We start from the raw sequence: 251,232 nt of genomic DNA, 5'->3' as shown, positions 1-251,232 counted from the left end.
TCATTCAGTGCACCTACAGGTTGCAGGCACTAGGATTTGAATCTGAGCAGTCTGATTCCAGAGCCCCTGCTATTAGCCACTAGAGCAGTGCTTCTTAACTGGGGGGAGATTTTAGACACACGCACACTCCACCACAGAGACATTTGGTAATGTCTGGAGACATTTTTGGTTGTCATACTAGGGGATTGCTACTGGCGTCCAGTGGGTAGGGGAGAGGCTGGGGCTGGGGCCGAACATCCTGCAATGCACAGCACAGACTGACAACAAAGAATTGTCCAGCCCCACATACCAGTGGTGCTGAGACTGAGGAACCCTGTCCTCTTGAGGCCTCAGCATACTTTACTGCTTACTATTGATTTCTGTTGTGAAGTCCCACCTTGTGGCAAAAGCCAGATACGTAATTATTTTCCTGGTAGGCATTTCACTGCAAACTCTATAAACCCTTTAACCAACCCACTGGTGAAGCTCAGCTTTGTGCTGTGGCCCTAGGTGGCCAAGGCTGCGAAACCCCCTTAGTCCACGGGGCCAGGTACAGAGTCACCAGGGTGGATTGACATCACATGTCCCTTGTAGGAAACCACAGACTGAGCCCTGGTTGTGAGAGTTGTATTCACTGCTTATGGTCATTAATTACTGTTGGGGTTAGTATCATGCTCCTTTGCCTCTTCCACTCTAAGATAAAATGGTAAAAATGGAGATGAGGACCCACCAAATATAAATATGGACAGTCTAGTTTCTGAGCTAAAGGGATGGATGAATTGAAGGATGATTTCTGTGGTTGTTTATTTTATATTTTTAACCAGACAGGAGGAGGGGACTTTTTCTGTGTGTGATTTTCTTAATTTCCCTCTGGAAAAACTTTCATAAAGTTTGTATGAAAATGCTTTCCAGCTCGCAGTTTCCTCTCCAAACTTCTCTGTGGGTAGTCTATGGATCATCTATTTACCTATATATCTACATCTATCGGGTCTGAGACATAAGTCCTTGCAGAGGTCAGAGTATCTCCTTGCAAAATTAGGATCTATTCTGGAGCACAGTGCAAAGGGCGCTTACCCCTGCGTAAACACTTAAACGCTTAAAGTGTCCCTCCTGCCTCCGCTCCTCCCATCCTATCAAAGGGAGCTCCCACAAGACCCCAGGCCAAGCTGCCCTGAGTGTTCACAGCTGAGTGACCACCTCAGTCAGGCCAGCAGGGCGCAGGGAGGGCCACCTCTTGCTTCTTCTCCAAGGAGGCCCAAGGGCACTGAGTGGCCTTCGGGCATGTGCAAAGTGGAGGGCGTGAGAGCCATGCTGTTCTTGGGAAAGGGCACGGGCTTTTGTGTGCCTCGGGCCTGTAATCCCCCCTGCTGTCCATATCACACCTGTTGGTCAAAAGCCAAGTAGAAAGTGGCAAACAAAAAAGCTAAGTCCAGTGGGACAAGTGATCAGCACCTGGTCGTGAAGTATTCACATTCCAGGGGCCCAGGGCAGGTATCTGTCAATGAGATCTGGTGGCCCAGCCATACCTAACACATGCCATGCTTTATAAAAATTAGAGAAGTGAGCAGACACTTAGGAAAAGGCAAGGTGGATGCAGCCAAGGTTCTGAGCCTGGGGCGCAGGGCCTCGCTGGGTTTCAGCCTCCGCGTGCACCCCTCAGGTGGGTGTCCTTGGCAGGGTTTGCAGGCTTGTGCCGCCAGGGCCCTTCTCACTGGCTCGTCCTGCCACTTGTTGGTGGTCTCTGCTCCAGCCCTCAGATCCCCCCCTCATACCTATCGCATAGCGGGTGCTGACTGGATAGGAGTGTGTTCCATCAAGCCAACCATTTGCCTGGGGACTGTCCTCAAGCTCACTGCTGTGGGAATCTCGCCTGAGGAGATGAAGGGGTCAGCCTTATAGCAACTGTGAGGACTGAGATGTACAAAGAGGGGCTGGCGCCGGGCCTGACGGTTGGAGTCCTAGTGTGACGACACTTGGTTTCCTGAGGCAGACAAAGAGGGAGCCTTTCCAATGCATTTCTTTCCTGCTTGAATTGGCCAGAATTAACTCCCGTTGCTTGTCATCAAGATGCCTAATCTTGGAAGATCCGCCTCCCCAAGGCTTGTTGCTTTAAAGATGGTCTTTATTTTAATGGCAACCACACTGCCTCTAAGATAGGAACTTAAACTCATAAAAGGGATTTGGTGATCACCTTGCTCCATTTTTTTTTTTTTTTTTTTTTTTTGGCCGCACCGCGCGGCTTGTAGGATCTTAGTTCCCCAACCAGAGATCAAACCCGGGCCCCCTGCAGTGGAAGCGCAGAGTCCTAACCACTGGACCACCAGGGAATTCCTGCACCTTGCTCCACTCTTCCAAAAACAAGCTGCAAATACAAATTTTTGTACTCAGAAAGGAAAGCAATTCAGAGAAGGTCCATTTCTATGGAAGTGGCAGCTTTTCTCCGTGGGCCCCTCCCAGTGAGGAGACACACTGGCCAGTCTAGGAGGGAAAGTGGCCCACACAACGCACATTGATGGCTCCATCCTTACCACACGCCTGGCACCAGGCCAGGCCCTAGAAATGTGAAGACAGGGTGGGTGATGTCAGCACAGTCCCAAAGGAGCCTTCTGCAACCCAAGACGTGGCTTCACTGAAATTCTGCATTTCCCAAGAAGACCATTGGCCAAGGTCTTAAACAGTATATTGCAAGATTTCTCTTGCATCACTTTTTTTTTTTTACTTATTTATTCCTTCTATGTTTCTGATTATAAAACAGGAAGATTTGGAAAATGCAAGAAGTAACTCAGAGAAAATGAACATAACCATCATTCTTCCATGCAGTGATAACCCCGTGAAGTTTTGCTGTGTAGGCTTCCAGTGTTTTTTCTGTGCATCTGAGGCTGTCTGTAGGCATACAGGTACTTTACAAACTGGGGGTCAGGGAGCATGCACTATTTTATAATATGCATTTTAAAAATTTCCTGAAACATTATTTTTCTGTTCTGTCCTTCAGTTCCCCCAATGCACATGGATGCCCCATGATACACCTCTTACTGCCCAGAGCTTGGCTGCAGGTGGGGGACACACCCAACCACACAGTCTCCAACAATGGCTCCCAGAAGCCCATCCTTGCTTCACTTTCCACTGGTCTAAAGTGAAACAAGAAAAATATAGACTACATAGTTTTTTACGAGGTTAAATACATCCACTTTTAATTGTAAGGTTATGTTCTGCTGACTTTTATGCTAAACTTCTTTTTCTTTTAGGACAGAGTATTTTTTTAAAAAAGAAACAACCCTATGGGGCTTCCCTGGTGGCACAGTGGTTAAGAATCTGCCTGCCAATGCAGGAGACACGGGTTTGAGCCCTGGTCCGGGAAGATCCCACATGCCATGAAACAACTAAGCCTGTACGCCACAACTACTGAGCCTGCGCTCTAGAGCCCGCGAGCCACAACTACTGAGCCCATGTGCCACAACTACCGAAGCCCATACGCCTAGAGCCCATGCTCCCAACGAGAGAAGCCACCACAATGAGAAGCCCACGCACCACAACAAAGAGTAGCCCCCGCTCACCACAACCAGAGAAAAGCCCGCGTGCAGCAACGAAGACCCAGCGCAGCCAAAAATAAAATAAATAAAATTAAATAAATTTTTTAAAAAAAGAAACAACCCCATGTAAAAAGGTTGATCTATGTAAAAACCCTATGAGACTTACTGAGATTTATAATAGAGAAAAATTATCCTGACCTGTGAGGTCCTAAAAGCCAGGAACTTCTGCTCTAGGACTCCAGGAGAACTCAGTCCAGGCACACAAGCCCAGACCATGACAAAAATAAGGATGCATGGATGTATACAAGAAAAGACTCCAAATTTAAAAAGACCTTTCATGTTCAAGCTCTTATCTCCTCCTGAGGCTGCTATCCAGGGCAGGTAGTGTAGTCTCTCATTCTACAGATGAGGCAGGAGAAGGGCTCAGCAGGGCAAAGGGAGAGGGTCCAGCTCACATGGCTGGTTAGGCCCAATGGAGCAGACCCAAGTTCCTGACTCCCATCCCAGTGACCTTGGATAGGATCTTCTCAGAGCCACAGCTTTGAGGTGATGCTGGCTCCCACTCAGAGTAGAGATGTGCAGTTACAGAATTGAACTTGATGGAACATTCTGGAATTCCTCTTCAAGAGACACAAAGTTACTATGCACTTAAGTGGCCAGAAACCCAGGCCTGGGAGTTTCTGCTGCTCCTGCAGAGATGCAGATTCTGGAGAATCTGGGCATGAGCAGCCACAAGCCCAGCAATGAAGGTTGGCAGGAAATGCTTGATCATATGGGCGGCAGCCTCCAAGGTTGGGTGATTGTTTCTATAGCGTATTGGGGCGAGTGACATCATGTCTCTAGACCTCTGTTTCCTCATCTATAAAATAATAATCACAGGCCCATGTAAAGATAATGACTGTCAGGCCTTTAGCACAGGGCCTAGCACAGAGTAAGGACTTCATAATTGTACAACTGTGTTATTGTTTTCAGCACCTGACACATAGTGGATGCTTAAAAATATTTCTGATAATGGAGTAATTAAATAGATGAATGAATAAATGAATGAACGAAAATGAAATTGTGAGCTTTTGTGTGTCGTCCAGATACCTCTCTGCTGTCTAAGGCTTGGTCCTTGGGAGTGTGAAATGTGTGGACAGCTAGGAGGGGAAGGAGTGAGCCAGCACCATATCAGTGTTCTCTCCAACCACACACCCCACCCGCCAAAAAAGGAGAGAGAGAGGAAATGAACAAGCAGGGCTAGAGGAGAAGACACAAAAGAGAAGGAAATTTTGAGAGAAGGATCATTGATGTAGGACATGTTCTGAGCATAGGGTTCTTCCTTTGCTGGGAAATGTGGGCCCAGGTGATACAGGTCCCCAAAGGAGAGAAGACTCATGTCAGGGAGAAGGGGAGTCCAGTGAGGGCTGAGTCACCAAAGCTGAGACCCCGCGGAGGTGCTGGGAAGACACATGGGGCCCTGCATGGTGCACTCAGTGGTCTGTTCCCTCTGTGCTCTGTTCACCTGCCAGAGGCTGATGGGCAGCCTCTCAGGAAGGGCTTCACGCGGTAATGAAAGGGTCTTGGCACATCAGGGCCCTCAGAGGCTAGTGAGCTGGGTCTACGGCCGTACACAGCGGAGAGAGTAAGCACCCGGTTCAGTAGCGGTGTGCCCCTTCACATAGCCATCGCCCTCTGGGACCTCAGCTCCTTCTCTCACAACTGAAGATGTTAAACAAAATAAGCTCTAGAAACCTTGCCAGCCAGGGTCTTGTGGCAGAGTCTGGGGAGGCCTTGAAAAGTTGCTCCACACTGCCCCCTCGTGGCATCCGGCTACAGTGACCATTGTCCCTCAAAGCTCAGGTGTCCATCCATCCATCTATTCATCCATCTTTTCTTCTCTCCATTCAAAAACACTAACAGGGGGACTTCCCTGGTAGCGCAGTGGTTAAGAATCTGCCTGCCAATGCAGGGGACACGGGTTCAAGCCCTGGTCCGGGAAGATCCCACATGCCGTGGAGCAACTAAGCCTGTGCACCACAACTACCGAGCCTGTGCTCTACAGTCCATGAGCCACAACTACTGAGCCTGCATGCCGCAACTACTGAAGCCCGCACACCTAGAGTCCGTGCTCTGCAACAAGAGAAGCCACAATGAGAAGCCCGTGCACCACAACGAAGAGTAGCCCCTGCTCACCGCAACTAGAGGAAGCGTGCCCGCAGCAACGAAGACCCAACGCAGCCAAAACTAAAAAATAATTAATTAATTAATTTCAAAAACCCCACACAGGCACTCTGCCAGTTGTTGAGGACACCACAGCAAATGATATATAGTCCCTGTCCTAAAGGGAAACTCACAAAACATAGATAAATATGGGACCACTGAGCAGATATTGCAAAAGGGTCTCGGAAGAAATGTCATGGAGATAGGTGGGACTAGTAGCTGACCCCCCTGGAGGACTCAAGCAGGATGCAGAGAGGAGCTGATCGGTCATTCAACAGACAAGCACTGAGTGACGTACAGAAATGAATTGGGGTGGGGGTGAGGCAAGTGCATGAACATCTCTAGAAGGGGGAGGGTATATGTGGGAAAGCCAAGGAACAAGCAAATCAGTCCCCACCCAGGGTTTCACCTCTCCTTGTCCAGACTTGTGGGTTCCTAACAGACACGGTCACTTGGAGTGTGGGGCAGGGACTGATTCGGGGCATTGCCCTTAATCTGCTTTCTGGGCTTTTCTAAGGGAGAAACCCACTAGAGCAGTTTTTCAACTCTCTCCCCGCAGATGGGGTTCCATCTGGGATAAGAACAACGCTTAAAGAAAAAAAAAAGACTTCTGTCTCTGCAGCCTAGTTTTGGGAGCTGAATTCATCTCTGAGGCTGCTTTAACGGGCCTTTGCTTCTGCAGAGGGAAAACCAGAGCTGAGTCCTAAGGGGAGAGGATGTGACAAATCAGAGCCGAGCGCTCTGTTGCATTAGGAGAAAGCGTCATCCCCAGGGGCTTGGTGTATCTCTGAGGAGTGTATCAGCTCTTCGTTTCAGAGGCTGGGGGGAGAAAGAGCCCTGGGTCCACATCTGCGGTGGGGGCTGGGAGGCAATAACGGCCTGACAGAGCAGAGCCACGAGGAGAAGTGAGGCCCAGGCGGTGCTTGGAGCTGTGGGCTGAGCGCAGCCAAAGGAGGAGGCTGGGCTCCTGCTGCCCGTGGGGGCTTGCATGATGGGTCTGTGGATTTTTAAGGATGAGGACACGGTGGAAAAGAGACCTTGAGGGCTTCCCTGGTGGCGCAGTGGTTGAGAGTCCGCCTGCTGATGCAGGGGACACGGGTTCGTGTCCCGGTCCGGGAAGATCCCACATGCTGCGGAGCGGCTGGGCCCGCGAGCCATGGCCGCTGAGCCTGCGCGTCCGGAGCCTGTGCTCCGCAACGGGAGAGGCCGCAACAGTGAGAGGCCCGCGTACCGCAAAAAAAAAAAAAAAAAAAAGTAAAAAAAGAGATCTTGAGACATAGATCACACGCCTATTTCACACACGTGCATGCACACACACACAATACAAAATACTGCTGGGGGATGTATACATACTTTATGGATGCCCTTTTGAACCCCATCCCGTAACTGGATTTCCCACATTGTGGGTCCTGCCTCCCCAAGGTCAAGGTCACAGGCTGATGCTGGCTTTCTCAGCTCCGTTGCAGCAGGTCATGTATACTAGGCTTAGCCAATCAGACACCCCGTGACAGACTTGGCCTCCAGGAGAGGACATGAGGGAGCTGGCGCTGCACAGAATCCATTTGGGGGGAGGGGTTTCCGGCACCCGGTGGCCAGCACCAACCGTGTGAGCAGAGCACGAAGTCTGTGCCCTGAGGTCCAGCCCCCAGACTGGGAAGTCTCCAAAACCAATTCTCTGCCCTCCTACCCTCCACCTCAGAGATCCTGCAAGTTACATAACGCCTTTTCTGTTTAATGCAGCAGAGCGGGTTTTTATGTGAATTTTGCTCCTCCTGTGCTAATATTTTTCTTAACCTCAGAGCCCTCTGACCTGGCGTCATCAGAGTCCTAACTCCCTGGAAAAACAGCAGGCTTAACTGAGCATTGTTTGAGGGCAGGCACCAGGTCCTTCCTTTCTCTAACCGCTGCAGGAACAAGGCTGTGAGGCCTGGCTAACTTTCTCCTAGTTTACTTTCCCTCTCTCCAAGCTGCATTGCAAAATCAGCCACTTCTGTCTTGCCAGCCACTTCACCTCCCCTTTCTCCTCCTCTCTCGAAGCTCCTGCTGTTTCTAACAATTTGCCAACTGAACGTTTTTCCAGGGCCCGGCATCACCTGGCAGTGAGTGGGGATGCTGTGGGTGTGAGGGAACGTGTGAGGGTGTGAGAAGGGAGGGGGGGCGGGACCTGCTGCCGAAGCCTCTGTCGGACCGTAAAGTAAGAAAGAGCAACTCCAGGTTGAAGTGGCTGACAGCGCTTTCTCTCTTCTCATAACTTAGGAATCTATTCTCTATATTTGTATGCATGGAGCAGTCTTCTTCTTTCTTTTGCAGGGGAGGGGGACTGGGGGGGATGAGATTTTTCTGAATTCAGTCTTTCCTAACTTGTTGAAAATAATAGGTGGCATTTACTGCCCTCCTACAGGACAAGCACTTGACGTGATTGACTGTAAATCTCAGAAAACCCCGTGTGGGAGGTGAGCAGCCCTTTACTATTAATGTCCCCATCTTACAGCTAAGAAAACTGAGACCCAAGAGTATATTATCAGAAATCTTGGTTGGGAACCCCACTCAAAATTAAACAAACTGGGACTTCCCTGGTGGTCCAGTGGTAAAGAATCCTCCTTACAACGCAGGGGACGCGGGTTTGATCCCTGGTCGGGAAACTAAGATCCCACATGCCGTGGGGCAACTAAGCCCCTGTGCCACAACTACCGAGCTCACGTGCCTCAACAAGAGAGGCTGCATGCCGCCAACTACAGAGCCCACGCGCTCTGGACCCCACGCACCACAACTAGAGAGAAGCCTCCATGCCGCAACGAAAGATCCGACGTGCTGCAACTAAGATCCGATGCAGCCAAAAAATAAACAAATTAAATAAATATTTTTAAAAACTGTCTGCATACTCTTTAAAAAAATTAAACAAAAAAGAAGAAGGAGGAAGAGGAGGAGAAGAGGAAGGGGGAAAAGAAAGGGGAAAAGTCATGTTCTGGCTCAGGTAAGCAGAAAGGCCAGTAGGTGGATCTGGCTTTAGACACACAGGATCCAGGAACACAAACAACTTGTTTGAGCTTCTGTCAGCCTCCTGACTCTCTTCTCTCAACTGGCTCTGTTTCAGGCAGCTCATCCCCTAGTGGGAGCACAGAGGCCACAGTAGCTCTTGCCCACTTCCTACAAACTCAGAAAACTCTTTTCTAACACTTTTGGCAGAATTCCCAACGATGGCTCTCATTGGCTGGGTTGGGGTTACATGCCCATCCCTGGATCTGGACCAAGTCTGGGAAAGGGCAGTTTCTGCAGAGAAAAGTCAAAATGCTGAGACCAGAGAGATGGAGAAGGGATTCTGGGTAGGCTAAAGCCAGAGAGGTTGGGGGTCCACAACATGAAAAGTGGATGTGCCAGTTCAAAGCCAGGTGTGACTTCAGCATCTGCTGTGACCTTATCTGAGGTCCACGAATGGCCCAGGAGATCTGGGCTCTAGTGCTGGTTTCATCATTAACTAGCTGTGTTGACCTTGCAGACTTATCACTTAGACCCTCATTTTCTCTTTTACAAAACAGAAATAATAATTCCTGTCCAATCTCCTTCATTGAATTGTTGTAGAAATCAAATTAGACCTTGAATTAAAAAGCACTTTGAAGAGTCAAATATAAGGTATTACATTATTCCTACGTATACCTTCCATTTGGTTTGTTGAAACTAGCTTAAAATCCTCTGTATTTTCCTAATTCCCTTTCTGATTTTCCTTTTTAAAAATTCATTACAAAAGTAATACATACTATAAACTACTTTAAAATATAAGGAAGAAAAAAATAAAATAAAGGAAAAATAACCTATAATCCCCCCCATCCTTAAATAACTATTATTAACATTTTGGTATTATTCCTTTCTTGTCTCTTTTTCTGTGTGTATGGATACACGTATGGTTTTTTGTAATATAGATGGCATATATAATACAGTTTTAAAATCTGCTTTTTCCTATAAATCATGTTGTGAACATTTTACATGACATTAAATAGTTTTCTATAACATCAATTTAAAGGCAGAATGGTCTTTCATTGTTTAACAAAACACCTCTTGCTAGACATTTGGATTGTCTCTAATCTTTCCCTGTTAGCAAAAATACTACAGGACACATCCTAATAACTATTTCCCCACATTCATGACTATGTCCTTAGGAAATTTTCTAGATATGGAATTTCTGGGTCAAATACTTTGCAAAACTCTAGCGTTTCCCTGGTGGCGCAGTGGTTGAGAGTCTGCCTGCCGATGCAGGGGACACAGGTTCATGCCCCAGTCCGGGAAGATCCCACATGCCGCGGAGCAGCTAGGGCCATGAGCCATGGTCATTGAGCCTGCGTGTCCAGAGCCTGGGCTCCGCAACGGGAGAGGCCACAACAGTGAGAGGCCCGCGTACCGCAAAAAAAACCAAAAAAAAACAAACAAAAAAAACTCTAAAGCTTTCGGCATCTATTGCATACCCAGAAATTTTGCACCAAATTACACTCCCATAAGCGGTAGATACATGCCCATTCCTGCATCAGCTATTTTAGTTGGTGTTTTAAAAACTCTAACAGGGACTTTCCTGGTGGTGCGGTGGTTAAGAAGCCGCCTGCCAATGCAGGGGACACGGGTTTGAGCCCTGGTCTGGGAAGATCCCACATGTTGCACAGCAACTAAGCCCCAGTTCCACAACTACTGAGCTTGCACTCTAGAGCCCACAAGCCACAACTACTGAGCCTGCATGCCGCAACTACTGAGCCCATGTGCCTAGAGCCCGCCGTGCTCCGCAACAAGAGAAGCCATCGCACTAAGAAGCCCACGCACCGCAACAAAGAGTAGCCCCTACTCGCCACAACTAGAGAAAGCCTGCGTGCAGCAACAGACCCAACGCAGCCAAAAATAAATAAATTAATTAATTAATTAATTAAAAGACCAAAAAAAAAAAACTCTAACAACTTTGATATCCTTTTTCCTTTTAAATTTAGACCCATGATTCTTTCCTCCTGATTACTTTCTGCTGGTGGAGCCGCTGTCTTCTCTTTCCTGTCTCGAAGTGCCAAAGAGTTCTGAGCATCAGCCGTTTAGGAAAAATCTATAAAGTGTGCAAGGCTAGGAGTCAGAAGACCAAAGTCCACACTCCACGCCCACATTTAGAAGCTGTGTGACTTTTGGTAAGTCACTTAATTTCACTGAGTGACAGTGTCCATGTCTGTTAAATAGAGATCTAGTCCTGCTCTGGTCTGCCTGCCTGCCAGGCTGCGAAAAAGCACATGAGAGGTGGATGTGAAAATCCTTTCTAAGAGATGAGCACCCACACACATGCCAGGGACGCTTTGCATTTGCTCACTTAGCTTTGTCCACCCTGATAACTGGTCTCCCAAATGGCCCCAAGGAAGGATGCTTCCTGGTATTCACTCCCTTGCAGGCAGCCCCCTCTCCTCGAATCGATGCTGGTCCTCTGTCCCATTTTTAACTAGCAAATGTAAAGGAAGTGACACTGTGTGACTTCCAAAGCTGGGCCATCTGACTGAAGCTGTAGGAGAGACTCCAACAGAGAACAATCTTACTGGTCCCATCAATCCACAAAACCATGATAGGTAGTAATATGTTTTCGTTTTAAGGCACTAGGTTTGGGGCTGTATTGTTACACTGTAATGGATGAGCAAACACCTGCCAAATTTTCTTCTAGTACCCTGAATCCAGGAGCAGGTCTGAAGCTTAATGGTTAGGACTTCCCTGGTGGCGCAGTGGTTGAGAGTCCGCCTGCCAATGCAGGGGACATGGGTTTGATCTCTGGTCCGGGAAGATCCCACACGCCATGGAGCAACTAAGCCCGTGTGCCACAACTACTGAGCCTGCACTCTAGGGCCCACGAGCCACAACTACTGAGCTCGCGTGCTGCAACTACTGAAGCCCGTGTGCCTAGAGTCCGTGCTCCACAACAAGAGAAGCCACCGCAACGAGAAGCATGTGCACTGCAACGAAGAGTAGCCCCCACTCGCCGCAACTGGAGAAAGCAACGAAGACCCAACGCAGCCAAAAAATAAATTAATTTAAAAAAATTAAATTAAAAAAATAAAGCTTAATGGTTAAAAGTTGTCATCTTGGGAACCATACAATTTTTTGCCACCACCCTCTGTGATATTAGGTAAATAATTAAACTCTCTGATATACCAGTCGGTAAAATGGGCATGATAACAGTACCTGCCTCATAGCACTGCTGACAGGATCAAATTAGACAATGCACATAAAGCCCTTAGCATGTAGTCCTCAATACATTTCAACTATAATGGTGGTGATAATCCCTGCTGATAAAGTGCCTCATTTATTTGGCTCCTTTAATTAAATTTCTTAAAAAGTGTATATCAAGCTAGCCTAAATTTTTTACCCCCTTCTTCGGCCACCATCACTGTGACACCTCCTCTGGGCATTCAAGGGACTCTCAACACTTCCAGCCTTGGAGATGTAGTACTGGTTAAAATTCCAAGGCCAGACTTAAGATATTCTAAGTGGGTTTCCAAAAGTGAGTTTCCTTAAAGAAATGTTTTACAAAAAAAAAAAAGAAATGTTTTACATACGTTGATGTCACTGATCAAATATTACTTGATTTATGGCCACATTCTTGAAGTTTTCTGTATGGTCTCTTTTGCACCCATGTTTATTTAAAGGTTGAATCATACTTCTTATTCCTCAATGTCTCTATACTAAAAATTCTGAAGATAAGAGCCAGGTATTTCTTAAGACAGTTATATGGTTGAAATCATTGTTTCTAACAGACCTTCATTCACTTGCTCTAAAAACATCTATTGAGCACCTACTATGTGACAGACCCTGGCTAGGCATGAGAGATGGAAAGGGAAGACAACATTTGGCCTTCAGAATCTTACAGTCTGTTGGGGGTGGCGTGGATTGGGGGAGAGAGTGACAGGCAAGGGAAAAATTATTATCCTACAGAGAGAAAAAGGCTGTGGAAGAGGGAGGTGTAAGACGTCATGGAATCTCACAGAAGAACATTCCCTGCCGTATCTTTAACCAGGCTTCCTGGCCCGGTGAGGGAGCAGATGGGAGTGGTAGACTCCCGCCCAGGAGCCATTCCCAAGCCCCTTCTTCTCCGACATCTAGGGGTGGCCATTGAGACAGGAGGGAAAGGGGCAGGGCACAACCTTAAAAAAAAATGACACAGCCAATGAGGACACGACATAAACTGGTTAGAACTGATTAGACCCAAGAGGGTGGAAGATTAGACTTCCAGTAGCCCTTGAGCCTCATTATACGCTCAATACTAAATGACACACCCACAGGTGCCTCTACGGGTCCGACGCCAACCAGAAAAGGCCAAAAAGTGGGCAGGGGCCCAATTCCTGGAAATTCCCACCCCTTCTCCAAGATAGTTGGAATAATCCTGCTTCTTGTTAGCCTGTGAAATTACCCAGCCCATAAAAACGAACCACCCCATGCCCCTGGCTGCTCTCACCTACCGAGACAGTCCACACTCTCTCTGTGGGGTGTGTTCCTCCCAGGGCCACTGTCCCCTCCTGAGACAGACCGCACTCTGCCTGTGGGAATGGGTATCTCTCTCAATAATCCTGCTTTCCCTTTGCTATGGCTCACTCGTTAATTCTTTCCTGCGCCAAGCAAAGGACCCTCACTCAGCGCCCGTCCCAGGAACTCACCCGAGACCTGAGACGTGACCATCCTCTCGCGCCCCATTGTCCTGCAACCTCTTCACAGAGGATATTAATAAATCTACTTCTTACCTATCAGTTTGCCTCAGCTGAATTCCTTCTGCGCCAAGACATAAAGAATCTGAGCTTTGGTAAGTCCTGAGACGAGCTGTGCAGTTTCGGTTAGAAGATTGTGGGCTCAGGTCGCATGTGAGGTGTGCGGTTTCACCATGAATGGCACACAATTCTAAGCGTTCTTCACACTGTTGGTTTTGCTGGGACGACTGTCCTTCCCAGCCACCTTGCAGGAAGTGTGGCAACAGAACCAAGATCTGACCAATAGGAATGTGAACAGAATACATCACTTCCGATCTGGGAAGTTATTAGATGGTGCCGCCACTTTCGCTCTTGCCCTGCTGCCTTGACCTTGGAGGCCTCGTGTTATAGGTGGTGTAACTATAAAATGAAGGAGTGGGAGTTCCCTGGCGGTCCAGTGGTTAGGACTTGGTGCTTTCACTGCCGTGGCTCGGGTTCAATCCCTGGTTGGGGAATTAAGATCCCACATGTGGCACGGGCAAAAAAAAAAAAAAGGAGGGCCCCCAGATCCCCAAAATTGTGAGATGAGCAAGAAAGAAACCAATATTGTGTTAAGCCACTGAGATTTCAGGGCTACTTGGTACCGGAGCCTAGCCTGGCTCATTCTAATGCACTGTAATCCAGTTCTAGTCAATGAAATCCAAGGCAAGTATACTGTGGAGTTTCTGGATGGATACTTCCACCTCCAATAAATTTCCTTCTATTGGATACAAGGAGAGAGACATATAAGTAGTGCTCATTCATTACCCTGGCTAGCTGTCGGCTTCTTGGTTTTGAAAAAAAAAAGTCTCATTAGACTATGATGCTGGGAACCGCAGCAGCCATTCTGTGAGCAGGAGTAGGGACCAAGAGAATTATAGAGATGACAACAGCCCAGAGCCTTAACATTGTGAAATTGCTGATCTAAGCTAGGATTGTTTGATTCCAGACTTTTTAAAAATTTTATTTATTTATTTATTTATTTTTTGGCTGTGTTGGGTCTTCGTTGCCGCACACGGGCTTTCTCTAGTTGTGGTGAGCACAGGAGCAGCTACTCTTCTTTGCGCTGCACGGGCTTCTTTTGTTGCAGAGCACTGGCTCTAGGCACATGGGCTTCAGTAGTTGCGGCAAACGGGCTCTAGAGCACAGGCTCAGTAGTTGGGGTACATGGGCTTAGTTGCTCCACAGCATGTGGGATCTTCCCGGACCAGGGGTTGAACCGTGACCCCCCTCATTGGCAGGCAGATTCCTAACCACTGCGCCACCAGGAAAGCCCCCCCGATTCCAAACTTCTTTTGTAACAAACAATACATGCCCTGATGGCGTCAGCCTTTTCTATTCATTGCGTCGGAATGCACCTGCACTGATATTAGCTGCAAAGAGACTGTGGTTATAACAGATGAGCAAAATGAACAGCTGTTCCTTGGGGGAGGTGACGTCGTTGTCATCTGTTGTCTTCATCCTCATCCACACTGTAATCATCGCTGAAAAATAAAAATAACCCTGGGCAGTATTTTCCCATCTGCAGTGTGCTTTCACTATATTTTCTGGCTCTAAGGTGATAGGCAAGTGGTGGCATAACGTAGGAGGTATCAGCTCTGTCGCTAGCGGCAGACGCACTCAGTTTCAAATACTAGCTCTGTCCCTCTCTTTGCTGTGTGACCTTGGACAAGTGACTTAAACCTTCTAAACCATAGTTTCCTCATCTATATAATGGAACAGTTATAGAAACTCCCATTAGCATCACTGTGAGGATAAAATGACATGACACATAGGGAGTTTTTACCCATATTGTGCAGGACACTAAAAACACTTAATATACAGTATTCCCTAAAATAAGTTGGATTTTGATTTTCCTGACAGCCTGGGAAAATCGCTAGGGCAGGCATGAACATTCCTATTTTAGAGTGGAGGAAGCTGCGGCTTAGGGAGTTGAAGTGACTTGCTCAAGGTCAGAAACAGATTTTCATCCCAGGTCCAGTGGTTCCCATTTCAAGGCTCTTTCCACAGTAATATGCTTCCTTGAAATTGCCAAAGAAGCAATACAAAATAAAATTTAAATTCTGAGGTGCTTCCTTTTTGATCTCCAATAAATAGAATCATTTCCTTTAGAAGGCAATTATTACTGTAGCACATATGCAGATGTGAGAGATTGTTAAATTTGTACTGAAAATAATATACTCTGGAAGTTTTTCTTAATCCTCTAGTATCAGTTCCATCCCATCACCACCACCTCTTACTTCCACCTTATAAAAATGGAGTGAAAATACACGTCTTCCTAATCTATGCAAGGTGGCATAGGTGCCATTCTACAAAATCTGTAAACCAAACAGCAAAGCTGACCTTTTTCTAACTTTTTTTTCCTCCTTCATCAAAACCTTTATTATCCAGTCTGATATTTAACATTCAAAACAGTTTACTTTCTGTGTCTTGGTGGCGACATGCATCTCAACATCAAGTTAATAGGATATGACTTGTACCACAATCTGGATCTACACCTCTGCCCTTCCTCTACACCCACATCCTTTGTCATCAGATAGTAACTGATATAACACAGGCCATATTTTTCTTTAAGCAATGTTCAATGATTCACTTGCAACATAAGTCCAGGAACAAACACTGTTAAAACTTGAATATTATTTGTTTCCTTAAACTTGGCTTAGTCATCACCTCCTTTGTAAAGCCTCTCCATGGGGTGACCTCTAATGCGGCACTTAACCTCACTGTGTTGTCATTGGTCTGCCTTGATGTCCACCTTGCCTTGGCTCTGCTAAAGGTGGTCTCTGCTGTACCCTCCTCTCCACCACTAGTGCCTTGCACCGCACCTTGCCCGTTGCAGATGGGTTAAATATTTGCTTAATCAAGTGAGGAGATCAGTGCTTGGTGCATCCCCTAAAATGGGTGAGATTCCTTCTGGAGACTTACCTGTAATACTTGTTCCACCATTGTAGTAGAAGATGTGCTGGTCCTGGGGTTAAATCAACAGAGTGAGTCTGGCAGGCAAGAAGGTGGAGGTTATTATCAGATGCCAACTCATTCTCCCACGGGTGCATTCCATTCCTTCTTTCTTTGGTTGCTTGGTTTGGGGACACAACTTTAATCTGATTCTGAGTTCTCCTCTCTCCTCGTGGACCACAAGATGCGCCCCAAGGATCAGCCTTCTCTGCCCCTTTCTCCATTATCTCTCCAGATTCTGGGCAAAACCCTAGCTTGATCCTGCCTTTCGCCTTTGCTTGGGTGTCACTACCAGATTGGACTCTTCGGTATCTTACTCATGTTTCCCACTCAACCATCCAAAGCTAAAAATATCATTAGATTCAAAGCAGAGAGCACAGCACAGACGATAAGGAAAAGTAAAGAGAACCAGACCAGCAAACACTGGATTTGCCTTAGACGACAGAGCACTGGGGATCTTGGAAAGAGTAATTTTGCAGGAATCATGTCACACCAGCCAAAATGGTAGGGGCTCTAATAACTACTGCCATGGGAGTCTGGGCCTCCCTCATTTTCCTGCAAACTTGCTAAGTGACCTGGGATAGGTCACACCTGTCTTTGGTACTGTTTCATCAGGGAGTCAAGTTTTGACTAGCTCAGTCGTTCTGTCTTCAGTGATACACCAGAATGCCCTAGAGAACTCATTAATAATGCATATTCCACGCTTCCCACCCCTAGACACCCTGATTTAGGAGATCTGGGGAAGGCCAAGGAATCAACATTTTCAACATACTCCAAGGCTGAGGTGATTTCCTGGACCAAAAACACTGAAGTAGGTGACCTCATAGTTCCCTTCCAGCCCTGACATTCCCTCAATTGTCAGATTTGGGGACCAGGGGGTAGTGAGAAAATGTTGGCAGCCAAAAAGTTCTGTTTGGGAAATGTAGCCACAAAAGAATATCACATCGCAGGTGGAAGGCACTGGTCAGGGAGGGCCATGTTCACTGTGCCCCTCAGGGCCTCTTTGATTGAACTGGACTTGGGGAGACCTCAGTCCTCACACAGGAGGCAAAACTGAGAGCCTCCCTTAGCTTCCTACCCATCTCAGGCTGAGCTAGTCACTCTTCCTTTTGCCCCATTCAGATGCTCTAAACAAATGTTACATACTGAAAATACGTCTGGCCCAGTGCTAAATTAAAAAAAATTTTTTCCAACCTTTAAAAATCGGAAGATTTCATACTTAAAAATACGAGACTTCGGTACTTCCCTGGTGGCACAGTGGTTAAGAATCCGCCTGCCAATGCAGGGGACACGGGTTCGAGCCCTGTTCCGTGAAGTTCCCACATGCCACGGAGCAACTAAGCCCGTGCGCCACAGCTACTGAGCCTGCACTCTAGAGCCCGCGAGCCACAACTACTGAGGCCACGTGCCGCAACTACTGAAGCCCGAGCACCTAGAGCCCGTGCTCCGCAGCAAGAGAAGCCACCGCAATGAAAAGCCTGTGCACAGCAACAAAGAGAAGACCCAGCTCACAGCAACTAGAGAAAGCCCACGCGCAGCAACGAAGACCCAATGCAGCCAAGAATAAACAAATAAAAAAAACAAATTTATTTTTAAAAAAATACGAGATTTCTCTAGGAAAATCTAAAAGATCAGCCACACTGGGCTTGCATTCACATACGACGTTGGCTGGAGCTGGGCAGCTGCGCCCCCTTTGGGTGAAGACAGGCATTGTCCAGCCTCCATGGTCCGGCTGGCGGGCTGGCTCATTGGAGTTCCCATCTGGCCCGTCAGAGGGGCTTTTGAGTTGGCTCCTCTGACTAAAATTTACTCTGGGATAAGCCAGAGCAGCAGAGAGCTACACACTGGGAGAGGATAGTACTGCCTGCCGCTGACGGTTACGGAATTGCCTCTGGACACGACGTTTTTCACCCCTATCATTAAGAAATCAGCGGAGTGGAATTCACTGCTGTTTAAGGTGAGGTTGTTGTTGAGGCCATGGACCTCTAGTTATATGTTTTCTTCTCTGCAAAAGGCACACTGGAGGCATCTCTTTATAATCTCAGTACCAGGATCACTACAGTGGTGTTTCTCTTGAAGATCAGCTGTGAATGGGGTACAGGATTGCTTCTCTGTGCTCAAACGCAGGGCTCACCTCTCAGAAGCGCTCCATGGCCTGCCTTGGGGCTACCCTTGTGAGTGGCTCCATTTCACTTCTTAAGTCTTGTTTTACTATTGCTTTTTCCTACTTCTTTTAAATTTTATCTTAGTATAAGACATATCTTTGAAGAGTCAGACCTCCAATCTTTATTAGAATAAAGGAGGGTTTAAATAAATGAATTCCTCTACTCAACATATACCTTGATTATAGCACTTCCTACAACATACTATACTTATATGTTTAGCTGTTGGTCTCGTCTACCAGACTGTGAAGATGGAGCTGCATTTTACTATCACTGTGTCACTAACATCTAGCCCAGAGCCTTGCGTGTAGTTGGCATTTAATAAACGTTTGGAGAATGAACATAAAGATGTTTGCCGAATTGGCACAGCATGGATCCATGGAACAGGTGGAGGGGTTTGATAAGGTAGAACTTCCCAGACCAGAGGGATGAAAGAGACTAGGTGTGTTCTGCCATTTCTGTAACTCAAGGAACATCCCATTACTCCAGTTATATCACTTAAGGATACTGAGTTTGGAGAATTCATAAGGGTTTTCTGGTGGACAGAAAACGGGCTTTGGAGTCGACCTGGAGTCTGAAATCCAAGAATGTCTTTTTTTTATGATTATGGGCATTTTGCTTAAACTTTCTGAGCTTCATGCAGTTTTTGGTTCCAAGGTGTCCTTAACCACCTTATCATCTTACACTGTATGTTTATCTGTAACTCACTGGCACCCCTCTCAGGGCAGAAATCTTACAATACCTGTCTATATACATATACACTCCTCAGAGCAAAACTTATTATATAATTTTATTCTTTTCTCCTCTACATTACTAACAGTAGCCCAGTGTTAAGCATTTTAGAAAACCTGAAGAAATAAAAAATTTCTTGGTTTACACATGCATGTATAAAAATATATATTCAGATAAGCAAATATCTGCTCATTACATCGCCCAGCTTTTAAGAGTGCCAAAAATAAATAAATAAAACACCTGCAAATCAAAAGAGGGGGCTAGGTGGTTTTGTCAAAATTCATTTTAACAATCTTAGCTAACCAACATGTGCTAATGAAATTCAAGTTAAAGTTATAGCCAGTTAACATTACAGAAAATATTGTGTGTGGCTACTAAGGAGTATTCCTTAAACAGAATCTGCTTTGTGCTTAGAACACAGGTAAGTTTAGTTTCAACAGTAAGCAGCAATAAAGATCAGGCAAATCCCCAACTTTTCTAATAACCGCTTTATCATAGAAAGGAAAAAAAAAGGAAAAAAGTATCACCATCTTTTCACAATGGACATCAAAATCAGAACTGTAGGCTTAATAAGTGCTTGGATTAAAAAATACTAACACAATAAGATCCCTGGTTAATTACTTTTGATTTTTAAAAATCCACAAAACATAAAATAGTTGCTTGTTGGTGTAACAAATTTGACCCACAAGCAATAACCTGAACTACCTTTTCTCCAGCAAGTACTTTAACAGTGCAAAATGTTAGTCATCTCAGCATTCAATGCTCTCCACATTCTGTCACTAAAGCCTCAAGATGAACCATTGCAGGGAGGTATCACTGCCAAGGAAATGAAAATCAGGCAAAAAATAATAATAATACAATGATTCACTCCTATGCCAGAGTCTCAAAAGTATATAGGCACATTCTGATCTGAGGTGAAATAAGTAATTCAAAATGTCCATAAGCTAACGTAAAATACAGTACTGAATCTTTTGACACAAAAGCAAAGAATAAGTATATTGTTACTTAGAACAGTATTCAACATGGACAAGTAGATCTCGATGTTCGGTGGCTGGATACTGGATATTGCACTTGGGACATTCCACCAGGCTTTCATTTAGTGCAGCAGTAGGACTTTTTGGTGAGGCAACTTTTCCTCTGTTTTCAGTCTCTCCTTGGAAGGTGACTAATGGCTCTGTGAAGGCAAACTCACGATGCTGCTTCTGAAAAATAAATGTCAAACGAATACGGTTTGTATAGATGGCCTACCATCCAGTAACTGCTCCACAGGTACTCCAGTTGCTTCAGCCCTGTAGACAGATTTTCTTCTCAATCTCTCTGGTCACTGGTATTATGGTGGTAACATACAAGGTGGTTATAAATCACCCAAATTACCCAGGAAGTACTAGGGTTGGGTGTTTACTTAGATAGGTTTTATTAAAATGATTAGAGCCAAATGTAAAGGTGGGCGGGTGGGCAGTGCTGACAAAGTTTGCTAGGTTTGTAAAAGAGGGGTAACTTCAATAATAAAGAACTACATGGAATTAAGAGCAGCAAAGAATTTTAGCAGGTCAAACAGGTTATACACAGAAATGACTAAGATGCTGTATAACTCCTTTGTGACTTCCCTATTTCATGATTTTTTCCCTGAGGAATTTAGAATAGTCAGTAAAGCTTAAAAATGAGTACTTTACAACATAATATGAAGATGATGGATGGTAGTAACACAAAGAAAAATACAGGAAAATTATGGATCCTTTTGTATACCCTTTGGCTTCCTATACTTTGAAAAACAGTCATCAACAGGAATGAATTATAAATTTCAATTTCAAATATTATAAATGGTCAATATCAATGACATAAATAGAGCCAAAAATTTATTTTCTGTCTTTTATTCATAAAGAAATTACAAATGATTTTAACAACTGCTATTTTCTCTTTTGAAAACTGAGGAATTCTGTTTGTAACATTTCACCATCTGCAAATATTCTGCAGTACTAGGATGATATACGAAATGTGTGCTAATGGGACATAACACAACACAGACCCTAATAGATTTGGTCCAAAGCTTATTAACAGGATGAAAATAGGTAAATCAAAAACCATTTCCTCACAGAAGCATGTTATTTAAAAGTTAATGTTTAAAAGATTATGTGTTCAGGGTAACCCACAGAAAGTACTCAACTCAATATGCCTAAAAGAGAGTATTAACAGTAATAGTCCATTAGCCCTAAAACCAGCATTTTTTTCTTTCTTTCTTTTTAAATAGAAAAGAATAGTTTCAATTCAGGATCTACAACTGCCCTGCCTTGTCTCCTGTATCCCCCAGGCCAGGCACTATTTAGTGCCTTTAGAATCACAGAGCCCAGGGTGGGTGGGGAATGATCCCAGGCACCGGTAATGTTATCATTACCAAGAGGCCCATAATGTCCCTGTCTAGTCCTCTGAACTGATGCTCAAAGGGCAGTTGCTTCAAAAGAGGCAGGGGATTTGATCTGATTGATTTGAGAAACAGCCATTCTTTAAGCTGTATCCTCCTACTTCAGGAAATGGTTTTACATATAAATAGAAAGATGGCAGAAAGAGAAAGATGAAATTAAGTTTTAGTTTAACCATTCCGAACTCACCAAGGATTCCAACTGTGTTATTTGATTTCTTGCTTTTCGGAGCTCCTTAAGAATTACATGCAATTGATGCTGCATATTTTGACGGTCAAGTTTTTCATTTTCAAAGTCTAAAGTACGTGCTTGCATCTAGAAAAAATGCCCAAGACGGGACAATGACAGCTAGTATATACTGTCTAGTTTTCCTGACTGGATGCTTGCATTTTTTTTTTATTAGCACAAGAAGCAAACATGTACCATTAGAGCAAGAATTCCTCTGAGCACAATGAGATGTTGATAAATGAAAAAGCTTTGTCCAAGGAGCAAAACCAAAGCTTGAGGTATAAGTGAGTGAGGAGCAGGTTAAGAAGTTGCTGGTTAGAATTTGTCCTCCCCATCCTCCTTTTTGTGGGGAAGGGAAAGAGATGGCTGTTCCCTGGTTTGGAATATACTAAAAATCTCTGGTGTCTATTCTGAGAATAACTGGTGTCTCTTTGAGTTCCACTTGAAGTTACCAAGCAGCCCTATTAGGGACATCTGGTCAGACTAGCAGCCATTTAGGGAAGAATAAAGTTTGCTAAGACAAACATCTACCTGTCAAGAAAATTGCCATGTCACCTTAGAGAATCTGGTTTAGCCTAAAGATAGTAATGGGAACATATGGCTGGCACAGATAGTCACTTTAAATATTTTGTTAAAGTTTTTAAAAAACATTTTCTACAACTTGCAAATGTTTCTTCACAGAATAGTGTAAACATGAGGAAAAATTCCATTTTCTAAAGGGTTAAATTGAATTTAGAAGCAACCCCAATAAATACCTGTTGTTCCAACACAGTTACCTTTGTCTGTTCCTCTTGCTGCTTCAACAGAGTCGTGTAAAGAAACTGGACCTGTAGGATGTAAATAGAACCAACACTGTCACATTAACATTTTATGGTTTGACCTTGACCTGAGATGCATGACAGGTTCACATTTCTAACCAGGGCAACACCTGCTCTTCTGGGCGAGTCCTTCCAGCTGTGGTTGGGCAACCTATCTATATAAGCAGCTGAGCAGTACTGCCCAGGCCAAGAGTTCCCTGCAGCACAGACTGAATGTTGATAAAAAGCACTAAACCGCAGTGGACACACCCACTTTCCTTTAGGTCCTGACATCCACTAATATTTCTGAGTAGGGTAACAGCTGGCAGAGCCTGGCCACCTCAGCCAGAGTAGGAGCAATCTTCTCAGTCACTTCTGCATAATCTTTCATAAATATCACTGCTTGCACCTGCAGGCAGAAGTAAGGGTGGTAAAGACTAAGAAGGCAAATATTACAGACTATTTTTTTCCCTCTCTCTCAACTTTTAGAGGATTTTAAAAATTACTATTTTTTTTCTTAAATTAATTTATTTAATTTTTGACTGCGTTGGATCTTCATTGCTGCATATGGGCTTTTTCTAATTGCGGTGAGCGGGGGCTGCTCTTCATTGCGGTGCACAGGCTTCTCATTGCAGTGGCTTCTCTTATTGCAGAGCACAGGCTCTAGGTGCGCGGGCTTCAGTAGTTGTGGCTCGTGGGCTCTAGAGCGCAGGCTCAGTAGTTGTGGCTCACAAGTTCAGTTGCTCCACGGCATGTGGGATCTTCCCAGACCAGGGCTTGAACCTGTGTCCCCTGCATTGGCAGACGGATTCTTAACCACTGTGCCACCATGGAAGTCCCCAAAATTACTATTCTAATAGTAGCAATAACTAACATTTACCTAGCCCTTTAATTTACAAAGCACTTTTACATTCTCTCAGTTGAACTTCATAAAAGTCCTATGAGGTGAGAAGAGGTTGTTATATTTACTATTATTAATTTGACACAAATAACCTGCAAGTCAGAGAAGTTAGCTGACTTTCCTCAGGCCACACAATTAGAGACCTGGTATGGACCTCAAATTATGTTTTTTCCATTATTTCATGCTGCCAGGCAAAATTTAAATTAATAAGTTTCTGTTGAAGTAGTATTTAATTCTAATAATCCTCAGTAATGCCAACGTTACTGAGACGGACATCCTGGATCCAGCTGTGAGCATAGTGAGAACATGGAGGGCATCTGGTAATTAACGTGAGCCAGTGTCATCACAATCTCAGTGCCAGCCTAGGAATCAGCCTTGATCCCCCCTTAACTTACCCTCTTTCAGCTTCTCACACATACCTAACTCCTCCTCACTCAGCTTTTGTGTCTGTGATTTCCTCCCACTAGGAGGGAATTCCTACAGTCACCCACCTCGCTGGTTCCTTCTCACCATCAGCTTTGTCCAAATACCATCTCCTCAGTGATGCTTCCGCTGGCCCCCGATTTCTCTTGGTCATATTACCCTGTTTTATTTTCTTTAGTTTACTTGTTTATTTAGGTATTTGTTTATGGTCTGTCTCCCTTCTAAGTACGAACTCCTAGGAGGGGGCAGGAACTTGCATTGCTCCTTGCTGGTTCCCAAGTAGTTAAAATAGTCCCTGACACTTAGTAAGTACCATGAAAATTCTGAATTATAAACCATGGAAAACCTTGCTGGTTAGACTCACCTGAGATAAGAGCTCTTCAGATCTCTTCTTCTCTTCTTCAAGTTTTTCCCTGGCAAGATGATTCTCTTCCTTGAGCCTTTGTATTTTCTCTGTTTCATGCCTATCGTCTTCCAGATGTTGTACATCTGCCTTTCTTTGTGAACACAACAGCTGATTTAAATCTTGCACTTCTTTTTGGGTTTCTTCAAATTTTCTTCTAAGTTCACTAAGTTCAAAATTCAACTGAGTTGTTGTTTGTCGTTCCACCTCAAGATCGTTATTTGCATTTGCCAAGAGATGGTTGTAATATTTTTGCTTTTCTTCTTGAAGATAACCTATGACAAACACATCAGGGCACAACTCAGTTTATAAAAGAGAGAATTTTCCTGAAGAAATAAATGTAAATATGTTTCTATAAACAAGATCACATTTATTTCCTCACCTTCAAAAACGAAGAGTCAAGAGATAGGGAACATGGCTGATATTTGACAGAACAAGAAACAGAAGTTCAGGTATACTACTTGAAGTCACAAAATTAATAAACAGAAGAACTAGAAACAGTAATATAATTATTCTGAGGGAGGGAAAGTCCCTAATGTCTAAAGAAAACAAATCAACAAATAGGGCCATTAACTCATTATTTATAGATATGGAGGTAATTACCAAAACCAAAAACAGAAATGTTTAAAAGCAGCCCTGATGGGAGGAAGAAATAGGCATTAGGATGGGATGGGAAAGGTAGAACAGGGTCTTCTGTACTACTATTAAATTATTTTAACAAGTGCTTATATTGCTTTGATAAAACACAGAGAGAGAGAGAGGGAGAGAGAAAAGGAAAACTATATTACCCGAGAAAAAGACATAATTAAAATCCTACTTTTATGTGTAGTAAACTTATAAAGGCATTACAGTAGTAACTTTGTCCCCTTAGGAATAAAAAGCTTTCAATTATCTCTAGAGACATTTCTTTTATACTTTTTTAGCATTAGTTTCCTTTTCAATATTCACATGTGAAGCTCTAAGATTATGAGTTTTGCTGGCCTTTCATTAGCCTTCTCTCTCTATAATTTAAGGCTCCAGTCCCACGAAGGCTGTCAGTCATTCTAAATGAGTGCTCCACACAGGGGGTTTTCTTTTCCTGGCTCATCACCTGGAACTGCTGAATCTATTTGTAAAATGAGAATAACGATCCTTCCTGCCCCACCTCATAGGCTTCTTGTGAAACGCAATGGAAATCAGTGTCAGAGAAGCTGCAGACCACTTGGCAAAAGAGACAGCATCAATCAGAAGAAACTTCACCTCAATTCTAGGGTGAGATTCAAATGATTGAAGAATAATGTATAAAAATGTAATCTTTCTCCTGGGATTGATATGAATAACTGCTAAAGGGAAGCTGAGTAAAAAGATAAGGTCAGCACTGGGGGAAATAAAGTTGGAGAAGGACTTTGAAGGAGGGGAAGGATATGTAAGGTGGAGAAAACTTAATGTGCCTTCAGGGCTGCAAGATCCCTTTACCCTGTGACTTATGCCCTTTGGTATCAGAAAACAATGGGAAATGAAACAGACTGGCTAAAATGGTATTTCTTACTTCAGGGCTAGCAGACCTGCTCTTACTTTACTTTATAACACATGTCTATAAGAATCTAAATTTGATGAATCTCTCCTTTTGAAAAATGTCAGGCAGGCCAACCCTAAAGAACATTTTTATACGAGTACCTTCTGATTCAGTCTTTTTTGTCTCCTGTGGGAGTACATGAACAGCTGTTTCCAATTTCTGTTCCAACTCAAAGATCTTCGCTAAAAGTCCTTTTACGTAGACCTCTCGCTGTTCATCATACACAAGCCATTGCTGATTTTTCTCCAGAGCCTCAAAGTGAAAATGAAAGCAAATCAATAATAAAAACCCAAACTCTTAAAATGGACAAGGGAGCCCAAGGGATGCAGTCTTTTCCAGCACACAAAAACTCTACAGCTCACATCATAGAATGATTCTAGGCAACCACTGTAAAGCTCCTGACAGAGAGACACATTCTAAGGCCACACACCTTCAGAATACCTAATAACATGGCAAAGTCACATCTACATGGGGTTAAGTTCATTTGTCTGCTATTTCCTATACACAATTTGCTTTGTGTCTGTGTCCATGTCATTCTCTGTAAACAGAATGTCTTTGTGGTAGAGGTGGAGATGCACTGCTCAGATATTCTTTTAAGAAAGAGCTATTTCTTGGGGCTTCCCTTTGGTGCAGTGGTTAAAAATCTGCCTGCCAATGCAGGGGACATGGGTTCGAGCCCTGGTCCGGGAAGATCCCACATGCTGCGGAGCAACTAAGCCCGTGAGCCACAACTACTGAGCCCACGTGCCTAGAGTTCATGTTCTGCAACAAGAGAAGCCACTGCAATGAGAAGCCCGGGCACTGCAACAAAGAGTAGCCCCCCCTCGCCACAACTAGAGAAAGCCCGCGTGCAGCAACAAAGACCCAACACAGGCAAAAATAAATTAATTAAATTAAAAAAATAAAATAAAAAAGAGCTGTTTCCACCCAACATAGGGCTCTGCCTGGGAGCTCTCCACAAGGTGGACAGAGGCTCTCTCAGGTTTGCATCCTGGCCTGACGGTGCCCCTGCCCAGTCCTGCTGCCTTCCTGTTCCTGTCACAGATGTCACTCCCCAATAAACTGTTTGCACTGCTAACTCCATCTCAAACTTAAATACCACCCTTTCTCCTTATCACCAATTTTCATCTTCTACATCTTTCAGAACTCAAAAATCCCAAATTGGGACTATTCATCTGGTTTGTATAGGGGCTTATGAACTCAGTTGTTATATATACATATGTCTACATATTTTAAAAAATTATTTTACCAACCATCTTCACCTTTTTTCTGTGTTTGCTGTTTCTCTCAAATAGATAGTAAGCTCCTTGAAGTGGCAGACCATGCTTTTCCAAGAGGATTCCCAGCTTTTGCATACAATGTGTAGTCAAGAAATTATTTGAATGATGGGATAATATTAATAAAATAAGCAGTGTCTGTTTAAGTTAGCTGGTAAGAGGGAAAGTGATTCACTTTACTGTTACTGCTAATATTATTTTTTCATTTCAGTTACATCTTTCCAACAAGAATCTAGATGATGCCTTACCAGCCACCGAGCACAAGCTGGAAAATTTTATAAAATCACATCTACATTTTCTGTGGATCATACCACCTGATCTGTGGCAAGACATTAGCAAAATATTCACATAAGAAGCTACATTAAGGGCTTCCCTGGTGGCGCAGTGGTTAAGAACCCGCCTGCCAATGCAGGGGACACAGGTTGGAGCCCTGGTCCAGGAAGATCCCACGTGCCGTGGAGCAACTAAGCCCGTGTGCCACAACTACTGAGCCTGCGCTCTAGAGCCTGCGAGCCACAACCACTGAGCCTGCATGACACAACTACCGAAGCCCGCACGCCTAGAGCTTGTGCTCCGCAACAAGAGAAGCCACGGCAATGAGAAGCCCTTGCACCACAAGGGAGAGTAGCCCCCACTCGCTGCAACTAAAGAAAGCCCACGCGCAGCAACGAAGACCCAACGCAGCATGCATGCATGCATGCATAAATAAATAAATAAATAAATACATAGGGCTTCCCTGGCGGCGTGGTTGAGAGTCCGCCTGCCGATGCAGGGGACGCAGGTTCGTGCCCCGGTCTGGGAAGATCCCACATGCCGCGAGGCGGCTAGGCCCGTGAGCCATGGCCACTGAGCCCGCGTGTCCGGAGCCTGTGCTCCACAACGGGAGAGGCCATAACAGTGAGAGGTCCACGTAGCGCAAAAATAAATAAATAAAATAAAATAAAATAAAATAAAATTGAATGAAGTTTCATATCTAAAAAAAAGAAACTACATTAACTTTAGTGGATACAACAAGGTAGAAGATATGGACAGAGGTGTATAGATTTATGAAATTTCTTAATGAAAAATTCTATTGATATTTTGATTATTAACTAGGACAAATTCATATATCTTCTGATTCTAACTCTCACTTCTCTTAACTACTGGATCCTTGCAAATTCAGTCAAAGGCAAAGCCAAAGGAGCCTGCCAGGGCATCCCCAGCAACTGTACGTACCTCCTCCCCCTCATCCATACCTCCTGTTTTGCCAGTAACAGCTTTCATTGTTGTTATTGAAAGCAGGGCGTAGACTCAGGTTGAAAGCTAGCAAAGAAGACAATTCACCTGTGGGTACTAGAGGGAAAAAAAGTCTTGAAATTCTTACACTGTAGCACCAACATGCAATGAGATTATAACTCCTCTCTCCTTTCCAATCTAGGTCTTCAGTCCAAGAGGATGGGACCGCCCCCCTTTCGTTCTATGTTACCGGGAGGCTGGGGAAATAAGTCTCAATTACTATTTGTGTAAAGAGAGCATGCACAGCTAAATCTGATGTCACATGCATAAAATGTTATGGATGAAGGGCCCCAGGAGGAGGCGTACACAGTGATGCTAACACCCCTTCACAATGGCCAAGCTCATTGGTACTGAGCCCTCTGTGCCTGCCGCCCATGCTATCACCTGTCTATCCCCACAGGAATACCTGCTTGTGCAATGATTCACTGTTGGGTCTTGGTAAACCCTGATCATTTGGGGATTTAGGAATCCTCATTTGGAGGGTGATTTCCCCATTGAGAAGAGCAAGAGAAGATGCAGCCATGACCAACAGCTTTAAGTCAGTTAATACAACGATAACTCAGTATTTTGAGTTAAAATAGTGACTGCTAATAAGTTCAGTTCAATCTCTTCCTCAGTCTCCCAAAGTGCTAAATTGTTCTAATTGTATTAAATAACTGAGAATATTTTAAAGCTTCAGAACACCACTTGCTTAACTGTAGCTATGTTCCCTTAGGCTGACATTAAAATTGTCCACCATCTGCCGCCTCCCATCTCTTCAGGTCGCAGCCTGGCCTTTCCTCTCCTCCACTGCTGCCTTGTTGTCTACACAACTGTGCACACCCTCTGTGCCTCTTCCCTCTGTACAGAGTGCCCTAGAACCCCTTCCTATGTTACCTGCCCACTTAAATACCACATTTTCATCAAGTTCTGATGAATCCAGGCTTGTCTTTCAAGGCTTCTCACCATAACTGTCCTCATTAAGCTTCCTCTCCTTCCTAAGCCAATAGTGATTTTCATGTCCACTCAATCTATTTGGCATCTTATACTCACGACCTTGATTGCTTCTTGATGATACTTCTTATTGTAACTACATCCTGAGCCCTCTGGACAGCTGAGCACAGGCTTGTTTAGGTACTTTCTTTCACAGTTCCTTGCTTGTGTTCATTGTTTCTGTAGCCAGTGGCTGCCTGATAAATGTTTGTGAATGATGTTGACAACATGGGGTGGGGAAACAATGGCTACAAGAACCAGCAAGCCTTGTAGCCCCAAACCAGAGTTTGTGAGTGTTCAGGGAAGATGAGAGGGCAGGAAAGAATCTAGCAGTTCCTTACGCACAGTAGAACAATACATTTAGAGTGATTCAAAAAGAATAAAACATTTTCAAAAATCGATTACTCATTAACTAAGTAATGCGTAATGGAACTATCACAACCATTTCTATAATCTTACAAGTGTATAATATGTATCCTTTGTGTCATAATTCATCCCAGACCTGTTAGAATTTACTATTATCAATGATGAAAGTGTGGCAGCCAGGATGTGTAACTTCTTAACCTTCAGGGCTGCCAGAAAGAGATGGCAAAAACACAAAGTTCTTAACAAAAAAGTTGCATGGTGTAACTCTACTGAAGTAACATATACATACTGGAATACATTTTCAGAAGTGTTCAATTCTTTATGAATCATCCTGCATTTGTTGTAGGTACACTGTAAAAGGAGGGGCTCCTGCCCCCCGCCCCGCAATCTCACTCTATAAGGGTGAGATGGGATAAGTGGTAAGAATATACTGGAAGTTTTTGGTCAGGGCATCTTCTTTCAGGTAGGAATTTTCATCCTTTAAAGATACAGGCAGGGGGCTTCCCTGGTGGCCCAGTGGTTGAGAGTCCGCCTGCCGATGCAGGGGACAAGGGTTCGTGCCCCGGTCCGGGAAGATCCCACATGCCGCGGAGCGGCTAGGCCCGTGAACCATGGCCGATGAGCCGGCGCATCCGGAGCCTGTGCTCCACAATGGGAGAGGCCGCAACAGTGAGGCCCGCGTACCGCAGAAAAAAAAAAAAAGATACAGGCAGGGACTTCCATGGTGGTGCAGTGGTTAAGAATCCGCCTGCCAATGCAGGGGATGCAGGTTCGATCCCTGGTCTGGGAAGATCCCACATGCTGCAGAGCAACTATGTGTCACAACTACTGAGCCTGCACTCTAGAGTCCACGAGCCACAACTACTGAGGCCTGTGCACCTAGAGTCCGTGCTCTGCAACAAAGAGAAGGCACCACAATGAGAAGCCCACACACCGCAACGAAGAGTAGTCCCCGCTCGCCACAACTAGAGAGAGCCCGCGTGCAGCAACGAAGACCCAACACAGCCAAAAAATAAATAAAATTAAAAAAAAAAAGATTACACCCCAAGAAGTAATCACATATTAAAAAATCCACCTGCCAATGCAGGGACACGGGTTCGAGCCCTGGACCAGGAAGATCCCACATGCCGCAGAGCAACTAAGCCCGTACGCCACAACTACTGAGCCTGCGCTCTAGAGCCCGCGAGCCACAACTACTGAAGCCCGCACACCTAGAGCCTGTGCTCCACAACAAGAGAAGCCACCGCAATGAAGAGTAGCCCCCACTCACCACAACTAGAGAAAGCCCGCGTGCAGCAGTGAAGACCCAACGCAGCCAGAAGTAAATAAATAAATAATAATAATTAAAAAAAGATACAGGCAGTTGAGCTCTATGTCCAAAAAGATCTCTATATAGGGAAACTCTAAGTCTAGAGAGTTCCTCCAACCTTTGCTAGGCTGCTTCCACAAGTATCCTACAAACTCATGAGCAAAGCTTCCAGGTATGGGGCTTAAAGGATTTTCAATGTCTGTTCTCTATAAAACTAGGAAATGGATTAGGAAGACAGAGGCAGCCTCCGGAATCAATGACTTAGTCCAGGGCCCTCCCCCCAGCCACTCTTCTCTCTGCACCTGTCAGGCAGTTATAACATTAGTTTTCCTCATATGGCTGAAGAGTTCATTTATCAAGCGGAGATACTGTAGAGCCACTCTGTTTTATACACTCAAATTTAACTGAAAAGAGATGTAGCACTGTACGACTCAAAAAGCACACATATATCCTAATACTTATAAATCATTGTTAGATGCTAAAGATACCTAACTTTATACCGAATTTAAAATGTCTGTATTTAAGCAATATTTTAATATAAATAATTTAAGTCAACTCTGGATGGTCATGAAAATTTTCTTCTTTTAAATGAATCTGTCTATACATTACTTAAGTAGGAGAAACAAAACTATACTGGTTTAAGATATGAGAGACAATATTTTTTCTTTTTAAATATGGACTGCTTCACGAATTTGCATGTCATCCTTGCACAGGGGCCGTGCTAATCTTCTCTGTATCGTTCCAATTTTAGTATACATGCTGCCAAAGGGAGCACGAGAGAGACAATATTCTAAAGGGCCACGTGATGGCGATGTTACTTCAGTAAAGTAGTAAACACTTCTTTACTCCTGACCTCACTGACTCTTTGCATCTACTCTTTCATTTCTTTATAGAATCAATAATAAATGAATTTGATAGCTATCAGTGAATGCTGACATTATGAGTTTTGTATCCTTAGAGTCCTCCTCGCATTAGTTATCTCCTCCAGCTTTGTGTCATCTACACATTTGTTAGACATGCATTTACCATTTCCATCCAAGTTATCAGTAAAAATACAGAACAGGAGTGGGCAAAAGTGAAGCCATATGGAATGCTACTAAAGCTCTTCCTCCTGCTTTGGCAGGGATCCATTAAATATTCCTTGGGCAAAAACTCTAATGTACATTGAAATGTTAGCCTATACTGGAGGAAGAAAAAGTGTGCATCAATTGACAAAACCGGAATATGGATGGTAGAATACATACAAGTATTGTGTCCATGTTAAATTTATTAAAGTTGCTATCTATACTGGAGTCATGTAAGAGAGTATCCTCAAAAAAAAAAAAGTATCCTCATTCTTAGGAAAATACATTGAAGTATATAGGCTTAAAGGGCTGTAGATATATGCAACTATTTTATGGTTCAGAAAAAAATACCGGACTTCCCTGGTGGCACAGTGGTTAAGAATCCGCCTGCCAATGCAGGGGACACGGGTTCAAGCTCCGGTCCAGGAAGATTCCACATGCCATGGAGCAACTAAGCCCATGTGCCACAACTACTGAGCCTGCACTCTAGAGCCCTCGAGCCACAACTACTGAGCCCACGTGCCACAACTACTGAAGCCCATGAGTCTAGAGCCCATGCTCCACAGCAGGAGAAGCCACCGCAGTGATAAATCGTGCACCACAACAAAGAGTAGCCCCCCGCTCTCTGCAACTAGAGAAAAGCCCACGCGTAGCAACGAGGACCCAGTGCAGCCAAAATTAAAAAAAAAAAATTATATCTGTGTGTGTGTGGATGGGGGTGGGGATTGAAAGAGAAAGAGTATCAAATGGGGTAAAATGTTAACAATAGTTCAATATTTTTTTTAATTTATGTATTTATTTTGGGCTGCATTGGGTCTATGTTGCTGCGCACGGGCTTTCTCCAGTTGCGGCGAGCGGGGGCTACTCTTTGCTGCAGTGTGCGGGCCTCTCATTGCAGTGGCTTCTCTTGTTGCCGAGCACGGGCTCTAGGCGCGTGGGCTTCAGTAGTTGTCGTGCATGGGCTCAGTAGTTGTGGCTCGCGGGCTCCACAGAGCAGGCTCAGTAGCTGTGGCACACGGGCTTAGCTGCTCCGCCGCATGTGGGATCTTCCCGGACCAGGGATTGAACCATGTCCCCTGCATTAGCAGGTGGATTCTTAACCAGTTAGCCACGAGGGGAGTCCCAAAAATAGTTCAATTTTGGTAAAGAGTATGTGGGGTTCTATGTACCATTTTCCATTCTTGTAACTTTTCTGTAAATTTGAATTTTTTCCAAATAAAAAATGTAAAATAATTATTATTTATCTTCCATAATTCTATGTTTAAAAAACAGATTTTCCGGGGCTTCCCTGGTGGCGCAGTGGTTCAGAGTCCGCCTGCCGATGCAGGGACACGGGTTCATGCCCCGGTCTGGGAAGATCCCACATGCCGTGGAGTGGCTGGGCCTGTGAGCCATGGCCGCTTAGCCTGCGCGTCCAGAGCCTGTGCTCTGCAACAGTGAGAGGCCCGCGTACTGCCCAAAAAAAAAAAAAAAAAAATCAGATTTTCCTTTTTTTTTTTGGTCTCCCTGCATAGCTTTTGGGATCTTAGCTCTCCGACCAGGGATTGAACCTGTGTCCCCTGCAGTGGTAGCTGACAGTCCTAACCACTGGACCACCAGGGAATTCCCTAAAAATCAGATTTTTAAAATCAAGAGCAAGAAATGCCTATTAAAACTGACTTTTAGCTATTCGGTTTCAAAGTTACTGACACTGGAGAATGTTTACAGCATTAACTCTGTGTAATTATTTCAAAATATCAGCCAGACCTAAATGGTAGCTGAGGAATGATACAGCTCGGCCTTAAGATTATTTTAGCATAACAAATACTGATTGTTAAAATAGGTGGGCAAACTTCTACAGGAAGTTTTGTGGGAGCTTTGCAGAGGGTATAGGATTAGCATTGCTGAGCTCCCCAAAGCCAATACTGTGACACTGCAGACTCTGAAGAGTGAGATTTCTCTGTCCCTGCTCCTAAACCCTCCAACTATAATTCTCCTCCTGATCTAAAAGATCTGTTGAGACTCCAAAGGGGTAACCAGAGCTAAACCACCTCTTGCTCCCCAAATGTAATTTAATGGTTCTTAAAGGGTGGTCGTCAGACCACTAACAGTAGCAGCAGCACCTGAAGCTTACTGGAAATGGAGAATCTCAGGTTCTGCCCCAGACCAATCGTCATTACATAAAAATAACTTCAGTTGCTCTTTGAAGCAGTTAGCACTGAGAAGCCTAAAAATTACCCGAGTTTAAGAAAACAGAATCTATTTTCAGGTACTTTGCTAAAAGAGACACTAGTGAAATTCAAGAAACTTTGCAAGATTCCATTTAGTCATTCTTTCCAATTTTGTAGATGCTGGGGATAGTATATGACATACAAAAAACTTATTTTGATAGTATTTTAAGAATTATGTTTCTTCCGTATTTGTTACCTCTAGGTAAATTACTTTGATAAGGGTATGTGGTACCGTCGTACCCAGTTATACAGACACTCAACAGATTTAAATTCTTCTTTTGAAGATCAAATAGACCTCAAGGTACACCTACTAGATAAGATAAAACAGGAATCTTAAGAGCATACCTAGATCAGGGTAGACATGCCAGTAATATTTCTAGAATCACAATATCTACCTACTGACCCAATAATTAAATCAAGAATTTCATACTTTGTATATCTAATCTTAAAACTTGAAAAAGTACAATGTGAATAGTAGTCCTGTGTCCCCAATTTATTTAATTTCCAATGAAATTCACCAATCCATTTAAGACATAAGTTTGAATACAGCTTTACCATATATCTAAAATAACCTCATATCAAATTCTAGAAAAAAAAAACATTGAATACACAAAGAATGTGTTTCCTTTTCAAACTATGAAAACAAACCCTGGTTCCAAGGGAATAATTTCAAACTAAAGAGTACATCTTGCATGGATAAACAAAAAGAAAAAAAACACTACAAGTTAAATTACATTATAATAATAAAATAGTTGAGCAAATTAGATTTAGGTGAAGAAGGGATACTGTTGAGGTATTTGGTAAAAATGGGTGATTTCTAGGGCTTTCTATCCTAAAGAGTCCATACTTAGAGGAACTGGCCCTCTTTTTTATTTTATTTATTTATTTATTTTTTTCTGTACACAGGCCTCTCACTGTTGTGGCCTCTCCCGTTGCGGAGCACAGGCTCCGGACGCACAGGCTCAGCGGCCATGGCTCACGGGCCCAGCCGCTCCACGGCATGTGGGATCCTCCCGGACCGGGGCACGAACCCGTGTCCCCTGCATCTGCAGGCGGACTCTCAACTACTGCGCCACGAGGGAAGCCCGAACTGGCCCTCTTGAATGCCTGGAAAGAGACTTAAAGGTAGTAACCTAGAGAGATGATCTCAAACCATTCATTTCTCCATCTCCTCAAAAGATTTTTTTCAAGCCACAGCATTACTGCTGTCAATTTCCATGAAATTTAATAGTAAATGAAGTAGTCCTCTTTAGCCATAACTTAATAAAAGAAAAAAGAACTTACATCTTTCAGCTGTATTTCCATTTCATGAATATTACTCATTGGTGAATTGAAGCAACTTGTAGCCACAGTCTACAAGTAAATCAATATTAGTTAACATCATAAATTTAACAACAGAAGTTTCCTCATTATATTTAGTTTCATAACAGTACAGTATACTTCACAGGGGCATCCCAAAATCCAGATCTGGTATATGCCAGGTGATGGGTAGCAGAGCAGAATTAAGATGTCCTGGAAGCTTTCTAAGCGGATTGGAAACCCTGAGATTTCATATCTAATTTGATGTCTGAGGTCACCTGGACCCGAGTATAGCCCTCAATGTATATGAACAGCCCACTGATTTTCACCCGAAGGAGACAAAACAGCTGGGCTATTTAAATGAAATCTGGAAAATATTAAATTGGCAAATAAAAGATAAAAGTTGTTTTCTAGAATTATATTTGTATTAGCAATAGTATTAATTAGTATTCATTCATATAGAACTCAAAACATAATTTGTTCCCTCTTTTTTCTTCATTTTCTCATAGAGGAAAAAAAAGAGGGGAAGTAGGTGGTAAGGTACCCAGGCTAGTCAACAAAACTCATAAAAAGCTGTATTTCAGTCTTTTAACAGCTATAAGGAAAGAGATGTATGTGAAGGATGGCAAAGAAGCTCAAAATATTTTTTTCTCCAAAGATGTTCTAGCCACCCTAGTATGTTGCCCTTTCTCCCTCTCTATTTAGTCCTTCAGGTAGAAACTATGACAGAGATAGTTCATCAAATCCCTTTCCTTTCTCCCTGGGCACATTGTGGACTACATTCCCCAGACTTCCCTGTGGTTAGTGAGGTCATGAGACTGAATTCTGTCCAATGGAACGTGAGCAAAAGTGAGATATGCCATTCCCAGGCCTAGACCTCACACGCTCCCCCCAATTCTCCACATGCTCTCTAGCCCACACAGCTGTGTATAGCGGATCTGGTGGAGGACTGCACCCTGAGGGATGGGGGAGCCACTAGAAGGAAGGAACGGGGATCTCTGAATGCCTATGTGGAGCAAAGCCTCCTCCACTCCAACCTGCACTAGGCTGTGACATGAGGGAAAAATAATCATTTGTCATATAAGACTCTGAGATTTGGAGGTCGGTTGTTAGGCAATTAGACATGCTGACTAATACAGAAATGAGTAGTGGGTATTCCACAATTATTATAAGAATACATTTTTTAAATTATCATTTCTACCAAGATTTACATTTCCACCTTCAAAAGTAAAGAAACTAATTCTTGAGCTTTAAGTAAAGGTTTAGTCAACCACGTAGGATCTGACTATAATGTTTCATGAGCTTCAGTTCTATGAAAATTCTCTAGAAAAGCTTAACCTCTTTGAACTCATCTGTAGAAACACTCAATTGCCCATCTATGAGAGTACACATAAATTATAGGTACTCTAAAGGGGAGATAAAGTAGAAAGACCCTTAACATCATTAACATATTGTATCTGAAAGCCGTAGATTTTCTTCTGTAAGTGGTATTAATAGTTGTAGTATTAGTATTATTCAAATGTCCAAATTTCCAAAAGGATCAAAGGTCTGATCAATAAGAAACCATTTATTTAGCACTTACTACATGCCAGGCACTCTGCTAGGCTATTTACACATATTGTAACATTTAATCTCCAGTATTCTTACCCTGATTTTACTGATGTGGAAATTGAGGTTTAGGAGAGGGGTCTGGTGAATTCTAGCATTGTGTCCAAGGCTAGAGAGGTTAAGGAATTTGTTCAGAGTCACACAGCTAGCAAGTAGAAGAACAAAGATCTGAACTCAGATCTGCCTACCCACAAATCCTTGCTCTTTTCGCTACACTAGTGACGCTAAAACAATAGAGAGAGAGAAAAAGTATGTACAGTTAGGAAAAAAGCATACTTGATATTTTAACTGGGTATCTCAAATAAGAAAAACAACCAAAAAATGAAGCCTATTGTTTTCACAATACAAACTATAGAAAAAAGAATTCAACAAAATCTTCCTGGCTGTTGTAGATACACAGCAGATTCTGTATTCTGAATACTCCCTTGCATAAAACAATGGTGTGGGGAGTGGAGGGAGCCATATTACCTATTTTTGCTTATGGAGAAGTACCAGGCTATATTAAAAAAAAAGGAACCTGTTAGTATACTATACTGTTTCACCATTTGCCAAGCATGTTTTAACAAACTCATTCTCCATAAGAATTACAAACTGTATCAGAAAAGATTTTAAAAATCTGGGTTTAAAGAAACTAGTACCTGTAATAAACAAAGTGTATCAGCTTTGCCTTCAAATTCAGCAAGTCTTGCAGTTGTAGCAGACAACTGTTTTTTCAATACATCTGTCTCTTCAGACAAGGATTTCAACAGCTGTTCCTTCCTTTCACCTTCCTTTGTTTTCTCTTCCAGCTGTTCAAGCAATGCAGTAGTGCTGTGTCTGGCTTTCAGCTCGTCTCTGAGTCGCTGTATTTCTTTGTCCTTCTCTGTGAGGCAATAAGCATTCTTCTCTCTCTCAGCTTCAAGGACTCGAATTTTCTAGATATAAACCAAGAATCTTAGAACAAGGCCAGGTCACGAAAATAAACACGAAAAAACACGAAAATAAACAGTACATTACAACAAGCATTTATGAAGTGTTTATTATGTATCAAGTCAGCATTATACCAGATACCAGGGCAAAAAAGATGAAGCCTGGGAGGGGAGTCTGGGAGAGAATGGATACATGTATATGCATGGCCGAGTCACTTTGCTGTGCACCTGAAACTATCACAGCATTGTTAATCAGCTATACTCCAACATAAAATAAAAAGTTAAAAAAAAAAAAAAGATGAAGCCAAGGCCTTAGGCTCAGAGAAATCAGAGAGGTAAACCAATATATTAATGCAATATGGTAAGTGCTGTGGTTAAGATATATAGAAAATGAATGGGACATGGACACAGAAAGGAGAGATCAACTCTGTCAACAGTGGTTAGAGAAAGCTGAAGAAAAGCTGGCTCTCACCTGAGTATCTGCTAATCATTCCCCCATCATGCCAGTTCTAATAATCTTAAAGGCTAAAAGTGAGTCACACAAAGAGATACATGCTCACTGATGAACTTGAAGCAACAGAATTTAAAAATAACAAAATGTTCTACCCGGATAAAAGTGCATTCATAAACTTGCTTTTTGTTAATAAATGATTTGGTGTCAAATCTAGAAGGTGGGGGCTTCCCTGGTGGTGCAGTGGTTGAGAATCTGCCTGCTAATGCAGGGGACACGGGTTCAAGCCCTGGTCTGGGAGGATTCCACATGCCGCAGAGCGACTAGGCCCGTGAGCCACAACTACTGAGCCTGTGTGTCTGGAGCCTATGCTCCGCAACAAGAGAGGCCATGATAGTGAGAGGCCTGCGCACCGCGATAAAGAGTGGTCCCCGCTTGCCACAACTAGAGAAACGCACAGAAACGAAGACCCAACACAGCAAAAATAAATAAATAAAATTAATAAACTCCTACCCCCAACATCTTCTTAAAAAAAAAAATCCTCTAAAAATGTTTAAAAAAAAAATCTAGAAGGTGATCTTCAAAGGAGTGTTCAACATTTTCAAGGATTTGAGAGATAAAGAAGACATGTTTGTTAAACTCCTGCTGGCATAAGGGAGAACGCATCAATAGAGAGATGACAGAAAAAGTTAGCAGAATGGCTTTACATGCTAACAAAGGAAAGACAACATAAAACTAAAAACTTGCATTTGAGGGTGGGGGAGAGAAACAGTTGTTCAAATAAAGATGGGGAAATTGGGCTTCCCTGGTGGTTGAGAGTTCGCCTGCCGATGGAGGGGACACGGGTTCATGCCCCGGTCTGGAAAGATCCCACATGCCGCGGAGCAGCTAGGCCCGTGAGCCATGGCTGCTGAGCCTGTGCGTCCGGTACCTGTGCTCCACAACGGGAGAGGCCACAACAGTGAGAGGCCTGCGTACCGCAAAAAAAAAAAAAAAAAAAAAGATGCGGAAATTGAGTTGGACAGTTGCATGAAAATGATGAGGGAATTTTCAGTTGCCTACAAGCTTAAGACAAGACAGTAGTATGATACAGTTACCAAAAATCCAAATTCAATTTTAAGCTTTCATAGAGTATATCATCCAGATTACAGGAAATAATAGTACTGCTTCAACCTGTGTTTGCCACTGTACGCAATACTAGGTACATAATTCAAGAGGGACATGAACACACCACAGAGTGTTCAGGAAAGTGACCAGGAGGAGAAAAAGCCAGTAAAGCTGAAGAATATGGGGTTGGTCTACAGAAAAGTAAGAGGAAGCAAGATTTCCTTGGATATCTGAAAAGTTGTCAGTTGGATAAAAAAAAAAATAGACTTGTTCTGTGTAGCTTTAATTGACATAACTAGAACAAACGGGTAGAAGTTACAGGAAGTTAATTTCAAATTGATTATAAAGGGGTTTTGATAGCCAGTGCTTGTCAGAAGTGGAATGAACTGGAAAGAGATCTCTCAGGAAAGCTATTAGATTCCTTCACCAGATTACAAAATAATCTTTATGTCTAAGAATTGGTGATATGTGTTTAAAAAAATGTGTTAAAATATGTTAACACATATTATGTATTTTTAAAAAATAATAAATATGTGTTAAAAAATAATAAATCATTTGGTTTTATGATGTGCCTATAAAGTAAAATGTAAAGAAATCCAATGATATTATTTAGTACAGATCATTTATTTTCTATGAACAATAAAAGTACTTTTGCAAAATAAATTACAATCAAATTAACGATTAAATTTTAAATCCTTCCAGTTCTAGCAAATTCCTAACTGCTTTACAGACTATATCATACCAAATTGTAAATTAGGGAAATATATTTAACAGAAGACAAAATGCTAATATCTATGATTTTACCTTAAAAAAACTGAAAACAAAGATTACTTGTAAAGCAGCCAATATACATGATTAAATGGGTTTTTAAACATTCACATTAAAAGCTAAATCCCAAAGTTGACATTAGATTTGTTTTTTACATTTAGTGAACGTAAAAACTACATTATATCATTATACTTTCTCATCTCCTACAGCAAAGCTTACTACAGTTTAAAGGGTCTTACCTCCAAAAGTCTGTGTCTGTCTTTATCAGTCAGCTTTCCTTTTCCGCTTGCAATTTCATCCACCGATGTTTTTAAGGCTGCAATTTCTCCCCTACATTTTTCTAATGCAGCTTCTGATTTGGAGTTACTAGGCTTTGGTCCCCATTTACTTTTAATTGAATCTTTGGGACTTCTGGAAGACATCTCTGAAAATGTCTGTAAAAATAAAAATACAGTTATAAGTCTGAGTTTACAAGGTCAAATCTCAGGTTTGAAAAGTCTAATAACTAATTTGCTAAACAGAAGAAACTTTCTATCTAAATAGAAGTGATATAGCCAAACCAGTAGGGTATGGAACAGGGACTGGGGAAGGCTTCTAGCGTGCTAGTAACACTATATATTTTTAAAGTCTGGGTGGTAGATACAATGGGGAGTATTCAATATGTCAACTTGTACTCTTGTGTTTGTGCAGGATTCTGTATGTGTGTCATACTTCAGTAGAAAAGTTTCACTTAAAAAAAATGGAGGGACAACCAATGATTAAACCATTAAATGAAGCCTGAAAGAAGTAGATCACAATCAAAGACAAATTTTAACCAAGGGCTTCCCTGGTGGCGCAGTGGTTGAGAGAGTCCACCTGCCGATTCAGGGGACACGGGTTCGTGCCCCGGTCTGGGAAGATCCCACATGCAGCAGAGCGGCTGGGCCCGTGAGCCATGGCCGCTGAGCCTGCGCGTCCGGAGCCTGTGCTCCGCAACGGGAGAGGCCACAACAATGAGAGGCCCGCGTACCGCAAAAAAAAAAAAAAAAATTTTTACCCAAGAATAAAAAGCTAATGATAAATAATGTAATTCTGAATATCTAGACATTGAAACGTCATTACCTGACATAATGGTGCGTCCTCTGTTTTATAAGCTAGGCCTAGTTCAGATCTACCTTAATAATAATAGTCAGCTGAGAGAGCACCGTGGGCAGAAGTGAGAAGAAACCAATATGAGGCATTTATAGGAAAAAGAAACAATATTCACAGAATTCAGGAATGACAGGAATTAAGAATAAGGAGTAAGGAGAAGTTTAGCATATTTGCTAATAGTATTAGATGACATTTAACAAGCAAGGGTATAATATAAACTCTAGGAGCAAAATACATAGCAAAAAAAATAATAAAATTATTATTTTATAATAATAAATATATTTATTATATAATAAAAGTAGTTTTAATTAGGGAGGTTAAAAAGCATTTTTCCACCTATGGATCCCAAGATAAAATAATGGTAATGTGACTAGGGAATCGAGAGGAATATGATACTATTCATGCATTCAAAAAATATTGGAGAATTTAATTTACCAGACAGCATATTAGGTACTGGGTATACACTGACAGAAAAAAGAAAGAAAGAAATGAAAGAGAGACATGTCCCTTACATAACGGAACTTTCGATCTAGCAGACGCGGCAGGCAATAACAAACAAATATAGATTCTCAAGTTGTAAAATAAATGTTATCCAGGAAATGAAAAGTACAATGATAAATGATACCAGTAACAGTAGAGGAGACCTATTTAGACACCTCGGTGGAGAAGGTTTTTCTACGGAAGGGACCTTAAGGGTCATCCTGTGTGGACTCAGAGAGCCTGAAAATACCAGAAGTGGGTAAACTGAGTTGAAGAGACCATCTATCACAAGGATAGCCCTGGAGTTTTGCCCATTCTAAGGTGAAAGACTAAGATAACCAGCAAAGGGCACGACGCCTCTATTACAGGTCACGTCGTCTGCAAGTGGAGGCAAATCTTACGAAAACCCTCACAGAAGATCTCAAGTGGGAAGACAGGCAAAGAAAAACTGCAAAAACGGGCACCTTTTTTCTCACCCCCACTCTGAAGATGTTTGTAGAACAGACATGAAAGTGCCTGCTAATCCGCAAAAAGCTGTACTAACGAAAGACCTTGGCCAAGTCAATCGAACTCCCTGCGCTTGTCTCAAAGAGGAGGATAATACCCGCCGCAGGGCTGAAAGGAGGGATCGAATCGGCGACGGCCGTGAGGCACCCAGCCAGGGCCAGGAACCAAGTGAGAGCCAGGGAAACGCGACGGGCACCCGGGAGGGCAGAGATTGAGCCCCAGCTAACGCTATCTCCCACTGACCACGCCTCCCTCGCGGTCTCGCCCGACCCCCGGGCTGCGGGCCCTGGCCGCCCCCGCCACACTCCGCGGTCGCCCCCCCCAGCAGCCAGCAGGCACCTGAGGAGAAGCACGGCGCCTCACTTCGGCCCAGTGTCAACCGCCGGCGCGGGAGCCGCTTCCGGGAGTTTGAATCCCGCGGCTGTGGGGTGGGGCACGTCACTGCCGGCGGGGGTGAGGCACGCGCGACGGGATCGCGGCTCTCCGATTGGCTGCGGCCTCCGAGGGGCGGGGCCTGGAACCCGAGGGCCGACGGAGTGCGGGCTGGAGACCCGCAGAGCCGGGGTCGAAGGGTGGGGCTGAGGCCGAGAGGCGGGCCCGAAGACGGGAACGCTTTCGTCGGACCCGCTACCGAGTTCTGGGACTTTCTCAACGCTTTTCTGAGGTTTTAGACCTCAAGCTCGGTGTTTCTTTGTAAGGAACTGATTTGTGTTTATCTGCTTTGGGGCTGAAGCGAGATAACCCCAGTGACTGCGAGTGGGGACTAACCAGATCCGCGTCCTTGAGCATGATTCGCCTTTCTGAGTACCAGTTTCGCCCTTTATAAAATGGGAGAAGTGGATTCCACAAGGGGGCACAGCCTCCCTGTTTTCCTCTTGGGGTGAGCCTTCCTCCTCCCAAAAATCAGGGTGGAGCAATGGGGAGTGTAGCCTGTGGGAGGATTGATAGGCACGCCCAGACTGAACGCTGAGATTATGAGCCCTAGATGAAGCAAGCTAGGCAGGCGTTTGCTCCAGATTGCCCTCCGGCTCGGTGTCTATTGGTTAAATACGGGTCCTGGTTACCCGCTTTGAGGACTTTCTCTTGCTAAAACCGAGAAGCATAGAAAGCGTTTGGCAGGGCCTGCCCTTCTCAGGCAGAGCATAGACTCACCAGAGGCTTAACACAATAAAAAGGATACAGTAGCAAAACATCCTAGGAAAGGGGCGTCACACAAGGGTTAAACTCTGGATTAGGAATGACTTTAGCTCCTGACTGCCTCTTACTAGCTGTGTGTTCTTGAATAAGTTATTTAACCTCTCTGAGCTTCAATTTCCTGATCTGTAAAATGATACAAGTAATAATATCTACCTCATAGGGTGATTATGAGCATTAAATGAGAGAACCCATGTAAAGTGCATAGTGTTTAGTAAATGCTCAACTGATGTTAGCCCTTATTACATAAAAAGCAACAAAAACCCTATGTTTCTGAATAGAATGGATGAGAAACCATGTAGAGAATTTTAAAGAATAAAAGAAAAGGCAAGAAGATAACGTTTGGTCCTTGCTGCCAAGGAACTCACATATCTGATGGAAAAGTGAGGAGAACTGGGTTCTTTCCTATCTGTTGTATTAACCTATCAGATGGGATTAGGGTGGGAGGAAGTCAAGGCAAAAGGTTAGTGAAGGTGTGAATGCTATTCATTGCCCAGAGTTGAGAGCAAGGGCAAAATTAGTCTCCATAGAAATCTACAGAGATTCTTGGATGAGAGAGAGAAAGAGAGATTTCCCTGCTCAGCTTTGAGCCAAATGGGGAGAGAAAAGACAGGAAGTGGGAGGAACAGTGTGAAGAGGGATGGCACCTGATAGACAGAGGACCTGGTACCTAGGCCTGCTGGGCCAGACTGCCCAATTACACATCTGCTCCCCAGGTCCCTCTCTTCTGGCAGGAGCTCCCCCTGTGACTGGGGACCCCTGAGGAAAAGGAGTACGCAGGAGGCTCATTGGCCTGGTGGCTCATTTAATTTTGTAATTGTCATTGTTAGACCCGAAAATCAATGTTTGCTCTTCGCAGGTAGGTGGGGCTAGGCGTGAAGTGTGAGAAGCTAGTAGTTTGCAAAAGGCCTGAAGAGGTGATAGTGATTTGATGCTGACAGTCCACTAGGAGAAATCCTAGGACAGGGATTCAAAATTCATCTTTATTCATTAACAAAGAGAAATGTAATGGCCAAGTGGACTGGATATTTATCTCAATAAATATTAGGTTATTTTCTTCCCAGTAGGAAAATCTTGGGAAACCAAAACAGTACCAAAAAGAGGCTGAATGGATTTAGGCTTTATAAAAAGAAATAGTGACGCTGTTGTAGATGAATGTACTCTTCACCTTTGAAAGGTTATGTCTTCCAAAGGAAAGCTAATGACTACCCAGGGCTTCTCCAGCAGATACATCTGTGCTTTCTTTTTTTTTTTTTCTGGTACGTGGGCCTCTCACTGTTGTGGCCTCTCCCGTTGCGGAGCACAGGCTCCGGACGCGCAGGCTCAGCAGCCACGGCTCACGGGCCCGGCCGCTCCGCGGCATGTGGGATCTTCCCGGACTAGGGCACAAACCTGTGTCCCCTGCATCGGCAGGCGGACTCTCAACCACTGCGCCACCAGGGAAGCCCCCCATCTGTGCTTTCTCATACAACTTCCTGCAATCATGGAAAGTTTCTTTCTACTCAATCCATTATGGTAGCACTGGCCACATATGGTTGTTGAGTGCTTGAAATGTGGCTACAGTGATTGAGGAACTGAATTTTTAATTTTACTTAATTTAAATTTAAAAACTGATGGTTGATTCAGTTATCAAAAAAACTTTTATGTTTGGAACAACTTAGGTATGTAAGCCTATTTTTTTTCTTTTTGAAATTTTGGGTTTTTTTAATTTTTTGTTTTATATTGGAGTATAATTGATTCACAATGTTGTGCTAGTTTCAGGTGTACAACAAAGTGATTTAGCCATACATATTCATACATCCATTTCCTTTCAGATTCTTTTCCTATACAGGTTATTACGGAGTATTGAGCATAGTTCCCTGTGCTACATAGTACATCTCTGGTGATTATCCACTTTACATATAGTAGTGTACATATGACAATCCCAACCTCCCAATTCATCCCTCCCCTCCTCCTTTCCCCCTTGGCAACCACAAGCCTGCCCTCCAAGTCTGTGAGTCTGTTTCTGTTCTGTAAACAAGTTCACCTGCATCACTTTTTTAGACTCCACATATAAGTGATATCATATGATATTTATCTTTCTTTGTCTGACTTACTTCACTTAGTATGATAATCTCTAGGGCCATCCATGTTGCTACAAATGGCATAATTTCATTCTTTTTTATGGCTGAGTAATATTCCATTGTATATGTACACCACATCTTCTTTATCCATTCATCTGTTGATGGACATTTAGGTTGCTTCCATGTCCTGGCTACTGTAAACAGTGCTGCAGTGAACATCGGGTGCAAGCCTATTTTATCAACTGTAAATTTTATGAAAGCTGAATACAGATGAAGTATTTCTGATGAACGTTTTGTGTCCCAATTGAGATGTGTGAAATACACAGCAGATTTCAATGACTAAGCTTTTTGATTATTATTACATGTTGAGACAATAATATTTTATATATTAAGTAAAATAAAATATATTAAAATCAATCTTACTATTGTTTTTTACTTTCTTTACTGTGACTGTTAGAAAATTCAAAATATAAATGCGGCTGCTGTTATGTTTTTATTGAACAGCACTGGTATGCACACAATAAATGTTCTCTAAATGCAGGATGAGAAGAACCTGGTAAACTCTTGCCTCCTTCCAATCCACTCCGCAGGGATTTTTTGAAATAATGCAGATCTGATCATCTAACCAAATCCCCATTGTGTCCTCTCAGGCCTAGCAGGCCTAGACTGACCTCCCCAACCTGGTGTCAAAGCCCCACATTAGACACCCTTCATTCCTTGACCAGGCAGGTTCCTTCCTGCCTCAGGGCCTTTTCACAGGAGGTTCCCCCTGTCTGGAATGCTCTAGCGGTTGCCTCCTTTCCTATCTCCCAGATCTCAGCTCCATCCTCCCTGCCTAAGGGAAGGCTTCCCTGCCTCCTGAGTAAAGGATTTCCTCTCTTTACCACGGATTTCTTCAAAGGCTTCATTCCAGCTATAATTGCACATTGAATCATGAGTGATTCTTTGATTGGTGTCCCTTTCCCTCATTCCACTGTAAATTCCTTGAGGAGTCTGTCTGATTTTGCTCACCCCCATAACCACAGTACCTACCATCACAGTGCTTGAACAAATTAGGTAATTAATAAATATTTGTTCAGGGAAGTCCCTGGTGGCCCAGTGGTTGGAACTCAGCGCTTTCACTGCAGGGGACACGGGTTCAATCCCTGGTGGGGGAACTAAGATCCTGCAAGCCACGCAATGTGGCCAAAAAAATAATAATTTTTAAAATGATAAATAAATATTTGTTCAATGAATGAATGAATTGATGGGGGTCTCTTCTGCCCTAGACTACTGTGGAGAAACGATTTGTTTACTCTCCTCCTTTCTGTTATGGATATTCCTTAACAGGCACCAAAAGCATCGGTTTACAGCCCAGCCCCTTCTCGGGGTAGACCCACTGCTCCTTCCTGGGTTAGAGTTCCTCTCCAACCAGGAAGGGCTGCATTTTAAATCAGTAAGTAGGGAGACGCCCTCAATATCTAGCTGAGATTATAGCAGCCCTATTAGTGACATATTTGAAAGCCATTTCAGGGGCAGGTTGAGTAGATTTTCTCTGACTGGCTAATGTCATATAAGAGAATTCTCATTAGCCAGTCAGTGATGCTTCCTGACTTGGTTCTCAATTCAGGGTGTATCCTATTTGGAAAGGGCAACTCTCCAGACATTGACTGCTCTGCCTGTTTTAACTTCTTTTAAAATTTAATTTTAAGTCTATGGGGTTATTAAAATGTTTCATTTGTATTCAGAGAATTGGTATGCAATTCAGTCATTTTGCTCCCCTGCTGGAAAATGCATCTCTAATAAGTCCCCACTGCCAGTGAGGCCTGGCTTAAGGAGTTAAGAGCAGAGGTTCTAGGGACTTCCCTGGCAGTGGTCCAGTGTTTAGGACTCCACACTTGCACTGCAGGGAGAGATGAGTTTGATCCCTGGTCGGGAAACTAAGATCCCACAAGCTGTGAGGCCTGGCCATAAAAAAAAAAAAAAAAGCATGGACTCTAGAGGAAGACTACCTGTGTTCAGATCCCAGCTCCGCTTGCTGTGAGAACTGGGCAAACTACTTAACCAAATTAGGCCTCAGTTTCCTCATCTGTAAAATGGGGATGGTGAAATAGTGCTTACTTCATAGGACAGGGCAGTGGAAGGATTAAATGAGACAAAATAAAATGCTTAGAATAGCATCTGGTGTGTAGTAAGCACGTGGTAGATGTTAGTTGTTATTAACAGAGCAAATGAGGCTCTCTGAGCTGGGGCCTGCCTGCCTGCCTAGACTCACTGCTTGACTGTTTACCCTCGCACATGATCTCCCACCCACATCAAATGGCTTGAGGTTCCCATTGCTCACCATGTTTATTCGTCTAACTGTGTTTCAGATCTCTCTCTTCTCTCTCTCTCTCTCTCTCTCTCTCTCTCACACACACACACACACACACACAGACATCAGTCCAACCACTAATTCTCAGTCCAGCTGTCACCTCCTCCAGGAGCCTACCCTGCTTGCCGACCCTGCCCTGTTGACACTTGCTCCTCTAGCATTGTGCTCACTCCATTGTGCTGCGATTTCCTGTGAGCTTCTTGCAGAGAGGAAATGTGCCTTATTCGTCTTTGTAGTTAGCATTATACCTGGCACCAAGTAGACTTTCAGTAAGTGTTTGCTGAATAAACGCACGTGTGCCTGAATGAATCAAGATTCTTACAGAAGAATGACTGGGAAACATTTGTTTATCAAACATTTTGATAGGAATTGTTGTTTCCATAAAAGTGAATACAAGGCTTAAGAGGATGCCACTTTTCTCCATTCCATTTTTTCTAGGTTTATTTTAGAAAATATGCTCAAGTAAGTTAACACTTACTTGGAGAAGGTCAGATTCATTCCTGTCTTATATTTAGCTCCTCCAATGGCCTTGAATAATGATAATATAATGATGCCAAATGTTATGAAATATTTTATCCCCCCCTCCCCCCCCGTAGACTTAGTCACTGTCAGGTACTTTAAAAGAATGAAATTTAAATATACTATTATTAAGTTGTTTTAAAATAGCGTCTGCCATTATGCGGAACCCTATAATTAAACTACTAAAAAATAGTATTTTAGCTCTAAAAAGCACTTTAGTTATCAACTGAAATAATTCTTAAAGAAGCGTTTCAGCAAAAAGATCTTAACAATGGACTCTCCGTGTGTGCCAATTTGAAAATTGCTGTTAGGTAATATCTAGGATTCTGTGAAACTGGAATTAGAATAAGATATTATGAATCTGTCTTCATTTCTCTTCCACTAAATCCTCTTGGCCACCCCTCTGACTTTGTTCCTCGTGTCTAGATTTTTTGCTAAGTCTTTCCTCTCCCTTAAATATTCCTCTTTCTCTATCTCTTTTGCCTCAGTGTAGGCGCAAGGCCACTCACCTTGATCAATGCATGAGTTTACTTGATGAAAAAGGTGAGGATAATGAAAGAGCAGCATACATGCTCTCATCTTAGGGCCAGTTAGAAAAGGAGTAGAGATCAGAAGACATTGGGTTTGAATCTTGGCTCAAGTTTTTAACTCTTCTGAGCCTCAATTTCGTCAGCTGTAAAATGAGCCCAGGAGTCCTAGCTCCCAGAGTTGTGGAAATCAGTGGACAATAGACACGTGAGACCCGGCATGTAGTCTCCACTAGCTGGGAGCTCCATCAGGTCTGAACTTTGGCTTATTCTTGGCTGAAGCCCCAGCAGCTGACACATGGTACTTGTAGACTCTCAAATATTTGTGGAACAAATGGGCATATTATTAATGAATAAATGTTTGATCATTCTGTGTGAATTTACTCTTAACTCTAACTCTTACTCTTCCTTTATTTTTCCTTTAAGTGTTTTTCTTACAGTGTTGATTGGAATCTTACACATTTATATCTAAAAACTGATTGTGGGCCTCCCTGGTGGCGCAGTGGTTAAGAGTCCGCCTGCCGATGCAGGGGATACGGGTTCGTGCCCCAGTCCGGGAGGATCCCATATGCCGCGGAGCGGCTGGGCCCGTGAGCCATGGCCGCTGAGCCTGCGCATCCGGAGCCTGTGCTCCGCAACGGGAGAGGCCACAACAGTGAGAGGCCCACGTACTGCAAAAAAAAAAATAAAAATAAAAAATAAAAACTGATTGTATGAGGAAAACAGGCCCTGTTAGCTTTTTTATATTTGAACAAAGCTGAAGGGAGATCTCCCATCCTTTTCTTCTCCTTCCCTGTCTTCAACTATAACACTAGTGAGTGTGTATCCAAGAAAAAAATAAGGACTGTCCAAAGAGAGGCCACCAGGGACTTCCCGGGAGGTCCAGTGGTTAAGACCCCACTCTTCCACTGCAGGGGGCACGGGTTTGATCCCTCGTCGGGGAACTAAGACCCTGCATGCTGCACCGGTGCAGCCAAAAAAAGAAAAAAGAAAAAGAAAAAGAAACAGAGGCCACTGGGATGGAGGAACTGAGGGGTTAGCCCCTTCCCAGGCTCACAGGGTATAGAGATAACTTCAGTAGCCACCAGAGACTGACACTGTTACATTCTTGGCACAGGAAGCTGGAGAGCTCAGAGGACAAAGTCCTTGAGACAGATAGTAACCAGGGCTCTGGTTATGATGCACTCAGGCTGGTGTATCTGTCTCCAGGGTGTGTGGAGGCTGCAAAGCATGTTGTAAGGGATACATTCCAATAGAGTGTAGCAGGAAAATTCACAACCAAACTACCTGGTTTGGATCCCAGCTCTTCCGTTTATTAGCTATAACCTGAACAAGTTACCTAATCTTTTTATGTCTCAGTTTCCTACGCTCATAAAGTGGAGGTTATTATAGAGCTTACATCATAGGGTTGTTGTTAGGACCAATGCAGGTGATAAAAATAAAGCCCTTGAGACAGGAGCAGCCTGCTGAACTGGGCTCCAGGGCTCTGTTGTTGCACCAGAGGTGGCAGGAAGAGGGTAAGCCTGGATGGTGCAGGTGCCGGTTGTGATGGTGTGTGAGCATACATGCATTGCCTTTGTGTGCAGCTCTGCAGTCTCTGAAGAACAAGTTCATGTTCCCACCACTGAATCTTCTCCACCCAACTCCCAACACACACACACACACACACACACACACACACGTGCACGCACACACGCTCTACAGACAGGTAAAGTCAGTCTGACTGGCAGCCTCTGAGCACCTCCTCCCTTCTCCAAACACCACCCACCTTAACTTCTGCCACTGTCTCCCACTGGGCTCAGGTCTTAAAGCTCCTCCTTCCCTCTTACTACCCAGTGAAACACAACTCTTGGCTCTCCCTGGAATCTGAGCCTCAATGCTCATGACCTTGCTCCTCAGCATTCCCTGATGTCAGGAGAGAAGCTCTGAGGCTAGGCCACACCCCTTGGCCACCAACTTTTCTACCCCTTAACTTTTTTTTTTTTTTTTTTGGTGGTACACGGGCCTCACACTGTTGTGGCCTCTCCCATTGTGGAACACAGGCTCCGGACGCGCAGGCTCAGCGGCCATGGCTCACGGGTCCAGCCGCTCCGTGGCATGTGGGATCTTCCCGTACCGGTGCACAAACCCGTGTCCCCTGCATCGGCAGGCGGACTCTCAACCACTGCACCACCAGGGAAGCCCTCTACCCCTTAACTTTAAGTTACTACTTTCCAAGTATCCTAACCTCCTTCTCCTCAAATATTTATTTCTGAGGATGAGGATAATAGTGTTTCCTTCCAGGGCTTCCCTGGTGGTCAAGAGGCTAAGGCTCCGTGCTCCCATTGCAGGGGGCCCAGGTTCGGTCCCTGGTCAGGGAACTAGATCCCACATGTCCCAACTAAGAGTTCGCATGCCGCAACTAAAGATCCCACGTGCCGCAACTAAGAAAAGACCCTGCATGCCACAGCTAAAGATTCCGCATGCTGTGACTAAAAGGTCCCGCATGCCACAACTAAGACTCGGCGCAGCCAAATAAATAAATAAATAAATAAAATAGTGTTTCCTTCCACAGCAAAGCCATTGCAAGCTTGTTAAGAGGAGGACTGGTCCTTTTACTAGGTTCTACTTTTACTGGTTAGCTCATTCTCTCCTGCCTGTGTTTATTCAAAGTTATATAAATCAGTGCCAAATAGAAGACTCCAGGAAATGCTAGGAATTGGAAAGTTAATCTGTTTCAGGGCTTACTTAACAACTTAACAGAATCCTGCTTTTGGATATATTACATCAAACATAATCAAAGGTACCTTATGCTGCATTAAATATATATATATATATATATATATATATATATATCTGTAAAAACCTTGAAAGGATTTTTAATAATTACATTGTTGAAAATTTGGGTTATGATTAACGAACTTATGATAGGTTGTGATTTCTTGGTGGTTATTATGCATCCTCAGAAATTCTTTTATAGTGTGAAAATCTAACTACAAGTCCTTTTCAACTGAGATGAAAATTTTATGAATACTAAAAACTTACCAATTAATGAAACAGGAATTTTGTTTTGCCCATACACTTTTTTCTTAATTTTTTAATTTATTTTTTATTTATTTCTGGCCGCGTTGGGTCTTTGTTGCTGTGCTCAGGCTTTCTCTATTTGCGGTGAGTGGGGGCTACTCTTTGTTGCAGTGAGCAGGCTTCTCACTGTGGTGGCTTCTCTTGTTGCGGAGCACAGGCTCTCAGTGCACGGGTTTCAGTAGTTGTAGCATGCAAGCTCAGTAGTTGTGGCTCGCAGGCTCTAGAGCGCAGGCTCAGTAGTTGTGGCACATGGGCTTAGTTGCTCTGCGGCATGTGGGATTTTCCCGGACCAGGGTTCAAACCCGTGTCCCCTGAATTGGCAGGCAGATTCTTAACCACTGCGCCACCAGAGAAGCCCTGTCCATACACTTTCAATGAAATAATTATTGTTTCAATTTTGAAGGCTTCTTTTTTACACTTCTAAGCCAGTATTTACAAATTTATTTAATTTTATTTCTTAACATTTTATTTTGAAATAATTTTAGATTTACAGAAAAGTTGCAAAGCATACAGAGTTCCCTTGTGCCCTTCATTCAGGTTCCCCTCATATTAACATCTTACATACTCATGGTACATCTATCAAAACTAAGAAATTAATATAGGCACACTACTATTAACTAAAGTGCAGACTTTGGTATTTTTCCACTTTTTCCACTAACGTCCTTTCTCTGTTCCAGCAGCTGATCCAGGATACAATCTTGCATTTAGTTCCCATGTCTCCTTTGTCTCTTTCAATCTGTGACAGTTTCTCAATCTTTCCTTATTTTTATGACCTTGACACTTTTGAAGAGTACTTATCAGGTATTTTGTAGAATGTCTCTCAGCCTGGTTTTGTCTACTTTCTCATTTTTTTTTTTTAGCCACACTGCACGGCTTGTGAGATCTTAGTTCCTCAACCAGGGATCGAACCCAGGCCCCCGAACTGAAAGTGCCGAGTCCTAACCACTGGACCACCAGGGAATTCCCTGTTTTCGCAGTTTTATTTTATTTTATTTTATTTTATTTTTATTTTTATTTTTTTTGCATTATGCGGGCCTCTCACTGTTGTGGCCTCTCCCGTTGCGGAGCACAGGCTCTGGACGCGCAGGCCCAGCGGCCATGGCTCACGGGCCCAGCTGCTCCGCGGCATGTGGGATCCTCCCGGACAGGGGCACGAACCCGCGTCCCCTGCATCGGCAGGCGGACTCTCAACCACTGCGCCACCAGGGAAGCCCCTGTTTTCGCAGTTTTAGACTGGGGTTATGGATGTTTGGGAAGAATACCATAGAAGTGATATGGTATCACTTCTCAATGCATTAATTTCATTATATTTTGTATCAATTTATTGTATTTTTGGCTTTATATATTTTATCGGGCCTCTGAAAACCTGTAGAACATGGGAACTGTAAGTCAGTTACCTTATTGGTCAGATTTCTCCAGCTAAATGCACAAAGGCAATGCATGAATCTTGATTGGGTCCTAATTTAAAAATATACAAAAAATGAAAAATGATATTTAGTATAATTTGTTATTAACATAATTAGATAATCTGAATACACACAGATGTGGTCATGTGATTGTAATATTGTAGGCGTATGTCACTCTTACAAGGTGCAGTCTTTAGCACTTAAGGGTGAAATTTCATGATGTCTGTAATTACTTTAAAATAATTTTATTTTAAAAATCTAGATAGATAACATGATCATGGCAAAATATTAATAGTTGTCAAATCTAGATAATGGGCATAGAGGTGTTAATTGTGCATTTTTTTCATTTTTTATATATTTGAAAGCTGAAAGAAAAAAAGTTCCAGCATATCTAAAAAAAAAATGTTCAAGGCCTTTATAAATTATAAAATTTTACTGAGAGATGTTTAGAAAGTCTAAGTAGATTAAGTGATATAGTCTATTCTTGAATTTAAATACTTACAATGGCAACAGTTCCCCAAAAAATTGATCTATAAATTTAATGCAATTTAAGACAGAATTCCAACAGATTCTTAAAATATTTGAAACTTGATAACCTGATCCTAATGTGTCTATTAAAATGCAAGAAGAGCCAAGACACTTGAAGAAAAAGAACAAGGAGGATAAAAGCTTATTATGAATTTTTATAAGGCTATATTAAGACACAGTGGTCTTGGTGCAGAGACTGGCAAATAGAACAATGAAACAGAAGAGAGAGCACAGAAACAGACCCACACACATCTACAAATCTGATACATGACCTAGGTTTGGGAAAAGGACAAACTTTTCAATAAATGGTACTGGGTCAATTGAATATCCATGTGGGAAAAAATGAAATGTGACCTCTAATCATACATGACACATAATCAATTACAGGTGGAGTATAAATCTTAGTGTGCAAGATGAAAAAAAAATGCTTCTGGAAGATAATACTGAAGAGTATCTTCACAATCTCAGAGTAGAAAGCATTTCTTAATGTGAAAAATGTACTGGGAGTTCCCTGGTTGTTCAGTGATTAGGACCCAGCGCTTTCACTGCCATGGCCCAAGGTTGGTTCAATCCCTAGTTGGGGAACTAAGATCCTGCAAGCCTTGTGGTGCAGCCAAAAAAGAAAGAAAGAAAGAAAAATATACTAACCATAAAGGAAATTTTTTTTTAAGTAATTAATTAATTTATTTTTGGCTGCATTGGGTCTTTGTTGCTGCTCGCGGGCTTTCTCTAGTTGTGGTGAGCAGGGGCTACTCTTCGTTGCGATGTGCGGGCTTCTCATTGCAGTGGCTTCTCTTGTTGCGGAGCACAGGCTCTAGGCATGTGGGCTTCAGTAGTTGTGGCTCGTGGGCTCTAGAGCGCAGGCTCAGTAGCTGTGGCTCATGGGGTTATTTGCTCCGCAGCATATGGAATCTTCCCGGACCAGAGCTCGAACCCATGTCCCCTGCGTTGGCAGGAGGATTCTTAACCACTGCGCCACCAGGGAAGTCCAATAAAGGAAATATTGATAAATTCAATAATATTAAAATTACAACCCACAAAGCACCAGTATTCAGAGCACATAAACAGGTCCTGCAAATGAGTAAGAAAAACACCGAGTACCCAATAGAAAAATCCACAAAATATTTGAATAGGCATGTCATAAATTAGGAAATGTAAATATGAAAAGGTATGAAACCTCATTCGTAATCTGAAAAATGCAAATTAAAACTCCAATGAAATACTACATACTCACCATATGGGCAAAATTTTAAAATCTAACATTGCCAAATGTATGAACGGGAAGTCTCATACATTGTTAGTGGGAGTGTAAACAGTACAATCACCATGGAAAACAATTTTGAATTACCTAGTCATTTTGAAAATATGCATATACCCTTTGATCCAGTAATTCCGGTCACTGGTTAGACCCAAAATGCACTCATGCACATTTGTACCAGGGAACATGTACAAGCATGTTCAGAGTAGCCCTTTTTGTAATAGCCCCAAACTCTGAGTAATCCAAATGTGTATCAACAGTGAAGTAATTAATAAAATGTGGTACACTCATACAACAGAATGCCATAGAGAAATGACAGTAAACAAAGTAGAGTTATATGGATGAATCTCACAATGTTGAAAAAAAAAGAAGTCAAACACAAAAGAATTCACACTTATATTCCATGTCTATAAAGGTCATAATACGTCAAAGAATTCATACTATGTGAATATGTGTATGTATATACACATAGGTACAAATATATGTATATAATGTTCATAATGTATAAAATAATTCATATGATCATAATCAAGCAAATCAAACTATTTGGGGGATTAAAAACTATAAAGAAAAGCACAGAAATTATTACTATAAAAATCAGGAAAATGGTTACCTATGGGGGGAAGGAGGTGGCTGTGTTAGGACATGTGAGGGACTTCTGGAGTGCTGGCAATGGTCTCTGTCTTGACCTTGATGTTTGCTCGTTAAACTGTCACATTTATGTTGTATGCATTTTTCTGTAAATATATTTAACAATGAAAGGGAGAAATAACCAGCTCCAAAATACAAACAAACATAGTGTTGTCTATATTCCACTAAAATATATACTGTATTTAGTCTACATGTCCACTAAATACAATAATGTATATGACATTGGGTTTATTGGTTATTTATATAAGCCATTGAGAAATTCACTGAGACAGAAGAATTCTTGCAGGTAAACCATACTTTTTCAGTGCACTTGAAGTGTTTGCTTACAGATGGGTCTTCTCGGTTGTGTGTTCAGAAGCAAAAGGAAGTCCTACGTTTTTTCATTCTTAGTTTTAGCCTTTTCTTCTGAAACACAATGAGATCCTAATGTAAACCCAATTTGCATTAACGGAAATGCTATGAAATGCCGTGAATAAGGATGAACTTCTGGTTGTGGATGTATGGAATTTACTACGTGCTTTTTGCCAGGCCCCACACTTAGACCTTGATCTTATGACAATCTTCACCTTCATTTTACAGATGAGATAACTGCAGAAGAGAGGGATTTACAAACTTGTAAGGTGACATAGCTCAAGAGTGATGAAGCAGGGACCCACATGCAGGTCTGGCTGACTACCATCCCCAGGCCTCTTCTAGTGGTCTTAATCACCAGGCTACACCACCTAACACACCCTCTAGGCCATAAAGACCTTTTCCTTGGCCAAACTTTAGTTAAGCTCCTGAACTTTCTCCTAGGCCCATCTGTGTATTTCCTTGTAAAATTTAGTTTTAGTGAGAACCTTGCTGAGTCAGTTTAACCAGAACTCCCCTCCCTCCATATCTGATCACTCTGTATCTTTTGGGGTGCTTCGTTCTCCACCATCACCCAGGTAATGTCTCATCACCCTGACCTATGTTCAGTAAGAATCCTGTTAGGTCGGTTGAACCAGAATCCCCTTTTCCCCCTGATATTTTCTTCTGGTAATTTCCATTCACTGACCCCCAACCTGCTCCCTGGCTATAAATTCCCCCTTGTCCATGCCCTATTCAGAGCTGAGTCCAAATTCCCTCCTACACTGAAAGATTCCTCCCCTTGAATAAAGTCTTCCTTACCCACTTTAACAGGTGTCATCGAATATCTTTTTCTTTAACAAAGGAAAGGAAGACACTGCTGGGGTTTAGATCCTGCAAGAGTGGAGAACTCCATTTTCACTAAAGACGGCTAGCAGCTTTTGATGGACCAGGAAAACTTCGGTCACCAGCTCTCACCTCGTAAGGATTTTTAAAGAAGTCCTATGGCGAATCCTTTTGTGACTGAAAAGGATCAGCCCCCAGGACACTGATTTTGTAAACCGCGATTACCACCTCCGGATTGGGCTTGCTTGAAATAAACTCATTTATTTCTCTGCCATACAATAGGGGGCACCCTTTAACTGATTAAAAACAAATTGTTCTCTAACTTGTTGCTGCGTGGGTGAGTTCAACAGCAGGAGAGAAGAAATGGCAAAAGTAAAAAAAAAATTTTTTTAATGACGCAGTAAAGTTTTAAAACTCCACGAAGCTCAGCGAAGAATGGAAGGGGTAACAGAAATCCAATTAATTGGGCTTCACGAATTTGTTGCTCTTAGTTGCAGCGTCTTAGTGGTCTCTTGACCTGTCCACATTTATTAGCTCCAAATCCTTTTCAGTTTCCTTTGTTGCCCATAATTATTTTTAGCTGAGGTTTTGTCGTTTTCACTCCCACATTTCCCGAATTCTTAAGTGGGTGCCTGCGGCGCTGCGGAGACTCGGGCATTTGGGTATCAGTTTACACGTAACCTTCAGTAAATACAGTAATCCGTCAGGGACCCACCCATCGCCTCTCCTCCTTCCCTCTTCGCTGGAGAAGTCTTCCCCCGCCTTCTCTCCCGGGCGGCGCGGCCGCGAGCTCCAGAGCCCGTGTCTTCTTAACTTCGTTGCTGAAATTTGCTTTCTGCCCATTGAGAGCCATGCTTCGAGTGATTGTTGAATCTGCCAGCAATATCCCTAAAACGAAATTTGGGAAACCGGATCCTATTGTTTCTGTTATTTTTAAGGGTAAGGACAAGTTTTCTTCTTTTTCTCTAGTCCTGTTTTGGAATGTTAGTTTCTTGGGTCCCATTCTGTGAAAGTCTGCGAATGATCAAATCCTCTGCGGCTTTAGCTGGAGTTTGTTACCTGTGCAGGTCAGGGGAGAGGATGGATTTCTGTGGAAGGCATTTTCCCCAGGGCTTTGAGACCCACTGAATGACCTGATGTTTTAACTCTAATAATGTGATTTCTATAAGCCCCTGGAGGGAAAGATGTACCAAATTTCAAGTATCAAAAAGTTCTGTGTTGGTTCAGATTAAGAGTTTCAGCAGTCTTGTATGCACTTTTTATTTCCTCTGCCTGTGAGAAATGGGTAAAGGAGGAAAAAGCACAATTAAGTTGTTCCAGGTATCATTACTCGGTAAAACAGACCCCTGCTGCTTTTATTGTCACTGGGCTTCTGGGAGGTGGAGTAAAGTTATTATTTTGGTTTGTTTTCATGTCAATTTGTGCCTTTTTGTAGTTGTTCTTCATCTCTCCAAAGTTGGGTGCTTTGTTTGTTCGTTGCATGTTTGGTAGCTTTTAAATTGCTTTAAATGAACTCGGAACAATGCAAGTCTGTAGTTTTGGGCATCTAGTTTGGACTTGCTCAATGACCTTGGGCATGTGACCTCATTTCTCTGGATGTCAGTTTTCTTTTGTGCAAAACAGGTGAGGGGGTTTTAGACTAGACCATCTTTACAAGACTTATTGTAATTCCAACAGGTTATTTTTCCTGACATTTCATTGCAGTGGAGGGGGACAGGAGCGGTTGGAGTGATGACACACTCCCAGCCATTGTAGGTGATTCTAGTTTTGGCTGGAGTGGTGTGGCTAAAGCTGAATTTAGAAGCTTTAACATTTTCTGTTTGTCCAAGGTCATTGGTAAGATTGCCAGCTCACTCCATGGCAGGAGGAATGAGAGGGAGTGAGAGGGGAGGGCAGAAAAAGTGGGAGCCTTGATGGGTATGTGGTTCCTGACCACACCTCTTCCTCCAGGAACCTGACTACTTCTCCCTTACAGTTTCTGAGTAATCTGTGCCTTTCTCTTTTCTTTTGTCCATTTTATCTCTGTTTCTTTCCTTAAACCTCTCCTTCTGAGATGAGCAGGAAAATGCCAGAAATGAAACCCAAAGCTGCCAAATGATTGTTTAGTTAAAAAAAAAAAAGATCTGGGGGACAGAAGTTGGATTCTTAAAAGACAATGTAGTTTGAGAATCTTGTTAGTGAATATCATGTAGTCATGTTATATCAGAGTTCATTTGCATGTATTCTTTTAAAAAATATTTTTCTCTTCTTAATTTTATTTTTAAATTTACTTTTTATTGCAGTAACATTGGTTTATAACATTTTATAAGTTGCATGTGTACAACATTATATTTCTACTTCTGTATACACTACAACATGCTAATCACCAAAAATTTAGTTTCCATTCTTCACCACACAGTAGATCCCCTTTACACATTTTGCCTTCCTCCCCATTCTTTCCCATCTGGTTACCACTACTCTGTTCTCTGTATCTACAGGTTTGTTTTTGTTTCGTTTTGGTTTGTTCATTTGTTTTTTGTTTGTTTGTTCTTTATATTCCACATATGAGAGAAATCATATGGCATTTGTGTTTCTCTATCTGACTTATTTCATTTAGCATAACACCCTCAAGGTCTATCCATGTTGTTGCAATGACAAGATTTCACCTTTTTTAAATTTCGGAGTAGTATTTCCATTGCATATATATACCATATCTTCTTTATCCATTCATCCATTGATGGGCACTTAGGTTATTTCCATATCTTGGCTATTGTAAATAATGCTGCAATGAACATAGGGGTGCACATATATTTTCAAATTAGTGTTTTTGTGTTCTTTAGATAAATGCTGGAAGTGGGATAGCTGAATCATATGGTAGTTCTATTCTTAATTTTTGAGGAATCTCTATACTGTTTTTCATAGTGGCTGCATTTATTCACATCCCCACCAACAATGTACGAGGGTTCCCTTTTCTTTACATCCTCACCAACACTTGTTATTTCTTGCCTTTTTGATAATAGCCATTCTGACAGTTGTGAGGTGATATCTCACTGTGGTTTTATAATTTTTTTTTCTTGAAGCAGCCACATAATAGAGACATAAAATGAAAAGTTTGTTTCCTTCACCATTGACATGTAAAGACACGTAAAAATATGTTGGGTTCAATCTGGTGATGTCATGGGGCAAGTCATATAGATTATAATGAAATTAAAATTTAACACTATATTGAAATCTGACTTGTTATTTGTCTGGAGTGTATATGCATTGGTCAAACTTTTAAATGACTAAAAGTATGTCTGCCTTAGCTATGGACATAAACACCCAACTGAAAGTGAAAAACTTCAGTTAAGGTGGGCAAATATAGGCTATCTAAACCATTACTTTTGCTAGGTTATTTAACTTCAGTCTGTTTTCCAGTCTCCTTTCATAGTATCAGTTGAGCAGTAAAGTCATGCATTCATTCATTCATCTGATAAGCAACCCAATGGAAGAAACAACTCAACTTAGAGTAGGAACATCTGGACTCTGGCTAATATTGACAAAGTAGCCGATGACCCAGATTTAATCACCCACGTCTCAAATTTCTCAGCTGTGGAATCATGGGAACTGATCTTGAGATTTCTTCCAGCTTTAAGGTTTTATAATTTTACAGTTCCATGTACTGAATAACTGCTTTCAGCGAGGTATGGAAGGCATTGCCTTAGGCACTAAAGCAGATATAGTAATGAATATGGCATTTTTCTTGCTTTCAATCTATTCCAATGGTTTAAAACACTGGTGATGGCAAACCCTTTCCAGGAGTGCCTTCCAATTTTGAGCACTGGTTAAGATTAAGTAACATTGTTCTTTTTTTTTTCTTTTATTGTTTTTTTATTTTTGGCTGCGTTGTGTCTGTTGCTGCATGTGGGCTTTTCTCTAGTTGTGGTGAGTGGGGGCTACTCTTCATTGCATTGTGTGGGCTTCTCACTGCGGTGGCTTCTCTTTGTTGCAGAGCATGGGCTCTAGGCGTGCTGGCTTCATAGTTGTGGCTCGCGGGCTCAGTAGTTGTGGTGCATGGGCTTACTTGCTCCACGGCATGTGGGATCTTCCCGGACCAGAGCTCAAACCCGTGTACCCTGCATTGGCAGGCAGATTCTTAACCACTGCTCCACCAGGGAATTCGCTAACCTTAAGTTCTGACAGAACTGAGGATACTGATACCACCACATACCCATCAGTGGGAATGGAGCAAAGCTGGATGCACTTCACGGGGTGGCGTGGGGGAGAGTGGAGAGAGTAGGATGTAAAAAGCCCTAACAGAGGATCAAGGCAGCACCGAAGAAAGCCCCTGAGTTTACTGAAATGTGTACAATTTTGCCTCTTGAGTATATAAAACAGCAAGGTCAGGCAGTAAGCAACACTTCTCAAGCTGTAGGATGGTGGGAAGAATGGCCAAGTGATGGGAGTGTTAATGGTGATACCTGTATAGACAGTGAGGCCCCCTGTGAGACTGTAGTTGGGCATGTGCTGTACTGACAACCAGCTGGTTTAGAGTTGACCTCAGTCTCTCGTGTACAGTCCCCTTCTGAGACTGAACTTCTTAGGACCTAGTATGAACCAGGAGGATTTGGGGGTTACTAGAGTCCCTGTGGTGTGGATGTCATTGATACTTAGCAGTGCAGAAGGAGATTATGGAAACCACAAAACCCACTTGATTTTTCACGTTCTTTGGGTTCATGAGGTTCCAAGAGCCAGCTCTGAATCTTAAGATCAGAGTGCCTGCCAGCCAGAGGTGGCCATTTTCCCTTGAGTTTCACGCAGACAGCCAGGTTGTGAGACTGACTCTAGCTGAGATTAGATTAGACAGACTTCTGAGGCCTCTCTCAACGTGAAGACTTTGTTTTTTGTTTGTTTTGTTTTGATTAATTAATTAATTTATTTATCTTTGGCTGCGTTGGGTCTTCGTTGCTGCGAGCGGGCTTTCTCTAGTTGCGGTGAGCAGGGGCTACTCTTCGTTGTGGTGCGTGGGCTTCTCGTTGCGGTGGCTTCTCTTGTTGTGGAGCACGGGCTCTAGGTGCGCAGGCTTCAGTAGTTGTGGCACGTGGGCTCAGTAGTTGTGACTCGCTGCCTCTAGAGCGCAGGCTCAGTAGTTGTGGCACATGGGCATAGCAGCTCCGCGGCATGTGGGATCTCTCGAACCTGTGTCCCCTGCATTGGTAGGCGGATTCTTAACCTCTGCTCCACCAGGGAAGTCCCACAGTTGCCTTTTAAAAGTGAATCAGTGTGACTTGTTTTCTTCCTCCACGACAGATCTTAACTGCATGCCCTCAAGGCGTGTTCAGGGGCGCTGGTCTTTGTCTGGTTTGAGTTTACTGGTGAGTCTCTGGCTCAGCCAAGAAGGCATGGGGTTTTTATATCCTCCGCCACATCTAACATGTCACTGATGTTGAATATACCTTTTAAAGATTGACCCTAGAAACAATGCCCTGGCAAGAGATCTGAGACATCTTAGTGCAATAAAGTCATTGATTCTTGGTCCTGAAAGGGACCATCAGAAGTCCCGCCATTCTCCCTTCTTTCAGGAAGAATTACGTTTAATATTCTTTCACGTGCTTTGTGGATGAGGCTTGGCAAAGGGCTACTTCACACATTTCTAACGCTGAGTGCCTAACACCTGCTACCCAGGGGCAAACTGGTGTCATGCTACTTTTTGCTTTCTTGATCCTGGCAAGAAAAATGTGAAGCTGCCAGTTTTATGTTGAAAATTCATACATGAAACATTCAGTGTTCTGTAAGGCATAATGCATCTGCTGTGATATGGCAGTGGTGACCTTACCTACTTTGTAATTTCTATTGAACAGCTGTTCTGTTGAATAGGGGTGTGCTTTGAGTGGGTCTGAGCAGAGTTTTCACTCAGAAACAGCTGCTTAGACATCTGACACCTTAAGCCTTATCAGCTAACTTGGCCTTAGGCATTAGGATACAAAGCCTATTGAGCATGACGGTGGCAAAGCCCTGGGCTTTGGAGCCAGGGAGCCCTAGGAATGAGGATCCCAATTCTCACCTCTTACTTCCTAAGTGCTCATGAGCTAATGAATGAAAACCTTCAGCTTCAGAGTTCTTAATAACACCTCTTACCTTGCAGGGGTGTTTGAGGATTAAATGAATACACATGTGAAACTGCACATGGGAATTCCTAACTTCCTTCCCTATTTGATAACGTTTACTTTTATGGAGCCCTAAAATGTGCCAGGCAGTATATCAGAAATCAAGTCTAGAAAAATACGTATAACATGGTTTGGTCTTCTAGGGAAGCAACTGGTTGGAACACAAGAATGAGTTACAAACCAGAAAAGACATGCAAAAATTATAATGCAAAAGCAGATGGAAGAGTGAAAAGCTCCATGGACAAGGTGTCCTTGAGTTGGTCTTAAAGGATGAGTGGAAATCTGACAGAAGTAATGAAAAGAAAGACATTCTAGGTTTGGAACAGCACCAAAAAAGGCCAGGGAGCCACGGGCCTGTGGGGTGAGGTTGACAGCGTAATCTGGTGTGATTGGGATTGCGCTTTACTCATAACTCACTGGGGGGCCACTAGGCTGCATTGTGGACAGGTTAGTTCTAGTCAGGTAGACTAATTAGATGGTTTACTAGTTGAGGCAAATGCTTTCCAGGGCAGAGGGAGCTCATTCCAGGGCTAGAATGAGAAGGCAGGAGCTAACGTGAAAGATACTAAGGAAGTAGCCCAATCGAATTAAATGAATAAGAAAACCTTGCTGGGCAGGCCAGTTGGGCCATCCTTCCTCACTCTCTTCTGTAAAATAGGACATGAGGGTTAGGGTTAGGGAGTGTTTAGCCTGTGCATGCCTGCAGGGCTGGGTGGGGTGTCTCTGCCAGAGGCCGGCCTGAGGGCATTAGCTACCTGAGACTGGAGAGGGAGGCCCCCCAAAGAGGTAGAAGAGAGGCACAGAAATAGAAAATGATACCAAAGACACATTTTGCTATTCTCCCAAAAGTCAAATGGGGAGCACTTCCTCAACCAAGCTGAGCTGTGGTCTCACTCACATAAGGTCCTTCTCTCCCAACCCAGTGGTCCCACCTGAGGGGTAAAGTGTCATGTCAGCAGTTGTTGAATTGCAAGGAACTCAGGTTTGCTCAAGTTTTTCCCCTAAAGTTAGAGATAAATTTCCCAGAATACAATCATGGGCCTCACCTGTCGGGCAGGGAAGCCTTTGCTCTTGCTCCCCAGGGGACTGTGTGCCTCAGGCCTCCGCCCTTCCCTGCACTGCATCCGTCTCCTCTCTGCACATTGGCTGCCTTAGTGGGGACTCTTACCGCTGCTCCCTTGCAGTTAGCAGCTTGCATGGGGCTCTGGGTTACCACGGAGATGACTTGGTCCTGACTCCACATCTGCTACAGCATCCGTGTCTCTTAGTTGAGATGCTTGAGACCAAGACTCCAATTGGTTCAGTTTTGGTCTCACCCCTGGTCCAATGAGCTGTGACAAGGAATACAGAATCTCCGGACAGACAAGGTGGATCCTACACAAGGTAAGCTTCTGAGGGCCGAGAACATGAACCATCCAGTTTATCTCCCTCCAGTTTGGGGATTAGACCTGCTTCTTCCCATCTTTAAGCTGTAATCTGACCCCACCCCCCACCCCTCCTTTAAGGAGACCCCTTTCTTTGTAATCAACACATTACGTGAAAGGGGATGAACTTTGGACTGAGCAGAGTTTCACTTCTGACTTTATCACTAGGAGCTAAATCTCTGGGGCAACTATGTTTCTGAGCTTTTCTTTCCTTGCCTATAAAATGGGGAGAATTACATGTACCTCACAAGGGTACTCTAAGGATCAACGGTGATAAAACACTATCACAGTGCCTGGTGCGTAGTAGTCATATGGCAAATGCTCATTTCCTCCCTCTTTTATGCCTGACTCCTTCCCCACTGCTGGGGGTACATACAGAACCCTGGGGGACATCTGAGGGGTGGCCCAGGCTTACATGAATAAATAGGATGCCCTTCAGCTGTGGTGCACAGGCGGCTTGAAGGCAGAGCCCATGTCTGATTCATCTGTGAGAGCACATGATAGCCTCTCAGCTAGGCATATAGCAGGTTCTTTTTTTTAATGGTGCTCTAATGTACATAGCATAAAATTTACCTTTTAAATCATTTTTAAATGTACAGTTCTACTTTCTGTCTCTCTGTTTGATTACTCTTAAGTACCTGGTATAAGTGGAATCATGCAATATTGGTCCTTTTGTGACAGGCTTATTTCACTTGACAGAATGTCTTCAAGTTTTATCCATGTTGTGGCATGTGTCAGAATTCCCTTCCTTTTTTAAGGCTAAATAATATTCCATAGTATGCCTATACCACATTTTGTTTATGCATTCGTCCACTGATGGACCTGAGTTGCTTCTGCCTTTTAGCTACTGTGAATCATGCTGTGAATGTGGGCGTACAAATATCGTTTGAGTCCCAGCTTTCAGTTCTTTGAGGTTTATACCTAGATGTAGAATTGCTGGATCATTTGGTAAGTCTATGTTTAATTTTTTGAGATACCACCATACTGTTTTCCATCGTGACTGCACTATTTTACATTCCCACCAACAGTGCAAAAGGGTTCCAATTTCTCCACATCTTCACCACCACTTGTTTTTTTCTGTGGTTTTTGTTTGTTTGGGGATAATAGTTATCCTAAGGGGTATAAACAGTAGATTCTTAGTAACTCTCTGTTGACTTGGATTTTCGGCTCACATTTGCCTCATTAACTCACCCTGCAGTGATTCTGCAGCCTCAGTGGCCAGCAATGAAGCAGCCCTCCTGTGACCGGAAGCCTGCCTCTCAGGGGCCCAGCAGCAGGCTTGAGAGCCTGGTGGCCTCTTGACCAGTGGGGCCCTGGCCTTGTGAGGTCTGTGCAGCCAAGGTTGTGCTGAGAGTCATAGCAGAGAAGAAGGCAAGTGGGAAATAGCCTTGGTTCCCTGCAGTACCAGGTCTTCCGGTTGGCCTGGGCTCCCCAGGCCAAGGCTGGAACCAGAGGTCACCCTGCTTCTCCCAGCAGCACATCCTGGGAGATCAGAGTAGCCCTAGATCAGGTGCCCCGTAGTTCTGTCCCCTAACATCCTATACTCCTTTGTGGCATCTATTGGAACATGTAGTTATGTATCTGCTGGCTTATTTGATATCTGTGTGCCTCCTCAATCAGACTGGAAACTTCATGAGGGCAGGGACCATGTCTCTTTCTCCAGCACCTAGCTCAGTGCCTGGCAAATAGTAGATGACCAATGAATAATGTTGAATGAATGATTCTGGCTCCTCTCTTCAGTCATTCAGTTTAGGATCTCAGAGGCCAAGGGGACCACATAGGACCAAATGAGACCAGATCCCTGTGACCACAAACTACAAAACTGATCTTGAGTATTTAGGACTTCAGGGTTTCCACATGCTCTTTGGGATCCATTAAGCTGCATCTCAAAGGAAGATGGAAGGCAGGGGAACCCTAGCCTACCTCTGACCTTGACATTAGGGCTTTGGTCTAATTAATGACAAGAAACCTCTCTGAATCTCAGTTTTCCTAGCTGTGAAGTGGGTATAAGGCCTACCCATGAAGATTGCAAAAGTCAAATGAGATGATGTCTTTAAGGTACCTGGACTAAAAGTAGATGTTTATTCCCACCTCACCTCTTTTTTTGCGGTACACGGGCCTCTCACTGTTGTGACCTCTCCTGCTGCGGAGCACAGGCTCCGGACGCGCAGGCTCAGTGGCCATGGCTCATGGGCCCAGCCTCTTCGTGGCATGTGGGATCTTCCCAGACCGGGGCACGAACCCATGTCCCCTGCATCGGCAGGCGGACTCTCAACCATTGCGCCACCAGGGAAGCCCCCACCTCACCTCTTGAAGTCTGGCTTTACGCATGAGGAAACTAAGACAGAGACAGGTCAGGATTCATCTCTGCACTCTTGATTCCAGAGCCTCCGTATGTCTTCCTGGAGGTCATCATGATTATGGAGAAAAAAAAAAATGTGCCTAAAACAACCAAGTCAAATCATGATCCTTTCCTCCCCGCTCTGAAAGGATTGAATTGTTTCGTGTGCTAGGGGCATCTGGACCCAGTCTGAAAGAGGAAGACTGTGTACCAAGAACAAAAGAACTTTAAAAAAAGAAGAAAAAACAAAACCCAGCCTTCCTGGGGTGAGTTTCCCCAGGGTATGAAAGCCTTTAGGACGTGCTGTGACTCAGAAGCTCAGAGCTGACATAGCTTAGCAGTGAATCAGTTCCTGGAGAGTCAAGTGGGAGCCATTTTATTAGTGGAGACTACAACTCTTTACTTATTACATGTAAAGTATTAACATCCTAATATTTGAATGGCAGGGTGAGTTTCCACTTCCCCTTACCTTAGTTTTCTGGTTTATTACTTTCATCATCTTTTCATCCCAATAGCATAACTTATCAATTTAAAAAAAAATCCCTTCCCTTATCCCTCTTTTATTATTTAAAAAAAGACAGGAAAAAGAAAAAAAACATTCTTTTTGCTTATCTCTCCTCATTGTTGGAATTCACTGCCTGGGCAGTCCCTGTCTCTCTCCATCCTCTTTTTTGCTGCTGTTTCTTCCTACTGCTCCCCTTAGGCATAAACTCATTTAACAAATCTTGGTCGAGAGTGTACTTTGCCAGGCCTTGGGCTCAGCACTGCAAGCTGGATGGGAAACAAGCCAGACTTGGCCGCTGCCTGCATGCAGCTTGTAGTCTAGCTGTAGGTCCAGAGAGAGTTCAGTGAATGCAGAGTTCAATGAGTTTAAACTCCTGGAAAGGAGGCATAAAATTTTGCAGATTATATTGATGACGAGCACTTTCTAGCTATGAAGCATTGCACTAAAGCTTCACATATATGCATTCATTTATTTCTCACCAAAAAAATGAAGTCCCTCATTTTACAGCTGAAGAGACCACGTCTTGGGGAGAGTGAGTTGCTTTGTTCAAGACCCCACACTAGGTTCCACATGGAGCTGGGATAAACAGGCCCACCCTGAGGCTGTAACACACACCCCTGTGTGGTGAGGCTGCATTTGACCCACCCTGGGGTAATTAGTGCACCTGGGCTCAGGGTTTAGCTCCCTAAGTCTGACAATCCAGGCTCTGTTTCCCTGGCCAAATTCAGCCCTGAAGGCATCTGATCAGACCAGTGCCAGGGCCTGAGGCTGTGGTGCCTTGGAGCCAGATACCTCTGGCTTCAGGGGTCTTGTCTGGGGCTCCAGATGCCCTCCAGTTTGTCCCAGTATGCTGGACACATTATGTGTGACATGGCCTGAGGAAGGAACTTCTTCCCAGGGCACTTACAGTACAGAAAGCCCTTTCCTGGGCTTGATCATGTTTGTTCTTCACAACAACTCTAGCAGGTGTCCAGGACATGTATTGTTTATACTCATTTCACAAATGAGCACCTTGAGTCTTAGAGAGGACAAGAGTGGCCAAAGCTGGGTGACCAGGAAGAGGCAAGGACTCGAGCCCCAGACCAAGACTCTTTGTCTCATGCACTTTCCCACTGCGTCCTGCGTGCCTGGCTTTCCCCGTGCTTGGCATCTCTCTTTCATTAAGTCTACCCTCCATCCTCTCCCACTAACAAGCCGCCATCCACAGACACTACTGATCTCCAGTTTTCCCTCATACCTGCAGCAACTGACCAGCCCAGCTCTGCTCAAGAGCCCCAAGGCCAAAGTTCTTCTCAGCATAGGAAGGAGGGCTGAGTGTAGTGGGTCAAAACTGCTGGCAATGGCAAAAATCCCATTAAAAGAGATGATTAATTATGGGATACCAGGATCTGAGGCTGAGTCGTAATTCAGCTAAGATTGTTGCCTAGGAGGGTTAGGATGGAGTTATCAAGCTTTTGACTCAGTGCTTTGTGCTTATTTTCAAAGTTCTTTTCTGTGACTATTTTCTCTTGATATAATCTCTTGGAGTCAGGGAGGGCAGAGGAACTGGATCCTCTTCATGTTGTCTAATGGAGGCCGTTTATGATTCTGATGTGAATCCTACACAGAGGCATGTCCCTTGTGTCCTGGCACTTTGACGCTCTCTCCTTTGATCCTTGATGCAACCCTACGAGGTGACCTTTTTCATCCCCTTTTCCAGAACACTGAGGCCTTGAGGGGCTCTCTTGAAACAATAGGAAGTCATCTCCTCAAGCAGGGTCCGAAGTGGATCTGCAGACCACCAGCCTAATTCAGTCTCTAGCAGATTATGTCTCGGAAACGTGTTAGCCAGAGCTACCAGAGGTTGAGTCTTAGGAGCCAGAACACCTGCATCGAGATTCTGGCTTTGTTTCTTACTAGCAGGTGAGCCTGGGCAAACTACTTAATTTTATTGTGCTATTGGACTTAAATAAGGATAATAATAGCAACAGGTAACATACAAAGCCCTTTGAAGAGTGCCTGGCATGAGCCCAAAATTTGGTACCTATTACTCCTGGGCATTAGGTTGCCATGTTCATTAATGATGAAATCTAGGTATGGAGAGCTGGAGTCAGTGCCTAAGGTCACCCAGCTGATAAGTGGTGAAAATGTGGCAGGTTGCCTGGCACCCTCAGCCTGAGGTGCTGGTGAAGAGCACAGGTTTGGAAATGAGGCAGGCATGGGGCTGAAGCTCAGCTCTGCCAATGAGTAGCTTTGTGATCTTGGGCAAGTCAGTTAACACCCCTGAACCTCAGTTTCCTCATCTGCAAAATGGGGATATTAGTACCTCCCTGTTGGGCTGCACCCTGCAGGCCTACAAGGACTGTGCTTGCCCAGCTTCAAGACCAAAGAAAGAGCCCAGAGTCAGCAACAGAGACGTCAATGGTTTAATGGACGGGGGAGCTTACATGTCTGAAGCAAGGTCCTAGAGCAACACCCCACCATGTGTGGTGGACAGTGGGCAGGACATGGTGGGAGTCTTCACTGGGGTGGGGGGCAGGGGGTGGAGATTACCAATTATAGGGGAACTGACGTCAGGTGGGCTCATTAGTCACCAGGCAAACCAGCAGAGGGGCATGCCCCTCACGGCCCTTTTGATATGGACAATCATTAGCTGCGGCCTGGGACAAGTACATAGGAAGGTCAGTCAGGTGAGTAAGATACAGGAGAAGCAGGCATTGGTCGGGCAGGGGATGTACAGAAAACAAGAGAACAGCCTTCTTGAGTGGCCTGACCGTATACTTCACCCCTACATACCCTGTATAAACCTTACAGTCTTGGTCTGCCTCTCTTCCGAGATATCCCTGGAGTTAGGTATGTAGAAGGGTACTGCAACCAGATACCACAGATACAATACAGACAGGCCACCCCTGGTTTTCACAAACCCAGAGCCACCCCCAAGTGTGTGGTCAGGCCACTCAAGATGGCTGTTCTCTTTCTCTCTGTACATCCCCTGCCCGACCAACGCCTGCTTCTCCTATATCTTACTCACCTGACTCACCTTCCTAGGTGCTTGCCCCAGGCCCCAGCTGGTGATTGTTCTCATCAAAGGGGCCGTGAGGGATGTGCCCTACTGCTGGTTTCCCCGGTAACTAATAAGCCCACCTGACGTCAATTCCCTATAACTGGTAATCTCTCCTCCACCACACGGGGCCCCCTCCCCGGGAGCGAAGACTGCCGCCGTGTCCTGCCCATCGTTCGCTGCACATGGTGGGGTGTCGCTCCAGGACCTTGCTTCAGACATGTAAGCTCCCCCCTCCCATTAAATCATTGATGTCTCTGTTGCTGACTCTGGGCTCTTTCTTTGGTCTTGAAGCTGGGCAAGCGCAGGCTTATAGGCCTGCGGGGTGCAGCCCAACACTCGTGCATAAGGATTTGACGTGAATGTGTTTAAAGTGTCTGGCACAGAATGGATGCTCGTATTCAGTTCTCCACCGAGAGAGCCGATCCAGGTGCCTGCCCCACCTGGGCTCCCTTCACCTGCAGCCCAGGCAGTTGGCAGGGCTGGACCGTGACCACACCCCAGGGTCAGCTTTTAGGAAGTAGATTCTGTATGGGTTGTTCAGATTGACTGGGCTTCACCGCAGCTCCCCTGAGGATTTGGTTTTGATTCAAGAGTGTGTGTGCCTGAAGGGGCGGCTCCAGAGGCCACTGAGGCACTGGGAACAGAAAGCTGAGCGGTAACCCAGCCTGCCTTTTTGTCTGGGCGTTCCTTGAATCAGCAATGTCAGTGACTGTTTCAGAAATTTACAAAACAGCCTCGCTTTGTGTCACAGTTGCCATTTGGCCAAAATGCCTTTCTCTTAGAACCGGTTTAGCAACATCTTCTGGAGCATTAGTGCAGCCGGTTGGGAAGCAAATAGAGATACTCCCTCCTTCAGCCAGATTGACCTGGATGGGCCACCTGTCTTCATGAGTCCCTCTAACACCTGAGGGCGGAGCAGTCTCCGGCTAGCCCTTCCTGGAGCCTTCCCTGCTTCCTGGTTCTTGTGGACATTCTTCCAGATGCTGGTAGCTGCCAGGCTCACTGCCGGGGAGGAGCAGGCACTACCCACATGCCAGCTGCCTCTGGCGAGCCTCAGAGGCCTGGAATGGAGCCACGTGGCAGAATTGCTCCACCAGGGCTGTGCCCAGGCCCCTGGGCACTTCCTTTAGTCACTGGGGCCCTGCCCTCCAGAGAGGCCTCCACAGCCTGGGAAACCTCCTGGAGTCCACACTGGATGCTGCTCAGATGCCGAAAGAAGAAATAATATTGATGTACTAGCTCCTGCTGGTTTAGTGCTTATGATATGCTGGGCCCTATGCTGAGCACTTTGTATTTATTTTCTTAATCATTAAAGCAACTTTAGTCATAATATTTATAAGCTTATCAAGTCTATTTCATTCAAATCATGGAGAAATGACTCTGGTGGGGGGGGATAACAATGTTAATAACGCAGTCCCAGGCTTTAAGAAGTCACTCTCTGGTCTTAATCCTCCAATTTTGGAAATTGCTCTGTGTCTGTATCTTCTAGAGTTTGAATCCTTGCTCTACCACTCACTTGCTGTGTGACTTCTGATAAGTTGCTTACCCTCTCTGTGTCTTGGTTTCTTCCTCTGTAACTGGAGATGATCATAATAGAACTTACCTCTTGGGGTTGGTGTGAAGATTAAGTGAGACAGTCATGGGAAGCGCTGGGAACAGTGACTAGGTCAGAGCACTTCATAACTGTTAGCCCCGTGTGGAAGGGCTTCAGGAGGCTCTGTGAAATTATAAGCCAAATAGTGGATGCCTTTGTGTATGTCTGTGAATGTTTCTCAAAACAAAGGGGGCATAATCCAGGACCCAGAGAAGATGCAGAAGTATTTCTGAATGGGAGGTCAAGTTTAGATGCATGGCTGATCTACCTTGCGTACCAAAGAGCTGAGTTACTTAAGAAAGCTTTGTAAGTAGCACCCCCACTTCTCCTGGGGCCACGTCAGTAAGACGCAGTAGTCTAACCAGTCAGGACTTGGAGGCACTTCATATTGGACCTGGAGGAAAACTTAGAGATCATCTAGTCTAAATTCACCAGTTCACACAGAGGGACTCTGAGCTTGGTGGTTGAGCCTTATGTCTCCCTGAGGTAACAGCTCAGGGAAATGGAGAGTTCCCTGATTTGAAAGTCCAGTGAGAAGAGCTGGACCAATACCTGTCTTCTCCTTGCAGGATTGTTAGGATCAGTGAGATGGTGTGTATGTATTTGGAAGTTTGTAAAATGTGTTACCATCGTAGGTGTTATTACTTCCATGGGCACCTGGTATTACCAGTTGGTTCCGTTTCTCTGAAACCAATAGTATATATGTACATATAAATGGAGAGAGACAGAGACAGAGACGGGGAGAGGGCTCATGCAATTGTAGGGGCTGGCAAGACTGAAATTTCTGGGGCAGGTATATGGTCAGGCCACTCAAGATGGCTGTTCTCTTGCTCTCTCTACATCCCCTGCCCGACCAGTGCCTGCTTTACCTGTAGCTTACTCACCTGACTCACCTTCCTACTTACTTGCCCCAGGCCCCAGCTGGTGATTGTTCTTATCAAAGGGGCCATGAAGGACATGCCCCTCCGCTGGTTTCCCTGGTAACTAATGAGCGCATCTGACATCAATTCCCCTGTAAGTGGTAACCTCCCCTTCTTCCCGGGACTAAAGACTGCCACCACTTACTGCCTGCCGTCTGCAGAACATGGTGGGGTGTTGCTCCAGGACCTTGCTTCAGAGGTGTAAGCTCCCCCCACCTCCATTAAACCATTGATGTCTCTGCTGCTTACTCTGGGCTCTTTCGTTGTTGTTTTTTTCTTTTTTTTGCGGTATGCAGGCCTCTCATTGTTGTGGCCTCTCCCGTTGCGGAGCACAGGCTCCGGCCGGGCAGGCTCAGCGGCCGTGGCTCACGGGCCCAGCCGCTCCGCGGCATGTGGGATCTTCCCGGACCGGGGCACGAACCCGTGTCCCCTGCATCGGCAGGCGGACTCTCAACCACTGCGCCACCAGGGAAGCCCTCTTTCTTTGGTTTTGAAGCTGGGCAAGCACAGGCCTTCTAGGCCTGTGGGGTGCAGCCCAACATCAGGCAAGTAGGCTGGAAATTCAGGTAAGAGTTTATGTAGTCTTGAGACTGAAATCTAAAGGGCAGGCAAGCAGGCTGGAAACTTGGGCAGGATCTTCTGATACAGCCTTGAGGCAGAATTCTTTCTTCTCTAGGAAACCTCAGTTTTTCCTCTTAAGGCCTTCAGCTCTTTGGATGAGGCCCACCCACCTTATAGAGGGTAATCTGCTTTACTTAAAGACGGTTGATTGCAAATGTTAATCATATCTATAAAATACCTTCGCAGCAACATCTAGACTAGTGTTGGACCAAACAACTGGCACCATAGGCTAGCCAGGTTGACATAGGATTCACAATCACCCTGGTCCTCTCAGCACAGATGTACCAATCCGGTCTTAGGAGTCATGGTGTCTCTCTCACTGTTTCAGTAAGAGTTCACCCTGTAGATGAACAGCAAAGGAAATGGTTCTGTGCAAGAGGGCATGGTGGCTTGGCAAAGAGTGCTTGTTCAGTTCTTGGGAAATATTATTGGGAGGTTGGCATGCGAGTTAATTACTGCAATGGTGACCTTCACAGAACTGAGAGGGAAGCAAGTGTAGCTAATCAAAAAACAGGAAATGTCCCAAAGAATGCCTTGAATCATGGTCCAGAGTGTATTCTGCATTTGAATCAATTGTTATGTTCTGGGTTGAAACTATTTAATTCCTTACCGTAGACAGAAACAGTTCTCTTCATAACATCAGAGGTGGGAACAGGGGGAGGTAGGGGAGGTGGAGAAGGGGAAGGAGTTTCCTGTAATTTAATCTGATGTTTAGTGCCTGCAACTGAGGCCTTTTTAAAAAAAAGATGTGGAATAATTGAATAAATGTGTGACATTGCGGCTGCTGATAAGACAGGAATTTATGTACTTTTTTGGCTGCCGTGAGAAAAGGCAGTAAAATGTAATGTGTGCACATTTTTAAAAAATTAATTTATTTTTGGCTGCATTGGGTCTTCCTTGCTGCACGCGGGCTTTCTCTAGTTGCGTTGAGCAGGGGTTACTCTTTGTTGCGGTGCGCGGGCTTCTCATTGTGGTGGCTTCTCTTGGGGAGCACGGGCTCTAGGCGTGCGGGCTTCAGTAGTTGTGGCACACGGGCTCAGTAGTTGTGGTGCACAGGCTTAGTTGCTCCACGGCATCTGGGGGTCTTCCCAGACCAGGGCTCGAACCCCGTCCCATGCATTGGCAGGTGGATTCTTAACCACTGCACCACCAGGGAAGTCCCTATGCATCTTCTTTATTGAACGTTTCTGACAGCTTCTAGTGAGGCATTGGTGTGGTAGCAAACACACACTGGTTTTGGAGCCAGGGAGTCGTAGGTACAGATTCTGGCTCTGTTTCTTTATTAGCTGTGGGACCTTGGACAAGTTAACCAGATTTTCTCAGTTAACCACCTTGTCTATAAAATGAGGATGAGAATGTTTACCTTGCAGGTTTATTGTAAGGATTTAGAGTCACCGAAGTAGAATGCACAGCGTGGCACCTGTAGATCGTTTTTAGAGGGAGCCGCTAAAATTGTGGATAGAAGCCATTTTGACCAGTTCCATCGATTTCAACATCCTTTGCAGGGCTTCTCTTTTTCTCCCACACTTTCTGGTACTGTACCAGAGAAGGAAGATTGAGAGGTCTCTGTCAGACGAGGGGAAGAGTGAGTGGGGTCAATATGGAAGTGTGAGAGGGGAAATCAGCACCACTTCTAGGTGACATCAGAATCTGATCCAGTGAGGGACTCTGGAGGCTGCATAGAAAGACCACAGTCAGAGTCAGGATAGGTCCAGGCATGAGCTGATGAGTCAAGTCCTGCCGAAGTTTAAAAAGGGAAGCCAGTTGGGCGATGGGAGCCCACTCAAGTGGAGGAGTTAATGCTTAGCAGAGTGAGGGTGATGACTCATAGCTTTGCTATGCTGAGGTCATGGAAGAATGAGGTGGCTAGTCCCACAGCTGGCCGTGTGCTGGGAGCCTTAGCAACGTGACATTCAGCTGAACGAGACCCACTACCTTCTCCATGCCACAGCAGTAGAGGGGAAGCTGAGGAGTGGTTCGAAGCTTGGTCACCAACATGAGACTGCCTGGGTCCAAAACCTAGTTCTGCCCCACTTACTAACTCGGTGACTTTGAATTCGTTACTTGACTTCTCGGTTTCCTTAGCTGTGAAAGCGGGATGAAAATAATTATACATACCTCCTAGGGTTTGAAGGAGATTAGGTGATGTGAGATAATAGAAAAAATATATGTTGGTCTGTGTCTTCCCCCCAACCCCACGCCCTCGCTCATTTTTCCTGGCACAGAGCTCCTAAAACCCTTGTAACTTCCTAAGGGATAAGAGCACTAGGAATATCTTTTGTTCAATGAAGCCACTCTGGGTGGGCTCCTGGATGGGGGCTGGTCACCAGAAAGATGAAGCCATGATTAGAAGCTGGGGATTTTCAGCCCCAGCTCCACTTCTCTAGAGTGGGGAGAAGGGCTGGAAATGGAGTTAATAATTAATCATGCCTATGTGATGAAGCCTCCATAAAAATCCCAGAAGTATGGGGTTCAGAGACCTTCCAGGTGGGTGAACACATCCATGTACCAGGAGGGCAATGCACCCCGAACTCCATGGTGACAGAAGCTCCTGTGCTTGGGACCCTCTCAGACCTCACCCCATGTATCTCTTCAGCTGGCTGTTCATCTGTATCATTTATCAATCCTATAATAAACTGGTAAATGTAAGTAACTGTTTTCCTGAGTTCTGTGAGCTGCTCTAGCAAATTAATTGAACCCAAGGATGGGGTCATAGGAACCTCAGATTTATCGCCAATTGGTTAGACGCCCAGGTGACAACCTGGACTTGCTGTTGGTGTCTGGGGGTGGGGGCAGTCTTGTGGGACCGAGCACTTAACCCCTGGGATCTGATGCTCACTCCAGGTAGACAGTGTCAGGATTGAGTTAAATTGTAGAACACCCAGCTGATGTTGCAGAAAATTGCTCGGTTGGGGGAACATGCCCCGCCCAATACATCTGGTGTCAGAGTGTTGTGACTGTTCTGTGTGATAGTAGAAGAGACACACAGGAAGAAAAACTTTTTTTCCCCCTGAAAACAGGTGAGCTAAGGTTTACAAAGCCTTTTTTTTTTTCCTTCTTCCCGTGCGGCACATGGGCCTCTCACTGCTGTGGCCTCTCCCGTCGCGGAGCACAGGCTCCGGATGCGCAGGCCCAGCGGCCGTGGCTCACGGGCCCAGCTGCTCCACTGGCCCAGCTTTTCCTGGACCGGGGCAAGAAGCCACGTCCCCTGCATCAGCAGGCGGACGCCCAACCACTGCGCCACCAGGGAAGCCCTACAAAGCCTTTTGTACTGAAACTTAGCTTTTATTTTGTTAAGTGTCTGGGGACTCAGGGATTCAGTAGAAGCCCCTGCTCTTTGGACTTTGCTCCAAGGAAGCTTTAAGCACTAGCTGGATAAACATTTACTCATCTGGGTAGGTGTAGTCCAGTCTCAGATGCAGAGAAAGAAGACCTTGTGTCTTTAGAAACAGTGAGCCAGGAGTAAGGGAAATGCCCAGTTCTCTGCTGGTCCTAGAAAGTGTTCATCTACGAATTACCTTGTATTAGGGCTGTGAGAGGGAATCCAGCATAATCTTTAAGCTGTGTTGGGGTCTTATCACATGCAAAGGCAGCATGGGCTTCAGAGCTGAAATTCCAGGTTTATATCAGGGCACCACTGCTGCATATGAGGTCAGACACATTCCTCAACTCCTTTGAGTCTCAGTATCCTCATTTATAAAATGGGATACCTGTGGGTCAAAGGTTACCTTCGTTGGCTTCTTTCTGCAGCAAGCTGGGGAGATGCACAGGCCCTGGGTGACTTTGGTCTGCCGGATTTGCTGAGGGAGAGACAGAGGGTCACAGCATTTCTGTGATTTTGAGTCTCCCATCCCTCAGCTCCTTGTTGGTCTGGGGACGGGAAAAATGTTTTTAGGTCAAAAATGCCGTTCAGTCTGGAAAACTGATTCAGGTAGCCCTCACCCTAGTCAGATGAAGGTAAAATGTAGGCACATCGTTTGCCCTCAGGGAAATGTTCTTTGAATGAACAGATGAATGGTACAGGCTCTGTAAATATTTCTAATTGACTGATATCTCTTATTTTTAATTTGCAGATGAGAAAAAGAAAACAAAGAAAGTCGATAGTGAACTCAACCCAGTGTGGAATGAGGTGAGTTCGTTATTTTTCAATTTTGTTTCACTGGATAAGCTACCTCTGATTGTCCCATCTTTGGTCAGAGGTTATCTCTTCCATTTGGAAGGAGAATCTCTGCATTTCACCCCTCCCCGCTCCACCTCCCTCTGTGGCCACAGAGACAGCAAAGCAGCTTAAGGACATTACTGCACGGTGACAGCTCCTGTGCAGTAGTGGTGTGGCAAGTGGAGTCTGGATGGGTTAAGGAGGGTGGGGTTCTAGCCTGGTGCAGCCGTGAGCTTGCTGTGTGACCGTGTCTAGTTATGCTGCAAATTGGGGCATATCTGTAGAGCGAGGGGTGGGATTAGATCACCTCTGGAGTCCCAGAGGGAAAGCTCCGTAATTAAAAACATATCTGCATGTGACTAATCAAGATGGTATGACATGATACTTTATGTGTCTGGAAGTGTCATTTATTGTTTTTTATGTTGATAAGAGTAATATATACTTAACGTAGAAATTTTGAAAACTTCAGATTAGCTTTAAAAAATTACTTTTGGTCCTACTCTCCAGAAGCAACTACTGTTAACATCTCGGAGGTATCAACAAATATTTATTGAATGAACACATTTAATAAAATAGGATGTCTTAGAATTAGCCAGTTAGTGTCATACAGTGAATACAGTTTCCTATCCTATTTTTTCCTACTATTATATCCTGAACATATACCCCTATAATTCCATTAAAAAATATTTTTATTGACTGTGTAATATTGTATTGAATTGATATAATTTATAGACATCCCCCCCCACTACTGACTTTCTATCTATTTTATAAATTGTTTCAGTGTTTAATAGATTTACAGTTATGTGAAATTTTTAATTCTTTCCACTGAGTAGGGTTTTCCTACGCTGACTAATTTTTGAAAAGTTGGTCATCTGCCCCATTGTTTTCCCAAAAGCCAGGTCAAACCTTTCTGGATAAGTGCAGTGATAAATGTCTTTGTTACTTTGCTACGTCACCAGGCTGTGACGGCTTCCTTCCACCAACTGCAAATCCCTTCTCCCCTTCCCCTCCCAATGAGTTTCAGTATCCCTGTAAAATAAAGACTACTCGTTCTCACTGGATGAGGCCAAGACTAAAAGCTTCTTAATGCCTATCTGAAGTGCCCTGCTGGTTTCATGCAGGTTGAGAGGGAATTCCACTTCTCTGCAATTTCACTGGAACCCAGAGCACAGCCAGCTGGACTGCCAGCTCCATGAGAGCCAGAGGCCTGTCTGGTTGGTCCCTGTGGAAACTGTGGGTTCCTAGCACCTCACACAGAGCTCCAAGACTAAAATAAATAAAAAGTACATGTATGTGTGCATTTAGTGATAACATGCCTCTTTAATTTTTAAATTAATTAGTTTATTTATTTATTCTTGGCTGTGTTGGGTCTTCATTGCTGCACGTGGGCTTTCTCTAATTGTGGCGAGGGGGGCGCTACTCGTCCTTGCGGTGCGCAGGCTTCTCTTGTTGCAGAGCACGGGCTGTAGGCGTGTGGGCTCAGTAGTTGTGGCTCTTGGGCTGTAGAATGCAGGCTCAGTAGTTGTGGCGCACGGGCTTAGCTGCTCCGCGGCATGTGGGATCTTCCCAGACCAGGGCTTGAACCTGTGTCCCCTGCACTGGCAGGTGGATTCTTAACCGCTGTGTCACCAGGGAAGTCCCAACACGCTTCTTTATATTTGAGCCCAATCCATGTGGCCGATGGCAGAGAGGTATATGGTCACATGAGTAGGCGTGTTTTCCCCAGGGCATCATCCATCTTACCCCATTTTGTTTCCAATGCATTTTTTTCTCATAGTGCATATGTATTTATCAAGTAAACTTCCCAATTGCAGCTTTATAATTGAAACCAAACCTAAATGAAATGCCAACCCAAACCCATGTGGATTGGTGGGTATGTTCTAATATGAGCTGTGAGACTCCTCCTCCATCCATTCCAAACCCATTACAAGGAGCATCAGATCATCATCATGCACTGCTTTAGTTAATTAATTTATTACATAATCAAAGACATCAGTGGTACTAAGTTAATTTTTTTTTTTTTTAACATTTGCCACTAGAAAGCAATTTACTGCCTTAAGATGAGAGACTCAGCTGACTACAGCACTGACCATGGTGGGACTTAAAATAAGGGGCTGATGCATTTCAGAAAATGTTTTCTTAGATTATTTACCACTTTCTTCGATAATAATATGATTAAGAAAAGCAAATAATTTAAACATAACCATTGAAGAAAGCCTTTTCACATACATATTTTATTCTATTTGTGCTACATTTGTGGTAGGCATTAAGTCTAGTTCTCTGCCTATGAGACGGATTTGGTGACTTGTCCAAAGCCACAGAGTCTAGAAAACGGGAAGCTAGGAGTCTGGTTTGCTTTCCCACGAGCCTCAGCAGCCTCCAGGTTCAGAATTTGATCACTTTTGTCTAACTATAGAACTGAGTACTTCAAAAAATTGTCATTGGTGGAGATGACCCGATATTGAGTATTGGTGCATCTTATTATATTCCCGGATCCTTTTAACAGCCTCTTTGTTTCCATAATCTACCTGTGTACAGATTTTGGAGTTCGACTTGAGGGGTATACCACTGGACTTTTCATCGTCCCTTGGGATTGTTGTGAAAGATTTTGAGACAATTGGACAAAACAAGTAAGTTGATTTCAATTGTTTTTCTCATGTTGCATATTGTCTTACTATTGTTTATTTTGTTGAAGGACCATATCTTTAATAACATATTATAATATCTCCAATATAATTGTGCTTTAATTCTGTGCCCTCCTCCACCCCTTATGAGCCAATATCAGATGTGGCTAATCAATCACAGTGCTCTTTCCCAGTGACTGCTGTATTCATACGAGGTTGCAAACACTAAGCCACCACTAGTCTAGCCAGTTTGGCACTTAACAGTGAAATCGTTTTATGCTCCTGCAGTTTCTTTGTTAACTAGGTATAGGCACTGATGATTTATCCAAACTGTAGCTTTATTGGACACAAACAAAATCATTTCTTCTTCTGATTATGTATAACCCATGTATGTCTCATTCAACTTCTCTTTCCAGCCCTGCTTCCATTTTAACGTCTCGCTGGTTTTTTAGACCCAACAGATCCAAACCAGATTCCTACTCTTACTGCCCCTGCCAGTTTCAGATGGGGAAGAGTCACGGTGGTGCCCACTGGTGGCACACAGAGTTGTCCCCTTGGTAAAGCTGAGGTTCCCATGGGACAGAATGACCTCAGTAAATTCACCCCAGTCCTTGATCTAGACTTTGGCCTTAGACTTGGAACGCAGTCTTACGTTATCAATTCAAACTAACTAAACTCACAAGAGAACAATTCTTAAAACCATAATACTTGTTATTTTCCAATGGAAATAAATTGCCTGGTTGGGGAGGGCATTCCTACTCTCTGATTCATGAATTTTTTTTAATGAATTAAAAATTTTTTTTATTTTATATTGGAGTATAGTTGATTTACAGTATTGTGTTAGGTTCAGGTGTACAGCAAAGTGATTTAGTTATACATATACATGTATCTATTCTTTTTCAGATTCTTTTCACATATAGTTTATTACAGTACTGAGTAGAGTTCCCTGTGCTATACAGTAGGTCCTTGTTGATTATTTTCTATATAGTAGTGTGTATATGTTAATCCCAACCTCCTAATTTAGCCCTCCCCCCCACCTTTCCCCTTTGGTAACCATAAGTTTTCTATTAAGTTTGTGAGTCTGTTTCTGTTTTGTGAATAAGTTCATTTGTATTATTTTTTCAGATGCCACATAGAAGTGATATCATGATATTTGTCTTTCTCTGTCCGACTTAACTTCATTTAGTATGATAATCTCTAGGTGCATCCATGTTGCTGCAGATGGCATTATTTTGTTCTTTTTAATGGCTGAGTAATATTCCGTTGTGTATATGTACCACATCTCCTTTATCTACTCCTCTGTTGATGGCCATTTAGGTTACTTCCATGTCTTGGCTCTTGTAAATAGTGCTGCAATGAACATTGGGGTGTATGTATCTTTTCGAATTATGGTTTTCTCTGGCTATATGCCCAAGAGTGGGATTGCTAGATCATATGGTAGCTCTATTTTTAGTTTTCTGAGGAACCGCCATACTGGTTTCCACAGCGGCTGCACCAATTTATTGTACATTCCCACCAACAGTGTAGGAGGGTTTCCTTTTCTCTGTACCCTCTCCAGCATTTATTGTTTGTAGACTCTTTGATGATGGCCATTCAGACTGGTATGAGGTGATACCTCATTGTAGTTTTGACTTGCATTTGTCTAATAATTAGTGATGTTGAACATCTTTTCATGTGCTTTTTGGCCATCTGTATGTCTTCTTTGGAGAAATATCTGTTTTCCTTCATGTCATTTCACATGGGAAGCCAAATTACTCTCTATCTTTGATTGTAAGATATCATTGACGGTAAGATGTACTATTAAATTAGTAACACGTTTGGGTGGGTGGTGGGCGGGGGGGAAGAAGCCTGATATTAAATGCCCACATCAATTGTAAGAAGCATCTCAGGTTTTAGTAATGTGAATTTATTTTAAAATGTATGTCTTAGTCTCAGGTACATTTGGTATGATCAGAAGGCTGCAATGAGAGCAGTAAATTAGAATGAATTAGTTGAGATGAGGTGGCCATATGCTCTGATTTGCTTTGGATAGCCCTGGTTTGTTGTCCCAGCACAATGATTTATGATGTCACTTTTGCTGTCAACAGTGGCTTGATTTGGACAGTAAATTAGATGGTCATCTTAGTCATTGGGGTCTTCTGCTTAATGGCGTCAGACCAAGAGCCTGCACAGGCTTTGATAGCTACTGCCCATGTCACCGTTCATGAGATCCTTTCTTCCATGTTTCATGGCTGACTGATGCCCCTTGTGACCGATGCATTTTTTTCTTAAGCTATGTAAGTACATTCTGGTAGATTCTGGCCCTACTCTCTTGGATCGAAAAACCATTCTAGCTTTTTAAGGTTATGCTGTACATCTCAGCTTTGAAGCAATTATATGATTTTCTATCCCCCACCCCAACTTCCAGAGGGCAGTTTTATTTACCAGATTTCAAAGTTCTGGGGAAGCGGGTGATTAAGCCTCACTGTAGCCTCCTATCTGCTACTAATAATAGTTCTTTCTCTTCTTTCCTCTCCTCTTTCTGCAAGTGGTACCACTGTTTATATTCTAGACCAGCCCTCTCCGAAAGAAATATAGTGCAGGCTGCATATGTAATTAAAATTTTTCTAGTAACCATGTTATAAAACAAAAAGAAACAGATGAAATGAATTTTAATAATATGTTTTATTTACACATAGAAATGATAATATTATACTATGTTAATCAATATTTTAAGAATCACTGAGACATTTTACATGCATTTTTTTCTTACACACCGGATTTCAAAGACTTAGTATTTCACATTAACAGCACATCTCTGTCTAGACCAGCCATATTTCAAGTGCTCCCTCACCACGTGTGGCAGGTGGCCATCACAGTGGAGAGCACAGCTCCAGACCACTGAGCTCAAAACCTCAGGTCTCTGTGGATCGTCTCCCTTTTACCTCCTATCCAATCTGTTGCCAAATCTTACTTCTCTTTCTTTCCACTGTTTGTGCCACATGCTTCTTACTTGTGGCCACAGCCAGCAGCCTGGTTCAGGCCTCATCACTTTGTGCCTCATCTATTTGAACATGGCAGTAAAGCCTGGCAGGCTGGCCTGGGAGCTCTCATCTATGTTTCAAACAAAGTTGTTGTTTTCTTGAATGTTACATCCTCGAGAGAGAGTCAAAACAAACAAATACATGAAGAAGTATGTAATAGATCAGGTACTCTGAAGTGCTGTAGTCTAAGGAGGAAACTGTCATAGCCCATGAAGAAAACTAAAGCAGAGTAAGAGGATGGTTACTGAGGGTGGGGGAACGTTGGAGGTGATGATAAGGTGACAATTGAGCAGAGACCTAAATAAAGTGAAAGAATGAGCCATGCAGTTTTCTGGGGGGGGGGGGGGAGAATATTCTTGGCAGAGAGAACAGCAAGTGCAAAGGCCCTGAAGCAGGAGTATACCTCGGTGTTGGAGAAAGATCGAAGAGGCCAGAGGGCTGGGGTGGGGGAAGGAGATGAGATCAGCAAAGCCACAACATGCATGGCTTTGTGAGCCACGATGCAAGCTTTGGATTTCATTCCTAGTAGGATGGAAGTTCGCTGAAGGGTACTGAGTATGATCTTATTTACATTTTTAATGTATCGCTTGGGCTTTCTGTGTGGAGTTTGGATGTAGGAACCAGTTAGGAAGCAGGGAAAACTACTGGGAGAACATTATATATTTATTTTATACCTGTTGAAAACACAGTGGGGCCCTTGGATGACAGCAGGGCAATATTTTAGGTATGTTTGTCCAAAATATTTGTGTATTTTGGTCCCGTATTTTCTTCTTGGCTTTTCTATTAAAGATTTGGCCTTGGGCTTCCCTGGTGGCACAGTGGTTGAGAGTCCGCCTGCCGATGCAGGGGACGCGGGTTCGTGCCCCGGTCTGGGAGGATCCCGCATGCTGCGGAGCAGCTGGGCCCGTGAGCCATGGCCGCTGAGCCTGCGCGTCCGGAGCCTGTGCTCCGCAACGGGAGAGGCCACAGCAGTGAGAGGCCCGCGTACCGCAAAAAAAAAAAAGATTTGGCCTTGAGGCTGTGCTCACTGCTCAGTGTGTCTCCCTCACCTGGAAGCACAGGGTGGGGGCAGAGAATTTTTCTACAGGCTTAAGGAATGTCTTGCCTGTGAACTTTGCTGTTGCCATGGAGACTGGCTGTGTGAATAGGGCCCTCACTCCAGAGTCTGCAGCTCCAGGGCATGTAAGCAAACAGCACCAGGCTGCCTGGGTTTGCCTGAGCACGGTGCCCACACCCATAGGGACTGGACCGGGCAGCCGGAGCACGCACAGTGCTGGGGCATCCGCAACGTCCCTCCCTAGGCGCTGCGAGCTGGTGGGGCTGTTCTGCGCAGACTCTGTTTTTCCTCATTTTACAGTCATCCAACCAGCCGTGTGGACTGAAAGAGGGTGAGGGAAGAGCTAGAGGAGCCTCTTGGTCACATGATGAACATGAAATGGTATTTTTAGCTGAAATGTCAGAGTGGAAGGATTTTCCCAGTGGCTGAAGAATGAGAGTTCCCTTTCCAGACAGGCAATGTGGCCATCCCTTAATGAGCCCTTTGAATGCATTATCCCACCTAATCCTCACAGATACCCAGTTTTTTTTCAGAGAGGTTTAGTCATCTGCTTAGGGTCACACAGCAGGTATGTATCAGAGTCAGCATTTATATTCAGACCTGTGCTTTTGACTTTTCCATTACACTGAAAACCTCTGACCACCTATAGGGACCAAAATGGAGGTGGAATGATTATCTTTTAGCTTAATTTTTTTTTTTTTTTGCCATGCCGCACTGCTTGTGGGAGGATCTCAGTTCTCCAGCCAGGGATTGAACCCGGGCCACTGCAGTGAAAGCACCGAATCCCAACCACTAGACCACCAAGGGAACTCCCTGGCTTAAAATTTTTTTTCTAATTTTGCCAAAAAACAAACAAACAAAACACCCCCACTCATTGTCAGAGTATTGGTACCTCCTTCTTAGGTAAATGTTTTAAGCAGGCATTTTATGCTATTGAGTAATAAGTCACTTAAGCTCATTCCCTGCAATGAACAAGATGAGTTCAGAGAATATATCTCATCTCATGTGATCTTCACAATGACCTTGAGAAGTGGAGATGAGACTTGAGGCTCAGAGGGGTTGAGCCTGGGACCCTGATCTCTTGGCATCCTGGCCCTGCTGTCATTCTGCTTGAGTTCCTAAAGAAGAAGCATCTTCAGGAACCTGGAAATATAGGAATGAAAGATTTTTACAAGTTTTCAGATTTGTGCGTGTGTGTATGTGTGTGTGTTCTGCTCATGCTAAGGTGATGTCACGGGGACCAGATTTACCCTCTCACCTGACACAACCGAAAAAGTAGATGAAATACATGCCCCAGTGGTTTCAGATACTGGACACTAGCAGCACAGGACAGTGATCCCCAAGAAAGGGGGATAAATGAGCTGAGCCCTTTGAATGCCCAGCTTCATGCCTAGAGAGCATTTCCAGGCTGCATTGTAGGACAGGAAGATCCTGGTTGTCTCCCAGAGTTGGGGAGGTGCAGGTGGGAGCCTAGAGCTAGGCGTGCGTGGACACACACACACACACCACCCACGCAGAGAGCTCCAGAGATTTGCAGAGGGTTCCACTTGATTCCTCGGGTGAGGACTGGTCAGTGAGGAAACTACCTGTGGACTGAGAATAGTTAATGCTCCCACCATCCAGAGTGAGAAAACCTTCAAATTCATGAGCATAAGGTAGAGTACTCAGAAGGATTTTACCTCAGTATTGTGAAGAAAAAAATAGATACATCATTATTAAACAGATACACTATTAGATGATATTATGAGTAGGTATGGACAATGAAACAGGTGTTATAATCGTATTCCACAGGTTAAGGAAGGTAGAGGAAAGCTTGAGCAAGTGAAGTAGAGACGTGGAAAGTATTAAAAAAAGATCCAAATTGAACGTGTAGGAATGCGAATTACAATGTCTGATATAAAATGACTGTAACTGTCTAAAAGTTTGCCTTCCTAGTACTCTTATTTTTCCCCTCCATGTGTGTGTACTTGTGCATTTGAAACCATCACATATACCCCACACAAATGCACGGCAAAGTTAGAGACATCCTCTGAAGGTAAGTTGTCTGCTTTGCTGTAATGTAAGAAGAAGATAACCGAAGACCTCACAATATACCTAGGAGGAAATTTACCCGACTTCTTGCATAAGAGGTGATGGGGGCAAGTGGTCAGCTGCATGATCATGAGATTAGTTTGGATTTTGGCTCTGCTACTTACTGGTTGGGTGGCTTTTGGCAAGTTTCTTCATCTTCATGATGGTGGCTGGAATACTTCCTCAGTAAGTGATAGACATAAGGGCAAATTTAATATAATTAAGGAAGAAAATCACTTAAATTTCCTGATGAGCAACATAATAGCTAATATCTATTGTGGGCTTACCATGGGCCAGGAATTGTGCTAAAACTGCTCCACACGCAGTCGGTTTTCATCTTTATAATGACTTTGAGTCAGACAGGCTTATTGACGTCTTAGAGTTGAGAAAAATGTGGCTCAGAGAGGTTCACCAAATTGCTTAAAGTCACCCAGCTCTTTGATTGGAAGCACGTGGATTTAACCTCGTAAATCCAGAGTTTAACCTCAGACCTTCCAATGTTTATTTCCTGTGTGTGTGTGTGTGTGTGTGTGTGTGTGTGTTGAGGGCCAGAGTGCCAGGATGTGAAAGTGAGAGCACAGCATAACTTACACACACTTACACACAGGATGGTACTGGGGGCTGTAGAATTAGAAAAAGCGAAAGGACAAGTCTGGGTTATGAAATATACTAACTCCCTGGGCAAGGGTTTTTTGTTTTTGTTTTGTTTTTGCTTAGAGAAAACAGAAAGACTGTGGTTTGGAATGAAATTAATTTGATGGGACGGTGTGGTATTGCTTATGAGAAATTTTTGTTTACTGGTAAACAAAAGACCTTGTGTTCAAGCTTTTAATACTTTTATTTCCCCTAGTGGTGAGACTCACTTCTGCCAGTGCCATGTGTAAACATAGCAGTGGGATTAATTGAGGCGGTCCCCATGACCTCTCCTTTTCCCCAGTGTGGTTGGTGAGAAGGGTTGAGGCAGGTTTTCTACCTGGAGTAGCTTCTCGGGCTGTGCGAAAGTCTAAGCCAGAGGCAGATGGTACTTGGAACAAAACTCCCAGTTCTGATTTATTTTTAGTTCCGCTTTTTCAACAGAGCAGCAAAGCTATGCAAAGATCAAAGCTGGTCTGGGCTGGTTGGCTCTGGGTGCTGGAGAGGCTGAACCCCGCTGTTTGGGGAGATCACAGCCCTGGTGAGAAACACCCAAAGAGACTGAAAGAGAAAGATATTTCATAATAAGAGCTGTAATTATCTCCTGATTGTACTTGGAGGAACATCTCTTAGGAGAGGAAGCTTCATAACCTATAAATCATTTGCAAGGTCATTGGACTATCTTCAGTGATGTATCAGTTAGTTTATTCATTCAACAAATGTTTGCTTATGGCTGCTGTGTGTCAGACACTGCTCTAGGCGCTGGGGGTACTCCATGCCTTTCATGGGGCTCACATCTGAGTGGAGGCAACAGACAATAAACAAGTAAATCCACATATAGTTTATCAGATGGTGATAAATATGATGAAGAAGAATGAAGCAGGGGAAAAGGGGAGAAAAAGGGTACAGGGTGTGTGTGCGCACGCACGTACACGTGCGCTGGTTTAGAAAGGTTTTTCATATAAGGATTTGCTCTGGGGTCTCTTTTATCATGAAACGTTTTATGAGACCTATGGCTTTAAAAATGCATTCAGATTCGACTAATTGGATTCTATGAGAATTCATCTACAGCTGAAGTTTACTTCTGGTCTAATCCTGAAAATAAAAATTGTTTTCCAAACAGATTCACAGTGTATATATAGCATTGACGGTGGGGAGGGAGCTATTTGATGTACGTAAGAGAAAGGATTGGTTTTAAGAACTCTGCACAGTGATTGTATAGAAATGGCTGTGGGTAGTTACAAAGGGTTCTTATCTGTTCATTCATGCCCACCTGCCCACACTCCGCATAGATAAACCCGCCTTCCTGTGATTTAGGCTGTGCATGAGTTCAGACCAGCTTTCCCTGCAAGTACTGACTTGGAGTCATATTGTTTTTAGGATCCCTTTTTTTTTTTTTTTTACAGCTTTATTGGAGTATAATTGCTTCATAATGGTGTATTAGTTTCTGCTTTATAACAAAGTGAATCAGTTATACATATACATCTGTTCCCATATCCCTTCCCTCTTGCGTCTCCCTCCCTCCCACCCTCCCTATCCCACCCCTCCAGTCGGTCACAAAGCACCGAGCTGATTTCCCTGTGCTATGCGGCTGCTTCCCACTATCTATCTACCTTACGTTTGGTAGTGTATATATGTCCATGCCTCTCTCTCGCTTTGTCACAGCTTACCCTTCCCCCTCCCCATATTTTAGGATCCCTTTTTCCAGAATAGTGTCTGAAATAATAATGAAAAGTGATGTTAAGCACTTACCAGATTATCCTTTTAATCCTTACAACAATACTGTTAGGTAGGAGCTGTCATTATCCCCACTTTGCAGATGAGGACACTGAGGCTTAGAGAAGTTACAAAATCTGTGGTACAAGGATAAGTCTGAATCAGTCAGCTCTGTCTAGTGCCGAGTTCTTAGTCACTATGTTATGCTGTCCCCCTTACTTTATAAGGTCCAAGTGCTTGATGAATGAATGAGTGAATACTACTGCCTTGAGTCTAAAGGATGAGGGCATTAGACAGAGACGGAGCCTGGGAGTTCTGTTGAACTGTCCAGAATGGGCAAGCATAGAGCCAGAACTTTGAGGACTGAATGAACAGGAGAATTGGTCAAGAGCAAATAGCAAAATAGCAGGTTACAGTCATCTATTCAAGAAATTAACTCTTAGACATCTTCTATATGCCAAGCATTAGGCTAGTTAACCCACCACTGGCCTTGTAGCCTCGCTGCCCAGGAGGGCTTTGGAGAAGAGACCTGGGCTTCCACTCAGCTCCTTCCCCTGTTAAAGTGATGCCATCTGCAGCAAAGGCTGGCCCTGAATCCTGCAGATACTGCCACAGCCTCCAGGCTAGTTCAGTGATTCCAAAATCTGGGCATGGAGTTTGTTACACCTCCACCTCAGGGGGCTTGTACACTGCTAGGTTGGGGAACCACTGTGTGGACTAGGAGTTTCTAGGTTTTCTAAAACCCCTGCTCCCTTGTGATGAACAGGACAAAGGCCTCAGGGTCCTCTGACAATCCTGGTGTGCAGTAAGGATGGGAAGCTATGGGAGGGCGCAGGTAACTAGGCCTGCCGAGTAGACTTTGATGGAGTTTTGCTTTCTCCTTTGTTCTATTAAATAATTGATTGCTATGTCCATTTCTCAAACGTGAACCTGTATTATCACATTGAATGTACTTTTAGAAAACTGCACGTGTTCCCTGTTCCCCAGGTCTGGCTTTGCCAGCTGCCTTCCCTTCCCCCGCCCTCCATCCACCCCTCCACCTGTTCTAGACCATTGTTTCTCAAACTTCCTGGGTATAAGAATTAACTAAAGAAAAAGTCTGACTCAGGGTCCTGGGAATCTGTACCCGCCCTGCTAATTCTGCTGCAGGGAAGTCTGGGGAACCACATTCTGAGAAACAGTTTTAGGAGCTAATCCAGAGCGCAAGGGTGGGCTGGTTGGGAGACTCGGAGGGTTCCCCACAGGTGAGGTGGATGGGCGACCCGGGGAGGTGCTTTCTGGGGTTCCCTGTGATAGGATTCACTGCCATGGCTGCCCCTGCCTCTCCCCACATCTGGTAGAAAGCAAGGTGCAGGGCTTGGCGCTCCCTCCTTTTGGCTCAGAGCCAAGGGAGGAGCTCCACTGATACTGGCCTAGGGGAGGGAGAAGTCTGCGGAGGGGATGGGACCCAGCCGAGCATCCCCACTGGCCTTCTGGGCCTGGCGCAGACGACAAGGCCCAGCTGGCTGAGAGCCCAGTGCTTCAAAGGCTGGGCGAGTCATGGTCCTGCAGGAGACCTGGGAGCCACTCAGAAAAGCATTTGTTCGCCAGCCCCGTTGGGGACTGTTATTGCCCCTCGAAGGATGGGAAGTTGGTAGTTCTGCAGTCCTTGGGAGCTGAGAGAACAATGTGTGACTTTCCAGCCTCCAACTTATTTTTCCTTTCCTTCATGAGGGAATTTCCAGTAAACTCTCCCCCAGTAATCCATGTGGGCTGGGTCCCTGCTGCACAGAAGAACAACTCGCTAGATGTGAGTTCCCTTATTAAGAACTCAGCCAGCAAAGCCCTTACTCACCACAGTGGCATGCGACTGTTAACATTTGCGTCCAGGCCAAAGGGGAAAACGTTTTCCATTTCTCTTTTAAACACACTAGACTCTGTTTTAACAAGAAAGAAACAAAAGTTCTTAACCAACACTTGCATGATCGAGTTGACTAGTTTACAGTTAAACTCTTTAGTTCCCCCAAACCTAACATCTAATTTTCAAGTAGTTGCTTCCATTGCTTAGAATTAGTTTGATGTCACAGAGAGAACCAACAACAAACTATATGGGGGTTCGTGGACTGAAAGGAATAGGAGAAGGACTGGCTCTTTCTTCATTTCAGAATACATCTGCTGTTTATTATTCTTGCACCATAAGTTTCTTTTTGAGGTGTGGTCCATCCATTTTAGTGTTGGGTGGAGCCCATGGGGAGACTCTTATTTTTCCATGAAAACACAGGGTAAAAGTTTCCCCATTACTTTCACACCATAATATTTTAACATATTTGTAACATTAGTAATATGAAAGAAAAAGGGTCTTGGTTTAGTATCACCTTCTTTAAAGGAAATTGGCTTGTGGTCCGGCTGAACTCTTCTTATTCCCTGTGTAGGAGGCCAAGTCATCATTTCGCAGTCTCTCACTGTATTTTGTATCCAAGCAACATCATAGAAAATAGGCCAGGCCAGGCTTGCCTTCAAAGCCCTATAGAGTTCAGACACCCATAGGGGATGTTTTCTTCAACTTACAGTGAAAGATCTTAGAAGTTGTAACTGTTTACATTTTTCTTCAACTCACTGAGCCATTAAAAATATTTTGTGGATTAAAGTCTTTCTAGGCTTTCATCTAAACAAGCACTATCTTCAGAAAAAAGAAATTTAAGTTTTCTTTGATGTCTCCCTCCCCTCCCCCACCCCACCCCCACAAGCATAAGAATTTTATGATGAAAAAGCAAATCTTAAGAAATGGGACTAAAGGTTTCTGAAAGAAGGAATTGAGATCAGACTTCACGATTGGCTTCTTTTATTTCACTCCATTCCTGGTCTGTTATTTGTTACCATCCTCTCACACCCTCTCATGGGGAGGGGAAAGCAGCGGATACTGGACGAGTCAGAATGGAGGTTGTAAAACCATTCAGGGCCATAAAGGGCCAGCAGATGGGTTTTGTGTTTTAGGCAAAGCTGTTCTCCCCAGTTAGCCACAAGTCCCACCACTCCCTATTGTCTCACCTAATACTCACTGTATTCCACATTTCTGTTATTGGCCTAAACTTTCCTCCTGACACCCTGTGGGAATTTGTTTGACTCCTGATGTTATAGGCCAATACCTTTGAAGGCAGAAAACTTGCCTAGTATTCTGGATTGTTCATTATGGACATTTTCTAGGATATTTTCCCCCCTAAATCAATAAACAAAGGCTTTAAGAGAAAAGAAATGTATAACATGAGAGAATTTTCTGAATAGACATACATAGGAACATCATATATATAAGCCAGTAGCAGACTTTCAGGGCTAAAAAGGGTCTGAGGAATTCTTTCAATCTACTCATTTGCAGATAATGAAGGGGGCTCAGAGATTTGGGTGACTTAGCCAAGTCCTCAAAGGCAGTTGGGACACAGAGTTAGGGGTAGAACAGGAATTGTCTAACCCAGTGGTTCTCAGCCTGTGGTGATTTTGCCTATGGGGACAACTGGCAATGTGTAGAGACGCTCTAGTGGGTAGAGGCCAGGGAAGCTGCTGAGCATCTGACAAGGCACAGGACAGCCCCTAAAACAAATAATTATCCAGTTCAAAGCGTCAGCAGTGCTGCTGTTGATAAATGCTGGTCCAACCCAGGTCGGCCCTCTTTCCACTTCAGTATCATCCCCGCGTGCTGTGTTTTTTGTTTTGTTCCAGGGATTATTTATTGTTGATAGAGATTCAGGTCATCTTGGCTTTAGCAAAAGCAAATCAGTACACGTTCAAGTGTACAATGTTATGATTTTAATCATAAAGTTAGGTTATGAATCATGGAACTGTGAAGAGTAAAATCCAGTGTGTTTCCATGTCTTTCCAAGGTGAGTACGAGTCAGATAACTTTTTTTTTTTTTTTTTTTTGCGGTACGCGGGCCTCTCACTGTTGTGGCCTCTCCCGTTGCGGAGCACAGGCTCCGGACGCGCAGGCTCACGGGCCCAGCCACTCCACGGCATGTGGGATCTTCCTGGACTGGGGCACGAACCCGTGTCCGCTGCATCGGCAGGCGGACTCTCAACCACTGCACCACCAGGGAAGCCCCAGATAACTTTTAAACCTTTCCAGGTTTTGTTCTTATTGAAAAAAACCGAATTAACCAACTCTGTGGCCTGCTGTCTTAAAACATGGAGAGAAGTCCATAGAGAGAAGCTCACACCCTGTGGGGCTGAGAGAGATGTGGAAGAGATTTTGCCAGGGGTTCTCACCTTGTGTGGGAGGTTTCTCTGTTTCATCAGGTGGAGATGGAGTCATGGGTAGTCTCTTGTCCTCAGTATATCAGGGGAATAAAAACCCAAGTGAGAAGAAAACATACTGATGTTAAAAAACAAAAACAAACAAGATACTAACATACGGAGTGAACATACTCATGTATGAAAAATTACTCTGTAAAGGTCCCATCAATTCTCAGCATTGACAGAGAGACCTAATTTCTGTATTGACCTAAAAGGGCTGAAAAGTGCACTCAGTCCTCTGGAGGCAAAATTTTTCTTTTCTGACTCTACTTGTGATATTAGAAGAGAGCAGAATCCATCATGGTTGTTGAAAATCTTGGGTGTGTTCGTTTCAAGTCAGTGCACTCTTCCAAGAAGCCCTGTGCCAGTTGTTCACATCATGGGGTTAGTTGTGTGAAACAGGGTATCATAGCAATGTCTGGTCTTGTGTGATATAATATACCTATTCACAGAAAGTGAAGTCACTTATTCTGAGTCACTGGACGTATGTGGTTGGATGACAGACCCTGAATCTACAATCTGGTCCTATTTCTGAGGTCCGAGTGGGGGATGAGAATACAGATACATGTCAGTTTAAAAATAATGTGTCTATGTTGACATCAACTTTCACTTCCTGATTTTAAAACAAAATGTACATTTTAAAATAAAATGAATATTTCTCCACAGGGGGAATCTTTCCTGATTATTGTTTTTGCCTGACAGCCCAGAGCTATTTTTATTCTCAACTACGGTTTCTTCACCACGGGGTTTTTGGTATAAGGAATCTCTCCTATCATTTTGAGGACTTGATATTTAGTTTTCTAACTTTATGCTAACGATAATCCAGGCTATCATATCTGCTATTGTTAGTATAAGTCGCTGTAAATATAGACAAGACATAAGTAAATAGCATTTAAAAATTCTTACTATTTCTCTTTTCCTTTTTCAGTATCTATACTGAGAGCACACCCTGGACTCTCTTTGCTTTTTAATTGCATTTCACAAAGGGAACTCCTTAAATTCACCCACTGTCATACCATGTTGTGCATTATAACCCCAATTTACAGACTATATTCCACAGGTTACACTTTTATATTGACCAACTCCCTGGGGATGTGTGTTCTATAAATTTTTTTGATCATGTGCCCTAACTACAAAAATGTTTCTTTCCTTCATTCAGTAAATATCTATTAATAAGCAAACTATGTTCCAAGCACTGGGGTTAGAGGAATGAACAGAACAGGAAACAACCCCTGCTTTCAGGAGCTTCACTGTAGTAAGGAGGGACACAGGTGTACTTCTGTGCCAGTATGTTATGTGCACTAAGAGGTAGATGGTCAAAACCACAATAAGATATCACATCACACCTGTCAGCATGGCTGTCATCACAAAGACCACAAGCAACAAATGTTGGCAAGGATGTGGAGAAAAGGGAACCCTTTTACACTGTTCGTGGGAATGTAAATTGGTGCAGCCACTGTAAAAACAAAACAATACAAAACAGTATGGAGGTTCCTCAAAAAACTAAAAATAGAGTTACCATAGGACCCAGCAATTCCACTTGGGTATATATTTAAAGAAAATGAAAACACGATTTCAAAAAGGTATCTGCACCTCAATGTTCATAGCAGCATTATTTACAATAGCCAAGATATGGAAGCAAGCTAAGTGTCCATCGACAGATGAATGGATAAAAAAGATGTGGCACATATATGCAATGGAATATTACTCAGCCATAAAAAAGAATGAAATTTTCTTGTTTTCAACAACGTGGATGGACCTGGAGGGTATTATGCTTAGTGACTGAAGTAAGACAGAGAAAGAAAATTCTATATGTTATCACTTATTTGTGGAATCCAAAAAATAAAACAAATGAAAGAATATAACAACCAAAAATTAAGAGGTGGATGGGTAAGTGGTAGAGGCTGAATATAATCCCTTGGGGTCCAGGAAGAGAAAGAAGTGCACACATCCAACTTTTGAATGATGCTCCACAGCATGTGAGTTAGCAAGTTACCCCGTCAGTAAACTAGCAACCTATTTACACTGCAAGAAGGTTTACTTGGGGGGATGTTTTTATAGTGGACAATGTTGGTTTTTTTTATTGATCAAATGTTCCCAAGTGGCCTTTATTTCACAAAACTATTTCCATTAAAATTATTTCCTATACCACTTTTACTATATGATACTATTCAAATGAAAATCAATCGACAAATTTACAAGTTATGCACTTTTAAGTCATTTCTTCTACGTTGAGGCTGTACACATCAAACAGCATCAGTGCCCAGGACTGAGTCAGTGAATTCCTAACGCTCTTCCATTAACCTGGACTCAGACTTTCACATTCGGTCAGGTATCTGTTACACCAAAGCAGCTTCTGAACCATGTGTTACCTGGCCCAGGTGGAAGCTTAGATTTTCTATCTTCTTGTGTGGTTTCCTCAGCCCATTACTAAATCAATTAGCCAGTCTCTGAAGACCATGGCCTACATGAGATGAAGTTTACTACTGCTACTACCTACAAGAAGGATGATGGAAACAGAACAAACAAACAAACAAAAATCAAAAAATTTTAGGAAATAAGGTGAAAGTGAGAAAAACTTCTGCATGAGGCCTGTATTAATTTTCTGTTGCTGCTTTAAATTACTACAAACTTAGTGGCTTAAAACGTCACAATTTACCACCTTACAGCTCTACTGGTCTGAAGTCCAGTGGGCTTACCTTCAAAATGAAGGTGTCAGCTGGGCTGTATTCCTTCTGGAGTCTCTAGGGGAGAATCCATTTCTTGCCTTTTCCAGCTTCTAGAGGCCGCCTGCATTCCTTGGCTTGTGGTCCCTTCAAACTAGTGACAGCTTGTTGAGTGTTTCTTGCAAGTCTCTTGACTCTTGTCTCCCTCTTCTAATTTCAATCCTGGATTATCTGGGTAGGCCCAGTCTAATCATATTAAGGTCAGCTGATTAGCAACCTTAATTCCCTCTGCTACCTTAAACTCCCTTTTGTTTTGTATCACAACATATTAACAGATTACAGTGGACAATATTTTATGAGTCCTTTTAAATGTCCATTACAGAAGAATGCCTAAACTTTGTCCTACTTTTCTCTCTTCCTGTATTCTTCGAGGTTATATTCAGTCTTTGTCTCTCACCCATCGATCTCATTTGTGACTTGAAATTTCACAGGCACCATAGTTTGACTCTTGAAATGACTGCTTGTTATGGAGACATGGTGGCTGCTGTGTGATGGTTACTGCCAAAATACCCTGCTAGGGAGAGCACAAAATGGCCCATGCTTCATTATGAGTGATTTTAATGCTCGCAGATGAATAGGAAGAGGATTGGAAGATCCAGTGCGGAAATGGAAACATGCCTCTTATGTGGGTTACTGTGTGCTTTTTCCTTTCCCCTGCAGGTTAATTGGCACGGCCACCGTAGCCCTGAAAGACCTGATCGGTGACCAGAGCCGATCGCTGCCTTACAAACTGATCTCCCTGCTAAACGAAAGGGGGCAAGAGACTGGGGTGAGCATTTCCCTCTTGTTGAATGGCTTTGAAGTGAGATGGCTTTGCAAAGGTTCATTAAGACAAGAGTGTGAAATTATAAGTAGCTCACTACACACACACACACACACTCTCCCTACTGGTTTTGAGATAAATAGGTGCATTTACAAATGATATGGCCTCATCCTGTACTCATATTGACAGAACTACAAAGTAGATAAACTTGATTTTCTATGGCAGAATGCTATAGTGTGAGTGGGACCCTCTCTTGGTACAGCTCTGGGCATATTCACTTGGTTGTTAACATTTGTATGGTGAGTATAGCTCTGTGTATCAGATACTCTTTGAAGCATTCTATAGAAGGTAATTCATTAATATTAGACCAGAATATCAAGATGTTAATATCATGATTTTAAAAAAATTTAATTAATTTATTTATTTATGGCTGCGATGGGTCTTCATTGCTGTGCACGGGCCTTCTCTAGTTGCGGAGAGCGGGGGCTACTCTTTGTTGTGGTGCATGGGCTTCTCATTGCAGTGGCTTCTCTTGTTGCGGAGCACAGGCTTTAGGTTCCTGGGCTTCAGTAGTTGCAGCGCGTGGGCTCAGTAGTTGTGGCTCATGGGCTTTAGAGCTCAGGCTCAGTAGTTGTGGCGAATGGGCTTAGCTGCTTCGCGGCATCTGGGATCTTCCCAGACCAGGGCTCGAACCCGTGTTCCCTGTATTGGCAGGAGGATTCTTAACCACTGAGCCACCAAGGAGGTCCCCAGGGTCTTTATTATTCCATTGGCAGCTGAATGTTTTCTGATCACAGCCTCTCTAAACAAGTACACACTGATACTGTCTGATATGAGACCAGAAGAGAGACTCTTTTTCAAGTGCACTTGAAAAAAAATTGACTCTAGCATCACAGCTTTCAGATTTCTTAAGATTGCTAACAAGCACCCATAAAGCTAATATGCTTGCCCTGTTAACCTCTGACCCCTTCGTTTTCCAAACAATTTGTCAATATTTTGCTTGGGAGCCTGGGCAAAGGGAGAAAATTTAAAAGAGGCCATCCCTGAAGGCAAGAATGCATTAATGTCCATTAGGAATGTCAGTTTTGCTGGTCTAGTCTCCAAAACATATAGGTTTGCTGTGAATTAGCATTCTAATCATAAAATGTAAATTCAGAATGTCAGCTGTCATCTATCTACCCCAAACTGGCTGAGAGAAATGATACTAAGGGAAGATGGTACAAGTCAGTGATTTTTCTGGCTGTTTTTTCCTCTTTAAAGCAGAGGAGAAAGCATATGTAGAATGCTGAAATGGCAGAATTGTAGGCATTGAATGGAGTAAGGAAGAGTGAGGGCCTCAGGCCTGGCCCCCTGGTGTCCCCTTACCCCTGTAAGAGGGCCTGGAGCACCTCTGAGGATCCTGAAGTTATTGGGAAGCCATTGATACAGAGGTTGAGCCATTCATGGACTCTTCTAGGGTGTGAAAGGTGGATTCTTCAAGTTTGGCAACTGAGCCCCTCATTGCATTCAGTGTTCCTATTGTGGCCTGGTTGTAGCCATGAGACGCTGCTCTTATGATTCTATATTTGCCAAGAAACTGCTGTCAGAGGCATCATTTATTATCCTGTTCAGTGTCTCCCAGGTCATAGTTCTTAAGTTGGCAAAGAATGTGCTGATCCATGAGGGAGTATTTACTAATGAGCAGACAGGGCAATTGTGTGTGTGTATGTGTGTGTGTGTGTGTGTGTGTATGTGTGTGTGTTAGAGTTTACCAGGTGTAGCAAAAGTAGCAAATGGAAGTGTGGGATGCCCATTTAAATTTGAATTTCAGATAAACAATGAACAGTTTTGTAGTATAAATACGTTCCAAATTTTATATCCTGTATTTTATCTGATAACCTGGGTGTGTGTGTGTGTGTGTGTGTGTGTGTGTGCGCCATTCTTATTTTCAAAGGACTTCTTTTATTTTGAGGTTTATCCTTCCTCACTTTTGCTGTTAAAAGTCCTTTATGAAATGATTATAGTAGTAGATGGTAGTTGAGGGCATGTGTTTGGCAAAATAAAAATTAGCGACCCTATGTTGAGTCCCCCTCGCAAACTTTTTTGAAATTTTATCGGTTCACAAAATATGAAAGTATAGGAAACTCTGCCCTAAAATAATGCCCCACGTGAGAAATTTAACTCAGATTTTTAAAATGGGAATAATTTTATCTCCTATAACGAGTTGGTATGTTTCTTCCTTTCTGATAATGAAAGGTTATGTATAACATTTTATGTTCTCCTTCTTGCCTTGGCTTCTAGCCAACTTGGGGTCATATTTAATGCAAGAGGGATGGCACTTATCTTCAACTTCATATTTTGCATCTTTGTTTTCTCTTTAATCAGACTTGTTTCCCTTTTTTTGAACCCCATTTTATGAATCATATCGTTTTATAACTTTTTGTTAGTCGCTTAAAATTCTTTTTGGAGAGAAGTGTGAAAATAAATTTCAGCAATTAACAAAGACGTCAATGAGCAAACAAAAAACTTAAACACTTAGAATGATCCTCTGTGACTGTAATTCTGTGATTGGAGGCCATCTCCAGCCTAGGAAGGAGGTTTGTTATAAGTTTCCTTGTCACAGAACTTTCCTCCAGTTATGAGGCTGCCCCTTAGCAATGATACACTTGGCAACCTGTACCAGGTAACTGCTTTCCCAGGTGTGCCCACTCCACCTGGGCTCACACGGTGGGAAGATATAAACAGTGGAGGGTGTGTCATCCTTCTCTCTTTCTCTTCTCACTTTCCCATCCCCCTGCTCAGCCCTGCTAGAACTTTTACTCCTGCTGAATTGGTTTGTGTTGAGTCTATAGCATTCTGATGCCCTGCACTGATTCTGTCTGCAATGAATTTTTTCTACCCAGGCCACCATTGACCTGGTGATCGGCTATGATCCACCTTCAACTCCACATCCGAATGACCCCAGTGGGACCAGCGTGGCAGGCTTGGGAGGTAAGCTGACCCTCCTGAAGGCCCAGCCTACACCAGGGGGGATCTACTAATGGCACACAAGGACTCTCCAAGAAAGCTCTCCTTGTCACTATGCTCTCTGTAGCTCCCTGCCCACCTAGACAGGGCCCCATGAGGCAGGTGGATCAGCCCTGACTGGACATTACAAGAGTTTATCAAATGCCCTTCAAAGGACAGGGGACAGCGAGACAGTCCTTTACTGTTGTCAAAATTCGGTGACAGAAAGAATACCGGTGCCAGATTAAATCTTGGAGACAGAGTTTTGGGTGAAGTAGAAAGAAATAGCTTTATTGGTTTGCCAGGTAAACAGGGCCACAGGGGGCTAATGACCTCAAGATTGTGTGTCCCACCCTGGAGGGGGTAGTGAGGAATCTTATAATGTTCAAGGAGCAGGGCGTGGTCAGCTTGTGGGCATTCTTCTGATGGGTTGATGGTGAGGTAATTGGGAGTCAGCATCATCAACCTCCTGTTTCCAACGGGTCTGGGGTCTGCGTGCTTGTGGACAGCATACAGTTAACTTCTTCCACCTGGTGGGGGGTTTCAGTATCTGCAAAACAGCTCAAATGACACGGCTCAGAATAGTATCTGTAGTCCTTGAGGAAGAACTAAAGGTCCCTGACTTTGTTTAACGGCTAAAGTATTATTATTTTGTCTTGCTTGACTGTTGTTCTTTCTTTCTGCATTTTCTCACTTCTCTGATTAAATTTATTCTGTGACTAAAGTTTTTCTACAGACAAAAGGCAGGCAGAGGACATGGGCGGGGTCTGTTCTGGGAAGGCCTCATAGGGTCCTGCTTGGTTACATGACTGAGCAGCCTCACGTGAGCCCATCCAGCAGAAGGCCCCAGGCAGGGCTTTGCTTTGGGTTTGTAGCTTGCACCCCATACACTGTTGCCTGGTTGTGAGTCTCAGGAGTGGCCTGTACTCTCTTCACGTGTCTTCACCTCCTAAATGTGCCATCACCAGGCTGTGCTCTCAGCCGCCAGTCTCGTGGTCAGAGCCCTTGGATTGGAGCCTCTCTCTCCCTTGGCCCTGACTGACCCCCTCCTGCCTCCAAACAGCCCCTCGGTCCTTTAACCAAGTGCTTCCTGCCGCACAACCCACCTTGTGCTCCTTGTTCACGGACGTGGGTTGTGGGTCATTCAGGGCCATCAGGTGCTGCTTTGGATGGGGTTGGGGCGTGGGACTCGGGGTGGGTTTTGGGCCGCGGGTGGAGGGCAGTCTACAAGTCAGGCCTTTCACGCAGCTGAGTCCGACCTCCTCTTAGCGTCTTTCCAGGGTGACGGGATGCTAGACGTGTCTCTGTGGCTTCCTCTGAACGGAGGGGTCTCACCAGACGCCCCCGTCTTCCCAGCCTTGGCGTGCACCCCAGGGAGGGAGGGCCCACTCGCCTCGCCTTGAAATCCCTCTTCCTGGGAGGGCACCCTGGCCCTGGTTCCTGCCAGGCCTGGCTCTTCCAGTCCTGGCTTCTCTTGAGTTTTTCTTGGTTCTGAACTCAGCTCTCTGGCCACCTGAGGGGTCTTCTTGGCACCTGTGGCAGCACCTCCCTTCCTGCCCTGTGATGTCTCTGCCCCCTTCCTGTGTGACTTCTTGTCTGCCTCAGCCCCAACCCAGCCATTGCCCCTGCTCGCCCAGCCCACAGATGGCCCGATATTAAGGTTTGGGCCCATTCATTGACCATATAGTTGTGTGTCCAGCATGGGTCACCTGGCCCCTTCTTCCTTGGGGACATTTGGGACTGACATAGCCCCTTACCTCTTATAAGGGTACCAGCACATCAGCAACGCGCTCTGCCTTCCCCCCTGCCCACCGGCACCACGGGCACGCTGCGCCGTCCTCGGACGCTCTTGGCCCTGCAAGGGCCCTGTGGTGGCTTGAGAACATCTGTGGCTCCCTTTGCTGCCAGAGCAGTGATGACAGACACACCACAGAGCAAACAGCTCAGTCCTGAGCAGCACGCCAGCAGGGGCTGAACCAAGTGGTCCAACTAATTTCTTTCTCCTTCGCTGATGTCCGCTGTCACCAGCGTTTGCTTCAGCCTCGAAAGGACAGTAGGAACTTACGGGCCCAAAAAGGCAGCCCCAACTGGCGGGCTATCTGGTGTAGCCTCTGAATTGGGAGGACCAGGGTGCCTTTTCTTACACTGATATTTTTCCTAAGCCAGATCCTATTTACTAGTTTCCTAAGGCTGCTGTAATAAAGCACCACCAACTGGGTGGCTCAAACTATAGAAATGTATCCTCTCGCAGTTCTGGATGCCAGATGTCTGAAATCAAGGACTCTAAGGGAAATCCTGTTCCATGCCTGTATCCTGGCTTCTGGTGGTTGCTGCCAATCCTTGGTGTCCCTTGGCTTGTAGACCCATGTCTCCAGTCCCTGCCTCTGTCATCACACAGTGTTCTCCCTGTGTGTCTCTGTTTTCACATGGTGCTCTCCTTGTGTGTCCATGTCCAAATTTCTCACATCTTATATGGACACCAGTCATTGGATTCGGCCCACCCTAATCCAGTGTCCTCTCAGGTTAACTTGATTACATCTACAAAGACCCTATTTCCAAATAAGATCACATTCTGAGGTTACAGATGGGCAAGTCTTTTGGGAGGACACTATTCAGCCCTGTATACTGGGAGATAAAAGACAGTTTCATTATGTTTATTCCATTTCAAGAGCCAAAATGTTAAATGGGCCCTTTTGAGGTACCCCTTGAGCCGAGCCTTTAGGAAAAAAAATAGCACTGAGGTTCATTCAAGTAGAAAGAGTAAACTTATAGTTTACATGAACTGGCATCACACAACTTCTTAGTATTTATGGAGTAAAGAAATTGGTTGCTGGGTTTCCTTACCCATTGCTCAGTGCTGCAGTGAGGGTGGTAATTCTTTAAAATACAGCTCCTCGGGTTTCCCTGGTGGCGCAGTGGTTGAGAGTCCGCCTGCCGATGCAGGGGACACGGGTTCATGCCCCGGTCTGGGAAGATCCCACATGCCGCGGAGCAACTAGGCCTGTGAGCCATGGCCGCTGAGCCTGCGCGTCCGGAGCCTGTGCTCCGCAACAGGAGAGGCCACAACAGTGAGGGGCCCGCGTACCGCAAAAAAAAAAAAAAAATACAGCTCCTCCTCTCCAGGAACTTTCAGTCCAGGTTTGGAGACAAGACTTTTTTTTTTCTGAAGGTGTAACATTATGGATAAGAGAAAGGGCTTTGGGGTCACACTAGCCTAGGTTAGATTCTGTGTCTATTGTTAATTAGCTATGTGACCTTGGGTAAGTCACTAAACTTGTCTGAATCTTAGTTACTCTACTGTAAGGTGGGGGAGGACAGTAGCACATCATAAAGTGGTTGCAAGGATTAAATGAGATAATGCATAGAAAGCACTTAGCCCAGTGCCTGGCATAGAGTAAGTTCTACCTTAATGTGGTCTTTATTATTATTATTATCACAAAAACAATTCTGGGTAGCTGTAGTTATGAGCTCAGTTGAGTGCCACAGTCTGTATGGGCATTCAAATTGTTTCCTCTAAGAAGCTGAGTTATTAGAAAAGAATGATCTGGTTTGGCTCAGAGTCATGTTGAGATGACTAAATGCTTTTTTGTTAAATATCTTAAAAAAGGGGGGGGGTTGTGTCCTAATGGACCAGGAAGACTTTGAGAATAAGCAATTTATCAAGCTGTTGGGAGTATAGGGGGAGGTCCCATCTCCTGAGATGGACCCTTGTAAGCCCAAGCTCAGAAAACACGCCATTTCCCCGGAGCAAAGACTGCTTCCTTAGAAATGAGAAAAGCACCAACTCTTGAAATTTTAAACGGGGAGAAAACCCTTGCCATCCAGGCTCCCTTTGCCCAAGGCTACTCTCCTCACCTCGTGGGTTGTCTTGGCAGCACAAGTCAAGCTCCAACAGTGCTTGTGGACTGAGTCCCCCATCCTCTTAGGAAGCTAGCTGATTTCCAGCAGGTTCCAATGGCAGGTGGCCAAGGTGTGCCTCAGAAGTTCTTTTTAATACCTGATACTGCTGGATGGAGATAGGAAAGGAGCCAGAACTTGGGTTCCTTTTATTTGGATTTCAAAGAATGTTAGCAAGTGCTGGCCTGCAAATGGGCTGTGTCCGCAGGGCAATTTTATGTTTAAGTGTGAAATGACAGAGTGAAATTTATTTATTTGAAAAATGAACAGGTTTCTTTGATCTGGAAGTGCCATCTTTGTTCTATGAGATTAACATTCACCACAGCTGGTGGCGTGGTGAATAATGATTTCATAATCTGGCTAAAAGAAACTTAAAAAAATCTTTTAATGTCCTAGATTATCTGGATTTTTTTAAAACTTTTTTTTTATTTGGCTGCATAGGGTCTTAGTTGCAGCATGTGAGATCTTTCGTTGCAGTGCGTGGGCTCCAGAGCTCACGGGCTGAGTAGTTGTGGCATGTGGCTCTCTGGTTGCCCCACAGCATGTGGGATCTTAGTTCCCCGACCAGGGATCTAACCTGCATGCCCTGCATTGGAAGGCGGATTCTTAACCACTGGACCACCAGGGAAGTCCCTATCTGGATGTTTTAAGATAAAACTTTTTTTGTCTTAATGTGACAATTCAACTAAGCAAAGATATCTTTGAGTACTTAGTACAACTCCATGTTAGGGAAGACACTAAGGAAAAAAAACCAACACCTTACAGTCTTGGGGGAAATAAGAGCAATAAACATGAGACAGAAATAACAGCAAGGCAGCCACACCTCCTGCCATCACAGACCTTAACATAAACAGAACATCTGGCCAAGAAATTGGTTTTTTTCACTTTCCTTAAATTGACTCTTTAAAAATCTTTACCATTTTGTATAAAAGTAACGAGTCCACTCCCTCTAATTTAAATATCAATAGATCTTTTCAGATTTTAAAACATGAACTCATTGGGGGGTGTTTTTTGAGTTCAAAAACATATCTGCTTATAAAAATATAAACATCACAGGGAATATAAGACACAAGAACATACAAATCTCTCATAGTCCCAACCTACGATAACCGCTATTCACCACTACTGATATTGATTTTAAAGGTTACCATCCACATAGTGGGATCTGCAAAGAAGAAATTTGAAATGTTAATGATAGAACACAAAAGTGAAGATTTTCAGGAAAATTCACCTCTGCAAGTTGAAGAAACTAATTATGACCATAGACCATGGGAATTGAATACCTCAGAGGTTCGTGTGTTTTTGTTTTTTGTTTTTTTAAGACTCTTTTTTAAGAGAAGTTTTAGGTTTACCACAAAATTGAGAAGAATATACAGAGATTTTCAGAATGCCCTCTGCCCCCACGTATGCATAGCCTTCCCCATTATCAATGTCACTCACCAGAATGGTGCATTTTTTTTTTTTTTTTTTTTTTTTTTTTTTTTTTACAAAGGATGAACCTGCATCGACGCATCATAATCACCCAAAGTCCATCGTTTACCTTAGAGTTCACGTTTGGTGTTTTACGTTCTACAGGTGTGGACAAATGTATAATGGTCTATATCTAGCATCATCACATCATACAGAATATTTTAACTGCCCTAAACGTCATCTGTGCTCTGCATATTCGTCTATCCCCACACACACCCCCAACCCTTGGTAACCACTGATCTTTTTATTGTCTCCATAGTTTTGCCTTTTCCAGAATATCACAGAGTTGGAATTATACAGTATGCAGTCTTTTCAGATTGGCTTCTTTCACTTAGTAATGTGCATTTAAGGTTCCTCCATGTCTTTTCATGACTTGATAGCTCTTTTTTTAGTGCTGTATAATACTCCATTGTCTGGATGTACCACACTTTATTTATCCATTCACCTACTGAAGGAGATCTTGGTGGCTTCCAAATTTGGCAGTTATGAGTAAAGCTGCTATAAGTTTCCGTGTGCAGGTTATCCGTGTGCAGGTTTTTGTGTGGACCTAAGTTTTCAACTCCTTTGGATAAATGCCAACGAGCATGATTGCTGGGTGATAGGGTAAGAGTATGTGTAGTTTGTAAGAAACCACCAAACTGCCTTCTGAAGTGGCTGTACCAGTTTATATTCCCACCAGCAATGGATGAGAGTTCCTGTTGCACCAACATTTGGTGTTGACCGTTCTAATAGCTGTGTAGTGGTATCTCATTGTTTTAATTTGCATTTTCATGATGACATATGATGTGGAACATCTTTTCATATGCTTATTTGCTAACTGCATATCTTTGGTGAGGTTTCTGTTAAGGCCTTTGGCCCATTTTTTTTACAGGTTGTTTGTTTTCTTATTGTTAATTTTTTTTTAATTAACTTATTTTTTGGCTGCGTTGGGTCTTGGTTGCTGCGTACGGGCTTTATCTAGTTGTGGTGAGCGGGGGCTACTCTTCATTGTGGTGTACAGGTTTCTCATTTGCAGTGGTTTCTCTTGTTGCAGAGAATGGGCTCTAGGCGCATGGGCTTCAGTAGTTGTGGTACGCAGGCTTAGTAGTTGTGGCTCATGAGCTCTAGAGTACAGGCTCGGTAGTTGTGGCACATGGGCTTAGTTGCTCTGCGGCATGTGGGATCTTCCCAGACCAGGGCTCGAACCCATATCCCCTGCATTGGCAGGTGGATTCTTAACCACTGCACCACCAGGGAAGTCCCTATTGTTGAGTTTCAAGATTAAGAGTTGTTTGTATATTTTGGATAACAGTCCTTTATCACATGTGTCTTTTGCAAATGTTTCCTCCACTTCTTGGCTTGTTTTCTAATTCTCTTGACATTGTATTTCACAGAGCAGAAGTTTTTAATTTTAATGAAGCCCAGCTTATCAATGATTGCTTTCATGGATCAGGTCTTTGGTTTGTATCTAAGGGGTTCCCTTTTAAGGAGTGCTTTCCTGAAGCTCTTATTTCAAAATGACAAAGGTTGAAGAGCCTGGGGTATAGGTGGCTTAACTGAAAGTGTGTGGTGTCAGAAGGTCTGCTTTTCATTGCCTGCCTCTGAGACTTTTCCCATGACAAGAGGGGTGGGCTGACTCAGACCACTGGCTTGATCTTCTGAAAACCTGTTACCTTGCCGACTTGATTTGCCAGATGTCATTTAGCTTGACTGGAGCCTACATCCCCGTGACCAGAATAAACTACTTTTAAAGTCTCACATCTATTTTTGAAGAACAATTTGTTAAAAGTATACATTGTTCAATGCTAGAAGTGCGAAAAAAAAAAAACAGGAAACATTCATAGCCAAAGTTGGCCACACTTCAAATTCATTTCATTCCATGAACACCAGAGTCACTTTGCTTGAAGTTAAATTCACTCTGGTTCAGAAAACATTTACTGATACCTGTCTGTAGAGCATACAGAGGTGAGAAAGGTATTGTTTGCCACCAGGAGCTTGTGTTTCAGTAGAAAGGTAAGATATAAACATGAATAACTATAGGTCAGAGCTGCATCTAATAAATTCCTCAAGGGAAGACTAAGCTAATTATTATGTGGGAAACAATTTCTTAGAGAAAGTGCTTTTTCAGCTGTGTATTTCAACTGTGTATCCTTACCACCTAGTACAGCACTTGGAAAACCACAATGTCCAATAAATGCATGGTTGATTGAACGAATGAATGAGTGAATGATGGATGAGCAATAGATATGGTTTAAATTTTTGTTCATGAGGGGCATTTTGGTGAACACTAGTGTATAGGCCAAAGTGACTGATTCATTCAGAGGAGTAATAAAAGGGAAACATGTTCCTGAGGGCCGTGAGTGCCAGACTGGGACATCTGTCCTTGATGAACAGACCTTGAGGATCCATGGGAAGTTTTCTGAACAAGGGACTGTCTTGTTCAGAGCTGCCCTGGAACATGATCAATGTGTTAGAACATCATTGCAGGCACTGTTTCCACGATTAGGTCTCTAATTGGCTTTGTCCAGCAAACTGATTGTATTAGGCCATTTTTCCCCCCCAGGATATTTAGGAAAGTCAAAGTGATGATAATAAGAAGTGGTTCTTAAATTTTAGAGACATAGTAAAAATCATCGGGGGAAATCTTTAAATGTGCAGATTGCCATCACCTATCTCCAGAGGGTCTAATTTAGCTGATCTAGGGGAACTGCCCAATCTTGTATGGTTAACAGGAACTTCCAGGAGATCCTGATGAAGGCTGATTATCGAGCTCACTTTGAGAAGCCATGGAGTTGAGCATTTTACCTGGTTAACATTGTCTTGTCCTGATCCAGACAGAGCTCTTTGGGCAGCATTTCCTAGCTTGGCTCACAGCCTCCCTCAGTCAAAGGTAGATGCTGCCAGAATTGCCCTGCCAGCCTGTGTTTGCATCACTGTTTGGTTACAGGCACTTTTATGGTACCTTTGCTTTGGTCAATGTATTGGAACTGTTCCAGAAGATTCTCAGGGCCCATATAGTGCCATTTACCCAAAAATCAGAGTGAAAGGTAATGAATTGCTTATGGTTGAATGCAGATATTTATTTATATAACTTTTAGCATGTTAGAAACCCAGCAAAGTTATTATTCAACATTCCAGCTAAATCAGCATATTATCTCCAAAATGTTTTCATGCTTAGAAACTTACTCTCTCATGTTCTGCTTTGTACTTTTGAACTTACACTGATGATACCATACCAGCCTTCTCCTGATTTTGCAATGACCTTTGACCCAAGGTAATTAAATTCTGCCTTAACCAGTACGACCATTTAACAAGACCTCGTCATGAGAAGCAAAATTAATATCATAGGCAGAGGTTGGCATTCTACGACTCTGGAAAAACAGGGTTGCTGTGGGGAAATAGTAAATATTGACAAAAAAAAGCAAAAATATTCATAAAGAAAGGAGTCTGCATCAAGGAATGGAAGAGGATTAGGTGGGATAGTGGCCCAATTAGTGCTTAGGTGGAAAAGATGAGAGGCATGGGAAGTGTTTGGATAAAGAAGCCTGCTGGCTAGGGTAGTCCTGGCCACCCTGATTGCCTATTTTCTCTGTGAAATAAGAAGGAAGGTCATTAGCTGATGGTGAGGAGGATAGAATGTTGGAAGCTTTCAAGGTGCAAAACAGGTGGGAGTTCAGAAAGGTGAAGGGATTTGACCTTGTTGGCTAATCAATGGCCATTTCAAACCAGGATTTAGGAGAACTTGGACATAGGTACTTTGGAAACATGGTAGGATAGCTGGGCAATCCTGTGAGTCCACTGAAGGTTTGCGATCGTGAAATTAAATTGACACTAGTCAGTAAGGTGTGTGTTCAAGTTCAGTTACCTTTGTGAATGAGTGTAGTAAGTGGAGAGTCAAATGAACCAGGTGAGTACGATGAAGTGAGGGGAAGGGAGGGATTGAGGGGCACTTAGAGGAGCGATTGCAGTGTTAGATCCCAGAATCTAACAGGTTAGGAGAAAAGGACATGAAGTGGGGGTCAGGGGATGTGATGTGGTCCATAGATTGGGGCAGCCTGTGGGACTGCACACTGTGGACTGGAGTCATAGAAAGAACAAACTGGAGAGATACAAAAGATGGCCACTGGAGTTCTGTCTACACAGAAACTCAGAATGTGAACTTTTTTGGGAATAGGGTCTTTGCAGAGGTAATCTGTTAAATGAGGTCATACTAGATTAGGGCAGGCCCTAAATCCAATGACCGGTGTCCTTATGAGAATAGGTGAGAACCCACAGACACACAGTGGAGAAGGCCATGTGACAACAGAGGCAGAGGTTAGAGTGATGCAGCCACAAGCCAAGGGACACCAAGGATTGCCAGGAGCCATCAGCTACTAAGAGGCAAGGAAGTCTTTTTCTCTAGAGGCTTCTAAGGGAGCATGGCCCTGCCAGCATCTTGATTTTGGAATTCTAGGTTTTGGAACTGTTAGAGAATAAATTTTGGTTGTTTTAAGTCACCCAGTTTGTGCTACTTTGTTACAACAGCCCTAGGAAGCAAATACAACCAGCAACTTCCTATTCAGTCAGCAGTTCCTAACTTACTGTTGCCTTCTGTGGTCATGAAACACTCATACTTTGTAGATCCTCTTGGCTGTGTTCCAGGGCATGCCTGGGTCTCAGTATGGGGCGGGGCACGCCAGTTCAGTGGCTAATGTTGGGTAATTTCACAACTTGTGCAGAAGGGTGTGTTCAGCTGTGCCCTAAGGGCCCCGGTCATTCTTTGTGGAACACTTAGGGTGTTAGCATTGTTTAATTCTGTGCGGCTTCCTACCACATAAAGGGGCGATTTCCTGCTCAAACAGCCTCTTGCTGCTACGTAGAGATGCAGGTGGTAGACAGGACTTGGTGTGGTTTCCCTCTGACCCATCCCTTCAGCCTAAAGTCTGACTAGCAGAAGGTTTCCAGAAGAAATCGGCTCTTTGTTACGTGCAGTCTGTTTCTGGAACATCCATCAAGAGCTTAAAGAGGATTTGTTCAGAGTCCAGCACGACAAAGGGCTACGATTTACCCCTTCTTTTGCCGTAAACAACCACCAACCCCAAGTGGAACAGTCCACAGCAGGGAGGAAATCTCACCTGGGCCCAAGGTGGTCCAAGAAAGTTCCTGTTAGTTGTTGCAGGAGCCTTAAAGTCATGTGGCCCAACCACTGTCCAGTCTGGAACAAGTTTGCACAGGGGAGCCTGACTGTCTGTGCTTCCCTGAGGCTGGTGCCAGGGTTGGGAGGAGTGTCCCACTGGCATCTGGGTGCCCTCTCCTGCGAGCCCTGCGGGAGCTTTGCCCAACTGCTGGAGAACTCGAGAAGGCTCAGGCAGGGGTCAGGATGTCCTCGTTCGTTTGTTTCCTCATTCCACATTCATCAGGCCCCTGCTATGTACTAGAAGGGTGTGTGTCAGGCACAGGGCAGGTACAAAGAAGAAAAGGGCAAGCCCCCAGCTTCTGAAGAGTGGATGGTAGTGGGGAGGTGCACAGGTTAATAACAGGTGCGAGGGAGCTTCCCTGGTGGCGCAGTGGTTAAGAATCCGCCTGCCAATGCAGGGGACACGGGTTCGAGCCCTGGTCCAGGAAGATCCCACATGCCACGGAGCAACTAAGCCCGTGCGCCACAACTACTGAGCCTGCACTCTAGAGCCCGCGAGCCACAACTACTGAGCCCGTGTGCTGCAACTACTGAAGCCTGCGTGCCTAGAGCCCGTGCTCCGCAACAAGAGAAGCCACCACAATGAGAAGCCTGCGCACCGCAATGAAGGGTAGCCCCTGCTCACCGAAACTAGAGAAAGCCCGCGTGCAGCAACAAAGACCCAATGCAGCCAAAAATAAATAAATTAAATAAGTAAATTTATAAAAAAAAGAAAAAGAAAATAGGTGCGAGACTGGTGAGGACTGGATAGAATAATGTGTCGTAGACACGAGACGGGGGACTCACTCCGGTGTGGGGGGGGTGGGGACAGAGCAAGACAGTGTTTCATCTGGAACTTGAGGGAGGTGAGGAGCCCGCCTGATGGAGAAAAGGAAGGACATTCTGAGAGCTTGGATCCGGGCCCCAGGCAAACCCTTCTTTTGAAGCCTCTTAAAGAATAGGGAAGTGGAGGCCCAGATTATCATGCAGAGGTAGCTATTCACCTGTGGCTTCTGTGGGGTTTCCTGGTGTCCTGACAAAGATGTTGAGGAACTAGGGGCACAGCATCGCCTTCACCTGCAGCCTGGTCTGGATCCAGTCTTAAACCAGTGAGGGAGGGCGAAGATGTGGTCTTGGTTTTAGCTCAGCTCCTAATAACCTAACAAGTTGCTTTAGCTTTCTGGACCTCAGTTTTTCTACCTATAAAATGGGGTGAGGGGCAGGTTAGATGAGGATCTTTAAGGTCCCTTCTAGTCTAAATTTTGCGGGTCTGTGGCTCCTTGAAAGGCTGAAGTGTGGTTCCAGAGAATGTTGGGTCAAAGGAGCCAGAGGGCTGAGGAACAGAGCAGGAACGCACACTTGATGAATTGGCGACAAAGAGGGGGCCACGAAAGACGCTGAAAATATTTAGTCAGAGTGCCAGCAGGAGAGCTGCACAATTCAGAGAAGTATGCGTGGGCCCTAGTGTCCAATGCCATGGAAGGTGAAGCGTGAGGATTCAGAAAAGGGCCCTGAGCTTAGAAGGAAGAGGTTCACGGTTGACCTTTGCAGAACAGGTGCCGGGCTTAGACAGGACGAGAATGAATGGAGGGGTGGTGAGGAGGAAGTTTCCTCCTGGACTAAACTCTGAGGCAGTACACTGGGGGGACCTTTTACTTCCTTGTGGTTGCCCCTTTCTTACTCTAGGCCCTGTCCCCTGTGCTGCTCACTCACTGCCCCCCACCCCCGCCCCTTAACTGCTCGCTAGGAAGTGCTCCAACAAAACTGACTTCTCAACAAAACTAAAAAAAAAAAAGAAGAAAAAGGAAGAAAAGATTAATTTGTTGGGTTGTGCTTTGTGCCAGGCACGGTATTAAAGGCCTTGCATATACATTAATTTTATTTTTACAATAACCTAGTGGTAAATACTATTATTTCCCCCTTTTTACAAATGAGGAAACTGAAACAGAAATTAAGAGACTTACTCAGACTCACGTAGCTCAAAACTGGGATTCCAATCCAAACAGCATGACTCCAAAGCCCAAGCTTTAAGAGCCGCGCTACACGGCGATTTGATGGAACTAATTCATACCATGACATGAGTGACTGGCAGATGACTCCATATTGAAATTGTCTCCTACCTGATTTTGCGTTGTAAAGGAGGAGGTTCAAGATCCAAAGGTAGGGAGTGCAAATGCTGGTATTTTTTAGACAAGGTAGTTAGTTGGTCTTCTAGTCTCTCTTGAATTATATTGTACAGATTACCAGGAGTTCAAACTTTTTGTCTATTAAGAAAAAAATAACTGAAGTTTGTCATTGAGTTTTAAAGAGTTTGTGAATAATAAAAAGGGAAGATATAGAAGGCAGAGTTGATTTTTTGTTATTTTAGGAGAGAAAGATCTGTGTCTATCTGAAGGCAGAGGGGCGGTCCCTATGGGGAAGGAGCCACTGGAGGCACTTGAAAGGGGGGACATTTAAGGGGTCCCCAAAGAATCAGCAGGGAGTGGAATCTCAGGCATGGGGAGGGGGTTCACTTGAAACACATTTTCCCCCTGAGTGTGAAGAGAAGCTAGGGGACAGATGCGTATGGAAGTGACAGACCAGGAGGATGAAGGGAGAGCATGATGGCCAGCTTGGTCTGCATGGCAAGAAACTGGGGGTGAGTTTCTCATCTGCCATGAGGGTGGAGAGGGCATTGGAGAATCAGGAGGCTCAGGCAGAAAGGAGACAGTACAAAACCTCATGAGTAAAGATCTAGAGAAAAGATCTGTGGTGGGAAGGGTGGAGTTGAAGTATCCCCTGCAAGGCTTCAATTTTCCCCGGCATTTCCCCGCCTTGCCGTCCTGCTGCAGGAAGGCCCCTGACCTCAGGCAGGGTTCCCAGGTCAGAACTGAGTGATTTCTGGTTGGGTCCATTTGCACCATCTCCTTGCTCTCCCCATGGCCTCTGACGTTCTCCCTGTCACCTTGAAGACAGCCTGAATGAGTGCTCTGATGCACGTGAACACATTTTCCTAAAAAAGCTATCTGAGTCACAACTCATCCCAAGTCAGTGCCACCAAGAAGTGTCTCCTTCACCTGCTGCCTCAGGAACACGGAAAACCCTCTTGGGTCCAGGAAACCAGAGTGTTCAGATGCATGCAGGGTGAGGGCCATCTCTGACTGATCCCTCTTTGGTGTTTTAGGAGAAGAGGAGGAGGATGGTGGTGATGAAGACGGGTTGGACAGTACGGTCAGGGCCCCAGGGCCCAGGGGGCAGGGACGGATGGTGTCGGAAGCTCACCTTGCCCGAAGGCTCACAAAAGGGAAGAACAGCCGGTGGATGCTGTCCAACAAGCCACAGGACTTCCAGGTAGGAACAGCCCGAGGGGCCATATTCCTGTTGGACCAACACTCTGTTGTCCAGCTTCTGGCAATTGTGGTGTTGCTGGAAGAGCTTCTGCCTGTGGGCAGTGGCTCAACTAATAAAAAGAGATGTCAGGGCACAAACCCAATAAGAAGAGCTCCCCATCTGTCTTCTGCAAGCAGCAGTAGATGTAGTCAATCCACATGAGGCTCTTCAGAGAAATAAAATCCCCTTCGGTGGTAAGAAAGAGCTAATCAAAGAATAGAGTCACAGGTATTGTGTTTTTCACAGCTCTGGCTACTTCCTTGGGAGACAGCCATGGAGTGAGTTGGTACCTCTCAGGGCTCAGGAAGACCAAGTAGGAGGCTGGGGTCTGAGCAGCAGCCTCCGTCGTGTCCTGTGCTTTCCTGGGCCAGCTCTGGACTATTGCAACCCCACTACTGATCTTGGTTTTTGCAACCCAACCCCAGTTCCCATCATGAGAATGAGCGCAGGTGGCTGCCCCCAGTCCACAAGCACAGGACATTGCAAAGCTGCGCTGGCCTGGTTTCAACGGTCCTGACAGGTGAACGAGCTGAGGCCACACCTGAGGATTCTCTTACATGCCGTGCTGGGAAAGGCTCAGTGACGACTCCCCTCCTGTGCTTGCAGATCCGTATCTGGGTGATCGAGGGCCGGCAGTTAAGTGGCAACAACATCAAGCCTGTGGTCAAAGTCCACATCTGTGGCCAGACCCACCGAACAAGAATCAAGCGAGGGAACAATCCGTTTTTTGATGAGGTAAACGGGTGAATGCATGTCCTGCTCTGTGAGTCTGTTTTATTTATATGTACCTTCCCGGCTTCCACCCACCTCTCCCCAGTTCCCTGTGGGAGGGGAACACCTGTGCACACACAGTACAAAGTTCCAGTGTTAAACGTTCTGCTCTAAGAACCACTGGGTCTTGAAGTCAAGTGGCCTGCTTTGTCGCTGGTTCTCAGAGCTGCCAGTGTCTTTCTGGTGGTTTTGCAACAACTTGTGGAGGGAGACCTTTCTAATGGGTCCTCGCAACCCTTATGATGGAGCACACAAAGCACTTACACCTGCCTTTGCTCTGGTTTGTTTTTTTTTTTTTCTGATACGCGGGCCTCTCACTGTTGTGGCCTCTCCCGTTGTGGAGCACAGGCTCCGGACGCACAGGCTCAGCGGCCATGGCTCACGGGCCCAGCCGCGCTGCGGCATGTGGGATCTTCCCGGACCAGGGCACAAACCCACGTCCCCTGCATCGGCAGGCGGACCCTCAACCACTGCGCCACCAGGGAAACCCAGCCTTTGCTCTTTTTAATTAGCAGATGTCTCTGAGTGGTGACTCCATGTAACTAAGTAACCTGATTTTCAAAGGTGTCAAAACCTACTTGACTATAAAAATAATATAGGTTAAAAAAAGCAATTATGAGCAAAAACGGTTTTTTTCCTCCATACTGAGGTTATAGCCTGTTCTGTTGACCTCTTCTGCAACACTCCTCAAAAATACTGAATACCTTGACAGTGGTCTTCAATGCCACAAAACTCCACGTTTAGGACTCTGAAGAGAAATGATAAGTTTGGGGAATTTTTCGGAGTCCAGCCTTACTCTGCTGAGGAGATGCATTTCTGAGGTTCCTTGGGTCTCATGCTCTGGTCTCTGAGGCCAGGCCTTTGGTACCACAGGTCCCACAGGTACCACAGGTCCCTACAGCTTGTAATCCCAGCCCTGGCTCTGGTGTTGGTTTTTTTCTGACCTCTATTCACAAAAGGAACTGGTTTCTTCTATGTGGTGCTCCTGTTTCTTTCCCTTTGTTCAACCTGGACCCCAGCTTTTCAAAGGCCCCATCTTATTCTCACCTCTAACTTCTTAGATGAATTGCAGGCAACAGCAGGCAGCTAGGTAGTGTCAAAGCTAACACAGAGGTGGGTGCCTATGGAGATGGGGCACTGGAAGTGGACTTCAGGAAGGGCTGGGAGAGAGTCACGTTGGAGGACAAGACAAGATTGCAGGGAGGATGAGATATGGGACGACTTGATGCCTAGAACGTAGGACCCATCCAAGTGTTTATAATGCAGGACAAATATTTACTCAACCTCATTCTGCAGGAATCTCCAGCTCAGAATTTTCCATTTTAATGAATTCTTTTGAGATTAGATCTCTTGGTAAAAGGGAAGAATCAAATAACTGATTCTCAGACCAATTCATAAATCAATAAAAGGATTTTACTAAAAAAATCCCTAGTTTACACACATATTCTTAACCAAGTGATTAAACTTGGGATCACCAGTAATGGGACAAATGGACATGTATGTCCTGATGTGACATAATGTAAGTAATCAGCATCATCTGTGTCATTTCTTGTCCAATGGTCAACTTGAATCTAACGATGAGGAAAAATTGACAAAAATCCAGATTGTGATATATTCTGCAAAGCAACTGGTCTTGATAGAAATAAGCAACAAAAATAAGCCAGGAGTATTGTTCTAGATAAAAGGAAACTAAAAAGATACAACAACCACATACAAAGTAAGACCCTTGAGTGAATCCTAGATTTATTTATTTACTTATTTATTTTATTCTAGATTTTAAAAAAAGCTAAAAAGAACTTTTTTCAGGAAAATTGTAGAAATTTGAAAATTGACTATGTTACATGTTAAATTTCTTGGGTGTGATAATTATATTATGGTTTTATGAAAAGATATCCTTGCTCTTAGGAGATGCATGCAAATGTATTTTTAAGGAGTGAAGTGTCATGTTATCTAGAACCTTCTTCCAGATAGTTCAGTTAAAAAAAACAGTGACAAAGCCAAAAGCTAGTGTCCCAAAACAATGACAGTTGGTGAACATAGGTGAAAGATGGTGTTTATTTACAATTTTCATTTTTTTCTGTGAATTTGAAATATTTCTAAGTAAAAAGTAGAAACAAGTCTCAGTTTAAGTAAATGCTCAGTCTTTCTCTCTTAGGACAAAAGTTTATTGGCACATAAACTTTGGCTTTACGGTACAACCTTTTTATACCCAATTTTCATTTCCCAGGAATCAACCTTAAACTTAACTGTAACAATGAGTTAAAATGTGGTCTCTACCGACTCTACTGAGGCCCTAACATTATCTAATGGGCAGAGTTGGCTTTAAAAGTGTTTTGTTAGAAAGAATAAAATTAGAGTCACTGGATAGAAACAGTAGCACTAAAAATGGAAGAGAATTAACCTCAACTTTCCAGACATGCAAGCCTTAAGCACATGAAATAACCTTAGATCTCTTTTTCTTTCCTTAATTAATTAATTAATTAATTATTTTTGGCTGCGTTGGGTCTTTGTTGCTGCTCAGGCTTTCTCTAGTTGCAGTGAGCGGGGGCTACTCTTCATTGCGGTGGCTTCTCTTGTTGCGGGGCACGGGCTCGCGGGGCACGGACGCTAGGCACATGGGCTTCCATAGTTGTGGCACGTGGGCTCAGTAGTTGTGGCTCGTGGGCTCTAGAGCATGGGCTCAGTAGTTGTGGTGCTTGGGCTTAGCTGCTCCATGGCATGTGGGATCTACCTGGACCAGGGCTCGAACCCGTGTCCCCTACATTGGCAGGCGGATTCTTAACCACTGCGCCACCAGGAAGTCCCTGCCTTAGATCTTTAGTTAGCTACTAGATATCTGGTCCCAAATGAACAGTTTTATTTAGTTAAAAAAACACTACAGTTGTTACTTAACTTTTTTTCCTTTTTCTGACATGCAGAGTTTAAGTTGAAGCTCACGACACTTAACCTGAGAGGCTTTTCCAAGGTCCTTCAGTGGGTTCATCTGGTCACACCTAATTTGGGGTTGTGTCTTGTAGTTTTGTTTTGTTTTTTTTTTTTGCGGTACGCGGGCCTCTCACTGTTGTGGCCTCTCCCGTTGTGGAGCACAGGCTCCGGACGCGCAGGCTCAGTGGCCATGGCTCACGGGCCCAGCCACTCCGTGGCATGTGGGATCTTCCTGGACCGGGGCACGAACCTGCGTCCCCTGCATCGGCAGGCGGACTCCCAACCACTGCGCCACCAGGGAAGCCCGTGTCTTGTAGTTTTTTAGGAAAGCCCTCCCCCCCAAATTGTAGCATCAGATCCCACTAAACCTTAGACTACCCCTGCTGATATTCAAACATTTTTCTCTCATTTCGACAGTTATTTTTCTACAATGTCCACCTGAGTCCTTCTGAATTGATGGATGAGGTCATCAGCATTCGGGTAAGGGGGCCACGGAGTAGGAGGGTAGTGCTTACTAACTGCCAGATGAAGCCAATAATCTTTTCACTGCTCTCCTTTCTTCCAGGTTTATAATTCCCATTCTCTGCGGGCAGATTGTCTGATGGGGGAATTTAAGGTGGGTGTCAACTGTCTGTTTCATGCAACTTACATCAAAGATGGGCACTTTCATAATGAGGAATCTGATTCCTGGCCAGGTCTCAGGATGCCCATCTTGGTGACATCTCTTAAGGTCATGTGTAAGGCATTGATGCTATGATTGTTGTTGAAGACTGGACATGAATGCCCTGGGCGCTAGAAGCCAGTTGAGTGTCCTCTGACCTGGGTCTAGTCAACTTCCAAAGTACAGCACTTACCAGTGTCCTAAAGCAAGATGCCCAGAAACTGGCACACCAGGGCCCTTCACAGAGTTCCTGCTGTGGATGGAAGCCAGTTCACTGCCACAAAGGGAAGGGTGCTTGACCGTGGCAAGAAGCCCATTACCCAGCTCCACTTGCCAGTGGCCCAGAGCTCTATCTACAAAGCCAGTTACTGTAAATCTGGAGTATGAAAGGCAAGCCAAACCAGGGAAGAGAATCAAGATGCTTTTCCAAGTAACTCACACTGCAGTTAACGACAAAGACTTGGTTGGTGCCTGCTCAGCAGTTCTACGTGGGATGGGCTTCTTCTTTTTAATTTATTTTTATTTATTTATTTTTGGCTGCATTGGGTCTTTGTTGCTGTGCACAGGCTTTCTCTAGTTGTGGCAAGCTGGGGCTACTCTTCATTGCGGTACATGGTCTTCTTATTGCGGTAGCTTCTCTTGTTGCGGAGGACGGGCTCTAAGCGCATGGGCTCAGTAGTTATGGCTCGCTGGCTCTAGAGCGCAGGCTCAGTAGTTGTGGCACACAGGCTTAGTTTCTCTGTGGCATGTAGGATCTTCCCGGACCAGGGCTTGAACCCGTGTCCCCTGCATTGGCAGGCGGATTCTTAACCACTGCACCACCAGGGAAGCCCTGGGCTGCTTCTTGAAGGAAGGAGCTCCCAGTCATTAGAAGTCCTAGAAGATGATCTGGGTCTGGCAGACCTGTGTTCATACACTGTCTGCCACAAACTAGCCACGTGTCAACCTCTGTGATCCTTAGTTTCTTCATCTGTAAAATGGGATCATTGTGAAGACTAGGTGAGATAGGATATATAAAGCACCTAGCACAGCACTTGGCATACTGAAGTGCCCAATCAGTGGGTATATTAGTATTAGCATTTAGCGTTAATCAGTTGGAGAAAAAGGAGGAGGAATACTGGATAGGTGACTTCCCATAGGGTGACCAAAGTCCAGGTTTGCCTGAGACTGAGAGTTTCCACAGAATGTGAGACTTTCTGTGCTACTGGAAAAGTCTCAAGCAAACCAGGACACATTGGCCACCATGTCTCTTCCAGCTCTAAGACTAGCTCATTCATTCAAAATGATGGATTGAGAGCCTTCTATGTGTCACACATCAGGCCAGGCATTGGGTATACAGAGAGGGTAAGATGGAAATGTTGGATCTCAAAGAAATTTGCCTAGTCAAAAGCCTTATTTTTAAGTGTAATAATAACGATGGTTTCTAGAAGTGACAAAACTGATTTTAAAATCTGTTTGAACTACTTTAAATTATTTTTTCCCAGATTGATGTCGGATTCATTTATGATGAACCTGGTAAGTAATGTTCTCCCATGAACTTGAAGACTCTGAGAATCTAGAAAATTTGAGGGATCAAGGAGAATCAAAAAAATGTTTTTCTTGATTGAGAAGAGGAAAGGATACTTAGTGGGAATTATGGTAGTAGCAGTTTAGCATGGATGGCTTTTGGTTTTTTTTAGTGGTAATCATCCAAATAGTAACAAATAGATAATTTTCTCTTCTGTTGAGGGTATTTTAACCTTATCAAAATCAACTTATAAAACCAGTGAATAGAGCTTAGAGTCTTGTTTAAGTCACACCAGGGCAGGACATGCGTGGGGAGTTAGGGCAAAGCAGAGGACATTAATATAGAGTCTCAGCTGGGGAATTTGGCATGTCATGAAGACACATTGGAGGACATGCTTGTTTATCTTACCACAGATGAAATCACAGACCTGTCAGCTTCTCTTTAGAGTATCCCTGTCCTTTTACGCCTTCTTTATTTTAGGTCATGCTGTCATGAGAAAATGGCTTCTCCTCAATGACCCTGAAGATACCAGCTCGGGTGCTAAAGGCTACTTGAAAGTCAGCATGTTTGTCCTGGGAACCGGAGATGAGCCTCCCGTGAGCCCCAAATTCTCTACCCTCTACATTTTTTTCACTAAAAAAGAGGACTAGGAGTTAAGCCAGTGGGTACCAATAGTTGTAAAATGGAGCACAGCTTTCAATCAGTAACTCCAACCCTCCAGTTCCTCCGATTTTCCAGAAATTGTTCTTTTCTTCATGACAGAATTATTATTCCAGCTCACTTAGGCTCCTTCCTGGTGTCTGAGTGGGTTTTTCATTCAGTAAAGATACGTGTGTTTTTAAGACTTCCCTGCATCACTGCATCTACAGAGCATGGCTCCCTTGCACAATCAGGCATCGCTACCTAAGGGGACAGTTGTTATTCTAGAAAATTGGGCAGCAAGCCAGTGGCCAGAAAGAAATTAGAAGAACTTCAGGAGCTATCTCTCTTTTACTATTTAGTGCTCAGAAGATTACAAAAGGACACATTATTTTCTTGTAGTGTATTGATCAAAGAAACATGAGCATTGATTTTATAGAGCAGTTTTGAGGTTGAATTGGTGCTGAACTCTTAAGCCCAAAACACAGGAAATCCTAATGAAAACAGTTCTGATTGGTTTTATTTTATAAGCACCAATTTGGCTTCTTCAAGTTCTGCTTTCCTGTGTGTATAATTTGTCATCTTATGTCCCCAATAGCCTGAGATACAAGATCGTGGTAATGACAGTGATGACGTGGAGAGTAACTTGTTACTCCCTGCTGGCATCGCCCTCCGATGGGTGACCTTCCTGCTGAAGATCTACCGAGCGGAGGACATCCCCCAGAGTACGTATCGGTTTAATCCTGCCCCAGGATTGTCAGTTATCTGCGTGATTAGATGTGTTAAAATCATACTTTGAATAGTGATCAGTGCTCCCGCTGTATGTCTTTCTTCTTCTTTTTTTTAAAAGATTTTTTTGAAGGAGACATTAACTGAAGCATATGCTAATTGCCTTTCTTAGCAGTAGTTTAGGGTAATAACTTCCTGACTACAGTAGGCCTCCATTCTTTTCTTTTTTTAATTTTATATATTTTTGGCTGTGTTGTGTCTTCATTGCTGCGCGTGGGCTTTCTCTAGTTGCGGCGAGCGGGGGCTACTCTTCGTTGTGGTGCGCAGGCTTCTCATTGCAGTGGCTTCTCTTGTCGCAGAGCATGGGCTCTAGGCACCTGGGCTCAGTAGTTGCAGTGCGTGGGCTCAGTAGTTGTGGCTCACGGGCTCTAGAGCGCAGGCTCAGTAGTTGTGGCGCACGGGCTTAGTTGCTCCACAGCATGTGGGATCTTCCTGGACCAGGGATCGAACCCGTGTCCCCTGCATTAGCAGGTGGATTCTTTTTTTTTTTTAACATCTTTATTGCAGTATAATTGCTTTACAATGGTGTGCTACTTTCTGCTTTATAACAAAGTGAATCAGCTATACGTATACATATATCCCCATATCTCCTCCCTCTTGCGTCTCCCTCCCTATCCCACCCCTCTAAGTGGTCACAAAGCACCTGAGCAGGCGGATTCTTAACCACTGTGCCACCAGGGGAGTCCCTGTCTTTCTTTTTAAAGGCCTTCATGAAGTTATTTGCATTCATTTTGGTCCCACTGAAAGCTACCCAAACAGGTTCATGGGGCAGCCTATTGGTCATGACCCATGGCCATTATGGAGCCTCTGGCCCATTCATCTCCATCCCTTTTCTCTTCAGGGTTCCCCGTCTTCCCCTTATTCTAGAGAATACCAAACAGAGGTCAGCAGTCAGCACTGCCAACTCCTTTCATCCCAAATGAAACTGAAATGTTATAAACAAATAAATGTGTTTGCTATCTGATTATATTAAAAATGGCTGAGCAAAAGGAGATTAAGTGCCAATAACTAGAAGTCTGTCACTATTATATTAAGAGATTGGATGCATTTAAGAGAATTGCTTAGAGTGATTCTATTCGCAGAGGCTAGTCCAATTACTCCTTTGTCCTTGCTGAGGACCAAGCATCCTCTCTCCCTAACCTGGCCTGTCTGCTTCCTGCTGGGCCCTGGGACGTAGGACCCCTCTCCCAATCCCTAGGAGGCAGCACCCACTGTACAGGCCACGGAGCGCTTCAGGTTTCGCTACTTTCCTGGGGAACCGCCCCCCCCCCACACCACCTTGTTTAACACCCTATACTGCCTCCCCAGACCATCTTTCCCTCAGAAATATCTTAAATGAAGTGACTAAATTAAGCCTCACATTATATGGCCTACTTGGGCCTATTCAGCTGAACTCTGTTCACTTTTAAGTTTGTTGAAACAGAGGCCCGCTGTTTGTAGTTGATTAAACATAATATTTATGATCATGCCAAATTTCCTTGAATTTCTCAGAAAAAGTCAGATAAGGCCTCTATGCTGACCTAAGGAACGTTTTCCAAATTGAAACTAGGCCTGAGATTTTGAATGGCCTCTTATCCCACTTGGATGGACTTTCTTTATTCTACTGTTTTCCTCAATAAATGATTGATTCTCAACATAATAATTTATTGATTTCTTTTTCAAGGCGCTCCTGTTGATTTTCTCTTTCAGCTAAGACAAAAAGGATTTCTGCAATCCAGTGCCACTGGTACTTGGTACTTTTGAGAATGATTCTTGTTGCAACTGTTTTTCTGTACAGGAGAAAATTTTTAATTTTGCTGAGTGATTTCTGTTCTTTTAAGAGAATCAAATTTAATTTCTGCTGTGTGACATGTTGCTTTCCAGTGGATGATGCCTTCTCACAGACAGTAAAGGAAATATTTGGAGGCAGTGCAGATAAGAAAAACCTAGTGGATCCTTTTGTAGAAGTTTCTTTTGCTGGAAAAAAGGTTTGTATGTGATCTAAATACAGATGCCTCTAGAAACACATTTTTACAACACCGTGCTTCCCTTGGAGTGATTTCTTGCTTATTCTTTGTTAAATTAGCCCCCTGATGAGCTGGGCACTGTGCAGAAACACAGATTATCTGAGTCTGAACATGCCAGACTTCTCCAGAGGTTTATTTTGGAGTGGAAAGTGTACAGGACTCAAAGTATTCAGTCTTTTGGAAGACTAGAATGGTGGAAGTGATTTCCCAGGTCTAAGCATTATCTTACTACTAGGCAAAGTCCCTAGCGAACAATAATGATCCCTGGTAAATGTGGTAGAGGACAGCCCCCAGTACCCAGCTGCCCACTCCTGTCATGTTTCTCACCACCCATGCTTCACTGAGCTGCAGAAACTAGACAGTCAGGCAGGGGAACCCCATCCCAGTCCTCTGAAAAATGCTGGGAGACTCTTGGTATAGGAACACCTGTAACTACCACTTTTACCTACAGAGATGGTCTAAGATTGGAGAGTGGGATTCCATAGTATTTAGAATAATGATGTATCACGGATAGTTCTGGGCATGAGGAAGTAGCATCTTCTACTTCTATGTATTTGAACCATGTGAAAGTGAGATTTGGCAAACTACACACACAGACTGGGTTATGTCCTAGAAGAGTCAGTGGGAGATGGCAGAAAAGTTCTCAGTTCTGGAGTTAAATGAGGCCAGATTTAAATTCAGACTTGACCCCTGTCCATAAGGAGTGAAGGCAAATTCCTTAACCTCTGAGTCTCAGTTTCCTGAGCTATATGTGAGGATGATGATAATCTCATAGGATTGTTGAAAGAGTTAATTAATTCGGGAATTAAACAGTGTAAGCCTACTAAGTGTCAGATGCTGTCCCACGAGCTGGGGATAAAGAAGTGAGCGAGACAGTTGAGCGAGACAGTCTTTGCACTCATGGAGCTCACTTTGTAACAGAAGGGACAACAGTAAACAAGCAAATAAGAAGTTGCTTAATTTCAGTTAGTGCTAAGTACTCCGCAGAAAATAAAGCAGCGGACAAGAAGTGATGGGTGGGGTGTTGGAGGCGTATCCAGCTAGGCAATCAAGTGGGACACCTTGGAGGAAGTGACATTTGAGCAGAGGCCTGGATAATGCAGATATATTGGTGGGGAGGGGGGGGGCTTCTGGGCAAAAGGAAGAGCAGATGTAAAGGCCCCAAGGAGGATACACATTTGCAGCAAAAGAATGCCAACGTTAAAAAAAAAAAGAATGCCAACGTGACTGGAGTGGAGTGAGCAAGGGACGAAACTGAGATGAGCTCAAAGAGGTGGGGTGAGGGGCGCAGGCAGAATATGAATCAGGACTGCAGGTATACCTGGGGAGCTGATGGAAGATGCTACACAGGAGTGACGTGAAAGTGAGGAGGCAGGAGAGGAAGTGCGGATCCAGATGGGGACCAGCTGCAGGCATCCGGGGGAAGATGGGATGACACTAGGGGTGTCAGCATTTACTAATGGATTGGATGAGGCATGTGAAGGGAAGAGAGGGGTTGTGGCTGACTCTGGTTCAAGCCTGAACACCCTTGTGAACAGCAGTGGAAAGAGCAGCCATTTTGGGGAGCAGGGAGAAGGGCTGGTGGGCAGGATCAAAAGATCTGTTTGGACATGTTAGTGTAGAAATGCTTATTAGACAGCATGTAACAAGTGCTCACTAAATATTAACTCTTGCATCATTACACGAATCCAGTGTTAGTAATCTGGCGATTGAAAACTAGCTTTTTGTGCATAGAAGAAGCAAAGATCAATGTTAAACCCGTGTCATATTTTACCAAATTTTTATCAAGAAAAATAAACTTTAACGAGGATACCAAGTCTATAACTTATAAGTAAACTGCTAGCGTCATAATCCAGTATGCATATATTGTAAACTTTTCGAAATTAGAAACTCGAATACCTACTGTTTTGTTTTGATAATTCTACAGGTTTGCACAAATATAATTGAGAAAAATGCAAACCCTGAGTGGAATCAAGTCGTCAATCTTCAGATCAAGGTTTGACTTGCTTTTCTTTTAGAAAAAAGTAAGAATACTTTAATTGTTACTGAATAAGTTGAGAAATAACTACTTTTTTTTCTGTTTCTCTTTAACAGTTTCCTTCAGTGTGTGAAAAAATAAAACTAACAATATATGACTGGTGAGTTAAAAAGGACTTGTGTCTAATTCAAAATTAAAGAATTAAATATTTGGATATTGAGAAACATTACTTCAGATGGTCTAACTCTTATTTTTAGGGACATTTGCTTTTTCTTTCAGGGGGAAGGGGTACACTGCTCCTGGAATTGGGTGTTTTCTTTAAAAATAATAATAGTGGCTGTTACAGAAAAGCTTTGGATATCTTTGTTCAACTGCTCACAAACAAAAGGAAGGAAAAATGATCTGAATATAACACAAGAAATCAAGATAAGAAATCAAGGCTTTACATACTATTAGGCTGTCCAAAATAGACTTCAGAAATGGAGTAAACTATTTCTTGGGAAGAATCACCAAAACATTCTGAGAGCTATTCTTTGTTATTGTTAGAAAGGAAAGTAGACAGAGCTCCTTATCTGAATGCAAAGAAAATTCATTGAAATATTTTGTTGGACTTTATACTAGACCAGCATCCTAGCAATGATTGGCCATAATGAAGCCATTCTTGGGTATGTTCTAGTTGGATGGGGCATTCAGTCGACAGCCCTTAGCTCCCTGAGAGTGGAAATGGTAAATAGCATCATCACTGGCACCAGCATCATCATCATCACCATCACCACCACCATCACCACCATCACCACCATCATCATCATCAATGTTTATTATGATGTTAGCTGCTGTGTTTTAAGCACTGCTAAGTGCCAGGTGCTGTGCCTCTTGCCTTCCCTACATTATTCCATTTAGTCTTTAGAGTAACCCTATGGAATAGAGACTATGATTAGTTCATTTTACAAAGACTGAGGCTCAGAGAAGTCAGGTGACTTACCCACAGTCACACAGATAGTTAGAGACCCAGTTGGGCCCCCATCCTGTGTGGCCCTAGTTTTTCCTTTGGCTAAATGTATTTGACTTTCATGTTCGTACCCTCTTGGTACTATGGCAACAAGTCACTTTGGGAAGAGGGGAGAAGGCTTTCTCTTTTCAGTAACTACATCACAGTTCATTGAGGGTCGTGAAGAGGCCTGAGGCCAAAATGCCCCTTCTGATGAGCATGAGCTCATTTTAAGTTACTTGGGACCCCTAGTCAACACTCTGAAGGTGCTCCAGGGGCCTCAGGAACTGTCAGAAGTGTGGGCTTGGACCCTACATAGATCAGGTAACCACTCTGGCCTACAGACTCTGCAGTGGGCTGATTGCTAGCTGAGCCATCCCAGAGTTGCCCGTGGTCACAACAAATGGTGGTTTTTTTTTTTTCCCTGATCTAGTCTGCCCTCTCCAAAGCAATAGTAGATAGGATGTGCTGAGAGACCCTATTTATCTGGGGAATCCTCGGATCCAGATCTTTGGTTACATACCCTGTAGGGTATTTACACAACTGAGGGAAAGCTAAGGATTCTTTAAATGTAGTCCAGACTCTTCTGTATGGACAGAGAGGATGCAAGCCCCACGCATGTGGCTTACTACCTAAAAATAATTTTTTCTCATGTATACTGTGTTTAATTAGTCACTTTCTATAACCTAATATTATTATACTATATAATGTATAATATTATATATAACATATAATATTACTATAATATACATAATAATATACTATAGTGTAAGCTTTCCTCAAAATACTGAATGAAACTTTCTCCCTCACCCATGGGGTCCTAAACTTTAGAGTGGGTGTGACACTGGATGGAATAAAGAAGAGAAGGAATTAAACAGAGGATGTTATCAATATAAACCTTGTGTGTTACATGTACTATGTGCCCAGCTATAGACCACGTCATGTTAGGCTCACAGACTCTCTAAGATACTCACAGAAATATACACAGTTGTAGGTACTTGTAGTGGGCAAACTTATCCCAACCGTATAGATAAGATTTAGGTTATAGGCAAGCAAATGAAGTCAGAAAAATAGCATCTATCACACAGTAGATGTTCAAGAAATGTTTGAATTGAAAGGGAATTTTTTCCCCTATGAAGCACCCTTAGAAATAGCCCACTGTCATTGTTAAACCTTCACAGTAGTCAGTATGAACATGATAAAATAAGATACATGCACTTATTCTATGTAATGAGATTTTTATTACCCTTATCATGTTATGCGCCTGCAACTGATCCATTCACTTTATGACAACGGTACTGAGTGTGGCCATAGGCAAGTCCCTTGACCTCTGTAAAAATCTCAGTTTCCATAACTGAAATGAGTTGTCCGACTAGATCAGTTTTTCTCAGAGGGTGCTTGGTGGACCATTTGCATCAGAATGGTCTCAAAAGGAAGACTCAATAAGTCTCACTTTATTGAGTAAAGTGAGAGAATTTGAGACAAGGAGATGAGAGGTGGTGTAGGATGCAGGGGTGGGGAGCAGTGGTGGTTTCCAAGTGGTTTTAAAGTACGGTAGAGCTTGAGGCCCACTGGACAGAAAGATTTCTGAGGTCTAGAGTCTTTTCTAGCTCTCTCTTATTATTGTTGAAACGAAGATCTGTCTTCATAGGTGGAGGTCTTAACCTGTTCTTTTATACACAGGGACCGTCTTACCAAAAATGATGTCGTTGGGACAACGTATCTGCACCTCTCTAAGATTGCTGCCTCTGGTGGGGAAGTGGAAGGTGAGTCACACAGCAGAGCAGGAATGAGACAGGGCGGAGAACTTCTGGAGAAGGAATGAACTGGGTAGCCACCTGGCAATGGACTTGATTTCTGAGAAGCCAAATGTGATGAGCCTAGTGAACCATTTCAGTGATGTTTTGATGGTGGCCAGCAAAACAACTGATTAGTAATTAATAATTTAGGTAACTATCAATTATCTGAGTTAAAAAGTTTTTTGCTTTCTTGCTTCAATCCAAAAACTCTTTCCCAGTACCTGTTTTACAAATTTTTGAGCGTCAATACGGAGGGTACCTTTTTTTTTTAAGAGTGGCATTGACACCAGTCCACCCAAATATAAAATAATGTTCCCTTCTTTACTGACTTCCTTGGCAGGAACAAGGTCAAATGGAACTGAACCATGTACTGTCCACTCCAGATAATGTACATTTTGTTTTTATGCATTTTATGCTAACAAGCATTGATAACCAATATACCTTTTGTTGTTTTTCATACTGAGAACTAATTGCCTATACTTGGTATTATGGTCTGAAATTGTAATAGGGAATGAAGGAGATAAATTAAGATGGTAAGAAAAAATTTAGTGTTAACACATTAATAATATGAGCAGCTTATTGTTTGTTACCAAAATAAAATTCTTGTAAATACCAGTAGATTAAACACATTGAGTAAAGTGAGAGAATTTGAGACAAAATTTTGTTTTAGGAAACCTAAGGGTCCTCTCATCCTTATCTTGTTTAAGAGAGGACTTTATACGTTTTTAAAAAGATACTGTAAGCCAAGAAATAGATAGTATGACCAAGAACCTGAAACATAATAAAGATTTGATGAAGAAGATATAGATTTCCTCTCTCAAGAAGAAGAAGGAAAAAAAAAAGCCATTAGAAATTCCAAGAAAAATAAAGAGCTGAACCAAGAAGATAATAGTCCAAATATAAAGTCAGGTGTAGCATTATTTTAAGCAAATGATAGAAGGTGAGAAAGAGATTCCATCTAAACATTCTCTGCTAAGTGGCATAGGGGACCATGCTGCTGGACCTGTACAAAGGAATGGAATTACAACTCACCTTTTCTCTGCAGAGAACGATACTTATTATAATGTGTTATTATAATGTGAACACTATTAATTGTTTAAAAAATTTTTTTGTTAAACCTGTAGTCAAGGCTCTAAACAGAAGGTGAATGTCATCGCCTCTTACAATGTAAAAGTACAGAAGATAGAGCTTAGAAGTGAAAAGAAGGGGAGAGGTGGGGAAGGGTAGGCATGCTATTAGCCTCTTTTTATCGAGCGAGGGATGCAGACATAAAGGTTAGATTAAATCATTGGTTAGATAAAAAAATTGGTTAAAGACTAGATTAAATTTATTGGTTAAAGGTAACCAATAGAGTAATTAAAATCATGCTATAACTATATGGGAGGGAGGGTAAAAATTACTTAAATTTATTTAATTTAGCAGAAAGTCATTAAATAATTACCTAAAAATAATTATTCAAGAAATAGTGGAATAAGCATTTTTCTTAGTGATATGGTGGTTAACATCCAGCACAAGTGAAGATGAATAGTTACAGTGTCAGCCCCTGTCTCTGATGCCTTCTCTCATGCAGGCCCTGCGGACAGTCAGTAATGGGGTCTCAAAATAACAATGAGCAGCCGCCAACCTCCCCATCCTGAAAGAAACAGAGAATGTACCTTAAACTATAAACCTTTGCTCACACAACCTTAGGCTAAATTAACTTGGATTATCTGGTCTTAGTCCCAACTAAATTAGACACAGGACAAGTAAGTGTTTTATTAAAATCATGAAATGTTGGTAACTTCCCCAGGCCTCCTTTGATGGTGGGAAGCTACTTCTCTGATGCTTCACTGCCTTGGGGCTGACGAGATTGGGTTATTTCATGCATGATGGTGCTGCCAGGTGTCACAAGTCTTGAGCCATTTTGTATTTAACCAGTGACGTTTGTGTACATTACAAAAGGGTGATGTGATTTGAGTCTGGATTTGGGATTTTTCTGGTGTTGCTAAACCACTTACCTAGCATTGGATTTGATTAACTTTTTCACTGTCTCTTTTATAAAGTCCATGTTTCTCTTGTTTAACCAACCATATTTTTACTACATAGATTTCTCATCTTCGGGATCTGGGGCTGCATCATATACAGGTTTATGCTTTGTAATTTTGCTATCTTCTAGATCTTTCTGTTTACTATTATCTTATTAAGAACTTATCAATTGATTGCCTTTAGCTTTTAGCTTTTTTTTTTTTTTTACGTTTTGCTGTCTTAAAAATAGTTTTGCTGCAGTAACAATTTTTGTATTAGTGTTGTATTGTTGTCCTGCAAAGCTAAGTTTAAACAAATGTGCTAACCAGGCTTTGCTACATGCCTCGTGTTTTCACCTAGATGCATACCATCCTGGCTTCATTGTAAATAATTGTATAACACTTTTTTGTTATTGTTATTTATGGTCTTCATCTTCCAACTATGCAGGATCATAACATGTCCTTGGGTTTGCACAGCACTCGCCATTCTTTGCAAGTTTGCTCAGTGCTCTCACGCTTGACCTTACAACCCTGTCAGGGCAGATGTTGTTACCCTAATAGATGAAGACTTTGTGATTTAGAGACATTTGTTTTCTTTCAAATAAACATGATAATCCCTGCCATGCTAACCACCCAAGGTTGTAGTGAGAGGGAAAAGAGATACTGCATGTAAGAAAGTTTGCAAACTGTGCAAAATTAAGGTTTTATCATGTGCCTTTATGTTATTGGCATGATAACTCATTCTTATTTGTTTTTAAAAATCAATCTCATTATCTTATAATCAGACTTTATGTGAATATTAAGTAGTCCTTAGGTTTGTAACAAACTTGGCAGATTTGGTCACACTTCACTCCTTCATTCATTTGTTTAACCAATCAAAAAATATTTATGTTGTAGTACTCCAAGACAGAATGAGGACTGGGTGCTTAGGGAGTCAGAATAAAACATGCTTGAATCTTACCCCACCTACCAAAGGAATTTATAGTGTAGTCACAGAGATGAGCAGCTATTTAAGGGTCAAAAATTAAAATATAAAATGATAACTTAATAGAAGTTCAAAATGCAAAGGAGCCTCAAAAAGGTGGAAAAGATTGCAAACTACACATGTATATAGTTCGCTCAACTGTTTATTAATCGGCATTCTGCTCACCTGCTACTTCACATTTATCTTTCTGCCTTAGTTTTAAGCACAGAGCTGGACAAGGGCCATAGAGGTCATCTGGTCATCTTCTTATCCATAAAGGAATCCTTTTGACCACATCCTGAAAGATAGGCTGCAGTCTTGGCCTTAACATTTCCTCTGTCCCTAGTGCAGTCTGTCCCATTGTTTGACACCACTAATTCATAGAAAGATCTTCCTTACTTTTTTTTTTTTTTTTCTGGTACATGGGCCTCTCACTGTTGAGGCCTCTCCCGTTGCGGAGTACAGGCTCCGGACGCGCAGGCTCAGTGGCCATAGCTCACGAGCCCAGCCGCTCCGCGGCATGTGGGATCTTCCCAGACCGGGACACGAACCCATGTCCCCTGCATCGGCAGGCGGACTCTCAACCACTGCGCCACCAGGGAAGCCCTTCTTATTCTTTCATTTGAATAGCATCATCTTTTTGTAAGAATAACATAAGTTTACCTGAACTCCCCCCGAAAATGTTTTTTATTTAATGTTTTATAGCAATAAGATAAGGGAAATATGGCAGTTCTCACAAGTGTTTACAATTTGCACTAATACAACTAACTCACAAAATGGAAGAAAACAGTCTCACCCAGCTAACTAATAACTAATATTTATTTCAACAGATTGAGTGTTAAAAGCTTAAAATACTAATGATAATGTTATCTCTCAGCAAATACAGGAGAAACAGAGGTGGGCTTTGTTCCAACTTTTGGACCTTGTTATCTGAACCTTTATGGAAGCCCCAGAGAGTACACGGGATTCCCAGATCCCTATGATGAGCTAAATACTGGAAAGGTTAGTTCTTCAATTAAGGTTTGTTATTAATGAACACTGATTAATGTGATTCCTTCTTCTAATGGTTATTAATCAAGTCTCATTTAGGGGACCCCCCCCACCCCCAGAGACCCACCAGATGACTGATCAAGCGATCATCTAATGTGGCAATTGCAAATGCATAGTGTGGCCATTCCCCCATCCTAGACTTAAGGCAGATGTCTGTAATCAATGTTGGCTTTTTCCAAAAAGCAAATGTGCTACCTCAGAATTCCATTCAATGCCATGTTCTAGGAATTTGCCGAAAGACTGGAGGTGACACGCTTGACATTGCTATCCCTGATCCGATCCAACCTCTTCATTTTATAGACAAGGACATGGAGGCCCAGAGATGGGAAGTGGTCTTTCCACCACATTAGAAGCCCAAGTACTGTCTGTTAGTTAGCTCCCAAAGCCCACGAAAAGAGCGAGGGTAGAGAGAAAGCCCTGGGGATGGGGGTGGGCGTGGAGGTGGAAGCTTTCACTTCCTCTCCAGAGGGTTCTGTTGCCAACACTGCTTGGTATATTGGGAGGAGTAGCCACAATTAATACTCACACCCAGCCGCACCCAGAACATCTTCCTCTTTTATTTCCTGGCTACTCTGAGACTTGCCCTGGTTGCCAACATGGCAGCCTCCCATTTCTGAGGAAAGGAGCAAAGTTAATGCAGATAAATGCAGAGCTGAATTTGGGTGAGGGAGACTTTGAGCCCCTTCCACTCCCACCCAGCATCTGGGAACCCTTTCTTGATCCGAGCATGACTCGAAAGCCTCTGACACCAGCCGTGACTAAGATCCCTTTCAGCCCCGGCTCTCTTTGGGATCCCTCCTGAAGTCATTGGCTCTTCTTTCAGATACCAAAGACCAGCTGAGAGAGTTGCTGACTGATTCATTTTGCGAAGGAGAAACTTAAAGTTGTAGCTGGATGAGCCCAAATAGAGGGACAGATCTTTTCACTGTTGTTCATGCCTAGAAGAATAATCCTGTGCTGTTGCCTTTCAGGGGGAAGGAGTTGCCTACAGAGGCAGAATCTTGGTTGAATTAAGCACTTTACTTGAAAAGACACCCCCAGATAAAAAGCTTGAGCCCATTTCAAATGATGACCTGCTGGTTGTTGAGGTAAATGTTGGAGTGTGGACCGTGTGTGGTATGGAAAGGGTGTTACAGAGGGTTGGAGGTCGGGTGGTTAGTGCTGGCCTGCCTGAGCCAGCAGGCCTGAAGAGGGCATCCAGGGACTGAAGGGTCGGCTGTGGCAGAGGTGGAGAGATGGGAGTCATAGCAAGTGCCGCTCCACACCCTCTTGGTCTATCTAACACAGCCCTATGGGGGTGATGAGACTTGCTTTATCTTTGAGATGTTACTACCCTACTGAAAACCAGCAAGAGCAGTGATACCCCCAAATTGAATGGCCTGTTTGCTAACTGGGCTTGGGTGTATCGTGGGGAGGAGGCCACAAGAGCCGTTCCAAATGATATAGCTGCCATCACTAGTCACTTCCATTTTCAGAAGTAATTGCCATGTCTCAGGCTTCCCAGCATGTGAGGGCATGTTTATATTAATGCCCACATTACAGCAGCTCTGAGACGCCACTCCTCCTCGAAGATAGGAAGTCTTCCAAGTTCACCTTGCCAACTATTTCTTATTCTTCATTTTTTTAAAAAATTTTTATTGAACTATGGTTGATTTACAATGTCATGCTAGTTTTCAGGTGTACAGCACAGTGATTCAGTTATATATATATACATACACATACATATATATAGATATACAACACATGTACATATATATTCTTTTTCAGATTCTTTTCCCTTATATATTATTACAAAATACTGAGTATAGTTCCCTGTGCTATACAGTGGGTCCTTGTTTCTTTTTCTTTTTTTAAAATCAGCTCTTTCACCACTATGGAGACAACTTATGCATAACATCCATGATTCTTATGGCAAAGAGCCACAGATGTAGTTTTTTCCTAGTAAATTCAAATGTCATTGTAATTAATTCAAGGCAATAAATACAAAAAAAAGAATATTCTTATCATGAAACAGTTAAATGCTTAATTTTTTCCCTTGTCAGTTAATTGACATCTGCAGTACAGATTTGTTAGCATGTGTGTTGTGTGTGATGGATAGCCTGATATTAAATTAACCTTGTCTCTGTTGCTCACTGAATTGTTTCTGGCACATCCTATACCATTATTATGACTGTCGTTTTTTCTTTTTGATAAATCATGATAGTTTTATTTTTGAACTTTAAAAAATTGACATGTGACATATAACATTGTGTAAGTTTAAGGTGTACAGTGTGTTGATTTGGTGCATTTATATATTGCAGTATGAATACCACCCTACTGTTAGCTAACACTTCTGTCATGTCACAGAACTATCATTTTTTGTGGTGAGAACTTTTAAGATCTAGTCTCTTAGCAACTTTAAAGTATTGATATATAATACAGTATTATGGACTATGACCACAGTGATGTGCATTAGATTTCCAGAACTTATTCATCTTCTAACTGCAAGTCTGTACCCTTTGACCAGCATCTCCTCAATTCCCCCAACCCCTAGTAATGACCATTCTACTTTCTGCTTCTATGAATTCAGCTTTTTAGATTCCACATATATGTGATATAACACAGTATTTGTCTTTCTCAGTCTGACTTATCTCACTTAGCATAATGCCCTCCAGGTCCATCCATGTTATCGGGCAAATAGAGGATTTCCTTCTTTCTTGTGGCTGAATAATACTCCATTATTTTATATATAGACACAAACATACCACCTCTTCTCCAGCTATTTCTAAGAATCCTGGGTTGGTCCTTACATGTTCCAGAAATCTGAATTGTTTGCCGGGGCAGCCAGCTAACTGATGCCCCCCTGCCTATGGCCTCTCCTTGCGGGTTCCCCCACCCCATCCTACCCCTCTCCCCTGCCCAAAAGGCTTCCTCAGGCTTCTGCCCTCCCCTTACTTACCCTGCATTCCAAGAAGGGTTCATGTTGTGGGATCATGCAGTGTAAATTAATATTGGTTTGTTTTTTACTTGTTAAAGAGACACTGAGTCAAAAGCAACAGGTTCGTCCAGTCAGCAGGGTCCTGGCCTGAGTCTGTCCACTCCACAGCACCATCACCTCTGAAGTCCAGGAATCATAATAGATCTTAAGGACAAGTTAAGAAAAAGGGAAAAGAGGAGCAGGTAGGGGGAGAGGTGGAGTAGCTTACGTACTATTTACTGCCAGGATCATGCCAGAGAACGGCTAGAAACCACCCAAAGGCCTCCATGGAAACGCATGGGTCGTTCTGGCCTTGAGTAGTTACCGATGGCTCTTGAAGATCCAGTTGGAATTGCGGTTAGGCAAAAATGTTGTTGTGGTTTCTCAGCAATCGCAGTGCCTCCTTGTTCCATCACCAGAACACAATTTAAGTCCACGACCCTTCTCTTTGCTCTAAGCATTAATAATAGAGGGGAGAAGGGGAAGGGAAAGGAAGAAGCCTAGCAAAGTGTAAAGGAAAAACTCTTTAGCTACTAGAATGCAAAACCAAATTAGTTTTCTTTACTCCAAATAATTAAACACATAAAGAAGCTTATGTCGTAAAGTTAACTAAGATAAAAGCAAAATATAGAAACAAAGAACCAATGATATTTACTGCCCACGGTATATGTCAACAATATGAAAGAATAGCTTTTTAAAACTGAAATACAAAACTGAATTAGTTTTCTTTGCTCCAAATAATTAAACCCAGAATGGTTTGTGTCACAAATGTAATAAAAACAGAAATGAATTATATAAACCGAAACCCCAACAAAATTAAAAAGCAGGAAAGGAGCTGAGGTGCCATGGATAAACCCACAGTTCAAGCAACCAGGAGTCCAGGAAGAGAGTGAGATGAGCAGACTTGTGCAGCTGCTGAGAGGATTTCATGAGAGTGGCCAATCTAGAAGGTGATCCTGACCCTTGCCCAACTTAAAAAGATCCCATGACCCGGTCATATGCAAGTAATGAAACTTTCTGGTAGAGTTGAAGAGGCTTCGACAAAAGGGCAACTTGGTCCTTGTGAAATAATAGAATATATGTTTCTATCTCTGGTTCCTGGCAAAGAGCTTCTAAAACCCCTGTAATTTCCGAAGTGATAAGAGCACTTGTGAACATCTTGTGTTCTACTATTTGGTCTTTGACTCTGGTTCCTGACACAGAGCTCCTAAGTCCCTTATCTTTCCTGGGTGATAAGAAAGTCTTTTTGTTCTAATGAGGTGACTTGGTGGGCTCCTGGTTGGGGGCTGGTCACCAAACCATGATTAGAAGCTGGAACTTTCAGCCCAATCCCCCATTATTCTTCAGAGAGGGGCTGGAAATTGGGTTAATAGTTGATCATGCCTACATGATAAAAGCCTCATAAAATCCCCAAGGTATAGGTTTCAGGGAGCTTCCTGGTTGGTGAACTCATGGAAGTACTGGGAGAGTGGTGTGTGCGGAGAGAGCATGGAAGCTCTGTGCCTCTTCCCACAAACCTTGCCCTATGCATCTCTTCCATCTGGATGTTCATCTGCATCCTTTATCATATCCTTTTATATTAACCCATAAACAGTAAGTAAACTGTTTTCCTGAGTTTTATGAGCTGCTCTAGCAAATTAATCTAACCTGAAGAGGGGATTGTGGGAACCTCCAATTTATGGCTAATGGGTCAAAAGGTCAGGTGAAGTGGGTAGGGCAGTTTTGTGGGACTGAGCCCTTAACCTGTGGGATCTGATATTATCTCCAGGTGGCCAGTGTCAAAATTGAGTTAAATTGTACGATACCTAGCTGGTGTGGCAGAATTGCTCAGTGTGGGAATATCCTCCCCACATCTGGCATCAGAAGTATGGACGGTGTGATCGTAGTGTGAGAGTAAAGGAGACACACAGGAGGAAGAGTGACTTTTTCCTACTCAGTTGCCAAAGAGCCCAGAGCTCCCCCGTGTCCCTAGAGCAGAAGTCAACCTGGTGCTCCAGATGAGCTTGGTTAGGAGACCCCGTGAGAGATGCAGCAGCGTTCAGCCTGGGTGCTTTCCTAAGGAATCAGGCAGGTAGAAGAAGATCAGCTGTTGCAACCCCAGGCTTAGAGCTCCCATTGGTCTGGCCCATGTTAAGTGTCAATAAATATTTCTTGAAACAACACATTGAGATTCATCCGTCAGCTCCTTTAGACCAAAGGTGGCAAGTTGGGCACTTTTCCTTGGCACAGTTTCCTTGTCATTGACCCTTAATGTCCCTGCCTCCTGGGCCCACGGCCACTTTTATGAGCTGTTACTTGCTACCTCTTACCAGTATTCTGCTTGACAAAACTCACCCCCTTCCCCAAATTTATCGATACTTCTGAAACTCTCCCTTATGCCACCTACACCTACAATTTGCACTGGTCACTGAGGATCAGAAAGAGAGCCGCAAGGCCCTGCAAAGTTAAAGAAACATCCATCAATGGATGGGTTGAATTATAGTTCGGTAGACTATAATTTATATTCTTCAACTTTCCCTGTTGTAGGCGGTTTTGCCCCAAGGCTACTAAGTTGGGGCGGGGGTGGGGGGTGGGAGCTGAGGCTTCAGAGTGCTCTAAACTGTGTTGCTAATTACTTCTCGCCACCTCTTTGTGCTTGAGGGCACAGGGTACGGAGTAGGAAAGGGCTGGGGAAGGGCAGAATTCTCAGCTTCACTATTACTCCAGGCTCATGGGGCTCTGGGGCAGGTGAGCAGATGGTAGGGGCGCCCCTCGTGGATTTTAACCTACAAAGTGGTCCAGGGAGCTGCTCCATCTTGAGTGGCTTGCTCACAGTGTGAGCCCACTCTGTTAGGAGTTGTGCTGGCCAGAAACACCACTTATTATCTTAGAGCTTAGAACCTCCAGGGTGAGGGTCCTGTCAGGGCTTCTGCGGGTGACTGTGAGTTCTGCGTGGGGAAATCCAGGGAGATCTAATGGAACCCTGGCCGTGTGGAGGTGTGCAGGGCAGAGCCAGCCCGGCCAGAGGCAGTATCCCCGCCTCTCTGCAGCACCTCTTGACGTGCCTTCATTCTTTTATGCAGTAACAGGCAGCTCTGGCTTAAATACTGTTCGTTTTTTCTGGGCCCTGACTTAGGCCCCAAATTACGTTTCATATTTTTGCTCCTTCCCTTCTCTGGTATCATCCTAGATGGTTTACAAAGAAGAAGTTATGCTGTATATATAAGGTCTGATTAATACAAATAACTTCCTACTTTGTAATTTTCATGCAGTAATTTAAACCAAACCTCAAATTTCCACAGCATTTCTTTTTTTTTTTTACTTTCAATGTCCCTAAATAAAGTTTTTTTTTAATAAATTTATTTATTTTATTTATTTATTATTTTTGGCTGTGTTGGGTCTTTGTTGCTGCACGTGGGCTTTCTCTAGTTGCGGCAAGCCGGGGCTACTCTTCATTGTGGTGTGCGGGCTTCTCACTGCAGTGGCTTCTCTTGTTGCAGAGCACGGGCTCTAGGTGCGCGGGCTTAGTTGCTCCACGGTATGCGGGATCTTCGCGGACCAGGGCTCAAACCTGTTTCTCCTGCATTGGCAGGCGGATTCTTAACCACTGTGCCACAAGGGAAGCCCCCTAAATAAAGTTTTATTGAAACACAGTAATGCTCATTTGTTAACATATTATCTATGGCTGCTTGCACACTGCAATTACAGAGTTGAGTAGTTGCAACAGATACTATATGGTGCACAAACCTAAAATATTATCGGGCCCTTTACAGCAAGTTTGCCAACTCCTCCTCTAGAACACAAGTGCAAACTTCCTGCATTGGTGGAAATGTCTTCTAAAGCTGGCCAGTAGGTAGTCACTAGATACTGATATGGAGAAATGGATTTTGTCAATTTAAATCCACTTGTAGTGTACAGCAGAGCTCTAGAATATGAGGGCTTAGTTTAAGTCTTGGACTTTTTTTTTTTTTTGGCCGCACTGCATGGCTTGTAAGATCTTAGTTCCCCGACCAGGGATTGAACCCAGGCCCCTTGCAGTGGAAGCCCGAAGTCCTAACCACTGGACCGCCAGGCAAGTCCCAAGCCTTGGACTTTAGAGTAATCATTCTTCTCTAAAATTCTATTTCTTGCCATAATTTTCTTTTAAATAAATAAATTTTTTTTGGCCGTGTTGGGTCTTCATTGATGCGTGTGGGCTTTCTCTAGTTGCGGTGAGCAGGGGCTACTTTTCGTTGCGGGGCACAGGCTTCTCATCATGGTGGCTTTTCTTGTTGCGGAACATGGGCTCTAGGCGCGAGGGCTTCAGTAGTTGTGGCACGTGGGCTCAACAGTTGTGGCTCGCGGGATTACTTATCTTTGGTGTCATGAAGGGCTGTCAGACATCTGAGGTCCCAGTGGAGGAAGGTTTCTCACTCAGGTAAAGGCATCTGATAACTCCATACACAGACTGTCCATCTGCCACTAATTTCCTCTCTTCAGGAGGGCCAAGGATGCCCTACTTTAAAGTCATCCTGGCACTGCATCTTCCCAAAGTCCACAGCTGGCCCCTCAGCACGTGTCCGGAGCTCGGCGGGGACCTCCACAGCATTTCTGAACCATGGATAGTTCAGGGGGCTTAGTTGTGGGTAGTTAAGGGGACTCCTGACAAGTGACAAAAGTCCCTCAAGCCCCTCTCTACCAAAGTGACAGCAGACTAAGGTGGGGAAGTTTTTCAACTTGAAATGCCCAGGCAGAATCTCGGGAAGATGGGGCCCAGATATAAATATAAATATATATATATAAATATATAAAAGCTCTTTGGGTGATCCAATTTGCAGCTAAGGTTGCAAATCAGTGTTTTAGAAAGTCTTTCAAAAAAGATTGAGACTCAGGGGTTTCTAATGAAATCCTATGGGAGGTTTCAATTGTACTATATCAAAAATTTCCTTAACTAAAATGGAGATTTTTGTAATAGTGGGATATCCCAAGGTATTTTTTTTTATTGAAGTATAGTTGATTTACAGTGTTGTGTTAATTTTTGCTGTACAGCAAAGTGATTCAGTTATATATATATATATTCATTTTAATATTCTTTTCCATTATGGTTTATCATAGGATACTGAATATAGTTCTCTGTGCTATACAGTAGGACATATATTTATGTCATTTACCCATTCCATATATAATAGCTTATATCTGCTAAACCCAATCTCCCACTCCTTCATCTCCCAACTGCCTCCCCCTTGGCAACCACAAGTCTGTTCTCTATGTCCATGAGTCTGTTTTTGTTTCGTAGATAGGTTCATTTGTGTCATATTTTACATTCCACATATAAGTGATATCATATCGTATTTGTCTTTCTTTTTCTGACTTACTTCACTTAGTATGATCATCTCTAGTTGCATCCATGTTGTTGCAAATGGCATTATTTCAGGGTTTTTTTATGGTTGAGTAGTATTCCTTTGTATATGTGTACCACATCTTCTTTATCCATTCATCTGTTGATGGACATTTAGGTTGTTTCCATGTCTTGGCTCTTGTGATTAGTGCTGCTATGAACATAGGGGAGCATGTATCTTTTTGGATTAGAGTTTTTTCTGGATATATGCCCAGGAGTGGGATTGCTGGATCATATGGCAATTCTATTTTTAGTTTTCTGAGGAACCTCTATACTGTTTTCCATAGTGCATCTACCAACTTACTTTCTCAACAACAAGGTAGGAGGGTTCCCTTTTCTCCACGTCCTCTCCAGCATTTATTATTTGTAGAGTGTTTAATGATGGCCATTCTGACCAGTGTGAGGTGGTACTTCATTGTAGTTTTGATTTGCATTTCTCTGATAATTAGCAAAGTTGAGCATCTTTTCATGTGCTATTGGCCATTTGTATTTCTTCTTTGGAAATGTCTATTTGGGTCTTCTGCCCATTTTTTGGTTGGGTTGTTTGTTTTTTTGTTTTTGAGTTGTATGAGTTGTTTGTATATTTTGTAAATTAAGCCCTTGTCAATTGCATCATTTACAGATATTTTTCTCCCATTCCATAGGTTGTCTTTTCTTTTTTCTTTCTTTCTTTTTTTTCTTTTTTTTTATGGTTTCCTTTGGTGTGCAAAAGCTTGTAAAGCTTTGATTATGTCCCATTTGTTTATTTTCATTTTTATTTCTATTGCCTTGGGAGACTGACCTACGAAAACATTGGTATGATTTATGTCAGAGAATATTTTGTCTAGGATCTGCTCTTTTTCTTTTGGCCATGCTGTGTGGCTTGCAGGATCTTAGTTCCCCAACCAGGGATCAAACCCATGCCCCTTGCAATGGAAGCGTGGAGTCCTAACCACTGGGATTCCAGGAAATTCCCTAGGATCTCTTCTAGGAGTTTTATGGTGTCATGTCTTATATTTAAGTCTTTAAGCTATTTTGAGTTTATTTTTGTGTATGGTGAGAGGGTGTGTTCTAACTTCATCAATTTACATGCGGCCATCCAACTTTCCCAACACCACTTGATGAAGAGACTTTTTCCCATTGTATATTCTTGCCTCCTGTGTCAAAGATTAATTGACCAAAGGTGTGTGGGTTTATTTCTGGGCTCTCTATTCTGTTCCATTGATCCATGTCTGTTTTTGTGCCAATACCATGCTGTTTTGATTACTGTAGCTTTGTAGTATTATCTGAAGTCTGGGAGGGTTATGCCTCTGCTTTGTTCTTTTTCTTCAGGATTGCTTTGGCAATTCTGAGTCTTTTATGGTTCCATATAAATTTTATGATTATTCTAGTTCTGTGAAAAGTGTCCTGGGTAATTTGATAGGGATTGCATTAAATCTGTAGGTTGCTTTGCGTAGTTTGGGCGTTTTAACAATATTAATTCTTCCAACCCAACAGCATGGGATATGTTTCCATTTCTTTGAATCATCTTCAATTTCCTTTATTAATGTTGGTTTTTTAAAATAAATTATTTTTTATTTATTTTTGGCTGTGTTGGGTCTTCGTTGATGCATGCAGGCTTTCTCTAGTTGCAGCAAGTGGGGGCTACTCTTCGTTGCAGTGCATGGGCTTCTCATTGAGGTGGCTTCTCTTGTGGTGGAGCACAGGCTTTAGGAGTGTGGGCTTCAGTAGTTGTGGTATGTGGGCTCAGTAGCTGTGGCTCACAGGCTCTAGATTGCAGGCTCAGTAGTTGTGGCACATGGGCTTAATTGTTCCATGGCATGTGAGATCTTCCTGGACCCGGGCTTGAACCCATGTCCCCTGAATTGGCAGGTGGATTCTTAACCACTGCACCGCCAGGGAAGTCCCTATTAATGTTTAATAGTTCTCAGCATATAAGTCTTTCATCTCCTTGGTCAGGTTTATTCTTAAGCATTTTATTTTTGGGGGTGTGATTTTGAAAAGTATTGTTTTTTACATTCCCTTTCTGAGATGTCATTCTCAGTGTAAAAAAACGCAACTGATTTCTGTATGTTAATCTTGTATCCTGCTACCTTGCTGAATTTGTTTGTCAGTTCTGGTAGTTTTTCTGTGGAGTCCTTAGGGTTGTCTATATATAGAATCATGTCATCTGCATATAATAACAATTTTACCTCTTCCCTTCCAATTTGGTTACCTTTTATTTCTTTTTCTTATCTGATTGCTATGGCTAGGACTTCAAATACTATGTTGAATAGAAGAGGTGAGAGTGGGCATCCTTGTCTTGTTCCAGATTTTAGTGGGAAGGCTTTCAGCATTTCACTGTTGAGTATTATATTGGCTGTGGGTTTGTCATAAATAGCTTTTATTATGTGAGATATGTTCCCTCTATACCCACTTTGGTAAGAGTTTTTTGTCATGAATGGATGTTGAATTTTGTCAAATGTTTTTTCTGCATCTATTGAGATGATCATGTGGTTTTTGTCTTTTCTTTGTTTATGTGGTATATCACATTGATTGATTTGCATATGTTGAACCATCCGTGTGAACTTGGGATGAATCCCACTTGGTTGTGGTGTTTGATCTTTTTTATGTGTTGTTGGATTTGGTTTGCTAATACATTGTTGAGAATTTTTGCATCTATATTCATCAAAGATATTGGCCGGTAATTTTCTTTTTTGGTGGTATCTTTGTCTGGTTTTGGTGTCAGGGTGGTGTTGGCTTCATAGAATGTCTTTGGGGGTATCCTCTCCTCTTCAGTTTTTTGGAGGAGTTTGAGAAAGATTGGTATAAGTTCTTCTTTGTATGTTTGGTAGAATTCACCTGTGAAGCCCTCTTGGACTTCACAGGGACTTCACACTTTGTAGGGAGTTATTTTTAAATTACAGATTCTATTTCACCTCTAGTGATCTGTCTGTTCAAATTATCTATTTCTTCTTGATACAGTTTTGGTGGGCTGTATGTTTCTAGAAACTTGTCCATTTCTTCTGGGTTGTTGAATTTGTTGGCATATAATTGTTCATAGTGTTCCCTTATGGTTTTTTGTATTTCTGCAGTATTGGTTGTTATGTCTCCTTTTCCATTTCTTATTTTGTTTATTTGAGTTCTCTCTCTTTTCTTCTTCGTGAGCCTGGCCAGAGGTGTGTCAATCTTGTTTACCCTTTCAAAGAATCAGCTCTTGGTTTTATTGATTTTTTTCTATTGTTATTTTAATCTCTGTTTTAGGGATCTTAGGCTAGGGAGTGCAAAGTGATGGCACTGACTGACTGTGCAGGTCTCTCTCCATTCTAGCTGCTGCAAACCAGTTGCTGCATTCTCCTCTGAGGCTCCAAAGCTCCTCCTCTGTCCCAGCTGATCTCTTCACTGGTGAGGGGACTTCCCAGGGTGCAGGAACATTGCCTCTTTCACAGCTCCCTGCCAGGGGTGCAGGTCCCATCCCAATTCCTTTCTCACTTTCTTTTTTTTTTTTTTCTTTTGTCCTATCTGGTTACATGGAGATTTTCTTGCCCTTTCAGAGGTCTAAGGTCTTCTGCCAGCATTCAGTAGATATTCTGTTAGAATTGTTCCATATGTAGATGTATTTCTGATGCATTTGTGGGAGGTAGTGAGCTTCATGTCCTACTCCTCCACCATCTTGATCTCTCTCCCCAAGCTTCTTTGAGACAGGAGTCCCCAACCTCCGGGCCACAGACCAGTACCGGGCCGCACAGCAGGAGGTGAGCGGCAGGCGAGCAAAGCTTCATCTGCTGCTCCCGATTGCTCACATTACCTCCTGAACCATCCATGTCCCCCTCCCGCCCCATCCGTGGAAAAATTGTCTTCCACAAATCCGGTCCCTGGTGCCAAAAAGGTTGGGGACTGCTGCTTTAAGACAGCAAACTACAGTCACTGTCAGATGTTCTTAAAATAGTCCTCAGGAAGTTTAAAATAGAATTACCATATGATCCAGCAATTCACTGCTGGGTATATACCCAAAAGAATTTAAAGCAGGGACTCAAATGGATATCTGTACACTCATGTTCATAGCAGCAGCATTCACAATAGCCAAAATGTGGAAGCAGCCATGAATCTACTGATTTTTTGAATGGATGAACAAAAATGTAGTGTATACACACTGTTAATTAAACAAGGAGACCATTAGACGGTGGTGGTTCTAAAGTCTTGGCAGCCTACATAAGCAACCAAAACCTAGGCCTGGCAATATCTCAAGATTAAGAAATCAAAAGCAAAGGACAACAAATCACAAATAGCCAAGTGAGCTTTCCCAAATAATACAACCACTTAAGCTATAGCCAGTCAAATAATCTCCTCGTCTTCCTTCTGGCTGTACTCTATAAAAAGAGCACTTTCACTTACATGTAGAATCTAAAAAACAAAACAAGTGAACAAACATAACAAAACAGAAACAGACTCACAGATAGAGAACAAACTGGTGGTTGCCAGAGGGGAGGGGTGTGGGGGGATGGGTGAAAAGGTGAAGGAGATTAAGAGCTACACATTTCCAGTTATGAAATAAATGTCCCAGGGATGTAATGTACAGCACAGGGGATATAGTCAATAATATTGTAATAACTTTATGGTAATTAGACTTGTGATCATTTTGTAATGTATAAAAATATCAAATCACTAGGTTGTGCACTGGAAACTAATAAAATATTGTAAGTTAATTATACGTCAATAAAAAAATTTAAAAATACAAAATAAATTTTAAAAAGAAAGGAACAATGTTTGATCTCTATTTCAGAAAAATAAGTGTACCTCATTTCATTTATTTTTAAATCTGACAGTAAAAGTCTTTTTTTTTTTAATTGAAGTATAGTTCATTTACAGTGTTGTGTTAGTTTCTGGTGAACAGCAAAGTGATTCAGTTATACATATCTTTTTCTTATTCTTTTCCATTATGGTTTATTATATGATATTGAATATAGTTCCCTGTGCTATACAGTAGTACCTTGTTGTTTATCTATTTTGTATATAGTAGTTTGTATATGCTTATCCCAAACTCCTAATTTATCCCCCCTCCCCTTTCCCCTTTGGTAACCGTAAGTTTGTTTTCTATGTCTGTGAGTCTGTTTCTGCTTTGTAAATAAGTTCATTTGTATCATATTTGAGATTCCACATATAAGTGTTATCATATGATATTTGTCTTTCTCTTTTTGACTTGCTTCACTTAGTATGATAATCTTTAGTTGCATCCATGTTTTTGCAAATGGCATTATTTCATTCTTTTTTATGGCTGAGTAGTAGTATTTTATGGCTGAGGTGTATATATGTACCACATCTTTATCCATTCATCCGTTGATGAACACTTAGGTTGCTCATGTCTTGGCTATTGTAAACGGTGCTGCTGTGAACATTGGTGTGCGTGTATCTTTTCTAATTAGAGTTTTCTCCGGATATATGACGGAGAGGGATTGCTGGATTATATGGCAACTCTTTTTTTTAGTTTTTTGAAGAATCTCCATACTGTTTTCCATAATGGGCGTACGAATTTACATTCCCTCCAACAGTGTAGGAGGGTTCCCTTTTCTCTACACCCTCTTTGGCATTTACTATTTGTAGAGTTTTTAATGATAGCCATTTTGACCAGTGTGAGGTGATATGTCACTGTAGTTTTGATTTGCATTTCTCTAATAATTAACAATTTGAGCATCTTTTCATGTGCCTATTGGTCATCTGTATGTCTTCTTTGGAGAAATGTCTATTTAGGTCTAAATGTCTATTTAGGTCTTCTGCCCATTTTTTGATTGGGTTGTTTGCTTTTTTTTTTTTTTTCAGTACGCAGGCCTCTCACTGTTGTGGCCTCTCCCGTTGAGGAGCACAGGCTCCGGACGTGCAGGCCCAGCCGCTCTGCGGCATGTGGGATCTTCCCAGACCGGGGCACAAACCCGTGTCCCCTGCATTGGCAGGCGGACTCTCAACCACTGCGCCACCAGGGAAGCCCTGTTTGCTTTTTTTTGTTATTGAGTTGTATGAACTGTTCGTATATTTTGTAAATTAAGCCCTTGTCAGTTGCATTACTTGCAGATATTTTCTCCCAGCCTGTAGGTTGTCTTTTTGTTTTGTTTATGGTTTCCTTTGCTGTAAGCTTGTAAGTTTAATTAGGTCTCATTTGTTTATTTTTGCTTTTATTTCTATTGCCTTGGGAGACTGACCTAAGAAAATGTTGCTAGGATTTATGTCAGAGGATGTTTTGCATATGTTCTTTTCTAGAAGTGTTATGGTGTCATTTCTTATATTTAAATCTTTAAGCCATTTTGAGTTTATTTTTGTGTATAGTGTGAGGATGTGTTCTAACTTAATTGATTTACATGTGGCTGTCCAGCTTTCCCAACACCACTTGCTGAAGAGATTCTGACAGTAAAAGTCATTTTTTTCCTTAATAAATTTATTTATTTTTGGCTGCATTGGGTCTTCGTTGCTGTGCGTGGGCTCTTCGCTAGTTGTGGCAAGCAGGGGCTACTCTTCGTTGCGGTGCATGGGCTTCTCTTTGCGGTGGCTTCTCTTGTTGCGGAGCACAGGCTGTAGGCGCATGGGCTTCAGTAGTTGTGGCACACGGGCTCGGTAGTTGTGGCTCACAGGCTCTAGAGTGCAGGCTCAGTAGTTGTGGCACACGGGCTTAGTTGCTCCATGGCATATGGGATCTTCTCCAACCAGGGCTCGAACCCGTGTCCCCTACACTGGCAGGCGGGTTCTTAACCACTGCACCACCAGGGAAATCCTAAAAGTCTTAATTGTTTCTGATTAGAAAATTAATACTTTAAACAATTCAAACTATTAGAAATGTATAAGTTAGACAGTGAAGTTAGCCATAATCTCTCTACCTTCCCCAACATAACTGCTGTTAACAATCTGATTTATATTCTTCCAGACTTTCTTTGTGCACATGCTAGTATTAAAATATATATTTAATGGGTTCAGTTAAAAATATACCTTTTTTCCATGTTTGTACATATGAATCTACCTAAGCCTTTTTATGAACTTTCATTCCGTTATATGGGTGTAACATAATTTGCTTAACGAGTGGCCTATTGTTAAACATTTGTATTGTTTTCATTTTCTTCTCTATTTCAATCAACTCTGCAATGAACATCCTGGTACTTCTGTCTTTGCCCACTTGTTTGAGTACAGGGGGAACTGCTAGATCCAAGAACATTCTCCACTGGCATTTAACTCAACACTAATTATTACGGTTAGAATTACAACTGCTAGAATTCCACATGTAAACAAGAGCAAAAGAAGCTTCTCTGAGCCTTATGTCTGCTCATACTTTGTAGAAATATCAGCGAAGGCGGAAGTACAGCCTGTCTGCTGTGTTCCATTCGGCCACCATGTTGCAAGACGTTGGCGAGGCCATTCAGTTTGAAGTCAGCATTGGGAACTATGGCAACAAGTTTGACACGACCTGTAAGCCTTTGGCATCAAGCACTCAATACAGCCGTGCCGTGTTTGATGGTAAGACTGACACTGGCCATTCTCTCCTGTACACATTTACAGTGGGTACACCACAGGACAAGAAGCATGCAGTGTATTCTCCCTCTGGCAGCCATTATCCCCAGCATATGCTTAGTGGATCGGGAAAGGTTGAATGGGGAGGAGAGGTGGCTGGAGTTCAGGCACCTTCAAGAATGGTCAGACCCTAGAAGCTGCAGACCCTTGGCTGTACTCCAATGCCCCCTCCCATGCCCAACTTTAACACTTGCTGTGTTTTGTAAAGTCACAAGATGGCAACTAGCTGAACACTGAGCCTCCTCCCAAACAGCTCCTGCCCCAGCCCACCTCTGCCCTGCCAGGCCCCAAATCACTCTTAGATTGAGTAGTTGAAGTGGATGGAAAATCAAGCTTCTGGCCTTGGCTCAGTTAATTCCCAGCACTATGACCTTAGCCATATCACTTCATTCTAACCCTCAGTTTCTTCATCTTCTCCAGAGTTGCCACAAGGATTAAATAGCTGTATTTGAACAAAGATAAATGAGAAACAGTCCCTGCTTTTAAGGAGCTTACATTCTAGTGTATAAAATAAGTCATAAGAGAAGGCAGAGTATGAGAGTGCCCTTATAAAGATATCGACAAATGGTTGGAGAGTATAGAGAAGGGAGAGAGAAATTCTGATCAAATGCCCCAATGGTTGTCGTCATAGTTTTTACCTAATTTTTGTACAAGTAGTGTTAAAATATAAAATGTGCTAGAAAATGTTGGCTAATAATTCTTAATTACTGTAAGGCTCTTAGTAATACCAAATTCCATGTATCTAGCTAAGACTTTTAAAAAACCAGAAAATTCTTTTTTCTTGTCCCACTTCCAACAAAAATATCTATTTAGAATAACAGTTTTCATGGACAACACATATAGTCTAATCTCCTATGCTCTCTCTATTTTCTTCTGCTGTGTTATGTAATCATCAATGATGCTCAGACACATGGTCCTGAATCACCAAAAGATCCTGAGATCATTGTGCTAGGTTTACTAGGGTCTTGTAGAGATTTTCAAAGCAGGCTAAATGAATAAGAACTTTCTATTTATTCCTCAGTTGCTTAATTAAATAAAACGAAAGAACCAGACCACCCCAAACCACACCCCCAGGCCTATGATTACCCAAGCAGTCCAGTTTGCACATCTTTTCAGTAAACGTGTTGTTTATTTTAAGTGTCCAGTGTTCACTGACCCTCAATGTTCTACACCAGGGAACTACTATTACTACTTGCCTTGGGCCCACACAAAGCCAGTTGTTACACTGACTTCATACTGGGAGGATATTAGTCATCGCCTGGATGCAGTGAACATGCTCCTAGTCAAGGCAGAACGGCTGGTGAGTTCATCTTTTCTGCATTTCCTTTTCACCAAACAGAGTGAATTATGTGTTAATTAGAATGCAGGTTAGGCCACTGTACCACAAGACCTCAGAATATAATGGTAAGCAAGATGAAAGCTATTTCTTTAGTAACAGCTGAGGTAGGTAATCCAAGGCTGGTATGGAAGTTCAGTGGTGTTAGGGACCCAGGCTTTTTCCCCCTTGTTGCTCTGCTATCACTAAGGAGTTGTCATAGTCTGCATGGGAGAGGCAGCTCGCCACTACCCCGACCCTTCAGCCTGAAGGAAGGGGAAAAGAGGGGGAGAAGATGACACAGGCCTTTTCCTTCAAGGGAAACACTCAGAAGTCACAGGCTTGATTTCTACTCATTTTCCACTGGCCAGAATCCAGTCATACAACTGCCTCTTAATACAAGGGAGTTGGGAAATACAGTCTTATGCCTGGGCAGGCATATGTCCAGGTGCAAGTTGTCTTACTGTGGAAAAGAGAGGATGGATGTTGAAGTAGGGGGACAACTCACAGTTTCTGCCACAATTTGTATGTGAAGTATGGTGTGCAGGGTGGTTCATTCCAGTAGAAACATGCAACCCTTAGAGTTTGCTATCAAAGCGGTAAGAATCTCTACTGTGGGAAGAAGTGGGCTCAGTGGACTTTCTTGTTTGGAGGTTGGAGGGGTTCCCTCTGGTGGGAACTTGCATAGATGTGATATCTTTGATTATCCTTCTAGTTGACATTGATGAGGAGAAGAAGAACATGGTTGGGATATTTCTAATTAAGTCAAAGATACTAAGTTATTTCTATCAGGTACTGATAAAATCCATCTGGTATTAGTGTTTTGATTTCTACATTACATGAATACTAATTTTTCTAAGATCCAACCTGTCAGGGTTGGACCATGACATTTGGGGGTCCTGGAATATACTTGTTCTAAGACCCCATGGCAAAATCTGAAAATATTGTTTTATGTTTTAGACAATATTGAAGGAGAATTATACATTTAACTTAAGCATAACTGTTTACATAACAGAGCTACAATTGATATGCATTGTGGTTGTGGTATTTTCCAATCTCCATCTCAAGGGACGTGGTAGAGAATTGGTCATACCTCTATTCTAATTATGTTTTGGGTGTTCTTCAGCATTTTTCATCTTTGTTCTTCATTGACCAAGCTGTCCTAATTCCATACTAATCTGGACAGGACAGTGGATTTCCATGATCAGACTTTTGGGGATCATGGTGGGCTCTCCCTCAGCCTCTCTGTTGGCAGATGCTCAAAGTGATGCAATAATCTGTCCTGAGCTTACCTTGTACTTTCTGTACCCTAACCCTGGAATCACCATTTCTCCAAGGAGCCCTGGTTCCTTTTAGTAGGAATGGAATGTGAAGAACAAGGTCTGGGTATTGGAGTGCTCACTACTACTGAGATGTCATTGCTTCTAGGCCTTCTCAGCAGACAAACTTGCATGAGAACACGCATGTATATACATGTGTATGTTTATTTCTATATCTCTCAGTATACTGAATGCAATTTGGGTTTATAAGGATAACCCCAATTCCATTCTAATATCATGGGGTTTATTCTAGTCCTCACTCTTTCTGTATTTACAACTCCCTTCTCCAACAGTGAGAAACCTGGCTTCCGTTTTCCTCAATATATTTACTCATTAGTTTAATCCTAAAATCCATAGGTGAAGTACCGCAAAAAACAAAGCTATTTAGAGTTTGATATGTTTATGGTTCTTTCCTTCAAACTCAGGGAATATAGTAAAAACATTGTGCTCAAAAGTTACTTGGGTTACTTCAGTGTAGTTATGTTATTCATCTGAAATATAGTTAGGTTCACTTTTTTCTGTTTTACATTCCATTTTAGAGTTCCTTCCCCCATCCTTGTTGGTTTTTCTTTTATTTGTTTTTTGAATACTTAAAATTTGCATGGTTTCAAAGGTCAAACTATATGAAAATCTTGTCTTATTACTTAAACATATGTATCAGTGTTGACTGCATTTTGAAGAAAAATAGTGTTGAGCTATGGTGAGCATTATTAAATGTAAAAGAAAAAAACTTCTCATTTTTCTGTTAAGTCTTCTTGTGTATTTTTTCTTGAAAATGAAAGTTTTACCAGGTATAATGCACAATTACCAATTATTTCCTCCCTTTCCAAATTCTTTAGCAATCAAAAATAGAGGCTCTAAAATCAGGGATACAAGGTAAAATTCCCGCAAACCAATTGGCAGAAATGTGGTTGAAGCTGATCGATGAAGTCATAGAAGACACAAGGTATAGTGATCTTATTCGTACTTTAGAATTCCCAGCCATGCTCGCCTCCCTTAAACTGTAAGGCCTGAAGAGTCTCTAGAATTTTCTATTGTTTGCCTGAAAAATGAATTTGAATCAGTCAAGCTTCTCAAAAGGCTGTTACTGGAAGAGTCTCTGAATCACCAGCAGGAAAAGCTCCACTTTCCGATCTGGTGCCAATTCTAAAGCAGCTGAGGGAGGCTGAGGTCCCACTCCAGGAAATAGTCCCAATGCAACCTACTGCAGGGGGTGGGGAAGGGGGGAGGGAGCTGATCTGCCTCCCAGCGGTCCTTGTGTGCCCACCGCCCCAAGAAAGGTGACTCCTGGTTCCCACAGAAAATGGGATCTGGGGGTGGGGCACTGATATTACCATTTAGAACAGCGTTCCGAATTCATAAACACAATTTTAGCAACAGCCTTTTTACTCGCTCTTTTACTGGATGCCTAATGAGTACTCTGGCCAAGCCTCCCTTAGGTGAAGCCAAAAGGTTCGACCCAAGCCAGAGAACCTTTCATAACTGTACTTAGGGTAACTGCTCAGATCTCAGGGTATTTGTAAATCAAAGGGGGAAGTGATAATTCTAAACTCATTTTAAATGTTGGCCAATAGAGCAGTGGTCAGGGAAGTTCCAAAAGAAAACCATATTCAATCCTAACCAGCAGCAGGAATCAGGGCTGTCCAGCACCCCCTACCCACCACCCCAAGCTCCTAACCCAAAGTCTCCCAGTCTTCTTGTGCCCTCTAGTGGTTTAGCTAGGTAACTGTCATGCAGCTGAGATCAAAGTATTGCTGGGTGCTTGTTTAAATTCAGAGAATTTACATCTGGGTCCTAAGAGGTCATCTCTTCCAGTCCCCTTATTTTATAGATGAGAAAACAGAGGCCCAAGGAGGTGAAATGACCCATCTGAGGCCCAAAATTGGGTTTATTAGCATAACTTCTTTTCCTGCTACATGTTTCCCACCATCAGCATCTATTTGTTGAAGGTGTTATGTGTGACCTCTGAGCCTAGCAGCTTCTGTCTATATTTTTGCCTCAAAGAATCATTTCAGGGACTTAACCCTTCCAATGCATTGCCATAATTACCAATGCAGCCAAACAAAAACATTTGGTAATACTTTTCATGTAGAAAATGCCTGTGAATTTTAAGAGATATCTATTTATACTGTTTTTGAATAATCCGTTTTTGAAGAATCCAATTGGGCACTTTTTAATTTTAGGAAATTTGTGTTTAAGGGAAGTCATTTAGGATTTCCTTCATTTAAGAAGCTGAGTAAGGTTCTTCCCTGGTGGTCCAGTGGGTAAGACTCCTTGCTCCCAATGCAAGGGGCCTGGATTCGATCCCTGGTCGGGGAACTAGATCCTGCATGCATGCTGCAACTAACAGTCCCCATGCCACAACTAAGAAGCCCTCATGCCGCAACTAGGGAGTCCGCATGCTGCAACCAAGAAGTCCATATGCCACAACTAAGAAATCCGCATGGTGCCACTAAGAGTCTGCATGCCGCAACTAAGAAGCCCGCATGCTGCAACTAAAAAGATCCTGCATGCCGCAGCGAAGATCCCGAGTGTCGCAACTAAGACCTGGTGTGGCCAAATAAGTTAATAAATAAATACTAAAAAAAAAAAAGAAAAGAAAAGAAAAGCTGGGTAAAACTCTAACCAATGAAAATTCTAGGTAGAAACAATGTGAGCAGAATTTCCTGGAATAGGTGACATCCTCACCGTGTGACCCCATCAGCAGCCCTTGTGAGAGGGGGGCCCTGGCAGAAAAAGTCTAATCCTGGCTCCAGCTCAGCTGTTCTAGTGGGAGCTTGACCTACACAAGTGGTTCTTAACGTTTTTGGGAGGTAATGGACCCCTCTGAGTACCTGATGAGATGATGACGATGATGGCAACACCATTTAGACTTTACTATGCGATAGGCATTGCTCTTAAGGCTCCCCATATATTAATTCATTTACTTCTCACCACAACCCTAAATGGTAGTTACTATTTTCCCACATTTGAAGATGGGAAGACAAGAGATTAAGTAATTGGTCAAGATCACAGAACTAGTAAGTGGTGGAGCCAGGATTTTTACCCAGATAGTCAGCTCCAAAGCCTGTGTTCTTCATCATGATGTCATCTTCATCATGATGTCACACTGCATGTCAACACAGACAAACACTTTTCTTTATAAGTTCCAGGGATTCACAGACCTCCAGAGGCCCACCCGCAGACTGCCTAGGGGTGCATGGGTCCTAGGTTAGGAAGCCTTCCGCTCAATGATCCCTAATGTCCATTCTTCTCCTTCATTTTGTGGGTCTGTACAGTGATCATAGGAAGCAAAAGAAGGGAAGGAAGAAGCAGTTCCTCCCAACTGCTGCCACTGTTTCCATCTTCCCAGTGACTCCACGGGCCTTGGGTCAAACCCAAGGAATTTCTTTGGAATTTTCATCCCCCTGCATTCCCCATGAGAGTTAGGAGAGTCTGTCTGGCAGGTCTGCTCTTAAAGCCACATACACTCACCCTCAGCTTAGACCTGGTCACACTTTGTGGAGTCTATTAGGAAATTGATGTGGTTTGTGAGATGGGAACCAACCGTAAATGAACTTGACAGTCCTGAAGCCTAGCAAGCTCTTCTGCATATTCTCTGGTTCTTTTTCCGTTTTTAGATACACGTTGCCTCTCATAGAAGGAAAACCTAATATCACAGTTCTTGATACTCACATCCAAAAGCTGCGATCCAGAGCTCTCTCCCAGATACACGAGGCAGCTGTGAGGATGAGGTCTGAGGCCACAGAGGTGAAGTCCACATTGGCAGAAATCGAGGACTGGCTCGATAAATTAATGCAACTGACTGAAGAGGTAAGGCTTTTAAACTACACTTGACATGGAGGAGGGATTCTGTAGAAGGGCACCAGGGATAGAGATGGTAGTAGGGAAATCTAGTGCATTATCTTGCTTATTGAGCAGATCTAAAGCATGATGAAATTGAGGCATTACTGGGCTGACGTGCTAATGGATGCATCATTGAGGTCAGAGCAGAAGAAGAATTTTGAGTTGGTTGTCCTAGAAAAGTCTTCATAGTGGACAAATCATTACCAGTGTCATGGTACAATCAGAATATTTCAGTTAGAGTGATATAGTAGCAGATCTGTGTAGTACCTTTGTTTGGGATTGGGAAGACCTGGCTTTGATTGCCAGATCTACCATGTTTAACCTTGGGCAAGGTACTCAACCTCTCTAAGCCTCAGTTCCCCATATATTAAATGGAGATAAAACACAGCATTGCTTTATGAAGATTAAAGAAGGTGAAGAGCGTAAAGGCCTTAGCACAGTGTTGGGCACACAGTGAGTGCTGGATAACTGTTGGCTGCCATTGACCTCTGTGGGTTGGAAGAACAAGGGAGTAGAAGACCCTTCCTACTGACCTTCAGAGGTGGGGGGTGGAGGGTGGGTAGTCATATATTTGTGGATAGAAATACATTTGAAAAACACACATGTGATTACAGGAAATTTTTATTTTTTACTTTATGCTTTGGTACTTTCAGAGTTTTTTTTATAGTAAACTTATATCACCTTTATAATCAGAAAAAGAGAGGTTTAAAAAAACTAAGTTAATATTTCATATTTGGAAAATACCAAATTGTGAGGTAGAGATGCTCTATGTCCTGTGAAATACATGAAGCCTGTAACCCCTTGACTGCTGTCTATGGCTTTCTTCAAATGATGGGAGAGATAAAAGAGGGTATTTTCCAAAATTCCTCTCAGAGCTCTGTAGATAGGGCCTTTGGCAGGTGAAGCTCCTCTCCTGCTTCCCTCTTTTCCCTTTGGCCAGTCACAGGCTGCCTCCCAGCCCTGCAAGCTGTGGTCCTGGAAGATGTGAGAGTCAGGAATTTGGGCAGAGCCCTAACCACAGTGTTTCTTTGCTAAATGGAGCCCTGAGGGTCCAGCCTGCAGGGTCTGTGGTGTCTCTGCATTTAGACTAACTATAGCTTTGCTTCCTTTTCCACCCACTCATGTGACCAGCCTCAGAACAGCATGCCTGACATCATCATCTGGATGATCCGGGGAGAGAAAAGATTGGCCTACGCACGCATTCCCGCGCATCAGGTTTTATACTCCACCAGTGGTGACAATGCATCTGGGAAATACTGTGGGAAAACCCAAACCATCTTTCTGAAGGTATGGCTTCATCACTGTGTAATGTGAAATACTTAAGTGCAAAACCCATATTCCCAAGAAGGGCTGATTTATATTATTTGCCAGTCATTGAATGGCTAGGGCAATTGTGATCCATTTCAGCCTATTCTGGCACTTCCTCTAGGGTGGTAATTCCCAGAGTGGCCTGAGGTCTGCTGGCTTCAAACAAGGACACTTCCATAGAAGTCTCTGTGACACTAATATTAATATGGCATTGTGAATGCTTTGCTTTCTGGAATGATTTTCCACTTCTAATGTCTGATGTGAAGCAATGCCTCTCTTCCTTTCTAATGAGCGTTTGGGAAGCAGAAAAAAAGGGAAGGTAATATAGATAGTCCATGGAATCTATACCCTAAGCAAATGGGTCCTCAAATTGAAAAATTTTGAGAATTACTATTTTAGGACCAGGGTTCTGAACATTTTTTGGAGTCCTAGACTCCTTTAAGAGCCTGATGAAAGCTACTGGCCCTCTCTTCCAAAAGAATGCACATCTCCAATGCATCCAATATTTTGCATCCAATTCAGGGGCTTCGTAGAACCCATAAATCCATCCCAGGACCCTGGATTAAGAACTTCTCTTATGTGCCTAAGGAGAACCAGAGGAGGGCCTGGGGATGGAAACAAAGAGATCCAAATAGTTGCCAGATGCAAGTTTTTCATCCCTCTCCCTGCCAGACTCCAACCGAGTTCCTCGGAATTTCAGGGAGAGGAAAAAAATTCAAAGGAGAAAAAGCAGTCAGGGGAGAATGTTCTCTTAAAACAGGGAGATATTTTCCTCTTTAATCAAGAGGGTGAAAATAGAACCAGAATGATTATCTTCCTTCAAGTGTCTCTCGGTGGAATAAATTTTACTTAAGATAGAACCACAGTTATAATTGACCTCAGCAGTGCGTGGAAGCAAACTGATTAATAAATGAAACTTCACAGGGGGTGAGAGAGCTCTGTAGATAGGGCCTTTGGCAGGTGATGCTCCCCTTCTGCTTCCCTCTTTTCCCTTTGGCCAGTCACAGGCTGCCTCCCAGCCCTGCAAGCTGTCGTCCTAGAAGATGTGAGTGTCAGGAATTTGGGCAGAGCCCTAACCACAGTGTTTCTTTGCCAAATGCAGCCCTGAGGGTCCAGCCTGCAGTGGTATTCTCTGCATTAGGTTTCCGAACTCAGTGGATAAACAGCAAAATGCTTTTAAGAGAATGTTGTATGTATTTATTGATTTTGTTAATACTCATTATCCAGTTTAGGGAGTTATTTAATTCAGTGGGTTTTTTGTTGGTCTTAGGGCCCCTTTCACTCTCAAAAAAGTCATTGGAGACCCCAGAGAGCATTTGTGTATGTGGGTTACATCTATCAATATTTACTGTAATAGAAATTAAAACTGACATTAAAAAGTATTTATTAATATATTTTAAAATAAACAATAATAAACCCATTATAGGTTAACATAAACTATATATTTTTATAAAATATAACTATTTCCTTTTAAAAATCAGAGAGCAGAGTGATACTGTTTTGCATTTTTGCAAACCTGGCTTCACAGAAATATAACTAGATTCTCAAAACTGCTTCTACGTTTCGTCCGATGGACTAAGTTGCTTGGTTGAAGTATATGAAGAGAATCTGGCCTCACACAGTTATGTATTTGGAAAAGGGAGGAGTATTTTAATAACTTTTTCAGATAATTATGGGTACTCATCTTTGATACAATACCAAACTCAAGTGGTAGCTTTTAAAATGTTAATTGCAGTGTGGAATCTGACCTATATCAGTGAACTTTTCATTCTCTGCTACCTTAAAATCCATTGGTCTATCTTGTACTTTGAATGGCTCTTTTAGCCATGCATGATTTTGTAACATTAAGCATTCATTTGGAAAATATTGATTCACTGAGTTATGCAAATCTTCCTAATGTTGACACATTTCATCATACAATATTTTTAAAAATCACATTCATTGGGACTTCTTGGTGGCACAGTGGTCAAGAATCCGCCTGCCAATGCAGGGGACACGGGTTCAAGCCCTGGTCCGGGAAGATCCCACATACCACAGAGCAACTAAGCCCGTGTGCCACAACTACTGAGCCTGTGCTCTAGAGCCCGTGAGCCACAACTACTGAGCCTGCATGCCACAACTACTGAAGCCCACATGCCTGGAGCCTGTGCTCTGCAACAAGAGAAGCCACTACAATGAGAAGCCCACGCACCGCAACAGAGTAGCCCCTGCTCACTGCAACTAGAGAAAAGCCCGTGTGCAGCAATGAAGACCCAAAGCAGCCAAAAATAAATAAATAAATAAAAAGAAAAAAAAATCACATTCACTGATATCACTTACAAGAAAAGCCCTTATGTATTGGGATGCTATCAAGCTCACCCACCGAGACAGAAACAAATTTTCCAAAATTCTAATTTTAACTTGAAACCTTGAATTTTATCATTGCAACAAAATACAGTCACCTGTTATCCTTGAAATGACAGTCTCACTTTGTTTATTTTCAAGAAAATGTCTGCCCCATATATCCAAGTATGAATAACCATATTTGTCAGCCAATCACTGTTTCAGGAAGAAAAGGTATTCTATTAAAAAAAAAAAAAGGGCTTCCCTGGTGGCACGGTGGTTGAGAGTCTGCCTGCCGATGCAGGGGACATGGGTTCGTGCCCCGGTCCGGGAAGATCCCACATGCCGCGGAGCGGCTGGGCCCATGAGCCATGGCCACTAAGCCTGCACGTCCTGAGCCTGTGCTCCACACGGGAGAGGCCACAACAGTGAGAGGCCCGCGTACCGCAAAAAAAAAAAAAAAAAAGGCTAGTTCGGTTCACAGCTCAACTGCATAAGTTTTTTTCTCAGAATATGCACTAATATGCAGCAGGATTTCATCACACAAAATATTAAAAAGACATGTCTTCAGGGATCACGATTTAGGCTTAGCCATTTTACTGCTTTATCAAAGGAATTAATAAGTAAAACTGGCATTTTGTTTTCTTCACTGAGAGTGATGAAGAAAACCATTACTACCAGTGCGGTTCGGTGTTGCTGTCTTGATTCCTGCTACAGTGCTTGGAGTTTTCTCCACCACTGCTTTGCACCATCAGTGCAAATGTCAGTACAGTGAAAAGAGCAAGTAACATCCTAGTATTATTAGGAAAGTAGTTTTGACCTCGTGAGCCTCCTGGAAAGGTCTCAGGGACACCCAGGGGTTCCTGCTCTACTTGTTATTTTAATCTTTGCAGAAGGGTTATTTGGAAATATTTTAGCTGCACAAACAAAGTTAGACTGCTGAAAACAATGATTAGATGTTCAGTCTACTTTTGTTTTGAGCTTAATGCACAGCCTGTACTGTGCCCAGCATAACGGGTCATGTTATTGTGCATTTCACAGTACCCACAGGAAAAAAACAATGGACCAAAGGTGCCTGTGGAGTTGCGTGTGAACATCTGGCTGGGCCTAAGTGCTGTTGAGAAGAAGTTCAATAGCTTCGCAGAAGGAACATTCACCGTCTTTGCTGAAATGGTACATTTAATGACATCACGCTTTTCCTCTTTGCGTGGGAGTACTTTACTTTTCATCCTAAGGGAAAATATTCAGATGTCAAACCAGCCACCCATAATCGCTACCTAAAACCCCACACTCAAGGGCCCTTAACGAAGGGGATAGGGAAAGATTGACTGGAAGTCTACACTGGGACACCCCAGAGTGATTCACACAAAAGCAACCCAGGAGTGAGGACGCTTGAGAGGTGCTGACCTTGAGAAGCCTGCTTGGGGTCTGGAGTGGGTTTTTTTTTTAATTGAAAATATAGTTGATTTACACTATTGTGTTAATTTCTACTCCACAGCAAAGTGTCTGGAGTCTTTAAACCACAGAAGACTCAATCCTCAGTTGGGGAAGCCTCAGAGGGGTTTGCCCAAGGGCAAAGAAAATGCTGCCTGGATACTTGAAAAACAATAGAGATAATTTGTAAATCCTTCACTGAGTTAAAAATTCATTTAGCTAATTAGAAATCTCATTAGAGTTAAACCAATGAAAATAATTTTCACAAACTTTTACAGCTAAAAGTGGTGTTAGTTGGATTTTTTTTTTTACTGAAAGTACTTATTGTTGTAAATTTATTAGATATATTCAGTGGGTCTCTTCTGACAATTTTCAGATGAGCTCCATTCTTTTACAGATAGGCCTTCATGCTCAAATAATTGGGGAGAAGACTATCTTCATTCTAACTAATTTGTAATTGTGTTTCTGCTGCCCACCACTATGCCTGACCACTGGTTTAGGATTGTGGTTCTGTTGTGCTTGATGGGCAAGAAAACCCATGGCCATCTTTTAGTTTTGCTTTTTTAAATTTAACAGTGCCTGGCACATAGTAGGCTCCTATAAATATTTATTAAATAAATAAATGGTGACAGAATTCACCCATCCATCCATCCACCCATCCAAGCTTTTAGAGAGTGGTGGCTTTATGTCGGGCACAGAGGCAGAGGCTGAAGATGATGAAGCAGCCAAGCCCTGTCCTCAAGGATCTCAAAATCTATCACAATAATAAAACTGGGTGTCTTGTTAGAAAGAAACCCACCCCGAGGACTGTGATTCTGTAGCTGAGTTAGGGATTAGCACCTGCAATGTGGGTGGATACAGGGCATTGCGGTCCACTTTGAGAAGCAGTGAAACCCATGGGAAACACAAAGTCCTTAGGATGCAAGCTTTGAAGTGCGACTGGAGAGAAATAGAGGGTGGGCTGGAGGCCTCAAGGGAGGCCCTGAGTCACAGATGTTGATGGTCAGTCATCTGGGTGGTGTGGAGGGGGCATCAGAGCACATGTGGGAGGGGCTCGCTTCTGCCCTCCTGTGGGATTTCTTGGCATCCACCTGCCCTACAGCTCTGTGGCTGGGGCCCAGAGAAGCTAGCACTGAGCAAGGAACAACCCTTCCTCTGTTTCCCACTTCCACATCCTTCCTTGCATAGAGCGAACTCTAGTTTCAACAGGTGTAGAGATGATCCACCCATTTTAGTTGTTTTGCGTGACTCTAGTTTCTCCAAATTCTAACAGCCTCTGAGTACCAGAAGGGGCACACTAATGACAGTAATGGAAATTTCACTGGTTCTTGCCTTCCTGGGCTAATACCAGACCTCAGTTCTCTGCAAAAATTCCCCCCGCCAAATTTCTGGGGGTCTCACTAGTGCTGTCTTAGATATTGCTCTGAGCTTTAGGCACAGGGGGCTGTGAGACTTGGGGGCACATGCATGGCTTCTTTGGTTTCCAAGTGACAAGGACACAGAGTGGAGGAGCAGTTCCTGCCACTTCTACTTGGAAGCCAGCATGGCTGTAGTATAATCCAGGTGAGGACCTTGGCATGGACAAGAGGGCAGCAGCAGCAGTGGAGATGGGAGCCTCATGTGGCTTTGAGGCCTTTAACTAGCAGCTGTGGGGCGGGACCATTAGCACACGTGAAGCACCTCAGAGACCTCCAGTTTCCTTATCAGGCCCCTGCCCAAACTTCTTCCATCATCCTTCAGCCAAAAACTCCCCTGCTGCTTATACAAATGGTCTTCTCAGTGAGCTCATCAGCAGACAAACAGAGATATCAGCTTGGACCCAAACAGAGACTCTGACCACTGGCAAATCTCAACCCTCTTTATGGTTGACATAGTGAAAAACAGACCATTGTAGATTTTATAGATTCTGTCTTAGAAAGGAGTGCCCTGTAAACCTGGGTCTGCCATTGCCACAAAACCTGCTTCCAGAAAGGTCTTGGTCTACTCACCATACTCCAGAGGGGATGAAGGCTCAGAATTTTTAGGCCACATAAAAGCTGGGTGCTAAAGGACCTTCATGTTTCAGATGGATTCTTTGTGCTGCCCAGGAAATGTACCATTAATTATAATATTGTTTCTGTGGGGAAATGTGCCCAACTTCTCGGCAGCAGACTTATAAATAAAGTTTTAGAAGACTACATGTTCATAAATTGAGGACTTTTGTAGGTATCTAAAAGATTAGGTTCGGAGCACTATTTGGAGCCATTGAAAATAATGGTAGAAACAACTAGCATGATATATCAATGTTTACAAAGCACTTTCACAATCATTTGTACATTTGAACTTCAGAACAACCCTATGAGAAAGGTAGTATTATCCTCAGTTTACAGATGAGAACACTGAGTCTTAGAAAGATGAATGATTTACTGAAGTTGCATAATCAGCAACAGCGCAACTTAGGTCCATACCTTCTGAATATAAAGCTTTTTCACTTTTCCTCATTGTTTAGCCTAGGTCCTAGATGGACTTGAAAATTTATGTGTTGGCTTTATTTCTTGCTCCCTGATGATGTTTCTCCAATTTCTTTTTAATAGTATGAAAATCAAGCTCTTATGTTTGGAAAATGGGGCACTTCTGGATTAGTGGGTCGTCATAAATTTTCTGATGTCACAGGAAAAATAAAACTCAAGAGGGAATTCTTTTTGCCTCCAAAAGGCTGGGAATGGGAAGGAGACTGGATAGTTGATCCTGAAAAAAGGTAAGTTTTTCATTTTCTGAGAAAAAAGGATGGTAATGAAGTCTTTCCTTAGAAATTGCTAAGTGAATCTTCTCCATCATCATTCTTGATCATATTTACATAACACCCACTGAGCAGAAGTAAGTCCACAGAAACTCACAGAAACTTGAAAGATGTCATCAATATCCCGTAATAAAACAAAAAAGTATAAAAAGCACCTGGTACTAACATTATTGAGAACTTATGACGTGTGAATGTGTGAAGCAGTGGGATAAACACATGCATCATCTTACTGAATCTGGATTGCAGTCCTACAAGATAGGTGGTATCAGAAATCATGAGGAGTCTGAGATTTTTATCCTACTTGCAAGCTAGCAAGGTCACCTGCCACAGTTTCGTGGATGTTGGCAGGAGACACAAGACTCCTAAAGCAGAGACAAAGGACTTTTTTTTTTTTTTTTTTGCAGTACGCGGGCCTCTCACTGCTGCGGCCTCTCCCGTTGCGGAGCACAGGCTCCGGACGCGCAGGCTCAGCGGCCGTGGCTCACGGGCCCAGCCGCTCCGCGGCATGTGGGATCTTCCCGGACCGGGGCACGAACCCGTGTCCCCTGCATCGGCAGGCGGACTCTCAACCACTGCGCCACCAGGGAAGCCTGACAAAGGACTCTATTGCCCACAGCAAATAGTAGTACCAGAGTATCAACATTTGCTCCTGTTCTCCAAGCCCCAATTCCCACAGGGTGACAAAAAGAGGGCCAGGTGACACTTGCACATGAAGTGGACTGTGTAATAGGAAAGGAACCCTGAGCTTAGGGCACCTGAATCCTTTATAATGGGTAGGTAGTAAGCATGCTGGCCCTTTGCTCTGGAGAGAAACACTATGTCTTCTGAGGTTGTTCCTCATATAAACATCCTTGAGAAGATCATGGAGCCTGTGTTTAGACTCACAAAGAATTATCTCCCAACATAAAATAGTATTATCTCCACTTTACAGATGAAACTGAGACCTAGAGGGATTAAGTCACTTGTCCAAAGGCACACAGACTGTGGGTGAGTGGTGTAGACAGGGCTAGAACCCAAATCTAGCCTGGGCACCAAAACCAGTTCTCAACTGTTATGCTGGAATGTCTGCAGGAAACAGTAGAGGGCATAATTTAAGTGGATGAATTGTATGGTATGTGAATTATATGTCAAAGGCTATTATTAAACAGGAAGAAAGAAACAGTACAGGGGGCAAGCATGTGTCCCCTGGAGTCTGGAGGAAACGAAAGCCTGGTTTCCACGTGTTGGCAAAAGCACTGGAACCAGAATGCCCTCTTTTCTCCAGCTCAGGACAGTGTACTTGTGTTTGGAGGAAACACGCTTGTGAAGTTGGATTTTAAGACCTTAAACTAGAGTTTGCTCTCTCTGTCCACATTTGTTTCCCATAATGACACAGGATTAGGGAAGGAAGGAAAGAAGTGTGCTGGGTCTGGTCTGTTAAGACCCAGTGTCTGCACATGATTGCTTTTAACCCATGACAGCTTGCTTTGGATGGAGTTGGGGTTGCTGGTGAGGGGAAGGGAAATGGGATTTGAATTGGAAAGAAGGAAGGAAGGTTAGTGAGGACAGGGAAAGGCCAGGGGAATTGGGACTGGAAAAGCAGGTCAGAGCCTGTCGGAGCTGGATGGGACCCCATAGGTGGCAGCCAGTTCTGTTCTCCTTCTCTGGGGCCCAGAGAAGTGACGGACAAGCCCAATTGATACAAAGGGTGGGAACTTTCTGTTTTCTGATTTCTTTCCAGTGCTTGATTCTAGGGAAGGATACAGCAGGGGAAAGAGGTAGAGACAGTAAAAGGGAAAAAGAAACCTCACTTGAGTGGATACCTGGCAGAAGACTTAAGTCAAAGTTGGAACCTCTGTACTTTCTTCTCTGGGTTGTCAAAATAGTTCTAAATCCAAGAGGAAAATTGGCATGGCAGGGAGTCAGTATGGATTTCTCAAGTGCCCAAATGGACTTTGGAGTCTTAAATGACCTGGTTTGGCTGTCATCCCTACCTAGGAACTATCCAGAAAATGTAAACTCCTCCCTTCAGTTTGTGTTACGTAGACCAAGCAAGCCATGAGTAAAAGCTTCCACACTAGGCCCCAGGAGACCGTCTCCATTCCATTTTTTAAAATAGGTAGAAAGAGGGAAGATGACTCTTTATTCTTTTGAACTGTTAGCCAAGAGTCTTGCTGAGAAAATGCTGAATGGCCCTGACCTGACACAGAAACAGAAGCCTGGTCCCTAGATGAAGCTGCCCACAATGCTGTTTTCCCAGTCCCCACCCTAATTACTGGGCAGGAGCAACTTTGATAATTTGAAAAGTTCTCTGTAATTTAGCGCTCATTGTTCCAGCGGCCCCTCTTCAAAGGAATGTCAAAAGCTATTAGTACAAAGAAGAGTTTGGAGTGGAGAACCCAATGGGATAGACGAGGAGGGAACGGGGGCCACCCCCAGGGTGTAGATGTCTCCCCGCCATTGGAAATAGATGGGGTGGTCAGTGACCACCTTTGGTAATGTTTCTCCTTTGGTAACGCGAGCCTCCTGTCCCTCAGCTTGCTGACCGAGGCGGATGCGGGTCACACAGAGTTCACAGATGAATTGTATCAGAACGAGAGTCGCTACCCCCGGGGCCAGTGGAAGCCAGCAGAGGACACCTACACGGATGCGGTGAGTGCAGCTCCGGGGGATAAGCCCTCCTGCGTGAGCTGGGAGAAACCATCGCTGGATCACCAACCACAAGGCGGAGCTGCCTGGTCCCTTCTGCTCCATCTCATGTCATAAAGCTTTCCCTTTATAACTGGAGCCTCCAAAGCGCATCTGTAATTGATTCCTATAGGAAAGACATGGGGCCTATTTAACTAGGTGTTGGTACATGGTAAAGTCTGGGTTGTGAAGTTTTTTTTACTATATTTATTATGGAACTAGTTTTTAAAATCATAACAAATTGAATGCTCATGTCTTTAGAATACTCAAACAGCATAAAAGGAAATTAAAAGTAATTCTTCTCCCTGATCCATATCCCATCCCCACCCCCAGAGATAACCACTGAACCACTGATAGCAGTTTTCTGTTCCTATACAAATATATAACTTCTTTTTTTCCCCACCTGAATTGTGTTGCATGCACAGTTCTGCAACTTGTATTTTTCACATAATATATCTTGGACATCTTTTGATATCAATACATACAGGTCTATGAGCCATTTAAAAAATTCCTACAGAGTGTTTTATTATATGTACCCCTCTATAATTTATTTAACCAATCCCCTCCTTGTGGATAGTCAGGGGTTTTCCCCCCAGTCTTTGTTTTTTATAAACAAAGTGACAATGAACATCCTTATACATACATTCTTATTCACTTATGAAAGTTTGTCTGTAGGAGAGGCACCTGTTGGCTTGGTCAAGGTTTCAGTGCATATAAAAATTTGACAAATATTGGCAAACTACTTTCAAAGAGGTTGTACAAATTTATATTTCTAGCAGTAGCATAGGGGATTGTTTTTCTAGACACCCTCCCACTTTAACATCTTTGTCAGTACATGAATAGATGGTATCCTGTCGTTATTTCAATTTTCACACTCTTAAAGTGAAGCTGACTATTTTTCTATGTTTACGGACCTCCTTTATTTCCTTTACTATGAACTTTTTTCATAACTCTGTCAGTTTTAATGCAGAACTTAAGTCAATATTTCACGTAAACTTTGCTCAGTCTTACATGATTAGCATCTACAACCTCCTGTAGCATTACCCCATTCTTGAAAACATGTGGTTTTCATGCTTTATCCATCTCTGATGGGTTCTCTGCAATATAACCCCTCATAAAGAGTTGCATCATTTCATAATATTAAGTTGAACCATATGAAATTGCTGATATTTGATCATTTTTGACCTACAAAAACAATTTCCCATGGTTTAACATAACATATTCCCTAATAGTGGAAGCAGAAAGTATTCTTTAAAAATCTAGTTATTGTTCAACAATCGTGTATAAATAAAGATTATGGCTTTTTCTGAGAAAGATTGATGTGTATGATGGTATTGAAATGAGTGAGTCTATAGTTAAGTGTGAGGAATTCTATCTCACCTTTGCATCTTATTTAACACACTGTGGCTTCTTCTTCTCTTTTTTTTTTTTTTTTTTTTTTAAGAACGGTGATAAAGCAGCATCACCCAGCGAGCTCACTTGCCCTCCAGGTTGGGAATGGGAAGATGATGCATGGGTCTATGACATTAATCGTGCAGTGGATGAGAGAGGTAACATTTCAGACCTATTACCTGACCAGGGACCCTCCAGCAATGCCTTGGTTAAAGTCAGGTTTCCTTGGGAGGGAGGAGTCTCACGCCCCTTCCTCTAAGATGACCAGGTCAGGTGGTGTTACCTGTGACTATTCAGATGCAAAATCTGAAGGACAAGCAACTACTTGGACAGGTGCAGGGTGGCGTCTGTCAAGAATGAAAGATACAAAGTAACAGGATGCCGGGTGGCTGGACTTTGAGATGCCGGGGATCCAATGAGAATTTGGGAGGGGACTGGAGTTTGGAGCTTCTCTAGTCTAACCACAGCATATCCTCCCTGGGAACATCACACTCGGGCCCCCTAGCTCAGAAAAAAGAACTGCAAAATGCCTTAAAAGTCACCCTACTCAGCAATAATGCAGATTATTGACATAGCTTCTGGTAATGATATTTATCCTTTTTTCTTTAAAAAAAAAAATTTACTTATTTATTTATTTTGGCTGCATTTGGTCTTCGTTGCTGTGCACGGGCTTTCTCTAGTTGTGGTGAGCGGGGGCTACTCTTTGTTGCGGTGCGCGGGCTTCTCATTGCCGTGGCTTCTCTTATTGTGGAGCACGGGCTCCAGGCTCATGAGCTTCAGTAGTTGTGGCACGCGGGCTCAGTAGTTGTGGCTCTCAGGCTCTAGAGCGCAGGTTCAGTCAGTAGTTGTGGCGCACGGGCTCAGTTGCTCTGCGGCATGTGAGATCTTCCCAGACCAGGGCTCGAACCCATGTCCCCTGCATTGGCAGGCAGATTCTTAACCACTGTGCCACCAGGGAAGTCAGATATTTATCCTTTTCTACAAAGAGTAATCTAAAGTTAAATGAACTAGAACATTCAGAATTATCAAGAGAGAAAATTTGACTTTTAGATTTCTTACAAGAGGGAATAGTACACACGAAAGAACTAGCATTGATAAGGAAGGTTTCAAATAGATTATGTTTCTTGATGATCTTGATGCACACACCAGGCCTTTTAATAATAGTTAATGTTTTTTGAGTGCAAACTATATGCTAATCATGGTCCTAGTGCTTTGCATGCATTATTTTGATTAATTCTTTTGAAAAAGGTATATTTTACCTTTCTGCTGGGGAAATTGGACCATCAGCAGGTTTACTAATTTGCAAGAAACTTTAAAAGTAAACAGCCCCCATGTAGTGATGCAGGGGTTTGAACACAGGCTGTTGACTACACAGGCCATGCCCTTCATCACTGTCCCCAGATGCCTCTTGCATTGTGCTTTACTCTTAGATGCACTCAATTACCATGAATGACTGGAAGTAGAAACATGGAGGAGAACCCCAGGGCCGCAGAGGAAGCTTCTTGAAGAGGGATCCAGGGGAATGGGGCTGTATTCAATTTGGCTGATGGCAGCAAAGTGATAGGAGCAGTGGCGTTCAATCATGACAGTGGAGAATGTTGCGGGGCAGAGAGTGACCGAATGACTCCTGGAACTTTATTTGGCAATCTGACAAGTGCATCTCTCTTGGATAACCATTCACAACCTCTGTTCCAGGCTGGGAGTATGGAATTATCATTCCTCCTGATAATAAGCCCAAATCCTGGGTTGCAGCAGAAAAAATGTATCATACTCATAGACGCCGAAGGCTGGTCCGAAAACGCAAGAAAGATTTAACACAAACCACTGCAAGTACTGCAAGGGTAAGAGGAGCAGTGGGAGGGAGCTGGGGGCTCCGCCTTCCAGACCACACAGAACCACGGTTAACTCGGCGACTTCTACAGGAACCATTTGCCAGTCAAGGGCCTGATGCCCTGCTCAAGGGTTATAAAAGTGTATCCCCACCCCAAACCTGCTGTTTTAGGAACTCTGGGGGTGGAGCCCAGCATTCTGTGTTTCAGTAAGTCTTCCAGGTGATTCTGAAGCAGGCTAAATAATGAGAACCACTCAAGAGGCAGTACTAGAAACAAATTATTTTGGTAGCATAATGTAGTAGTGGCAATAGCTCAGGACTTGGAACAAGACACCTGAGGATTCAAATCCTGGCTTCATTTCCTTTCTCATCTGCAAAATGGATATAATATGCATCTAATTAGGGTACTATAGGCTTAAATGGAATAATAATAAATTGAGTGGAAAAATAATACTCAGAACAATCATAAGTGGTATGTTCTGTGTGCTTTTTGTGACGGTAGGTACTGAATATACATCATCTCCCATCCACAAAATCTGCATTTTTATCCTCATCTTACAGACAGTGTTCACAGAGGTGAAATGGATTTGCTTTAGGCCATGTGTCTAGTAAGTGATAGAGTGTTTGAACCCAGGCTAAGGTCATTCCCAAATACGACCTCTTTCTATTCCACAAAATGCCTGACTCATAGCAGATGTCATGAAGTGCCTTTTTATTAGATAGTGAGCTTTTTGGTACTTCTAAGGTTCCAAAGCTCAGGACCTTGTTCCTAATAAATAATGGAGTAGAATGAGTGAGCTAATGAATGAATATTTGTTTTGCAATCATCCTTATCCTGATAGGGTGAGAAGTTTCTAGAGGCACTTGACTCCCTCCTTCCACATGAGAGCACCGAGGTGAAGTGGAAAGAACACTGAGCCACCAGTCAGAAGACCGGAAACATGGCCCGGTTCTATTCTACCAAAGAGTATTGTTGGGACTGAGATCATGCTCCCTAACCTGCCTCACTCCTGGCTGCATAAAATACTTTGGTGTCACTAGTAATACTGCCAGAAGGTCAATTACAAGATTGTCCTTGACCTGGGTTTTCTGTTTATTCAAAGTTGAAAAAAATAACCCCTACATGGAACTCTTATTTCTGAGATCATAAATATTATTCAGTATTATTTTACATCTACTAAATCTAGTCATACTTTTAAGATAGTTACATAAAATTTCCACCGCTGAAATGTCAGCTACAGGAGGGCAAGGACCCTGTCTTTTTCTTCACTGCTTCCTCAGCTCTTAACCCAATACCACACTTAGAGTTACTGAATGAATTGAAAAAAAAAAAAAACACTGAAAACTGAGATAATTATATATAGTTTTTAAGATTAAAAGTGCTATCGTCGTTAGATAGTAGTTATTACAGAAGTAATATACCCTGATTTACTTATTAGCTATAGAAGCTATTACCTTAGACAAGACACTTAAACCCTAGGGAGGGTGGTATCGTTTTTTTCCCTCTATATATAAGATGGACATAATAATATTTTCCAAACTATATCGTAATGGCAATGTTCTTATGAGCTAATGAAGTGAGGAAATAGAAAGCAATTTGGAAAAGAATCCATTTGCTTTACCCATTCCCTCATGCTGCCCCCAACCCCTGCTACCAAGTCTGAATAAGGTGCCCCTCCTGATGGTACAGCCACCACTCATTTCATTTCATCTCATCTCATTTCACTTTCCTTGCCTGCTTATCTCTCTCTATCCCCCCAGTCCATCAGCTCTGCAAGGGCAGAGAGCCTGTCTATTTTGTTCTTTGTTGTATCCCTGGCTCCTAGCCCAGTACTTTGGCACAGAGTAGATTTTCAATACGTATCTGTTGATGGATCACATAATCTGCTTTATCAATATAAGGAATATTGTTATTATGATTATTATCATTAAATGTTTTACTTCTATTTTAGGCCATGGAAGAAGTTAAAGACCAGGAGGGCTGGGAATACGCTTCTTTAATTGGCTGGAAATTTCACTGGGAACAGCGTAGTTCAGATACCTTTCGCCGCAGATGCTGGAGGAGAAAAATGGCTCCTTCGGAGACGCATGGTGCAGCTGCCATCTTTAAACTTGAAGGTGCCCTTGTAAGTAATAAATAGCCAAAATTCAAATCATATTTGCAGAGGGAAAATACATGAGTGTTGGATATAATACCATCGACTCCAATACTGTAAGACTGCACATAATTTGGGAGAAAGCTGCACATCCTAGGTGCTCAATAATTTTTGTAGAATGAATAGACCATTCACATATGAAAGGTTCTAAGAAGCACGTTTAATGTTATTTCCTCTAGCCTTTTCCACGTATATCTGTTCCAAAACCTTTGCTTCAGGTGACATCTGTTAACATCTCTTTGGATCATACTTTGGAAACTACAACTGTTCAAAAAACAAAGAAAAATATGCAGATATGAGGGGAAGGAAAACAGAAGGATGCTTACAGAATTGGAGAACAATTCATATGGAAGCACAATAAAAAGGCAGAGAAGAAAAAAGCACAAAGGTGGAAGGAATTAATAAGAAAATGGTCATGGTTGACTTAAAACAATGTGGTAGTCAGGGACCATTTTTAGAAATTTGTGTTTGGGGCTTCCCTGGTGGCACAGTGGTTGAGAGTCCGCCTGCCGATGCAGGGGACACAGGTTCGTGCCCCGGTCCGGGAAGATCCCACATGCCGTGGAGCGGCTGGGCCCGTGAGCCATGGCCGCTGAGCCTGCGCATCCGGAGCCTGTGCTCCGCAATGGGAGAGGCCACAACAGTGAGAGGCCCGCGTACCGCAAAAAAAAAAAAAAGAAAAAGAAATTTGTGTTTGGACACAACCTATTTTTATATTTCTACACAGTGATCCTTCTCTGTTCTTCTTCCACTGCTCTTTTTCCTCCTCCCTTCCTCTTAATCCACTTATGGATCCTTTATGCTCCTCTTTTTTTTCTTCACGGGCAGGGTTTGGTAAACCTGGCCTTGGCGGGTAGAAAGGCTGGCTTCGACTTCTTGCTCTGTCGCTCTCCTGGGCTTTATTCATCTTTAAAAAATAGAGTGATTGGATGAAGAAAATCTCTTTTAAAAGTGACTATTCCATTTGTTTGTAATTCTTACCTCTTCGATTGTTTTTAGGCATTGTTAATTGGTTTTCCTGACTCTTATTTTAGGGTGCAGATACTACCGAGGATGGAGATGAAAAGAGTGTAGAAAAACAGAAACACAGCGCCACTGCTGTGTTTGGAGCAAACACTCCCATTGTTTCCTGTAATTTTGACAGTAAGTTTTAAACATGTATTTGTGTTTTTCACTTCTATGACGTTCATCTCAAGGAAACTCTTTGAATTCACCAAATATGATAGATAAAAATCCCTTTATGCAAATGTGACTTTCATTTTCATTACTTGATGGAGACGATTTTAAAAATACAGTTTTCAAAATTATATTTGGGGTAGAGGGTTGTCAAATCATTGATTTCAACATAATCTGTCTGATATGTACTCATGCTACCTATTAAGCTCCCGCAAAAGATTATTCTAATTGGAAAAAATGTTCAAAAAGTTAAGGTTGGTTTCAATGATAACCTTCAGGAATTTTGGGAGCAGATCTACTCTAATAATAATAGCAAATATTCATATAAGTCTTAGCATGTGCCAGGCACTCTACATATATTAACTCATTTAATTCTTATAACTACCCTAGACGGTAAGTACTATTACTGTTCCCAGTTTTACAGGAGGAAACCAAGTGCAGAAAGATTAAATAACTTGACCAAGATCTTATAGCTTGTAAGCACTACAGACAAGATTTGAACTCAAGTAGTCTGGTTCCCAGAATCTGTGTAATGAATCAGAATGCTCTCCTGCCTCTCAAATTATGTGTGTTTGCAGGGGCAGGGAGGGATGGCAGCATAGTGGGAAGGGTCGTATATGCATTAATATAATAATGATAAGGAGTATAAAGTCTTTGGAATATCAAAGAAACGTTTAGCAGAAAACTGTTTCCTAGATCTGGTGCTGAAATAGTCTGGAAAGCCCTATTTCTATAACTCCTAGAGACCAAGTGTCATTTTAAAGGTCGGCGATGACAAGCAGTACCCTAAATCCAGGTACTTTACACCAGGAGTATGTTCTCCTGATTGACACACTTGCATTGAGCTTCCTGTAGTACTTTTTAAATAAGTTTCACTTTGCAGGAGACAGAACTACTTTGGGAAGACGTGTCATCACCACTGTATATGTGTTCTTTACCGTGGGGAAATAGATTTGGGTAACCCATTTATCTGAAACACATATTATCTCCAAATAGAAATACAGTGTTCTGTTTCTTGTAAGTAACCTCCATCCTGTTCTTTTTAGGAGTCTACATTTACCATCTGCGTTGCTATATCTATCAAGCCAGAAACCTCATGGCTCTAGACAAGGATAGCTTTTCAGGTAAAGGGAAAAAGTCTCCATCTCACATGTTATTACACAGCAGGCTAGCTTGATTCTGCTTTTCATCAAGTGGATGCTTTGAGTTATTTCTCACAACAACAAAAAGCCTTTCTGTATTGAGAGTAGTTTGATATGCATGAAGTCAATTGCTCAGTCATTAGATACTTGCTGAGTATGCCGAGCATGGTTGCTGAGTGCTGGAGAAGATTCATGGTCTTTTAATACTAATAATCATTAATTGATTAAGTGATTAAAAAAACACCTTAAGAAAAGCAGTTTCTGCTTTCTGTTTATAGCTGTGTTTTTACCCCTGGGCTCTTGGGTTAATTGGTAAGTCCTCACCTTTATAGATATATTTTTTGTAGCTCTCTTAAGTTGACAAAAAGATCACCAGATCACCCATTCCCCTACTTTTCAGTCCATCTTGACCTCCTCTGCTGCCTGCTCCCCAATTCCCAGCACCATCAAACCATGAGGCTTCATCACCCCTCACACTGACACCCCAGCTGCTTTTGTTGCCTTTGGACTGGTTCTAAGAGGAAGGTTCTGGGCGCCTGCTGCTGGGGGATTTGTGCTGTTGCTAGTGGGACCATGAATAGTTCCTGGGCTCCCTGGGCTATAGCGGGGGCATTCTACTTCAGGACCTGAAGGCCATCAGAGCTTCCCTGGGGCTTCTACGGAAACAGCTCTAAGAGCAGTTACCTGACACTCCAGCATGCTTACATCAATTGCGAGGTATGTTCCGAGCACTAATATTAACCAACATATGTGAATGGTTTCCTTTTCTCACGAATTAAAGCAGATTCAAGGTTATCTCTGTAATACACATCTCCAAAATGGTTTTTGAAGACATTTTTGAATATTCACCACCAGGGGGCACTCAATCATTGAAAGTCAAAGTTAATTTCTCGACTCAAGTTGCGTAAAACTCTAAGCACATTCCTTGCAGTTTGAGATAAAAGATACATCATCAGGACAAAAGCAAGGAATCCCATTCATAAGATGCTGCAATGCTAAAAGCCAAGCACCCTTTTAGCTTATGCAAAAGCTTCGAGTTAGACAGCAGGGTATTGCTCAGACAGGTCAGCTCCCAAGCAATTGCAAAAAGGTTTGGTGAAATTATTTAGCATGGAGGAGAAATGGATTACTTCTTTTTTTTTTTCCTTATCTTTTTTCAGCTTTATTGAGATATAGTTGACAAATATAGTTGTAATATATTTAAAGTGTACAACGTGGTGATTTGATATATGTACACATTGTGGAAGGATTTCCACAACATTCATCGTCTCTCATATTTACCTGTTTTGTGAGTGTGTGAGAACACTTAAGTTCTACTTTCTTAGCAAATTTCAATTATACAATACAGTGTTAGCTGCAGCCACCATGTTATACATTAGATCCTCAGACCTTATTCATCTTGTAGGTGAAATTTATACCCTTTCACTAACTTCTCTCCATTTCCCCTGCCCGCAGGCACCCTGACAGCACCATTCTACTGCCTGTTTCTATGAGTTTGACTTTTTTTGTTTGTTTCACATATAAGTGATACCATGTAGTATTTGTGTTTCTCTGTCTGGCTTATTTCACTTAGCATAATGCCCTCTAGGTTCATCCATGTTGTCACAAATGGCAAAATTTCCTTCTTTTTTAAAGCTGAATTATATTTCATAGTGTGTATCTATCTATCTCTCTATATTTTTTTCTTTACTCATCTATAGGTTGGCTTTCATTTCTTTGGTGGTTTACTTTGCTGCACAGAACCTTTTTTAGTTTGATGTTGTCCCACTTGTTTATTTTTGCTTTTGCTGCCTTTGCTTTTGGTGTCAAATTCAAAAAACCATAGCCAAGCCAGTGTCAAGGAGCCTACCCCTATATTTTCTTCCAGGAGTTTTACCATTTCAGACTTCAGCCATGGCCCACTGTTATTCTTTTTTTCTGTTTTAGATCCATATGCTCATGTCTCCTTCCTTCATCGAAGTAAAACCACCGAGATCATCCACTCAACCCTGAATCCTACATGGGACCAAACGATTATATTTGATGAAATTGAAATTTATGGGGAACCCCAAACAGTCCTACAAAACCCACCCAAGGTTGTCATTGAACTTTTTGACAATGACCAAGTGGTAGGTAATTGAGAATTTCTAAGATGGCTAGGGAAATGATGGAGATTTATAGGGATGTTTGTCAGGGAATTTAAGGATTGCTTGTTTCTCTAGGGCAAAGATGAGTTTTTAGGACGAAGCATGTGTTCTCCTCTGGTGAAACTAAACTCAGAAATGGACATCACACCCAAACTTCTCTGGTACCCAGTAATGAATGGAGACAAAACCTGTGGGGATGTCCTTGTAACTGCAGAGCTGATCCTGAGGCACAAGGTACTTACTGAGTTCTCACTCATCTGTTTTTTCAGAGTAGCGAATCAAAACACTTGTTAACAACTCCAGGCACTATTTACTTGAACTAAAGGGAGGCATTGACATTTCCATGTTTGTTTCACAGGATGGCTCCAACCTTCCCATTCTTCCCTCGCAAAGGGCACCAAATCTGTACATGGTCCCCCAGGGCATCAGGCCTGTGGTTCAGCTCACTGCTATTGAGGTATGCTGCTCACTCTGTTTTATTGATCAACTCAAATGGATGTGGCTATAGAAATGGAATCTTTCGTATAGGAATGGAATCTTGCTGCATCTTCTCTTGCTGTCTCCAATTTCCTATAGAATTTGTCTAAAAAATTGAAATATTCATGGAAATAGAATGCTTGTCAAAGCAATAAAAACAGGTCAATCCCAACATTCCTGAGGGAATCTAGCATTCCCATTTACTGGGAGCCAGTGGATTTCTAAGTTTCCTGTGTCAACTGGAGAACTGGGAGAGAGGAGACAGACTCAGAGCAGCGTGTCTTTATGTGCAGAGAAAAGGGGACCTCAGAGGGAGGTATAGGGAGGGAAGGGAGGAATGAGAGACGCTGACATGTCAGACAGAGCAGATACAGAAGGAAGGAGCCTGATGGACAGCGTCCTGCCTACTATTGAGGGCTCTCCCTCTGTTTGGTCAAGCAGGTGTTACCTGGAGATTTCCATTCTTGGGGTCTTGCTAAGACGGAGGCAGATGACTTTAAACAACAGCTCTTATTTTTTACTTAGTGCCTGCATGTCAGTCCCTGTGTTAAGAAGTTTACACTTGATCCTCAGAATAACCCATGATAGGTAATGCTCTCAGCCCCGTCTGCAGATAAGACAGAGAGGTTACTAACTGGCCAGAGTTCTCAGAGCTGTGATACCACGCAGCCAGGATTTGATCCCTGCACCCTTATCCCCTCAGCTTTTTAGCAGCTCAGGTAGGAGAGGTAAATGGGCAAAACCGCTTTCTCTGTATGACCTCCAGGTTTTCTAGAGTGACATTCTCAGAGATTTGAGGCAAATCTGTACAAGTCAGTCTTAAAGAATTTACCAGTTATTAAGACAGGATTTTTCCTTTTGAATATTATTTTTAATATGCTGGGTTTCCTTCCCTTCTCTTTACATTGTTTTCTTAGATTCTAGCTTGGGGCTTAAGAAATATGAAAAACTACCAGATGGCTTCTGTCACCTCCCCCAGTCTCATTGTGGAGTGTGGAGGGGAACGGGTGGAATCAGTGGTGATCAAAAACCTGAAGAAGACACCCAACTTCCCGAGTTCTGTTCTCTTCATGAAAGTGGTACTGTGTCAAGACTCCGTAATAGTTCATGTCTGTTGAATAGCTGAATCGTACTTGAAAATGAATATATACAAATCACACACCTATTTTATATATATATATATATATATATATATATATATATATATATATATATATATATATTTCCAAAGTCTGTAGTTTATGTATTTCCAGTCTGACAACAAATAGAAAAACCCTGCCTTGCAGACAGCTTGTCAGTGACTTTTCCCCCTTAGATTCTCACACTGTAGTGATGGTTTCTTACAGCTTCAAACAACCCCAGGGACACAGAGGTATCTATGAGCAATACTAATGTATTTCTCCAATAAACTTTCTATCTAGTCAGCTCTCTGTAACATGCTCTTGGTCAATCCCCCAAGAGCGGAATATTAACCCGCAGGCCCTGCAGGTGTATGTGGACCAGAACCCTCTGGATAGTGACTGGCTGGCTGGGCAAGGGCAGCTGCGGGGTGATGGGGCCATGTCCTAAGAGCCCATGGCTGTGCCCTGCCTCCAGGTGTCCCTGGGTTGGTGCCACTTCGTTCCATCAAAGTTACCCTCTGGTTATTATAAAGGCAGCAGCCTCAGATCTGGTTCACAGTCCTCCATCATAGACCCTATAATACTTTGGGGCAAGAAGAGGTTACTCCGTCTTTCCGTTTTTAAAGCAGTTAAATCCTTAACTTTTTAAAAAGAAAAAAAAAAATCTTTATTTTTTACTCTACTATACAAAGCGTCAAGAAATCAAGGCATTTCTTCAGTTTAATGGGATGGAAGGTCCAGAACCTTCCCATTTCTTTCCCCACCCCAGTCATTTTTCTGCCCTTGGGGTCTCCAGCACACCACTCTTGAACTGTAGGGTCTTGGAGCTTAACTTCTCCAATTACAGATGAGGCAGCTGAGGCCTGGAGAGGGGAACCGCCTTATGCAAGTTCCGTAGTGAGTGCCAGGCCCCGCGTGCTGTGCTGCAGTGACTCTGTCGAGATCGCAGCAGTAGCTACACAGAGCTCGGTGCTGGCTGCATTCACACTCCCTGCATTAAGTCTTCGACCCTGCAGGGCAGGCATTTTCACCCCTCTTACGTGTGCTTTGGAGGAAGCTGAGGTGTTAAGTGATTTACGCAAGGGGACACAGCTAGCAAGTGTTTGGCCAGAGTTTGGACTTAAGGTCCCTCCAACTTCAAAGCCAATACTTTTCCCCTTGCGATGCTACAGATGAGCGCCACTTGGAAGCTCCGAGCCAGAATCCCAGAGTGATCCCCTGGGCCACTCTACCCATCCTCGTTCCGTCCCCAGCCCCTTCCCCACCTCCCAAACTCTAGCCTGGAATCTAGCCTCAGTCAGCCGAGGTGAGGAAAGCCACCCAGTTGATCCCAGCTTCTATTCCTGTGTGAAGACGAAGGTGGAAATCATCTGAACCATGCACCAGGCAGACCCGAGACCAGCCCGTGACTCCCCAACCAGACAATGTCACCAAGGCTACCAAATTCCATATAGAGGAACCAGGAGGCATGGAGGAAAAATGAGCATCCCATTTTGGCATTGAACTTCCAGGGCTGAAAGACTCTCAAGCCACAGTTACCTCCCGTGAAGGTTCAGTTTTATCTCGATCTAAATTTTAACTAATTCTAACTTAATGCTGACTTCACATCCTGTTACAGAGCAGAGCCAGGTGCTAAGGTACAGTGCTAAGCACTTCACATGTATTAATTCAGCACCCCTACTCTTATTAAGGAGATCACTGGGACGGAGAAGTGTTCCCTAAGATCATACAGCTGTCAGTGGCAGAGCCAGGGTTTGATCCCGGCTCGGAGTTCAGGCCCTTCAGTGCCAGGCTGCTTGCCTGGCATGTACGTTACTGAACTGCTCACTGTGGGTCCCAGGGCTACACCAAATGGGCAGAAAGAGCCTGGGTTGGTCCCTTTGGGGGAGTTAATTGGCAAAGCTGCCCTTGTCAGGTCTTAAACAGAAAAGTGACACCTACCTCTGTGACCCCCAGTTCTTGCCCAAGGAGGAATTGTACATGCCTCCGCTGGTGATCAAGGTCATCGACCACAGGCAGTTTGGGCGCAAGCCCGTTGTGGGCCAGTGCACCATTGACCGCCTGGACCGCTTTCGCTGCGACCCTTATGCAGGAAAGGAGGACATCGTGCCACAGCTAAAAGGTAAACGCAAGTCTCTAAATGCATCTTGGGACTTTTCATGTTCAGTTGATTTCATCTTTACAAACTCTCAGAGTAAGTACTCACTGTCCAGATTTTGCAGATGAGGAAACAGCTTGATTTACAGCATGCTATGTAACTTTCCCAAGGTAGTATAGGTAGTAAGTGGCAGTGCTACCCTTGAATCCTGGCCTTGTTTGAGGGGGCCCAATGCTCAAGCTATTACTTTCTGAATTGTCCTGCTCCTGGATGAACATTCTTTTTTGTATCATCCAGCAGAGAAGGCAAGACAGTGGGTGATTGCAGTTTGCTGTGTTAAGTTCTTTTTTTTTTTTTTTAATAAATTTATTTATTTATTTATTTTTGGCTGCGTTGGGTCTTCATTGCTGCGCATGGGCCTTCTGTAGTTGCAGCGAGCGGGGGCTACTCTTCGTTGCAGTGCGTGGGCTTCTCATTGCAGTGGCTTCTCTTGTTGCAGAGCACGGGCTCTAGGCGTGTGCGGGCTTCAGTAGTTGTGGCACGTGAGCTCAGTAGTTGTGGCGTGCGGGCTCTAGAGCACAGGCTCAGTAGTTGTGTGCACGGGCTTAGTTGCTCTGCGGCATGTGGGATCTTCCTGGACCAGGGATCGAACCTGTGTCCCCTGCATTGGCAGGCTGATCCTTAACCACTGTGCCACCAGGGAAGTCCTGTGATAAATATTTTGATGGGGAAATACAGGGGCCCCTCCGTAAGCATTGAAGGAGTGGGGGATTTTTAGTTTAAATTGCTTTCCATCTATTGTCCTGCCTCATGAATGCATCACAGCATTGTTGTGATATAATTTGAAAAATATGATTTCATTGTTATCTATCGAAGAAAAAATAACACCTGCTTGAGTTTAAATTCCTGGCCTTGGGTCACGTAATTAATAAGTGATAGAGCAGGGTATAATACTTACTTTGGGGTTCTATACTAAATAATAACTAATGAAGAGCATTTTGCTCTTGTTTATTCAAGAATTACTTGTTTTTTAATTTACCATGTGCCAGAGACTGTTAGGGGCTGGGGACTGGGTTCCATCCGTGAACAAGATCCCAGAGCCCCTAGGCTCATAAGATTAAGCCCAGTGGAGAATTGACACCCATTCATCTGATCGTTGGTAGCCTCCAAACTGAAACAGATGTCTTCTATTTGAGAGCTGTTCTGCTAACCAGTTCTATTTAATCTTCCATAAGGTTTGGTATTGATTTTATAGAGCCTCTGAAGCTCATCTGCTATGTGGGTCTGAGCATCCTGTATCCCTGATTCAGAGAAGAGAGAAAAAAATTCACAGTCACACTTGAGCAAAACCCTACATGTGTTTATCCATACATTTCCCATGTAAAGCATTTTTGTGCTGAGTTGATGGTGCCTAAAACAGCAACATTTTTATAACCTCAAGGATTAATGTAACTGCAGGCATTCTTTTATCTGGGGTTACTTAATGGAGAGAAACTGTTTTCCTAGTGTTTTTCCTATTGCTTTCATGAGAGAAAGTTCTTTGACACAAATATGTGAAATCATGAGGAAGGTACAAATGCTGCAAATTTTCTCTGGCCCCAGAATCGCTTGTGTAGACCTACTTGTGTCTATGGGTCAGGGTTAGGCAGAGGTCTCCTGGTTCGTGATTCTTTGTAGTTAGTGTGAAGTGAGGTCAAGGCTTCAGAAAGCCCCTGAAGAGGAAAATCCTTAAGGTGTATGGGGAGCACTGTGTTCCCAAGGCCAGGATCTGTTATTTTAGATCAATCTGATAGTTTCTTAAAACCAAACTGAGGTAAGAGTTGAAGAATGTACTTGGTTGGCCTAATGTTGGAAGCACACAGAATAACTTTCCTCCTGTCCCCGAGGCTTTGTTTACGTGAGGATTGTAAAGTGGAGAAATGATAATATAGGAAGGAACTTGCATGCAGTTGTGTTCCGGCATGCCTGCCCACCTGGCTGTCCCGTTCTGTGTTGCTGCAGTTGTCAGGAGTTGGAGGGGAGCTATCTTGGAAGCCTAGAGACTTCTGATAGATCTGGGGGTGCCACCTGGCAACAGCATAGCAACTGGCGTATCATAGATGCTCAATAAATGTCAGTCTCCTCTGCTTCCCAGGTGTTCCCCTGATCATTTCTCTGACATTTACTAAGGGCCTACTTTGCTCTGGGCTCTGGTGTGATGGTTAAAACATAAGCTTTGGGGTCAGACAGACCTAGATTACTTACTTTCACTTGTGATTAATTGTTTAACTGGAAGCAAATGACTTGCTTTCTCTTAGCCTCAGTTTGTTTGTTTTTTAACCTCTATAATGGGTATAATGCCACATATGCACATATTCTACAGGATTTTTGAGGGGTTAAAGGAGATCATGTATGTAAACAGGTTAGCCCACTGCCTGGCACATGGTAGGTGCCTAAAAAATGTGTTTTCCCTCCTCTATGTCCCATACATCAAATGCTGGGTTAAACACAAAGTTCTTTTCGCTTGGCAGAGTTTGTTCTGTCTGAGTTCTGCCCTCCTGTTGAACGTCTGGTTGCCTGATGCCTTCTTCCATAAAGGGTAGCTGTACCTCTCATCCCACCCTGCCCCAGGCTGAGGCTTCAGCACCCCCTTCAGCTGAACCAAACCTGGTGAGCCCAGGGGCTGCTCCTGAGCCCTTGCTCTAACCTCAACATCCGGAGCCACAAATATTCTGGGAATTATTTAAAGCCAGGATGTGTGCCTTTTCCCTCTAGGTACACTGTGAGAGCCAAGCTGAATGAGCCACTGCAACTTCAGCCCTGAAATGTGCAACTATTCACCCTGCTTTGCTTTTCTGTGTCTTAGAACAGATTCCATGAAAAGGAAGCTCCTTTGGTGTAGCTCCTCCCAGCCCCCATTGCCCCGACCTCACTCCTACATCCTCTAAAGACATGGGTTGACACAATTCTTTTTTCAGCATTTCCTGTGTACAGGATTGGGCTAATTGTCTAAGATAAAAGAAAAAAATGGGCCATAAAATCCCTTTAAAAATGTCTAAAACTGTATCATATTTTGGGAAAAGCAATGAATTGGGTTATTTTTCTACATTCAGACGTGGTCTTCTCCATTTAGTAAGTCTCATCCAGGAGCAAGCTCTACCTTCCACTGTGTGGCTGTTGAACTTGAACTTGGAGTAGAATGTTCACCACTATATTTTTGTAAGTATCTTAGATTATGAAATTGTCTTGCAGCCTCCTTTTTGTCTACCCCACCCTGCCGGGACGTCGTTATTGAAATAGAAGACACCAAACCATTACTGGCATCAAAGGTAGGCTTCAGAACTGATCATTGGATGATGTCAGTTTTATCTTCCAGGCATCTAAGCATTAGGTGAATTCAGTCAAACAACCATTCAGTGCAACTAAAATAAAATAACAAACCAGCTTATCACGGTAAAAAACCTGAATCGTACACTCATCAGTAGCTACGGTGACATTGTGTGGACTCATGTCCTCTACCCTCAGTCACCCAGGATACTTAAAATATACTCAGACCCGTGCTCCACTCTCCATGAGGGAGAGGGATCTAGACAACAGTAAATTTAAAAATCTCTCCAAGTGGTTCTAATGTGCAGGCAGGTCTGAGGACCTTTAGTGTGGACAGTCTGAGTGATATCATTTGCAAGAAAGAGAAATTTCAGGAGCAAATACACAGCACAACATTCAGAAAAGGGATACATGTAGCACGCCAGTTTTTTTCCCCTACATGAAACAGAAGTGTCATGGATCTTTAATGACCCTATTTGTCAGTGTATGGGATATCCCGACTTTTATATTCACTGTGGTTTTCCAAATCAAGAAATTGGTGTAAATGCTCACTCAGGACCCTATGTTAAAACCATTCCAGCCAGTTCGACAAGAAGGAGAGGGGAAAAAAAAGTTCCCAGCCCAGAAAAAAGAAAACATCAAATATCTCCCCGTTTCTGTTGGCATTCACGATGGACTTTCACAGCATGTTTTAATGTGCAAACTGGCCGAAAAGTGCACATGATTGCACTTTAATGTGTTATGTCCATAAACAGTGCCTTTAAAGAAATCCACTTTCTTCCCACTGCATTAAACTCACTAACAATTGGACCATACTAAATGTGAGCTCTACAGTCAGCACAGCGTAGCAGTGTGTTTGATTCTATTCCCTGAGAATCCTCCACAGTCAGAAATGACAATATCAAATATGCAAAACCACTGTGTTCACTTTATAAACAACCCCAAATATTCCCAATAAAACAGTAGTAGCCTAGGACGAAGCTAAGTATAATATACTTAAGATCTTTTATGTACATTTTCACAAAAACTCTGGAAAAAGCCAGTTTAAGATCCTGCTCTGTAATCAGCCTCCAGCTTTCCTGCCTCCCCTTGTCAATCAGCTCTTCTCTGGGCCTTCTGTATACTCAGTAGCCCCAGGTATGGAGGCTCAAGAAGAAGGATAAAGCCAGTCTATGCCCCAATCTCATTCATTTCCTTTTTTTTTTTTTTTTTTGCGGTACGTGGGCCTCTCACTGTTGTGGCCTCTCCCGTTGCGGAGCACAGGCTCCACACGCGCAGGCTAAGCGGCCATGGCTCACGGGCCCAGCCGCTCCGCGGCATGTGGGATCCTCCCGGACCGGGGCACGAACCCGTGTGCCCTGCATCAGCAGGCGGACTCTCAACCACTGCGCCACCAGGGAAGCCCTCATTCATTTCTTAACAGTAGTTAACAGATGAGGCTACTGTAGCGACACATTGTGAAGGTTGAGTTTACATCATATTTTAAGCTGCAACTTAGCAGGACTGAGGAAGGTAGTATCAGTCATTCTCATGTACTATAAATAACTTTCACTCAGCTGCTCTCCTAACGCCTACTGGAGGTATACTGTGTTGATAAGAAAGGCTATTTGGAATCGCCTCTAAAAATCTGATACTACCTATTCATTGGGGAGTATAGCACTCATCTACGCAAAGTCAAATGAGCAAAGTTGAGCTTTGGAAGAGCCAATGACAAGCTTGCTGATGTCCTGGATTACATATACATGTAATACACGTGCATGCATGTAATATAATGCACGCATGTAATATATATGCATGCATGTGATATGCATGTGTTACATGTACATGTGATGTGTGTGTAATGAATACCTATTACCACTAACTCAATTCAAGCCTTTTATTGGTAAATTAGGGAATGGTTCAACACTGTGCTTTTGATGGGAGCTGTAGAATGTGGCTTCAGGTGACAGTTGCAGGCTCACAGAAACTCACACCACTACCCTGTGGTGACCCTGGGAGCTCTTAACAGATGGGCTCAGCACCGACACAAGTAAAGCAGGAAATAAGCACTAGGGACAAATTGCTAAGTGCTAGCCAGATAACACAGACTTTCCTACATGGCCATTTCAACAATTACCTTCCAATTCCAGTGCTTAAGCAGTATGTCAACAGCACTCAGCAAAATGGCTTCTCCAACGACAGTGCATGTATGTATGATAAGAAAATGCATGAAGCTGCCTGGGGCTGCGGGGACCTCGGTCTAAAGACTTGAACTCTCCTTTCAGATTCTTTCTAGATTTTGGAGTGAAAGACGATCTTTAAACAAATGTGATTATTTTAAGCTTCAGGGGAGAATCTTCTATGCCATTTGGATATAATGAAGCAAGTTACTCTAGCTGCTTCAGCTACTTTGCCACGTGAACTAATGAGCAAGCGGACATAAATAAATTCTCCCATATTAATCCTAGATTTTAACATCAGCAATCTGTTCTGAATAACGCTTTTTTAAATCATGAACTATTCATTTCTTTGAAATGATTTCAAATAGCTGAGAATAGATGTGAATAAACAGACTCTAAAAATATGAATTCAGGACCATTGAGAATGTGAAAACACTTGTGGCATAAAGTCCCTCTCTCCAAAATCTCAATTCAGCTGTGATGATTTAACTTTTAATCTCGCTTTGACATGAATCTAATAGAAAGAACTGTTATATCTATCTGTCTCTCTGCCTCTCTTGGCATTTCTGTGTGCTGAACAAAAGTCGATGCGGAAAAAGCCGAGGGGCACTTGCAGAGGAAGCCCCGTGGCCGCCCAGCACTCCCTGCAGGAAGTGCCTGTAGTGAGGAGTCGCTGCCCCCTCACAGTGGAAATGAACTTGAAGTTAGGAGGTAGCAATTCTTCAAACTGCCCCTAAGGGTGAGCTTGGCTGATGTTCCAGCAGGTACCAAGAGAAAAGTCAAGCCCCAGCATCCTAGCTGTCCATTCTCTCATCTCCTGGTGGATTCTCCATGCAGAAACTCAAATGGGAGGATTTGGCCAATGAGAGACTTGACATCCATTTATGGATGCATATGTATTTGGTGCTTTATCGTCAGCATGGGGAAAAATCAAGGAAAGATACTTACATGATGGTGCTGCAGTCATGTTGGACATAAATATCTTGGGACAGGAGTTTTTGAAGGAATAAGAATTAGGCCAAGTTGGGGATATACTTTAGAAGCTAAATGGAATAAAAGGTTTGGTGCAGGAAGATGAGCAACTGTATTCATCCTCACCTCCACCCCACCGCACTTCCTTTGTGATCACTATGCTGGTGGACAGATTGTCTAACTCTATTAAAACATGGGACATGGGTGGCTACCTCCAAGCCTTTTATTTTAACACTGTTTGTTAACTCTTTTGCACATTTCAGAGAAGAAGCCAATAAGGTGTGTTTAATTATGAGATCATCCTGAATAAATAATCCATCAAAATGTTGATAATATAAGGCATGGATGAATAATAACGTCTCCTTTTCTCTTTCTCATTGAACCACATGCTCATGGGGTCTCCATCTCTGTGTGACCTGTACATGGTTTTTCCTCTTCCTGCCCATATATATGTGATCGGCAGCTAACAGAAAAGGTAACTGTTTTACACATTTTGCTAGACTTAAGATTCATGTATTTTCTGCCTGTAGCTTGATACATACATACATACATACATACATACATACATACATACATACATAATTTTTTAAATCCAGGGTTGGGTTACTGATCCATAAAGGGGAAATAACTGTAGGTGTATGTATAAACATATATATACCATATACAAATAAGAAATAGCTTTTCTTGAGTGTTCCTTCTTCCTTCCCCAGATGGAAGAAGAGGCTATGTTGCTGGTGACACACTATTTTGGGCAAGCTCACTCTTCCTAGGTAGATTAAGCCACGGGTGGGTCTGATGGGATCTATTCTTGTTATAAATCTGAGTGGAATTTATAGTAGCCTTCGATACACTACAGCCTTCTACAGTTTGAGAATGTTGCACAAGTGATTCTAAATGCTGTCCCTTCTGCCCAATCCAAGAACCACCAGATTCTGAACTCCGGCTGCACGTTACCTGGGGAACTTTTGAAGGCATCCTGTTTGCCAGGTCTCACCCCAGGCTGATTGAATTAGAATCTCCAAGAAGAGGTTGGGAGCCACTGGTCTAAACAAACCATGATGCCTCCCTACTCTTGCTTCACATTTTATAATTTTCAAAGCTCCTTCTCCTAATGATGTTATTTGATGTCCAAAACAACTCTATGAGAGACTTCCCTGGTGGTCCACTGGTTAAGACTCTGTGCTCCCAATGCAGGGGGCATGGGTTCAATCCCTGGTTGGGGATCTTGGGGAACTAAGATCATCCCACATGCTACACAGCGTGGCCAAAGAACAAAACAAAACAATCCTATGAGATGGATGGGGACAGGTAGTGTTATCCTATTCAGTGGATGAAGAAAATGATGCTCAGAGATGCTAAACAATGTACCTGATGTGGTGTGGCTTGTAACATAAGGGTATGGCTTCTAACGTAAAGGATGGAACTTGAATTAGAACCAGTTTTACCCACTCTTAGCTTAGTGGGCTTTGTTTTGCAGTGCATTGCTGGCTAAAAGGGCTAAGGAAATGAAACAGTGGAAAACACATACTGGAGGATGAAATAGTAAACACATACTGAAGGTTTTCTTTTAATTTATCTGCATATGTAAATATCAAGTCAACAGGATAAAAGAGTAAAAACAGACAAATGAATAGATTGTATCCATAGAATGTAAGAAAATCATCTAGTGTAGCTGTGGCCATTAAAGCCAAACACACTTCATTGGCCAAGGATCATCATTTCACCTCCAGCTTCTGGGTAGAAGAATCCTGAATACTTTGGTGCATGTAAACAAGAGTCATATAATCTCGCCTCTTTTAGGTTCAGAAGTACCTGTTTCTCTTGTCTATTACATATGAGTTTTCTTGCAATGATTGGAAATCCAGGGCATCACTAAAGATTTTTCCATTTTCATGTGTCTTTCTTTAGGAGGAAGAAATTATTGACTGGTGGAGTAAATATTATGCTTCCACAGGGGAACATGAAAAATGTGGACAATATATTCAGAAAGGCTATCCCAAACTCCAGGTACCTGGGCCTATGCTACTGTGGGTAGGGGGCTGACATGCGTTAAAACTGGCCACAGGCAGAGCTGAGTGAAAGACTGAAAGGTTCAATGGTGGGTGCTGAGGCTGAGGGGCCAGGAGCACCTCTGGCCTCCTGGGGAGCCCCCTTGTGATGGATTTTGGCTTTGGCAAGATTCCCGGGGCTTGAGGACAGCTGTTGATTTATAGTTATGTGACTGCCACTTTAGGGCTTGGGGACATATGGCCGAGGGTTGGGAATGGGTTGGCACTGCACTAATTAGGCCAACAATTGCCCAGTTTGACCAAGGGAGACCTTCAAAGTCATGGTGCTCTTGCAAAAAAGCATGAAATGTCAACATGCTTTATTCTGTCCTCTAAACGAGCATCAGTTTTATTAGCTGAGAAGTTGATTCTTTTACACGTATGCAGTGTACAATCACAACTGTGTGTCCAGGAGGAAGACAAGTTATTGGACTAGGCCGGTCTGGCTATGGATGATCTTCCTGTTAATGGTTTGGGTTTTCCAGTTCTTTATTCATTTTTTCAGAATGTGGAAAAATCTACTTTCTTTCATGTGATTGTCATAACATCTCAATGCAGCTTGAGAAACACCAGCATGTAAAGAACCGCTTATTTAGAGAAATAAACTAGTCTGGCAGATCAACCCCACAGTCCCTCCTCCAACCCTCCCTCTTTCCTTCCTTCCTTCCTCCCCCTCTCTTCTAGCTTTTTATCGAGGTATACTTTACATACAATAAAGTAATCCATTCAGTGAGTTGTGATAATTGTACATACACTTACATAAACCACTACCAAAACAAGGCAAAGAACATTTCCATCACCCCAGAAAACTCCTTTGTACCCCTTTCCATTCAATTTCTCACAACCTTCCAACCCTCTTAGAGACAACTGATCTGATTTCATCATCGTAGATCGGTTTTGCCTTTTTTTATACTTCAAATAAGTGGACTCATACAATACGTATTTGTGTGTGTGTGGCTTCTTTAGCCCAACACAGTAGTTTTGAGATCCATCATATTGTCTGGTGCATCAGTAGTTTGCCCCTTTTAATTGCTGAGTCATATTCCCTTGTATGGATATACCACAACTTGTTTATCCATTCTCCTGATGATGAAGCTGCTATGGACATTCTAATACCATGTGGACATGTTTTCATGTCTCTTGGATGAATACCTAGGAATACAACTTCTGCATCAGAGAGTAGCTGGATACTTAACTTCATAAGAAATTGCCAGACACTTTTCCAAAGTGGTCATATCATTTTGCACTCCAGCCAGCAATGTGAGAGTTCTGGTGCTCCATCCACATCTCATGCCCATTTGGTATTGTCAGTCTTTTTGATTTTAGATTCCACCTGTATTTTAATGAGAAATTAAGAATCTGTTGATGGTTTGCAGATATATGACTGTGAACTAGAGGACGTAATGGAATTTGAGGGCCTGACAGACTTCTCAGATACTTTCAAGCTGTATCGAGGCAAATCAGATGAGAATGAAGATCCTTCTGTGGTAGGAGAGTTTAAGGTGAGTAAAATGTGTGTGTCTGTCCTGTTTAAAATCCATCTTTATTTTCTTTATAGACCTAGGATAAAGGACAACCAATCTCTGGGTCAGGGACGTATCCTCTGACATCTGAAGGATGCTAGAAAATGCTAACAAGGAAGAGGACAGTGGGGTCCGAGGCAGAATACTCAAAGCCATTCTCCGTATCCTTCTCCCTGCTGATGCCAACCAGCCTTGAATCCTGTAGAGTCAGCCTCTCTAAGCTCTAGTTCTCACCCTCACACGCACACACGTCCCCCGCCCCCTCCCAGGCTTTCAGCAGGACCAGTGCAGCACTTTCCCAATCCATTGTCCTTGCCACCCTCCTCATCCACACTCTAGTCCATCTTCCGCGCAACCAAATCTGATCGTGTTTCTCTACCGCTTAAAGACATCACCTGAGTTTCCACCGGGTCAAGTCTCAACTCCTTCCAAGAGTTGGGTTGGCCTTTCACAAGCTTCTTGTCTCTCCTGCCACTGCATCCTCTCCAAGCCCCAAACACACTCTGTCCTCTCACAGCTTGGAGCTTTGGGACAAGTTCTTCTTCATTCCCTGGATGCCCTTCCTTCCCTCTCTGTGGTCCGACAAACGCCTACTCATTCGTTTAAGCGCCAGCTCCGATGTCACATTCTTTGTGAAGTGTTCCCTGGTTGCTCCTGGCAGGGTGACTCACTCCTGCCCCAGGCTCCCCGGGTCCCTCCTGCTACTAAAGTACCTTTCACACTGTAAGTATCTGCTTTCACAACTGCCCCTCCCTCCAGCCACAGTTGGCAAATCCTTGGCAGATGTACTGTTACTTCCTAATCCTTTCCAATAGCAGACATTGCTAATCAGACCAGTTTACCCTACATGTGGTTTCAAAATCCTTCTCATTATAGCTTTCCACTAAGCCATCAGAGATAGCATGAGAGTCAAACCTATTTAGCACCCCTGTGCCAGACTGGATTCCTTGAGTTCATTTTTTGGCCCCCAGTACCTGGCACATGGTAGGTGCTTACATCATGCTGCTTTACTGAGTGAAAGTAGCTGGAACGAAGACCCACGTGTTCTGAATCCAACTTTAGTGCTTTCTCTTGTACGTAAGCTGGTTTCAAGATAAAATATAAGGCCTCTCAAGCTGGCCTGATGGCTCACTCATTCAGAAACTGCTTATTGTGTCCCTGCTTCATGCCCAGCCCTGTGTTAGGTCCTGGAGATAGAGTGATAAACAAGAAATATTTCCCTCCCTCAGGAAGCTCACAGTCTAGTGAAGAATACAGACAATAAATAGACAGTGACGACGCAGAGGTCAGTGCTGCAATAGGGGTGAGTGCGGGGTTAGAAGAGAGTGTTAGGAAACCTATCCAACCCAGGGGCAATCAGGGAGGTTTCCTGGAAGAAGTGACACTTTTCAGCTGAGACCTGAGGGATGAACGGGAGTTTGCCTGGGAGTGGATGGAAGGGGGTTTACAGGGGTGATGCAGAAAAAAAGGGAAATCACCCTTTATACTTTATTGGGTTTAAAAAATAATCATTTTTATTCCTATCTTCAAAAAATGTGCAGAATTTCACTTCTCACCACCTCCTTTGCCATCATACTGGTCCAGGCCACCTCCATGTCTTGCCTAGGTTTTTGCCAGGCCTCCCTACCACTGCCCTGCCCTTTCTTCTCCCCTGTGATCTATTAAGTAATTACTTTATCATCACTCACTTTCCCCACTGGAAACATGCAAAGCACACCATAGCTCTTTCTTTCACAAAAGGCAGCCCTTCATCCCCCAATCCCACAGCCCCTGTGGCTGCCCCCAGTGTCCTGGGGGAAAGGACACTGCCCCAAGCCCTCTGCCCTGATCGCCCAAGGTCCTGCGAGTACATCTGTGTGTCTCTCTCCTAGGGTTCCTTCAGAATCTACCCCCTGTCGGATGACCCCAGCGTGCCGTCCCCTCCCCGGCAGTTTCGGGAACTACCTGACAGTGTCCCACAGGAATGCACGGTTAGGATTTACATTGTTCGAGGCTTAGAGCTCCAGCCCCAGGACAACAATGGCCTGGTAAGAGTTTGGGCGTGGAGCCTTCTGCTATAGCAACATAATTACAGTCATCAGCCACAGTAATTGTCATGTTCTTTCTTTCTGGGCTCTGTTATCTCACAAGGGGAAAGATACTCTATCAAAACAATCTGTTCAGGAGGATTGTCCCAGTGGGGATTTATCTCAGAGCTTGAAGGGGCTTTGGAGCCTCTGGTTCACCCTTCTCATTTTACAGACGTGACCTCGGAGGAGAAGAATTGCTTTGTCACTGCTCCCCACCACTGCCTCTCCTCCAAAGGTGCGCTGGCTGCGTGGCGCCAAGAGGGAGCATTGCCCGGACCTGGTCTGAGGCTACCCCTTCTCATCAGGGTGGGAGCGGGTGTGGAGTCACACCTGAGTCTGTCCCAGAAACTGCCTTGAACTGGCACCCCATGGTGACATAACCTGCTGTCTGTTTTGTCCCCACAGTGTGACCCGTATATAAAAATAACACTGGGCAAAAAAGTAATGGAAGATCGAGACCACTACATCCCCAACACTCTCAACCCGGTGTTCGGCAGGTAACGGGCATCTCCTAGCGCTTTTCTGTGGTGCTTTTCTTCTTGGCCTCTGTGCTAAGGGTACAGTGGGTGCTAGGCTCTGCTCTAGGCCTGGAAGCTGTGAAACTATGTCTGTGAACTATTCAGATATCCACGTCGGTGGGGCAGGTAATAAATACGTAAATGCACAAATACAAGAAATTCGTGGAAGTGAAAAGTACCGTGAAGAAAACTAAACCAAGTCTGAGAGATTTGCTGTGAGACCTGGAGGGGTGGGGGGCGGGTAATGAGGCCCAGGAGTCCGGAGGGTTTGTGGCTTCTAGACAAGAAGGGTAGGCAGTGACTTACGTGTAGTGACAGGTGGTTCTCACTCCCCAATCCTGCTGAGCTCTCTTTTCTGGGATGCTATGACTCCACCACTTTGAGCAGTGTATGTGTTACTGACTCTGTTACCAAAACTGAGAAGGCAGCAGAAAGTGATGGGGTCAGATGTCCTGCTCCCTGTCTTCTGTTCCCGAAGATTTTATTTATGGCTGTGTTGGGTCTTCGTTGCTACGTGTGGGCTTTCTCTAGTTGCGGCGAGTGGGGGCTACTCTTCGTTGTGGTGGGCGGGCTTCTCATTGCAGTGGCTTCTCATTGCGGAACACGGGCTCTAGGCACGTGGGCTTCAGTAGTTGTGGCTCACGGGCTCTAGAGTGCAGGCCCCATAGTTGTGGTGCGCGGACTTCAGTAGTTGTGGCACGTGGGCTCAGTAGTTGTGGCTCACAGGCTCTAGGACGCAGCCTCAGTAGTTGTGGCACGCGGGCTCAGTAGTTGTGGCTCGCGGGCTCTAGGGCGCAGGCTCAGTAGTTGTGGCTCGCAGGCTCTAGAGCGCAGGCTCCGTAGTTGTGGTGCGTGGGCTCAGTAGTTGTGGCTCGCGGGCTCAGTAGTTGTGGCTCGCGGGCTCTAGGGCACCGGCTCAGTAGTTGTGGCTCACGGGCTTAGTTGCTCCACGGCATGTGGGATCTTCCTGGACCAAGGCTCGAACCCGTGTCCCCTGCACTGGCAGGCGGATTCTTAACCACTGCGCCACCAGGGAAGTCCCCCAAAGATTCTTGGAATAGCATTACCGTCTTCATCATTGCCATTTTACATCTGTTCTGGACTGTTACACTGATCTCATCAGAACCTTCTGAAGGGTAAGGTGCACCCAAGTGACCTCTAAAGAGGACCGGCTTTTTTCAGCTATAAACTACTTCCACATTTAATAATAGCTACTATTTGCTGAGCTTTTACTGTGGATGTGCACTACGCTGAGCCCTTCATAGAAAACATCTCAAAAATCTCACAACTCTGAGGGGCTACCCTCACCTGACAACAGAGGAAACGGAGGCACGGAGGGAGTCAGCGCCACCTCACTCCACTGCTGAGCGGCAGAGCCGGGACTCACGCCCAGGCCACCTGAATGCAGCGTCTGCAAGGCTGCCACCATCTGATTTTCACCTCAGTGTCAAACCCGGCAGCTGACAGGGCAGGGAGAAACGGCCCCGCTTTACAGGGGACAGAAACAGGGCCCCAGAGCTGTGTCCACAGAGCTGGTGCACCGGGCAGCCAAGACTTAGGTAGAAATTCCTGACCAAGCCCCAGGCTTTTCCAACACCCTTGGTAATGTTTCATATTCCGGGCCAAGCCATCACCTGTCGAAAAATGTTCTTTGCACAAAACATTTGTAAAAACAGTGTTATTTTCTCCCAGAGCCCTGCCGAGAAGAACACTTTGTTCTTATTTGACGTGTGCCTGTATTTTAATTTCTGGCTTTATTATCCTGCCCATCCGCTTCTTCTCTACTCGCGTTTGTTGGTGGGTGCCCCTATGCAATCCTTCCCTCTCTTGTGTGTACGTGCGTGTGCACCCGCGCACATGCACACCCTCTGTGCTGTACACCCCGGGGCCGCGTGCCAGAGCCAGGCAGTGGAAGTAATCCTCTAGCAGGGCAATATGATTGTTTTCCTTTTCTTCCCCTGATCCAGCCCTGAGGTCTAGACAGGAAAAGGCACGCAGGGCAGGAAGGAGGGCTCCGCGCGAGGGAGACAGGGAAGCAGGGAAAGCCAGCTTTTATGGGAGAAAGGCGGCCCCGTCTGAATCGCTCATCTCGGAGCCAAGCACAAGCTTAATTAAGTGGCAGGAAAAGTCTAGCTTGGAGCCACCCCGGAAGGTGAAGGAAGTGATGCCGTCAGGCTCCACACGGCCAATCGCCATCTGGTGAACGTGCAGACATCACCCCGCCCAGCAGGGTGGAGCCAGGGAGACGCGGCTCTGCAACCCCTCCCACGGCTGCGGTCCCTGGCCTCAGTCTTCTCCAGGGTGATGTTCTTCTCAGCGGAGACCCTCAGGGATTCCATGAAAGGAATTCAGGAAGGAGCAGCCTTTCCTACGTGCTCGGCCACTGTTCAGCATTGTTAGCCCATAACATTCAGTGGGATGTCAGTCTGCCAGAAGATGTTAATTGTGTTCTAAAGAAAGACGTATTCCTTCCTCAAACCAAGATGCTTGGGTTAAAAAGATAACTGCAGGGCTTCTCAGAACCTTCAGTTTGCCCAGAGGAACACCAGAAGTGGTTCTCAAACTTATTTGAGCAAAGAATTCTTTTTCTCAAGGGACACATATTACCTGTCCCTTGGAATCCAGTAATGGAATTTGGGGGCTCGTGTGGATATGGTGCTTCAGGTGTGGCCATGACTCCAGCACCTTCTATCCTGGGCCGCCTTCCTCCTGCAGGCCCCCGCCTGGCTGCAGCAGTCTGGAGAAGTCACTGAGATGGATCTAGGGGACACCCTAGAAGCTTGTCTCCAGAGCCCCACTGACACATACCCTTCTACTCAAGAGATTAATACTCCTGGCTCTTTGGGCAAGAACCAGTCCACACACCAGAGTGACAGGAGGGGGAGTGGAGGCACGGTGAGAGAGAAGAGATGCAAAAGGCCTCTCACAGTTTTCTGTCCACAAAGTTTATTGAGCACCTACTATGGGACTCACCCCTCTGTGTGCAGATACAGAACCGAAACCCACCCATCTGGAGCTTATGCTGTACAGTTATCACCATCTCAGAACTGACGCCATATTGCTCACCTCCCACAGAAATTACTGTTTGATTATTTATCGTTCTCTCAGAAGTGTTTGCATTTTAATACAGATACTATAGAAAAGCCTTCACAAATCAGTAGCAGAGCCAGAGGGCCTGGGAGGAGGGAGGGAGCCTTCTTGGCAGCCTTCCACTTCCCCCCTCCAGACCCTCATGCTCCTGTGGGGTGAGTCCCGGGTGTTCCATGGGGGTGGTGGTCTCTGTTGAGGCAGAGAAGGGAACATAGTAGGGGCACAGATATGGGGGCTATAAATCAGGGTGCTTGTGCCTTACTAATCTCCCAGCTGGGTAGAGACGCCTGGGTGCCCAGATAATAGGCATATATGCTAATAATATTATAATTATTAATAATTATTATATAACTTATTATTATTACTATTATAGCTATTGGGTTTTGAGTAATGCACTCATACCAAATGCTTTCTAAACATTTCTTCCCTTGACCCTTGTAACAACATGGGATGGTAGGGATTATTATCACCATTTTACAGATGAGAAAACTGAGCACAGAGAGGTTAAGTAGCTGGCCTAGGGTCCCGCAGCTAGTAAGCAGCAAAGCTGGGATTCTCGTTAGGCATTTAAAGCCCCGGATCTTCTCCTGAGCAAGTGTACAATCTGTTGCTTTCATTACTAATGTGCACTACTTAATCAAGCACCCCGCCCGCCGCCACCCACCTGGTTATCCCGGCCATGATGTCCTCCTCCTGCAGCCCCGGCCCCAGCCCGGGGAGTCTTTGTGCAGAGCCCTGGTTTGTGTGAGACGCCCGGGGGGGATCATGGCGATTCTAACCTCACATTTGTTTATTCAGAATGTATGAACTGAGCTGCTACTTACCTCAAGAAAAAGACCTGAAAATTTCTGTCTATGATTACGACACCTTTACCCGTGATGAAAAAGTAGGAGAAACGATTATTGACCTGGAAAACCGATTCCTTTCCCGGTTTGGGTCCCACTGCGGCATTCCTGAGCAGTACTGTGTGTAAGTGTTTGTTGACAGTTTGCTCCATCTAACATTAATACCTGGGGAAGCTTTGGTGCTCCACCTCAGGGCCTGTCTTAACTGAGCTCCTGCTCGTTTGAGTCAGGTAGATACTGTTGTTGATAATAGAATCATCTTAGAATCAGGACCATAGCACTGCCCATTCACATTGGCGTCTGTGTACAATGCTGGCCCCTGGAGCAGTGCAGTGCTCTGTGGGGATGGCGCAGGTAGCAGCCCCTGGAGAACCGGTCTCCACTTTCCCATTCTTTGAGCCCCTTCCCTCCTTGATGCCCAGGACCAAGAGCTGGCAATGTTTGATGGCAGGAATTCCCTGCCTCTCCCTCCAAACTGATCAATTCTGTGATGCCCCTCATTCCCTGAGTGCTAAACAGTGCCTTTCTGTAGTATTGAATGAGATATAGCTTGTGATTTCTAATTTATAAGTTTGCCTATTGTGATTACAGCGATCTCAGTCAAACTCATTTTTTACAGAGGAGGAAACTGAGAGGCGGGGGGAAGTACCAATTGGCTGAGGCCAAAATGATTGTGGATTTTAGGTCTCTAAATCCTAAACAGATTTCTAGGCAAAAGCCAACGTGTAGAGCACATTCCCTGCTCCCCCGTTAACATGAGAGCACCTGTAAGTATGCGTGTGTATGAATCCAAGAAGAACTTGTGTGCTCTGCGGTAACTCCGGGTGTGGGATATTATTCACAGTTCTGGAGTAAACACCTGGCGAGATCAATTGAAACCAACACAGTTGCTTCAAAATGTAGCCAGATTCAAAGGCTTCCCACCACCTGTCCTTTCTGAAGATGGAAGTAGAATCAGATACGGAGGACAAGACTACAGCCTAGATGAATTTGGTAAGCACATTGCCATGGATGGCAAGCTGGTTACAAGGTACAGCAACCCATTTATGCTGCCTGGTTTGCGTTGGGGAGGGGCGTGGACAGAGCAGCACCCTAACACCATAGGGAATTCCGTACACGTGACTGTCTAACAAAAGCCCCATTATAGTAGAGTTCTGCTGTCATGTCAGGTGTCAAAGTGGCCACGTTTTCTTGTCTGTCTTATGTTTCACTTGACCTTTTTAGGTCATAGCCATTTGAGCTTTGAACACAGAGTTCTAATAATTAACTTATTTCCATGTAATGCATAATTAGCTCAAAAGTGCTCAGATGGTAGTGGAAGAATTTCTCCTCCAATTTTATTCCATCATTGTCCCAGCCCTTCTCTGAGAAGGCTCAGGGATGCTGGGGGCTGGTTTGAAGAATCTGCTAAGCTCACATCTGGCTCACATCCGAGCTTGGGGTCTTGCTCTTTCCTAAGCAGTAATTTATAATGCAATCTGTCCTGACACATAAACAGCTAACTGCATTATGACAGAGACGGAAATAAGCTTAATAGAGCATAAGCGCTGTGGCATGATTCAGTGTTTCGTAGGGAGGAGGGCTTCCTGGAGGTGGCAGTGGGCTGTGGCTTTGAGGGCACATGGGATAGGCAGAGAAAGCTGAGCCAAGGGCACGCGGGACTGAAAGTGCTTCCTGATCCTCAGCTGTTTTTTCTTGACATTGTAAGAAACTATACTTGCCTGGCTCTCTTAAGAGGACTTGGTCAATATCAGGGATGATAAGATGTTTAACAAATGTTGATGCTGCTGTTAACAGGAGAACTTGCAAAAGGGACTGGGAATAAACTGGCAAGCAGCATGGCCCCATGGAGAAGATTACCCCCAACAATTAAACAGTACCCCCAAAAAGCTGTATCAGTCAGGATTGTTCCAGTTACTTTTGTCACATAACAAATCACCCCAAAAGTTAGCCACTGAGAACAACCATATTGTTTTATCTTTTTTAAATTTTTATTGGAGTATAGTTGATTTACAGTGTTGTGTTAGTTTCTGCTGTACAGCAAAGTGAATCAGTTATACATATATCTACTCTTTTTTAGATTCTTTTCCCATATAACAACCATTTTGTTTTGCTTATAGTTTTGTGGGTTAGCTGTTCAGGAAGGGCTCACCTGGGCAGTTCTCACTTGAGTTGCTCACGCAGTTGACTGCTGTCAGATGTTGGCCAGGGCTGCAGACATCCAAAGGCTCGACTGAGCTGGATGTCCAGGATGGCTCATGCACATGGCTGGCATTTGCTGCTGGCTCTTGGATGGGAGCTTACGTGGAACTGATGACCAGAGCACCTACCCAGGTCTTTCCCGTAGGGTGATCTCTGGGCACCCAGACTCCTTACACGGCTGGCAGCTTCCGCCAGAGCAAGCACCCCAAGAAGACCAGTGTGGCCTTTCATGGTTAGCTCGGAAGTCACACAGCATCCTTTCTTTAGTGGTCAAATATGTCTGCAGATTCAAAGGGAGAGGACATAGACCCCGCCTCCCAATGGGAGGAGTGACAGAGAATTTGGGGACTATGTTTTTTAAATGCCACAGTGATGCTACCTAGCTACTGTAATAGTTAAACTTACAAATTTCGGTGGCTTAACACAATAGACGTTTATTTCTCATAAATTCAAAACAGGTACTCCTATAGGTGGGTGGCCCTCTTCCAAACACTTCATGGACTAGGCTCTTCCATCTTATAGCTCTGCCCTTCTTCAGCTCAGGTGTCTAAGGTCACTGTTTTCTTCTGCATCCAGAAGAGAAAGTGCACACAGAGGATCCTACATGAGAGCGTTTCATGGGCTAGGTCTTGAAGTGACACACATGTCACTTCCACCTACATTATACTCTAGCCTACCTTGTTTGCACGGCCACACTTAACTGCAAGGGAGTCTGGGAGATGGAGTGAGCCCCTGACACCAACATAAATAGGGGTTGCTCTCACACATTCTGGAGCGTTCAGGTCTCTTCACTATTGGCAGCCCACAAGTCAGAAATGAGCCTGGTTGGGGCAGGGCTCTTGGTCAGGAGCTTTTTTTTTTTTTTTTTTTTTAATTAATTAATTTATTTTTGGCCCTGTTGGGTCTTCGATGCTGTGTGCAGGCTTTCTCTAGTTGCTGTGAGGGGGGACTGCTCTTCCTGTGGTGTGCATGGGCTTCTCATTGCGGTGGCTTCTCTTGTTGTGGAGCATGGGCTTCAGGCGCCCAGGCTTCAGCAGTCGTGGCACGTGGGCTCAGTAGTTGTGGCGCACGGGCTTAGTTGCTCCATGGCAGGTGGGATCTTCCCAGACCAGGGCTTGAACCCATGTCCCCTGCATTGGCAGGCGGATTCTTAACCACTGCGCCACCAGGGAAGCCCAGTCAGTAGCTATTTCTATCAACAACTCTTTCATAAGCTGGTCTGCACACTGGCACTGCCTGACCATTTTTGCAGAGTCTGAGGTGAAGTACTGCAAATCCCTCAAGGCGATCTGGCTGAACTGTTCCCGGATGCCCATCCCTGTTTCACTGTCCTTCTTTATTGCAGAAGCCAACAAAACCCTGCACCAACACCTCGGGGCCCCTGAGGAGCGCCTTGCCCTTCACATCCTTAGGACTCAGGGGCTGGTCCCTGAACACGTGGAAACAAGGACTTTGCATAGCACCTTTCAGCCTAACATCTCCCAGGTAAAGGGCTCTCTAACTGTGAACCCCTCATCCACACTCCAAAGGCACTGGTGATAGCTGACACAGACTTGCCTCTTTTATCTTTTTTGGATACTTTTAGATATACACGAAATAGAAATGAAACTCAGGTTAGCTTCATCCCCAAGGGGAGTTTATTTTAAGAATTTTCAGGTAACTCACTAAATCCAGACAGGAGAGTGACAGTGACTCAGAACAACCTTGGACCAGGATCTCTCCCTGTCTTTAGTCTGTTTCTCTCTGAGTCTACTTTACCCTGCACTTTTCCTTCCTGTGATCACCTTCCTATGTGTCAGAATATTGTGGACGTTTTCTGAGTTTTTTATGTTATAATGTAGCCCCATCTACTTCCACATGTGGAAAGGATTGGTTGCCCCAACTTGGCCCATTTGTCCACCACTGGACCACTCAGCTCTAGCCAGGAGGACAGGGATACAGTACACAGGATGGCTCATCACAGGGACCATGCTGATAGTGATGGGGGAAGGTCAATTCCCAGAAGCTGGGGAGCAGTTCCCAGAGAAGCAAGGAGAGACATGGAAAATGACAAAATAGTCCATGTAGAAGCTTGTTAGAATGAAGATTTCCAGGCCATGCCTGCAGAGATTCAGATTCGATAAGTCTGGGGTGGGGCAGGGAATCTGAATTTGTAACAAGTATCTGGAGAGGTTCTGATGCAGATGGTTAAGAAGTCACGCTTGAAGAAATATTTTATCTAATGGATGCAAATATTGTTGACACTGATAGCCGAACCGTGGTCTCTTAAAAAGTGACCACAAGTAGCCTGGGCTTACTAGATGATTTCGTCACTCACTCTTATTTTGTTCCATATTTTGATTTCTTCCTTCTCTAATTATTCTTCTTTCCCCATAAAGAGCCCATTTCTCCTTCTCTCTCTCCTCCTACTCCTCAATTGAATAAAGTCTTAAGACATTACAAAGCGAGGAAGATTGCTCCCTGGGCTACCAATACTTCCATCACCTCTGCCTACTGCAGTGGACAGACTCTGGCTAGGTCTTAGGAGACACCTGGATGCCTAACTTCTGCAGTGTGCTTGATGTATAATAGACCCTTGAGCCCTGGAGATTAGTGGGAAGAGAGTCAGGATCACAGTAAAATATATCCCTTTTCAAGAGCTTCAGTTAATTCATTTTGATCACAGTGCATTAGGAAACCAGCCTAGTGGTTTCCTTGGCAACCTTCTTAAAGACCAGTCTGTTTTTGTCATGAAGGCAGAGTCTACAGAACATCCAAAGACATCCAAAAGAAATTTGGGGAATTTAAATTGGTTTGTATCATTGATACAGTGTGTTAGTGGCATTCCTAGCCTGTCTGGAAGAATACTCCAGTCAGATATATGGGCCTGGTCTGTAGCCGTCAAAGACTTGAGTGGGGCCTCACCAAGATGGCGCCACAGGTGTCAGTCCAGGCTCTCACTCTCCCCCTTCCTGCAAGCTCCCTCTCAGGAGGTAGACACCAGCAAGACACTGCAGGGAGTCATCAATTTGGGGGGAACAGTAACGTTCTTGTCATTGTTTGAGTCTGTCCTTTGAAAGTGCCATGCTGTTTTTCTTTTACAAAATTAAATACAGCTTTAAATTATTTTTATTTTCTCTTAAGGTAAGTGGAGAAACCCTTGGGTGTCACAAAACTGGGACTGATATCAAGTAGGCAATGTGAAGATGGATAGAGTGACAGCGGGAAAACTGTTCTGAGAGTGAAGGGCCCAACTTTTAGTCATTGTAAGAGAGAGAGAGAGAGAGTGTGTGTGTGTGTGTTGGGGGTTGTGTTAGCATTGGGAAGCCCCTCATTTTATTAACCGGGGAAGACTCAGACTGATACAGGTAGGTACATGCAGCCATCAGAGACTCCTGGGAGAGAATGGGGGGCGGATGGCCTAAGTGACACTGAAGGTATAAGATTCATCTTGGTTTGTTCTTTTACTCCATTTTTTTTTTTTTTGCCTTCCATATGGACTAATAAATTAGGAGGCCTGAAGAACTAGTTTCACCTAAGACGTATGAAAGAAAATTGTAGTCTCTACCACCCATAATATAACTTTTCTCTTCATTTTTGAATGGCTTAGGGAAAACTTCAGATGTGGGTGGATGTTTTCCCCAGGAGTTTGGGGCCACCAGGCCCTCCTTTCAATATCACACCCCGGAAAGCCAAGAGGTAAGTAATCTTGAGACCCTGCTGTATCTTACTGGGGTCTTGGTTCAGGACCAGAAAAAAAAGCACCTTCAAAATGTGCTCCTTTCAGATACTACCTGCGTGTGATCATCTGGAACACCAAGGACGTTATCCTGGATGAGAAAAGCATCACAGGAGAGGAAATGAGCGACATCTATGTTAAAGGGTAAGACAGACTGGCATGCAAGAGCATGCCAAACTCGGCAAACAAAGCAGACTCTCTCCCTCATGACTGTTCATTATTGAAAGTGTCCACTAGGATCCTTGATTATTTGAAGCTATTATATTTCATTAATGCAATCTGCTTAGGAAGCTCTAGGGAGACAAAGGGAGAGAGAACAGAAAGAAAAGAGAAACCTGTATACATGTTGTTTATGAACAGAGGCATCTGATGCCTATAAGAACTGATAAGTGTTTCTTTTCTAAGAAAGTGGGTTTTGTTCAGTTTATTAAGCAGATTTGTTATGAGACTTTTTAGTCATGCAGTTCATTTTTACTTTTTGAATACCTTGAGTAACTAGCCTTAGAAACAGAAGTAGAGCTTCCAAAGTTTCTTTTTTTATATATTTTATTACCAGAAGTTAATGTCCATGGAAAAGAGGAAACATTAGCATAACTTTTTTTTAACCACAAAACCTTATTATGCTTTATTTCTTGTATTAACCCTTGATCAAAACAAAGAGCATAATATTGAAACAGAACTCGGTAAAGATATGCCTTTGGCACCAAAACGTTAAATTATTATAAAACCCTGAAAAAGCATTTGTTTCCTATCTTGATCAGTCTGCAGATAAAATTATACTTGTCATTTAATGCTTTTTTTTCTAAAAAGAGAATGCACTTTCCAAAAATTAAGCCAGTAAATTAGCTGTGCTTCTCTATCTCTGACACTTTCTTTCCTCCTCCTCCTCTTTATTCCACAGTTTTAATTAAATTCATACACATCTGGTTGTTTGCTCTTCCAATTTCTTTATTAAAGGTTACTATTAGTCAAGATAACCTTTAGGAATTAGCTGCTACAATTGTCAGATTTATTATTTCTCCCCATTAAACTGTTGGATTCATATAGAAGATTTTATAGATCTTCTCCCAAACTGTTTAGGTTTTCAATCTGTTTCCTTGCTTGTCCTTGATTTACTTTAATTATGATTACGTTTTTTAATACAGCAGGCTCTTACATACACTAATATGTATAAAATAGATAACTAATATGTCAATCCCAATCTCCCAATTCATCCCACCACCATTAGCATAATTTAAAAAAATCATTCATTCCACCAATATTTACTGAGTGCCTGCATCCAATGTGCAACGTGTCATAGGTGTTCATTATTCTGTTACTTGCATAGTTCAATTCCAAATAATTCATGCTGATGTCAGTTTCGCGTTTTATATATATATATATATATATATATATATATATATATATTTATTTATTTATTTATTTATTTATTTTGTTGCACCAGATCTTAGTTGTGGTAGCCGGGCTCCTTAGTTATGGCACGCATTGTGTTATACGTTGATAGTGAGTACAGAACCCAGTGATTAAGAAGTCAGACTCTGGAATCAAACTACCTGGATTGAAATCTGGTACTTTCCCTACTAGCTGGACAAGTTAGTAAGCTTACTGATCCTCATCTGTAAGTTGGAGATAATGATAGTATCCACCACTCTGGAATATTCAGAAGATTGAGTTACTCAAAGCATTGAAGATAGCGCCTGGCAGATAGTAAACACTATGTGCATTAGTCAGGGTTCTCCAGGAAACAGAACAAGTAGGATGTGTGTATGTGTAGAAGGAGAGAGAGATTATGAGGAATTGGCTCACATGGTAATGGAGGCTAAGAAGTCCCACGATTGGCCATCTGCAGGCTGGAGGCCCAGGAAAGCTGGGGGTATCATTCAGCCTGAGTCTGAAGGCCTGGGCACCAGGGGAGCCAACAGTGTACATGCCAGTCTGAGGTCAGGAGGAGATGACATGAAATGTCCTGGTTCAATCAATGAGGCAGAAAAAGGGGTGAATTCCTCCTTCCTCTGCCTTTTGTTGTGTTCCAGGCCCTCAATAGACTGGCTAATGCCACCCACGTTGGGGAGGTCCATCTACCGAGTCCATCAATTCACATTCTAGTCTCATCCAGAAACATTCTCATAGACACACCCAGAAATAATGTTTAATCTGGGCACCCCACGGCCAGTCACGTTGACACATAAAATTAACCATCACACTATTATTATTATTACTAGTCCACATGGATTGAGTTTGGTTCCTTGATATGTAAAAGATAAGACTTGTTGAAATTTAATATATTCATAAAGTGAGAACAAAGTTTCACTTATGATCCCAAGTGGCCTTCAATCAAACCTTTGTTAAAGACGGAATTACTGTCATTTAGGTTCACTATAAACAGGGAATGTTTCATCAAGTTCTTCATTATTCTTTCTCATTTCAGGATCTTATTACCATTCCCCAAGGAAAACTAATTCCAGCTAATTATATATATGCAAACTTATTTGACTATCATAAGCATTTTTTTTCCCAATCAGGGAAACAAACTCAATACTGGACTGAGAGGTAACTCAAGTAATCCAAGAATAAAGCAAGATCTGAAGTACCCTGTCGTATTTGGAATGGAAATCTAATCACCGTATGTGAAAAGATGGATAATGCACGAATAACATGCTTAGCACTACAAGCACGTGGGTGTTACGCACAAAGTTATGCGTACAAGTACACAAATGCGTGCACTCAGAGTAGTTGCTTAACTGGTTTCCAAATTAAAATGTGAGAAGATTCCTGAAAAAGAGGGAAAAGCTACAGTGGGTGAGCAGTCGAGGGGAGGATGATGGTGCTGTTCAGGGGTGGGTTAGAAGCTGAAGCTACCAAGGTCACAGCCAAAGAGTGTGGACTCTCTTCAGTGAGTTAGTTCAAAAGCTTAGAAGTTAATTGGCAAAAGGAATCTTTCAACTCAGCTTACCTGGTTAGTCAGTTGACTAGAAAAAGTAAAACTAGTAGAGTTGATTGCTATCAATACCACTACTAGGGGCTTCCCTGGTGGCGCAGTGGTTGAGAGTCCGCCTGCCAATGCAGGGCACACGGGTTCGTGCCCCGGTCCGGGAAGATCCCACATGCCGCGGAGCGGCTGGGCCCGTGAGCCATGGCCACTGAACCTGCACGTCCGGAGCCTGTGCTCCGCAACGGGAGAGGCCACAACAGTGAGAGGCCCACGTACCACAAAAAAAAAAAAAAAAAAAAACCACTACTAATAATAGGACCTAATATTAGCTTGTGACTTTCTAGTCTCCATGGTCCTTTGAAGCAGAGTAAATAGTCCTGGACTTTGGAGTCAGACAGGCCTGGGAGTGATACTTAATTCTGTCCATTACTGGATGTATGAGATGTGCATCCCCTCTGAACCTCAGCTTCCTCATCTGTGAGATGGAGCTAGTTATATAGTTGGAAAGAATGAAATAAGGCATTCTACATACCTGGTTCATAGTAGTTGATCCTTAACGTGAGTTAAGGATTTCCCCTTCCCACTCTGGCTCTTCTCATTTCGTCCTCAGGTTGACCATGTGAAGGGAGCACATATCACTAACCTCATGTTACAGATGGGAGATGAAGCTCAGAGGGTTAATGGCAGAGCAGGTTCACAGCCAGGCCTGCCTCCTACTGATAGTTTTTATTTGAGGGATCCAGGCATCAACATATATTTTTTTAAATAAAGAAGTATTTATTTATTTTTGGCTGCATTGGGTCTTCGTTGCTGTGTGAGGGCTTTCTTTAGTTGTAGCATGCGGGCTTCTCATTGTGGTGGCTTCTCTCGTTGCGGAGCACGGGCTTTAGGCACACAGGCTTAGTTGCTCTGCAGCATGTGGCACCTTCCTGGACCAGAGCTCGAACCCGTGTCCCCTGCATTGGCAGGCAGATTCTTAACCATTGCACCACCAGGGAAGCCCCGGCATCAATATTTTTAAAAGCTACCCAGTTGCTTCCAGTGATTCTAATGGGTATTGAGATCCATGCATTCCACTACTTTTCCAGTCTAAAATCTCGTGTTCCTCTGGTTCCAAACCAGGAGTCTTCCCCATAGCTGGCAGATGTGATAACACTTCCTCCCAGAAATGTTCGTTCATTCATTCCTCCCTCCAACCGGTCTGCTGTGTGCCAGGCACAGGCCAAAGGGAACTTTCCAAATGTCAAAAGTTAAGATGTCCCATTGTTGATGGAAATGAATTTTCATAGATATGAGTATGGATATAGCAGCTTACATCTCCCTTGCTAGTCTCATTAATGTGATCGTAGTAAATTTAAGAATAATTTAAAAATGAAGTGGTAAGATTACTTGAGTCGTGCGTGTTTTGTGTGCTTAAGTAAAATATGGAAAAGAAAATGCTAAAATTTTGAACTGACCCATATTCATTGAGCCTATCAGCAGTGATGACAGACACTGATGAGTTATAGTTAGACTAAAAACATAGCCAGCAAGCTTCACCAGTCTCAAAATAGAAGCTAAATTGTTGATATTTTCCAGAAAATTTCACCTTATCCCTGTTAACTGAAGTCTAAAGGGTTTCCTGCTTTGGTTTTAGAGGAATTACATTTTATTTGGCTACCACGTGTGTTGGATGCAACAGAGTGCCTCCCCTTCATAAATCACCCCCCCAGCTCCATAGATAACTGGAACCTGCCCAAGAAAAGTGCATTAATTCTCCTGCCCTTCACTCTCTCCTAATCACTGCGCAATTTTGTGGCTAGATTACTTGTCAATCACATGAAGCTAAGTCTGTTTGCTTCTGCTTTTCAGCTGGATTCCTGGCAATGAAGAAAACAAACAGAAAACAGATGTCCACTACAGGTCCTTGGATGGTGAAGGGAATTTTAACTGGAGATTTGTCTTCCCTTTTGACTACCTTCCAGCTGAACAGCTCTGCCTTGTTGCTAAAAAAGTGAGTTCTGAAATATGCCCGTGGGGAGTGGATGTCATGGGGTCTTCCTTAATGCAGATGCTCAGAAAAGGTTGGGGCTGTTCAGAGTCTGGGAGGTCATGGGTCCAGCTCCTCTTGGCACAGATGGGGACTTTGAGGCCCCAGTGGGGTAGATACTTGCCCAGGGTCACACAGCTATGGCAGTTATTTGTGTAGTTCTAACAGAAGTATAAGGAGCACAGCTTTGCTTCCACTGACATGTTGGCAGCAGGGGGAAGGATCTGGTAAGTGGGGGTCTTGTGTCAATACATACAACAACCTAAGTATATGTTTACGTCACAGGGAAACTGATTTCTTCCCCTGATAAGCAGAACTGTTGCACTAATTAACCAGAGGCAAAATATTAATGTAGGTGAAATATCCCTCTTACCTTCCTTATTAAACTTAAGCATCTGCCTGCCTTCCTTCGGGAGCACTTCCATGAGGGTTCAGGGCCCTCCTGGTCTTAATTTATAAGACTCTCAGTTACAGAACTCAACTCAAACTGGCTTAAACCAAAAAAGGTGATTTACTGGTTCACATTACTAAAAAGTCCAGGGTTGGCCGGCTTAAGGAACGCCTGGAGCCTGGGTTGAACTGATGTCTTCAGAAACTTCTCTCACCTTCTCCACCCCTCTGCCCTGCCTTCTTCCATGGGCCTCACTCCCTGGTGTGTGTGAAAGGTGGCTGCCAGCAGCCCCAGCTTGTATCTTGCCCTCTCGGCAACCTCAGCAGAGAGAGGGGAATGAATCCCCAAAGGCACCAACCAGAGTTCTGGAATTGGGCTCCAGCGTCTGCCTGTTTGAGGCCACGTGTCCATCTCTGAACCAGTGTTGCCCAGGGATGCAGCGCTCTGATTGGCGAGACTGTGGAGTTAGGGATAAAGTCACTTCTCCCCAGATTGCATGGACTGGGGGAAGGGAATCTCTAAGGAAAATCTGGTGCTTTCATCCAAAAAGGGGGGCCTAAAACCTGGGTAGGTAATAACAACAGATGTCTTTTACAGGCCCTTGTCCCACTTCTCCCTTCCCCACCCCCTCCTGCCATATTATATAAACTTTTCCCAGCTCTGCCCGGTCACCTCCTCACCCTACACCTGATCAGAATATACCTGCCTTATGTCCCGTCTGGCCAGGCCCTACCCCCTGCTGGCCCTACTCAGTGCTGATGCTCTAGTGAGCACTTTTTCTGTCCAGGTGAGATGAATGCCTTCAAAGGGCACTTTCTAGAGACATATAGGCTCATCCTGATGTTGAACCATGCACACTTTCAGATAATGAGACAGACCAGGGGCAAAGCGAGAGATTTGGAGTCAGGTAGGCCTTTGGGTAAAGTTACCTTTCCTATTTACTCACATCTAGAGCTGGACCTCTCAGCATCCTGAGTAGTCCTTGGAGCATGACCCCACACAGGACAGCCGAGTAGGGCCAGACAGCAGCAGAGTGGGCTTCTCAGCCCCTCAGAGCCAGGCCCTCTGAGCCCTGCAAAAGGGACCATTCCTGGAATGTCATCTGAAAAACAAGAAACAATCCAACAACCTTCCTTCAAATTCATGAAGCACTGGGGGATCTCCCTTTCTTTTGGGGCCAGAGGAACTTAGGTGTAATCAGGCTGTGGGGACGTCATTATTATCCTGGGCTAATACTGTCTGGGCAGAAGCAGCGACAACAGGTGAGAACCTGGAGGACACTTATCCCATCCTCTCCCCACCTTACTCTAGGCTGATCTGAGGGTCTTAGATGACCACGGTATATAAAACCCAGCAATATTTTTCAAAAGCCAGATATGCCAGGACATTTTAAATCTGCACTAACAAAAGAGTGAAATGTGGGCCCCCATCTCCTCACCCCCGTGTGAAATGAGTGTACTTGGACATCCTTGGGGGGTTGGGGAGGTCGCTGAGCAGAAGTAACTCCTCAGCAGGGGATATTTCGGTCTGGCCTGGGATGGCTTGGCTTTGGGAGGATCATCTAGGCAGGCTACAGTCTTCAGGTCAGGAGACATCATCACTCTCCACACCGCAGGAATGGCAGCAGGAAGTCACACTGATAGGAACATGGCAGGAAACCTTCTGTTTGGGAATTGCCTGGGACAACCTTTTTGTCACCCAGCTGGTAGTCTTGAGATTTCCTGGGGAGCCCGATTGGCTTATGTCCACCTTGGGTAGAGGGGTAGGCCAGAGGGTGGGGTTTCGGGTGGGGGATGCAAAGGAGAGAAGAGGCCCCATGCCTTGATGCTGGGTTTTCAAGAGGCCCAAGGGGAGGGTGTTAAGAATCCAGTAATCAGTGTCATTTTGGTTTGTCTGTTCCTGTTGGCATTTTAGGAGCATTTCTGGAGTAAGGACCAAACGGAATCTCGGGTCCCACCCAAACTGGTCATTCAGATATGGGATAATGACAAGTTTTCTCTGGATGACTACTTGGGTAAGGCTTACCTTTGGATACTTTTTTCTAAGAAATTGTGCTTGAAATTAGTAAAAGCAATTAAAACTTGGAATCAATTATTTAACTCTCCAATACTGTGGGGTGGGGTCCCACCCCCTGGATGCCCTTGGAGCGGGGTGGCCTGCCCATCCGCTGCCCCAGGTCCTCTGAGAAGTGGGCACAGTGACTGGCGCTGTGGACCCCAGCCACTCCCAGGGCCTTTGCACCAGCTTCTGTCTTGCTAGGAAGACACAGATTTTGTTTTCAGGGATGCCACAGCCTTACCTCCACTTCCAAACCTCTCCCCCTACTCTCAGCACCTCAGAATTGGCTCCCTCCTCCTCCACGCTGCTCTCAGCAGTCACTGCAGTCCCCTGATGCCCCGCCCTTCTCTGGGGTAAAAGGCCCTTGCTAAAACACCCTGGCCCCCCAAAGCACAGTGTTCTTATTTTCTCTCTCCCAGGCCTTGGGTGTCTCATTGGCCTGCTCTGTTTCTTCCTCTTCCTTTATTTATTTATTTATTTTTACTTATTTATTTTTGGCTGCATTGGGTCTTTGTTGCTGCGCGCGGGCTTTCTCTAGTTGTGGTGAGTGGGGGCTACTCTTCGTTGTAGTGTGCGGGCTCTAGAGCGCAGGCTCAGTAGCTGTGGCGCACGGGCTTAGTTGCTCCGCGGTATGTGGGATCTTCCCAGACCAGGGCTCGAACCCATGTTCCCTGCATTGGCAGGCGGACTCTCAACCACTGCACCACCAGGGAAGTCCGCCTCTTCCTCTTTAAATACAGGCCTTTGCCCTCCCTGGGGTTTTGCAGCTCTTCCCCAGGCTCCCTCAGTGACTTACCAGCCCTCACCTCTGTTGAAGGTAAAGCTTCAACTCTCACTTTCAACGAGGTATAACTCCTAGACCTAGAGGTGTAGCCTGACTGCCCACCGTGCCTGCCCCATAGTAACAAGAAATATGATGACTCATACTGCAACATGCAATGTATCAAATCAACACATTGTACACCTTAAACTTACACAATGCTCTACATCAATTAAATCTCAGTTTGAAAAAAAAGAAACTCTCACGATGATTATTCCCCATTCCCCACCAGAAACTTTTACCTTTGTGTTCGGCTGGCACCTCAAATTTATCGTGACTAAGACCAAACTCAGCCTTTCTTCCCTGACCTCATACCTGCTCGCCTCATGAACCGCTTTTGCTGTTCACAGCCTCTCCCAGCCACCTAGGCAGAAGCACCCAGAGTCCTCTGTGGGTCCTCCTCTCCTTTCCTACCACCTTCCTAAACAATGTAACCTGCTTTATCATGCACGTTTATTTTCTTATTTTTATGATCTCTGCCACTTGCCAGTTCAGACCTCACTTTCTCGTAGCCAGCTGTTACAGAAGCCCCTAGCTCATCTCCCTGCTTCCAGAGCATCTTTCCTGGCAGAGGAAAAGCCCACAGCGGCCAATGGCTGTGTCTTGTTCATCCCTCTCCCCTTTACAACACGGAGTGCGGTGCCTTTGACTTAGCTGGCTCTTAATAAGAGTTGAACGAACAAATGAGTGTGAAAGTGTTGACTGAAGAAAAGCGTACAACCTAAAAGTTGTGAGTCTGGGGATCTTACTGAGGACTACAGCCCAGGAGACAGCCTCTCAGATAGCTCTGAGGAACTACTCCCAAGAGGTAAGGGGGGAGCCAGGACACAAGAGGTTTTTGCTGGAAAAACAAAAAAGTTAGTCAAACATCAAAAGATTACTGCTAATCACAAAGAGCAGACATCTCAAGTTAATGATTTTAGTGCATTTCTGTGTTTGCGGAGATGCGGAGATACGAGATCCTGGGCCCATGGAAATTATTCCTTAGGTATGCATCGTAACTATCTAGAGGCAGATCCAAAGGTCAGAATGCTTCCTGTCTTTCTCCATCCTGAACTCCCCTCAGGGCACAGCCTCAGTCATTTTTTTTTCCCCATTTATTTATTTATTTTTGGCTGTGTTGGGTCTTTGCTGCTGCACGTGGGCTTTCTCTAGTCGTGGTGATCAGGGGCTACTCTTTGCTGCGGTGCATGGCCTTCTCATTGCGGTGGCTTCTCTTGTTGCAGAGCAGGGGCTCTGGGTGTGTGGGCTTCAGTAGTTGTGGCTCGCAGGCTCAGTAGTTGTGGCTCGCCGGCTCTAGAGCGCAGGCTCAGTAGTTGGGGTGCACGGGCTGAGCTGCTCCACGGCATGTGGGATCTTCCTGGACCAGGGCTCTAACCCATGTCCCCTGCATTGGCAGGTGGGTTCTTAACCACTGCGCCACCAGGGAAGCCCCACAGCCTCAGTCTTGATCCTTGTAGAACTGGGATGATGGGCAACATTCTTTGTTTACTGGCATGGCAGGCAACATTCCCTGTCCACAGTAGTGTGCTAACTTAGAAAGCATAAAGAATAGTAGAGGGTTTTCCCTTGGAATTTAAATGAAAGAGTCTGATAACAAATAAAGAGAATGACTTTATTTCTAAATGGCTAGTGGGCAAATGGTTGCAGTTATCACCAAAAGGAGAGACAAAATAAAAGCAGGCGTAAGTTCTAGAAAGGCTTGTGGGCTATGGATGCATTGTAAGATGAAGGGCAGTTTCTGAGCCTAAAAGTTTATAGAGAATCTGCCACAACCTCCCTGTTACTCTCTGCTGCCACTGTTGAAGACCACCTCTTGTCCCTGTAGTCCATAGACATGACCCAACACACACATACCTTGTTCTGAAGGAGAGGTTTCCTGGGAGTTCCCAAGCCCCAAAGACAGTCAGTTAAAGACAGTTTATTAACTACAAAAGAGTTAATGCCTCACATCATGGAAGAAAAATTGTGCTTCTCCAGGCACCCTGAGCTGGGCTTCCTAGTTCCTGGGGAGAACTTTCTGTTGAGAATTCAATGTTCCTTCTCAAACTCTTGTTTTTGAGGTTACACTAGGAGAAACTTGAACTTGACTGTTCAATGGAGCTTCCCATGTTCCAAGTACCAGTTTTCTTTACCCAAAGCCAAATGACTATGTTAGGGGAAGTTTAGAACCAATATGAGCAAATTCCAAGTCCAAGTTTAGTGGAAATTTTGGCTGGAGATGTTTAATTATTTTGAGTTTGCAGAAGAACTCTGTTTATGCTCCTATCTCTGAGAAATTAAATGGGTTGTTCTCTGTGAGATGCAGAGCAGTGGACAGATACTTCTTCTGCCACTTTCCATTCTATCTGGAAAGAATTTTAACTGCCTACCAGGATCTGTTTCTCTAACTCACCTGTCACCTGTTCAGAGTCATGGTCTACCTCTCTTCTGACAAGTACATTCTGTTCACTTGTGAACAACGTCTGATCCACTTGAAATTTATTTGGGTTTAATGTTTCCTTGGCTAGGTTTCCTGGAACTCGATTTGCATCACAGCATCATTCCAGCAAAATCACCAGAGAAATGTAGTTTGGACATGATTCCTGACCTCAAAGCCGTGAACCCCCTTAAAGTGAAAACCGCCTCTCTCTTTGAACAGAAGTCCATGAAAGGATGGTGGCCGTGCTACGCAGATAAAGATGGCTCCCGTGTGATGGCTGTATGTATGAGTATTTCCTGGTTGAGGCTCGTTTATTCCTTTTCTCCTTTAGGTTTTGCCCTTTATGAGTAGATTTGCTCTGGATAAGATAAGGGAGGTTAAATTGGTGGTACTTTAAGTTTTGGGAATGGTTTGTACCTGGGATTATAGGAGAAGGTGGCAGATGCTGTTAGCACATGTTTGAGGTTGAGTGGAAGATAGAGGGATTGGAATTGTCAAAAAACTGGGAACGCAAATGGTTGCGCTGTATTTCTTTAGGACTCTCCTCCACCAGGAATGCTAATTTATGCTGAGCTTCCAGTACAATTCAGTACAGAAAAAGAAACTTCAAATTTGAGCTGTCCTCATCTTTAAAAAAAAAAATTTTTTTTAAAGATGGAGGAAATAGGGAGTGTTGACATCCAATGAACGTGAAGGCCATAAGTTACAAGCACATTTGGAAAACTGAAGATAATTTTGATGTAGAAGCAAAAGTGCAGGTTCCCATGCCCTGTCACAAAAAGACTAATTCATTATGTATTATTAATAATAATATTTTACACCACTTATTATAAACCGGACAACATACTAAATGCCTTATATCATAATCTTGTTTTTTAAAACAACTTTGAGGTATAATTTACATAAACTGCACCCACTTAAAGTACAATTAAGGTGCACAATTTGATGAGTTTTGACAGATGTATATGCTCATGAAACCACCACCATAATCAAGATCCAGAACATTCCCATTGCCCCAAAAGTTCTGTTGTGCCCTTTGCAGTCCATCACTTCCTCTACCCCTGGCACAGGAAACCATTTATAAGCTTCCTGCCACTAGAGGGTAGTTTGTATATAACCTCATTTAGTTCTGCAGATAACCCCATGAAGCAGCCATTACCTACATTTTGTAGATTCGAAGAACAGGCTTGGAAAGAAGGACCACCTTGCCATAGTCAGACACCCACCTTTGACTCATCCACAGAGGAAGCATCTGTGCTCCATCACCTAAATGAGCATCAGGGTCAGAAGCTCTCAAATTGTTGGTGACCTTGTGGGCGCCAGGGTTCTTGAAAGCCTGTTACAACCTTAGTTAAGCCTGGCTCAAAGAGTGGACAAGTTTCTAGACCTCTCGCAGCCTCAGTGTACTCATGTGCACATGAGGATCATAGCAGTACCTGATTTATAGGGCTGCCCTGAGCATTCACAAGATTATCCATATAGAAGGCTTACACAGTGCCCAGTGCACCAGTCAGGAACCTGTGAACAGGGAGGTAGCGTTCATTCATTCACTCACTCATGCATCTCTTCAGCTAGTGTACATCGAGTGCCCACTAAGTGCCAGCACTGCTCCACGCAGTGGGGGTACCAAAGGGAGCACGATGGCTCTCTTGGAGCCCACACTTAGTGCTCAGTCAATGTTAGCTATTGTGGGACTTCCCTGGGGGTGCAGTGGTTGAGAATACAGGGGACACGGGTTCGAGCCCTGGCCCAGGAAGATCCCACAGGCTGCAGAGCAACTAAGCCCATGCACCACAACTACTGAGCCTGCGCTCTAGAGCACACGAGCCACAACTACTGAGCCCACATACCACAACTACTGAAGCCCGTGCGTCTAGAGTCCGAACTCTGCAACAAGAGAAGCCACCACAATGAGAAGCCCATGCACCACAACAAAGAGTAGCCTCTGCTCGCCACAACTAGAGAAAGCCTGCGCACAGCAACGAAGACCCAACAATGAAGACCCAATGCAGCCAAAAATAAATAAATTAAAAAAAAAAGTTAGCTATTGTTATCAGCCGTCTTCAGGTTATTCTGGGTCCAAGTAAAGTTACAAAGGGAGGTATGTGAGCAGGCAAGGAGACAGATGTGAGAAAGTTAGAATGATGGGGATCCAGAGACTGAAAAGCAGGGAGGAGGGAAAGCAATTTGTCCTCTCAGTTTCCCACAAGGAGTCGGTTCAGAAACACATGGAAGAGGAAATGTGATGAAATCTCTTGAGGAAAATTTAAGGCAATCTAAGGATTGTTTTACAAGAATAAAAATCATTGCTCGGGGAATACTCCTTGGGTCGAAGTGAAAATATTTGTGAAACGTGATGTCATGTGTTTAACCTGTTCTGCTTTACTGAAGGGGAAAGTGGAGATGACGTTGGAAGTCCTCAATGAGAAGGAGGCCGACGAGAGGCCAGCCGGGAAGGGACGGGATGAACCCAATGTGAACCCCAAGCTGGACCCACCAAAGTGAGAGACCCTCTTTGTTCTGATCCCCAAACACCTGCAGTCTGAAAGCCCCCCCCTCCAATTGCCTTAATGCAATGGATTAGCTGTTGTCTGAATTTTGTACTGAACATGGGAGATGGGGGAGGGAGAGGCTGGTGATCTGGCTTCATTTTCACCATTCTCCTTCCCATGAAACCAACGTCCAGTGTGTCTTCGGCATCTTAGAAAGCCATAAAAGGTTAAAGGCTCTCTCAGCCAACTAAGGGGAATAATATCTTTTCTTGACTTTATAAAATGTTGTTAATCATTCTTTAAACTATTATGCTCGGAGGTATAAAATATCTGTCCCTCCTGAGTTGGGTAGGTAAAACCATTTCTTTGCAATGCAGCCGACCGGAAACTTCCTTCCTCTGGTTCACCAACCCATGCAAGACCATGAGGTTCATCGTGTGGCGGCGGTTTAAGTGGGTCATCGTCGGCCTGCTGGTCCTGCTGATCCTGCTGCTCTTCGTGGCCGTGCTCCTGTACTCCTTACCGGTATGAGTCCCCGGCCTCTGGTATTGGCTCTTTGGGTGTGAATTATGGTTAGTCATCTCACTTGGTACTTGCCTTTGTTGCCATCGGGTAAAATGACCTACGTAGCAGTTGTGGTGTTACAACCCGTCAACCTTTGGAAGCTTTAGAGTACTGTGTCCTGTGATTAGGATTACATTCTCACAGTTTCAGGAATTACAGGCAGAACTTCATGGTCTGAAAAAGAAAACTTTGGTCTCAGGAATTCTAGGAGCAATCCCTTAGGCCTTTATGAATGTGTGTCTACACCACAGCCAGCATTTCTGACGGATCTTCCTGCCTTCAGACTTTCTTGTTCCAAACCATCCTGCATCCTAACTCCTGACATTTCACAGATCCTGGGCTCATTATAGGCCTACACAAACCTTGAACTCCACCCAAACTAGAGAGCTGGCCTCCCCAGACAAGTATTGCCCTTACCTGCCAAGATGCCTTTGCCAAGGCTGTTCCTTTGCCCATGTTTTGTCTATTAAAACCTCCCTCATTCTTTAAGGCCCACATTACATAACCTCCCCCTCAAATCTCCCTCAATCTCCACAGTCATAAATGGGAGTCCAAATGGGAGGTTTGTCAATGTGCCTAGAAGAGCCTTCATTGCTGAAATCGAATTTGAAAATTTCTGCATCTCGACTTCATATACTTCTTATCTCAACAAATTCCTCGAATGGAGGAATGAAGGCACTTCTAGGCACACTGACAAACCTCCCATTTGACTCCCATTTATGACTGGCGGTGCTACTGGAATCTAGTGGGTAGAGGCCAAGGATGCTGCTAAACATCCTGCAATGCACAGGACAGTCTCCAACAAGAATCATCTGGTCCTAAATGTCAATAGTACCAAGATTGAGAATCCCTAATTTATTTATATACATGGCCCTCTTTCTGTTTCCTTTTCAGAACTATTTGTCAATGAAGATTGTGAGGCCAAATGCATAATGGAAGCAACGGCTTCTTTTCCAGAGTCATCATCCAGCAATGAGGGAATCCTGTCTCTGTTTACAGATCAAAACCGAGAGTGATTTTGTTTGTGTCTGAGACTATATTCCAGGGGCATGTTACACTACTTCACCGAGGCCCATCACTTCCCAGAGGCTCTAAGTCCATCCAAGTCAGGCCGACAAGCAACATTTTTATCTTTTGAAGTATTAAAAGTTTTAACCATGTTTTTTCAGAATATATTTCAAGGTGGCTGGTTCCATTTAAAAATCATCTTTTTTTTCTGTGTCCTAGTTCTATAATTCAATTTTTGGAAATTGCTGAAATCACATTTGAAAATTTCTGCATCTCAACTTCATATACTTCTTTATCTGTAGTCAACAAAAAAGGACTGTGCATTATCAAGTAGTTAGAATAGGTGGAGGAATTTTTATTTATGCCTGCAACCATTGTTATATTTTGTATGGATAAATGTCATGAGACTATTCATCCTCTGTGATGAACCCAAATAAAAACATTCTGCCTCTGACACATACCTGTTTGTTGTAGCTGTGGGCCAAGCTGGGAAGGAGGCAATTTCTAGTCTGGGTCTCAGTGGATGGAATGCCAGGGCATACCACTTGGCTGTAAACCCCTTATCAGTGTGCTGCCAAAGCTTGGCCAGTGGGCCAAACTGAGGCTAATATAAGAAATTGACACTTATTTAAAGTACTTACTCCATGCACACCATTGTTTTAAATGCTTTATACATATTAACTAATGTAGTCCTCAAGGTAATCCTATAAAGGTAGTAGGTAACATTATTAATCCCATTTTGCCCTTGAAGAAATTGAGGCATACTGCATGTAAATCAATGAAGTTAGAACACACCCTCTCACCATACACAAAAATAAACTCAAAATGGCTTAAAGACTTAAACATAAGACACGACACTGTAAAACTTCTAGAAGAGAAAGGCAAAACATTCTCTGACTTAAATAGTACCAATGTTTTCTTAGGTCAGTCTCCCAAGGCAATAGAAATAAAAACAAAAATAAGCAAATGGGACCTAATCAAACTTAAAAGCTTTTGCACAACAAAGGAAACCATAAACAAAACGAAAAGACAGGCCACACAATGGGAGAAAATATTTGCAAATGATGCGATCAACAAGGGCTTAATTTCCAAAATATACAAACAGCTCATACAGCTCAACAACAACAAAAAATCCAACCCAATCCAAAAATGGGCAGAAGACCTAAATAGACATTTCTCCAGAGAAGAAATACAAATGGCCAATAGGCACATGAAAAGATGCTCAACTTCGCTAATTATTTGAGAAATGCAAATCAAAACTACAATGAGGTACCAACTCACACCAGTCAGAATGGCCATCATTAAAAAGTCTACAAATAACAAATGCTGGAGAGGGTGTGGGGAAAAGGGAACCCTCCCACACTGTTGGTGGGAATGTAAGTTGGTGCAGCCACTGTGGAAAACAGTATGGATGTTCCTCAGAAAACTAAAAATAGAATTACCATACGATCCAGCAATCCCACTCCTGGGCATATATTCAGACAAAACTCTAATTGAAAAAGATACATGCACCCCTATGTTCATAGCCGCACTATTCACAATAGCCAAGACATGGAAACAACCTAAATGTCCATCGACAGATGAACGGATAAAGTAGATGTGGTACATATTTACAACGGAATACTATTCAGCCATAAGAAAGAATGAAATAATGCAACAGGGATGCAACTAGAGATTATCATACTAAGTGAAGTAAGTCAGAAAGAGAAAGACAAATACCATATGATATCACTTATATGTAGAATCTAAAATATGACACAAATGAACCTATCTATGAAACAGAAACAGAATCATGGACATAGAGAACAGACTGGTGGTTGCCAAGGGGAAGGAGGTTGGGGGAGGGATGAAGTGGGAGACTGGGGTTAGCAGATGTAAGCTTTTATATGTAGAATGGGTAAACAAGGTCCTACTGTATAGCACAGAGAACTATATTCAGTATCCTATGATAAACCATAATGGAAAAGAATATTTAAAAAAAGAATGTATATAAATATTATATATACACAATATATACATAACTGAATCACTTTGGTGTACAGCAGTAATTAACACAAGGTTGTAAATTAACTATACTTCAATTAAAAAAATAAGAATTAAAAAAAAATTTTTTTAAGAAATTGAGGTATAAAGAGGTTAAGTAACTTGTCCAAGGTCACACAGCTAATAAATGGTATAGCTGGAATTTGAACCCAGGCAGTATGGGTTCTTTTCCTCTTAACTTTTTTTGGGGGGGTCTGGAAATTTCACCTCAATATTTGTATTTATTTGCTTTTTTTTTAAATTGAGAAATAACTGACATTATATTAGTTTCAGGTACAGAACACAATGATTCAAATTTGTATACATTGCAAAATGATTACCATAGTGAGTCGTTAACATCCGACACCATCCATAGTTACACAATTTTTTTTCTTGTGATGAGACCTTTAAAGATTCTCTTAGCAACTTTCAAATACGCAATACTGTATTATTAACTATATTCACCATGCTGTACATTACATCCCCATGACATTTATTTCATAACTGGAAGTTCATACTGTTTGATTCCCTTCACCCATTTTACCCACTCCCACCCCTCCACCCCCTTCTGGCAGCTACTAATCTATTCTCTGTACTTATGAGCTTGTGTTTTGTTTTTCCTTCAGATTCCACATATAAGTGAGATCTTACAGTATTTGTCTTTCCCTGACTTCACTTGGCATAATACCCTCAAGGTCCATCCATGTTGTTACAAACGGCAAGATTCCACTCTTTTATGGCTGAATAATATTCTATTGTGTATATATACCACATTTTCTTTATTCATTCATCAATGGACATTTAGATTGTTTCACTATCTTGGCTATTGTGAAAAATGCTGCTATGAACATGGGGTGTATATATCTTCTTCAATTAATGTTTTTGTTTTCTACAGATAAATACCCAGAGGTGGAATTGTTGGTTCATATGTTAGTTCTATTTTTAATTTTTTGAAGAAGCTCCATACTTTTTTCCATAGTGTCTACAGCAATTTACAGTCTCACCAACAGTGCACAACTCAGCAATAATGGCAAGACAGTCCCACTGCAGTATAACATTGTCTAAATGCCCAAAAGCATTGCCATTATCGAACCATTTCTTGCTCCCCTCGATTCTGTGGTGCTCTTAGAATAGAACTGTTTGCTGATCTCACCATGGTCTCATATATTAACAGCACAACATTCTCACATGTTCTAGAAGATACACACTGGCCTTGGTATCAGCATAGAGCCACACTGGGTTGCTACTGTCACTCATTACCTGACCATCTCAGCTCCATGCTCCTCTTGACAGCCCTCCCACTGGTGGTATGGCACTGTGGTTAAAAGAAGCTAAGAAGTGCACAGCGAAGCAAACCATCAAGAAAACGAAAAAGGGTTCCAGACAAGATTGTTATTTGGAATATTTAACCATCATTATGGCACTGGCACCAACCAATCCAAACAGATGCTTCACTCCATCAAAATGGAGGACAGCCGTAAAAAACTAGAACAGCCATACCAAAATGTGCAGGCTGAATATCAGCCTTCCTTCCAGGTACCCCCCACAACACATTCTCCCACAGTGCCTCACTCAAGTAGTTGCTGAGCAGATACATGAATGGCTTTGAGGAAAGTCTTCCTCCTTTGCCTTCAGCATACCTAACTGGTATTCACTAGTGTAGCTCCTTTGAGTAAGTGGTGGCGAAGCCCTATTAGGAATGAGTAATTCCCAGAGAGAATATTGAACTGGGCTTTCTGGGTAGCACCCCTCCTCCTCCTCCCATCCCCCCCAGAAAACACTTCATCTTGTCAAAAGATAATGGTCCCTCATTTGAGGTTGTTAGCCGCCTGGTGACCTATAAATGATAGCTAAAAGCTGGAACTAATCACAGTCCAGTCAGATTGTCGCTTCACTGTGAATTAAATAACACTTAGTCCTAACTGATTCTAGCAAGTGCCACCATTAACGCTGGAGCCTTCATTAGGAAAATAAATCTCCATCAATGTCTTGAGAGTGACAGGGCACTGAAAATCTTGACAGGCTAACGCTTGATTTTGTTTTGTTCTTCCTTTCTCATTTTCAGGCTAGGGGGAAAAAAAAGTCACAATTAGCCCTGCATGTTACTTTAAAGAGCTATTTATGGGCAGAGTTCTGAAACCCATTTTGGAAAGGAAGCTGAGGGGAGTGGAGTGGTCTGGTTTTCCAGGTGCTGGCCGAGTGGCAGCTCCTTGCCCCTCGGAGTTCACCCGAGCTCAGAGGATTGTTTGTCCAAAGACTGGAACTGACTTGCCTCACCACCGTTGAGCAGATGTTATTACAAACACAGCTAGAAAGTGAGGGTGCTTTCCAGAAATGGCTGTTCAGTTCAGAGAAAGTACAACTTGACTACCATATGGGGAACCAACGTTGACAATGATTTCAAGGTTTAAAAACCCTCCACAGTTTAAATATTTCATGCTGAACAGATTTCTTTGTGAGGTCAATACCTTCAGTACTCTGGACCATATGCATGTAGCCTCCCAAGGCAGATGGGAATTCCATTCCAAAGAATACCTTTCAAAGTCAGCTTGATGTGGAATTAGTTCATGATGGAGTCGATGTTGTAAATAGATTAAGCACCCGCCATCTTGGCAGCTGAGTTTTGTGTGTGTTCAGCGTTGAATGGCAACTCCCTAATCTTTCTCAGGTTAAACATAATGGGGTCCCAAGGAAGATCAAAGGAAGGCTGCTTTTCCCTTAGATATACATCCCCGAAATGAAATGCCAGAGTTCATGAAGTTCAAGAAAAACACCAGAGAAATGTGTAACTCGGACTAACTGCAAAGCTTAACAAGTAAGGAAACATAATGAAAAACACAGGCCCGCCATATGCATGGTCAAGCTCAGAACCTCAGGGGTGCAACTTTGCAGGAGATGCAGACTCTAGATTTTTACTATTTAAATAAACTTAACAAGAAAGAAAAATTGTAATTTTTTTGAGCAACTCCCTCACAGTGAATTGAATGCTTCTCAGGGCAACCTGATTTTGCCAAAATTTATCTCAACTTCTTAAAAAGGCCCATTCAGTCCTTGACTAATATTAATGTGCTACTTCCATGTGTTTTCACAAAAATCCTAGAGCCAAACCCGTAATCCTCCCCCCGACATATTTCAGTGAAGTCCTGCCCCAGCAACTATCAAGAGGAGGACCAGGAATATCCAGCTGGATTCCAGTGCAGCACGGCAGCCGCTCAGATGAGGTTTCACCTGGGTCAACGGGATAAACAAAATGAATAGATGGAATCCTGTCTTAGAGGCAGCAAGAGCATGGGGCCAGGGGTTTCCAGACGTCTGGAAGCCCGTGAGCTCACCTAGCTCGGTCACGATGTAACACTGTGACTCTGGGTATCTCCTCTCCAGTCTCCTTTCCCTCAGTTGTGAAAGTAAGCACTGAATTAAATGACCTTGTCTATCCCTGCATTGTATTATGGTTCTGCTTATCCGTGGCTCAGTTTCCTCATCTATAAAGTTGAGACAATAATCTCCATAGAATGATTGCAAAGATAAAATGATTTAAAAGATGCAAAAGTGTTTAGAACAGAACTTGGCACAAAATAAGCACTCAATATATTCTAGTTATCATCATCATCATCATCATAGGACAGGAACAGCCAAACACATATGGGCCAGAAGGTGACAGAAGTGTTCTGCTTTTGAAATGTCACCTTTGAAAGGATGTGAATCACCACTAGCCAAAATGATACTGATTTTCCCCTTCAAGTTCTAACTGCATATTCCTAATTAGAGAAAGCAGATAAAAATGCTAAGGTAGTTCCTCAAGAAAATAAACATAGAATGACCATATAATCTAGCAATTCCACTTCTGGGTATATACCCCAAAGAATTGAAAGCAGGGACCCAAACAGATATTAGTACAGCCCAGTTTGCAGCAGCATTATTTATAGTAGCCAAAAGGTGTAAGCAACTCGTGTCCATCAACAGATGAATGGATAAACAAAATGTGGTCTATACATACAATGGAATATTAGCCTTAAAAAGGAAGGAAATTCCGAAACATACTACAACATGGATGAACCTGGAAGACATCCTGCCAAGTGAAATAAGCCAGACACAAAAGAACCAATACTATATGGTTCCACTTATATGAAGTTCCCAGAGTAGCCAGAATCATAGAGGCAGAGGTACAGAGTGGTGGTTGCAAGGACTGGGGGATGGGGGGGGCAGGTTGTTTTTAACGGGTACAGAGTTTCAGTTTTACAAGATGAAGAGAATTCTGTGGGAAGGGTTACGGTAACACAATAATGTGAAAGTACTTAATGCCACTGAGCTGTACACCTAAAAATGGTCAGTTCTATGCTATGTATTTTTTTTTTACCACAAACACATAGAAAAAGTCTGAGAGAATGAAAGGTCCCTTCAGACAGCCCCCTCCAGGAAGTCAGGTTTTGCCTGTTCCCTGTGGATCCCGGTCCCACACAACAGGTAATACTTGCTGACTGACCAAGACATGAATCCTGTCTTGTGACCAAAACACAGGTCACAAAGGGGCCTTCTGACAACTAAATCCAGCGCCGACAGTTTGGCCCAAACTGGCTTTCTATAATGAGCTGCCAGTGTTTAAAAATTGGAAAAATTCACATGAAAAAGTCATATTTTGAGCTTTTCTCAACCGATTGTAAGGTCTCTCAATACTTCACAGTGCAAAAATTGGCTGGAGTCACATGCCTGCGGGTTCACCACAGACCCCCTTACCAAGCCCCCCTCGCTTCTCGGACATTTCCTGGTGAGCTCGGAGATGCCTAGTGTGGGACTCAGATACATTTTGTTGTCAAAGTAGCTAGAGGAGGGGGTCCTTAACCAAGGCATGGAGTAAACTGCAAGCCCCCAGCCTGGGTAGGTAGCTCTTTCAGCCTGTCTCCACCACTGCAGCCAAGCCCCTGCCCCGCTCCACCCTGGACTTCAGGACTCCCTCCCTCCTTACTCTCCCCAGCTGCCCCAAGTCAGCCACGACCCCAAGGTTCAGGGAAATACAATCAGCTGTCCTCAAACAGGCTTCTCTCAGAAAGAAAATCTGAATGACCAATATGCAAAGAAACTCACCCCATTAAAAGGGAGGAAAATAAAAATTAAAGCCACAATGAGATATCCTCTCCCACCTCCAGATTGGCAAAAAGATTTAAAAGTTTGACATCAAGGACCCTTGAGGGATGTGAACAGCGTATATTTTTTACACAGCTGGTGGGAGTACAACTGGTAAAACCACTGTGGAAAACAATGTGGCATCTGCTAAGGGTGACTGTCCTGCTCTGTGACCCGGCACTCCGCTCCTCAGTTTGAATCCTAGAGAAACATCCACACACGTGTGCCTAGAGATGGATTTAAGAATGTTTGAAATACCAAAACACTGCAGGAATCCCTGTAGCCATGAACACTAATTGGACAAGTACACTGAGGTGCGGTTCTAGAATAAACTGCCATAAAGCATTTTGAATCGCAGCTACATGGAACAACACGAATAAACCCTAGGAACAGCGCTGAGTGGAAGAACAAAGTCAAGAGAGATTAACTGCAGCATTGTTTCTCTTATATACAACTTAAAAACATGTGAAACTAAATATATTGTTTAGGGAGCAGAGACATGGTAAATCCGCAAAGGGATGATAGACTCAGGAGGGTGGAGATCTTAGGGATGAGGAGGGGGTGATGGAATCAGGAAAACGTCCACAGAAGGGTCCAAAGATAATGGGGATTTTTTTCTTAAACTGGGCGCTGGCTACAGGAGTGTCTGTTCATTGTATCATTATTCTTTATATTGCATATATCCTATAGAGATATTCTTTTATATCCAATACATAATTTGTTTAAAACATTTGTTTCCTCTCCCAAAATGATTGGGTCATTGGACAGTATGCTGGGGTTAAACACAGAGATCTTCTTTTTGATGTAATCAAACTCATTGCAAAGGTGATCAGTGAACAAAGTTGTATAAAAGTTGTTTATCATGGCCATTCAAAACCTCAGGTCCAGCAAAGGTTGGAAGAGTGTCAGGGTCTAATCAGGAAACTGAGTCCACATCAGGGATTTCAGTAGAGGGAACTATATAATTACAAAGGGTCCCTCCCTGAAGCAGAGAGGAGGCGGGTTGCCCTGTGGGAACAGGGACCTCCCACGAAATCTCAGGACTGCCAGCAACATCGCCCAAAGCAGAGCAAGAGAGGGAGAGTGCCCTGTCTTTTCCTTCCTCCTGCCTCCAGTCTCCTGGCCCAAAGAACAGAGTTTGCATAGGTGACCCCTTGCAGTACAGAAGAGCACAGGGAAGGGTGGAGAAGGGACCTGAGCCCAACGCAGACAAGCTGCAGCACCCGCTCCTGGGTCCAGGCTCTCTTTTTTTTTTTTTTTTTTTTTTTTTTCCGTACGCGGGCCTCTCACTGTTGTGGCCTCTCCCGTTGCGGAGCACAGGCTCCGGATGCGCAGGCTCAGCGGCCATGGCTCACGGGCCCAGCCGCTCCGCGGCATATGGGATCCTCCCAGACCGGGGCACGAACCCGTATCCCCTGCATCGGCAGGCGGACTCTCAACCACTGCGCCACCAGGGAGGCCCCAGGCTCTCTTATTTAATCTTTGCAACAACTCAGTTGGGTAGGTTATGTGTTTTTCCTCTTCTACATATGAGGATGGCTCAGAGAGGTTAAGTAACTGGCAATTTAGTGGTGCAGCCAGGATTTAGACCTGGACAATCTGACTCCAGAGCCATTCTCTCTGCTGTTCCCACTCCTTGAGATCCTACTAATGATTTAGGTCAGATGAAATAGTAACAAAATCAAACTAGGGGACCAAAACCTTAAGGATTAAATTAAATTATTTAGTGACTGTCTCTTTCTCCCCAAAGGGCTATATTTTTACTGTAATTTTCATTCCATTACCTATATCAATCTTACACCACATTTGTCCCAGTGAATGAGAGGGGGGCTTCCAGAGTAAAAGCAATTGGCCTTCCCAGTCACACCAGTTCCACATATGTCCTTGAAGAGTTTCCACCCCAGGCTCCCACCGGCTCATGCAGTGAGTGTAGTGAAGATTTCTGATAAGAGCTCATGTCAGCCCTGGAGGGAGATCCTGGCATGAATGTTGCAGATAGAAGAATCTGGGAGATAATTCTCTCCTTATACCTACAGCATAGAAGGCCTGAACACATCTCCTAGTAATTTTCTTTTTCTCTTTATTGATTTTAAGATTTCAAAATTAATTTATATTCATTGTAGAAACTTTGGAAAATGCAGAAGAAGCATAAAAATATCTGAAATCTCACAATCATGAGATAACTACTGTTAACATTTTGCAATACCTCCTTCTAGTCTTTTTTTTTTTTTTAATTTATTTTTGGCTGTGTTGGGTCTTCGTTTCTGTGCGAGGGCTTTCTCTAGTTGCGATGAGCAGGGGCCACTCTTCATCGCAGTGCGCGGGCCTCTCACTGTCGTGGCCTCTCGTTGCGGAGCACAGGCTCCAGACGCACAGGCTCAGTAGTTGTGGCTCACGGGCCTAGTTGCTCCGCGGCATATGGGATCTTCCCAGACCAGGGCTCGAACCCATGTCCCCTGCATTGGCAGGCAGACTCTCAACCACTGCGCCACCAGGGAAGCCCAGTCTTTTTTTTTTTAAAGATATGAAATTGGGATCCCATCCCCAGAACTACCCTGGCCTTGCCTTCACAGCAACACCAGTTTTATAGCTTGTTTTCTTCTCCCTCTTAAAACTGTATTTCATAAAACTTTTTCCACATCATGGAAAAAACTGATTTATAATAGCCATTTAAAATTCCATCATATGTATCTCTTATACTTGAACTAATCCCCTATCATTGGACATATACTGTTTCTAATTCTTTGTTATTTTAAGTAATGCTGCTTTAAACGACCCTGGACAAAGATGTTTGCCTGCATTTCACATCCTCTAGATCTACTAAGCTGTTAACATTATAAAGGCAGGACAGTGTTTTTTGTTTGTTTGTTTGTTTTTTTGCGGTACGAGGGCCTCTCACTGTTGTGGCCTCTCCCGTTGCGGAGCACAGGCTCCGGACGCGCAGGCTTAATGGCCATGGCTCACGGGCCCAGCCGCCCCGTGGCATGTGGGATCTTCCCAGACTGGGGCACGAACCCGTGTCCCCTGCATCAGCAGGTGGACTCTCAACCACTGTGCCACCAGGGAAGCCCCTAGGACAGTGTTCTTTGTTCAGCCAACCTAGTATATGACACAGAGCAGCCATTATTGAATGAATGAATGAATGCATTTTCATTAGTTTTTTAAGTTAAATCTCTAGAGGGGAAATCCTTGAGTAAAAAGGCAGGAGCATATTTAAGACCCTTGAGACAAATGCCAACTGCTTTCCTGAAATGTAGTACCAATTTACCCCCCCACCCCACCCCCAGCAGAGTCTGAGAGGGTTCAAGTCACACCTGATAGACATTCCTTAGCCACTCTCCATCTCTATGGGGTGCCTTTCCCAAGCCCTGATTGCTGGACACCCCCCAGAGCAGTGCGAGAAGAAGGGATTGCTGTCAGGGCTTAATAATAAGGCTTCCATAAGTCTTCTCTGAGTACCTCCTATGAGGACAGAGTCTCCCCTCTGTGTCTGGAGAGGCAGAAAAATCCTCCAACATCCTTCAGAAAAAGCACGTACTTGGAAATTTTTCACTTAGAAAATGTAAATTCTGCTAAAGAACTCTCAATGTGCTTAAAATAACCTGAGCAAGAGTCCCCAACCAGTAAATTGAGATCTAAGTCCATCTTTAAACCTCACCAAGTGTTAAATTAAACTTCTTCATGTTCTTTTTAGAAAGAGGAAGAAGGGGCTTTAAGTTAACTCACAAAAAACAGAAAAGCAGAAGAATCAAACAAAATTTTCAGGAGGTTAAAACAAGGGTAAGAGAAGAAAAACAAATACATCAATTCTAAGAGTCAGCATAGTTTCTCTTATTTAGGTTTAAAAAGTGGCTTGGAGGAGATTGGTTCAAGATGGCGGAGTAGAAGGACGTGCTCTCACTCCCTCTTGCAAGAGCACCAGAATCACAACTGCTGAACAATCAATGACAGGAAGACACTGAAACTCACCAAAAGAGATACCCCACATCCAAAGACAAAGGAGAAGCCACAATGAGATGGTAGGAGGGGCGCAATCACAGTAAAATCAAATCCCATAACTCTGGGTGGGTGACTCACAAACTGGAGAACACTTACACCACAGAAGTCCACCCACTGGAGTGAAGGTTCTGAGCCCCATGTCAGGCTTCCCAACCTGGGGGTCTGGCAACGGGAGGAAGAATTCCTAGAGAATCAGACTTTGAAGGCTAGTGGGTTTTGATTACAGGACTTCGACAGGACTGGGGGAAACAGAGACTCCACTCTTGGAGGGCACACACAAAGTGGTGTGTGCTTCGGGACCCAGGGGAAGGAGCAGTGACTCCATAGGAGACTGAACCAGACCTACCTGCTAGTATTGGAGGGTCTCCTGCAGAGGCAGGGGGTGGCTATGGCTCACCGTGAGGACAAGAACACTTGCAGCAGAAATTCTGGGAAGTACTCCTTGGTGTGAGCCCTCCCAGAATCTGCCACTAGTCCCACCAAAGAGCCCAGGTAGGCTCCAGTATTGTGTCACCTCAGGCCAAATAACCAACAGGGAGGGAACACAGCCCCACCCATCAGCAGGCAAGCAGATTAAAGTTTTTCTTTTTTTTTTGCGGTATGTGAGCCTCTCACTGTTTTGGTCTCTCCTGTTGAGGAGCACAGGCTTCTGACGTGCAGGCTCAGCGGCCATGGCTCACGGGCCCAGCTGCTCTGCGGCATGTGGGATCTTCCCAGACTGGGGCACGAACCTGTGTCCCCTGCATCGGCAGGTGGACTCTCAACCACTGCGCCACCAGGGAAGCCCCGGAGCTCTGCCCACCAGAGCAACAGCCAGCTCTACCCACCACCAGTCCCTCCCATCAGGAAACTTGCACAAGCCTCTTAGATAGCCTCATCCACCAGAGGGCAGACAGCAGAAGCAAGAAGAAGTACAATCCTGCAGCCTGTGGAACAAAAACCACATTCACAGAAAGACAGACAAGATGAAAAGGCAGAGGGCTAATGTACCAGACGAAGGAACAAGATAAAACCCCCAAAAAACAACTAAATGAAGTGGAGACAGGCAACCTTCCAGAAAAAGAATTCAGAATAATGATAGTGAAGATGATCCAGGACCTCGGAAAAAGAATGGAGGCAAAGATCGAGAAGATGCAAGAAATGTTTAACAAAGACCCAGAAGAATTAAAGAACAAACAAACAGAGATGAACAATACAGTAACTGAAATGAAAAATACACTAGAAGGAATCAATAGCAGAATAACTGAGGCAGAAGAACGGATAAGTGACCTGGAAGACAGAATGGTGGAATTTGCTGCCGCAGAACAGAATAAAGAAAAAAGAATGAAAAGAAATGAAGACAGCCTAAGAGACCTCTGGGACAACATTAAACACAACTACATCCACATTATAGGGGTCCCAGAAGTAGAAGAGAGAGAGAAAGGACCCAAGAAAATATTTGAAGAGATTATAGTCGAAAACTTCCCTAACATGGGAAAGGAAATAGCCACCCAAGTCCAGGAAGCACAGACAGTCCCATGCAGGATAAACCCAAGGAGAAACATGCCGAGACACACAGTAATCAAATTGGCAAAAATTAAAGACAAAGAAAAATTATTGAAAGCAGCAAGGGAAAAACGACAACATACAAGGGAACTCCCACAAGGTTAACAGGTGATTTCTCAGCAGAAACTCTACAAGCCAGAAGGGACTGGCACGATATAGTTAAAGTGATGAAAGGGAAGCGCCTACAACCAAGATTACTCTACCCGGCAAGGATCTCATTCAGATTCGATGGAGAAATCAAAAGCTTTACAGACAAGCTAAAGCTAAGAGAATTCAGCACCACCAAACCAGCTCTACAATAAATGCTAAAGGAACTTCTCTAAGTGGGAAACATAAGAGAAGAAAATGACCTACGAAAACAAACCCAAAACAATTAAGAAAATGGCAATAGGAACATACATATCGATAATTACCTTAAATGTGAATGGATTAAATGCTCCAACCAAAAGAAAAAGGCTCACTGAATGGATACAAAAACAAAACCCATATATAGGCTGTCTACAAGAGACCCATCTCAGACCTAGGGACACATACAGACTGAAAGTGGGGGGATGGAAAAAGATATTCCATGCAAATGGAAATCAAAAGAAAGCTGGAGTAGCAATATTCAGATAAAACAGACTTTAAAATAAAGAATGTTACAAGAGACAAGGACGACAGTACATAATGATCAAGGGATCAATCCAAGAAGATATAACAATTATAAATATATATGCACCCAACACAGTAGCACCTCAATACATAAGGCAACTGCTAACAGCTATAAAAGAGGAAATTGCCAGTAACACAATCATAGTAGGAGACTTTAACACCTCACTTACACCAATGGACAGATCATCCAAAATGAAAATAAATAAGGAAACAGAAGCTTTAAATGACACAATAGACCAGATAGATTTAATTGATATTTATAGGACATTCCATCCAAAACCAGCAGATTACACTTTCTTCTCAAGTGCACACAGAACATTCTCCAGGATAGATCACGTCTTGGGTCGCAAATCAAGCCTCAATAAATTTAAGAAAATTGAAATCGCATCAAGCATCTTTTCTGACCACAACGCTACGAGATTATAAATGAATTACAGGGAAAAAAACATAAAAAACACAAACAGATGGAGGCTAAATAATACGTTACTAAATAGCCAAGAGATCACTGAAGAAATCAAAGGGGAAATCAAAAAATACCTAGAGACAAATGACAATGAAAACACGATGATCCAAAACCTACGGGATGCAGCAAAAGCAGTTCTAAGAGGGAAGTTTATAGCAATACAAGCCTACCTCAAGAAACAAGAAACATCTCAAATAAACAATCTAACCTTACACCTAAAGGAACTAGAGAAAGAAGAACAAGGAAAGCCCAAAGTTAGCAGAAGGAAAGAAATCATAAAGATCAGAGCAGAAATAAATGAAATAGAAACAAAGAAAACAATTGCAAAGATCAATAAAACCAAAAGCTGGTTCTTTGAGAAGATAAACAAAATTGATAAACCATTAGCCAAACTCATCAAGAGGGAGAGGACTCAAATCAATAAAATTAGAAATGAAAAAGGAGAAGTTACAACAGACACTGCAGAAATACAAAGCAACCTAAGAGACTACTACAAGCAACTCTATGCCAATAAAATGGACAACCTGGAAGAAATGGACAAATTCTTAGAAAGGTATAACCTTCTAAGACTGAACCAGGAAGAAATAGAAAGTATGAACAGACCAATCACAAGAAATGAAATTGAAACTGTGATTAAAAATCTTCCAACAAACAAAAGTGCAGGACCAGATGGCATCACAGGTGAATTCTATCAAACATTTAGAGAAGAGCTAACACCTATCCTTCTCAAAGTCTTCCAAAAAATTGCAGAGGAAGGAACACTCCCAAACTCATTCTATGAGGCCCCCATCAGCCTGATTACAAAACCACACAAAGATACTACAAAAAAAGAAAATTACAGACGAATAACACTGATGAATACAGATGCCAAAATCTTCAACAAAATACTAGCAAAGAGAATCCAACAACACATTAAAAGGATCATATACCATGATCAAGTGGGATTTATCCCAGGGATGCAAGGATTCTTCAATATATGCAAATCAATCAATGTGATACATCATATTAACAGACTGAAGAATAAAAACCATATGATCATCTCAATAGATGCAGAAAAAGCTTTTGACAAAATTCAACACCCATTTATGATAAAAACTCTCCAAAAAGTGGGCTTAGCTGGAACGTACCTCAACATAATAAAGGTCATATATGACAAACCCACAGCAAACATCATTCTCAATGGTGAAAAACTGAAAGCATTTCCTCTAAGATCAGGAACAAGCCAAGGATGTCTACTCTCACCACTACTATTCAACATAGTTTTGGAAGTCCTAGCCACAGCAATCAGAGAAGAAAAAAAAATAAAAGGAATACAAATTGGAAAAAAAGAAGTAAAACTGTCACTGTTTTCAGATGACATGATACTGTACATAGAGAATCCTAAAGATGCCACAAGAAAACTACTAGAGCTAATCAATGAATTTGGTAAAGTTGCAGGATACAAAATTAGTGCACAGAAATCTCTTGCATTCCTATACACTAATGATGAAAAATCTGAAAGAGAAATTAAGGAAACACTCCCATTTACCATTGCAACAAAAAGAATAAAATACCTAGGAATAAACTTACCTAGGGAGACAAAAGACCTGTATGCAGAAACTATAAGACACTGATGAAAGAAATTAAAGATGACACAAACAAGATGGAGAGATATACCATGTTCTTGGACTGGAATAATCAATACTGTGAAAATGACTATACTACCCAAAGCAATTTACAGATGCAATGCAATCCCTGTCAAATTACTAATGGCATTTTTTTTTTATAGAACTAGAACAAAAAATCTTAAAATTTGTATGGAGACACAAAAGACTGAATAGCCAAAGCAGTCTTGAGGGAAAAAAGAAGGAGCTGGAGGAATCAGGCTCCCTGACTTCAGACTATACTACAAAGCTGAAGTAATCAAGACAATATGGTACTGGCACAAAAACAGAAATATAGATCAATGGAACAGGATAGAAGGCCCAGAGATAAACGCAGGCACATATGGTCACCTTATCTTTGATAAAGGAGGCAATAATATACAATGGAGAAAAGGTGGCCTCTTCAATAAGTGGTGCTGGGAAAACTGGACAACTACATGTAAAAGAATGAAATTAGAACACTCCCTAACACCATACACAAAAAGAAACTCAAAATGGATTAGAGACCTAAATGTAAGACCGGACACTATAAAACTCTTAGAGGAAAACATAGGAAGAACACTCTATGACATAAATCACAGCAAGATCTTTTTTGATCCACCTCCTAGAGTAATGGAAATAAAAACAAAAATAAACAAATGGGACCTAATGAAACGTAAAAGCTTCTGCAAAGCAAAGGAAACTACAAACAAGATGAAAAGACAACCCTCAGAATGGGAGAAAATATTTGCAAATGAATCAACAGACAAAGGATTAATCTCCAAAATATATAAACAGCTCATGAGGTCAATATTAAAAAACCAAATAACCTAATCCAAAAATGGGCAGAAGACCTAAATAGACATTTCTTCAAAGAAGACATACAGATGGCCAAGAAGCACATGAAAAGCTGCTCAACATCACTAATTATTAGAGAAATGCAAATCAAAACTACAATGAGGTATCACCTCACACCAGTTAGAATGGGCATCATCAGAAAATCTACAAACAACAAATGCTGGAGAGGGTGTGGAGAAAAGGGAACCCTCTTGCACTGTTGGTGGGAATGTAAATTGATACAGCCATTATGGAGAACAGTATGGAGGTTCCTTAAAAACCTAAAAATAGAATTACCATATGACCCAGCATCCCACTACTGGGCATATACACAGAGAAAACCATAATCCAAAGAGACACATGCACCCCTGTGTTCATTGCAGCACTATTTACAATAGCCAGGACATGGAAGCTACCGAAATGCCCATCGACAGATGAATGGGTAAAGAAGATGTGGCACATGTATACAATGGAATATTACTCAGCCATTAAAAGGAACGAAATTGGGTCATTTGTAGAGACGTGGATGGATCTAGAGACTGTCACACAGAGTGAAGTAAGTCAGAAAGAGAAAAACAAATATTGTATATTAATGCATATATGTGGAACCTAGAAAAATGGTACAGATGAACCAGTTTGCAGGGCAGAAATTAAGACACAGATGTAGAGAACAAACGTATGGACACCAAGGGGGAAAGTGCCGGGGGTGGGGTGGGGTGGTGAATTGGGAGATTGGGATTGACATATATACACTAATATGTATAAGATGGATAACTAATAAGAACCTGCTGTATAAAAAAATAAATTAAATACAAAAACAAACAAAAAAAACCAAAAATAAATAAATAAATACATAATTAAAAAAAAAAAAAAAGGTGGAAGACCTAAATAGACATTTCACCAAGGAGGGTATACAGATGGCCAAGAGGTACATGAAAAGCTGCTCAACATCACTAATTATTAGAGAAATGCAAATCAAAACTACAATGAGGTATCACCTCACACCAGTCAGAATGGCCATTATCAAAAAATCTAGAAACAATAAATGCTGGAAAGGGTGGGGTGAAAAGGGAACCCTCCTGCACTGTTGGTGGGAATGTAAATTGATACAGCCACTATGGAGAACAGTATGGAGGTTCTTTAAAAAAACTAAAAATAGAACTACCATATGACCCAGCAATCCCACTACTGGGCATATACCCTGAGAAAATCATAATTCAAAAAGAGTCATGTATTACAACATTCATTGCAGCTCTATTTACAATAGCCAGGACATGGAAGCAACCTAAGTGTCCACTGACAGATGAATGGATAAAGAAGATGTGGCACATGTATACAATGGAATATTACTCAGCCATTAAAAGGAACGAAATTGGGTCATTTGTAGAGACGTGGATGGATCTAGAGACTGTCATACAGAATGAAGTAAGTCAGAAAGAGAAAAACAAGTGTATATTAATGCATATATGTGGAACCTAGAAAAATGGTACAGATGAACCAGTTTTCAGGGCAGAAATTGAGACACAGATGTAGAGAACAAACGTATGGACACCAAGGGGGGAAAGCGGCGGGGGTGGTGGTGGTGGGGGGTGGGATGAATTGGGAGATTGGGATTGGCATGTATACACTGATGTGTATTAAATGGATAACTAATAAGAACCTGCTGAATAAAATAAAGTAAAATAAAATTCAAACAAAAGTGGCTTGGAATGTCCAGGATGCTAAGGTGAGGAAAAGAATATCATATGGCTGTTTTTACCTATTTCATAAAAACATACCAGGTCCAAAGAAGAAAACAAGTATCTCTTATACCAAAAGGTGATCAAAACATCTCCCCAGGATGTAAATTGATGCAGCCCCTATGGAGGTTCCTTCAAAAACTAAAAATAGTGTTATCATATGATCCACCAATCCCCATCCCAGGCATATATCCAGGGAAAACCATAATTTGAAAAGATACATACACACTCCAATGTTCATTGCAGCACTATTTACAATAGCCAAGACCTGGAAGCAACCTAAATGTCCATCAACAGATGAATGGATAAAGAAGATGTGGTACATATATACAATGGAATACTACTCAGCCATAAAAAAGAATGACATAATGCCATTTGCAGCAACATGGATGGACCTAGAGATTATCATACTAAGTGAAGTAAGTCAGAGAAAGACAAATATCATATGATATCACTTATACGTAGAATCTTAAAAATATGATACAAATGAACTTATTTACAAAACAGAAACAGACTCACAGACACAGAAAACATAGTTACCAGTGAGGAAGTGGGGGAAAGGGATAACTTAGCAATTGGGGATTAAGAGATACACACTACTATATAAAGTAGACAGACAACAAGGACCTACTGTATAGCACAGGGAACTATATTCAGTATCTTGTAATAGCCTATAATGGAAAAGAATCTGAAAAATAATATATATATATACATATATATCAGCAAAGAGATATATATGTCTATATATAACTGAATCACTTTTCTGTACACCTGAATCATTGTAAATCAACTATACGTCAATAAAAAATAAAATATTTTTAAAAAGTCCCCCTAGGATCTTAGTACAATTCATTAACATTTGCTATGACCACAATGTATGGTAGCTGACATTGTTGTTACTGTTTGTCAAGTGCAGAAATACCTCTTGTAATGACTTTTTTTTTTTTTTTTTTTTTTTTGCGGCACGCGAGCCTCTCACTGTTGTGGCCTCTCCCGTTGCGGAGTACAGGCTCCGGACGCGCAGGCTCAGCCGCCATGGCTCACGGGCCCAGCCACTCCACGGCATGTGGGATCTTCCCAGACCAGGGCACGAACCCATGTCCCCTGCATCGGTGGGCGGACTCTCAACCACTGCGCCACCAGGGAAGCCCTGTAATGACTTTTGATACAAGTCAGAGTGTGAGAGGAAAGCACAGCCCTTTGAAGGACTCTTCTTACGGCTGACATATGTAACTATTATGAAGAGTACAGCTTTTCAATTCTTGCCCAAGTATTTTTCCTTTCTACCAACTTTTGATACTGAACCAGATTATTGAGCATGGCAAAAAGATCAAAGCCATGCTCTCTGGGGAGGCCCCGTTGCTGCTGCCTGGGGATGTGACATCCCTGTGTGTCCCGCATGCAGATGGGGTGACATTCAGGAGGCTCACCTGGATGGAAGCCACACCGCCTCTGCCGAAGTGGGTCTAAGCCAGTGCCCTGGCCACATGCTCTGCCAGTCTCTCACTGCCTTACTTGTTTTGGAGGCTTTCTCTGACTTGGAGCTGCCACTGTGAGCTTATCACTCCAGACCTGGTTGCACACCAGCTCCTGCTACCCAAGAAGGCTGGCACGTTCAGAGAGCAGGATGGTATAAAAGTACTAATCATGGTGATACACTTCCTTCACAAGACCCTTGACCTCAGAACAAAAATACCAGTGCTGGGGACAACCAGGAAGCTTGTAAGATGTTTTTGCAGTAGCCATAGGAAGAGGGTTGCCGCCAGGCATTTTGGAAGGGCCCAAAGAGGGCACTTGGTTGTTCGAGCTGAGTCCAGGCCCCTGGGGTGGACATTTCAGGGGGCCTCCGAGGCTCTGGGGGTCATTCCCATCACCTCCTCTAGAGTCTGTCTCTTCTCTTTGCTTCTCCCCTCTCCCTTTCCTAGTTCTTTCTTATGCTCTCCTTTCCTCTCCACTGTCTCTCCAAGTATGTCTCTTAGCCCGTACAGGTGTTACCTCACAGGACATCGGTACTTAGGGCTAAGAAATCTGCCAGCTCCCAACAGGAGCAGAGATCCTGCCTTACTATCTCCGTGTCCCTGAAGCAACTGGCCTTGTGCCTGGCCATCGATGAGTTATCCTGCCTCGGACCTTGAATAAAGCAGAAAAGACAGCTGTCCTGAGTTTAGTCACTCCATGTGATACCGCCTCCCTATAAAGGATTACCACATGGGCACTTTGTGAACTTTTACCCCAAAACACCCTTATACACAGAGAAATGGACTTCAAGCCTGTAGGGTTTACCTGCAGGTTCAAAGTCTTGCTTTCATTTATAAATCTATTCTAATTTTTGCTTTCCATTTCACAATCTTTTTATTTTAATCAGATTTTGATTCTGTCTAGTACTGCAGCAAATGAAAAATGCCTACAAATTTTCACTAAACACAGAGAACATGTTTGGGGTAGTCCAACTCAAAATACAGGCTCTATGGAATACATGATCTTCCCTTTGGGTCCCCTTCCATCCCAGAAAACCTCAAAGAGAGAGGTTGTCACTCTTCCTCCCCTCCCGCCAGCTGCAGAGAACTGCTTCTCACCAGGGCAACTCTGTCAAGTGCTACAGCATAAGGAACAAAGAAACGCATGTATGGATGGATTTCATAACAGTTAAGATTCACCTGAGCAGTGCTGGTGGGGGGGGCGGGCAGTTCATATAAAAATAAGGTTGTAAAGAACTAGTTAAATGACTAATCTCCCTGCTCACCACCTTTGTCATCTCCATTACAAATTATATCCCGGGAACATACTTCACATCTTTCCCACGGCTTCGACACCCTGGCAGGCATACACGAGGAAGATCTTTGCCCCAGTTTAACAGATCTTTATATTCTCTTAATCTAGCACAGTCCTGGTGCATAGCTGGTGCTCAGAGATACATAAAACCCTTTCTCAACAGCGCTGACCAACTCCCACGGGGCTCATTGTCTTGTTGGGGAATCAAACACATAAACAAATTATTAAGACCTGATATGATGGCAGGTACGATGCACTGTCAAAACAGAGGGTTGGAAAGGGAAGAAGAACTTAAAAAAAAAAAAAAAAAGGTAGGAAAGAGTTTGGTATAATGGCCAAGAGTTGGGCTCAGAGCCTGTCAGGCTGAGGTCAAGTCCTGGTTCTCCCTTCCCACTTACTAGCCAGGTACAAGTTGTGCAGCTTCAATTTCCTTTCTCTACAGCAGAGATGGTAATAATAGCATAGGCATTAAAGGGTTTTTTTTGTTGTTGTTTTTTAATATAAAGCACTTAGCACAGTGCCTAGAACTCAGTAAATGTGAGTTATTATTGTTGCTATAATGATGATGATTTCAACAGAGGAATATAAGTAGGTTAAGCATGGATCTGGAAATATGGCCTAATGTATTGCAAAGGAGACTTTTCCATTAAAGAATCAGCCAAGATTTCTTTCGGAGAAATGGAAGGGTATAACGGCTGCTGCTGTCACTTTGCCTGTGTTTCAAATTCTGTCCACAAGATGGCAGCAGCAGCCTCAGGTTCCTCCTGGGTCTACAAGGCATTCAGCCTGCATTCCAGGAACCCCGCCCAAGACAGGCATCTCTGGGACATATTTTAAGTGGAAGGCAACCAGCACCGCATCTAAAGGATGCCCTTCCTCTGGAATGCTATAGAAGTCTATGGCTAGACTGACAAAGACGTTCTGGCCTTGGGAAAAATTGGAAACCACCCATTCATTCATTCATTCATTCATTCCTTCATCAAATATGTACGGAGACCTTACTACATCCCAGGCATCGTGCAATGGAACAAAGCAGAGAAGGCCCTCCTCTCATGACCTTATACACAAATCAAACACAGGTAGATCACAGGAAGGAGTCTCCCACCCAACTAATAGTTACAAGCCTGTGGACTGTGGAAATACACAATTGAAGGTTAAGCAAAGAAAAACACATACATGACCGGAAGTCACATTGACTCCGCTTTGTATGCCGCCAGCAGTGGGAGGGAATTCGAAGGGACAGTAGTAGAATGCGATCATGATTGGGGGTTTTGCCCCCCGTAAAATTACTTACGTTCTTCCCCCCCCCTTAAGCTAGAAATCTGGGCCAGGCTAATGGAAGCCATCACCTGGAATGTCTAGGGCAGCCGTGCAAGGTTACATTCCAGGCTCCAAGCAAAAAAATGCCAGCAATTTGCCTTTTGTCAACTGCAAATTAAAGTAATTTCCACGCAGAGGGTTTCTCCTGCTGGCGGTGAGCACCCCAAAAAAAGGCCAGGGCTATTAGTGGCAAGCCTTTACCTGGCCGCCCCATCAGGGCAAACACACCTGAGGTTGAAGGTGCCTCGGGGTTGTAATCAGGGGATCCAGAGGATCGTTTGCTTGGCTCTTCTTTCACTGAAGCACCAAACCCAGTGGGCATAAAGTGAGGCCTGCAGATGGGAAACAGGGATATGTCTTCAGTCCCTCATTGCACTTTCTAGAATGTGGGACAGGAGAGGCAATCAGCTTTAAAAAATGAAGAGAAGGTAAATTTGTGTGTCTGCCACACCTAGCACTATGATGACAATAAAAAAACAGCCACCGTTATTGAGAGTGCCAGGCAGACACGATGCTGAGGTCACAGCTACGTATCACCCAATCAATCGTCAAAAGAGGTAAAAGAGGTATTATTGTTTTCAGTTTAAAGATGAGGAAGTTGAGGATCTGTGAAGTTATTTAAGTGGTTTAGAGAAAATCGCCAGTATTAAATGATAAAGATGGATTTAAACTCTCATTTGTCAAACTCCTGAACCTGGATCCTTCACCTCCACACAGCCAACCGACTGCAGAGATGGATAGAGGGCTGTGTCATCACCAAAGACAAAGAAGAAGTTATGCATTCCCTGATTCACTTCCATCAGACACGTATACAAAGATGAGTGCCGTCAAATGCAAGCTAAAGTAACCTTCACGCAAAGAACTTGCTGCCATGACAGGTCCAAGCTCAGGGACCAGAGGTATAAACAAATCTGGAATATCCCTTCAACCAAAGAGGGAGGTCAATGCCCAGAGTTTAGATTAAGAGCAAATGGACAAGGCTTCTTCCCTTGTAGACAACATGCTTACTTGGCTGATTAGAAGACATTGTCACAAACACTTAGAAGGCAAGCTTTACGTCCCGGTGTGCACTCCTCACCCTCGAAAGAGCTGCGACCTGTCCCCCAACCCCCAACACACACACAACCTGGCCTGTACCCAAAGCCAGCGCCTGGCTGGGGATTTTGCAGATTCCAGAATCTCTCCGGTCCTGCACCCCCTCCCTCATGTGGTTTCCACCAGAGTCCTGCACTCCGTGACCTCACGGGAACGCCGTCATCTTCCCTAATCTGTGGCCTTTCTGGGCCTCCTTTTCCTCATGTGGTAGCCGAAATAACTGGATGTCTTCCAACTCAGACATTCCCGACAGCTGCCATTTACTGAGCACCGGCTGTGTGCCAGGTGCTGTTCCAGGTTATGATCAAGACCTTGTTTAATCCTCACACACACACACCCCCAAGTGCGTGTGGCACCTCCATTCTGTCGATGAGTTTTAATACTCAGAAATACCCTGGGTGATGTCTCCAAGGTCACACAACTAGTAAGTTGAAAGCCAGGATTAGAAGCCAGGTTGGTCTTGAGCCCAAAAGCCTCCATATTTCTCACCACCTCTAAAAGGAAGAGGCAAAGGTTTACTCTTTGTCAACCAGGTTATTAAGCTACCACCACTGCCCCAACTCTTCCTACCAGAAGCCCTCACAACCACCTACACAGCTTTCACCTCATCTTTGTCACCATCCTCTTCTACCTTCCTTGGCATTGTTCCTGGAGGATTTTGGTACCTGACACGCCCTTGCCTGTCATCACTCATTCCATATTCATGGAGAGACCCATGACCCCCCTGACCTTTGGCCTTCTAAGATCCTTTCAGTCTTGCCCCCACTCTAGACACCTCCGATCCCCAACCACATAGACCTATGGAAATGCTCTGCATCCAAGATCTTGAGCCCCAAGCTCCTGTCTCCAGCCACAACCTCCACCCACTACCACTCTCACCAGCCCCACTGGTTCTTGGCCTAACTTGACTTCCTCCATAGACAGTACCCACGTCAGCCACTTCCTCTCCACCTAAGTCCTCTCTGCTCTCCTCCCCTGCCCCCAAAAGCACCTCTGAATCAACTCTCTTCTTTCTAACCTTAAATACCACAAGAACTTTACACAATCTCTCTTTCATGTTCTCCCCTTTCTCAGGAACAGTCAACCCTCCTCTCACCATCACTCCATCCCCACCACCACAAGTTACCTCCTCTCTAAGCTGCATGTCACTCTCTGGGCCATGTCCTCCAGAAGAACCAATCTCTCGCAAATATTCCCTCCCTTTCTGGCATCTTCAAACTCCCTCTCTCTTGGAGCATCTCCCCGTGGCTTGGGAAACCTCCCTAGCTGGACCAATAGTGATGTTTCTGCCCTTGGCTGTTTTGGAAGACTCACTCTTTACACCCTCCTCTCACCACATTTGACTTCCCTTTTCACTCCAGTGAAACGCCTCTCTCCTGCCACCACCAACTCCTAGCTTCTAAATCTAATGATCGTTTCTCAGCCTTATTTCTTTTGACCCATAAAAGTAGACTCTGCTGTCAAACTGAGGCAGGAGATAGATGGGCCCCAGGCTGAGCAGCTGGAGTTTGTCCCCTGTGGACAGGTACTCCAAAATGAAGATAGCAGGGGAATAATAGGAGAGGCTGAGCCCTGCCCAGATACAAGATAGAGACCACATATTTCTCTTTCTCCAGATCAAGGAGACCTTCCTGACTATACATGCGCAGAAGGGCTCCTTGGAGGTCAAAAGGGGAGTGATGCCAACCTACCCATAGGCCTCTTCACTGGAAGCCATCTTGGCTAAGAGTTGCACATGCACACCTGGGAGGATCCTGAGATATACCACATACAGACTCAGAACCAGGCAAAACAAGATGACTGGGCAAAGGAAACCCAGAGGAAATGCCCCATATAAGTGATTTAAACTACCACGAGCACGCGACTCTCTCTCTGAGTCTGCCCGTGTGTGCCTATTCACACGTACTCTTTTTCCTCCTAATAAACACTCTGTTTCAATACTTTCCGTCTTTGTGGGAATTCACTTCTGCAAAGCTGAAGGGCCAAGGGGCTTGTCACTGGCCACTGGTCTAGTGGCTAGGATTCAGCGGTCTCACTGCCGCAGCCTGACCTCAATCTCTGGCTGGGAACTGAAATCCTGCTTCAAGTGGCTGCAGACCGAGGCCACCCAAGATCCAAACCAGATCATTATGACTCCATTGCTCTTAACCTTTCCTTTCTATTGCCTCTCAGATCTAAGTCACCCAACTTCTGTGAGCCTAGGTTTCCCCATAGAGGGAAGGATGTTTCTGCCCTTGGAGGAAGGAGGAAAACGAGTGCCAATATCATAAGTTTGTCGCCGGTGTTGAATGAGGTACCATGTGCCTGATATATTGAAGGGGCCCCTAAGCAGTTGTTACGATTAGTGTCCCTACAACAGCAAACACTGAACACCTCTTAAGGATAGACATCCTTATGGCCCTAAGAAAACCCAGGAATTTGCCCTGCACGCAGTAGGTACAGAATCAGTTCACTGTTGACAGTGATGACTGGCTTATAATCTCCAGCTATTTCCCCAGTCTTTTAATTTCAATAAACCACAAATGCTTTTTCCACCATGGATTTGGCTGTTTAATGGTCTCAATCCTTTGAAAAGGAAAATGACTCCCTTATTTTTCACTTACTTGCTGTGTGTTAAGAGCCCTTTGATGTTCCAAAGGCCTTTCAAGAAAGCCTCCTTAGAAATAGGAGCTTGGCTTTTGCCACAGGGAAGTGAACTTGAACCCCAAAGGTTGAGCTGGGACCCTGGAGTCCCAGGCAGGCATTTTCCTTGCAGGCTCCAGGCCTGACCCCAGCCCCAAGCTTGGAGAAAATGCTATTTGCAAGCTCTTCATCCTTCTCAAAGCTGTCATTTTCGTCAGCCCCACTGGGCATTTTGACAAATGCCTTTGCTAATTACTTAATTATTTTGGCCTGCACAAGCACGGGGGCTGTTTCCTTAAAGAAAAGAGGGCTTAAGCCCATCCATTCTTACCCAGGCAGGCCTGAAAGTAGCCCACCTCAATCCCGCTTCAATCCTATTAAAGTGTTTGGCTAACTAAGCTCCCCCACCAGTCAAATTAACTCGTGTATATTATGATGCAAGAACCAGAGGCACAAAGCCCTCCTCCCCCGGAGCCAGGCTAAAGCTGGCATTTGTTTTTTTATGCCCTTGGCTTGTTTCTTCTAGTTCAAACCTCTTTTGCATGGGAAAGAAACCTGTGCTTATCTGCTGACTTTCAATTAAAGAAACAATTAGGTTAAATGGTAAATGCATCCGTGGGTCCCTCCTGGAATTAGCGGGGAGTGTGAGCCTGTCACCCAGTCGTCAGCACAGTGGGGTGCACGGCAGCTGGAAGGTGTGGAAGAGATTCCGCAGGATGGGAGGCTGAGCTGGCCTTCCCCAGGCGGCCAGCCCGACTTTCTCAGTCTCGCTAGGAAATGCTCTCTCTCTGAGCATCCTCTCCCCTCCAGTGCCACGCCTGCCCGCTGGGTCTTCTTCACACCCTGGAGAAAAGGCCCTTGACTAGTCCATTGGCTCAGGGTGCAAGGAAGCCAAAACAAACTCAGAATCTACCCTGAAACGCAAGTTGTGTTTGGAGGTGTGGAGGTGTGAACTATTCAAAGCGGTTGTCCACCCTGATCAGATAAACAGCCAGGGGCCCCATCCAGAGGCTAGCACTGTGTCTGGCACATGGTAGGTGCCAAAGAGTGGCTGATGTGGAATAAAGCCACTGCCCATCCTGCGGGGTGTCCGGCCTGCAGGTGGAGTCAGGCGCAGTTGAGTCTTGGTGAATCACTGGAGGGGGCAGGAGACTCACAGAGGCTTCAGTTAGGGTTGACCCAGGTATTTGTTTGCACAGCTGGGACCAGAGAAACCGAGCTGACCCTGGGTCTTTCTCATGAAAATGCAATGAGGGCAAAGCTGCCCCTGAAAATACCAGCATCCTGCACAGAGCCCTTGACTACTTTACAAACTCCCTGGCTAGCTTGAGATGCAGGGATCTTAGCGACATGCTCCCTTCTCTATGGACAAAGGAATTGAGGCTTAGAGAGGGGGAGTGATTTGCCTAAAGTCACAGCCAGTTAGAAAATATAAGAAGCACATATTTCATTTGCTATAATGACTGAAAAGATAACATTCGTGGGGGATAAATTTAACCAAGATTCTGTAGGATCCATGAGAAAAAAATTGTCAAGTTCTAATAGGGTTCACAAAAGAAAACTGAAGTAAATGGGAAGACATGTCCTTCTTTTGGATGTCACTCTCCCTAAAGTAATGTATATACTCCATGCATTTCCAAATAAAATATCAGGAGGATGGAAGGGGGCTGTAAAACGATATTAAAATCTATCTGGAAAAATAAACATGTGAAAACAGATGGGGAAAAATCCAAAGAAAAATAATGACTTAGCACAGCTCCTACTAGATTTTAAAATGCATCATGAATTAACAGTAATTAAAACAGTTTATAGTGGAGAAAAAAATAGTGCAACAGAATAGGAGGGGACCATAAATAGACTGAAATACACGTGGACATTTAGTTTGTGATAAAAGTGGCATTTCAATTTAGTGAGGAAAGAGAGGTGATTCAGTTAATGGTTTGGGGGGGACCACTGATAATCAGTTGGGAAAAATCATGACATTAGACCCCTACCTCAGTCCTTAAAACCAACAAAATTCTAGATGGAGCAAAGATTTAAATTTTAAAAATGAAACCATCAAACGTCAAATAAAAAAAGTACGAAATGTATAATCTAAGAGTAGAGAGGAACTTTCCAAGCAGACCATGAAACCCTGAATCTAAAAGAAATGACTGATGCATCTGATTACATAAAAAGGTACCATTTCTGTATGGCAAAAATAAATGCCATAAATAAAATAAGACAAATAACACTGGGAAAATTTGTTTGCAACCTGTGACCACTGATAAAACGTTAGTTTTCTATTTTACAAAGAGTTCACTCCAATCAGCAAGATCTGTAAGTGCAGCGCAATAGAAGAACAGTCACAGGAGGTGAACAGGCAGTTCAGAGAACAAAAGACCCAAGGTTACTGGGCAGAACTTACAATGGCACCACTTCAGCTCATTGAACAATCTTTCCCGTGACTTAGTTTCATCAGAAACTCCATCAGTGGCATTTTCAGCTGTGTATTTGCTTAGGATTATCATTGTTATTTATGTTCTTCCTGAGCCAGCTGTTCAAGGGGAGGAATCCCAGCACAGCCTGCGAAGCCAGGACAACACAGTGGGCCACCTCCCTGCCCCTGCCAGTCCCCGAGACCCCTGCCAACCCTCCCGCAGGTACCAGGGCTCCATGGCAGGGTGGGGAAGGAGGTGACCACTGCACTTGAGGAAAGGGTCCAAACCCACACCATTTAAATGTCACCAAACATTCACTGGTGCTGCTTCCTGCTAAATTCCTCCCTCACTGTTCTTGGCTCCCATCAGAGCCAGAAACGCGGTATCAACTGTTATCACTCATCATGGGTTTAGGCTTCTGTAACTCCAACCAACTATTGATAGAATGCAGAGAACCCAGAAGGTTGGTGTAAAATCTCTGATAAACAGTTACCACCCTTTACCCCATAGGACTGACTCTCCCTTGGCCCTTGTCAGTCCTGGCTTTCTGCACAGCCCCATCAAGATTGGTCATCTGCTGCTTTCTCAGAGGGCAGCATGTTAAAGACCAGACCAGGGCTCTGCCACAGAAAACCAACTGATGGCAGAAAAAGGCTGGTCAAAGGCACAGGAAGCGGAGGGCAAGACCGGGGTGATGCCTCAGGGACAAATGGAAAGAAGGCCAAATGCAGTTTCCCAGGCACGTTTAAGGAGAAAAATAAGAAGATGTTTTACCCTGGAAAAGATCAGCTTCAATGACTGCCTTAAGTCACGTACCACAGAGTATCAATAAACGAGGTACTGATGAGGCTCAAGGTCAGGAATCTACCTACTAATTTATTGGGTTTAAGCAAAGACCATGCCACAGGAGCCACGAAGAGAACAGTGTGGAATCAAATAAAACTTCCAGCGCTGATCTGCACATGAACACATGACAATTATTGTATTATGTGGTCGGCATAAACAGGAAACTCAAAGGACCAAGTTTACATGACTTTGTTTTCCTATTACAAATTAACCGAAGTCTCAGTGTCCCCATCTGTACATTGGAAATGATAATACCCGCCCCCAAGGCTGTTGCAGGCCTTAAATAAGGTATGTCAAGGGCCTGGATAGCATCTGGCACACGGTAGACAGGTAATGAATAGAAGCTTTCATTGTTATTGTTGTTTCACTTTCTTCACGTTAATTTCTCAGTTTCCAGAATCAGAATCTCAGAATCAATCACTATTTTTTTCCTGTAATATATTAAATCATTATTTTCTCTCTCTCTCTCTCACACACTCACACACACACACACACATATACATACCTTACATACCTTAAAAGACAAAGATTCAAGTTCTTGGGGGTGATCATAGGCTAAAACTTTGTTTTCAATGCCCATGATAATAATAACAGCTAACACTTTACAGTGCTCTCTGTGTGCTGGCACTGGTCTAATGACTTTACAAGAATTCACGCATTTATTTCTCACCACAGCCCCATGAGGTCAGTAATCTTATTATCACTCATTTTACAGAGGAGGAGATTGAGCACAAGGGAATTAATGACATTAACAGGTCTCACGGCAAGTAGTAGGCCTGGAAAGCATTGTTTTGTGAAAAAAAAGATGAAAGAGAGTGTATTCTGTAGCGAGTCATTAATGTAAACACACACACACACACATACATACAGATATATACTCAGAGAGAGAGAGAGAGAGAGAGAGAGAGAGAGAGAGAGAGAGAGAAAGAGAGAAAGAAAGGAAGAGAGAGAGAGCGAGCACAACTTGAGAGCTAGGGGTAAGAGGGACACTTGCTTTTTCTCCTCTGAACCTTTTAAATGTTTTACCCATGCAATAAATTAATCAATCCTTGAAAAGTTCTCCCAGCTCATGCTGTCACTCCTTTCTGGAGTCCCCTACCCCTTTAAGCACGTTCAGACCTATTTCTGAGCCCTCAGCTGCCAGCACACACAGGCCATCTGTCCTGAGGGCTGGGATACCAGGCAGGGCCTCGCCTGCTTGGGGGAGGAGATGGCTGGGCCCCAGGTCCCAGACAGGCGACAGACCCCGGACGGGGCTACAGAGCTCACTTCCAGACACCTTTGAGGGTGAAGGTGGGGACCAACTGCTCTGGTGACACGCCCCCAGCTGGGGTTTTGCATCCGCACCAGGCTTGGAGGTAGAATGGGGGGCCCTGGCCAAAGAGGACGCCCTCCCCTCTTCACCTGATCTCCATTGGCCTGCCTTCCTTTCAGAGGAGACAAAGCTTGCATTCCACAATTAGCGACAGAAGGTTTAAAATGCAGGTCATGGAGGAGTTCACAGTCCCTCCTCAAAGAGTTTCCACTTAGGTGTTAATTATTTCAGCCTCCTTCCTGGGCTGAGCAGGGTGAGAGGAAGAAAGAGGCTGTGGGTCCCAGAGGCTGTCAGCCCCAGGTGGGTGCCAAGGGGGGAGGTGGGGGACACCTCCCTAATCCTCCTTCTTTCTCCCTCCCCTCCTCACGGGGCAGGACACCCACCCCACTGGGTGTTCGAGGCCCACTCCCCTGCCACCATCCCCCATCTCTTCAGGCCAAGGGGTCCACAGAGGAGGCAGAAAAATCACTCTCATCAGTTTCCTGCTCCACAAAGCCCGACCACACCTGAAGACGGTGTAGACACCCACGTCCCTGGAGGGAAGATCCAAGGAGCCCAAGATACTGAGTGGGGTGGGCACAGACTTGAGCGAGTCGAAAGATCCTCTTCCCTGGTGCCCAGAGAATAGGACAACTGAGTAGAAAGCACCAGGAGTGAGAAGGAATATGCTAGCACAGTACCCAGAGCGATAAACACAATAAGTGATACCTCACAGCTATGTATTTTAGGGCTTTAAAATGGCAGGAGTTAACACATGCTTACTGCAAACATTCAAACATCACAGAAGAATGTGAAAGTAAAACTCCCCGCCCCTGCCGCTGGAATTTAGTGTAGGTTCTTCCAGAACTCTGTGTGTGTGTGTGTGTGTGTGTATTATATGCATATGTAATCAAATACATAGGTAGGTTTTTTTTTTTTTTTTACAATAATGAGATCACTTGAGATGTTTTGTCCTGTGGCTGCCTACTTGCTCTTTTTCTTCACTCAGTAATATACTGTGGATTTTTTCCATATGAGTATATTTGATACCTATGGTTAATATCAGTAGTTTAAATAAATACTTTATTAAAGGTATAGAGTATATTGTTTTAATTTTGTTTCCAATTCTCAAAGTAGTGCATATTTAAGATAGAAAGTTTGAAAAGTACACAAAAGGATAAAGAAGAAGACAGAAGCACCCACGATCGCCATACCTGGAAACACCCACTGCTCACAGTTTGGTTTGCTTCCTCAAGGAATAGCTTGGTACAACCAGAGCCCTGAGTGGCAGGGGATTCTGGCAGTAACAGTAATGATGGCAACTACCAAGTCGTTTGTCTTCTGGTTTCTTTCTTTTCCCCAGAAATGTATCACAAATCCTTCCACAGTTGACATTCGAACTCCTGCTGGCTCTCCCATCTCCCTCCTTCCCTCCCCAGCTCGCTGGACCATAAAGTCCATGAGAACAGGGGCACGTCCAGTTGGCTTGTGCTGAGCACAACACATGACCAGCTCCAAGCAAATGCTTTTTGAATAAATGCATCAACCAAGCCAATCTCCATGCACCCCTACCTCCAGGCCTTTGCTTATGTCCTTTCCCTACCTAAAGCACCTTTTCCTTCCTCACATAGTGTCTTCAGTCCTGGCACAACCTGCTAGGGGCTGCTGTAGGGTCTGCTTCCAAGCTCATCTCCTCCAAGCCTTTCCTGGCCAGCTCCCCTTCCTGTGCTCAACCAGCCTCATCTCTTTACGTTCTGACTTGGCCAACCATTCACCAGATGACCTGGGATTCACAACCCCATCTTCAATAATTTTTTCTTCTGGAAAGCTGAGCCAAGGGAGACTGCTTTGGTAGGTGGTATTGCTTTTGTTTCAAAGTGGTGGTTAGGAGGTTAACTGTGTGATCTGTGTCTGCCACTCTCTCTCTCTCTAAGGCTTAGTTCCCTCTTCTGTGAATGAAGGGATTGTCCCACTGTAATTCTGTGGTTTCTTCTGAGTGCCAAGTTTTATGATTCTGGGCTTTGATGTATATTTCATTTCTTATGCCCTTTCGCTTTGATAAGAAGTCTCACCTCCTGGAAAGATTTCTTGAACCTGGATTCCTGGCTTCAATTCTAAGACTATGCAGTTGGAAAATACCAATGGCCTTTGTTTAATTAGAGCTGATGTTCAAGAATAATCCCAGAGTTTGCTAATTATGCTTTCTTGTTCTGGATCATAGTTGGAATTTATGATAGACAGACATTGCCTACTTCTGAACGACTTGGTAAGAGCTGGTGATGCCTCCCTCTCCCATCCCTTTTCCATTTTTCCCAAAGAAGTACTGGCTTCTTCCCCTGAGGATCTGGCCCTGATGCTGATGCTACTGCTGTTGTCAAGGGATGAGACGACATCCGCTGAGATACCTGTAGCTCTGAGAAGTATAGTTTCCAGAGGTCTTGTATACTTCCCTTCCCCCACCACGCACACTTCCACTTACACCAAGCCTGCTGTTCCTTTCCATGGGAAGCCCCGCCTCTTATCTTTTCCCAGCTAGAACAGTCCCCAAATTGGCTTATGAAATTGGTGCGCTTAATTTCAGTTCTTATAGGTTCTACTTCTGGAAGTTCTATTTGGCTTTTTTTATATCTGCTAGATTTTTTTTTTTAGTTCGAATTTATAATTTATATAATAAATAAATTTGTTTGATAATCTAACTTCACTACTGAAATTAGGTGCAGGTTTGTTTCTGCTATATGTTTTTTCTCTCGATTTTTACTCCTGTTGCATTCCTTGCACTACCCAAAATCTTAAGGGATAAAGATGCTTTAAAAGATACACTGAAACAAAATTCCTCAATCATTCATAAAATCCAGTAATTCACAATCATTTTGAAGTGGCGAAAAGGGATATGTGTTTGGATATATATGTGTAAACTCTAGATCATCCCTCAAGTTCTATTGGAGTCAGTCTACTGAACTTTTGATCTCATCTCTTTGTAGAGCTGACTTCCTGTGACCTTCCTTCCTCATCCTTGGCTATAGCTCACCCATTGTCCTCAGGTTTACATGATAATTGCATGCGATGTTTGCAAAGGTTGTCACATCCATTACTACTGTGATTCTCTTCACAGTCCTCTGAGATAGGCAGAACTGGATCATTTTATCCCCATTTTCAAGATAAGAAAACAGTAAAGTCAAGTGTCTTGCCCAAGGTCAGAGGGGTAAAGAACAGGGAGGAAGATAGCAGATCCTGGTGCTTTCTGTCTCCCTGTAGCATTGCTTCTTCGGTGGAGAGTGAATCCACCAGTGCCCACGATTATAGACAGACTTCACAAGGCTCTGTATTTATCACCCAGATACATTTCCTTCTAGCAACTGGGTTGAAAAACATGACATTATGGGAAAGAGCCACATCTTCCCTGGTCACTTGAACTGTCTGGAAGATGACAGGCCCTCAAGTCACCTTCAGTGAGGTCAGGGTTCCCAGGCACAGCCAGCTCAGAAGCTCCTGGGATTACTCTTGCGGCCCCTGAGTGAGAGGAGGAGTAATCATCCAGGAGAGATGGAAGGAAGGAGGAGGGACAGACCTCATTAACAGGAGCTGGAGAATTGGGCCTGCTGAGCTCAGACTTATTGGGGCTGCAAGTCCCTAGAGAAATGTTGCACCTACTTGCAGAAATCTTTACAGCAGGAAGAGCGAGAGACAGACCACTGTGTCCTGGAAAATGAGATCCTAGAAAAGACCTACAATAGTCTGAAAGTGGACATTTTGGAATGGCTGGAAGTCTCCCCTGGGGTGTGAGAGATAGGGAACAGTAAACACCATTCTCAAAGTGCCCCTGGCCTCTCCGTCAAGCCGATGATTGCTGGAATGCGAGGAACGAGAGAGAAAATGGGCCAGGCATTATTTTTTTTAGTGAAGCAATCTGATAGGGATATAAGAGAGAGGGACTCCTTTTACAGCTACGAGGACCCTTGAACCCCATGAAAGGGTGTGTGATGCCAAAGTCAGACAGACCTGGTTCACAAGTCAGCTCTCCAGGGACTGGCTGGGTGACCTTGGGCAAGTTATTTAAGTTCTTTGAACTTCAATATCTTCATCAGCAGAATGGGGATACTAATAATAACACCTACATTATAGGACAAGAGATCTAAAGTCTATTAAGTGTATGGCATATAGCTAGCAGTACTACCCTTCATTTTACAAACAGACACTGAGGTCCAGAGAAGTGACTTGCCCCAGGCCATCCAGGAAGGACGGTCTGATGGATGGTCACTACAGTTAAGCACTTACTTGGATTTTTAAAAAAATTTCTCAAGGATTCAGTTTCTTCATCTGTAAAATGGGAATAATACATATCCTCAATACCTTATCTGAACCAGGTATTCAGACCTTAGAAAGTTAGTATGGTGTGAATACCATCCCCACAGTGGGGTCTGGGGCAGTACCTAGTAATTAAACACATTAGTATTTCTGCAGCAAAGTGTGAGGTACTTAAATTAAGCAGGAGAAATAAAGACTACATAGCTTTATGTTGGTTCAGGTTAGATTTTGTCATAAGAAGAATTTTGATTTCTAGAGCTCTGAAATTTTCAATTGTGGGCCTGTGATACCTACTTCAAATGGTCTGAAAGGTTCTGCAAGTTAACCCACATCAAGTGGCTGGCATAGGTGGGAGCTCTGTATCAAGGTTAACTATTACTATCAGCTAGTCTGGTGCTCAGCCAGTGCTACCAGTCGTGGAGAATATCTAGCAGGATGTGACAATCTCAGAGACCCTCAAGAAGACGTCCTACCCATGCACTCAGCCTGAGTGCACCATGCCCTTCCCGCAGGACTGGGAAAGAGAGGAAAAGAAGCAATGCTCTGTGAAGACCTCCTGTGCAATTGGGGAATGTATATATGTAATGTCCTGATTTTTACCTATTGGTCACCAATATTTTTAAACACTGTACAGCTGTGGACCTCTGATCTAAATAATCATAGTGAGTATAATTTAATTGAGAGTTTGCTATGTGTTAGGCAGTGCCTTACAAGTGCTATATGCATTATATTTAATCCTACAGGAGAAATATTAATGCCATTTTACAGAGCAAGAAAACTGAAGCTCAGATCACATTAGATAAAAATGATTAATGCAAAAAAAAAAAAAAAAAAGGTTAATGCCCTACAAGTCAATAAAACCGTAACCTTCAGGGCTCTTATTTCTACAAACAGAAACCACTGACATGCCTAGAGGGAAGACAACTCGTCAATCTTCTACAAGTTAATATGCAAAGTTACAGACTCTGGACTTGAAGCAGTAATTAGGGCTTTAACATATAGATTTGGGGGCACACAAACATTTAGCCTATAACAGATAGTAAATAGCAAGT

General features: G+C 43.5%; 2 protein-coding genes across 6 annotated transcripts; one reads left to right on the top strand and one right to left on the bottom strand.

Annotated features, from left to right (window-relative positions):
- Positions 1 to 19,323: 19,323 nt before the first annotated feature.
- CEP55 (centrosomal protein 55) lies at positions 19,324 to 43,172 on the bottom strand. Of its 4 annotated transcripts, none has more exons than XM_082630178.1 (9): positions 43,074 to 43,172; positions 40,856 to 41,050; positions 38,021 to 38,296; positions 35,760 to 35,828; positions 26,104 to 26,254; positions 24,409 to 24,722; positions 22,679 to 22,750; positions 21,885 to 22,010; positions 19,324 to 20,480 (listed from the first exon to the last, which is right to left on the bottom strand). In XM_082630178.1, the coding sequence occupies exons 2-9, from the start codon at positions 41,036 to 41,038 to the stop codon at positions 20,280 to 20,282; spliced, it is 1,392 nt and encodes a 463-aa protein (XP_082486304.1). In that variant the 5' UTR covers positions 41,039 to 41,050; positions 43,074 to 43,172; the 3' UTR covers positions 19,324 to 20,279. The 4 variants fall into 4 exon arrangements, with proteins under 4 accessions (XP_082486304.1, XP_082486305.1, XP_082486306.1 ...); XM_082630179.1 differs by having other exon boundaries at positions 22,700 to 22,750; XM_082630180.1 differs by lacking the exon at positions 21,885 to 22,010.
- Positions 43,173 to 58,153: 14,981 nt separating this feature from the next.
- Positions 58,154 to 215,961, top strand: MYOF (myoferlin). 2 transcript variants are annotated; one of them, XM_082630027.1, is made up of 54 exons: positions 58,154 to 58,411; positions 78,119 to 78,174; positions 80,743 to 80,834; positions 96,977 to 97,085; positions 99,962 to 100,049; positions 113,729 to 113,895; positions 114,541 to 114,669; positions 118,048 to 118,110; positions 118,196 to 118,246; positions 119,776 to 119,806; positions 120,279 to 120,394; positions 121,036 to 121,162; positions 123,090 to 123,193; positions 125,160 to 125,228; positions 125,327 to 125,370; positions 127,882 to 127,964; positions 130,083 to 130,121; positions 131,842 to 131,966; positions 132,986 to 133,102; positions 147,601 to 147,778; positions 149,008 to 149,132; positions 151,306 to 151,412; positions 154,087 to 154,279; positions 155,444 to 155,599; positions 158,984 to 159,115; positions 161,950 to 162,113; positions 164,672 to 164,786; positions 166,267 to 166,372; positions 167,910 to 168,055; positions 169,998 to 170,171; positions 171,236 to 171,344; positions 172,424 to 172,501; positions 174,446 to 174,627; positions 174,721 to 174,879; positions 175,004 to 175,102; positions 176,040 to 176,201; positions 178,200 to 178,365; positions 181,573 to 181,649; positions 185,242 to 185,253; positions 186,687 to 186,785; positions 188,203 to 188,328; positions 190,221 to 190,376; positions 190,824 to 190,915; positions 194,825 to 194,995; positions 195,716 to 195,864; positions 198,419 to 198,558; positions 200,663 to 200,751; positions 200,840 to 200,935; positions 205,575 to 205,716; positions 208,058 to 208,157; positions 211,532 to 211,722; positions 213,835 to 213,944; positions 214,313 to 214,460; positions 215,394 to 215,961. In XM_082630027.1, exons 1-54 carry the CDS (start codon positions 58,324 to 58,326, stop codon positions 215,430 to 215,432), a joined length of 6,186 nt encoding a protein of 2,061 aa, XP_082486153.1. In that variant the 5' UTR covers positions 58,154 to 58,323; the 3' UTR covers positions 215,433 to 215,961. The 2 variants fall into 2 exon arrangements, with proteins under 2 accessions (XP_082486153.1, XP_082486154.1); XM_082630028.1 differs by lacking the exon at positions 185,242 to 185,253.
- Positions 215,962 to 251,232: the final 35,271 nt, after the last annotated feature.

This window comes from Mesoplodon mirus, assembly GCF_964341445.2.
Source record: "Mesoplodon mirus genome assembly, chromosome: 2".
In the NCBI taxonomy this organism is placed as follows: domain Eukaryota; kingdom Metazoa; phylum Chordata; class Mammalia; order Artiodactyla; family Ziphiidae; genus Mesoplodon; species Mesoplodon mirus.
This window is presented reverse-complemented; position numbering and strand designations above follow the sequence as displayed.

Bases quoted from the DNA above. Each gene is read 5' to 3' on its own strand.
- CEP55 (XM_082630178.1), bottom strand. From the start codon at position 41,038: ATGTCTTCCAGAAGTCCCAAAGATTCAATTAAAAGTAAATGGGGACCA. The intron at 35,829-38,020 runs GTACTAGTTTCT...ATTTACTTGTAG, and splicing joins ATACACTTTGTTTATTACAG to ACTGTGGCTACAAGTTGCTT. The intron at 26,255-35,759 runs GTAAGTTCTTTT...TTTCACTTTGAG, and splicing joins TGGAAATACAGCTGAAAGAT to GCTCTGGAGAAAAATCAGCA.
- MYOF (XM_082630027.1), top strand. From the start codon at position 58,324: ATGCTTCGAGTGATTGTTGAATCTGCCAGCAATATCCCTAAAACGAAA. The intron at 174,628-174,720 runs GTAGGTAATTGA...TTGTTTCTCTAG, and splicing joins TTTTTGACAATGACCAAGTG to GGCAAAGATGAGTTTTTAGG. The intron at 208,158-211,531 runs GTAAGGCTTACC...TTCCTTGGCTAG, and splicing joins TTCTCTGGATGACTACTTGG to GTTTCCTGGAACTCGATTTG.